Below are 288,358 nucleotides of genomic sequence, written 5' to 3'. Positions count from 1 at the left end.
AAGTCAGAAGGAACCAAATCAGAATACTTGTGCAGTGCTTAATGATACACCACTGAAAGTCTTGCAAAATCGCTCTTTTGAAGAGAGGACTAAGCAGGAGCATTGTCACCATGAAGAAGAACTATCCATTGAAGATTTCCGTTCTTTGGCCCTCCAGAAAGTCAACAGAGTGCCTTGAGCATCCCCAAAGCTATTGCCATGACATTGGCTCTTGACCCACCTGCTTCTGCTTTGACTGGACCCCTCCCCTTCTTGGTAACCTTTGCCTTCACTGTGCTTTGTCTTAAGAATCACACTGGTAAGCAACTTTTTCATCACCTGTTATAATTCTTCCAAGAAATGTTTTTGAATTTTGATACCACTTGTTTAAAATTTCTGTTGAAAGTTCTGCTCTTGTCAGAAGCTGACCTGGTGGAACAATTTTGATACCCTTTGGGTAGAAAGTTTGCTCTACTGTAATTTGTCATTCAGAATTGTGCAAGCTGGGTCAATGGTATTAACTATTGTTTCTGCTGTTAATCATTGGTCCTCCTCAATGAAGGTGTCAACAGATGAAATTTTTCTTTGCAAATCAGTGTGGTTGGTCTGACACTGAAAACTCTATCTTCAACTTCATTTCCTGCCTTTCTGAAATGAGCTATCTGAGGTGAGGGTTTAGCCTCGCAGTTAAGACTTTGGCTAAGGCAGCTGCATCCCACAGTCGTATGTCTGAGTTCCAGCTCCTGCCTCCATCTTCCTGCTGTTGCAGACCCTGGGAGGCAGTGATAACAGCTCAAGTAACTGAGTCCCTGCCACCCATGTGGGAGGCCTGGATTGAGTTCATGGCTCCCAGCTTAAGCCCCAAACAAGGACTGCTATGGGCATTTGGGAAGAGAAGATTTGGCAGGAGCGTTCTCTCTTTCTCTCCCTCTCTCTCTCTATCTTTGCCTCACATAAACAAAGTTTTTAAAATGTGTTATCCATTTGTAAACCACTTTGAGGCCTTGTTCCCGTAAATTTTTTATAAACTGTGAATGATTTAACCATTTTTGTATTCAAACTTCACCATCAATTTGCTGTTTATTCTTGTAGAATTCATCTTGCTCTGATAACGATCTTTGCAAACTGGTGTCTTACCCTTTTAGTCCTGCAAACTAGATGCTGTTCAGACATGTTAAAACAGTTGGTATGGAGCCAGCACTGTGGCGCAGCAGGTTAACGCCCTGGGCTGAAGCGCAGGCATTCTCTGGCCTAAAGCGCTGGCATCCCATATGGACGCGGGTTCAAGACCCGGCTGCTCCACTTCCAATCCAGCTTTCTGCTATGGCCTGGGAAAGCAGTAGAAGATGGCCCAAGTCCTTGGGCCCCTGCACCTGTGTGAGAGACCTGGAATAAGCTCCCGTCTCCTGGCTTCGGATTGGCACAGCTCCGGCCGTTGCGGCCAATTGGGGAGTGAATCATTGGATGGAAGGCCTCTCTCTCTCTCTCTCTCTCTCTCTCTCTCTGCCTCTCCTCTCTCTGTGTAACTCTGACTTGCAAATAAATAAAACAAATCTTTAAAAAAAAAACCAGCTGGTACGAGATGATTATAGCATCTTAACATTTTGAAATCTATACTTAGTTTTTTCATAATACACGTTTTCTGTGAACATTTTGATGACCCCTCAGATCATATGTCATTATTTATTAAGAAGCTAACAATTGGATTGCAATGTCAAACTTTAAATCTCTCACTGAGAAATTTAAGCGATTATGTCAATGTTTGCAAGAGACTTCTGTGGACATTGAGAAAAATGCAGGGAAAAAAATTCTGGCAGTGAAAAGCCACTGTCCAGGTTTGGCTGCACACACTCCAGAGGTTCCGGTCCTTTTCTGCCCATCCTTTCCCACCTTTGTCTCCCTCCCTACCCAGCACCTGACTTAAACTCAGTATTTTTGTATAAAGGGATGTAGCCTCTGTATCTACAATGACGACTAACAGACATAGCACAATAACTCATATGTGCACCAAGTTTCAAACTATATCTGATCCTTTTTTGAGAAACCTCTTTGTTGGGGAGGTAAGGGGATAAAAGACACCCAGAAAGGAGGTAGGAAATATTGAAAAGGGAGTCTGTGCATTGCAGAGCAAATATTCTTCTTTGAAGTTAATAGTTCAGAGGACAAAAGGCAGCTTTGCTTTCTATGGGTTGTTGAATGCACCCTTTTTTGCAACCTCGGCTTCTATCTCCTCATCTGAAAATGAAAAGGGCAAAAGTACTAAACAGAGCTGGCATTATGGTTCAGTGGGCTAAACCACTCCCTGTGACACTGGCATCCCAGATCACAGCACCAGTTCAAGTCCAACTGCTCCACTTACAATTCAGCTCCCTACTGATGCACCTGGGAAAGCAATGGAATATAGCCCCTGTCATCCTCATGGGAAACCAGGGTGGAGTTCCAGACTCCTGGTTTTGGCCCAGCCTAACCCTGGACATCACAACCATTTGGGGAGTAAACCCACAGATAAAGGAACTCTTTCTTTCTCTATGTCTAGCTCTATGTCACTTTGCCTTTGAAGTAAATAAATGGAAAATAAATACTTTTTAAAAATACTAACCAGACCGGCACCGTGGCTTAACAGGCTAATCCTCCGCCTTGTGGCACTGGCACACTGGGTTCTGGTCCCGGTTGGGGCACCGGATTCTATCATGGTTGCCCCTCTTCCAGGCCAGCTCTCTGCTATGGCCCGGGAAGGCAGTGGAGGATGGCCCAAGTCCTTGGGCCCTGCACCTGCATGGGAGAGCAGGAGAAGCATCTGGCTCCTGGCTTCGGATCAGTGCAATGCACCGGTCGCAGTGCGCCGGCCACAGCAGCTGTTGGAGGGTGAACCAACGGCAAAAAGGAAAATCTTTCTCTCTGTCTCTCTCTCTCTCTCACTATCCACTCTGCCTGTCCAAAAAAAAAAAAAAAAAACACAAACAAACAACAAAAAAAACTACTAACCAAGCACCAAAAAGGAAACCTGTTGAAGTGAAGTGGACACTATGAGAAACAGTTACTTCATCAGCCTTTGTCATGACTGTTGATGAACAACTTAATACTTTATCCCTTTTAGTAGTTTTTGTTCTACTTAATACTATTGGTTGAACTCTGTAATTAATACACAATTATTCTTAAATGTTGAAACTTAACTGAAAAATGATCCCTGTTAAATATAAGAGTGGGAATAAGAGAGGGAAGAAATGTACAGTTTGGGACATGCTCAAGCTGACTTGCCCCAAATGATGGAGTTAGAAATGTGCCAGGGGATTCTAATTTGATCCCATCAAGGTGGCATGTACCAATGCCATCTCACTAGTCCAAGTGGTCAATTTCAGTTCACAATTGATCATAATGATAGGACTAAGAGTCAAAGGGATCACATAAACAAGACTATTGTCTGCAAATACTAACAAATAGAATAAAAAAGGGAGAGAATGATCCAACATGGGAAATGGGATACATAGCAGACTCATAGAATGGCAGATGCCCTAAACAGCACTCTGGTCTCAGAATCAGCCCTTAAGGCATTCGGATGCAGCTGAAAAGCCCATGAGAGTATTTCAGGCATGGAAAGCCAAGATACTCTGGCAAAAAAATAAAACAACCTAAATGAAAGATCTCTGCGAGTGAGATCCCAGTGGAAAGAACATGTCACCAAAGAAGGAGGTACCTTTCTCTGAAGGGAGGAGAGAACTTCCACTTTGACTATGACCTTGTCCAAATATGATCAGAGTCGGTGAACTCAAAAGGCCTCCATAGCCTTGGCAACTCATGACAAGAGCCTAGGGTGATTACTGACACCATAAACAAGAGTGTCAATTTGTTAAGTGAACAACAGGAATCACTGTGCACTTACTCCTCATGTAGGATCTCTGTCCTTAATATGCTGTACATCATGATTTAATGCTATAACTAGTACTCAAACAGTATTTTTCACTTTGTGTCTCTGTGTGGGTTCAAACTGTTGAAAGCTTTATTTAATATATGCTAAATTGATCTTCTGTATATAAAGATAATTGAAAATGAATCTTGATGTGAATGGGAGGGGAGAGGGAGCGGGAGAGGGGAGGGTTACAGGTGGGAGGGAGCCATTGTAAGCCATAAGCTGTACTTTGGAAATTTATATTCATTAACTGCAAGTTAAAAAAAACACAACTACTTATCACATAGAGGGGTTTAGGGTGTTAATTGAATTAATATTTATAAAGCCCATAGAACACTGCCTGGCAAAAATAGTAAGCAGTGTAAAATTGTTAGATGCTTCTATTATTTGCAATTTAGCCAAGGCTGTTGAGTTTTGTACAGAGTTTTACATGACCTTCTTCTGTGGAATGGTTTATTATGATCTTTTTATGAGAATAAGTATCTCAATTTTTTACCCTAAGTTCTTGCTCCCACGGGAAGAAGAATTCAAAGTAGAAGCATAACTACAGTGCCCTAATGAGAGCAGGATTTTATTTAAAAGAGAGTGAATACACCCTCCTGTGATGAGTATACTGTGGACAGTCTCACACAGAGAGATAGCCGCCATGAGTGGGTCAGAACTGCCTTGAGGAGAGAGTGTGGGAGGAGGCCGAAGCAAGACCCAGAAGCCAAGCAGGAGAAAGGGTTGCTCCCACATTACCAGTCCCATTTCTGAGGTAGGGTCTGCTCTAATCGAATACACAAACAAGGCGGAGTTTGCGTGAGGTTTAGTGTGCACGAGGCTTTCTGGGAGTTTCATGGTGCTTCCACATGAGGCTTAGCTTCCAGGTGGCCATTGGGGTGTCTCCTTCCTGGCCCTGGGTGAGAGGGGTGCATCATGGGAATGTACACCCTGGAATGAGAGATAAGGGGGTGGAGTGGCAATGCAGTAACGTTGAGAAAATATTCCAGTTCAACTGTTCAGACCTAATCTTTCTTCCTAGTTCCCCCATATCAGTCTGAATGTTTGTGATCCCCCATCCCCCCAAATTCATAAATTGCAATCCTAACCCACAAGCTGATGGTATTAGAATGGGGGTTGGGGGAGATGATCAGGCCCTGTGAGGGTGTTAGATCGCATGTAGGATTCACTGCCTTTTAAGATGGGATTGAGGGAGCTTTCACCGTGGAAGACACCACACGAAGCTGCCACCTGTGAACCAGGGAGTGAGCCCTCACCAGCACCCACACCTTGATCTTCCTGCCTCCAGCACTAAGAGAGGCATATGCCCATTGTTCTACAATTCCCACAGTTTAGGGTGTTTTGTTACAGCAGCCCCAGCTCACCAAGACATGATGGTGATGCAGGTCTTCAATGGCTGGCTCAAGTTTTCTCTCCTGGCTACAGCTCCTGACATTTGGAGGTAGGAGGTGAGTTTCTTTCTGTTTTTGTGTTGGGCCTCCACGTCCAGTCTTCAATTCTCTGTCCCAGGACGTGAGAGCTCTGGCTAAATCGTCTGCAGCACCACCCTCAGCCTTACGTAACGGCATTGGGAGCATTTCTCTGAGGGATTTGCTCAACTCCCCCAGTCAGTTGCCCAGGGAAACCTGCAGCAGCTGATGTCACAAGGCATCACATTTCCAGCTCTCCCTCAAGTCCCTCTCAATGTTGAGGCCGGGCCCAGCCCTGCAATCATGTCGCCTCCCCTGAATGGCAGTGCCGAGAGCCTTACCCACTCCCAGCAATGTCTAAGCTCAGGTATGTTGCGGTCGTGGCCAAGACCTCTTCCTTTCCTTTCCCCCCCCCCCAGTGCACAGAGAGGCCCATTTCTCTAGGGCAGAGGTACCCAATAAAAAGGAAAGAGAATAACTCTGGAGGATCAAAGGTTGTTTGAGGTTGTACTAGGCCTGGGAGATTTCAGAGGCAAGATTACAACACCTTTCTTCTTGCCCTAAACACACCCACAAATCCCCACCTCCTGGTTTATCAGCCTGCTTCTGATGGTCTCAAAAGAGAGCATTGCTGCTTCCGGGTTCTGTCCAAATGAAAGGCAAAGAAAACAAGACCACGGCACTGTTTCACTGTGGTCTGTTGATAATTACAGAATATGGTCACTTAACCGTGCGCCTGCCATGGGGCCCCAGTGAAACAGCGCAGAGTGTAGCTCTTGGGCCCCAGTCAAACAGGACAAAGTGTAGCTCTTTCTCCCTGGCCTCCACAAAGCATAAATGTTCCAGCATATGCAAATCTGCAGATTATCATTATCTAGAGGCAGGCAGCTGAAAACCAGCAATAATCCTGTCTCACAAGTATATCAGGAAAGGAGCCTACGAGAGAAGCAAAAGCCAGCCTGCGTCGGCACTCTCAACCCCAGAGGGGTGTGTTTTACAGCTCTCCAGCCTGCCAGAGGACTTCAACTGTGACTCAGACCCCAGAAGGCAGCTACGGGAGACATCACCGTGGCCTGGACAGAGCTAGCCATGACGAAGACCTTTACGTGCGTGTACCACTTCCTCGTTATGAACTGGTATATTTTCCTCAATTATTACATCGCACAGCAAGGAAAGAAATCCAAAGTCTTTCAAAATGGTGGACAGTGGAAGTACTTGACGGTCCTTAATCTGGTAAGTCCATACAGCCCCACCAGGAACTGATCTGTTTGTGTGTCATATCAGTGCTTCTACATATACCATCTTTTGAGTCTATCAACTACCAAATTCCACTCCATAATTTGTCTTCCTGCATCAATTGTTTATGAGTTTTTGGCTTTCTCCTTTGGTTAAAAAGCTGCCCTGAGAAATCCAGTTTGGAACTTATTTGTAACTCCATTTTTGTGCTGACTCATTGTTAAATGGTCTCATCTTGGGACTTCTCTCAAAGGGGCCCAAACGGGAGATGAAGCTAATGATTTCCCCATGGGATTGACTACCAATGCGGGAGGATTTTGAACTTTGCTTGGGGAAGTCTGTGAGGAGAAGGCAGAGTGGCATATGTTGTGTAGGAAGTGTCATTTCCAATGGAGGAATAATGCCATTTTGCAGCACACACAGACTAACAGATTTATCTAAGAAAAGCAAACACATTTTGCCACGTTCAGCTCCCACTTCAATTTTTTCATGCTCAGTCTCCATTTTAAAGGACAAATCAACCAACTGAATGGCAAGTACACTTTTTCAACGGTTTAAAAACTAATCTTATACCTTAATTCCTCCTTGTCCTCCTAACCTTGCTGACCCCATTGTGGTGAACGAAGTGTGAATGAATGGGGGAAGAGCAGATTTTTAAAAAGATATCTTGGGGATAGTTAAAAAGTATTTCTCAAAAGCTAAAAATGGGACATATTTGGGAGTGATAATTAATGTGTGACTTCAAAACCGGCCATTCTACTCCTTGGCAATGACAGTCCTTGTTTGGTGAGCAGAAGACAAACATATTCGGAAAAGCTGCCACTCTGGAGTGCTTCGGAGGCAGAGGGGAGAGAATTCAAGCTAAGGAGGGCTTGGGGTGCTGCTTCCTCCTCACTTGCCATTTGCTGGCTTCTTGATTTTTGCCTGAGAGTGCTAAGCTCTGAGCACAGCACTAGTGTGTTGTTAAGGACCAAGGTCACTGCATATCTGGATGATAGAATTTTACAAAAACATCAACAGAAAACAAAGCAGAAAACGCTTTTGTAGAATAGTACCATTGTACAAACCGAACCAAGCAACAACAAAGGTTTGTATCTCTATTGGCTTTTTATTAAAAATGGGCAACCAAAGAGAGAAATGTCTGTAGCCAGCACTGGTGTTCCAATCGAATCCAGATTTCAGTGTGGATATCTACAGAAAGATTTATCACCACCCCCTGTAAACCAGTCTCTGGCATCTTAATTCAAGCTCATCGGTCATGACCCAGAGCCTTCCTTTTCCAACAGAAAAGACTATTATCAGCGTTGCTATCATTTCCTGGCATGAATTCCAGTTTTGCCTCCAAGCCCGATATTAGAGCTTTCCTTTGCCAGGGTTGTCCTTTCTCCTGTCTTACTGCCCCTCCCATCCCAAGCTCTCATTAGTTTGCACCTGGATGACCTCATCCTCTCTTTACTTTCCTCCCAGTGTTTAATCCTCCCCTCTGCTACTCAGATTAACCTTCCCAAAGCACTGGTTTGCATTTTTTGCTTTGTGTTGTTTTTGTTTGTCTTTTTTTCCCCAATATTCTGAACCTGCCCTTTTAAAGGTGTAGATTGCTACTCAGGAAGCTACAATGGCTCCTTCCTGCCTTGCATAACCAACCCTAGGACATCAACCCCAACGGTTTGATTTGAGAGCTCATCCCAGCGTCAGAACCCCTCTCCCTGGAAGGCTAGAATCTTTGGCCCAAAGGCCTGTGTCATTAGCACTGTTCCTGAGGCCTCCTGCTCTCTGAAAGACCCTCTGTCTTCACCACTTTGCTTCCTTCATAGACCACCTGAAGTCCATATTCTCCCTAAAAATCTTTGCCAGTCGACTCCAGCCTAGATTCGCCTTCCCTTCCTCTGATGTTAGAGCAGCTGTCAGTCTCGTTTATGTACAGTGTAGTTTCCTAACATGTGACTCTTAACAACCCTGTCAAACTCTAGAGGGTCCCAAAACTGTCAACCCTAACTGATTCTACGCTTCTGCGTTGCATTTGTCACAACAGCGAGCACAGGGAACACACAAAGCAGGAACTCGGAGACTTGGTGTGTTGGCTTGTCCCTAGCGTTTTCTTCACTTTTCTTCCTGGCAGTTCTGGCCCTGTGAATGAGCAGAGAGGGACTTACCTGTCATGACTTTCTCTCTGTTCTCAGTGAGCAGTCATCTTGAAAGTGGAACAAGGAGTTGTTCCCTATGTGACCAGGTGGGTTGAATGTATTCCAGGGGATTGGTTTAAGGATGGATTTCAAATATCTTATTTAAGGTCAAAAGTTGGGCCTTGACATTTGTTAACTGTTGAGGTCTCATGGGCTGACTAATGGCTAAGTTTCCTACTAATTAATTAGTGTTAACTAATGACTAATTAGTGAACAGCTGTGTTGATCCAGCCACAGAGGCCTCCTAGCTAGCACTCACGTATTTATGAACCTCTGCTTGGTAAAATTAGCATCAAACACTGCTCACTAGGAAATTCGTTAGCCTCCCCTCAAACAGATTTAGGCCCTCCCCCTTTTAAAAAATATTTATTTATCCATTTGAAAGGCAGAGTCACAGAGAGTGAGGGAGAGACACATAGACAAAGAAGTCTTCCCTCCACTGGTTCATTCCCCAAATGGCTGCAATGGCTGGGGCTAGAAAAGGCCAAAACCCAGAGCCAGATGGGCCCAAATACTTAGTCCATCCTCCACTGCTTTCCCATGCATGTTAGCTGGAGCTGGATCAGAAGTGGAGCAGCCAGGACTCGAACTCATGTGGGATTCCAGCAGCAGCTTAGCGCACTGTGCCATGACGCCTGCCCTTAGATCCTCGTTTTAAGACCAAAGCCCATCTCCATGCACATCAGCATCGGGAACCTTTGCTCCCCTCCCTCCTGAAGCTATTCAAGGGAACACAGGAAGGAGCTGTGTTGGGCAGCTCCCTGGGCTTGAAGTGCCAAAAAACTTGGTCAATGACCAATTCCTGATTAAGAGAGAAAGGATGGAGACAGGAGGTGAGAGCTTCTGACTAATGAAATAGTAAACAGACCCCTGGGAAGAGGAAGCCAATGCCTTATTGGGAGGGAGAGGCAGTTATGTTCAGGAGCCCTGGACCCGCTCTCTGGGATGGGACCTCAGTTCCAGCACTTCCTGCCTCTGTGACCCTGGGCTAGGTAGTTCTTTGTGTCTTCCATCTCCATATCTATCAAATAGAAAAAAGAGCAGTATCCAGCCACAGGGTGGCCACCAAGGGTATATGACCCAACAGGTGGAACGGCCACAGAATGGGGTCAGCATGGTGTGAGCAAGCTCACCCGTGATGGATAGAGATGTGCAGCAGGGAGGGTGTCGTAGCAGAACATCAGAGCCTACACTGAGCACCAGGGTTGGTGGGTGAGGGATCCGGGCAGGTCACCCACCACCCTCAGGGCTTGTGACTATCTCTCCCCACGCTGCATACTCCCTCAGCTACAGGAGGGCAGCTGTTGAGCCACCACCTTCCCAGCTGTGGCTGCCCAGGTGGACAAGCTCCAGCAGTCAGAGCAGTCTCAGGGGGTAGAGCCTGCAGGTGCAGTCAGAGACCTGCTGAATAGGGAAGGGGGAGCCCTTGAGGCTGACGTGGAGACCAAGCTGTGCACAGCCTCAGGTCGTTCTTATTAACTCAGGCCATCTAACACCTGTGTTCTCTCTGCTCCAGCCACTCCATTTCTACCCAGAGACTGTCCCTGACCCTGGGGAGTATGAGCTGTGGAGTGGGGAGCTACCACAATTTGCCATACAGAGTTTGTTCAGTTTGCTGGGGTTTGCTCTTCTTGAAAACAAGCTTTTGGGCCGATGCCGTGGTTCACTAGGCTAATCCTCCACCTGTGGCGCCGGCACCCTGGGTTCTAGTCCCGGTCGGGGCGCCAGATTCTGTCCCAGTTGCTCCTCTTCCAGTCCAGCTCTCTGCTGTGGCCCGGAAGTGCAGTGGAGGATGGCCCAAGTGCTTGGGCCCCTGCACCCGCATGGGAGACCAGGAGGAAGCACCTGGCTCCTGGCTTCAGATTGGCATGGCACGCCGGCCGCAACACGCCGGCGGTAGCGGCCACTTGGGGGGTGAACCAATGGAAAAAGGAAGACCTTTCTCTCTGTCTCTCTCTCTCTCACTGTCTAACTCTGCCTGTCAAAAAAAATTTTAAAAATTAGAAAAAAAAAAGTTTTCTTCCTAAGCATGGTCAGAAATGATGTCTCCTAACAGGGATTTCCAGGGGGTCCCCACTTCACTTCCCCCTGTACCCCTTCACTGACAGAAACATGGCCTTCCCCTCACTTCTCCATAAGGCTTCTCATGCCTTGGGTGGTTATGACATCATTCTCCTCAAGCTTTGTGATGAGATCATGACATCATCAACAGAGTTCCCCAGGGGAAGAGAGGTCCCAGCCCCTCCACTGGGCCAAACTCCAAGACAGTTTGAGGAGATGGGGCTCCATTTGTGTCACTGCACCCACTTCAGGACTTGGGGACAAGCAGTCATCCATCCTGTCCATCATCAGGTTGACATGCTCACATTCGTCTGTGGAATTCTCAGGCTCAACAAAGTCAGAAATATACTTGACTTCTTCTGCCTTATGCTTAAGCCCACAGAATACAGCTCCCAGGTATCTGAAATGAAAAGGGTTAATGAAACCATGGGGACAGGCATCACCATTGTCCAAAATAAAACAGCTGTGTTTGAGCCACCATGACAGGTGTAAGGCTGTCACAAAACGCACCAAACACCGGAGTTGGAGGAGAGGTTTATTGTTGGGTGGGGGAAGCCCGAAAGGCTGGGGGGAGAGGGCAAGAGGGTAAGAGAGAGGAGGAGCGCCTAAGAGAGAGATCAAGAGAGAGCACCTGTTTGGGGACAGGTCCTCTTGAACCTTTCCTGGGGAACAGGCAGGGAAGTAGGAGCAGCAAATCCCATTAGGATGGGGGTGGAGCTGGGGGGCCACCTGGCTTCCAGCAATGGCGGCAGGGGCTAGAGCCTAGGATGGGGTCCGGGGTGTGGATCGCGCCACAGACAAGACTGCATCACTTTACTAGTAATAGGTTTTGGTGATTTTTTGTTGTTACTGGCGGTTTTTTTCTGCAGTTTTACAACTTCAATCAGTTCTCATCCACATTAACTGTAGATTTTTGAAAGTAGTGACAGGCACATAGGTAACCAAAGAGTAGAGCTTGTTTGGGGAATCTTCGTCCTCATTGTGGTTTCTGGACAATCTCACGTGGATGCGGTGTGGTGTTCCTTATTCCTTTGGCCCAGATGGCTTTGCTGAGCCTGGTATCAAAGCACACGTCTGGAGTCCCGACCTCCTTCATGGCAAACTTCCAGGTCTCTCTGAGCGCCCGAGGGGCACGCTTCCTGAAGCCCGCCTCCTGGATGGCTTTGTGAATGTTGGTGGTGCACTCCTGGGTCACCTTCGTTTTGATGGCAGAATGGTCCTCCTTCTCGCCACCCTTCTTTGCAGGCGCCATCTTGTAGGGGCCAATTGGAAAGGCAGTCTGGTAGCTTTTGTTCACACAGTAGTGAGCACAGGGCTTGAAGGCTGAGCTCTGCACTCACCTGCTGTGTGATCTTGGGTGATCTACTCCCTTTTCTGTGCATCGGTCTCCTCCTGGGTAGTGGCCACTGCAGGGAGGCACCCAGACCAGCTCAGCCTTCCCAGCCCCAGCGTACTCATTTCCCAGCTGCTAGGAGGAACATGTTGGCTACTGATGGCTCATGGCTGACGTCCCCACCCCAGGAGGCCCTCAGAAGAGGGGAGCTGCCTCACCAAGGGTTAGACTTCTTGCTGGTGTTGGTTGATATGGGGTACAAAGGCCCTGCTCTGGGACACATCTGCAGAGCCAGCTCAGTTCCAGGACTCCTCCTGGAATAAGTGGATTCTATGCAACTGAACTGCTCTCAGCTTCCCCATTCCCCAACTCCCTCCCTCCCTCCCTCCTCCTCATGGAAGCTCTGAGAACATTCCTCAATGCACATCTTGCGAGCACATTTTGGGATTGTCAGATTCTGTGCCTCAAACCTGACTGTCATTGTGTAAAATAGTAAACATAAAGACAGTAAACCTACCTCTTTGTCTGCATCCTCATCTGGTTTACTCCCCCAAATGCCGGCAACAGCAAGTTCTGGACTAGGTAGAAGCCATGGGCTAGAAACTCCATTCTATGGCAGAGTCCCAATTACTCAGGCCATCTTCTGCTGCCTTCCCAGGCACCTTATCAGGAACCTGGATTGAAAGCAGAGCAGCTAGGGCTCAAACTGGCCCTCTCATATGGGATGCCAGTGTTTCCAGCTGTGGCTTAGCCTGCTGCTCCACAATGCCAGCCATGGGAAATGGGTGTCTTAATGAATGTGTTAACTTCCAGTCCAAACACCCACCCCTGCCCAGCCGCTCCAACATTTCTTCCTTCTAACCTGTCTCTTGATGTTCTTGGTCTCATTTTTTTCCTCCTCATTATTGCATATTTTATTCACATTTTTTCCCTCTGATGTTCTTTAATTCATTCTTTTACTCTCTCTTACTTAAGCTAAATGCACATGCATGATGACTAAAATAGTGAGAGAATACGTCACAAAGTGCACAAAAAAGTGGAACTAAAATATTTACTTTCAAGCAAAGATGAAAAGATTTATTTATTTGAGAGACAGAGTTACAGAAAGGCAGAGAGGGAGAGGGAGAGACAGAGAGAGAGGTCTTCCATCTGCTGGTTCACTCCCCAAATGGCCACAATAGCCAGAGCTGAGTCATTCTGAAGCCAGGAGCCAGGAGCTACTTCTGGGTCTCTCAGTTGGCTGCAGAGGCCCAAGGAAATGGGCCGCCCTCCACTGCTTTCCCAGGCCATTTTTAGAGAGCTGGACCAGAAGAGGAGCAATATGGGATGCTGTCGCCATAGGCGGAAGCTGAACCAACTATGCCACAAGCACTGGCCCCTCATGCAAACATTTTTTAATCCATGCGAAGCTTTTTTGCAATACACATTTCCCACACACTTATCCATGAACCCTCCCCTATTACATGTGACTGCCTTCAGCCTGTCCGAACAGTGCCATGTGACATAAAAGGCTCATCACAGCTCATCCTCATTTCCCTTTCATTCAGGAATAGCGTTCTCCGTGCAGAAATGGCACTATGTGGAGGGAGAGGAATAAGAAAGTCCCGTTCTCCCTGAATCAGGCTCAGAGACCTCAGCTGGGCGTTGGGCGAGTTGACTCATCCAGCAAGAGCCGTAACGTCTTGATCCAGAAATGTGTGGAATCTCCCTCTTTGGAATTACTTTTTAAATGGGAGAAATTCTCATTTCCTGGGGTAGTTTAAGAGGGCTGCGGACTAAAGGCAGGGGAATAAACTTGATGGTTTAGAAAGGGTAAGGAGCCATAATTTCAAGGTTTTTTTTTTTTTTTTTTTTTGGTGGCTCTGTAAAGACACATAGCTGTAAAAAACTGTATGGTTCCTTAAATTGCATTAGTTATAAACATGTAAATTCAGCTCTGGCGCGCGCAGGTGGTAATTTGTTAGCTAGCAACGGAAAGGAAAGACAGCTAACGGATTTAGAACTGCGTTCAGGAAAAGACTCAGAACACTCAACTGCCACAGAATTGGGGAAGAACCGGTAGAAAAGACAAACCAGAGAGCGGCAGCTGAGAAGTAAGCTTTGAACAAGAAGATAGCCTGAAATCTGCTAGCTGGGGCAGCCAGAGAGGTGAGCATGGCTAGTGACAGGGATTCTGCTGCAAGATTCTCCAGGGACGACCAGTTGTTGCTGTCACCGTCTAAGGCTGCTGTGTGGCTTACTGGGCTGCAGCGACAGAGCCCCATGGACCAGCTGGCTTAAACAACTGAGCTTGGTTCTCTCACAGTTCCAGGTGCTGGAGGTCTGTGGTTAAAATGTGGCAGGGTTGGTTTCATCTGAGACCTCTCTCTCTGACTTACAGACACCTGCCTTCTCCCTGTGTTGTCACAGTGTTTGCTCTGTGTGTGTGTCCTCATCCCTTCCCATAAGGACATCAGTCCTGTTAGATTTGAGCCCATCTAATGATCTCATTTAATATAATACCCTCTTTAAAGAGCCTATCGCAGGGATCAGTGTTGTGACATAGTGGATAAAGCTGCTGCCTGCAATACTGGCATCATATATGGATACCAGTTCAAGTCCCAGCTGCTCCATTTCCAATCTCTCTCCCTGCTAATGCACCTGGGAAAGCAGTGGAGCGTGGCCTAAGTGCTTGGGCCCCTGTACCCACGTGGGAGACACAGAAGAAGGCTCCTTGGCTCTTGGCTGTGGCCTGGCTCAGCCCTGGCCATTGTGGCCATTTGGAGAGAGTGAACCAGCAAATGGAAGATCTCTCTCTCTCTCTCTCTCTCTCTCTGACTTTCAAACTGAATAAATAAATCTTTAAAAATAACACCTTACCTTCAAATACAGTCACGTTGTGAGGCACTGGGTTCAGGACCTCAAAGTATGAATTTGGGGGGGGAGGGGCACTGCGCAGCTCCTATGTTTCCTCCTGTGTGTCCTTCCTGTGTGTCTTTGAACAACCTCACACGTGCTGACCTTGGAGAACGGGCAGACTGCTCTCCGCTTGAATGGGCTGACCCTACCCTGCCTTGCACAGCCTCCTGGAGCCTGCCCATGGAGCCAGGGCTCCTCCCCCTGCAGTCCAGCCCCAAGGGCTCCTCTATGCCCAGCCCTTGCCTGTGTCTTTCTCCTGGCAACTCCCTAGCCCCTCCCTCTGAGCGTCTGTGTGGGGCTGCCCCACGTGGTCCTCACTGATACAGATAGCGGTATGTCAGTGTTGAGTCACCGCAGCAGCGACCAGGCTGTCTCCCGCCCCTCGTCAGCATCTGAGATGGCCCCGGAAGCAGCGTGGGAGCCGCAGGTGGGCGAGGCAGGGCGAGGTGCTCGGCAGGGTTGCAGTGGGGAGCCCATTCCTGCTGATGGAGAAGAGCCCTGGAGGGTCTGAGTCATGGGCTCCTTGCCTCCATCTGATTTCCATCTCCTGCCACTGGGAGAGACAGAGAAAGTCAGGACGCGCCTGACTCACCCTGACTCCAGGAAGCTAAGGCCAAGGAAAGCCAGTCACACGGACGTCACACGTGGGCAGACCGCCTCTCCCCGAGCAGGGAAGCCCTGGCACGTGCTCAGGGCGTGATTAATCGCTGCCCTAGTGGAACAGGGCAGGCCTTTTGCCCGGAGCCCAGGCTCAAAGCCTGCTCAACCTGAGGAAAGCAGGGGCCTCTGTGGGCTGAGCTGCTGGGTTGAAACCTGGGGTGGGGTGAGAGCTGCTGGGGCAGGAGCAGAAATGGGAGGACGTCTTCCTGACATCCCCATGCAAATGACGGTGCGTAAAATTCTGCAGGCCCCAGGGACTGGACGTCAAAAGCACCAACAGTAATGAGACTACTGGTGGGGCGCGGAGGGGAGCGACCCCTGTTGGCATTTAACGCTGTTGCCTGGCCCCTCCCTGAAATCCTCTCTCCCTGTGTGTGTGACACCACCTCCTTTAAGCACCAGGATTTCTTGTCCAGCCCTGGTATTCTGCCACCTGACCATTCCGTACCACCCTCTCTGCCCTTTCTCCTCCTGTCCCTTGCTTGAGAGCATGTCCCCAGCGCCTGCTTCCCACTACTGCTCTCGTCCCCCTGCCCCCATCTCTGCCCAGCAGCCTCACCCCACCACCAGGCTTCAGCCACCTCCATCTCCCCAGCTCCTCTTGTCTTGAGACTGCCAGGTCTGAACTTCCCAAAGGCAAGTTCATTTATGCAGGTGGTTCTCAACTTCAGCTGCCGAGAGTTAGAATCACCTGGGAGGAATTTAAAAATGCAAACGCCTAAGCCGTACTCCCAGATCCATTACATTAGAATCTCTGGGAGTGGGAATCAGACATCTGTATTTTTTTAAAACTGTTCTCAATTCCCCCACCTGGAGGGAACTGTAGATTATTTTTTAAAATTTATGTATTTAAGAGGCAGAGAAGCAGTGCGGGGTGGGGGAGTGAGAGAGCAGACAGATCTTCCATCCTCTGAGTCACTCGAGTGCCCAAAAAGCAGGGGCTGGGCTGAGCTTGAAGCCAGGGACCGGGAACCCAATCCAGGTCTCCATTATGGGGATTGTAAGGATCCAGGGACTCAGCCATCACCTGCTGCCTCCCAGAGTCTGCATTAGCAGGAAGCTGGAATCAGGAGCCAGGGTTGGGCATCAATCCCACAGTGGGACCCCTGTGTCTCAGCTGGTAGGCCCAATGCCTGCCCCTAATGATCTCTCTTCAGATCTCCTACAGTGCTTTATCTGCACTGTTCTGAGGAACCAGGTAGTTGATAGAGAGAGACATGTATGTATTGTCTTTAAATTCTGGCTCAAGGACCAAACTCTGCCTTTCAAATTGGCATTTAGCCGTTAATGAAACTTCAGGCAAGAATCCCCGTGCCTCCATCTCCTCACCTGGACAGTGGTGCTGGGGTGGGGGCGGGGGCTTCGTCATAAGCTGACCTCGTGAAATTGTTATGAGACTGAAAAGCTTCCTGGCACAAAACAAGCGGCGAGTAAACAGTTATTAGAGCACTGAGTAGTCAAGATTTTTGACAAATATATGTCTAATCCAGTGGTTCTTTGTCCTGTATAAGGATTCCTTGGAGAACTTATTTTTAAAAAACAGAAAGCAAAAAAGCCCTTCCTGGACTCCCATGCTAGAGACTCTGTTTCCATAGTCTAGGGTGGGGCCAGGGTCCAACTCCCATGATGCAATGCTTCTGGCCCCAGTACCCAGGTGGGAGAGGCACTGGCTGAATCTGCACCCTCTCTCCTCCTTCCCCCAAGCCCAGGGAGTGGCAGGAGCCCAACTCTGCGAGATCTCTCCTAGAGTCCACACCTCGGAGATTGTCCCCGGCAGCAATCCCTGGTCCAGAGCTTGCCTGATTCCTGCCCTAGGAGCAGAGTCCCAGTTGCCCTCTGGAATCCACTTGGAGAATTCAGTGGCTAATCTGGATCCTCTACAAGCCTAACTCAAAACCAGACCAACCCCTGTATGATTGGGACCCTCCAGGCCTTCAACTAGAAGCCTTGGAATTGTGCAAAACACAAAGAATGGGCAAAGGTTGCCTTTGACGTCTTAGAAGTCGAGCATCTCCAATTCAAAAATCCAAAATCAGAAATGCTCTAGGATTGGAAACTTTTTTTTTAAGCACCATTAGAATGCCACAGCAGAAAATTCCACACCTTTGGCAGATTGTGGTCAAAACACAGGTGCCCTAAAAAACATTTTGTCAAATTACCTTCAGGCCGTGTGTATAAGGTATATAGGAAACATAAGTGAATTTAGGGCTTAGATTTGGGTCCCATCTTCAAGAGTTCTCATTGTGTATGTGCAGATATTTCAAATCCACAAAACCCAAGATCTGAAACACTCTGGTCCCCATTTAACCTGCACATCCTTAAAAAAGACACTGTTTCTCTTTGGCCTGGCCTCAGGGCTTTCCCAATACCCAGTAGCTCACCAGCGCCCATGGCTCACTCTATCCCTAAGTGTTTCATTCACTCCCTCAGCCAGATTTTCTCTGTATGGCCTTGGGGCACCCTCTCTAAGCAAAGAGGGTCACTGGCTGCTCTCCCACAGAAGTAGGACACTGTCCTGTGCATTTCACCAGGGGAGCACAGAGCTCCACCGTGGATCCAACTTGAGATTTCAGCACTAGGTATTTTTCTTAATTTTTCTTCCTAGGAGTCTGTCTGGTGTCCACCACTGTGTCTGGTTCTTTCCATTGTGCTATTTTTATTTATTTATTTATTTTTGCTTCTTCCCACCTCTGTGCAGCCCAGGTATCTGTCTCATTACGGTCTCCTTTTAAGCGGACTCTATTTTGCTTCCATTTTAGCTCAAGCCCATTACACTAAATACTGTACACATTATTATCCCCTAAACAAATTTCCTCAATCAGTTTTAGCCAGCAAGGTCAAGGCCCAACGAGCTGGAAGCCCAGTCCTTGAATTGGCTGTTAACCAAAACAACCCCACGGCCCCCTCCCTCTCAAATCAACATTGCTCCCCGAGGAATGGAGGTTTACATCAGTGAAGAATGTATTAATTAAAGCAAATGAAAAGGCCCTCATTTGTTGTAATGAATTTAGCTCTTGCAGGCCATTTTCTTCGGGGTCGCCTGCCTGGATGATGTGCTGAAAAGAATCACAGGAAGAAAAAACATTAAGTTTGTAACTGCCTTCAGAGACCTGCTTTTCACCACTCTGGCTTTTCCTATATCGACGGTGAGTTAGCGAGACGGTTACCCAATATAACAGACATGGACGTATGGATGAACACTTCTCCCGGGCAGCAAGGCTATTTGGGAGCCCATTATTGTAAATCAGAGCAACTGCATTTGCATAAACATCTTGTCTAACAACTGCATCACATTGTCCAGTGTCTTCAGGAAATAGAGCACAAGGCACATTACTGGTCAGCTTTACCACGAACATTTGTCTCTTGATTGAAGGGTCCTAGTGCTGCCTAATGGGGAGTTTGAAGGATCTTTCTGAATCAGAATACCCACCATCTTTGCAGGTTCAACCAACCATAGGTCAAAAATAGTCAAGAAAAAAATTAAGGCTGGCGCCATGGCTCAACAGGCTAATCCTCCGCCTTGCAGCGCCGACACACCGGGTTCTAGTCCCGGTTGGGGCGCCGGATTCTGTCCCGGTTGCCCCTCTTCCAGGCCAGCTCTCTGCTATGGCCCAGGAGTGCAGTGGAGGATGGCCCAAGTGCTTGGGCCCTGCACCCTATGGGAGACCAGGAGAAGCACCTGGCTCCTGGCTTTGGATCAGCGTGGTGCACCGGCCGCAGCACGCCGGCTGCAGCGGCCATTGGAGGGTGAATCAATGGCAAAGGAAGACCTTTCTCTCTGTCTCTCTCACTGTCCACTCTGCCTGTCAAAAATAAAAAAAAAAATTTTTTAAATGACAATAAAGCAAGTCTTGGTTAGGTATTATAGGCAGCCTAGATATGAGTTAAAGTACTTGTACAATTAGGTATTATAAACTTTATTAAGTAATATACACAATCTAGAGAAGGGTTAAGTCTATGGGAAGATGTGAGTATGTTAAATGCCATTTATAATAGAGATGTGTGTATTTTCGTATCCATAGAGGGTCCTAGAATCCATCCCCATGGATACCAAGGGACAACTTGACAACTGGAACAACCTTGGTTCCATTATCATGTCAGCAAGGAAGAGCCCAGGGGAGACAGATGGTTAATTTTCCCTTAGATCCATCTTGTTTTATTTGCTACAATAAGCACGTGTTACTTCTACAAGTGGAAAGCCATCAAATACCAACATTATTTTAAAAAGATGTGAGACCTTCCAAGTTGACACCTGGAAGAGGCCATCAAGGAAGGAAAGGCCAGTGTTGTGTACACAGTAGGCGCCTCATTGTTTCATGGAATGAATGGACATTAGGAAGAAGCAAACATATGCCAGCTTGTTTGCTGATGCTGTCCACATTTCTATGACATTATTCAGATTCTCATTCATAAGGTAGACTGGAGGCAAACAGATCAAGCAAGGAGTGCTGGCTGCTCGGCAGAGCCTATAATTAGAAATGACTACCTTCTTCCACCTGTCCTGGTCTTGCTTCCTATAGTACCAAGACTTAAAAACCAAATGCAAAATGGAGCTCTCCAAACACTAATGAATTTTGAGACAGCAGAACATGCACTAGCATTCCAGGGATTCTCTTGCAGAATACCTCCACCTCCACCCCCACAAAATCTTCTTGAGGCCAAGTTTTTAAAATATACAATGAAGTCTGTTAGTTTCTTAAGGCTTGGGAATTGAACATGGGAAACTTCAGAAAAGAGGAAGATCAGAAGATTAATAACCACCCCTCCCTATCTTGCACTGACTTTGTAACACAGATACATTGACTAGACAGCCAAGGAGCACAGGGGGTGGAGATCAATTCAAAGTTCTGAGCAATGGAGAGATCCAAGTCCCAGTTTAGCTCATGAATGATCCTGGGAGCTTGTCACTCCTCATCTGCTCTCCCAGCCTTAATGCTTGTCCTTGCCATGCCTACTCAAAGGGTGGGCAAGGAACTTGTATGACTCAAACTACTCCATGTGCCCAGTCCAGCACCCCTCGTGAAAGTTTAGAGGAGAAAGAAGTCACTGGGTAAAGCTAATGACTGGCAACTTGATTTCTGCTTATCTGTATCTTTGCCTGCCATGGTAACAAATAATTGGTGCCTGCTCACTCATAGATGGAGGAATTCCCAGAGAGGATACAAGGAGCATTTTTCCCTTTTCATTTTATGCTCTCATAGTACACAGGGACCTATCTTGAAGATGGGTCTGTAATTTTATTCTGCAATGTCCCTGGTTGTCTTAGAAAGCTTGAATGAGAAGGAACCCTAATGAGGTTATGTTTGTGTTTTATTTTCCAGTTTATATTTCTGTCATTCTGGACCATCTTTCTCTATAACCGAGAACTTGTTTACCCCAGATCGGCAGATGCCATCTTCCCGGTGTGGCTGAATCATGCAATGGTGAGTGAGAGGAAATCTAAGTCAATGGTCTCTGAACTGAAAACTCAAGAGGGATGTATCTATATTTCTGAACTTCTCAACCCCTAGCATCCAGTCCACTCCTCCTTCTTCACTCCATCACTGTTCATTTCAATAGTGTGCTAAGGGAACAAAATGGACAAAAACCAGTACTGTAATGCAGTGTCCACTGAGAATAAGCGAGGTGTCCAGGCAGGAGCCTGCCACAATGCTCAGGCATCATTGAGATGCCATGCAACAAGGGGGGTGGTGGGCCGGCGCCGTAATCCTCCGCCTGTGGCGCCGGCATCCCATATGGGCACCCATTCTAGTCCCGGTTGCTCCTCCTCCAGTCCAGCTCTCTGCTGTGGCCCAGGAGGATGGCCCAAGTGCTTGGGTCCCTGCACCCATGTGGGAGACCAGGAGGAAGCACCTGTCTCCTGGCTTCGGATGGGTGCAGCTCTGGCTGCAGCAGCCATTTGGGGGATGAACCAGCGGAAGGAAGACCTTTCTCTCTGTCTCTCTCTCTGTCTATAACTCTGTCAAATAAAAAAAAAAGGTGGTAATTTTTTGGGAAGATATAGTCTTGGAAAAGTAGTGACTTTTGCTAACTACATGTAAGAAAATTCCAATCCAGAAATGGAATGAAGCTACTGTTAAAAAAAAAAAAATCTAATCCCAACATTCAGAGAACATCTCATATTCCACCAGTACCAGACATCACAAATAAAATAATTATTCCATTTTTAGATATTTCTAAGAATATGAGGGATGCTCCAAGAAGTTCATGGAAAAATTGAATTAAAGTAAGTTTATCTTGGTGCCAAATTTTCTTAAAATCCATGAAAGTTTTTTTTTTACCTTCTCTGCATTTTCCATGAGATTTTTATACATTTCCATTTGACTTTTCATTCATGCATGTGTATAGAAGTGCAAATAGTAAACACAGCCAGTCTGGCTATATGTTCTGAGATATTTCAGTTACTGGAGCCTGAAAATAAGCAACAGTGACCCAGACAATCAGGGCTGGAACAAATTTGTCCAGATCTCTGTGCATGAAGCAATAGTCCAAAGCCCCAGCTCAGCTTCTAACCACTTACAAATGTATTTCCACATTAGGAGTTTATAAGAAGATCTCAGATTCTGTGAGGCAAATGATGTTAAAAACCAGGGGAGGGACAGGTGTTTAGCCTACTGGGTAAGCACCAGTTAATACATTTGCTCTCCACGCTAGCGTATCTAGATTGAATTTGCAGCTCTGGCTTCCTGCTAGTGCTCACCCTGGGAGGCAGCAGGATTGGCTCAGGTAGTTGGGTTTCTGAAATCCATGGGGGAGACCTGAATTGAATTCCCAGCTCCCAGTGTCAGTCCCAGCCCGGTCCCAGATGTTGTGGGTATCTTAGGGGGTGACCCAGCAGATGTAAGCTTTCTATCTCAGTCTGTCTCTTTCTGCTTCTCAAAGAAATAAATAAATAAATTGAAAATTGAGAAAATCATAAGCATATTAAGGCTTCTCAAGTTCATCACAGACAGGTTTCTACACCGTAATCCCTTTAGTGTCTTAAACTCCATGTGCTGGGGCTGGTGTTGTGGCATAGCCGGTAAAGCTGTCACCTGCAATGCAGGCATCCCATCTGGGTTCTGGTTCACATCCCATTGTTAGACTTCCCATCCAGCTCCCTGCTAATGGCCTGGGAAAAGCAGTGGAAGATGGCCCAAGTGCTTGAGCCCCTGCAGCCATGTGGGGGACATAGATGACGCTCCTGGCTTTAGCCAAGCCCAGCCCTGGCTGTTGCAGCCATCTGGGGAATGAATAGCTGATGGAAAAGTGCTCTCTCTCTCTCTCTCTCTCTCTCTCTCTCTGTAGCTCTGACTTTCAAAGAAACAAAAATAAACCTTTATATAGTATTAAAAGAAAAACTCACATGCTTATCAACATGGAAAAGTAACTCAGGCCACTAACACTGTCCCCACTCTGTGTTCCACCTCCCAGAAAATAAATTTAATTTCAGTTTAAATATTGTGTTTGGTGAGATACTGAGTATTGACTGACCTAATTTAGCATTTAGGACCCAAACTATATATTAAATAAGCCCCATCCCCTCCTACCACCTTCTTGTTGAACAAATTCCTCATCTTTCCAATTTTCCTTTACTACTGATCTGAGAAGCCCAACTAAGGAATATTCCAGCTTTTATTCATGGCGCTTTACATTGTACAAAGCACATTCCTCAGGTCTGAGCTTATTTAATTTATACAACCGTCTTTATTTTATTTTCTCTTATTTTCAATTTTATTCATTTATTTGAGAGACAGAGCTCCTATCTGCTGGATGACTCCCCAGATGCAAAGCCAAAGCCAGGAGCTGGGACCTGGGAACTCGAATCTAGGTCTCCCAAGTGGGTAGCAGGGACCCAACCATTGGAGCCATCACTTTTGCCTGCCAGGGTCCAAATTAGCAGGAAATTGTAGTCAGGAGCAGAGCCGGGCATTGAACTCAGGCACTCAGATACACGGGCATCTTAACTGACAACCCAAACGCTGTCCCACAGCCTTCGTAGATAACTGCTACAACCCTGATGTTTAAAGGTAAAGTCAAAGAAAAAAAAAAAAGCTCAGGAGGTTAAGTGACTTGTCTGGAACTGCTCACCTCGCGCACAGCCCAGCCAGGACTGCAAGCTGAGGCTGCGGCTTCTGCAGTAAACCCAGAACCTGTGGCTCAGAAAGGGCTCCCAATTCCCCAGGCGCTCGGAAGGGTGTCCCCGCGCTTGATTAGCATAGCAAAGTGAGAATGCTCACTTTGAAAAAATCTGTAATGCCCATCTGTATGCAGACGAGCCAAAACTCAAAGAAAGTGGAGTGATTTGAAACATTGAGCTAGATGTTATTAAAATCATAAAAAGGCAGAGTCATAGAAAGTCTTTTATGTGGGGCCAAACACGTAGGCCACGTAGCTTCTCAAGATTCTGTGAACTCATCTAATGCTGTTCTTGTAATCACTGCGAGATCCCTCTCTGTCTGTGGTTCCGTTCTCTGCATCGATGTGCAGTTGGATTTCTTCCAAATAGTTAATGATGGCGATGCCCAGTGTTTGTGACCTTGCTGAATAAACTCCATATGGATTTTTGGGTGACTTTGGAAGCAGGGAACGGGATAATGCATACCACAGCTATGAATTCATTAGCAAGCAGGTGCTCTACAGTGGGGATCCTTAAATATTCCTGTGCCTTCCCTTGTCCCTTGCCCTTTGGTCAGTCCCACAACCCGAATCCCTTAGAGAGAAGAGGCCAGTGTCAGAGGAAGTGGGGCAATATGGCAAGGAGGGACGAGGAGTGGCAGTCTGTCCTGGGTCAGACATAGACTCTGTATTTTTCTTAATTTAATTGGAGAAATTCCCAACAGAGTCATCTCCAGGAAAAACGTTGGTATCAGCAAAACTGGCTTTGGTTGACCCCCAGGCCACCATCCCTAAGCTTCCTGCTCCCCTATGTGTCTGCTCCAAATCTCACATCCTCATGACTCTCTTGCTCCTTTCTTCCAGAATTTACCTCTTACTCAGTATAAGTTAAGACAAGTTCTGTCTGCGCTATTAAACACCCCGGTCTATGCTCTCCAGAAAGGCTCTTTGCCAAGTTCCTTTCCTTAAATTTTTTTTTCTTTTTTTAAAAAATTCATTTGAAAGGCAGAGTTACAGAGAGAAGAGGAAATGTACACAGGGGTGAGGAGAGAGGGGGAGAGAGAGGGAGAGGGAGAGGGAGAGAGAGAAGAGATCTTCCATCTACTGGTTCACTCCCTAAATGGCTGCAACAGCCAAGACTGGGCCAGGATGAAGCCAGGAGCCCAGAGCTTCTCCCAGGGTTTCATTGTAACTGGCAAGGGCCCAGGCAACTTGGGCCATCTTCTGCTGCTTTCCCAGGCACACTAGCAGGGAGCTGGATTGGAAGTGGAACAGCTGGGTCTCAAACTGCTGATTATATGGGATGCTGGCTTTGCAGTTAGAGGTTTAACCTGCTATGTCACAATGCCAGCCCCCCTTTCCTTAAAATTTCTATTTAATTATTTTCACTTTATTTGAACAGCAGAGAGACAAAGACCAAGAGAGCTTCCATCCACTGATCCACTCTCCAACTGTCTGCAACAGCCAGGCCTGGGCCAGCCCAAAGCCCAGAGCCCAGAACTCAAGCTGGGTCTCCCACAAGTACCTGCACGGCCAACGGTGCCTCCCACAGTCTGCATGAGCAGGAAGCAGGATCAGAAGCAGAGCCAGGACTCAAACCCAGGCACTCCCATATGGGATGTGGGTGACCCAAGCAGCCACTCAATTACTGTGCCAAACATCCAGCTCTCTTTGTAAATTCTCAGGTAGCATTGGGCACTCGCATGGAAATGACTGCACCTGAGTCAGTGTGTGAACACTTCTCCCATTTTACCCGTGTTCTTCCATGGCCACCCATAGGCATGAATACAATGGCAGGAGTCCACTACTGTGGCAGGAGTGATGATGGGCAGCCAGGCCGGACACCTGGGAACAGGTGACTATGTGGGGCCAGTCCCGCGTTTTGAGGGCACTTGTTCCTGCACTGCCCCTTTTTCCTTTGCACAGTATGAGAATTTTGCCTGACAGCACCAATGTTACGCTGTCCTGAGTGGGTCGTCCATCTCACAGCATTCCTGAGGTTTGCTATTCTTGCGTTAGCTGTGGACTATTTTCCCTCTTGCCATTTGTAATGCAGCCCTGGGTTTTATGAGTAGCATTTGTCAGGTTCAGAAAAACCAGTCTCCTTATGGATGGGATGTGGACCTAGAAGTGTTATGACTCACAAGTCTTTGGAATCCTTCCAGACCAGCCTTTCTACCTCGCTGGACACTTGTCATGGCAACAGGGTGATTCTACAGGGTCTGGCACAGACGCTCAGGGCTTCTCTTAATCAGTTACAGAAACTCCCGACTGTCTCCTCTTACTGTGTATTCACACTGGACAGTAACATCAGTGGGATGTTTGCATCCATCATGGGCAGGCCGCCTCCTTCAGTGACAGAAGCACTCCCACTGGGGCCTGGTTGCTTTCTTTAAAGTAGACCAACCTGACTGTTCAATGCTAAGCAGTTCTCCAACCTTCACAGAAGAGGAGAGGAAGAGCAAAGTATTCCTCCAGGTTTTGCCAGGAAAACATGAACTACTCAGGTCTTATCTAAATGCTTACTAAAGATAGAACAGGAGGAGACGGATTTAAATAGCAGAAAGAGGTCTCTCAGTAACCAAGAAAGCCATCAGATCCTAACCAGAGGGAAGCTGGGAACTTGTTTCTCTGGAAATCAACCTAAGTTGTCGAGGTTGTGCCAAAGGAGAGGTGAACTAGTTCAGAGTTCCCCTGAGGGTCCCTGCATGTTTGGAAATAGTCCACAGTTGTTAAGAATGTGTGCACAGCACTTGAAACTGTCGAGGAATGTAGATGATAAGTTATTACCACCCAAAATTAACAATTCCTGGCCACAACCTGTCGTCCTCCCCTCCATCCACAATCATGGAGTTTTAGAACTGGAAAGCTCCCCTGATGTCAATGCAGGAATGAAAGCAATCTGCCGTTGAGACGAGGCCTTTCTCTGGTTCTTAAATTGGAAGATGCACCAAACACCACTACTTAATTGATCAATATGTTGTCACTTACTCACTTGGAAATAATTATTAAGCAGTGCTGTGTGTGTGACACTGTGACTGATATTCGGCAAGGGTTCTGACATCTAGCGATCTTACATGTGATTGCATCTAGGATACACACACGACCTTGAAATGGTAAGGTAACAGTTGCACCAATGCAAGATAGTAATGTGGATGGTGGTTTGTAGCTGTGTGTGGTCACTGACAAGTGACACACAGCGGGGGGCTTCTGTCCCCATATGTCCTGGCCTGGTTGTGACTTGTACAAGGGCATGGTTGGACAATCTGAGCTCCCTCCTCAGGGCATGCTGGGAAATCTGAAATCTCCAAGTCCTTTTCTCAGAGCATGCAGGATGACTTTGGTCATCACTAGAATTCAGACCAAGTCTCAGATTTTTCTCTCCCACTCGGAAGCTTGATGTGAAATTGTTGGGCTTCTACGGAGAGGTGGTGAGCGCTGAGGAGCAGGGCAGATGCACTATGGGTGTGTCAGCTCCAGACGGCCACCCTTTGCCCCAAGCTTTGCAAAGTCCCTCACCCCAGCCCCACCTCTGGGTATCGGTCGCCCCAGGCATCTCAGGATGTCTCAATGGGAATACATGTCTCTGTGAATCTGAGAAAATCTATGTCCCAGGGAAAACACAAATGCCTGTAGAATCTGGTGTGCAATTTTAGGAGGCTCCTGGACCCTCACAATTCCATTTATGGGCCTCAGGGTAAAGAATGCATGATGTAACAAAGCAGGCACTCGGCAAGGAGGCCCCAGATGACTTCCCATGCCGACTTCAAGTCGGAAGGACAAAATCAAGACTTCATTTTTTAAAAATCAATGTTATATCGTTAGAGCTGTTTTTGTCTGTATGAGGCAGCAAGAGAAGTAACAGTTTCCCAATATTGAGAAATTTAAAATAGAGACATTTCATGTTTCCTATGGTATTCATGTATAATCTAGCTAGTGTGTATAATAATTGATAAGCTATACAGTTGACTTCAACATAGGCAAGTAGTAAAAAGTATTTCTAGATTGCCTACTATGCACCAGGCCATAGGAACTGAGGACAGAGCAATAACAAGACCATCAAAACCACCCTGACTTGGGGAGCATACATACATCCTACACTTGATCTTAGCCAAAAGGCCAAGAAGCAGTCATGCATACTTCCTAATGAGGATAACTGGCAATAAGCACACAGCAGATGAGTGATCAATGCCAGGTAGTGATGTAACTAAATAGAAAGCAGAGTGAGGGACAGTGTAGTGTGTGTGTGTGTGTGTGTGTGTTTGGACATGGCTGTATATGTGTGGGAGTCAAAGTAACAGGTTTGGTAGAATGTAGGCAACTAGGGTTATTTGGGAATGCCTCCATAAGCTGCTATGGTAACAGAAATTTGGGGAGAGTTGTGGCAATGGGCACAGTGATGGCAAAAGGACTCAGGTAGACAGAACGGGAAGACCAAGGACCCTGAGAGGAAACCTGGATTCGTCATGAAACAGCAAGAAGGCCAGTGTGGCCTGTTCTGAGTGAGTCAGCAGGGGATGGTAGGCTGTTGCTGGGATTCTGATTGTCTTGCGTGACTTGTAGGAAGTTAGGATTTTATTCTGAATATGATGCGAAAGGCACCTTTCCAGAGAGGCCTTCAGATCTAAAGCACATGCTTCATACAATAAACGTATACATAAGGTGAAAACAAAGAGGAAGCCGGAGTTTTAGCTGAGCCACAGGAAGCAGGGGACAGAGATGCTAAGGAGGTAAAGGATTCCAGGTCAGGAAATCAGTTGTGGTGTTGTGGCAGCCTGTTCGTGTGAGCAGCCCATTCGACCATGAAGTCAAGCTAGACACATCGTCCTAGGTTGGACAAGGAGATCTCCGGGCTGGTGATGTGAGTTTGATTGTTTTCATCAGAAATGAAACAAGGTGCCCTAGGGGTGAGCTCTTCCAAGGCTGAGCCCCAGGAAATTGCAGCCTACAGTGGTGGGGAGGAAGGGGCGGGAACTCAACAGAGGAGACTGAGGCAGAGAAAACCCCATGCTGTTTGCCTCCTGGAGGAAGTGTTTTCTGTTGAAGCCACTGAGAGGTTGAGGAAGGAGACCAGAGTCCGATCTTTCCATTGGCCAGGACAAATTGAACTCCCTGGGGACCTGGGCAAGAGAGCAGTTTCGAGGGTATGGCTGGGGGAGGAAGAGCCTTGGTTATGCCGAATCAGTTTCTTGTTGATGCTGTAACAAATAATGCAAACTCAGTGACTGAAGCAAAATAAATTTACGTATTTTCTTACAGTTCTGTTGGTCTGAAATTCAAAAACAGGTCTTAGGGGCTAAAATCCAGGCACCAGTATAGCCACACTCTTTATAGAGTCTCATGAGGAGACTCTGTGTCCTTGCCTCCTCCATTTATGGCCGCTGCCTTCCCTGGCTCATGACCCCTCGCCCCTTCTTAGGCGCGTATCCCTCCTCCTCTGCTTCCGCCATCAAAGCCCTTCCGTCTCCGATTCTGTCTTCACATCCTCTCTGCCTCTGCCCTTCATGCCTCCCTCAAATGTGGGCTCAACACGCTAATCCTCCGCCTTGCAGCGCCGGCACACCGGGTTCTAGTCCCGGTCAGGGCGCCGAATTCTGTCCTGGTTGCTCCTCTTCCAGGCCAGCTCTCTGCTGTGGCCTGGGAGGGCAGTGGAGGATGGCCCAAGTGCTTCGGCCCTGAACCCCATGGGAGACCAGGAGAAGCACCTGGCTCCTGCCTTCGGATCAGCGACATGCACCAGCCATGGCGGCCATTGGAGGGTGAACCAACAGCAAAGGAAGACCTTTCTCTCTGTCTCTCTCTCTCTCACTGTCCACTCTGCCTGTCAAAAAAAAAAAAAAAATGGGCCCTGGCATGACCCGGATGGCCCAGGAGAATCTTGTCCTCTGAGGATCCTTAGCTGCTTCTGCGAAGTCCCTTCCTCCTTGTGAGATAACGTGTTCACAGGTGCCAGGGATTAGGGCCCAGACATCTTTAGGAACCAGTATTCGGCCTACCACGCTGCATTATGATCACATTATCTAGCACAACCTCAGTCTCCACATTGGGCTCCCCCCAGTTTGAAAAGCTCGCCTAACAAGACAGATGAAGTGGGGTTCTATTTGTCCCATTGCAAAAAAAAAAAATGTAGCAACAATGGATGGACATTTGATACTGCTTGGGATGCCCACATCCCATATTGGAGTGCCTGCATTTAAATGCTAGCTCTGCTTCTGAGTCCAGGTTCCTACTATGTGCATCCTGGAAGGCAGCAGGTAATGGCCCAAGTATGTATGTTCCACCTGATTCGAGTTCTGGGCTCCTGGTGCCACTCTAAAGGGCTTCAGGTATTAAACAGCACCTCTTAGAGAGACTGTGGGTGGAGAAAACCTGGAGACTCTGCGCTTTCGGTAGCTATACATGCATGCATCTTAATATAAAGAATGGCTACGTTTCCATGACCAACAAATCAATCTGACAGCAATGTTCATGGGAATCCTGTAATATGCTAGGCAAAGTTCAGGCTCCATGTGAGCAAATGGAATAAAAGACAAGATTCTCACCATGGAAGTCATCACAAACTGGGTACCCTCCACAAGGTGCCACCAATGAGTGCAGGCTAAGGCCCAACAGATGGTCCAAGCATAGACAGGGAGAGGCCGCTTCCCACCGCAGGGATCCAGAAAGGCTGATGGATGAGGGACTTGAACTAGGTTCCAAAGGATGGGTATTAAAGTCAGCAAGAGATTCTGAGGAGAGAAACCATGTGCCAGGGCAGAGAAATTGCCAGGCTCAAGGGAAGCTCAGGGTACCATGGTATCTAGGTCAGTGTATTGGTTTGTTAGGGCTGTCATACAAAGTACCACAAACTGGGCAGCTTGAATCAATAAAACTGTATTTTCTTACAGCTATGGAGGCTAAAAATCTGAGATCAAGATGTTGGCAAGGGAATATTATCTCGGAAGGCCATAATGGAGTCTCCATCCCATGTCTTTCTCTTAGATTCTGGTATTGCCTGCAATCCTTGGCTTACAGACCCGTCACACCGACCCCTGCCTCTGCCATCACGTGACATTCTCCCTGTTTGTGTGTCTGCCTTCTCTTCATTTTCGCTGTGTGTATGTGAGTCTGTGACTCCTTACAACATCAGACATATTCGTTCAGGGTCCCCCTAGTCCAGTAGGACCTCATCTTCACTAATGACATCTGTGTTGATGTCTAAATACGGTAGCGTTCTTTGGTTCCAGGAAGGACTTGAATTTTGTATAGGACAATATTCAGTTTGGCAAGAGCAGAGGTGTCTAAGAAAGAGGGAAATAAGTGAAGAGAGTCACGTGGAGTCGAACGTGAAGAGCCTGAATGCTAAGCATTGGTTTTTATTCTGTTGGCAGAAGAGGCTGATGGAAGGTTTTGTGCATGGAATGTTCCCTGCCTTCGGAGTGCTAATAATTAGACCAGAGAGGAAAGATGGGACATTTAGGAGATGCCATCATACCTGGTGGTTTGGGATGGGAACCACTTACATGACTGCCTAGAAATAGGAGATGCTCTCTCTAATTCCAAATTCTGCATTTCTTTTTTAGGGTAAGTCTGGAAAGACATAATATATTATTTTTCCTCTATTAAGTTTTGTTTTCCAGGCCAAAGAAGAGTAAAAGTCTATTTCCAACACATACTTAAAATACCCATCTGGGTTCTATTTTTTTAATGAGTGTGGTATTTGCAAGTTATTTATATTCTGTGTTGGTAGGGATCTCAGTCAGTGTTTGTATCAAATACTTATTCCTAATTTGCTTTCCTGTCTGTTGCTTCCTGGAGACATAAACATGGACCTGAAATCATGGGACTGACTCAAACTTCTCACCTTACAGAGAGGGACACTGAGGTTCCAGTAGTTTATTCAATGTGAGATGCTAGGGCGGGTAGAGCTGCATTAGCTAAGACAGGGACTAGATGTTTCCAGGAGCAGACCCTGCTCAAGGCCTTGCTAAATATGAACTGAGCACCTGCACAGAGGTGGCATTGGAGTTATGCACCAAACCTAGCATTTACCTGAATATTATTTTTAAAAAAATTTTTTTTATTTGAAAGGCAGAGTGACAGAGGTGGCGGGAAGGAACAAGAAAGAGAGAGAGAGAGAGGATCTTCATTCACTAGTTCAATCCCCGTAGGCTGCAACAGCAAGGTCTAGGCCATGCTAAAGCCAGGAACCCAGAACTCAGTCTGGATCTCCTATATGGCTGGCAGGGACCCAAACACGTGGGCCATCTTCTGCTGCCTTCTAAGCCCATTAACAGGGAGCTGGATTAGAAATGGAGTAGTCAGGACTCCAACGGGATGCTGGTGTCACAACCAGTGGCTTAACCCATTGTGCCACAATGCTGGCCCCTACTTGGATATTATTTCAGATTTAATTGCTACAGAATTATGGATGGATTGTTCCATTGTTTTGAAACACTTTTGGCCTGGCTTTTTTTTCTCCATTCATTTCTGAACCTAAGGTCAGCTGGAATCTTCTGGGAAACACTGCAAAGTTAAACATGTAGCTAAAACTCTGCAGTGAAATCAGAAGCTAGCCTGGGAATAGGACTCAGTTACCTGAATAAGAACCATAAAGCCATCTTTGCCCCGCAGGGTGTCTTAATATAAACAGAAAAGAGCCTGAGAATGAGTTTCTGAGGGTTACCAGTCCTTACAGGTTTTACACAACTAGACTCAAGGAGTCACTGTGCATGCTTTCTCCACCTCTGCAGAGCAGGGACCCGGATGAAGAAAGTGCCATGTTTTTTCTTCTTTTAATCCCAATTCAGAGAACTTCCAATAGCATGCCTTTAGAATTCCATTATCCCACGATACTCTGGTGCTTCTCTCTCTCTCTCTCTCTTCTCTCCCTCTCTCTTCTCTCCATCCCTCCCTTCCTCACTTCCTCTCTCAAATAAATTTTCTAAAAAGAGGCAGCTGGGATTGTCACTGTGGTGCAGAAGGCTGAGCTGCCCCTTGGAACACCAGCATCCCATATCAGAGCACTGGTTTGAGTTCTGTCTGCTCCACTTCTGATCCAGCTTTCTGCCAAGGCACCTGAGAAAGCAGCTCAAGTACTTGGGTCCTTGTCACTCACGTGGGAGACCAGGATGGAGCTCCTGGCTCCTGACTTCCGCCTGGCCCAGCCCTGGCTGTTGTGGCCATTTGGGGAGTGAACCAGCAGATGGCTTAGGTCATTGCATTCCTGTTACTCACAGGGGGAACTGGACTGAGTTCCTGGCTCCCACCTCTGGTCCATTCCAGCCCTGGCCATTGAAAGCGCTTAGGGAGTGAGCTAGCCAGTGGGAGATCTCTCTCTGCCTCTCAAATTTTGTGAAAAGTTAAGATTTTGTTATCCCGTGATTCTTTGTTGCTTCTGAACTGACTGCTTTTTAAGCAGAAGAGTGCTACTAGAATATATATCCTAATTTCTAAATCAAGGTCAAGGGATTTTAGTGTTATCAAAAAAGTGTGGATGCCTTCTGAGAAGTTTCTAGGAATAAAAGTGATTGAAATCATTCAGTGCCCTTGAGGGCTTGTGAGTGGGTACCCCCTCCTGTGTGAATCAGCCAGTCCTCACTTCCATGGTAACCATGTGCAATACTCCAATGGGAAGAATGAGTATTGTGCTGGAGAATAACCAGGATGGATGATGAAACACACAGCAGAAGATCTTCAGCCTCTTTGAAATACCAAGAGAAAAAATATAAATCTAAGTGGGTGGGGACGATCTCAAGGCAGAAGTGAAAATGCCCAAGAGCTGCCTTGTGGGTGGATGGGAAAACCTTCTCCTACAGAGTCAAGCTGCTGAGAGAGCCAGCCTACAAATGCCATTGTACTTCTAGTTGTTTCATGACACTCTGACAGCTGTGGGCTGCTGTCCCTGCCTTGGACAGGGAGCTGCTGGCAGGCTCTCAGCCAGCCCCCACATCTCTTGTCCCTGGTATCTGTACCTACAATGCTTACTGAGCAACCGCTTGTGTCTAATTGGGAATTTGAGTTCGTCCAACTCTTCCATCTCCTTCCCTCTGCCAGATCCTTGGGTTACCAGCCAATGGCATAATTCTGCAGGTCATTGGCTAGTAGTGTTCTTGATGGTGTAATTACACTTGCCAATGTATTACGTGTTCCCTGGGTGTATTCTTAGTCCTTAGGTGCTTCCTGTCTTGAGTTTCTGAATTCTCAATTCTGCCCTTCATGTCCTTTTCCCAATGCAAGAGCCAAGTCCATGTCGATAGAAGGTCTTTGCCTTGCCATCGTCTTCAAAAATCTCTCCAAAAGCCTTCCTGACCCTAGTGCCCAGATTCGAATACGTCTTCCTAAAGTCCATGTGTTGGAAACAAACCCCAGTGCAACAGCATTCAGAGGTTGGGCTTTGGAGAGATGCTTAGGTCCCGAGATCTGCCTTCGAGGATGGGTGAATGCTGTTATCACAGAGTGGGTTCCTGATTAAAGGATGCCCCACCACCTTCTGTGTGGCCTGACTCAGCAAGAAGGCTCTCACTAAACATGGGCTCTTTGGCCTTGGACTTCCCAGCCCTAGGAACTGTGAGAAGTAAGTCTGTGTTCTTTATAAATTAATTAGTCTTTGGTGTCACGAAGCATTCCAAGAGAGAGCTTCCCCCTTTCTGTCATCAGCCTGTGTTCACTGGATTCATCCATTTCCTCAACTTTTATACTAAAGCAAGAGGTAGGAGGGGCTAAGAGCCGTCTCTCCAGGGAGCTCCTGCTTGGTGAGCCATGTGAAAAGCAGGGGTAACTACTGGAATCTATGCAAGTGTGAGTGAAAGATCTTCTCCAATTTGTAGTTCTGGGTTGTTTTTTTTTTTTTAAGATTTATTTATTTATTTGAAAGGCAGATTATTGTGAGAGAGAGGGGAGAGAGAAAGTCAGAGACAGAGAAATCTTCCATCCATTGGTTTATTCCCCACATGGCTGCAATGGCCAGAGCTGGGCCCATCCAAAGCAGGAGCCAGGAGCTTCTTCCAGGTCTCCCACCTGGGGGCCCACACACTTGGGCCATCTTCCACTGCTTTTCCCAGGCACATTAGCAGGGAGCTGGATGGGAAGTGGAGCAGTTGGGACTCCAACTGGCACCCATATGGGATGCTGATGCCTTTATCCACTGTGCCACAGCACCAGCCTCTGTGGTTTTGTTTTTATGTTCAAAAGTGCCAAGTGTCTATGTGCAATCTGTCAACAGTGGTAGGCAACTAAAACTGCCCCAGATGCCATTAGAACACCTCCATCAGTCAACTCTCCAGACATGGGGGCGCACACTGCCTCTATCCGCTCCCGCAATCAATCGTATTAAGGCAGAATGAGAACCTGATGCTAAGAGGTCTATGGATCAAGGGCAGCAGGGTGTGCTTCAAAATGCTGCTTTTGGCCAGCGCCGTGGCTCACTAGGCTAATCCTCCGCCTACGGCACCAGCACCCCCGGTTCTAGTCCTGGGTGGGGTGCCAGATTCTGTCCCGGTTGCTCCTCTTCCAGTCCAGCTCTCTGCTGTGGCCCGGGAAGGCAGTGGAGGATGGCCCAAGTGCTTGGGCCCTGCACCTGCATGGGAGACCAGGAGGAAGCACCTGGCTCCTGGCTTCGGATCAGCACAGCGCACCGGCTGTGGTGGCCATTTGGGGGGGTGAACCAATAGAAAAAGGAAGACCTTTCTCTCTGTTTCTCTCTCTCTCTCTCACTGTTTAACTCTGCCTGTCAAAAAAAAAATGCTGCTTTTGCTGTTGTCTTAGGACATATGATTCTAACAGGTAAGAATCGGATGAGATTTCCTTTTTTACCCATGTCATGCTTGGCAAATGAATCTTCTTTTATAGCAATTACTGGAAGAGATATTAAAATACTTAACCTATCAAATCATATTTAATAAAGATCTTTTGTCTCCAATTGGCACAGGGAGTTTAGTTTAAGGCTTATATATGAGAACATTTTAATTAATATGCATACTTTTCCTGACATATTTTAAAATAATACTTCACTAACTGAGTGTCAGAGTCAGTAGCATTAGAATAAAATTATGATCACAGAAACTATAAAGGTGGCATAGAAGGTTGCTTAAGAAATGCCTGTTGAATGGTATTTGATAACGGGAATATTGAGATGCATGGTCATCGGTAATGACATTTAGTTTTAGAGACTTTTTTTTTTTGAGGCAGTAACTTTCAGAGCATGACACAGATAGTCCAGTCACCTCCAGGAACATGATGATCAAGAAATGGACCAGGCAGTGGAACAAATTCTATCTCCACAAATGCCATTCACATCTGTTCCATGTCCACTGGAGCTTGAAAAGTTGAAAGGGGTGAGTTGCTAGGAATAAGGTGTTAGATCCTCATATCTGAAAGCCATGTTGGGATGAGTGGAAGCAAGATTTCTTAGGTCTGTGTCTACATGCAAAAATGATTAACCTAAGCTATTGTCCTTTAAAAAAAAGATTTATCTATTTACATGAGAGGCATAGTTACAGAAAGAGAGAGGGAGACACAGAGAGAGATTATCCATCCTCTTAGTCACTCCCCAAATGGCTGCATTGGTCATAGCTGAGCCAAACCAAAGCCAGGAGCCAGGAGCTTCCCTGGGGTCTCCCACATGGTGGCAGGGGCCCAAGCACTTGGGCCATCTTCTACTGCTTCCCCAGGCCATCAGCAGAGAGCTGGATTGGAAGCGGAGCAGTGAGGACCCAAACCAGTGCCTGTATGAGAATGCTGGCACTGCAGGTGGATGCTTAACTACTAGCCACAGCACCAGCCCCAGCTACTGTGCTTTTAAAAAAGTATTTTAATTGTACATAGTACAAGGTAGTGTATGACCATTAGATATGTGTATTAAATGTGTGCTCATCAAATCAGGTTAGTTAGAATCCCCTTCTCCTGAACTTTTTTTCCTAGTTTCTGTTAACAATCAACAATGACACATGCTAATGGGGTGCAATATGACATCTCAACAAATGCACACAAAGTGTGCAGAACAAATCAAAGCAACCCACGTTTGCTTTTCCCCATCATCAGTCCAGGCCAGGCGTCTCTATCACTTAGGCTTCCTTCCTCTATCTGTTCATAAAATGTATACTAGCAGTGTTATAGAGCACTCCAACTGACTCCTACTAACCATGGTTAGTATCGTCACCCAACGTCCCTCTATCACCACATTCCCCCACTGTTGGCCTCATATATTTTCTACAAGTTTAGTTTTTATTTCATGAAAAGAATTGACTTACGTACCAGAGAACCTTGATCCTGGTCCCATTTTTGTCATTGATTTGCTGTGTACTTTTGGAAAAGTTAATAAATCTCTCTGAGTATTGGGTTTCTTAAAATAGGCAAAGCATGTTTACCATCTGTCTCAGTCTATTTTATGTTGTTGTAACAAAACACTGGAGACTGGATAATTTATAAAGAAAGGAGATTTATTTTGGCTCACAGCTCTGGAAGCCCAAGCACATGGTGCGGGCATCTGCTCTGCTTTGGTTAGGGCCTTGTGGTGGAAAAATGGAGGAGGAAGCAGCTGCCTGGGGCAGAGAGAAAAGGAGTGGGGGTGAACTTCCTCCATAGCCAACCCATCCCTGTGAGAGAGACTAACACCCCCCCCCCCATAATCATCTCCTTCAAAGACCCCACCTCCAACACTGCCACAAGGGGAAGCCAATGTCAACAGAAGTTTTGGTGGACACAAACCATACCTAAAGCATAGCAATGTTATTAGGAGCAAGTGAACTACTTGTGGGATGTAAACTGCTATCAGTGATTCAGAATGACCTATGGTCAACTTGGACTTGAGTTCTTCCCTTCTCCGTTTTCTCCAGGTTGCAGGGCATAAGGCTGGGACCACACATAGTTCCCCTGCTCCAGATGGCTCCAGGAAAGAGCCAGCCAGTGAGAAGCCTCTTCATGAGGTGTGGAAGAGAAGGACTATCTGTTATTCCCAGTGGCAGATGCACTTGGACGTGTGGGAAGGTTGCAGGCATGAGGTTAGCAGCTGACAAGCTCCCAGTCATCCACGCCGCTCTGCAGGCAGCTGAGGTTGTAGGTAGTGCTCCATGGAGACTTCTGACATTTGCAGCAGCTTTCTGGGGAGCCTCTATGAGTCACCCCTCTTCGACCAGAGGTTTCCCTGATTTTCACTGCCCTTCCTTTTCATAGTTGCCTAAGCCCCAATGCCCTCCTCCTTGGCATGCCTGGACGGACTTCTTCCCCTGAGTGAACCCTAATGACCCATGACCATGAAATTCACACTTCCTCCTGGGTCACAACCTTTAGCATGAGGAGAAATTGATGCCTTGGGTGGAAAGACGGTGCTGATTGGCTTCCACTTCTGGCCACGCAGTGAGACGGCAGCCTGAAAAAAGATCCTTCGTTACAGTGTTGAATAAAATATTTAAAAATCTGATTCAGTGCTTGATAGAAATTACCAAATGTTAAAATAGAAAATATAATGAAAAAAGGTAAAATAAAGGCAATATTGCAAGATAATTGCTGATTATTTATTAGAATTTATGAAAAATGAATCCTTAGATTCAAGAAATGCAAAAAAAAAAAAATTCCACAGAGGACTAACCATGGACAAAAACCAGGGTTATCAAGCCCCTTCATGACAAGACAAAGGTCCTAACAGCAGCCAGAGTCACAGGGTGGATTTCCTGAAAAGAAATAACAATCAGTCCTCTATAGTCTCTCGTTCTGCACCCCCAAATTCAACAAACTGTGGATCTAAAATGCCCAGGAAAAAACTGTGTCTCCACTGAACATATACAGACTTACTTTCCTTTTCATTATTCCCCAAACAATACAATGTAATAACTATGTCCGTGCTCCCACATTGTCTTAGGCATTATAAGGCATCTAGAAATGATCTAAAAGCTGTGGGGATGTGTGTGGATTCTAGGCAAAATACTACACTGTTTTCTTTTTTTTTCCTTTTTTTTTTTTTTTTTTTTTTTTTTGACAGGCAGAGTGGACAGGGAGAGAGAGAGACAGAGAGAAAGGTCTTCCTTTGCTGTTGGTTCACCCTTCAATGGCCACTGCGGCCAGCACACCGTGCTGATCCGAAGCCAGGAGCCAGGTGCTTCTCCTGGTCTCCCATGGGGTGCAGGGCCCAAGCACCTGGGCCATCCTCCACTGCACTCCCGGGCCACAGCAGAGAGCTGGCCTGGAAGAGGGGCAACCGGGACAGAATCCAGCGCCCCGACCGGGACTAGAACCCGGCTACACTGTTTTCTTTAAGGGACTTGATCGTCTACTGATTTGGGTGTCCACTGGGGTCCTATAATAAATCCCCTGGGAGCCTTAAGGGCCAGCTACTGGTAGATTTCTCAAGAGCAGGGGGACGTGGGCCAGGGGATGGACTGATGGCCTCCGGATGCTGAAGGGAGACGCTGGGAACCTGTTTACTCACCGATGCATCTTGACTGAAGCCGAATGAAGGCATTCAGTGTGTCAGACGCACTGGGGCAGGCTTTACCACCTGCACACCCACACTTAAGGAAAAGCTCAAGGGAATGCTGCAGAGGGAACGAACAAGGTCTCAGAAGGGAGGTTTCCAGTACCAGTACCAGGAACTGGGGCAGGCAAGGTCTCCAGATAGGATCTCCCATATCAGGTGAAAACTGAGTGTAAATTGGGAGAGGGGTGATTGGCAGGAAGACATTCTAAGGCCCTGGTAGGGAGAGCCTGGCTGTTACCAATAAATACAGAGGTTATAATTTCTAAAATAACAACAATCATAATAAAAATAAAGTGTGTGATTCCCATACCGTTAGGGGAAAAAGAAGAATGGGAATCGGAATTCATGGTCAAGGCTATTCTAAGACTCAAGAGGATCTGGACAATATGGAAGTGACTTATAGCAAAAAGGCCTTTTGTGTAGTCTTTCTTTGCTTCCTGGCTGGAAGCACGTCTACCGCTGTTGAAGGCACAGATCTCCACATTACGTAACTCTGCCCCGACTGAGCAATTTCAGTTGTTAATGTGGTCGGACTTGGGGAGGACTATAGGGATGGGCAGATCCACTTAGAGGAAAATGAAAATTTTGTAAAAAAAAAAAATACTCATTTTTAAAGATATAGGTGTCAGCAAAGAGAGAGAGAGAGAGAGAGAGAGAGAGAGAGAGAGAAGGGCTAATGATGAAGTAATCCATTTTGTGTATCTCCTTATTCAGGACAAGCGTCCTGTTCCCTAAGGCTTAGTCCACAGGGTGCTATTTAGTGATGCTAAGTTGTGATTGTGGATGAATTTGGTGGAGTGTTCTTTCTGGATCCTAGCAGCTGTCCCTGGAGGAACTGCCCTGAGGGTTTGGCCAATTAAGAAAAAGCTCTTGATCATCACGTCATCACCCAAGCCATCAAGCTGCCTGGCTTCCATGCTAGGCAATGTAACAATTAGGCACACATTTGTATTTATTTATATTTTAGTGCATAGTCTTTATTTAATTTGTATATTATTAAAGCATTAGGGCTGGATTTCAGTGTGCCTAGATAGTTTGATTTGCTTTTTATTAATGTCAGCATAGGAGTTCTGCACACAACCCTACAGAACCCCCTGGGCCTACTCATGAGGGCAAGGGTGAAATCCATCGGGATTTCCCCATTGCCAGATTTAACCAGAAACCAAATTCTCAGATCTCCCCCAAAGTCTGCAACAGCTGAGTAAAGCCCCATGTGGCGACCCTGTGGGTCTAGGTGCTACTCCCTACTTCCCTCCTCCACCTCCGCCAATCTCTGCTATGCTTGCAAATGAGATTGGGCCATCTTGTTCCTTTAGCTGAGGCCCTCTAGAAACAGAATGGCAAGCTGTGCGTGCTTGCTTTTCTGAGTCCTTGTCTGATCAAGTCTGAGCAGATGAGAGTAAAGAATCAGAAAGGACAGCTCTTCTCTCCTCCACCTGCAGCGGAGGTGAACCCAAGTCCTAACTTCCTTGCCCTGAGGACTGCCCTGATACTCCTAGGGGTCTTCATAGGGTGCAATGGGGTTCTCCAAGTAGGGGTTGCCTTCAGGGCGCACATTAACACGGACGTTGCATGGAAAAGAAACAAGCATGAAAGCACCCAAGGGTATTCTTTAGACCTGGACAATCATCCATTCTGATTCTACATTTCCTCTTCCACTGCTCACAGCTATGCCCACATTGCCAAGTTGAGGGCTCCTGTTTTGGCCCGGTCTGATCTCTCATAGTGTGGGATACAGGAGACTCTTCCCTCTACACAATGGCTCACCTGGGCCTCCTCCACACCAATGCTCTTTTCCCAGAGGTCACCTCCGTTCATCTTCATGGCGTTCATCCTCTCCATGTGCTGTCTGCAGCTCAGATCTCTGGTGAGGTCCAGATCTTCCTGTGTAGCTGCCTGCCTGACTTTGCAGTTACAGACGCCTCTGTAGGCAGGTCGCAGGCATCTTTAAGTCACCAGATTTGGAACTGACCACATCATACGGTCACACCTGTCCACAGTGTCTCCGCCTTAGGGAATGGCACCGCTATCCTCCTAACTGCTCAAGACAAAAACCAGCATTGGCCTTGCCATCCTCCCAGCTTCACCACCCCTGTATCCATTCTTGAGTTAATCTTGCCCATTCTGCCTCCAAAATCTAGAGTGGATCTGTTTGCCTTCCAGCTCCACTGCCAACATGGATGGCCACATTCACTTTTCGACTAAGCCATACAATACCCCCAAACTCATCTTTCTGCTTCCATTCCTAACTTTCTCCAAACAGCAGCAAAATACATTGGAAAAGATTATCCCCTGCCTACACCTCTTAAGTGGCTCTCCATGTCACCTGGAATAAAGCTGAACTCACACCTTTAACCCAACAGGGCTGATACACCTGGTTTATCAGGTTCAAAGCTGCAGACTCAAGTCAAACCTCTCTCCCCCTGCCACATGATTCCAGCTGTTCTCGGCCCCCCTCTGTCCCTGCAGTTCTTAAGGCTCTTTCCAAACCAGGGCCTTTGCACATGCTGCTTCCCTTGCCTGGAATGTCTCCATCTGCTCTTCCTTGGCTCGCTCTTGTCCTCTAGGACCCAGCTCATAGATGACCTTCTCAGAATAGCTTTCCCTGATTGCCCTCTGCAGGCTATGTCCCTCTGCTTGTATTCTGATGTGCAGATTCCTGTTTGTCATCATGGCACATACCATGACTGGTATCTGTGTATCTTCTTACTTGTTTATAGAAAATCTCATCTATTAGACTGTAGATTCTGCAAAGTGGGGGATATATTAGTTTATCTATCAGTGTTTAGCACCGCACCCAGTGCCTCACACCAACACATATGGTGTATGGCTGACACCTAGAGAATCATTGACGGATTCCCCTCTACTCTAGTAGCTTCTCCATGACCTCGATTGACACCAGAGTTCCTCCTCCTTAGGAACAGAGTTAGATGTGCTGGGGCCCAGAGGAAACACAAGCAGAGGGAAAGTCATGTAGCAGCTCCCAGGGTCTGGTTGACACTACGTGCTTTGCAACTTTGAGATGTTCTTTCCTACAGGAAGTTGAAAGTGAAGAAGTTCTAGAGTTAGCTGTGACCTTGAAATACTTATGAGCCTTGTTTGTTACCTTGGAGACAGGGTGATACATTGGTAACTGTTTCAGTTCAAAGAGATGCATAGAGTGTATTTTGCTGAACATCTGTTTTGTTGAAGGAGAAACTAAGTGTGTAGGGGTGTGGGCTGTGGCTCAAAGACGAATGCTTTCCGGTAGAACTTTCCATGGCTTACACGTTGCTCTGTTACCTCCATTGTGAGGTGTCCACTGGAGAACTGTTTGTTGATGTGGCCGAAGAGAGTTCAAAAAGCCTTGGAGTCAGGAAAGACGGGTGGCAGAGACTCAGATGAAGATGGAGAATAATGAGGTAATCATGGAAGTAACTGATTGGAAGAGAGAGGTGGAGGAAAAGAAGAGAAAAGGCTGAATAGGAAACAACCTCCAGCCATCTCTGTGGAAGGCCCATGTCCCTCCTCTCTGTTATTGCTGGGCTAGCATTGGCCCTGGGAGAGATGCCTGCACTACCTAACCAAGGGCTCCCATTGCTGGCCAACTGGGCTGGTTGTGAGGCTCACCAGTGGTGTGTGTGAAAACTGGCCCCATCAGTGTGGAACTCCGCAAATAGAAGTTCTTTGCTGCTTGCTGTGGGACCTACCATGTTAACAGTTCAATGGTAATCAAGGATCCTTTTGAGAGCATAATTTAATAAACAATAAATAATAAGCCTGAACATGGGGGAATTTTCAGCATTTCACTTCCCCAAATAGGAGCAGATTTTACCAGTGAAAATTCAGATTTGAAAGCCAAAACACATATACATACACACACGCACGCACACAGACACAAAACAGAACAAAAAAAACCCTTGTGCTTTTGTTTTTCTTCCCTTTGAGTTTTAAAACAAAAAAGTACACGACCATTTCAGAGGGGTGTCCCAGAGAGGTGAGTCTGGGGTATCTCCTAATAGAAAATGGCCAGGGAAAAAAAGCTCATGTATTTTGGTGCCTCTCTCTAAACACATGTAGGATCCTGAAAGCCACATTTCATTATTCTGTGGTGAGAAGGAATTTTGTGACCTTTGGAGAAATTCTGTTCTTGTTTTTCATGAGAAGACCAGGAGAAGGACATGAGCCAAATCTCCTAGCAGCAGTGAGATGGTCTCAGAGCCCCAGGCATGCATTCTCAGGAACACAGAGGGTTTGGAGCAGGCAGACATGCCCCAACTTGTCCTGTGCGTAAGTTCCCAAACTGTACACTTTTACAAGCTTGCTAAGATGTTTGCTCACCTCTGGTGTGGCTGGCCTGGCAGTGGCATCCATGGAGACAGCTGAGCGCCAAACTTCTCCCTCTCGGCTCCCAGGTCAGCTTGAAAGTGATGCGGGGTCTGCCCTCTTCCTGTCTCTCTTGAAATATTCTCTTTTCGCCGGCGCCGTGGCTCACTAGGCTAATCCTCTGCCTTGCGGCGCCGGCACACCGGGTTCTAGTCCCGGTCGGGGCGTCGGATTCTGTCCCGGTTGCCCCTCTTCCAGGCCAGCTCTCTGCTGTGGCCCGGGAGTGCAGTGGAGGATGGCCCAAGTGCTTGGGCCCTGCACCTGCATGGGAGACCAGGATAAACACCTGGCTCCTGCCTTCGGATCAGTGCGATGCGCCGGCCGCAGCGGCCATTGGAGAGTGAACCAACGGCAAAAGGAAGACCTTTCTCTCTGTCTCTCTCTCTCGCTGTCCACTCTGCCTGTCAAAAAAAAAAAAAAAGAAAGAAATATTCTCTTTTCCTCTTGCTTCCAGACTTTCTGGCCACTCTTGTCAATTACCTTTGCAAATCGCTCTTCTTTTGCCTGCCGTTTACATCAGGGATTTTCAATCGAGAATGATTTTGCTCCCCAGGGAATATTTGGCAATGATTGGTTGCAGGGTTGTTTGTCACACTGGCAGCTGGGAGGGGATGTGCTACTGGCACCTGGTGGGTAGAAGCCAAGGATGCTGCTAACTGTCCTATAATGTACTTGACCATGCCCCAACACAAAGAATAGTCTGTGCTAAAATGTCAATAGTGCAGAGTTTCTCGAAACCCTGATATCAGCTGTGGTTCCACAGTGTTACTCCCTGAACTTTTATTCTAGACCTCACTCCCTCTTGGGGTTCTCTCTTCTGCTTCCACGTTAAGAAGCTGTATCTACTCTCCACTGGTTCCCTAATCTCTGTTTCCAGCTGAGTTTCTTATTCTGAGTGCCAAACTCATCTATCTGGACTCCCTCAATTTGATAGTCTAGGGAGAGCCCTGTTGGATTTTGAGATTCCCAACAAGGAAAAAAAAATACTCTTAATTTAGAAAAAGCAGTCTGTGACAGTTATCTGCTTTTAATAAAACACAGATTTCTTAACCTACTTTTAATAAAAAGGGATCGAAATGAACTTTGTTTTGAAATTACAGAACAATTCAGTGGTACGCCATCCGATAATCAGCTAAGGGATCGAAATGAACTTTGTCCTGAAATTACAGAACAATTCAGTGGTACGCCATCCGATAATCAGCTAAGGTTTGGAATGTCCCAGAAGCCGTTGAAGAGAAGAAACTTGAATCTTTCAGGACAGAGAGAAAGATCTGGACCTTGTGAGTCTTGCGAAAGGGAAGTAGCTTTCTGAGTTACACAAGGACTGGTTCTCTTTCATTCTGGGCTTCAAGGTTTCAACCCAGTGCGGACTATTGTTGTCTGACACTTTCAGAGCCTCCCCTACCTACTGGCTTAATGCCTGGTCCTGGGGTGACAATGTAGGGCTACAGTAATATAAGTAGAAATCTGTTCATATTTCTTTGAGCTCCAAGTTCTTATAAATGCTTCAATTGCCTGGAAAGCTAAAACAGGCTGCTCCTTGTGAGATACTTGAACACGAGCATTTCCCAGGAATACCACTGCTCTTCACTCTAGGGCCCACTCCCAGGAGGCCCTTTGTCTTCTGACAACACACCCACAGGGAGCTCGTGTGTGCCCCCCACCACATTTGCACACTCACACACACACATGCAGCCTGATCCTTAATCAAATATTTTTGTGCATTTAGGAAAATCACCAGTCAGGGTCGACATTGTGGTGTAGGGGCTTAGGCTGGCATCACCTATGAGCAGCCTGTTGGCTCCATTTCCAATTCAGCTCCGTGCTAGTGCTCCTGGGAAAGCAGAGCAAGATGGCCCGAGTCCTTGGGCCCCTGCCACCCACGTGGGAGACCCAGATGGAGGTTCCAGGTTCCTGGCTTCAGCCTGGCCCCTGTTCCAGCCTGGGCAACCATTTGGAGACTGAACCAGCAAATGGAAGATTTCTCTCCGTCTTGCCCTCTCTCGGTAACTCTGCCTTTCAGATATATTTTTAGAAAAATAAATAAATAAAGGAAAATCACCAGTCAACAGTCGTCATTCTTGCGGGGCAGATAGTAGGTCCCTTGCTAACACCCTGCTGTGTCTGGGAAAGCCAAAGGCGGGAAGGAGAGAGGGTTGCAGCTTTGCCTCCGAGCTTGTCTGTACGGGCGCATCTCAGAATCGCTGTCGTCTCCCAGGAAGGACAGCTGCCTGCACTTTCTGGCCCTCTACTGACACCGTGATGAGTTATCCGAGGGAGAGATGGCGCCTGAGACACAGGGCTTCAAAGCCCGATGGTTCCCCGCGCTTCTCCAACTTCTTCCTTACTGAAAAGAACAGTCTCCTTCCCCCAGCTGGGAGCAGCTTCCCAGAGCGCTGCCCATCTGTCTGTCTTTACGACAAGCTTCTGTGTGTGCCGTGTGGAGCCAAGCAAGACACACAAGGAGGGCTGGATTGCAGATTGATGAAGAGGAAGGAAAGGGTAGAGGGAAGATAAGAGCGCAGCTTGGGGCCCTTTCCACCCGGCCCAACCTCAGGACAGAGGCCACAGCCCCGTGGGTCTCACAATAGACACAGACAGTCTCTGCTGGCCGCGTCGCTTCCAGCTTGTGGCGGGGCTGCTGGCTCCTCTATGGCGGTGCCCTTTGTGGAGTCCACAGTTGAGTGCCATGGTACGGGTGGCAGGAGTCACACTTGCTCAAGGCTTCCTGCTAACACCCACCCCCATCCCCATTTCCTAGATGTGGGATTCTTTCTGCAGCTGTGGGAAAGAATAGGGAGCAGTTCGACAATCCTGCTATCCGGGGTACAGGGAGCAGTTCCACAATCCCGCTATCCGGGGTACAGCCTAGCATGCAGCTGCACTGACTTTTTAGCCGGTCTGGATTCGCTTCCCAGGCTTCCTCTTGTCTCCACTATGTTTCATATAGTCATGAGTTAATGCCATTGATATTAAGTGGCTGGGGTAGGTGAAGCACTATTCTAGGCACCAGTGTGAAAACAGCGACAGCCCGAAGCTTTGAGTTGCTTCCGTCCCTGGAAGGCTTTGGTCCGCGTAAGGTGAATCCACTCGTGTGATGTTGAGATGGGAATGAGTGCAGGGGTTTCAGCTGCTCCGAGGAGTGGGACTTCTTGTTTCTGAGCCCTGTCAAGTGAGAAGAAGCCCTAAAGGGATTATGTGGGGGGGGGGGGGACAAGTGAGCACTGATTCAGTGGTGAGAGGGGGAACCGTGGTCTGCAGGTGGGAGAGCAGAGTAATTAGGAGGTAAGAGTGGGGGAGCAGCTCATGGAACTAAGACAGGACAGGTGGCCAGGCCACCAGGGCTCCTGCAGGCCACGTTACAGACTCAATCATACTATGCAACCAAACAGTCCAATCATGTATTAACCAGAGCCTGGAAGTGGAGTCCTAAAAATTGATAGATTTGGCCAGCGCCGCAGCTCAATAGGCTAATCCTCTGCCTGCAGCGCCGGCACCCCGGGTTGTAGTCCCGGTCGGAACGCCGGATTCTGTCCCGGTTGCTCCTCTTCCAGGCCAGCTCTCTGCTGTGGCCCGGGAGTGCAGTGGAGGATGGCCCAAGTCCTTGGGCCCTGCACCCGCATGGGAGACCAGGAGAAGCACCTGGCTCCTGGCTTCGGATCAGCGCAGTGCGCTGGCTGCAGTGCGCCGGCCGCAGCAGCCATTGGAGGGTGAACCAACGGAAAAAGGAAGACCTTTCTCTCTGTCTCTCTCTCTCACTGTCCACTCTCCTGTCCAAAAAAAAAAAAAGAATAAAAAAAGTGATAGATTTATCCTCAAAGGGATGAGAAGAGGAGGGGTGTACGCGTCGGGGACACACCTGAAATTGACAGTGTAGAAAGCAAAACAGAATGGCATTAAGCACTGAAGAGTCCAGTGCTGACGGAAATTGCTGCAGGACAGACAGGAAGGGGGACAGCTCGGGGGAAGGCAGGAGGATGGGGTGTGGCCTCGGGAGGGAAGCAGAGGGCTGGGACTCACAGCTTGAGAGGCAGGTGGGACGGCTTCCTTGGCGAGACTTCTTTGCAGTGAAATGCTGTCATCGTTACCACTGATTCTGGTCATCTCTCCAAGCATCTGCATCTCTGTGTCATCAGCAATGGATAATACCTGTACTCCAGGCTTTGGACACAGAATCAAATCCTGGCTGGTGTCTAAGTCACACCTGGGACAAAAACCAACAAAGACACCCCTGGTGAACACAGTACTTCTGGAGTGTGGCTACTTAGAAGGCCGCATGATGGCAAAGTATTATCTCCTCCCTGGCAGAATCCCCTTCATTAGGTTGAATTTTGTTATTTTTCCTTCAGGTGTTGACAGTTTATGGAACTAGAACTGTGAACTCTTTGCTATGGGAACACTGTTGACTTCACCAGGACCCTCTAAATGAAGTGCAACAGTAGAACCTGATTCTAGAAGAAAACTTTATTTTTCTCTTAAAAAATTATAACCAGGACTGGCACTATATGGCATAGTGGGTTAAGCCTCTGCCTGTGGCGTCACATCCCATATGTGTGCTGGCTCAAGTCCTGGCACATAGTTCCCTGATAATGTGCCTGGGAAAGCAGTGGGAAGATGGCCCAAGTGCTTGGGCCCCTGCACCCAGGTGGGAGACCCAGAGGAAGCTCTTGACTCCTGGATTCGGATTGACCCAGTTCTGGCCGTTGTGGCCATTTTGGGAGTGAACCAGCAGACGGAAGACCTCTCTCTCTCTCTCTCTCTCTCTGTGTGTGTGTGTCTCCTTCTCTCTGTCTGTAACTCTGCCTCTTAAATAAATAAAATACATCTTTAAGAAAATATTGCATCTGTGTCCACTCCCTCTCTCCTCTCTTTGGCTGTCTAAAAACATATCGCTAAACTTGAATCTCAATAACAGCAGCCCAGTGAGCCTTCCACTTGACATATTTGTGGTTCGATTTTCACCTCTTAGTTTTATTTTATATCTTCTCAGGTTAATGTATAGACTTTCTTCCTTGGTCAGATATCTCCAAGCTGTATATGGCTGTTTGAGAGAAAAATTAGAGTTAAAAAATAAAAAGAGGAGAATTCTAGAGGAAGAAACATTGAAATGGATGATTCAGAGACTGGTTTGAGTACAAGAGAGGAAGCGTGTGGCGATGCTGTGGACAGTAATGGAGAGATGAGATTGGGAGGGAAGACAGAGAATGGACACTGGCAACAGGGAGCTATAGAAGGTTTGAGGGTAGGGTAGTAGTAACATGAATTGGTTCTGGAAGGTTGGCCTGATTGTGATATTCCAATACATACATCTAACTGTGTGTACCCAATAGGGAAAAGCTAGGGAGCTGATGATTCAGAAAATAAAAAATAATTGGGTCTGGGGAGCCTTGTGGGGGAAGGCAAATAAAGTTTGGATATGAGCGGTAAAGGAGCAAGTCAGTGATTGAACAAATGTTATCATTTGATTGTGTCTTTAGTGTGGCCCCCAAGAGTTCTTGTGCTGGTAGCTTGGTTCCCAGTGTGGTGGTATTGAGATGGAGGAATCTTTGAGAGGCAGAGCCTAGCAGGAGGTGATTAGGTCATGGGGCATCACCCACAGACAGGATTAATGCAGTTCTCTAATGGTATGGATTAGTTCTTACGAGAGAGGTTCTGTATAAAGCCAGCTTGGCTGCCTCGGCCCTCTCTCTTGCTCCCTGTCTTGCACTGCGTTAATCTCTGCCTGTGGCACTCATCACGGCCACATGCACTCCCGCCACTGTGATGTCATCTGCTGTGACGCCCGCACCAGAGCTGGGAAGGTGCTCTTGAACCTCCAGAACTATGAACTAAGTAAGCCTTGTTTCTTTCTGTCCTTAATGTGCTGTACACTGTGATTTAACACTATTACTAGTACTCCAACAGTATTTTTTCATTTTGTGTTGCTATGTGGGGGCAAACTGTTGAAATCTTTACTTAATATATACTAAACTGATCTTCTGTATATAAAGAGAGTTGAAAATGAATCTTGATGTGAATGGAAGGGGAGAGGGAGCGGGAAAGGGGAGGGTTGCAGGTGGGAGGGAAGTTATGGGGGGGGGGGAAGCCATGGTAATCCATAAGCTGTACTTTGGAAATTTATATTCATTAAATAAAAGTAAAAAAATAAAATAAAAAAAAGAAAGTGATCAGCCTTAGGTATTTTGTTATAGCAACAGAAAATGGAGCTAGATAGAGGGAATTTGGGGTGTTATTAGGGCCAAAGAGAGCTCAGTTAGAGGGTGGGGCTTAAATACTTTGTAGGGGTGAAGAGCAGAGGGGAAAGGTGTAGGCAGACATATTCCTGATGAGAAGGTCCTACAATTCTAGATCTTTCTTTGATCTGAACCTTATCTAGATAGAATCCAAATGGCCACTTCTTCACCAGGCAGACTCCTTCAAGGCTTCCTAAGAGAGTGGTGCTTTGACATGTTGGTCAAACTCCGTAATAATCCCAAGGACAGCAATGCAGTAGGTAACAGACCACGTAGAGGGATCCTCAGAAGACCCAGACAGTTACCATGTAGCTCCCTGCTCAATATATTGAAAATTTCGTGAATGATGTGTATTTTTCTTCCTTGGCCCGAAAGACCATTCATTTCTGGTTCCACGTCAGTAAAAACTATTCACTCACTTTCCCCTTAACATTCTATTATGAGCTTTTGCAATTGTAAAGCAGAGTTGAGATCATTTTACTGAGAACACCTGTTTCACCCAGCACTTTGATTCCTCTGTAAATAGTTAACTATTTTTGCTTTATCATAAATGTATCCATCCAACCATTCATTAACATATCTTGGTTTTGGAGCATTTGAGAGTAAATTGCAAACTTTATTACTCTTTGACCTAAATAAGACTGCTGGTTTTTAACTTCTGTTTGCAGGCTGGGCAACCTGTGGCAGCCCACCTAGGTAGACAGCAGAGATCAAAGAGCAGCCTGGCTCCTCCAGTGTGTGGCTTATCTCTCCAGTTCCCTCCTCCTCCCCAGGCAATGTAACATTGACTCTTTAATTACAGTGGAGCCTTGCCTGTGCACTCGAATTCCTAGAAAGTGGGAGAGGGAATTTACAAATCCAATTCTCTTTAAAAACATTATTATTTAAGACTGAAAAGACTCCTACAGGTGGCACAGATGGAAGAGTTTAAAATAAATAAGTCCCCTCCAGATAGAAACTTGAAAGCCTGCTTGCGCATTTCCAGAGTTCCCTCTCAGATTTGCTGAAAGCCCAGTTGCGCCCTTAGCAGTGTAAGGGACACGGCGAGTACAGCCGGGCTCTGCTGTTGGCACAAAATACTCCAGGAAACATGTCAAAGATCATCATTGCCGGCGCTGCGGCTCAACAGGCTAATCCTCCGCCTTGCGGCGCCGGCACACCAGGTTCTAGTCCCGGTCGGGGCGCTGGATTCTGTCCCGGTTGCCCCTCTTCCAGGCCAGCTCTCTGCTGTGGCCCGGGAGGGCAGTGGAGGATGGCCCAAGTGCTTGGGCCCTGCACCCCATGGGAGACCAGGAGGAAGCACCTGGCTCTTGCCTTCGGATCAGTGTGGTGCGCTGGTCGCAGCGGCCATTGGAGGGTGAACCAACGGCAAAGGAAGACCTATCTCTCTCTCTCTCTCTCTCTCTCTCTCTTTCCACTCTGCCTGTCAAAAAAAAAAAAAAAGAAAAGAAAAGAAAAAGAAAAAAATCATCATCACCATACCTACCTGTAGGAGTTAGAGGCAGAGACTGAGGGAAGCGCTAAAGAGCGAGATAGTTGTTAGCTGGCAAATGGGTGGCTGGCAAGCCAGGGGTCGCCTTATGTGGATTCACAAAGCAACCCTTACTGTGTGTCTGTAGTACGTGGAGTGTTCCAGCTAAAAGAACACGATCCAGCGGTGTAATGACAAGGCTGCGAGCAGTGGCATTCTACTAAAGTTTGCTTTGCTTCCACTTCCGTTATGGTTGTGTTTATGTTTCAAGTCTTAATTGATGTTTTGACCTTGTGTTGGTCCCCGAGGAGATTTTGTGGGGTGTAGTTTTTTTAAATAAAAAGAAAAGACATATCTAATATACCGTTAGCCAGAAATCCTCCCTAACAGACCCCCAAATGAGAAGAATTGTGTTAAAGCACTAAAATCTTGTGAAAAAGATATTGATATATTAGCACCAGAAACAAAACACAGGCGTTATCTTAGAGACCTGGGGGATGGGGCCTTGGTGGGGGAAGAGAGAAAATCAGGGGTTCGATTTTAGGACCCAGTATCAGGACTCTCAGCAGTGTTGCTTCGACGGAGGAAAGAAGGGGGACGTGGAGGCTGGTGTGAATTAGGCATGTAGGTAAGCCCCTGGTTAGGACAGAGCCCCTGAAGGAGAAAGCCAGGGGCCCACTGGTCAGAGGAGCCGCTACAGCCAGAGCTACGCCGATCCAAAGCCAGGAGCCAGGTGCTTCCACCTGGTCTCCTATGCGGGTGCAGGGCCCAAGCACTTGGGCCATCCTCCACTGCACTCCTGGGCCACAGCAGAGAGTTGGACTGGAAGAGGAGCAACTGGAACTAGAACCCGGTGCCCTTATGGGATGCTGGCGCCGCAGGCGGAGGATTAACCAAGTGAGCCACAGCGCCAGCCCCTCCTGAATTTCTTACACTGGAGAAAACTGAGTCCTCTCGCCCCACTCCCACCCCAACCCCACCCTTGGATGGAGTACGATCAGCTCAGCCCTCCATGTCATCTTTGGAGGCTTCCTGACCGGGAGGAGCCGTCTGCAGCGCGGGCTATCCCATCGACAACTCTTTCTCAAGAGCCAGGCAGAGTGCGTCCGCTTGTGAGTGTGAGCTCACGTGCAGAGACATCGTTTATAACAGCTATTTATCTACTTTGAAAGAAGTGCTTAAATCATTGTTATTTTCCATGTTCCACTCTTGGCAACTTGTGAGAATTTTCTATGGACGGCTACGTTTGCATACTTATCTACAGGGCTGTTTCCAACCAGAGAATCTAAAGTGCAATTATTCTACTCATGCTTAAATCAATGTTTCCTGCTTATAGTCTGTCTTGCAGATGTTCAGATAGAAGCCAGCACCATAGGGAGACCAGGAGGGCAAGGTATCCCTGAGTAGAAAAGAACAGCGCTCTCTTAATAACCAGTGCATTTGGGAGAGAGCTATTGGAAGGAAACTCTACTCAAATGATGACTTAATTGACAAGGAGAGATAGCTTCCTGCCGTCCCCTCTGTTTATACATGCTATTGTTTCGATCAAGATGTTTTGTTTACTGTGGAAGGAAATATTTTCCCCCCTCTGAGATAATTAATTTTTGTCAGCTTCACTGTGTATAAGGGAAACTGAGAAACTGTTAATTGAAATACAAAATGAGTCACTGTTTTCAGTAATTTTTGGCAGCATTCTAATTTGTGTCAATCCCAGCCTAATTATTAGATTTTTTGGAAGCAGAAAGCATATTTGATTTTTTTTTCCTCTTCTTGAATTTTTTTCCTTCCTTCCTTTTGGTGGTTGTTTTTGAAATATATGCTGTCTGACACGGGTTATGTAAGTTCTGTCAGTGTGGAGTGAAACCCCGGTACCTTTGAAATACCAAGAGGTTTATTGCATCCTGCTTGGCTGTTACGGGAGCTCAATATTTAGAAAGCTCCCCAAATGCAGCCTTCGCCTATTCCTCCCACCCACCCCCAGCCCCAACCAGAAAATGGGATTTTTTTAAAGACCTCTTAGCTAGTGTGAAGCCACAGTATATGGCCCATCACTAATGACATCATTGAAGTACATTTCCCAGAAGCCATCCGGGAGAATTCATTTGGAAATCCAATTGAATGCCCCTGGCGGAGGGCAGCCTCCTCGGAGAAGTGGCCAGTCATGCATCCCCGAGTTGTTTGTTGTGAAAGCGCTCATCACCGTGAACTCATTTACTCCTAATGCGAACCCGCCGTCTGATTCCACAGGAATTCTCTTCCAAACGATCTTGAACGCAGAGAACGGGAGTGGCGCATTGCGGGCAGGGTTAATAAAATCTACCGGATTGATGGCTGGTATAATGGGCCTGCTAATGGTGCTTAATAGAAGTTGGTTCATCCCGGCTGTGGCAGAGTGAAGTTGGCACAGTGGCCGGTAGACAAGTGGCTCCATCCCTCGCCTTCCGGGGTGGCCTCTGGACGGAGACAGCATCAGTGTGAGGCACTGACAGACAGGGCCAGGGCTGGGAGGGCTGCAGGGAGGATGTCGCTCGTTCTCCAGTGGCTCCTGCAGGCCACAGGCTAGGGGACATCCAAGCACATGGAGCCGCAGCTATCCCAGACCCTGGCCCTCGCCCCACTGTGGTGGCCCAGTGAAATGAGCTGTCACACTGACAAGGGTGACAAGCATCGCCACTGCTCTCTGGAGGGGCTCCAGGCCAAGAACTGCACCAGCACTGACTGCGGCCCTCCCTCATGGCTGTGCCTTAGGAGGCCTGGCCCACTTACTGCCCCAGCTGGTAACCCAGGAAGCAAGTTTAGGGAGATGGCGCAACTAGCCCATTGTTCCATTCGGAAGTAGGGACCCTGAAACACCATGTTCCTTTGTCAGAGGGAGAGACATGGAAGCAGCAGGTGACAATCAGAAGATAGAATGAGCAGGAGAGGAGACTGGGCCTGGAGTTCTTCCCAGTGTGTGTCCAACTGGTCACATATTCAAGATCAACTTCAGGCAAAAATGGGCAAAGGCTGTGATCGGTGTGCCATGTCCTTTTCCCAACCTTGTTACTGAAATGTGAGGGTCAAGACCGTGGAGATGCCCGACTGCTCTGAGCTGTCCGGCGGCAGCTTTGGCTGGGGCCACCAGGAGGCCTCTCCATGCAGGGATGCCCTACCCTCAAGCCTTGGTCCTTGCCACACAGCCCTGCACCATCAAACCTTGCCACACACCAGTTATGGAGGCTCGTCTTGTCCTCCTGACCTGTCCCTTGATAGCTCAGCCCGAGGGACAGGAAGCTCCTGCCTCCTGCACCTGCTCTCTGAGCCTAAGACTTCTGGGGCTGAGAACTGAAGGCTGCTGAGAGCTGGTGCCTGGGGTTCTAGCCACATAGCTGGGCATGGAATATGAGCAGAGGTCCCCTGGGCATTCCTACGCCCTAGGATGTGTGTCACTGCGGTGCTGACACCATTCAGGGTGCAATGATAGGAGTACGATGGAGCTCGCAGGGAGAGCCTCTGGGTGTGAGCGGCCACCCGGAGCTGCAGCGAGTGTGGAGCAGGAATGGGGGAGGAAGGATAACTGGGAGTATAAAAAAACAGAAAGCACCAGCACTGGTGGACAGTGCCGGGAAGCAGAGTGTAGCAGAAGGGCCTCAGAAACGTTTCCAGTCCAGGAAAGCCGGTGCAAGGAGACGCCAGTGACGTCCCCCAGAAGACAAGGATGGGCCCCAGCAGTTCTCACATCTGCAAACACCCCTATTCCTAAAGACTTCGCTTCCTGACTGTGTCATTTTTAAAAAATCTGGTTTTCAGGGCTTGGAAGATGTGAGGAAACAGATGGTTATGAGGCGGGGGTGATGCAGGGAAGGGGGCGGACACGGAGGGGCTCAGAAGGAGCCCACGCATGTCCCATGGTGCCTCCACTTCAGCAGGCCTGAGCTCCGTGCTGTGGTGCTGAGCACAAGGAGGAAGGCAGAGATGGGGTGCGATGTGCTGTCTGCCCCCCCGCCCCCCTCAGAGCTTGTGAACACGCATCCCAAGTGCTAGACTACACGGCATGGGATAGACAGGCAATAGAATTGAGTGAGAGAAACTGGAGAGGCAAAGATTCTCAGACAGGATCCTAGAAGGTTGCCTTGACTGCAAAGAATATAAAGGATTTGAACAGGGAGGGAAGAAAAGGCAGAGTTCGCAAGAAAACGAGGCAGAGATGGGCATCTGGACGTGGCAGTAGCAGGCTAGGCAGCAAGGAGACTGAAGAGCGTGGCTTTGTTCGAGTGGAGGGTGCGTGTGTGTGCGTGTGTGTGTAAAACAGTGGGCAGTGTATGAATAAGCTCGGGTACCAATGTGTGAGTTTGCATGTGTGTGTGTGAGAGTGTGCATTCACATATGTGTGAGGATGTAGGTATGTGTATGCGAGTTTGTGTGTGTGAGTATATGTGTGAACTATGTGTACTGTGTTCACATAGCACAGGCACACGTGTAGGTGTGTTAGGAGAGTTCGAGACCAGAGAGGGTGACAGCATTTTGCAAAGATCCTTGGTAGCCAGCCAAAGGAATTTGGACCTTCACGGTAGGCAGTTGGGACCCCAGTAGGTCCTTAGGCATGGAAGCCAAGTTCTGAAAAATGTGTATGTAGCAGCATGTAGGCAGACAGCCTGGGGAGGGGAGAGAGGGCGCTCTGTACTGCAGGCAGCCAGGCTCCCCTTACGATGTCGCGTCTTTTCTCCTCCTGCAGCACACTTCCATAGTGCCCCTCTCACTGCTCGAAATCGTCCTGAGGCCACATCACTACCCATCGAGGAAGGCGGGACTCACCTTGTTGGCCGCAGGTAGCCTTGCTTACATCAGCAGGTAAGAAGTGCCTAGAGAAAGTCACCATAAGCTTGTCATCCAGGACCCTGAGGAATATTCCAGAAAACAGACTCTTCCATCAGCGCCCCTTTATCGTGTTTTAATGTGGATCTAACCATCCTTAAATTTCCAAGTAAGAAGGCACCTTATTGTTTGATTTTAATACTCACGGAAAGCTCGCGTGCATAGGAACATACAGGTGTGTGCACACTCACAGAACAAGTCACAGCCTCTCTCTTGCTCATCCTTGCACAGTTACACATGTTGCTTTCCCAAGAAAATGTTGATCTGTGGTTCCCTTTGCAATTAAAATGTTGGAATGGCTGAATGATCTAAGGCATCTAAATCTCTTCCATCTAAAAAGGCATTTGACAAGGGAAGCATGCTAAGTTGGTCCAGTCCCATTGCCTGCATCATTATGGGCTTATTTGCATGAACATCTGGCATCGGAACTCCTAGAGGGCATTTGGACAACTGCCTAGGGGCCTGCAGAGCAGCCTAGCTGGAGGCGTGCGAGATGACTTCAGTAGCTGGCCTAGATTTCATCCTTCAACTGCCTGGCGACACTGACTCCCAGGAATGCCGCCCGGGGGTCTGCAATCCGGGGAATCTGCTTGACTCTCCTCCCAGGGGCTGGGGACCGCCCTTCGCGCTGTCTGGCCTCCTCATCCAGCACCTCGCTTTCACTTCTGCTGAAAGGGGCAAGGGGAGCCCAAGATCTGCAGAATGGCAGCTCACCAGCATTCTTTCTCTAGACCCCCTGGCTGTTCACATGTGACAATCTGGCTGGTCCCCAATCCCTGCTGCAGGAGGGCTCTGTCAGGGATGCAAACCAAGAGAGCAAACCCGTGGGATCTAGCAACGCCTTTTCCGTGGAGTTCAGAGCCTTTGCCTTAGAGCAAAGGAACTCGGTGTCCAGAACTCCGGTGCTGGTCCTCCCCTAGACCTTCCTTCCCTTTTGTGCTGTCTTCTGCCCCCACCCTTCTGCACGCCTCTTTTCCTGGGAGCCCAGAGTTTCTCCTGCTTTTCCTGTCTTGAAGGGAGTACTTGCTCAACGATCCTACCCCAATCCTTCAATGATCTAAGCTGTTCTGGGACCTCTTCATTTTAACAAAGGACTTTTTTAGAAAGCAAGGGTTCACTGTTTGCTGATGTCTGAAGCACTGTGTTGAGAAGGATCCTGAGGCTTTACCAAGATTACTCATCAGGGTCTTTCTTCGGTATGAGAATGGTCAGTGGTAGGATATAAACCACGTGTATACCATAGCAGGCTTTTCCCAAAGCACACATCCCTGAAGGTAGAGCATCTGGGCCCTGGGTCAGGCATGAAGGGATTTCTTTCTGCTGTATGTGTTGAGGAGTAGCAAGGTTTGGGGAGGGGCGTGTTTTGTACAGGGATTATGATGCTTAGGATGCCCACATTCCATGTGGAATTCCTGGGTTCAAGTCCAGACTCCATTCTCAATGCCTATGTCCTGCTAATGCATACCATCAGTGGCGATCAGTGGCAGCAGGTGATGGCTCAAGTAGTTGGGTCGCTGTTCACCCATTGGAGACCTGGAGTTCCTGGCTTCTGGCTTTGGCTCAGCTCAGACCTGACTATGATGGATATCTGGAGAGTAAACTATGAATAGGAGATTTTCTTTCTTTCTCTCTCTCTCTCTCTCTCTCTCTCTCTCTCTCTCTCTCCCATCTGCCACCTCATGTTTGCCTTTCAAATAAATAAGACTAAACAATTATTTTTCAAAAAAGATAAGCAAGGTGGAAGCTAAGTATACATATGGATTTGTGTGCTCTGGTTTTTTTTTTTTTTTTTTTTGGTTTAATCTCACATGCACTTCCTTGTTAAGTGTGATTTAGAGAGATCATATACAAGTTAGCAGCCCTGACTTATTAACTTGTTCTACCTAAGGACACGAAAGCTGGTCAGCAGTGCATTTATCTGACCCTTATTCTTTTTCTCTTTGGAAACCAAGAGGATAAGTGATTCATAAGCTCACTGCTACTATTGGGGGAAATTGCAATGACCATAAACATGACAATCCGTGGCCAGAAGCATGGCTTCTCTGTACCTGAGGATGTGTTCTGATGATATGGGAAACTGGGGAGTTGGAGGAGGAGGGGCACGGTGGTGGGGGATGGGGACAGTGTATGTGATGCCCATCCAGCTGTTCATCAGCACTGGGCACTGTGCTAAGATGCTGAGGACACAACGATGTACAAGAAATCTGCTGACCTTAGGGACTGTGTGCAAAAGAAGACCATGAAGAGATGGTGGGAAGACGGGGTGATACGACTGCATTGGAGGGCAGCCTGGGGTGCTGTCAGTACACAGAGGGGTGTTCAGGCCTGGCTTCTTAAAGGGAAGGCTTATCTAAGATGGGACCCAAAGCATGATTAGACATAAGGCAAAAGGGATGTGGAAAACATCTTTAAGCAGGGAGAAGTGCATCTGCCAAGGACTGGAGAAGCAGAGGCTATGGCTGCATTGGAAGATAGGGAAAAGCTAGGTCATGGGTCAACATCAGTGAGTCGGGACTTTTAAACCATGTGCTTTTTTATAGAAAAGTTGTAAGCAGAGTGAAATGGTGCAGCTTATGGAATCAAGATCAACCAAAGCATGATTCTGGCAGAAGTGTGGACAAAGAGGAGCAAGATATGTAGTCTGGTGGATGACATTTGTGGTGACTCAAGAGAGTTGATGATGTTAGCCAGCGGATGATAATATCAGTCAATTCACAAATCAAATCAGAGATGTGGTTGAAAAAAGGTGACATCTATCACCTAGAGCTGGAAAACTGAAGTTCCAAGCGGGTTAGCCGTCAAGCCCAAGGTCATTTGGTGGGGGTTGATGGTGGGGAGAGCAAAGCTGGGACTTGAGCCAACTTAAGTGGAGATCTTCTGTTCCCAAATCCAGGTCTCGTTCCATTGTATTCACCTGACCAGGCATTTGTTCAACTCTCAGTTTATGCAAAGCCACCCTGCTCCATCCTGGATGCATGGGAAGGCACAATAGCTTCACCAAGTCTCTGCGCTCTAAAACCTTTTACGACATTCTAGTTGTTCTCAGCTCTGTACTCGGAACAGACATCATAGTTAATGGTAATGGGACGGGTAGAAGGAAGGGATGGAGTGCTGTCCCCAGCAGGACTGTGCACAGTGAGGACAGGGGGTGGCTCGGGATTTTGTCCTTGTTATAATTAATGAGCGTTGGGTCCACAAAGCCCTATCCTTTGCTAGAATAATTGCACGTGGATGAGAACCTTTTACGTTGTTGCATTGGTGAGAGCTTTCTTATCTCTGCCACTTCTCTGGTTAGGGGAGCTCTGACCCTTGGCTGCCTGCATCTCTATCCTTACGCAATGTGTGGATGTCCAAGGGCCCTCGCGGCCACAGATGGCCACCAGCAAGTTCCACAAACTGTGGCTATCCATGGAGATGTTTGAGGGCCGTGGCTATGGGTCAGCGGTTAGGTGTGCCAATCTGAATGGTCAAATGGGCAAATGGGGTAACAGCCCAGCAGGAGTGAGGTGAGGAACATGGGCCTGGGCCAGAGGGAGCAGGAGAAGCAAACTCGAGTGAGCTGAAGAGCTGCAGCTCTGACCTGGGGAAGCGTCTCATGTCCGACACCACGTTACAACGACCTAAGAATAGCCCCGAGGCCGTGGGGACAGCCTTGCCTGTGGTGTTTGCTTTCTGTTATTTTTCAGCATGCAGAGTTGGAGGGCTGGTCCCCAAGTGGGAAAATCGAGCTTTGCAAAGTAGTAATGACTGCACATCTTTCATTTCCTCTGGAGAGCTTTAGTCACCTATAAATACGGGTGCTCACTCACTCCTCCCTGCTGCCTAACCCCAAAACACCTCACCACGCTCTCTCCGAAGCAGTGGTGAGAAGAAAAATAGAACTGTCCCTTAAGCTGCTTCTTATTCACTCTTTTATTGACCAAATGTTTCCCCTAACAGGGGGCTGTCCTGCTGGGAAAAGCAAAGTCACATAAGGCCAGGCCTCAACCTGTAGGAGGTTTATGCTTTAGAAGTGGGAATGAGCCATGCATACAAACTGTAAGGCCACAAGATGGAATGGAGTGAAATTGCTAGGAGCCACAGGATCACAGAGAAGGAGGAGGCTGAGCAGGTGGGAAGGGTGTCATGGACGCTGTGTGCTAGGCCCCGCCTCAAGGACTGATGGGGTTGGCACTGCAAAACAATGGGAGAAAGTGAGCAAGAGTAACACAGCCCCAAGACCAAGAGAGTGAAGAACATGAGACAGCAATGGTCGGGAATTTCTCTTTAGCTGGGGCTACGGTGAAAGAGACTGGGATGAAATGACTTTGAAACCAGGCACTCATAGGACCTCACGGCTAGCACGCTAGAGGTGAGACACACACGGACAGTATGTCCCAAGGAACACAACCTAAGTTGATCACATGGTAAGAGGAAAATGTGTGGAATCCGTCCACCCCACGGCTCAGCACCATAGTACACTGTAGGGCTGCACGGTTGACTGGCAGCTACGGTTTCTACTCACTACCTATCGTTCTGTGCCGTCATAAAGTTAAAAACTCGCCGAGGTGAACTAGAGGTTGTCTATCTAGAAAACGAGAGAGTGTGTTCTTGCTGCTGTTTATTTCTATGGGGTTTGAGTAAGAGTGAGAAGTGTTAGTCACTAGGCCAGAGAATTATGCTTTAAAAAGTAATCTTACACTACCACTTAAAATGAATTGGAGGGACGAGAGATGGGAAGCAACATAAAACAAAATAATATAAAATAAAAATTAGCAGAATATTAAGTTATCTGAGTTATTCACCATACCTTATTCCTCTTCATGGCTATTCCACAGTTCCAGGGATATCCCACATCTGGGTTCTTGAAGCCCCCTTCTGTCTGGCTCTATACAGGAGGTCCAGTCTTCCAAAGCCTCTGCTTCTAGAGTTCCAGTAATCCATGGGGCACTCACACACATCTGTGTTGCACACCGTGCTACCCACGCCATACACTGTCCTGAGCACTGCTCTCCCCTACAAATGGCAAAGCTACCATCCCCAGCCTCCCGTGCCCAGTGCCTCCACCCGGCACAGCATGAAAGTTTAGCATGCCTTCCCTCTGTCAAGGATGCCACTGCCCATTGGCCGTCTCTGTTGATAAGTAGAACAACACCACTGGCCACAGCAACAACCCCAGCTGGGCTGGAACACACTATCCCCCTGCCTTTGGTAGACCAGAAGCCTGCCAATGTAGTTGCAGTCTGTGCTAGCAGGTAAGCTGGTGCACACTAGGGGTGAGTGTCCCACAGGAATGCCCCTATGTCCTAGTCTTCGGGAAGATGCTTGTGACGTCACCTCTCAATCGCAGTTCCTTGGAGCTAAGAAAGAGGGTTCTTTCTGCTATGTTCTGCTCATTTGAGTGAGGTCTCCCAACAAAGCTTCTTGGGCCCCTACACATAACAATCTTTTAAAACTCATGCACCATTTACACACACACACACACACACATGTCCCCACACACCTGACCCCGATGATACATTAAGAACTGCCCAAGGTGGGTGGGGCTGGCTGTGTGGTGAAGGGGTTAAGCTGCCACTGGTGACAACAACATCCCACAAGGGGGTGCTGGCTCAAAGCCCAGTTGCTCTGCTTCTGATCCAGCTCCCTGCTGATGTGCCTTGGAGGGCAACAGAAGATGGCTCAAGGAGATCCTAATGGAGTTCCAGACACATGGCTTCCACCTGGCCCAGCCCTGGCTGTTGCAGCCACGTGAGGGAGTGAACCATGGGAGAGAAGATCTTTCTCTGTCTCGACCTCTCTCTCTGTCACTCTACCTTTAAGTATTTATTTGAAAGGCAGAGTTACAGAGAAACAGAGAGAGAGAGAGAGAGGGGTCTTCCATCCGATAGTTCACTCCCCAAATGGCCACAATGGCTGGAGCTGAGCCAATCCAAAGCCAAGAACCAGGAGCTTCTTCCAGGTCTCCCACGAAGGTGCAGGAGCCCAAGGACTTGGGCCATCTTCCACTGCTTTCCCAGGCCACAGAGAGAGCTGGATCAGAAGTGGAGCAGCTGGGACTCAAACTGGCACCCATATGATATACCAGACTGGGGGGCTTTAACCCACTGTGCCACAGCACTAGCCCCCATAAAGTAAACCTTTAATAAGAAAAAAAGAACTGCCAGGGGCTGGGGTTGAGTTCCAGGGCTAGCCACCTTGCGATCTTCAACAACAGCATACCCTTCTCCCACATATGTTACAGTGAGTTCCCTCCCAGGGCCACTGTTGCCATCTCCTAAAATATGACTTTGATATGGGACCATGCAGGTCAGTCGTAACTGTATTACCCGGAATCTCAGTGGGGAAAAAGGTGAAGATAGAAATAATGGTGCTACACAACGCATCCTTCTTATCAACATTTGGGTTCGAGCCCCGTTGCGGTATAAACTGAAGAGGGGTGGAGGTGAATGCTAGGAGAGGGGAGTGTTATCTACACTTCCCATTCTTCCTGCTCACCCACAGGCCTGTAACAGAAATTAGAGAAACCAGCAGTCTGAAAGGGAGAACAGCTTTGCAGTCACAAGTGGGAGACAGCTGGGACTCATCATTAAATAACAGAATAGGTTTGGCAGATTAATTGACATACAGTGGGTAAATACAAAGTAAAAATCATTAAAACAATTGTTATAAATACTTCTAATTATTTTAAGTGCATGGTCTGCAAACATGTTGATTCTATGAAGATGTATTATGAAAGAAATAATTTGGGGTAAAAATTTAAAAAGTCACTTTAAAATCCCATACATGGCTAGGTCCAATTCCAACAGAACTCTGTTCTAATTGGTTCACGGTATATCCTGAGCACCGGGAATTATTGGTCCCCAAGACAATCCTAGTCTTCAGCTAAGACTAGGAACCGCCTGCCTAGAGGAACTTCCATCTGGAACCTTAGACCTGGCAGCTCCAAGAGGGACAGAGAGGCTGTGGGGACCCAGGTGGTTGAGCCCTGCTGGCCAGAAGCAATTTCTAGAAAGAGAGGGGAAAGGAGAGAAGTGAGGCATGCTGGGGAAATGCCCTCATCTAAGGAGCAGGAGGGGAGAGGGCAGTAAGGAACCATGAGATGGCAGAGAACGTGGGCTGGGCTGAGGGAGGAGGAGGCCTCACACAGGAAGCAGACGGCTCAGAAATGGGCTGGGCAGCAGTGTTCAGCGCCATGACCGAGGGTGTCGCTAGGACGCTCATCATTGCTGGTGTTTTCACCATCCAGGCAAACTATTTGCCCAACACTCTCGTTTCACAGTTTCTCACCACACCTTTTATTTGCTTTATTCTGCTGGGCTGGCAATACAGAGATGAGGGTTAACACTTTAACAATTACCTGCCAAAAGCGTCCCTCTAACCCACAGGTGTTCTGTATTTCCCCACTGTTATGACACGGAAGGCCTGAATTTCCTGCTAACCCTTGCGATGCTTCGAGATTTAGAATGAGGAGACTCTAAGAGGTTTTGGGGGCTACTAGGTGGTACCTACCTGGCGTGGCTCACACAGACCCACCCCACAGGGGACTCAGGAAGGACCCATAACACTGCTCCCAGGAGGGAGAGGAGGGCGGGCTGATTTTATAGTGTTAGCAAAGCGAGCATCAGACAAACCAAACTTGGAAGGCTACAGGGTCCCAGTCTTCCAAGGCTGCTGGTCTTGGTGGCTTAGGCAGCAGAGAGCCACCTGCAGCAGCTGCAGTGAGCAGGAGTTAAGGAGCTTCACCACAAAAAGCCATCCACATAAAGATAGAGAGCCGGCTGTGCTGGAGCACTTGGGAGACTGATGTACCCGATGGAGACCATCCCTGTCCTTGCAGAGCTGCCAGGCCAGTGGGGAACACAACCCCGTAAGCAACAAGGGCACGGGAGCAAGTGACATAAGACCTTAACTGAATGCTGCCTGGGTGGACAATCTTCTGGAAATCTTGTCTAGAAAAATGGACTGCAAAGCTGAGGCTTGAAGCGTGAGTATGATTCCTTCAGCACAGGGCAAGCAGAGGCTGTTCCAGGAAACACAAAACTCAGCCGCGTTCCAAGTGAAGACAACAGCAGGGCTGAAGGCTCAGAAACTGCACAGCTCTGTGCATTTGAGAACCAGGAAGGTGGTGGGCATTTGGCCTGCTGGTCAGAAGCCACTTGGGACACTCCTGTGTGGGGTGTCTGGGTTCAAGTCCTAGCTCTGCTCTCACTTCTAGCTTCCTGCTAACGTACACTTTAGGAGGACACAGATGTTGGGGGAAGTAGTTGAGTCGGTGCCACCCACGTGGGAGACCTGGGTTGAGTAGCTGTTTCCTGGCTTTTGCCTGGATTTATCTATCCCTCTCAGGCATTTGGGGAGTAAACGAGTATATGGGAATGCGCTCTCTCTCTCTCTCTGCCTCTCATATAAATAATTATAATTTTAAAAAGAAACAAAGGGATCTCATATGGAATGTATGGTGGGCAGGGCAAGGCTGAGTAGGGCGGATTCAGAAGCTCAGATGTTTTTCTGACACGGTGGAGAGCCATTGAAAGAGTGGTGCCATGCGCAGATAACGCATTTAGAAAGATTGCTGGGTTACTGGTGGCTTGCAGCAGGTGCAGTGGATTGAAGGGAGCAAGGAAGCCCAGCTGGGAGATGATGACAGGAAGCCTAGCCTGGAATAAAACAGGTGCACTGGAAAAAATTTAAGAGGAACGGTAGATATGGTTTCATGGGCTGGAGCATGAGGGTGAGAGAGAGAGTAGAGCTGATATTGATGGAGGCAGGAGATGTATCACATTTTCCATCTTCCTCCAGCCCACTGTGTTTTACTGCCTCTCTCTCTCTCTACTCACACAGGCCATATAGAAGTGATGCCAACTGACAGTGAGCCTGTCTCCTCTCTCACACCTCTCTGCATACTTGTGCCTCATACCCTGTTTGAATTTCCATGACTTTTTCCGCTGTCAGTCAGCACCCTATGGCTTCCTTTGCATGCTCTCTGTGAAGATACACAGTTGTGTAGCTGGCCTCAGGAACCTTACTTTATGAGCTTTGTACTCAAGGAAACAAAACCACAGGGAACACTGATGTTCCAGGCCTCGGGGACAGGGCTGGGGGTGGGAGGGGGGAAGATGTCCTTATATGTAGTCCATCTCATAGACATGTGCCCGGGTATTAGGAAGCCCTAATGTTCAAAGACGGAAAGGCAACAAAGTGGACCAATTACAGCAACCTGACTGAACTGTATTCTGGTCTTGCTGACCCCAACCTGCTAGCTCTGGCCCCTTGGGGATATTTATTTCCTGCCCCTTATAAATCTCTGCCCAGTCATGAGAAGCCCTTGGTTATCCCCAAACACACGCATGGGATGCACAGTGTAAGGAATTCCAATATTGGAAGAAGAGCATTGATGATGCTTCTTTTTGTTGTAGTCACCTCGTTACAAGTCTGAGAAAAGCATCTAGCTGGGCTTGGGAGAGCAGCACAGCCAGCACTAGGGACCAAATGCTGGCCCTAGACTTGGTCAACTTTGAGACTGATGCCTCCTTAATTTTTTTTTCAAATTATGGTAAAGTTCACAGAGCACAGAGTTTACCAACTTAATCATCTTTAAGTGTACAGTTCAACAGTATGGAGTACCTCCGTATTGCGCAGTCATCATCACCATTGATCTCTAGAAACTTCACCTTCCCAACAGGAGCTCTGGGCCCATTAAACACTCACACCCATTCTCCTCCCCCCAGACTCTGACAGCTGCCATTCTACTTTCCATCCCTAGAATTTGATACTAAATTCCCCACGTGAGTGGAATCCTACAGTATTCGTCCTGTGATGGACTTCTTTGATTCAATGTAAAGCCCTCAAGGTTCATCCATGTGGTAGCATTACCAGAATTACTTTCCTCTTTTATTTTTATAAGTAAAATATGATTATAATATTAAAAAGAAACAAGGGATCCTATAGGGAGTGGACAGTGGGCAGGACAGGGCTGGGCAGGCTGTCTTCAGGAGCTCAAATGTTTTTCTGACAAGGTGGAGATCTGTTGAAGGACCAGTGTGAAAGGCAGCATTCATTTCTTGTTTTCTGATTGTTTGCTTTTTTTCACAGTAACCAGCCTAGTGGGTGAGGGGGTGGTATCTCAGAGGAGTTTTGATTTGCATCTACTGAGTCATTAGCAAATTGAGCATCCTTTAATATGTTTATTGGCCATTTGTGTATCTGCTCTATAGAAAGTCTGTTTAAGTTCTTTATCTACTTGTAACTCATTGTTTAGGGGTTTCATTGAGTTATAGAAGTTCTTTATATATGCTGGGCATTAGTCCTCTATTAGGTCTTTGATTTGCAAATATTATTTCCCATTGCACACTGTTGGTTGTGCTTGTTGCTTTTGCCTTTCCACGCTTCTGGTTGTACTCTTTGGGACATATAGATGATCTATTACATTTTACACCCTGGGGCCTTCTTTGACTCATTTTATTCTGGCCCTTAATTTTAGCCCTGTCTCTTCTACAAAACATCAAACAGACTTAAATTATTTGAAATGGTTGAGATCACACTTGAGTTTCTGAAAATTTAGTTAAGCACACAATTAAGTTCTTCTGTCTGAAGTCATTTGGCAACTTGGGGTATCCAAATATGAATTTTGCTTCGGAAGCATAACCCAGCTTATGTGGTTCTGGGGATCGGCAAGCTCCAAGAAAGCTTTCTGGGAACACCTCCTCTGCACCACCTCTCAGTGGAGATGGAAGCGTTTGAACTCCTGTCAAATGATTGCAATGTGCCAGGCTTTGTCCCACATAGCTGACGTAGAACAGACATATGTAGTAAATACGCGTTAACTCCTGTAACCCTTCCAACAGCTTTATAAGATGTGTGTTAATGGATCTCCACCTTAAATAGTAGGGGAGGGGAACCAAAAGGTTGAATTAATGTCTGAATACAGCATAGCTAATGGGTGGCAGTGCTAGACTTAGAAGCTTGGTTCCAATTCTGCACTGTTAACCAATTATGAACTATAGCTGATGCATCAGCTTCCCCATATTTAATTTTTAAGTTATTTTGGATGTTGGCATCTTCAGTGCAGTTGGTTTCCAGCAAGCTGCCTATTTAGGCTCCACTCAAACATCCCAGATCCTCTCCTAGCATTGCTTTCCCTTCACGTGACTTTAGTGAAATGGCTTCTGGTCCACATATGAGCAAGATTGGAACCTCTCTGTAAATTCATCCATTGCTACTACTTAACACTCTATCCGTGACTATATGCAGAGCTAAAATTAGAGCTAACAATTAAACCCCAGGCATATCGTAGTAGTATAGCAATAAGGCTCCATCTTTGCCACTCCCGACTCAGTAGACTTGGCAAGCTATGGAAAACTGCACCTGACTCTTAGACACACATGAAAACAAACCCACTTCTCTGGCTGAGAGCCAGCAAGTAGTGCCATCTTAGGTTCAATGTCTCGGCAATAATACATCTCAGGGAAAGGATTCATTCCCATTCTCGCTCGCTCTCTTTGGCTAGCAATGTGCTCTGTGTTCTCCTATATTCTTTTGCCAATACTGAATTTTAATGGATTAGGTAAAACAGCCCAGCCCAGCCCAACCCATGAAGCAGGATGCCTTATTGGATCAAGAAAATTTGTCTGGAAAAAATAGCAACCGCAGGTCTTTGGCTACTTCAGTTGTTGACAAATACTCCCTCATATCTTTTTTTTTCTTTAATTAAGATTTTATTTATTTACTTGAGAGGCAGAGTTACAGGCAGAGAGAGGGAGAGATAGAGAGAAAGGTCTTCCATCCGCTGGTCCATTCACAAATGGCCACGACAGCCAGAGCCAAGTCAATCCGAAGCCAGGAGCTTCTTCCAGCTCTCCCACACAGGTGCAGAGACCCAAGCACTTGGGCCATCTTCTTCTGCTTTCCTGGTCCATAGCTGGATCAGAAGAGGAGCAGCTGGGACTGGGACCGGTGCCCATATGGGATGTTTAACCTACTACGCAACAATGCTGGCCCCACCCCTCATACGTTTTTTAGCGCCCGCCTGGGCTATGACATCCCATCAATGCTGAGAAGAAAATGTCTGTTGCTGCCCCTGCCATAGCCTGACCTTTGTGGCTTGTTGTTTCCTACAGGGTCCTGTGGATCTACTCTGAGACGGGCAAGTGGGTGTATCCTGTGTTTGCCAAACTCAGCCCAGTCGGTCTCGCAGTCTTCTTCTCTCTCAGCTTTGTTTTGAGCGCCAGCATCTACCTCTTTGGAGAAAAGCTCAACCACTGGAAATGGGGTCAGTGTATTTCTCTCTCACCCCCAGAGACACCCCCCCCCCTTTTTTTTAACCTTCTATCCACTCCTCCTGCAAACAGAAGGAAAAACTAGTCCAGCACAGAAGGCTATGGAACTTGGTGCCTTTCCCCAAAGGACTGACGTAGATGGGACTAAAGTAGGCAAAGGAAAAGCCTGGGGGCATGGGCACTCTCACGGGCCCCTGTCACATTCTCCACTTTCCTCCCTAAAACAATGCCTCTTTCACTTTAAAGCTACAAACCATCTTGTTTCAAAAGCTCAGAACCCAGAGAATAAGGTAGTACCATCCCTAGCTTGAAAGAGTGGGATCATGGTTTCCCCGCTGAAGCTGTTCACATGTTGCGATTCCCTGTAGGAAAGCAGTGGTCCAGATGTCTCTTAGCTCTTACCCATTGCATTGCTGGACCAGTTCAACAGCACATTGCTGGGAGAGTTCTCATCTCTCTCCTGTTAGGTTGTTTCTCAACCTTTAGTGATGTAGGTTGAGAATCCCTGATCCAGACATCTGAATCCCAAAACTCTTTTAATGCTGACATGATACTCGAAGAATTTTGGAATTTGGATTTCAAGATTAGGGATGCTCAACAGGCAAAGTCTACGCAAATACTACAAAGTCTGAAAAGCTCCCAAACCTGAAACACTCTGACCCCAAACATTTCAGATGAGGGATATTCAACCTGTATGAAGTACTAGAGATTAGAGCTCTCATTTAGAGGGTTTTAGGCATTGTGGATGCATCAGTAAGCTAAGCTTTCAAATCATAGGGGGACAGCAGCCTGTTGCTTCTTTGTTATGTTGATTTTACAGTGGAAGATTTTATTCTCTTCCCCCACTTCCCCTACCCCCCAGAATATTTTTGTGTGTCTGTGTGGGAAAAGTAACTACCAGAAAGTCAGTTTGCCAAATACTCATGACTTTTTTCCCCCACCCAAGGAGAAGTGCAAGAACCCCACCCTGATTCTGGATGGGTATTCCCCACCTCCCTCACCCACAGGCCGTTCTATCAAATAGCGGTAGCACAAGTGGCATCTTCCTTCCAATGTATGAGCTGGTGTAAGACACGAGCCTGTGTACCATGGAGTCTGAATTCTAGAGGGTTCTGGCCCAGTGTGAGACTGAGACCCTGGAGAAATAACCAGTCGTGTGTTTTCTGGTCCTGGAGAATTTGACTGGTTAAGAAAGTCTCAAGGAGATATCCTCTTTGAAAGCGAACAATAATCAAAATTACTCCCCAAAACATGATTCCAAATCACAGGAAATTATCCAGCAAAAAAAAAAAAAAAAGGTGTTGATATTTCAGAGATGTTGACATCCGATTCTAGCTAGTTTTGGCTCCTTAAAGTTTTGGGTAAAGATTTCTGATGCTTTCCCCAAATCTATATTTAAAAAAAATGAAATCAAGGCATTTGAAATTTATCAGATATAAGAAGTTCAGGAAAAACTTGCTTACTCAGAGTTAGTAATCATTTTTAAAATCAGTTAATTGACTTCAGTAATGATTAATTTTTAAATTGTTATTCTATAGTGAATTCTAAAGTCATTGAATTAAAAATATTTTTCCACTATATTTATTACTATTGAAATCACTGTTTCCAATACAAAACTCTTCTTAAGCAGCCTCATTGGTTAGCAGCTATGTCCAATTTTCTACTAGAATTAAGTCCCATTGAGCAAATAAACTGGCACCAACAGATGGATCCTCACTTATGTTGCACGTGTATGAATGTTCATGTGAGTAACAGACGCTGTTGTAAGTGACTGTGTCTCTCTCTCTCTCTCAGAATGGGTATCAGAATAGTTCATAAATGTGTTACATCCTGAACAGATCCTTATTAACTAAAAAATGTCTGAGTAAGAATTGAAAGTGAAGCTACAGCCAACAAAATTGCCATGGCCCTGACCACAGAACTAAACAGAGCCACCTGCGTGAACACGTGACCCCATGTTCTTTTCTGCATGCAGCACTCCAAGGCTTCCCCAAAGTGCACGCCCCGGGGACGGCTCGCAGGGGCTCCGGGAGCCAGTCCTTGCCTTGGCGTTTGCCTTCCTTCCGCTCAGTGTGTTCTTCAGCCCGGGCTCATGCGGGAAAGGGGTGTCAGTCTCCTCCTCCCTTCTCTGCCATGTCAGTGCTTAATTCTCTTTTTCTCTTGATGATAGGACACAAGGATGCTGACCCCAGGACACAAGTCCCCCAGGAAGAGAAAACCAACTTAAAGGAGACAGCAGACACAGAAAGGGACTAACCCCCTGCAGGCTGAAGTGACAGAGTCTCTGATATGTGGGGGCAGCTGCAGAGACAGCCAGCTTACCCATTCCTGGAGGGACACACGCCAGAGGTCAGGGCCCGAGACCACAGATCCTTTTTCTCCTAAAGACAGTTTATAAGCTAAGAATTCAGGGCTGGCCGAGTGACTTGGTGATGGTGCCTTGGACAGAATGATATCAATTTATTTCTTTAATTTTTAAATATTACTTAACATTATTTTCCAAAGGCCAGATTTATTTTTAAATTCATTTTCCTACATTTTTATTTCCATATAATAATTCCATGTATTTAAGGGGTATGGTTTGGTAATTCAGTACTTGTGTTCCATGTGTAATGATCAGATCACAGTGATTAGCATTTCACTCTCCTTAAACGTTTGTCATTCCTTTGTGTTCAGAAGCTCTGTCTCTGGTTAAATGTAGACTAAATGGGTGTAAGCTATAGTCACCCCACAGTGCTGTGGAATACCAGACTGCCCTGCCTGCGTGCCATATACCTCTATCCTCCCTCTGTCTCCATGCTTCCCAGCTCTTGGTGAACACTACTCTACTCTCCACTTCATAGACCAGGTTTTGTAAAAGGAGACTTTTATTGTAGAAGTTGCTTAGAGGCCATGTAGTCCAATCTCCTTGGTTTTAGCCTTGAAGACATTTGTGATAAGATCCTTCTGTCTTGCCTAGTATCCTTGATGCTTTCACGGCAAAGGAATGCTAACTTTAATGGTTTTGGTGACTACTTTAAAAGTAACTGTGTGTGAGTGAAGTTGAACGCATTTCCCTTTGATCACTGTGTATAGCCCTTGCCTATTTTCCTACTGGACTATGGTCTTTTGACTTTAAAGAGTTTGCCAAACTCTTTAATGGAACCAATAAGCCTCTCACTATAATATAAATTTAAAAATATGTTATCTTAAAAAAGTAATAAAATGGTTTTCAAAATAAAAATAGAAGAATTGTATCATGGGGCTGGCGTGGGAAGTCAGCAGAAGGTGGCCCAAATACCTGGGCCCCACCACCCACTGGGAGACCTGGATGGAGTTCCAGGCTCCTGGCCTCAGCCTGATTCAAACTTGGCTTTTGCAGCCATGTGGGGATCTCTGTCTCTGTCTTTCTCTCTCTCTCTCTGCTTTTCCAATAAAATAAATAAAATTTTTTTTTTAAATTATCATGAGAAGACTCATATGCTACTCTAAAGCATGGTCCCAGTGGGGCAATGTTTAATCAAAAACAAAAATACAGCTTCCTTTTACTGTTCTTGTCTTCTAACTTTACCGCTCTGTGCTCAAAGATAGTCCACTTGGGCGTCTGGTAGCTCCCTTCACCCAGCCTCCGCTCACCCAGCTTCCTCCTGCCAGTGCTCAGCTCCGTCTTCTTGCTGGCACTGCTGTTCTGTGGATTTACGCTCGTCAGTGCTCAACCCCTTCCCTGTAGCCCCTGGCTGCCCCCCAGCCAACTGTCTTCCCACCCTTCTCCAGAGCAGCCCATTGAAAATAGATCGATGCTCTGCAAAATTTTGCTTCAAAGCCTAGAAGTAACTTTTATGGTGTAGACACATAGGTGTAAGTCCCTGGGAATGCTATTTTTATTTACTATTTATTTATATTATTTTTAATATATCCTGTTGTAAATATTGCAATAATAGAGTATACAATAATATATAATATTAATAGTAAGGTTGATTAAAACAATGGTTTATTTGCCAGGCCAGGAGAAAATGCTTAAATTTTGCACAGGTGAAGGTTAACCATTTGACCTAAAATATCCCAAGCTCTTGGAACTATGTGACAGGATAAATGTTGGGCTAAGAAAAGTAGGGGTGGCTCTAACTCCTGAGTTGCCAAGTAGGAGACTTCCAATGGAAAAACTCCCTTGAATCGAGGGTAAGAGTTTGGACAGACAACATTATTTCTCGATCAGAGTTTGAAATCCATTTTGTGGATTCAGATTGAGTAAGATACTCAAATGTGAACTATGTCTCAGTCAACAGTTTCCTTATGTCCAGTCACACACTATAGAAACATGGTCAGAGACAGATTCTGAAGACTCAAAGAAACCTAGAAACTGCTCCACTCCCTGAGAACTTTAAAGACCCATCCCTCCCCTGCCTTCTAGAAGCAAAAAAGAAAAACACGATTTCTGAGTTCTCATGCCATTTACGCCTCTACAGAAAAGCAATGACTGTTGATGCTCCACACGGGGACCTCTGGAGCCTGGTGGTGGGTGTATGGGAATTTCCTGGGGCTCTGTGGCTGCATGGTTTTGAATAAAGGAACTCTGATGAAGTGGGAGGAGCCACCTGCTCCTCCCTGATGGAACGCCCCATCACCACCTCTGAGCCTTGCTAAACCTTTGCAATCCGCTGCATTTATTAAACAGAGCGGGGAGTCTCCATCCTCAGCACCGGACGGAAGGAGTGAGGCTATGATTGCCCTCAGGCTCAATGGGCTGGGGGTTGGTAAACAACATGGACCAAGGAAACTTTAAAAACCCTCCTCAAATCCTCAGACTGACTGCGCGGGGATCACATCTGAGAGTTTATGTTGACCAGACTCTTGCACGGGAGGGAATTCGCAATTGTTCAATTGCAAAGGAATTTGTTAAGAGCTCAAGGTACACCCTGCAGAAGAGAGAAGGTAGCGTGCTTTCAGATCTAACATAGAGAAAGTCCAACTGGGGTGGACAGAATTCGCATGAAAAATAGAAAGTGGAAGTAGAAATGAAAGCAATCCGAAACCTACAAAACTAGGTAGAAGGGCAGGTGCTGTGGTGCAGCGGGTTAAAGCCCCAGCCTGAGGCGTCGGCATCCCATATGGATGCCAGTTCTAGTCCTGGCTGCTCCTCTTCTGATCCAGCTCTATGCTGTGGCCTAGGATAGCAATAGAAGATGGCCCGAGTCCTTGGGCCCCTGCACCCACGTGGAGGCTCTCGGCTCCTGGCTTTGGATCAGCACAGCTCTGGCCATTACAGCCATCTGGGGAGCAGGCCAGCACATGGAGGACCTCTCTCTCTGTCTCTGTCTCTGTCTCTGTCTCTGTCTCTGTCTCTCTCTCTGTAACTCTGTTTTTCAAATAAATAAAATAAATCTTTAAAAAAAAAACTGGGTAGAACTAGCTGCTGCTGGAGTGACTGGCAGAGTTTCGACTGCTGAGGAGGGCAAGAGGAGCAAGAGCAAGGGGGAGTTCTGACCTCAGAGACGTTGAGTGGGTGGAGACAGGGATGGTCTCAAGGGCTGTGTGACCAAGGAGACCGCTGTCCTTTGACCTTCGTGCAGAATGACCTCATTGTGGTTAAGGGACCCATAGAGCTTCAGGTCACCAGTCATACTGTGACAAGCGCTGTTCCAGCAGGGTGAAGGTAGAAGGTATTTCATTCTACTGCCACTAAAAGAATGGATGGAGGTAGCAGGGTTTGATGGGTGAAGCATGGGATTAAGGGGCATGAGATTGCTATTGTTGTAGTGGACTGCAGCCACCACAGACTTCTAGAATAAAGGAAAAGACACTAAGTGAGCAAAGTTTCCAGAGTTGGATAGGAGGGCTGGTGCTGTGGAGCAGCTAGTTACGCTGCTGCTTGCAACACTGGCATCCCATGTCACAGCACCAGGTCAAGGCCTGGATGCTCCACTTGTGATCCAGCTCCCTGCTTAGTGCCTGGGAATGCAGTGGAAGATGGCCCAAGTACTTGGGTCACTGTCACCCATGTGAGAGGCCACGATGGTGTTCCTGGCTCCTGGCTTGAAAGTGGTCCAGTCAGTCCTGGCTGTTGCAATCATTTGGGGAGTGAACCAACAAGCAAAATATCTCTTTCTCTCTCTGTCACTCTGCCTTCCAAATAAATAAATGGATAAATCTTTTTTAAAAAACAGATTCATAATATTTGACAATATTTAGGAAGAATAAGGTCTAAATAAAATTTATAATTTTTAAAGCTCATATACAGATCTATAATCATCATATATGGAAGTATCAAGGCTATATATGGAAGTATGGAGGTTGGTGGAAATGGAAGTCATTCCAGAAAAATAATACTATAATAAAGCATAATACTATACTTTCAGTAGAATGAAGCCTTTACTGAATTTACTAAAAACTATCCCATATGCTACTACTTTCCTAAATGGGCTGACACAATGCTTTGATCAGAGGTAACAGAATAACCCTAATTAGATGAACATTCATTTCTCTGTTTCCTCGCTAATCTGATGTGGTCTCTCCGTATCCACCTCTGAAGTTCCAAAGTTTCACCGTGGACTGTACACACTTTGCAAACACTTGCCAGAGTCAATAGTAATCCATGCCTCCAGTTAGACACGCACAGCTACATGGAGGCAAAGAGCACCAGTGGTCAGTTGGCTACTCTGAACCCAGTGGAGAGAGGACAGAACTGCTTCCACCCGTGCACTAGTGGAAGCTGTTTGGTCCAAGTCTTCTAGACTTGGAAAAGCCTTTGCTTGACTTCTCATTGCTCCAAGTCAGAATGAATCTCTAGCCACATAAAAATACCTGTTTTGGAACTCTGACGCCTTAGGTTTCTCTCTGTTCTTGCTCATACAGGTGACATGATGCAGCCACGGAAGAAGAGGAAGTGATCCCATGCCATTTTCCAAAAATCAAGGAGGAAGAAAACACAAGAGTTTTTTGTTTTGTTTTGTTTTGTTTTGTTTTCCCCCTCTCTCCATTTCTTTTAACTTTCTGGTTGGGGGAAGTAGAGGAGCAACATAGGAAGATAGAAACGTGCAGGGAGTGAAATTTAAGTTCCATAAGAGGAGTATGGAAGTAGCTTCACTTGAGGACACTTGACTTTTTGGAAAGGTGACTACATGTGCCCAGAGCAACTTCTTCCATCCCAGAATTTGTTACCTTGATCTGACCTGCATGCAGGATGATCTCTGGTGAAAATAGGGCCAGATGTCAAGTTCACATAAATTTAGTGTTGCTGAGTATTGAGAGAGAGGGAGAGAAAGAGAGAGACAGACCACCCTTCACTGTAAAGAGAACCTAGGTGAGATGTTACCTGGGTGAGGCCAAAGTTGGCGTCAAAACTATGATGGCTCCCATCGCCCAGATCCGACTGCTAGTCCTGGGCCATTTTTAAAGCACCCCAAACTTCCTAGAAAAATAAACATTTTGGTAAGCTAGGTATGTTTATGAACTTCTCACCTATTTTTTTTTCCCTCGACCTAGAAATGTAGAGAGAGAGAGAAATTATCAAAGTTATCTGTCTACCTGGTATGATAGCAAATGAATCAGAGCAATAAGAAAATAAATTACTAAAAATAATGGGAAACATTTCCCTATTGGGAGCAGGGATTCATACACGTTGAATGTGGTGACATTGACAAAATCTAGATGGAAAATGATGTACTTATGAAGACTGCTGAGATTTTGCGAGGTTGAACAAAGCTGATTATTAGGTGATTAGCTTGGATTCATGACTCCTGCTTTCATTTTCCCTACTAAGGATTGTTTTTGGGGGAGAGGCTTTTCAAAAATTATAAGTGGTTCTCAAACAGTTTGTGTGTGTGTGTGCGTGTATGTGCAAATTGTTGAAATTTTTGCTTAGTATAGAGTTGGTCTTCTGTGTACAAATTTAACTGAAAATGAATATTAATGGAGAATGGAACTGGGAAGGGGAGAAGGAGAAGGAAGACGGGTAGGAGTGTGGGTACAGTGGGAAGAATAACTATATTCCTAAAGTTGTGCTTATGAGATTTGTATTCCTTAAGAAATAAATTAATTAATTGATTTAAAAAATTATAAGTAGCATATGTCTACTGTGGGTAAATGTGGGGTTTTTTTTTTTTAAGATTTTTTTTTTGAGAGTTAGAGTTCCAAAGAGAGAGAGAGAGCTTTTTCATCCACTGATTCACTCACCAGATGGCTGCAACAGCCAGGGCTGGGCCAGACCAAAGCCAGGAACCTGGAGCTTCTTCTGGGTCTCCCACATGGGTGGCAGAAGCCCGAGCACTTGGGCCATTTTCAGCTACTTTTCCCAGGCCATTAGTAGGCAGCTGGATTGAAAGTGGAGCAGACAGGACTTGAGCGGGTGGCTCAGGTAAGATGCTGGTGTTGCAGATGGTGGCATAACCTGCTACGCCATGACACAGCCCCAGGTAAATGTGTTTGAGTCTACTAAGGTGTCACCAAGATCCTGCAGGTTGGGGTATAGACACAGGAGTCAGTTGTCCTTGGACTTCCCAGTTGAACACTATATGGGAGAAATTTGGTAAGAATGGACCCCAAGAACAATCTAAAAGCATAGCATATCCCACTAAGGCAAGCATCCCAAGGAAAGACTGGAACAGGCATCAAGTAAGCTGCTCCCTCCCTAGTGCTTTTCTGCTCCTCTGTGGATGTGAGCTCAGGTCTCCTTTGGACTGAGCTGGGAACGCCACCCTCTTTCCCACACCTGCCGCAGCCTCTGAACTGCTCCAGCACCGGGTCCCAGCAGGGGCCCAGAAGCAGCTGTCTCAGTGGAAATTCCCCAAATGTGAAGCCCGCAGGGGATCGCCCAAATTTTCCACACCCCAAAGATGACTGGGCTGCATACTTCTCACAGCCATAGTAAGCGCGTGGCTGGGCTGGACCTGCAGGTTTCTATTTGTGGCTTCAGCGTCCCCAGGACCAAATTAAACCCTGACTGGAGGCATGCCTGGCCACTGTGCACTATCTATCCCAACACTAGAAATCCTCAGAACCAGTTCCCGTTGAGCACCCAGGTAAGCTCCCAGTGCTTCCTGCAGCTTAGGAAGGGGTAAGCAACAGAAAGCTACACTGAACTCTGATTAAGCACTCGCTAAAAGGTGCATAGAACGTGGGGCTGCGTTAGGCCCTTACTAGATAAACATGGCACCAACAGAAACCAAATGGTGATACCAGCAACACTGTGTATTTGTACAGGGTCGTGCAATTTACAATCACTCTCACTCATTTCAGCCTCACAGAAACTTTGTAAATAGAAACTATTCTATGTGGTCCCTTTAAGAATGCATTTCTGAGAGTGCTATGCTGGTACACGTTTAACAACCCACTCTGGGCAGAGGCATTTCAAGCCCTGATTAATAGTCGGTGCGAGTTTTCATGGTGTAAACACTCCCTCCACGGCCTTCTTCAAGCTCCTAACATTTCACTGAATGTGGAGTTGGAAAGAGACCTGCACTACCCCTTGGTTCTCGAGAACCTGTTTGGACTGGTTCCAGCACAGGTCCAGGTTCGGAGCAGAGACATGACAAGTCCACAGTCACGCAGGTGGATAATTCCTAAGCCCGCCTTCTTGCCTCTTGATTATAGAGCAAAGCAGTCACTGGCCATCAAAAGCTTTTATTAAAAAAACAAAACCCAAGAATGTAGTCACACCCTGGGTGGATAAAAGAAAGAGAAAACTGGATAAAAGAAGAGACTCAGGGGACGCCAGGCTGCTGGAAATGTCCTCATCCAGACAGAGAGAGGAGCACGCACCATGGCCTCCTGCTTATGTCCCCAGGTCGCTGTCACACGTGTGAACACAGTTTTGAATGTGTGCCGTGGCCGGCGCCATGGCTCAATAGGCTAATCCTCCGCCTGTGGTGCCGGCACACCGGGTTCTAGTCCCGGTCAGGGCGCCGGATTCTGTCCCGGTTGCCCCTCTTCCAGGTCAGCTCTCTGCTATGGCCCTGGAGTGCAGTGGAGGATGGCCCAAGTGCTGGGGCCCTGCACCTGCATGGGAGACCAGGAGAAGCACCTGGCTCCTGCCTTGGGATCAACGCCGGTGCACCAGCCGCGGCAGCCATTGGAGGGTGAACCAACTGCAAAAGGAAGACCTTTCTCTCTGTCTCTCTCCTTCTCTCTCTCACCGTCCACTCTGCTTGTCAAAACAAAATAAAAAAAAAAAGAAAAGAAAAAAAAAAAAAGAATGTGTGCCGAGGACTTACCATGTTGCCTAAACGATACATTCACCCGTCCTCTCCCTAGAAGGGTCCTACATTCCCCAGGCTATTTTCAGCTCCCCTGCACCTACTCGCTTGCACACTTGTCATAACAGGAAGCCCATTGCATAGACTCCAATTCCCAAACACGTTGCGCCTGCTCGTGGGGCGCGTGAAGGGGCTGAGGGGGGAGGCCAGGCCTCGCTGAAGGCTGTTGGGCTGACCCCTGAGCACGCCCAGCCCCTCACCCAAACCCCGCTTCAGAAACCAGAATCCTTATAGGCAGTCTTGTTTTTCTTTCCCATGCAGTTGGTGGTGTCTTTTTTTTTTTAATAAAGCATTTGAGTAGGCTGCAGGCAGTCAGAACTGTTTATTTATAGCTGTGGATTTTCAATGCTGTATAAATTAGAAATCGTTGCTGAATGAGGCCTGCGCCCACTCACACATGCAGGGCCGCTATCTGGGAGTCCTTTCATACGGTTTGACTGTACACAGTCTAAAATGGGAGAAAATGACACGCTCCGAGTCAAATGACGGAGTCACAGCTAAACGGCGAAGCAGAAAACCAGCAATTATTTTTCCTCAGCACAATATGGGGAGTGCGACAGGTGCAATTATCCAATATTATTTAACAGCACCAGTTTGTGGTGTAGGGAGAAAATAAAGGTTTCTGTGTCTTGGAGAGGGGAAGAAAAAAAAATGAGAAAGAACCTGCCTTACAGCTCCTGTTGCTGAGGATTTAACTGTGTTATGTAAATTGAAACCAACCAGGATTCCAAAAAAAGGGAAGGGGAAAACCACCTGGCTGGATCACCGCCCCCCACAGGCTTGGGGCAGCAGCAGCGCCATCAGGGCCATGTGCAAGGCCCCCAGCCTGGAGGAGCAGCGGCCTGAACTCCCCCCTCCAGGAGGAAGGCTGCAGGTCCAGTGTGCGTTGGCTGAGCTCCTGTCCCCTTAGAGGGACATGGCCTCTGCCCCCCGCCGTTGGCTCTCACTCCCTCCGTGAACAAGGCAGAGGGCCAGGAGGAGAGGGAGCAGCAGTCTGTCCATGAGCTCGCGGGCCGTGTCTCCCCCGTGCGGGCCCCTGGCACAGGGCTGCTCCTACTGCTAAGCTTTGCGTGCACACCGCCCACCTGGAAAGAGCCCTCATCTTCCAGCTCCCGTGGAGCCAGTCATCCTCTGGGGCTACCCCGCCCCTGAGAGCACAGCCCAGCTCCCTCTGCCTCCTCTGCAGTGCCTATCGGATCCAGGCAGGACTGCCTCGCTCCCTTCTTCCTGTGCCCTCTCCCTGGCTCCTGGTTCCCAATGCGATTGGTGCAGTACAGAATATCAGCTTCAGAGACAGACCAGAGCTGAGTTCAGAGTCTGACGCCACAGCTCGCCGTCTGTATTGAGCTTGAGGGAAATGATGTATTTATTTCAGTTTGGCTCCTCTGGACAGGCAGATAACAACATCGACCATGATTAAATAAAAGGATGTGAAGTGGCGGATACAAGTACCTGCTACCCAAGGTCTCCCAACCCACCCTGACTGATGGCAAACTCCCGAGACCAGAGACCATATGTACCATCTGTATCCCCCACAAAGCCAGCTTTGTGCCACTGTGGGGTCAACTAGAGCCTGCATGCCCTTGAAGAGTGGACATGGGAGACTTGGCTGTGACATCCCCCTCTGTGCCTCCAGCAGCTTGCACTATGGGAACCTAAACTTGCATTATGGCAGGGGAGAGAAGTTAGTGTTGGGGTGTCACTACACTTTTTTTAAAGATTGATTTATTTAAAAGACAAAGTGACAGAGAGAGAGAGAGGGAGAGGGAGGTCTTCCATTTGCTGATTTACTCCCCAAATGACCTCAATGGCCAGAACTGGGCTGATCTGAAGCCAGGAGCCAGGAGCTTCCTCTGGGTCTCCCATGCAGGTGCAGGGGACCAAGCACTTGGACCATCTTCTGCTGCCTTCCCAGGCCATCAGCAGGGAGCTGGATCAGAAGTGGAACAGCCGGGACTAGAACTGGCACCCATAAGGGATGCCAGCTCGCAGGTGATGGCTCTTCCCACTATGCCATGGTGTCAGCCCCTTGTCACTACTCTTGAGAAGAGAGGAGACAGCAATGAAAAAAATTGGATTCCATCGGCTCCCAAAGAGCCTGAGGCAGTGTTGAGTGTCCCTAGGATCCATTCTAACCCAAACATCATGTGATGAAACCAGTCACAGAGATCCTAAAGTACTGAGGAAAGACAGGCACTCTAATTAGGGCAGCACAGCGTGTATCTCTTTGAGGGCCAGGAGTATGCCTCATTCACCCTAGTGTCTCCCATCCTGAGCACAGCACATCCTATACAGTAGGCTTTTACCACGTATTTGATACCCAGACAATTTTCAGCAACACGCTCAGCGTCTTACAGTGGCATCAGAATTCAAATCCAGAGCTATCTGGCGTGCATGCCCCAACAGTTCCCGCTCTACCAATGACTTTCCCACCTCCTCTACTGACGCCTTCAGAAAGATGTTTTACAACGTGACCCAGCAGAAACACACGCACACAAACAGCACACGTGGGAAACCAAAGTTTCATGAAATCATATTTGTTTCTAATTTGTGTGACGGACCCTTTTGTCTCCTGTGATATTGTTTCCTATTCCATTATTTAAAATGCCATATATTGCGGCCATTAAATTGATTTCTTAGTCGAATAATAGCATCATTAAGAAATAATGGGTTTCTTAATGCAATAATAATAGGGTCCAACTTCATTCAGCACGTAGAATAATAACCCTGCACTCAACCACGCTGTAGGATTCACACGTTCATGCAGCAGGTAACTATAAACTGCTTAGCATGTGCACATCCTCGGCCGTGTGTATGCAGTGGCCTAAGGGAGGGCACACACGCGGGCCGTCACTGTGTTACGCCCTGGGAAGGCAGAACCGCGCCCCGTCTTCCCGGCTCACTCTGTCAGCAGCTGTTCTTTAGCCTCAGTTCCTCTGAGATGCTGACAGGAGGAAAAGAATGATGGCTTCCACGGTAAGAGCTTACCAAACCTTCCGCTGAGGCTTAACTCTGGCCTGAGCAGATATATTTGGTTACACTTTAGGGATTTATTTGCACTCAACACTAAATTTTATTAAGATTTGAATGATGAGGTCAGATGATGTGGAGTTAGGAAAACAAATCCTGAATGACTCTTACCTTGCTGGGAAACTGCTACTTGATTTTGAAAACGCTCCATCGAGACGGGCTTTACTCCATAGGAAAAATTTTCCAACTCTACTCCAAAATGCAATTATATTGTCATCTGACATACATGTATTAACTCAACTTTGCCCATTTTTAACCTGGAGCTGTTAAATCAAATTCTCTGTGTTGTAAAACAGATCGTATTGGCACTGCCAGTATTTTCCTCAGCCGGGGTCTTCCTGCCATAATGACCCTTGATTGTCCTCATAGGTCACCAAGCCAACAGGAGGAAGCTGAGGGAGCTGCAGGCCACCAATTCAGGGCTAAAAGGAAAGAAATGTTGCAAAATCCTTCCAGCTCACAGATGAACTTCTCTCCCCTCCCTTGGAGCCATCTAGGCCCTGAGCATGTGAGACAGGGCTCGCTTGCATGACCACACAGGAGTGCCCCCTACCCAAGGAAGATATGTTCTAAGACCCCCAGTAGATACTGAACCCTATACATGCTATGCATTTTCCCTATGCAAAATTACCTATGATATGATTTAGCTCATAAATCACATACAGTAAGAGCTTAACGATGACTATTAACTAAACAGAACAACTTTAACAATATACTATCATAAGAGCTTTTCAAAACCTATGAATTATTTATTTCTGGAATTTTCCACTTAATGTTTTTAGATCATGCTTGACCACGGAAAACAGAAAGCAAAAATGTGGATAAGGGGAGGACTATAGTGATAGGGCGTTTCAAAAACTTCATGGAGAAATGGGATGAAAAATAAATTTATTTTGGTGCAAAGATTTATTTGAAGTCCATGCATCGTTTTGTTGTAATAAGCATTTTTCATGACCTTCTTGAAGAACCCTCATATGCCTGGATTTTGGTTTTCTTTCACCAAAAATCTCATTTTGTAATTCATTTACCATGAGCTTTTTGGAGTCCTCTCCTCATCGACCTATCCATTGCAGTAGGCTCAATTACAACAACATGCAGGGGCTGGTGTGTGGCACAGCTGGTTAAGCTGCCATTCATAACAGCAGCATCCCATATCAGAGCACTGGTTTGGGTCCTGGCTCCCCCACTTCTGATCCAGCTCCCTGCTAATGTGCCAGGGAAGGCGGCAGAAGATGGCCCAAGTGCTTGGGCCCCTGTACCCATGTGAGAGACCTGGATGAAGTTCCTGGCTCCTAGCTTCAGCCTGGCCCAGACCTGGACATTGTGGTCATTTAGGGAGTGAACAAACAAATGGAAGGTGGATCAATATCTATCTATCTGTCTACCTATCTACCTACCTATCTCTGATGTTCTGACTTTCAAATAAATCTTAAATAAAAAAAAAAAACACAATGTGCACATAAATCATTGTTCTGTCAGTCTTTATTGAGGAAGAGGAAGGAATTGAAAACACAATTCCAGGGGGTTTCCAAGAAAAGAGCCAATGAAACTCTAATGAAACTGTGTGTGTGTGTGTGTGTTATGAGTATTACTGGGGGTGTGCTTATGAAAGAGCCCAAAAGGCAGCCAGACCATCTTCTTTGGTAGGTTGATGGAGGCACCAAGACTGGGTGGCTCTCTAATGTTTTTCTTCCTGCCTTCCTGCCCCTCACCGTGCCACCTCCTAATTCAATACCTGTTGTTTCACTCCATCCCTCCCATGCTCACCTCATGTCACCTCCAAGACCCTTTAAGTGCCAGTGGCCTTGATTCCCAGCAGAGACTACCATTATATCAGGGTGCTTACCTAGTATCTAAATAATCCCAATTCACAACTAGGTAAAATGTTTCTACTAAATTGAATTATGTTTTCATATAAATTCATTATAGTTACAATGACCTAGAAGTAGAATAACAATTACTATTAGTATTTGTTACCTAGAGTTAATAAAGCAAAATACCCTCTAATATTAAAGTGGCTTGAAAACAACAGAAATTTATCCTCTACTTCTTCAGCAGTCTGAAGTCAAGATAAGAGGCAGGGCCATGTTCTTATCAAAGACTTTAAGGAAGAATCCTTGCTTCTGATGGTTGCCGATATTTGTGGATTGTGGCAGCATGACTCCAATCTCTTCTTCCTTGACATGGTTTTCTCTTTGCACGTTTCTGGCTGTTTATCTCACTAGAAATCTGGAATCTGTCTGGATCTCCTCTTCCTTTCCTAAGAAAGACACCAGTCATTGAATTCAGGGCCCGCCCCAAGTCAGGATCCATAGCTAATCATATCTGCAAAGACTTGTTTCCAAATAAGATCACGTGCTGAGGTTCCAGATGGACATCACATCGGGGTGGGGGAGACACTACTGTTGAACCCAATACACTATCCCCACCTAACAAACCAGGGGATTGAGGACCAGAGGTCAGTGGATGACAACCCCAACTGTTAACTCTTTCCATTTGTGTGACCTACAAATAGGGCATTTGCTGCTCACTATCTCCAGATCTTAACCCAATTCAGAGAGACGGATATCATTATCCCAAGGTTAAGGGCAAAGACTGGAGGCTCAGTGAGGCAGTGAGTAGTTCTAGAAGAAGAATTATCCAAGAAGGATGGAACCAAAAGCTCAGTTTGCCTCTGACTCTGCCCCCGTTCCTGTAGACCACATGACACCCACCAAACCCTGCTTCTCTTTCCTGCACAAGGTCTGGAACACCAGCCCTTCTTTCTGGCTCCCAAAAGCCAAAACATTTTCATTTCACACCTTCTGAGGCAATGTAGGAGGGGTGCAATTTCAGGTGAAACTGCATTCGCACAGATATACTGTCTTTTCTGAGTCCTAGCAACTTAAACAGGCATAAAGTAGGTTAAATGGGCATTGAGAGAAGCCTTGAAGGGGAGTGCAAGGAGCCGCTAAGGGATGGCAATGGTTCTATTGCGCTCCTAGAAGTGCGTGTGTTGGGAACTGAGCCCCAGGAGCCCTATGTTGATGGTGTTCAGCAGCAGGATTTTTGGGAAGGAATTAGGATTAGGTGACAGTGGGGACTCCGTGTTGGCATTTGTGGGTTGTAAGACAAAGAAGAGGGCCTGCGCCGTGGCTCACTAGGCTAATCCTCTGCCTTGCGGCGCCGGCACACCGGGTTCTGGTCCCGGTCGGGGCACCGATCCTGTCCCGGTTGCCCCTCTTCCAGGCCAGCTCTCTGCTATGGCCCGGGAAGGCAGTGGAGGATGGCCCAAGTGCTTGGGCCCTGCACCCGCATGGGAGACCAGGAGAAGCACCTGGCTCCTGCCTTCGGATCAGCGTGGTGCGCTGGCCGCTGGAGGATGAACCAACGGCAAAGGAAGACCTTTCTCTCTCACTGTCCACTCTGCCTGTCAAAAAAAAAAAAAAAAAAAGACAAGGAAGAGAGAGTGGAGCTAGCATACTTGCTCTGTCTCACTGTGTGATGGCCACACACACGTTACAATGCCACACAACGCCAAGAGCTGGTGCCATGCTCTTGGACTTCCCAGCTTTCAGAACTGTGATCTAAGTAAGTTTATAAGCTTTATAAATTAGCCAGTCTCACTGTTTTGTCGTAGCAACAGAAAATAGACTAAGACAGGGATATATGGCAGAACTATTCAGTATTTGTTACCTGGGAGTTTATAAAAAAATACACCTAGATTGCTCCTCCAAAGGTTATGAGTCCATTTGGGCTATAAATTGGATTAAAAGCACTTCAAGGCTATTCCAAACTGCAGCCAAGATTGTAAATCACCTTGATTTCTGCTGTTTGAGAACTCCCCTTGGATATGGAAGCAACTGAGGTCTTTGCATCGTTTTGAACAACGCCTAGGAGAGCTGATGCCTTCTTTCCTAGCTGCCTTAAGCAGTCATTCCCCAGTTACCTCTGTTGCTTGCTGCTCTAAAAGAATACCTGAGACTAGGTAGCTTATTGCTATTTTTTAAAAAGATTTATTTATTTATTTGAAAGTCATATTTAGAGAGAGGAGAGAGACAATGAGAGAGAGAGAGAGAGAGAGAGAGAGAGATCTTCCACCCTCTGGTTCACTCCCTAAATGCCTTCAATGGCCAAGACTGGGCCAGGCTGAAGCCAGGGGCCAGGAACTCCATCTGGGTCTCCCATGTGGGTGCAGGGGCCCAAGCAGTTAGGCCATCCTCTGCTGCTTTCCCAAGCACATTAACAGGGAACTGAATCAGAAGTGGAGCAGCTGGGACTCAAACCAGCATTCCTATGGGGTGCTGGCACCACAGGTAGCTGTGTGGCACAATGCTGACCCCAACTAGGTAATTTATAACAAGAAGAAAAAAAATTTTTGACAGGCAGAATGGACAGTGAGAGAGAAAAACAGAGAGAAAGGTCTTCCTTTTTCCGTTGGTTCACACCCCCCCCACACAATGGCTGCTGTGGCCAGTGCACCACACTGATGTGAAGCAAGGAACCAGGTGCTTCTCCTGGTCTCCCATGTGGGTGCAGGGACCCAAGCACTTGGGCCATCCTCCTCTGCACTCCCAGGCCACAGTAGAGAGCTGGACTGGAAGAGGGGCAACTGGGACAGAAGCCAGCGCCCCAACCGGGACTAGAACCCAGGGTGCTGGCGCCGCAGGCGGAGGATTAGCCTATTGAGCTGCGACGCCGGCCTAAAGAACAGAAATTTAATTCTTACAGTTCTGGCAGACGGGAACCCAAGACTGGAGCCCACATCTAAAGAGGTCATTCTTGCTGTGTGGTCCATGGTGCAATGCAGAAGTATAAGAAAGCATATACAGCAGACTGAGCAAACAAGAGTCACGTTCATGAACAAGCCCAAACTTTTTATAATAATTTATTTTTTTTATTTTTTAAAATTTTTTGTATTTTTGACAGGCAGAGTGGACAGTGAGAGAGAGACAGAGAGAAAGGTCTTCCTTTTTGCCGTTGGTTCACCCTCCAATGGCCACCACGGTAGGCATGCTGCGGCCGGTGCACCACGCCGATCCGATGGCAGGAGCCAGGTGCTTCTCCTGGTCTCCCATGGGGTGCAGGGCCCAAGCACTTGGGCCATCCTCCACTGCACTCCCGGGCCACAGCAGAGAGCTGGCCTGGAAGAGGGGCAACTGGGACAGGATCGGTGCCCCGACCGGGACCAGAACCCGGTGTGCCGGCGCCGCAAGGCGGAGGATTAGCCTAGTGAGCCGCGGCGCCGGCCTATAATAATTTTAACCTAATATAAAGAGTATTCATGTATGTCATAGATAACATTCTAAGAAGATAACGATACTTCCACCTTCCTTCCTTTCTTTTTTTTCTTTTAATTTTTTACAGTAACATACTTTCAGTTTACTTTATGATCACAGGCCTAATGCTCATCTTGATAAAGAGTTCCACAGCTGAGAAGCAGAGAGACCACTGCTTCACAGAAATGTAGATAAGCGTTATGAAATAAACAAATTACAAGATATAAATTTTGGCCGGCGCCGTGGCTTAACAGGCTAATCCTCCGCCTTGCGGCGCCGGCACACTGGGTTCTGGTCCCGGTTGGGGCGCCAGATTCTGTCCCGGTTGCCCCTCTTCCAGGCCAGCTCTCTGCTATGGCCCGGGAAGGCAGTGGAGGATGGCCCAAATCCTTGGGCCCTGCACCCCCATGGGAGACCAGGAGAAGCACCTGGCTCCTGGCTTCGGATCAGCGTGATGCACAGGCCGCAGCGGCCATTGGAGGGTGAACCAACGGCAAAAAGGAAGACCTTTCTCTCTGTCTCTCTCTCTCTCACTGTCCACTCTGCCTGTCAAAAAAAAAAAAAAGATATAAATTTCACTCACATACATTAAGGCTTTTTTTGTATTCTGTGTATTAGGTACCACAAATCAGAGAAAACATGATATTTGTCATTTTGGTTCTAGTTTATTTTGCTAAGCATAATAGTTTCCAGTTGTATTTATTTTCTTGCAAAAGACAGAATTTCATTCTTTTTTATGGCTGAGTAGAATTTTACCGTGTATATATTCCACATTTTCTCTTTTTTAAGGTTTTATTTGTTTATTTGAAAAGTAGAGCTACAGAGAGAGAGCGAATAAGAGAGGGGAAAGAGAGAGAGAGAGAGACAAAGAGAGCGTTCAACAGGTAGGTTCCTTTTGGGTTCACTACCCTAATGGCCACAACGTTCAGGTATGGAAGCCAGGAACCAGGAGCTTCAATGAGGTCTCCCACATGGATGGCAGAAGCCCAAGGACTTGGACCATCCTCCATTGCTTTTCCAGGTGCATTAGTAGGAACTGGATCAGAAGTGGAGCAGCCAGGACTCAAACTATTGCCCATATGGGATGCCAGCACATCAGGCAGCGGCTTTATCCACCACTCCACAGTAACTGCCCTATTAACCCATTTTTTAAAATTTGTTTGAAAGGCAGAGATACAGAGAGAGAAGGAGAGAAAGTGAGATCTTGCAACCACTGGTTCACTCTCCAAATGGCCTTAATGGACAGGGCTGTACCTGGCTGAAGCCATGAGCCTGGAGTTTCTTCCAGGTCTCGCACATGGCCCAGGAGCCCAGGGACTTGGGCCATCTTCCACTGCTTTCTCAGGTGCATTAACAGGGAGCTGGAATGGAAGTGGAGAAGGCAGAATTGAACTGGTACCCATGTGGGCCGCTGCTTAATCTGCTGTGCCATAGGCCGGATATTAATCCATTCATGAAGACAGAACCCTCATGACCTAATAACCTCTTAAAATTCCCACCCCCAACACTGCTGCACTGGGAATTAAGTTTCCAACAGGTGTACTTTGGTAGTCACTTCAAACCATAGTACTAGCTGCTTAGCAAACTTGGGGGCATGACTGACTCAACAGTAGGGGTGACTTTGAGGCGGAGTGTGGGACAGGCTCCTGTCGTGACCTGGAGGTGTCTGAGTGTTGGTGGGACAGATAAAGTCCCCAAATCTGAGACGCAACCCTGAGATTGAAGATTGAAGAAGGAAGTTCCTTATAAGAACGAAAGACTTTATTAGGGCAGTTTACACACAGGACTCCAGCCTGGGCTTGATGGGCAGTCTGGGCAGAGAGACAGAGAGAAAGGTCTTCCTTCCGTTGGTTCACTCCCCAATGGCACAGCTCTCATAAGGTGCTTTCTGCACAAAATGGCAAAATAAGCGAGCTTTGATCCATTTACAAATTAGTGGGGAGCCAACGGTTGGAACTTGTGCTACATCATCCCTTTCACTTCCGTAAGAGTTCCCCTGCTGGGCATTTTGACCTAATCTGAAAGACTTGTGACAGCACATACACTGGGTGGCCAGAGAGTGATGCCACTTAGGGTAGCAGATGGTCAGCTCCTTCAGAGAGAGAGAGAGAGAGAGCAAAGTGGAGGGATGAGACTCAAGGTGCTGTGACTGTGGTCTGTTGCTGCCCGGAGGCCTTGGCAGAGTTCCGGGCAGGCTTTCTCATGTCTACCTGTAGACCCCAACACAGTCTTCTGGTGGCAGGACCCGGACTGCTGAACAGTGCATGTCCTTGTGGGCATTCTGCCAGCAGCTGGCTTTCAGACTAAAACTGCAATGTGGGCTCTCCAGCCTGCAGATTTTGGACTGGCCAGTCCCTAGCACAACCTTACAGGAACTCTCTGTCTACAAATACACACATCCTACTGGTGCTGCCTCCCTGCAAAGCTCTGGCTAGCACACTCCTCTCTCTGCTTCCCCAGGCCTCACTTCCTTCCTCTCAGTCTGCCCCCAGCTCAGCTCTGCGCCCGCTCTCACTCATTTGCCTCCCTCTGCATCACTTGCCTGCAGTCCCTGTGACTCATAAGCCTATAATAATCTTGCAGCTTCCTCTTGCCAAAATCTCTCCTCTCTTCATTCAAGACTCTCCTGAAATCCTACATCATCTAATCAAGGAAACAGCAGTCTGTCCACCCTCAGATGAACCCATTCAGTGGAAAAGATTTCAGAAAGAAAACCCTGATGTGTGAGTGTTGCTTTGAAAACTAATTTTTGAGACTGCTCTACATGTGACAGGGATTGGAACTGGCGTTCTGAAATACTCTGCCCTGGAGACTGGATCCAAGGGGCCCGGTCTGGGCTGCAGAGGTTTGTGTTGGGCACAGCTTCATGTGTGGATAGTGATGCTAACAAAGCCATTGTCTTGGGCATGGCTTCCTGAATGAGCTACTAGAGGCCACTATTTTTTTGAAGAGCTACAGGTTTTGCAGGCCATCTCTCAATACCATCCTTCCCATGTGACATGGTTTACCAGAGCACTTGGATAAGAAGGTGTGGAGGAGTCACGGGAAATCCATAAGCGTGTTCCCTCTAGGCTGTGGGTCACTCTTGAAAGCAAGATCCAACATTATGCAAGCTCAGTGTAGATGTTTGATACTGAAGTACTCACAGTAAGGGTCCCAACCACTGAGCCGGTATCCCCAAAAACACCATGCTTACCTGACGGCTTCTCAATGTGGAGGCTCTCTCAGTAGTTGGAATGAAAAGTGTAGCCATGGCCAAACCATCAAAGTTACTACAAAAGACCTGCAAGGGTCTCGTCACTGCACAGAACACTGTGGAGGGCGGGGACTGCAGCGACACTATCCTCCTCTTCCTAGCACATCATGGTGCACCCTGTGCTGTGGCTGTAATCGCCATTAAGTCACACTCCCAGTAGACACTGAAGAGCAAGGAATATGCTGTCTTAAAGCTCCACTAAGGAAGACCCTGAATGGCTTGAAGAGAGGGTGATACACAATGAAGAAAGAAAGCTCAAAGTATTAGCTCACACTCTGAGGCTACTAAAATGTCAGAGTGAAAGACTGTGCGCCTTTCGGGCACTCTGAATTCAATTAGTTTCGTTTCCGCAGCATTTACGGTCTTGGGTGACTCATCCAACCTCTCAGAGCTGGTTTCTTCATATATAAATTGGAGGTACAATACATACTTTACTTTAAAGTTACTGTGAGGATGGATAGTGACAATAATGGACCTGGAACATTTAGCCGAGTGTCGACACTCAATAAACATCCATTTCTTCCTCTGCTCTCTTAACTCAAAGTCTCTATTAATCCAATGAAAGACTTTATAGGTTATAATTTGTGAGCCCAGTAGATTTAGTGTTAAATTACAGAGCACAAGGGAGCTGACGGTGGAACCAGGAATCAAAAGATGTTAATGTGAGGGAAACTCATCTATGGTTGGCATGATTTCACAAATCAAGAGGGTCCCAAGGCCCATGTTGAAATACCCATTCCCTGACTGGAAGTTTAAACGAAAAATAAAAATGAAGGAAGACAATAAGAATTATCTATAGAATAGACTCCAGAAATCCTAGATCTTTTTAACCCCTTAAGTTTCTGTAAGGCATTAAAATGTCACCGAATAGCACAACCTCAGTAGGTGTTACCTAAAGGCGAGCAGCCACGGAAGCGTCCTTCTTCCCATGCAGCATCAGAGAACGAATCCCAAGCAGCCCCTGCATCACAGAGCGCAGGGATGAATTCACGCTGCCGTTGACAGCCAGCCAGGCCCTCCCTGATGCTTGGGGATGGCTTGCTGAAAGCACAGTGGCTGAGTTTCAGTCCCTTCACCTTGTAACACGATGACCTGGCAGGGTGTCCCTACGGTTGTCAAGTAAATGCAATGGAGAGGAGGGGAAAACACACACATACACATGCACACTAACACACACATACACACTAACACACACATACACACTAACACACATACACACATTCACACACATACACACACGCACACACATACACACACATTCACACACATACATATCCACACACACATACATATACACACGCACACACATACACACACATTCACACACATACACATTCACACACATACACACACATGTACATATCCGGATCTCCATCTCTGTATATTTTTCAACCTTATGGTTTTCAACTGCATTTTTTCTTTATTATCTCATGTTTGATTATAAGCCTACCATTTATTGGGAAGATGAGAGCCCTCTGGTGGCTAAATTGACTCTTCTCTTTCAGGGATAGTAAAGCAAACGTGTTTGGGAAGTCCTATCTCTCTATGTCTTATCTCAATTAGCAATTCCCTACATGAACGCCATCTTTCCTCCGGTTGAGTCCCCTCACCCTTGAGTGCAGAGATGATGAGATAGTGCATTTTCAATCTCTTTGATGCTCAGCGTACATTTAGGCAAATATTTAATTTACCTTCTCAAAAGATAGAACGCATTTTTATAAGCTTAATTTTCAGATATTTATCTAACATATACTTACTGGACATCCTTAACAAGTCAGACACCATAATAAGTACTGTAAGAGATTCAAAGAAATCTAAAATGCTATCTCTAATTCCAAGAAGCTTAGGATACAATGTGGAAAGGAAAAGCTTTGACTTTTTAAAATGTTTCCTACACAACTTAATCATCATAACAAATACACACATGTTCTGTACTTGATCTTGGGCAAAAAGCTGAGAATCCACACATCCATGTTCTTACTAGAGATATGCTCCCAGACTCCCTGTCTTCCAGTCACTCAGTGCCACCTCAGGACTCTGAGCACATTGAAACCCTCCTTCTCTTGCTCTCCAGTACGGTGACTCACCACGTCTTCCCTGCCTAATTTAAGACTCCGTTTTTTTCTGTTATTACAATATACTTCTTAAAGATACTTTTTTATTTTTTTTATTTGACAGGTAGAGTTATAGACAGAGAGAGAGAGAGAGAGAGAGAAAGGTCTGCCTTCCGTTGGTTCACTCCCCAAATGGCCACTATGGTCAGCACTGCCAGGAGCCCGAAGCCAGGAGCCAGGCGCTTCTTCCTGGTCTTCCATGCAGGTGCAGGGGCCCAAGCACTTGGGCCATCCTGCACTGCCTTCCCGGGCCACAACAGAGAGCTGGACTGGAAGAGAAGCAACCGGGACTAGAACCTGGCGACCATATGGGATGCCGGCGCCACAAGGCGGAGGATTAACCAAGTGAGCCATGGCGCCGGCCCCCTAAAGATACATTTTTAAATTATTTTTAGTGGTTATACATGCACATGCTATACAATTCAAAATATACAGTAGTGAATTCATAAAAGTTAAGTCCCTCTCACTCCCCCTGCACTGTAATCCCCCAGTTTCCCTCTACATAAGTAACAATCCCCAATCCCTTGGGCATATTTCTAGATACTCTGTTCATGAACAAGAATATACATGATGTTATGCTGTTTGATGCCCTGCTTTTACATCTTTCAGTAGATGTTGCAAAAATTTTTATACACTGTAAAAAGGACTCTTTTTTTTTTAAAAAAAAAGAGATGCACAGAATTCTATTATATGTATATTGCCTTAATTTATTTAATCAGGTTTCTATTAATGGAAATTCAGATGGTTTTCAATCTTTTGCTATTACAAGTGGAGGTAGCAACAAACATCTTTTTACATCATTTTGCATGTGTGCCAGAATGTACTTAAAATAGATTCCTGGAAGTAGAATTATTACATCAAACTATTACATCAATGTGTGTGTGTGTACTTTTATATATATACATATATGTACATATATATATATAGAGAGAGAGACATTTTTCTTATACACATACACACACACACATATATATATGTATATTTACTTTTGGTCATTATTGCCAAATTACTCATCCTAGAGGTTTCTTATGTTTGCCATCACTGATAAAATATAAGGCTGTTTTTCTAAACTCAACAATCCAGTGAGCTATAACTTTGTGTCTCACCTTTACCAACCTGCATGGTATAAATTGCATCTCGATACAGTATTTTTTTTTTGACAGGCAGAGTGGACAGTGAAAGAGAGAGACAGAGAGGAAGGTCTTCCTTTTTCTGCCAGTTCACCCCATAATGGCCGCTGCAGCCAGCACACCGCGCTGATCAGAAGCCAGGGGCCAGGTGCTTCTCCTGGGCTCCCATGGTGTGCAGAACCCAAGGACTTGGGCCATCCTCCACTGCACTCCTGGGCCAGAGCAGAGAGCTGGCCTGGAAGATGAGCGACCAGGACAGAATCCGGTGCCCCGACTGGGACTAGAACAGGTGTGCCGGCGCCGCAGACGGAGCATTAGCCTATTGAGCTGCTGCGCCGGCCCTCAATACAGTATTAATTTATGTTATTCTGAGGGAGGTAGAAGATCTTTCCACACTGAAGATGTATATTATTTTATACTGGTTTGTTTGCATTGTCTAAGGACAGACTCAAAATCTTTTGTCCATTTTTCTGATTTGTTTTTTCTTATTGAACTCTTGGAGCTGCAGGCAGCCAAGCCCCAGGATGGCCCCGGATGACCTGAGACTCACATAATCTCCTCTCATACTCACCATGATTGGCTCACACGGCCAGTGAAATAGGATAAAAATGACAATGTACCATTTCCAAGATAGGCTCATGAAAGATATCGGGCCTGTGTCTTCGTGGCTCTTTCTAAACCACTTGTTCTGGGTGAGGCATGTCCAGTGGACAGGGAACAGAGGCCTTGCCCCGAAGTACTTGGATGACCTCGGATGCAGGTCCTCTGACCCCAGGAAGCCTTTGGATGATAATAATCCCTGTCCAATGTCCCCATGGCCACTCTCCTGAGGGTCCTAATCCAGAACCACCCACTAAGCTGCTCCCAGGTTCCTGACTCCTAGAAAGAGTGAGATAATAAAATTTACTGCTCCAAATTGCTAAGTTCCGGAGTAATATTTTATGTGTTAATTGATGATACAGAGTTCTTATTATATTAAGAAAACCAAGCCTTTCCCTTGAGCTTCTTAATATAAGTTTCAAATATTTTCCAAGCTTGTTCAATGCCTACTAGTCTTCTTTGTGATTTCTTTTCTTTTTTTTCCTTTCTTATTTTCTTGTTGCCATGTAGAGTTTTAAAGAAAAAGTTTTTACATCATGAAACATAAATCGGATATTACTTCTATTCTTTAAAAAACATTGAAAAAATTCCAAATCTCATTTTCTTTCATTTCCCATAATAAAGGGATAGGGTCTTTGGGTCCCTGCTAAAATCAACTAAACATAATGGATAATATTTTTAGATTTATTTATTTATCTGGAAGGCAGAGTTACAGAGATGGAGGAGATTGGGGAGTTGGAGACAGAGAAGTCCTGTCTTCTGGTTCACTCCCCCAAAAAGCTACAAATAGGGCGGGGCCAGGCAGAAGCCAGGACCCAGGAACTCCATCCAGGTCTCCTACATGGGTGGCAGGGGCCCAATTATTTGGGCCATCTTCTACAGTCTTCCCGGGGGTATTAGCAGGGTGCTGGACCAGAAGCAGGGAAGCCAGGACTCAAGCAGTACTCTGCTGCAGGATGCCAGTGTCCTAAGTGGTGGCTCAAGCCACTTCTAACCCCAGGCACCTCTGTTCTGATTTCTTTCACCATAGCTTAGTGGTATTTGCTACAAAATTCCACATAAATCATATTACATAAGATGTACACAGGGTGACTGCTTTCTTTACTTTGGCCTGAACATGATGTTCTTGCGGTTCATCCCTATCTCAACATCTATGTCTCATCATTTCTATTGCTTTTAGTATATACGAGCATATCACTACCTGTTTATCCATTTCCTTGTTAGACATTTGGGCCACATACAGATTGAGTCATTATGAATAGAGTTGTTATGAACTTTCCTGTCCAAGTCCCTTGACTAGTATTTTTCTTTTGTTGGGGAAATACTTGGAAGTGAAACCCCACCAGTGGACCGATCCACACAAATGGTTGCACTACTGGATTTGAAACTCTTTGAAAACAGGGACCAAGTTTGGCTCAATGGGTTATGCCCAGAGTTTCACATTATAAAGAGCATATGGGAGGCATTAACTATTGATGTATTGGTTCTATGTACTGATGAGAAAATATTCTTTAAAAGTGACATAAGTGAAGTCAGCATGTATCATGTAGTTAAAGCACCAGTTAGGATGCTTGAGGCCAGCGCCGAGGCTCACTAGGCTAATCCTCCACCTGCAGGGCCAGCACACTGGGTTCTAGTCCCAGTCGGGGCACCAGATTCTGTCCCAGTTGCTCCTCTTCCAGTCCAGCACTCTGCTGTGGCCCAGGAAGGCAGTGGAGGATGGCCCAAGTGCTTGGGCCCTGCACCCACATGGGAGACCAGGAGTAAGCACCTGGCTCCTAGCTCCAGATCGGCGGGCCAGCCATAGCACCCATTTGGGGGGGGGGGGTGAACCAATGGAACGAAGACATTTCTCTCTGTCTCTCTTTCTCACTGTCTAACTCTGCCTATCAAAAAAAAAAAAAAGACATAAGCCAACACATTTTTAATTCAATTTGTCTTTCATTACACTATGTTCCTTTTTCAAGGATACAATCACCTTATTCAAAAATCCTTTTTTTCAATAAATTTTCAAGTTATTTTAAATTTTGGAGTAAGTGGGATACTTACACCTCTTAAAGAGGTACAATGCAACCCTTCAACATCAATACATAGCCTTAATCAACTATACTAGTCCTCTGCCTTTTCATTTCCTTACCTTTTTGTGTGTGTTTGGAGCCTACCAACTCCTCTGTTCAATATTTTTTACAGAATATTAGAGGCTGGCGCTGTGGCGTAGCAGGTAAAGCCGCCGCCTGCAGTGCCAGCATCCCATATGGGCGCCGGTTCGAGTCCCAGCTGCTCCACTTCCGGTCCAGCTCTCTGCTGTGGCCTGGGAAAGCAGTGGAAGACGGCCCAAGTCCTTGGGCCCCTGCATCCATGAGGGAGACCAGGAAGAAGTGCCTAGCTCCTGGCTTTGGATCGGCACAGCTCTGGCCGTTGCGGCCACCTGGGGAGTGAACCAGTGGATGGAAGACTTCTCTCTCTCTGACTCTCCTCTCTGTGTGTAACTCTGACTTTCAAATAAAAATAAATAAATCTTTAGAAATGTATATATATACAGAACAGCATACACCATCATGAGCCATAATCGCCCCGTTGTGCTGCAAAATGACAGAACCCACTGCATTCATTACACTGCGTTCTAATGCCCATTGTCCAGTCACCTCTCATCCCCCTCCATGCACCCTTCCCGGCCTCCAGCAATCACTACTTTAAATTCGGATTGAATACACATTTACACACACATTCTTGCAAAAATAACAATTATATATAAATATATATAATTTTTTTAATTTTCCCATATGAGGAAGAATATGAAGTATTTGTTTCTGTGTCTGGCAGATTTCTCTTAACACAATCTCAAGTTCCACCCAAGTAGCTGCAAATGTCAGGATTTCATTCTTTTATAGGACAGAATAATATTCCATTGTGTATATATGCAGTATTTTCTTTATAAAGTCATCCAGCGATGGACATTAGTTGACCATATCTTGCAAAAAACATGGGAGTGCACATATCTCTTTTTTTTAAGATTTATTTATTTATTTATTTGAAAGTCAGAGTTACACAGAGAGAAGGAAAGGCAGAGAGACAGAGAGAGAGAGAGGTTTTCCATTCACTGGTTCACTCCCCAAATGGCCACAACAGCCGGAGCTGCGCCGATCTGAAGCCAGGAGCCAAGCGCTTCTTCCTGGTCTCCCTCATGGGTGCCACGGCCACACATATGTCTTTCATGTGCTGGTTTAATTCCCTTTGCATACGTGCCCTGAAGCGGGATAGCAGAATCATATGGTTGATCTATGGTTAGCTTTTAAGTAATCGTCACACTGTTACCCAGAACGGCTGTATTAATTTGCATTCCCACCAACAGTATGTAAGTTTTTCCTTTTCTCCAGCATTTGTTATTCTTTGTCTTTTTGATAATAACCATTCTACTGGAGTGAGATTATACTTCATTGTGGTTTTGACTTGCATTTCCCTGAAGGTAGTGATATTAAGCACTTTTTCACGTATTGTTGGCCTTCTACTTTTCTTCTCTTAAGAAATGGCTGGGGGCCGGCGCTGTGGCGCAGTGGGTTAACGCCTGGCCTGAAGCGCCAGCATCCCATATGGGCACTGATTCTAGTCCCAGCTGCTCCACTTCCCATCCAGCTCTCTGCTGTGGCCTGGGAAAGCAGTAGAAGATGGCCCAAGTCTTGGGCCCATTCACCTGCGTGGAGAGACCCAGAGGAAGCTCCTGGCTCCTGGCTTCGGATCGGCGCAGCTCCGGCAGCTGCAGCCATCTGGGGAGTGAACCAGTGGATGGAAGACCTCTCTCTCTTTAAATCTTTAAGAAAATCTTTAAGAAAAAAGAAGTAATGGCTGTTCAGATCGTTGGACCATTTTGTAACTCTGTATGTTGTTATTTTTTTTTCAGGTTTTTTGAGTTCCTTATATATTCTAGATACTAATCTTTTGTCAGATCAGAAGTCCTGTTGATGGTTTTATAAAATTATGTCCCACGGAGAAGGCCAAATGATATTTAAAACTACAATAGTAATAATAATAATACTGCTTAAAATGTTAACATGTATTAAAGCCTAACAGAAACAACTTCAGATGATCATCACAGTCATTCTTTTTTTATCTGAAAGGCAGAGTTACAGAGAGGCAGAGACAGAGAGAGAGGTCTTCCATCTGATGGTTCATTCCCCAAATGTCCACATGGAGCTGGGCTGGTCCAAAGTCAGGAGCCAGGAGCCTGCTCCAGGTCTCCCACACAGGTTCAGGGGCCCAAGCACCTGGGCCACCTTCTACTTTTTTTCCCAGGCCATATCAGAAAGCCAGATTGGAAGTGGACTCAAACCGCCACCCATATGGGATGCTGGCCCTGCAGACGGTGGCTTTACCCATCATGCCACGGAGCCAGCCCCACACACTCGTTCTTTGTATTCTACGTACAAGGAATAAGTCTTCTAGAAGTTAATTGCTTCATGTCACACAACTAAAAGTTGATGTGCCTGTAATGGATTTGAAGAAGGAATGTTGGCTTATTATTTGATTTTTAAAGCTTTTCATTCATTCATTTATATTTATTTGAAGGACTCAGAGAGAGACAGAGACAGAGAGGGGGACAGAGACAAAGCTCTTACATCTGTTGGTTCACTTCCTAAGTGCTTGCAACAGCCGTGACTGGGCCAGACCAAAGCCAGGAGTCTAGCACTCAGTCTGGGTCCCCCATGTGGGGGGCAGGGACCCGAATACTTGAATCCTCATCTGATGCCTCCAAGGGTGTGCATTAGCAGGAAGCTAGAATCAGACACAGAGTGGGAACTCCAGTCCAGGGTTCTAATTTGGGTCACAGGAGTCCCGAGCAGCATCTTAACTGCTATACCAAATGCCTGCCCAGGGTTTAATTGTTCAAAATGTACTACTTTTGAAAAGTTATCAGTCTAAGTTTTTCCCACACAAAGCATGAAAATGACAATAATATCTATATCATCTATATATTACAAGGATCAAATGTGACCATTCATTTTATTGATTTATTTACTTATTTTGAAAGAGAGAGAGATCTTTCATCTGCTGGTTCACCCCCCCCCCCCAGATGGCCACAATGGTCAGAGCTGGGCCAGGCCGAAGCCAGGAACCAGGAGCTCCATCTGAGACTCCCACATAGGTGTCAGGGGCCCTTGGTCATCCTTCACTGTTTCTCCCTGTCTATTAGCAGGGAGCTGGACAGCAAGTGGAGCAGCCTGGACTCGAACCAGCACCCATATGGGATGCCAGTGTCACAGACAGTGGCTTTACCCATTAGGCCACAACACTTGTCTCATGACTGTTTATTTTGATTCATTGTGTAACAGAGGAAATCACCATGCCAGGTAAGAGCCATGACTGTCAACATCAACATCACCGTCGTCATCGTTGTTGTCATTATTATCTGACTGCTTACTGTGTGGCCTTAGCCAGGTTACTGTTGGACATGTTAAAGAAGGGTAATAGGCCGGCGCCGCAGCTCACTAGGCTAATCCTCTGCCTTGCGGCGCCGGCACACCGGGTTCTAGTCCCGGTCGGGGTGCCGGATTCTGTCCCGGTTGCCCCTCTTCCAGGCCAGCTCTCTGCTGTGGCCCGGGAGGGCAGTGGAGGATGGCCCAAGTGCTTGGGCCCTGCACCCCATGGGAGACCAGGTTAAGCACCTGGCTCCTGCCATCGGATCAGCGTGGTGCGCCGGCCGCAGCGCGCTGGCCGCGGCGGCCATTGGAGGGTGAACCAACGGCAAAGGAAGACCTTTCTCTCTGTCTCTCTCTCACTGTCCACTCTGCCTGTCAAAAAATAAATAAAAATAAATAAAAAAATAAAAAATAATAAAAATAAAAATAAAAAAAATAAAGAAGGGTAATAGTACCCGAGTGTTGTGAAGATTAAAGGATAGAATGTGTATGAAGCCTGCCCCGTAGTTGGCACTGAACACATTCTCAGTACAGAGCTGCTGCTGTAGGTAGGAGGGCTTCCAACTGGGCTTCAGGCTTCCCTGTCAGCCAGACCAATACTTTGACTAAAACAACCAATTAGCGAGTCCATTAGAGAAGTCTCTAGTATCAATTACAATGGGTTCCAGGCATCAGCCAAAGTTACAGCAAATATCAGTGGCCCTTGTTCTCTTATGGAACTTGAAGAAGTTAGTTTAAAAATTGCAGCTCTGACTTTCTGGCGATGTGAGTAAAGTGAATCGTGTATAAATTGGCGATCGTTTTATCCAAACATAAAGTGCTTTGCTTACAGCCATGTTCATATTTATGTAAACCATGGAATATAATCTAAACTTTGTTTAACTGATTTTTTTCATCTTTTGAGCCTTGAAATACTGAAGTTTTATTACCCTTAACTAGAAGCATCCTTTTACAGGAAATTTTAAAGTTACAGTTGTCAATAAATCATAAACCAAGTCTGCAATTGCAGACTGAAAGCACCCAGACACAGCTCTCTGATCGGGAGGGAACCAGAAGGGGTGGATCGCCAGGCTGGAGCATCAGGCCCAGCATCAGCTGACACACAGCCCTTTCTTCAAGCCAACCCATTGCCTCTGAAACACAAGGCTCAATGACTACTGAGAGATCAATGGATGGCAAATTTTTCTCTGTGTGTCTCTCATTCTCTCTCTGTCACTCTGCTTTTTAAATAAACAAACAAACAAACAGATCTTTAATAAATAAATTAATTAATTAATTAAAACACAGGGATTGTTCTACATAAAGGATTCCTTGGCCCTACGGGTCATATGTCAGTTGACCTAATGGCTCTGTGCTTAGATGACCAAAATAAACAGATCTGCCGTCAGGTGCACCCAAAACGTCAAAATGCAAATCCAAGAGTACAGCTGCAAGGACTGAATTATCAGATGCCAAAGCTCTTCCCCTCTTTCCTATCCTAATCCCAAGGCCCCTGGGATGTCTCTGATGGACACATTGGTTTGGTTTGGGTGGCTTTGGTTTTCACCTGTGCTTTGCAATGATTGATTTTCAAGGATGACACTCTCCATTGCATGGATTCTCCATTCTACACATTCCACAATAGGAATGTAGGAGGTCTGATAAAATATGAGGGTTTTTTTTTCTTTTTAAGTTCATGCAAAATATGTATTAAGAGGAAACTGCAAAGATTTCACAAATGTTTGCACCAAAGAAAACTTACTTTTTAATTTCATTTTCGTCCGGGCTTTCTGAAGTCTCCTGATACGTAGAGACCTCCACTGTGGTTCATCGCGGGAGAGGATGTGCACACTAGCCCGTCAGGACAAGTGTTCCGAGACTCCGACTCCTGATGCGTTAGCACGGAAGCACCTTCCCTGGAGACACCCACGTTAGTAGACATTTGTTCCTTAAATGGTTTGAGACAGAACCAGAAACTGACTTCTGAGTTCCACTGAGGGCAGGTCCTAAACACACGTTTCAAAGTCCCAGGAAATGGTCACTCCTCTGAGCCCTGAGATGTCCTGACTCATCTGATCCACTGACAATCTTTTCCTTCTTTGCAGATTCACGTGTTCTGTTCCATTAATTTGTTGGAATAGAGGTGCATTTATTTATTTACTTATTGGAACAGCAGCATGCAGAGTGACACCAAGAATTACAACAGCTCTGAGTCGGCCGCAGGCACTTGCATACATAATGAATATGAAGGAACATGCAGGTAGAGAACCAATTGAAACAGAACACTGCGTTGAAGGCATTAGTCACAGTCCATAAGGCACTTTTACATATATGATGTATAACAGCCCAAGTTCTGGATGGCAAACCACAGAAGCCATTTCTGGTTCATTGCAACAGAAATCAGAGTGCTAGAAGAAGAGTGGCTAGAATTTCTAGGGACACCAGGGCATGGGGGGCAATCAGGAACTAAGGGAAGAGGCTGTTCTGTGTGGCATAGCCTGAGACATGCCGCGGTCACATCAGGTTGAAAGCCATCGCAGCCCCTGCTGCTCTATCGTCTCACACCCCCTGAGTCTTGGTGCCCCTCCCGCTAGGTGCAGAGCTCCAGGCAATGGCACAACCAATTGACAGGTCTGTGTCCCGTGTTAGAAAGAACGTCTCCTTCCTCACCCCTCACTTCCTGTGGTGCAGAAAGGGCCACTGCGCTAATTTCAGGCTGTGCGTAAGAAACCACTACAAGTTTAAGGTTTTGAAAACAGGACATAGAGGTATAAAAGGGGTGAGGCTATCAAGAGCATCTACAAATTACAACGATCTTTGGGTCTAAGAATATGTAAGTAAGAGCTTAATACATTTTGTTCTTTTTTTAAAGATTTTATTTGTTTATTTGAGAGGTAGAGTTATAGACAGTGAGAGGGGGGAGAGAGAGAGAGCGAGAGAGAGAGAGAGAGAGAGGTCTTCCATCCGCTGGTTCACTCCGCAGATGGCTGCAACAGCCGGAGCTGCACCGATCTGAAGCCAGGAGCCAGGTGCTTCTTCCAGGTCTCCCAAACAGGTGCAGGGGCCCAAGGACCTGGGCCGTCTTCTACTGCTTTCCCAGGCAACAGCAGAGAGCTGGATTAGAAGAGGAGCAGCTGGGACTAGAACTGGCGCCCCTATAGGATGCCGGCACCTCAGGCGGAGGATTAACCTACTGCGCCACAGCACCGGCCCCCTTAACACATTTTTGAATCTATGCTTGAGTATGAAAAAAATGTGGAATGAAAGGCTTTTTTCAGAATATTGTATTCAAATGTATCTGAACATATAAATGATGTATTTCCCCTATGTGAACATATAAATAATGTATGTCATATGTAATAAGCAACTGTGAAATTATTTGACAATCCTGGCCCTGCTAATACCCAGCTGGGTAACCTTAGAAATGTGATTTAGCCTGTCCAGTTTTCTCAGCTGCAAAAAATGTTAGAATATTGGATTTCTAAAAGCCCTTCCAACTTGAAAATCCACTCATTCTTAGCCCAGATAACACGCTGTTGTGAATGTTAGAGCAATGCAGTTTTCCTCGCTCATCTTTAGGTGGGAGGGTTTAGTTCGTATTAATCACCAGCAGCCATGCACTTGCTTGCGTTTTGGATTGATTGAACTAAGAATGTTATCCAGTGCTTTTGGCTATTTGGGGATATTTGGGATATTTGTACTATAGAACTATTCACCATAACCATGTATCTACGTACCTGGAAATACATGTACACACACACACACACATACACAGCAGAAACAACAAGTGTGGTAACCAGGTTAACAGAGAGAGTATTTGAGTGATCAGAGGCCTGCAAGAGGAGAGAATAGAAGAAATACTACACTGCCCAATTTTCACCAACTGGCATTATTTTTTATTTATTCGTGTGTATCACTACTAATTACAACAGTCGTCTCCCACAGTGAGAACACTGCTCGACCCTGAGCCCACGCTTTATTTCTTTTTTAAAGCATTTTTCCTTTATTTTCTCCCATAGGCTGTTAATTAATTGCCATGACAGGTAAGTAGGCCCCGAACGCTCGATCCAAGTGGGCTGTCCCTGCCCCCTACTTGTTAGCACACTCCCGACTCTCAGCAAAGCAGCAGGTCCCGGCACACAGCCCCCTCTCCTCCCTTCTCCCAGCCCCCTCTCCATGTGTGGTGCAGAAGCAACACAAGCTTGCATCAAGCTCACCACGTCACTTCTTTCATCATCGCCCTGAAAAGTTTCCCAAGCTTTGGAAAGGCAAAATTATACTCTAAGCTGCTCCCTATTCTCTGTACTTAGTGAGATGCAAATAGACTTAAGTGGGGTAGAAATACAATGGCAAAGCTGTGAGATGGATTTCATACCCTACAGAGGAAAATTAATCTAAAGAGAAAAACTCAAACTTCCTTCTCTCCCCCAAATCCCAAGGAGATGGAGAAAATGGATTAAGTACCAGGGAGATGTTTTCACATTTTTAAATCTGTGTTTCTCTCTTCCTCCCCCGACCCTCAGTCACTGGCCTCTGGCAATAAAGAATGAGCCATGGTGATAGAAAATTGCCTAAGACCCTGGCTGGCTTCAGACAACTTTGCTACTGGCACAGTGGAAAACTCTACTTAGCTTTCAACGAGGTTTCTTTTCCATCTACAGAATCCCCAGGCAGCAAACACCACACACCTACAAGGTAAATCCTGACTTGTGTTAAATAAATGCAGGAGCTAATAAATAATGTTCATAGCATAAGTGAGCAGCGCCATGGAGGTAGTTTAACAAGAAACATTTTCTTAGGGAAAAACCAATAATATTTTCTTTCCTAGGGAAAATATATGTCCTCTGTTGCATCCTTAACTACTGGCCTGACCCTGCCCGTGTCTTGGAAATGTTCTAAGTGAAAAAGTTGCCCAGACTTCATCCAATGCAAGCTATTGTCTAGCTTCAAAGCCATCCCTCTGCGACCTGCTGTGTGAGTCTGGGGCTCATTCTGTAGACCCCATTCCTTGCCAGCCAGCTCCTTACAAACTTGTCTCTTCCGATACACAGGTAACGCCCAAAAGTTGTGGAGAATGAGTTTCGGGACTGACGCTGTGGCATGATGGGTAAAGTTGTCACCTCTGGCATCAGCATCTCGTATGAGTCTCAGTTTCTGTTCCAGCTGCTCCACTTCTGATTCAGCTCCCTGCTGATGTGCCTGGGAAAACAACGGAGGATGGCCCAAGTGCCTGGGCCCCTGCACTCACTTGGGAGACCCTGAAGAAGCTCCTGGCTTCCAGCTTCAGATGGGTCCAGTCCTGGCCTTTGTGGCCATTTGGGGAGTGAACAGCAGATGGAAAATCTCTGTTTTTCCTTCTCTCTCTCTCTCTCCTCTCTCTCTCTCTCTCTCTCTGTAACCCTGCCTTTCAAATAAAATAAATACCTCTTTTAAAAAAAGATAGTTGCTTTTGATGCAAAAAGTTTGTGAAATACATACCCATGAAAACTCTTGAATAAGTTCATGGAAATGAACATTATGAAGAAACTATATGTGGATTTCAAATATTTTGTACAAAAATACTTGTCTTTTAATTCCATTTTCCTTTTTTTAAAGATAGATTTATTTATTTATTTATTTCAAAGTCAGATTTACACAGAGAGAGAAGAGGCAGAGAGAGAGAGATCTTTCATCCGATGGTTCACTCTCCTAATAGCCATAACAGATGGAGCTAGGTTGATCCAAAGCCAGGAGCCAGGAGCCTCCTCCGGGTCTCCCACACAGGTGCAGGGGCCCGAGCACCTGGGCCACCTTATACTGCTTTCCAAGGCCATAGCAGAGAGCTGGATAGGAAGTGAAGCAGCCGGGACTTGAACCGGCACCATATAGGATGCTGGCACTGCAGGAGGCGGCTTTACCAGCTACACCACAGCGCTGGCCCTAAATTCCATTCTATGAAATGTTTGAAGTACCCTCGTATGGGGTGATTGGAAAAGACTGGATGGTTCGGGAGTGAAAATGGGCTCAGCCTTGTTTCCTTACCGGGACTATCAGCGTCACCCAGCTTGCTTCTAAACTTGGCCGTGAGAATGGTCAAGCAGCAGAAGGTGACTCCAGTCTAGTTTTCCAACACTAGTGCGCTCTCAGCAATACCAGAAAGCCAGTGCCCTCTCCCTGAGGGCCCAGGGCCCAGATCGGTGGGACTCTCCCTCTAAGCTCAAAGACAGCAGCACTGAGAAAGGATGCCCCTCCACCGAGGTCTGGGGTCCAGTCCCCAGGGAGCCTTCTCCTCGCTTCTGTGCCTTAGTAGTTCCCATGTCACCCCTTCCTCCCCTCCAACCACAGGAGAGGTCGCTGTTTCTGGAATTCTGCCTATTCTCCATTAAATACTCATGTGTATTGAGTGATCTCTGGTCAAAGAATGAGCGAACCCTGACACGGAGAAATGTACACCAGAGATAAGCCCCCAAAACAGAGTCTTAAAGATGGACTTTGGGGGTTGTTTCAGTTACCCCTTTGATCCTGAGCGCAGCGCTGACAAGTAGACTTCTAGTGATCAATGACACGCGGTGGTTCTACAGTTAGATCACACTGCCTGTGCTGGATGTTGAAGTGCTTACCAAACCAAGAGCCTTGGGAGGCCTAAGGCACTGCCCGACTTGACCATTGTGGCGGTAACCACGATGACACTCTTCAGAACGGTACAGCTTCTCCAGGATGCCCTAGAGCTCGTACAGAGAGAAAACCTCACATCTTTCCATGCTCAGCCCTAGTCACAGTGAGATAAGCAGGAAGCTTCCTGACCAGTCTTAAAATAATCACTTACTTCTCTTGCTTGCTTGTGGAATATAAGACATAAAGTTAATTGTGCACATTCGGAATTTAAAATTTTTTTAGGCTTTGAAGGCTGAGCAGCAAAATTGATGAGATTATATAGGTATTCACACAACGAAAGGTAAAACAAGTTTTCTCACAATTTGTATTAAAGCAATTTGAAATGTAATATACTCAATTATATAGCTCAGTATAATTTTTGTAATACACATCTAATAAAGAGAATGGAATTTTGTGGAGAGATTACTTAATTCAGGTTCAAAGTCAAATTGTTTGCCAATATAATCTTCAATGCTGATTTTAATGAACTTTTATGTATTCAATCGAAACTTAGAAATGATATCTTTTTAGATTGATAAGTATTACCAAATATTAACATTAACTTAGAAAACATTTATGGAATTCTACAGATGCTTCTCATACGTGTGTTTTAATATATTGCAAATTTATCAGTTTCAATGGGAGCTTAGTAGAAATCTTCAATTGTACAGTTAAATAGGTTCTGAAGTATTGAAACTTCCTGTTGCCTTGAGTTCTGAAAAACATTACTGAAACTTTAGTTTGAGCTTGGTGATGTAGTGACAGCAAATTTATGAAGGGAGAGAATCTCACTTTTTTTTTAACTCAGAAAATATACAATGGAACTTGACATTAATTGCAGTTCAAACAACATTAGTTGTCAAAGTAATTTTACCGTAGTTAAGTTTCACATCTATAAGTGCCATTTGCCTTGTAATTTTAGGTTGAGTTCATTAATAAACATTGTTAAACTTTTAACAAAGACTAATTTACAGCGCCATTCAGTGTTTGCTAATAGTGGTTCCAGACATTCTTTTCTTTCAGAAAAATTCAATCTCAGCCCTCAGCTCAAAATATTTATTATAATAAAATTTGACCACTGTTAAATCATATAACTGTCATGCAATAAGAAAAGTTATAATATTATATATATATTTCTGAAAAAAGTTCATGAAGCTAATAATAGTTGCCTGTAATAACAACTGAAGAAAACCATCGATACCACTGGTTTAATAACACAATATTCCAGTATTTTTTACAAAGTACCTACTGAGGTATAATACTGCAAATAAAAATAGGCTTTAAAATTTTACATTTTTACAAGCTTTGTAAAACTTTTCCTGCTCCACATACATTTTTTCCTGCCTTCAGTTGTAACACATCATAGCAGATTCCACTTCAGGTCACACTGAGTTAGAGTTTTCCCAACTTTTTGCACTTCTGCTCACCTCCATTTGTTTCACCCAGATTACTCATAGAGGCTAATTCTTTACTACAAACTTGTTGAGCATCGACTCCTTGAATGAACAATTAAGCAGCATCATAAACATCTGCCAACGCATGGAGAACGGAAGAAAACCACTCAGCATCATCCGCTTTGTTTCTAAATGGACTGTTGCTGTTTCTCTTCATGATCTGAGCTCTTCAAGCAACTGTTCCTGCTGAAAAGCTAATAGTTTATTTTCTCCAGACACATTGCTTTGGCTGCTGTGATAAAGCATGATTTAATGAACTCACCATCAGTAAATGACTTTTCTTGCTCGCTTGGCTAACAAATGAGACAGTTGGAAGCTACAGTGTCACTGCAAAATAAACCCAATGTTTGCCTTTTTATTTGATAACAAAATAATCAACCCCTCACCGTGCCTTAAAAGCACACATGCAAAGTCCATTTTCCCCGTGTTTTCTTGTCATGACATGATTGTATGAACTTGTGATTAAAAAAAATTTACAATATAATGATATGCATGGCACTCAAATGCAGTGGAGTTGTGACTGCATCACCTTAATTTGTACTGAGCTGAGCATCATTTTGCTAGGGAGGAAAGCACTATATGCGGTCTCCATTACAATTTCCCGACTTTGCCAGCACAGTATGAAGGCACCCACTGATTGCAAGTGACACAATGAATGTGGCTGGGGTCCAATAAAACATCATTTGTTGACATCGTTCATAAAATGTTCATGCGTCATCATATGTTATTTTCCTTTTGATTTGCCCAATCATTTAAAGATGTGAAAGCCATTCTTAGTTCAGGGCCATATAGACAGATGGTGGGCTAGATCTGGCTGTGGGCCATAACGTGCCCAGCCCTTTATCAATACAATAAAACTCCAGATCTAAGGGCTAAGAAGCTGACGTGAATCATAAAGCAGTGGCTAATTATGGCCTCTCACTCAGTTTCAATCCAAACAAGTTCACAGATCCAGATTCTCTTTGACTGAAGGGCGGACCAAGCACCCTTGAGGAAGGAACTTGCCCGTGGAGCATGCTTGTGAGAGCTACAAGTTTTCTCTGAAGGATATGCACCGGTTTATTGGAGCGACTTGCCTTAAGGAACAGGTAATACTAAACATGTCAGGGACTAGCCGAAAGCATCATGCGGAAAACCAAACCCAAGATCAACTTTCATGTGTTTTCATAGCTCATAGCTTTAAAGCCCCTCACTCTTGGCAAAGACCCCATGACACTGGGTGGTGTTTTCAGTGAGTTTGTTTCTGTTACTAACAGCCCTCATGGCAGACCATGCATGTCATCCACCCGGCTGGTCTCTGCCCTCCTCCTTCTTCTCCTGCACCTGTGAGCTCACAGCATTGTCCATTTATAGGACCATTTCTGAAATAGCAACCGAGGTGAGATGCAACCCTAGCAGCCAAGCAATAAATATTTATTCTCATGTGCCTAAAAATAGCACATCTGGAATGACCTCATAGGAAAAATCCAGATAAGACAGTCCTAGCCCTGGCATGAAGTCACTGGTAGACACACTTCTACACTCTGTATTGCAAACGTTTAAATACGAAAGATTCTCCCGAATCTCTTAATCTTTTTCTCCAAAACAAAATCCCAAGGAATTGAGATTTTTACGTTCAGTGTCCAGATGTACTTTTTCCATTTAAAGGGAATGCATTGAACTACAAGCAGTTAAGTGGTATCCTGTTGTTTTCAGCTCAACTGAAAACTTAGAACTCCATTAATTTCTTAGCGAGATCATACAACTGTTCCTGAGGGGAAAAGGCTGAAGGAGGAAGAGTGAAAGGAGCAGCCACTATTGCCCCTGCAGCACCCACCCCTCCCCCACGCCCATCCGAGCTGCATATGATGCTCTTACTCTGCCCACCACCCTTTCCTATGCCCTCAAAGCAAGTAGGGAACTGCAGGAGTGACCTTCAAGGTGCCCAAAAGCAACCTAGCTGATGCCCCTCCAGTTATCTGCAAAATCTATCCTGAGAGTTTTGCCAATCTGAGGGAAGCCGGGGATTTAAAGAATGGTATCAATAATGTGCTAAGCAAACTGCAAATGGTGTGGCGGTTAAATACTAGTTAAAACTTTCCAGCTGGTGCCGCGGCTCACTTGGCTAATCCTCCGCCTGCAGCACCAGCACCCCGGGTTGTAGTCCCGGTCAGGGTGCCGGATTCTGTCCCGGTTGCTCCTCTTCCAGGCCAACTCTCTGCTGTGGCCCAGGAGTGCAGTGGAGGATGGCCCAAGTCCTTGGGCCCTGCACCCACATGGGAGACCAGGATAAGCACCTGGCTCCTGGCTTCAGATTGGTGCAGCGCCAGCCGCAGCAGCCATTTGGGGGGTGAATCAACGGAAGGAAGAGCCTTCTCTCTGCCTCTCTCTGTCTCTAACTCTGCCTGTAAAAAAAAAAAAAACAAAAAAAAACTTTCCATAGGCAAATCAGAGTCCAAAAGATATCTACAAGTGGACCAAGGAAATGAATTAGGTCACTTATATCCAAATTATAGTAATTCCGCCTTAATCCACAGTTTCACTGCCCAATTTTAGTTGCTAATCTTTTACTGTGACTAATTTAAAAACATATAGGACTTGGTGCTATCTGTGGCTTCAGGCATCCACGGGAGGTTTTGAAAGATACTCTCGTGGGTAAAAGGGGCCTGCTGTAATGTGTCAGATGAGAGAAAGTTGACACATGTGCTAAAGATTCGGCAGCTTCATTTGCTGAAGATTCAGCGTCAGTCATTCACTGTCAGTCACCATCATAGATGTGATCTTCGGTGACCTCACCCAGCCTGTCAAGAGAGCTTCGCTGTGTGTTCTCAGCATCGTTGCTGAATCCCACTGCAATGCTCCGCACACAGGGTTGCAATGGCCAATCTTCCCTGCTGTTTGAGAGCCCCATGAGGGCAGACACTTTGTTTCTTTTTCTTTTTCTCTTTCTTTAATCCACAAATCTAGCATAATGCATGACCCATGCAGCAGCTTAACGTCAACCTCAAAGTGGACTCTAACGATAAAACTCAACACCGTTCACCCAGAACCAAAATGAACTGACTTAAAGATTGCAGTGCTATTCATATTGGGATAAGATGAAGTTATATGCGGTAGTGTGATATTTAAAAACGGGCGCTCAGCAATTATACTGCTAGGGTCAAATCCTGCTTCTGCCAATTGCTGCCTGAGCAGACTTGGTCAGTTTCCTTAGGCCTTTCTACACCTCAGTTTCCTCATCGATAAATTGGGAATATAATAAGTACCTACTTCGTAGGGCTTCGGGGAGGACTAAATGAGGTACCACACATATGATACTTAAAGCAAAACCAGCACAATGTAACTACTCTTTTTTTTTTTTTTTTTTTTTTTTTTTTTTTTTTTTTTACTTTTTGACAGGCAGAGTGGACAGTGAGAGAGAGACAGAGAGAAAGGTCTTCCTTTTGCCATTGGTTCACCCTCCAATGGCCGCCGTGGCTGGCGCACCGCGCTGATCCGAAGCCAGGAGCCAGGTGCTTCTCCTGGTCTCCCATGGGGTGCAGGACCCAAGCACTTGAGCCATCCTCCACTGCACTCCCGGGCCACAGCAGAGAGCTGGCCTGGAAGAGGGGCAACCGGGACAGAATCCGGCGCCCCGACCAGGACTAGAACCTGGTGTGCCAGCGCCGCTAGGCGGAGGATTAGCCTGTTGAGCCACGGCGCCGGCCACTACTCAATATTTTTTAATTATACTGCTAGTACTAGTACTAAAATGATGAAAACGACAATGATGAATTCAAAATGGAAATTTTAAGACAGTGATAAACTGATCATTCTTGCAACATATAAAATGGACAAATGACTCACATACAAAATACATAAATGACTTCAAATTTTAACTTAAAAAACAAAACATGAGAAAAACATATAAAAGTAAATCACTGAAATTGAAACTCAAATAGCCAACAAACATTGCAGTCCAAGCTCATTTTGGAAAATATAAGGTAAAATGCATCAAATCAGTAAACAGTTTGGATCATAAGCAGTAAGGAATTTTACTGGGTTTCACAAGCCAGCAGCAAAGTCATCGTGTAACCCAAAAGCTGGTTCATCAGGCCGCAAAGAATTCTAAGTTGGGTGGAGTTGGTCCTGAGAGAAGTCCTTTACGTTTATTAAGTTTGAGGACAGCCCAGGAAGTGTCATGCGTGTTCAGCTGAGTAATCATGTGACTATGTGTGTTCTGTGTGCACCTGAAGGTGCATATTTACTGGAAGGGGGGGAGGGGTTGACTTTCCGTGTTAGAAAGGTGATACCAAGGACTCTGCAGCCGCCTGTGTGCAGAATCCTGACCCAGGCTTCAGCGGGGCTGGGGCTTGTGGCTTCTTACCGAGGAAAGCGCTCTGCGGGCTTGGGTGCTCGTCCAGGTAGTTGTCTCTCCCACTTGCAAGGACAAAGGGCTGATACTAACTAGCATTAAAACGGGGCTGGGTCACTTTCCTTAAGGAGTGGTGTTATTCACGCCATGTCCTTCCAGAATGTTCACCCAGAGAAAATTGGATAAGAACCACAAACACGATGTTTCTTTTTCATCTGGTGTGTGCTCTTTGGTAAAGCAGTTGAGATGCACATTATAAAAGCATATCATTAAACATCTATTGTAGTTGAAGTTCATTCTCATCTAATTTTATTTATAAAGTGCTTAATGCTTTCTACTTCTATTAACAAAAATAAAAAAGAATTGCATGCTATTTTCAGACTGATGAGTGTGTTTAGCATTAGGTAGATTTCTTGTCCTATAAGTAAGAGGGAAAGTTTTATCCTGTGGACTAGAAACTAGGGACATTATTTATGATATTCATACTTGCTTCTGATTTAATTATTATCCAAAGCAGAATACCAATAGTCAATCTATATACACACATTTACCAAAGTAATAGTATGTGTTTTAGCATATATCTCACTTCAAATAAAATTTGTAAGTTTAGTTAAATAGCATATTGTTATAAATTAGATCATAAGAAACAGTGCCTTGGTTCATTTTCTCATTTTTAACTCATTAAAAAGTGAATAAATTAATCTATTATATTTGCATCATTTTAATGTCTTTCCAATATGCATTCTGAAATTCACCCCTCAGTAGTTTCAGTGATGTTTATTCCACGTTTAATGCAAATGAAATGCAAGAAACATTTGATGACATTTCTTAATCTTATATTAACATATTTATTTGACATAGAAATGGAATTAGAATATTTTGTCAGAAAAAAAAGTCTTATTTTGCTGAGAGTTTTGATAAAATGTGTTGGCTTTATCAATATAGAAAGGATTTTTTTTAATAAATCAAAAGAGATAAACCTACAGCTTCAAGATTTAATGAAAATGTATTTTACAACAAATGATAAGATAAACATCTTTATTATTAATGAAATTTGAAATTTGAAATTTTCCAGCATTTATAGATGCTATTATTGTCCTGCAGTGTATCTTAGTGGCTCACCGCTGAATTTATTGTACCTTCTACTCCTAAGGACCATTGTTTTGAAACAGGACTTGCTCTCTCTCTGGTCCTCAGCCTTGTATAGGGCAGCCTGGCAGTGCTAGTGAGTGCGTGGCTAAATTCCTAACTCCTTGTCCTTGGTAGCACAGTTCTGTGAGGTATTCTACAGGTTACTCAGGAAGTGGAATTGGGCTCAGTTGCCAATAACCCACTCTGTAATACCATTCTGTTTGTTTTGCTCTCTTCTCTATTTTCCAAGTGGCCTCAGGTGTACTCTCTGCATTATCTTTCAGATAAACTTCTTGAACCCCAGACCTCATCTTAGGATCTGCTTTTAGGGGAAGACAAACTAAAACACCTGTGCATTGGGAACAAGTTACCTGTAAGCGAAACAGTAACCAGTGTACTTAAGAGTTACTTTATAAGTCTTGGTGAGCCCTTTTTGAAATACCTCTCAAAACTGCAAATAGCTCTTATTGTTTATTAGGTAGTACCTCTTCTACATATTAGGTGTTTTTAAACATTTTCGTGAATTTGAAGAACTTCATATAGTTTGTAGCAGAGATAGCACTAAAAATATTTTTTGAAAAATCACTATGTGGTGTTTGGCATATAACTTGGATGGAATTCAAAGAATTGGATGAAATCTCTGTAACACATGCTTCTCAGTTCCACTTATTTATTACCATGAATTAGTTCCCTTAGCACTTATTTATAAAAATGGGGAAAGGATGCCAAAATCAACGTAGCAGTCTGTATTGTTCTGGCATTAAACATTCATTGATATATATATGAACTACTGGGTGGGTTCATTATCATGAATAAGAAAAGCATTTTCAATGAAAGTTGGATTTTTCTGTCTTAGAACAGTGTTGTTGTATTTGATCAATTGTGTAACAATAATAATAATTACTCAATCTAGAAAAAGTTTTTAACACAGCTTTATGGTCCTAGGAAGTATTTTAAAAATTCAGTCTCCATCATTTTATCATAAAAGTATAATAGAGGTTTTTTTTTTTTTTTTTTTTTTTTTTTTTTTTTTTTTTTTTTTTTTTTTTTTGGACAGGCAGAGTTAGGCAGTGAGAGAGAGAGAGACAGAGAGAAAGGTTTTCCTTTCCGATGGTTCACCCCCCAAATGGCTACTACGGCCAGCGCACTGCGCTGATCTGAAGCCAGGAGCCAGGTGCTTCCTCCTGGTCTCTCATGCGGGTGCAGGGCCCAAGCACTTGGGCCATCCTCCACTGCCTTCCCAGGCCACAGCAGAGAGCTGGCCTGGAAGAGGAGCAACCGGGACAGAATCCGGCGCCCCGACCGGGACTAGAACCTGGGGTGCCAGCACCACAGGCGGAGGATTAGCCTAGTGAGCCGTGGCACCGGCCCGTGTAATAGAGTTTTTTAGAAAAAGAATTGCTGGCCGGCGCCGTGGCTCAACAGGCTAATCCTCCGCCTTGCGGCGCCGGCACACCGGGTTCTAGTCCCGGTCGGGGCACCGGTCCTGTCCCGGTTGCCCCTCTTCCAGGCCAGCTCTCTGCTGTGGCCAGGGAGTGCAGTGGAGGATGGCCCAAGTGTTTGGGCTCTGCACCCCATGGGAGACCAGGAGAAGCACCTGGCTCCTGCCATCGGAACAGCGCGGTGCGCCGGCCGCAGCGCGCTACCGCGGCGGCCATTAGAGGGTGAACCAACGGCAAAGGAAGACCTTTCTCTCTGTCTCTCTCTCTCACTGTCCACTCTGCCTGTCAAAAATAAAAAAAAAAAAAGAAAAAGAATTGCTGACACAAAAATATATTCTGCAGAATTAGAATGACAAGAAAAAGGAACAGTATAAAATTCCCAAAGGAGATTATGCATGTATTTTTATAATGAATTATGATTATTGAATTAAATTGTTATGGTATTTAGATTCCTTTGGATAACTTTAAAAGAATGGTATTAACATTTCACTTTGAAGTATCAATGTTTAGAGATGCCAATAATTTTGCAGTTTAAACCTATTCTTTAAATGGCTAAAAGTCGATATTAAAATGTGCAAGGGGCACGTAGCTGTTATAAAGCCTACCGAAGGTTAAATACTAAATAAATTTGAAGGCTGTTATGGGTGAAGGCTCATCTTCCCAAAGTTCATACATGAAATCCTGACACTCAGCTTCTCAGAGTACCATCTCACCTGGAGATAGGCCAGCCATCAGCATGGCAAGGAGACATGCTGGGGCAGATTCTCCCTGACAAACTCAGAATCAAATGTTCCCACACTTCGACCTCTGAGTGCTGACTTCAGACCTATACGACGAAGTATCTCTGTTGTTAAAGCCACTCAGCTCGTGGTACCTTACTCTGGCAACCCTGGGAAAGCAGCGCAGGGACCATTCTGCTCGAGAAACTCACGCGGGCAGACACGGAGAATGTGGAAGGGTATTCACTCAGAGCCCTTGGCATGAGGGGAATGGGTAAGTAAGGTCTGGATCCCAATTACTTCTGGATCCTTGTATCCAACCCATTGCCAGTTATTTAGTGCGGGGGATGGGTTCTTGGAAATAGGAATGCAGTTTGGATCTTTGGGTCTTTCTGGCATTGCGCCTGTGGGGACATGTTCCTGCTATCCCAGGCTGGTAAATGCTTTTCCATTTCCTCCCTGATCCCCGCGGTCACGCACACCTTGGCGAAAGCTTCCTCCAGCTTCCTTTCAGTGGTTTGGCAATTTGGGGAGTTACAGCAACCTGTATCTTATGCACTTCATAACATCAAAGGACTTCCACTTACTCCTAATTTGCAGGCTGATTTTTACCTTCCACTATTTCCTTAAATGTGCCCCTTCCCCTACACATACAAATTTTGTATTCCAAAATTCACCATTCCTTCGTATCTGTTTATTTGTTGCAAATTTAGTTCCATTTCCTCTTCAGTTATGGGGTGAAAATTGGTGGGATCCAAAATAAATGACAGAGTAAAAAAAATAAATAATATTGACTGATAGAATGGTGGCACAATGGAGAGCTGGGTAGGTATATGGTATAGTACAAGTATAGACCCCTGATGAGGGCACATGTAGAGTAGCATTATAAAAACTGCAAACTTCAACTTTACGGTATGTTTTTTAAAATCTCATGGTAAACTATTAGAAAAACAATTTAAAAAGTAAACAGTAGAGTGGCAACAGCACAGAATAAATCGCATGTCATTGACCCTCCTCATGGAGGTAACCAAGGTCAACATCAACAGTGAAGTCACGTTGATAGCATGAATCCTTGACATGGTGCGATAATAATAGCACTTTACTCTCCAAGACCCATAGTCCCAGTGTAATCATGATAAAAACATCAAATAAATTCCAGTTGAGGGACTATCTACAAAACACCTTACAGTAAACCTTAAAACCAAGGAAAGACTGAGACACTGTCACAGCTAAGAGGTACCTAAGGACCTGTGATAAGTAAATGTATTCTGTCTTGGGTGGGATTCTGGACTAGAAAGAAACATGAAGTCAAAGCTAAGGAAATTTGAATAAAAGTATGGACCTCATTTAATAATAAGGAATCCATACTGGTCTGTTAATTTTAACAAATGTATCATGTAATTTAATATGTTAACTAAATGGGAGCTTTCTGGCCTATTTTCACAATTTTCTTTAATTCTAAAACTGTTCTACAATTTAAAAAATTTATTTTATAAAACATAACATATAACTACCTAATAGAATTAATGTTATTTTATAATGACATTATAGGTATATGTCAGATAAACAGTCCATTAAATGCAATTGCAAGGGTCTTACCTGTGTGTCCCTTTAGACCATATGCCTTTATTTTCAGTGTTGGCCATTGTAGCAGAAACTAAAAATGAGACCAAGAGACAGAAGCTATGTGTGGATTTCCATTATTTCGTTCAATTAGAATAATCAAACTTTTCTGTTTTGCTTTTGTTTTTTCTGGTTTTTGTTTGTTTGTTTTGAAGATCAGGGGCAAGATATGGAGTAGGATGAGGTAGAACAAACAACTTAAGAGCAGAATTAGCATTTTTCCAGATTTGAGTTGGTAATACATGTTCTAGAGACGCGAATGAGTTAATATACAAATATTGTATGGCAACATTCTTATTCAGCTTATTTGCAGTGACATGTACAAGATGTGTAAATGCATTAACTGCAATGATTTTGCTAAGACACTAATCCTTATTGTATCCTAAAGCTACAGAAATAGCTGTAGAAAGAAAGTCCTTAAGAGAAGCACATAACCATTCCTTCTCCCTTCCATATCTCCAGCTGGTTGTTTCTTTAAGCTTTGCTCTTTCTCTTGGAATCTCCTGCTCATTTATTGGACCTTATTCTCCTTCGATGTGTTTAACTCAGAAATACTCAGTTCCCAAGTTTTATGGATTTTAAGAATAACATTTTGCATTCATACTGAAAATGATGAAGTATTTCCACACATATGGTCATGTTTTATTTGCATAAAAATTTTGTAAAATATTCCTTCCTTAGCTAAGGAAATTGAAGCAATGAAGGTAAGGTAGGGCTGTCTTTGTCATCTTACACTGGCTGTTATTCTTGGTGGCTACCTAGCATCTGGTTACCTTTGCAGCATATGGAAATCTGCTACCTTGTAGGTGAATATGCCCTTTCCCAGCCTCCAGGCAAGACAGAGGCACATGTTCTATCTACGCAATGCCCTCAGCCTAGAATCAGTTTAGAGGAATAGGAAAGCAGCAGCCATTCTGAAAATAAGATGGGGCAGCTACATTTAGTTTCATCAGACAATACAATAGCAACTCTAACAAAAGCATCTTTAGTAGAACTCAGTCCTGGTGTAGGCAGCACAGAACCCAACATCTGGATCCCAACTGAGCACCACTGGGTGCCCACCCATCACTTTTGAAATGTCATGGTGGGCACTGCTCCTTACTCGGCATCCTCCAGCCCTCCTGGAGATGAGCCAAACCACTGATACTCCACCTTCCCCCACTTCCTTTGAAAGAAATAGATTTACTACAAAATAATTAACATACAGTGAACTGCATATGTAAAGTATGCAATTTGATAAGTTTTGACTTTCGTCTATTCCTACCTGTAAAACTAGCACCACCAGCAAGATGGTGGTCATATCCATCACTGCCAAGAGTTTCTTTATGTTCCATTGTAGTCTTTCTTTCCAACCCATTCCAATAGCCAGGCAACCACTCAGCTGTCTTCTGTCATTATAGGTTGGTTGGCACTTTCCAGAAATTTATATAAATAGAATCATACAGCGTACACTTTTGTCTGGCTTCTTTTACCCAGCATAATTATTTTAAGATTCAGCATGCTGTTGCAAATATCAGTGGCTAATTACTTTTTATTTTTAAGTGGTATTCTGCTGTACATAGATATATCACAATTTGTTTATCCATTTATCTGCTGGTGGGCATTTGGGTTATTTCCAGATTTGGGCTACTACAAATAGAGCTTCTATGACAATTGGCACACGTGTCATTAAGTGCATAAATGCTTTCATTTCTTCTAGGGAAACTCCTGGTGAAATAGTTGGTTAAGTTGATGGGTGCATATTTAACTCAAGAAAGTGCTATTGAATGCAGGAGGAAGAATTTTTTTGCAAGATCTCGGGTAAAAGCAAAAACCACATGGAGAACCTGATTTCAGCCAAGGCAGAGAGATGGAAAGAACCTAGAAAAGAGAATGAAGAAGTGAGGAAGACTTCAAATTCAGGTTATAAGTACGTGACCCATGTCTTACCTTTCCAGAGAAATGAAAGCTATGATTGCTTGTCTTCTGTGAACTTCATCAGAGAACGCACGTGGGCATGTGCACACACACAAGCGCACACGATACTGTTTGCACAGAAAACTCCTTTCTTTTCAGTGGTGCCATAAAATTCCTCAGTGAATATAAAGCAATAACTTAATATGATGCTTTCTTTGACTTTTCATTTCTGATAATTGTCCCTATTTCAACATTGACATTCAATTTATTGAAACATTAAGTCAGGCTTAAAAGGAAAATTATAATGAAATTCAAAATTATATATACCCAAACTCTAGCTTAATTTATTTGAAAAAAATCAGGGTCAAGTATGCCTCCAGGATATATTCTATTTTATTGTTTTGTTTCTAAATCAGTTTTACATTTACAGCTCTGTAAGTTACTCTTTAAAGGAACTGTGGAGTGCGTGATTTCTTATCAGCAACTTCTTTGGTCAATTCTTTATCCTAATAAATGCACTCAGTAAATGGATACTATATCAGGACATACTGATTAAAGCAATTGGGGCACAAATTGATGATTTAAAAGAAACGTAGGTGGATGGATACTTGTCACAACTGTACGTTACTGGGACAGCCTACCTTGAATGTACTTCGCACTAGTTACATGAAATACAATGTTAAATGCTTCTTAAAATCAACTATACAGGCTGGCACCGTGGCTTAACAGGCTAATCCTCTGCCTTGCTGCGCCGGCACACCGGGTTCTATTCCCGGTTGGGGCGCCGGATTCTATCCCATTTGCCCCTCTTCCAGGCCAGCTCTCTGCTATGGCCCGGGAAGGCAGTGGAGGATGGCCCAAGTGCTTGGGCCCTGCACCTGCATGGGAGACCAGGAGAAGCACCTGGCTCCTGGCTTCGGATCAGCGAGATCCGCTGGCCGTGGTGGCCATTGGAGGGTGAACCAACGGCAAAAGGAAGACCTTTCTCTCTGTCTCTCTCTCACTATCCACTCTGCCTGTCAAAAAAAAAAAATCAACTATACAGATTTTTAAGAAAAACTATTCAAAGCTACAAATATTTTAATAGACCAGTATCAAGTGTGATGATATTTTATCAGGTTAGACACAATAAATGAAGCAACCATTGTTCAAAAAGAGAGAGAGAGAGAGAAGAAACTTCCAAGAACCTTTCCAAATTGTTGGACCATTTGACTATCTCACATTTCCACCTGATGCACGAGAGTTCCAGTGTCTTTACATCCTCTGGAACAGTTGACAAGTCTGCTTCAGTTCTAGACTTTCTAAGGTATGGAGAGACGCCTCTCGGCAGTGTATTTCCATTTCCCAAATAACTAACGATGACTAACTCCACTGAAATTCTGTCCAAGCACCTATTTGTCAGTCCTGTGTATTACTTGCTGAAGTATCTGTTTCAATCTTTACTCATTGTTATGGGGTTATTTTCTTATTATTCACTTTTGAGAAATTTTGATGCATTTTGGATACTTCATTAGATATATGATTGCCAACCATTTTCTCCCAGTCTGTGACTTGCTATCTGAGTCTCTTCAGAAATATCCCTAAAAATCATGCATTTTGGCATGGGCATTCTACCCTGTTGGACACTCCTTTCCCCTATTAGAGGGATTAGCTCCCCTCTGCTCAAGCCCCAGCTTTGCTTCTGAGTCCAGCTTCCCAGTTCCCCACTAACAGCCACCCTGGGAGGCAAGTGATTTTTCAAGTACTTTGATATCTGACACTTATGTGAGTGACCTGGTTTCAGTTCCCTGTTCCCAGCATCAGCCTGGCTTGGTCCTTCCAATTGTGGGCTTTTGGGGAGTGAACCAGTAGACAGGAGCTCTTGATCTGTCTCTGTCCGTCTCTGCTTCTCTCTCAAATAAAATTTTTTTTTTTTTTAAAAAGCACAAGTTTCAATGTTGATGAAGACTGATTTGTCTCTTTTTTCTGCTTTGGGTTGCTTTTAGCATCACATCACAGAAATCTTTGACTATCTCAAGGTCTCAAAGACTTTTTTTTGTTATATTTTCTTTATGGTGTCAGGTTTCACATGTAGCTCTATGATCCATTTGAGTTAATTATTTTATACGGTGTGAGACAGGGATTGTAGTTTGTGTGTATGGGTGTGTACATGCACACACACATGCTTAGATATTCAATTATCCTTCCACCATTTATTGAAAGTACTAACGCTTTTCTTTCATACCTTTAACAAAAATCAGCTGCTTAAATTTGTGTATGTCCATTTCCATACTCTCTATTCTACTCCACTGAGCTACTTGTCTATCTTTATGGCACTCCTTATTTCCATGGCTTTAAAGTAAGTAAAGACTTTCATCTTCACTTACAGAGACATTTTATACTATAAATTTCCCTTCAAATATTAAAGTATTAGTGGAACTTTAACACATTGTTTTATTTTCATTTATATCAATACACTTCCTAATTTCTCTTTCTTTTTTATGGTGCATGAGCTACTTTGAAATATTAAGATGGGCAATTTTAAGATGTCCTCTTTTTTAGCTTTTCATTTAATTCTATCATGATCAAATACCATACTTTGAATGATTTGAATTTTTAAAATTTATTGGCATTTTTGATGGATCAGAATATGGTCTAAATAGGTATTTTATATGCATTGGAAAGAATGTATATTCTATTATTGTTTTACTGTGTGCTGTAAAAATGTTAATTATGTCAAGTTGATTGATAGTGATTTTCTAACTTTATATATTCTTGCTGATTTTCTGTCTTGTTTCATCAAATATTGAGTAGTCATTATTGAAATCTGTGACTAATACTGTGGATTTATCTATTTGTCCTTGCTTATGCATTTTGAAACTGTGTCTTTTGGTACATAAAATTTAGGATTATTGTGTTCCCTTGAAAAATTACAACTTTTAAGTAGGAAATGACTTTTCATCCCTCATAATACTGTTTGCTTTGAAACACACTTTTCTGACATCATATTGTCACTCTACCTTTCATTTAATTAGTGTTAACATGCTAAAATTTTTCATGCTTTTATTTTCACCTATTTATATCATTATATTCAATGTAGCTTTCACAGAGGCTGTGTATAATTTGACAATTTCTGGTTATTAATTAAGGCATTTAGATATTTAATGCAACTGACAACTGATATAATTAGGTTGAAAGTTATTTTCTCTGTTTTCTATATGTTCATTATGATGTAGTTCCTCTTCTTCAGTGTTCTTTTTCATGAACTGAATAATTGTGTGATTCTATTTTGTCTCCTTTGTTGGCTGCCCAGGTAGATCTTTTGTTTTCTGATTTCAAGTTGTTGCTTTGGAACTCACAGTTCCTAGCACACACCTTTGACTATTCAGTCCACCTTCTGGTACTGCTACACTATGTTACATATCAGAAACTTATATGTTTGTATACATTATATTTTCATTTTATTTCTCCCAACATTTTTGCTATGGTTGCCATATATTTTACTTCTACATATGTAATGAACTTCACACTACATTGTCAATTTTTTTATAGATACTTAATAGTAAGAAAAATGTAAACTATTTATTAACCTAAGTACCATTGCTGGTGAAATTCATTCCTTGTGTAGGTCTAATTTTTCAGCAGGTATCATTTTCCTCCTACCTGAAGAATTTATTTAAGCATTTTTCACAGTGTAGGCCCATCGATGAATAACTCTTCCAGCTTTCCAATGTCTTCTAAATCTTCTTTTCACTCTTGTTTTTGAATTATATTTTCACTGGGTAGAGAATGGTAGCTTGAGAGGCATTTTTCTTTCATCTCAGCACTTTTAAGATGTTGTTCAGTTCTGCTTATATTGTCCTGGATGAAAAATTTACTGTCACTTTTATTTTGCTCCAAAGTACTTTATATGTGTTTTTAAAATTTCCTCTTTATCACTAATTTTGAGCAACTTGATTATGATGTGCATAGAGTCTACTGAGCTTCTTTGAAATATAAGCTTGTGATTTGCATCATATTTGAGAAACTTTACCAATTATTTCATCAAATATTTTTCTATTTCCTTTTTTCTCTTCTCTTTCAGAATTCCAGTTACATATATATTATGTTGCTTTCAATCATCTCATAAATTAGTGATGTTCTATTCATTTTATTTTTAGTCTTTTATTAACTCTAACTTCCATTTGGTTACTTTTTATTGAAAGTGTCTTCAAGCTCATTAATCTTTTCTTCTGCAATGTCTAATCTGCCATTAATCTCATACAAAATATTCCTCAGCTAAAGTATTTTAGTTTTCTTTTCTAGAAGTTCAGTTTGGGTCATTTTTAATATTTCCTACAATTTTACTTAATATGTCAAATTTTTATTCCAGCTTTTTCAACAAATGGAATACAGTTGTAGTAACTTTTAATTTCCTTGTCCCCTAGTTCTGACATCTTGTCAGATGTGATTTGTTAGTTTTGATTGGTTGATTTTTCTCTTGAATATCATTCATATTTTACTGCTTCTTTATATATCCAATGTTCTCTAATTGGAATGCCAGACATTGAATTTTACCCTGCCGGGCACTAGATTTCTTATTTTTACATGTATTCTTGAACTTTGTTATGAGACATATTTAAATTATTTTGAAACAGTTTTATTATTTTGGGGGCTTGGTTTCAAGATTTACTATGTAGTACCAGAGCAGCATTTGGTCTAGGGTGAATTTTCACCCCTAAGGACCTAAATATTCTAAATATCTATTCAGTGACTTATTTTCCAGGCTGACTTGGCACAGGTGCTATTCAGTCTGTGTGAGTTCCAGATACTCTTTCTTCTGAGCACACTCTACCCTGTGCAGGTATTCATTCTTTGGTTGTCGTGTCCATGTGTGACGCTCAGACCTCAGCTGAATACTCAAGGCGGCTCTGCGTGCATCCTCAGAGCTACCCTGTGTTCTTGCCTTCTGCTCGGAGGCTCCACTTGCTCATTCAGGATGTCCAGCAGGTTCCTCCTGGGTCCATCCTTCCTGCATTGCAGCCTGAAGAACCTTTCAAGGCAGCAAGCTGGGGCATGCACTGTAAGGCTCACCGCAGTCACCCCCCTCTTTTAGGGGCAGCTGCCCTTCACCTGATGTCCAATGGCTTGGAATGTGTTGCTTCACATATTTCATCAACTTTTTAGCGTTTTGGGTAAGAGGGGAAGTCTGATTGCTATTTCTCCATTTTGGCAAGAGGTGGAAGCTGTCTTCTAATACCTTCCTTCTCAATTCTTTCAGCTCAAATAAAGCAGAATCAGACTCTATTGCTTGTAAATAAGACTTCTGTCTAAAATCTGCCCACCTCTCCCATACCTTACATACCCAATTTATCTCCCATTCCCATCAACTCAATGCCTTAAATATATTTTAATTGTAATAATGTAGAGTCATACATACATATGAGTTTATACGTAAACCTACATATATATGTAGTGTGTTACGTTCACATGTAGATATGTGATTATAATGTACAGGGTACTTCCCTAAGCATTTTAATTCAGATAACTAAATTTAACCCCTTCAACAACTCTTAGTTATATTTTTATGCAACTAAGTATATTAATGTATAGTGTTGTATATTAATGCAACTCTTAGTTGCACTATTATGGCCCATTTTACAGATGAAAAAACTGAAGCATGGAGGAGCAAAGCAAGTTTTCAATGTATTAGGGCTAAATGGTTGAAAAACGGGCAATCTGCCGGCACCGTGGCTCAACAGGCTAATCCTCCACCTAGCGGCGCCGGCACACCGGGTTCTAGTCCCGGACGGGGCACTGGATTCTATCCCATTTGCCCCTCTTCCAGGCCAGCTCTCTGCTGTGGCCAGGGAGTGCAGTGGAGGATGGTCCAAGTGCTTGGGCCCTGCACCCCATGGGAGACCAGGAGAAGCACCTGGCTCCTGGCTTCGGATCAGCACGGTGCACCGGCCGTGGCGGCCATTGGAGGTTGAACCAACGGCAAAGGAAGACCTTTCTCTCTGTCTCTCTCTCTCACTATCCACTCTGCCTGTCAAAAAAAAAAAAAAAAAGAAAGAAAGAAAGAAAGAAAAAAGAAAAACGGGCAATCTGGATAGCTTCTGAGGAAGCCACATTGCCTCTCTTCAGATAAATCTATTTCCCTATGTCCCACATCACCATCCTGGTTCAAGCTGTTAGCATGTCTTGCATTAGCCACTATGTAACTTGTATGTCTACTTGCAAACTAATCTCTTTATTGCAGACTGGACTTTCAAAACCCAAATCTCATTACATCATTTTAGTACTTAACAGTCCCTTGCTATTAGGATGGGAAAATAAACTCCTTAATATGTGTGCAGTGTCCCCTTGATCTCTCCTTCCCCACTCAGAGCTGCAGCTTTGTCCTGTTTGCCCTTTCCTCTAACTTCCAGGACTTTATTGAGAGCCTTGTTCCCTTCACCTAATGGCTGTCACTCACAACACTTCCCCCACCTAGAACACTAAACTTCACCCTTTCAACAAATTTCTTCTCTATTTTCTAGTGCTGGGGCAAAGTTGAGTCCAAAAAAAAAAAAAAAAGACAACCATAATTTGGTTCAATGAATTAAGGAATGAGTGAATTAGAGGGTAAATTTTTTAAGGCAACACTTAAGATTCTGACTCACATTCTGATTTCTTGGCCCAGTTATAGTTCCTGTATGGTGTTTGAATTAAAAGCTTGAAAGAACTATTTTTGCCTGCTCTCAGCGTCTTCTGATGTCCACTTTCGGGAGGTGAGTGATGCTCCACAGTCTGCAGATCTTTTGACGACTCAGCCAAGATGCCCACGATTGGTTGCTGGTGCACTTGGCATATGGAGCTGTGAAGCTGTGGAATTCGTTAGGGTGACTGTAGCCTGTAAGACTTCAGGCTGAACCAGTAGCTGGTCTGATACTTGTCTCCCTGAACTCACGTAGTTTAATCCCTCCAAATCTTATGTGAGTAGTACTTAATCCAATTGCTGGGTTTAGAGGTGGGGTCTTTGTGATTAGATTGCATTAGAGCATTGAGCTAGAGGTCCCTTGATTGAATCCTGGAGCTTTATAAAGAGAAACAGAGATCACACACATACAAACACATATGGACACTGCACTTTGATGTGAGGCAACCAGGGAGGTTCCATCAAGGTATATATCATGCTGTTTAGACTTTGAGCCTCCAGAATCATGAACCAGAATAAACCCCTTTCCTTCAAAAGTGATCAGCCTTGGGTATTTCATTATAGTAACAAAAAGCTGACTAATGCATCCTCTAAGCATTGCTTTCTGATGATTTAGCAGTGTTCCTAGTGAGTTAATGATGACTGATGATAAAGACTTAGAACCACATCTCCAGGGACTCTGCTGTTTTCAGTAGCACATTAAACAACCTAACACTTAAAGTTTATTGTGCCTTAAAAATATTTCATGAAAATGTCAGAGGCAAACTATAAATGCTATACAGAGCACTCTGTGGGAAAATAGAATTAAAAAGTGTACTACTGTTGTTGCAGAATATCTGGAATGCACTCACAGCTTTTTCACAAACAGCATTTTCCATGAACTTCGTGAAGAACCCTCAGGTAAGTTGCATTAAGGAGTAAATTTATAGCTCCAGATATGGAGCTGGAGCAAGTTCTTTTTCCTTTAAATGACTGTGCTTTTCACTAAGACACAGGCTCATGATAAATGGGTAGTACAGACGCCAGCTCTCAAACTCCCAACTCAGCACTTGAAAGGGAGATGCATGAATCACGTGAATTTGACTGCAAGGAAATAGACAAACTCGCACTGAGAGGCAGATTTCAAAAGTTTCAAGGTCAAGAAAAAGAAAAGGTGCCTCTCAGCCTGGGGTCATGGTACCCAAATGCAATTTGAGGATGCTACACATCGCTGTGACATCTGGCAAAACTGGACTCAGTTTTACTGATTTTACTATGATTACTGTTATGGAAGAAGAAGAAGAAGAGCATATAACTGCTCTTTGAACTATTTTTATGACTTAGTTATGAATCTGAAAGTGATCCAGAGTAAATATTTAAAATATCTCTAACATAAATAAGTAAGCATACCACCAAAGAGATAAATAAATAAAAAGAGAAAGATACATATCTATGCAAAGAACACAGAATTTCAGGCTGAATTTAAAGCATAAAGAAGAGGGTGAAGAGAAAATAGAGTTGGGTCATTAGCCTACGGCTTCTAAAGAAAATCAGTTCTTTATATACAGTAGAAGAAGAACAGAGCCTTCACCACCGATCTTAGCAGGTGCAACAGAGAGCAAGCACAGAGCAGGTGCCTGCCATGCAGAGAAGCCCAAAGGACATATCTGTGTGTTCTGGATTCTATGGCCTCTGATCTTCTTGGGCACTGCACCTCGTCCTTTTACTTCTACAGCTTTAATCCTCTTCCATTGGCATTTATGCATTTTAAGTCTCTTCTCTTCTAGCTTGAAACAAACAAAACCAGGGAAAATCTTATTCCATAGACTTCTTTATCCCTTCATAGCTAAGCTTCAGGAAAAATTAAATATATATGTTCTAACCATATCTCTCCTTTCACTGACTTTTTAATCTAGTTTACTACTCTATAAGAAGAGGAGAGGCACTCAGTAATAACTGCATCATGTAACACAGCAGTCATTTTCAGCTGCAACCTAACTGGACTTCTGAGATCAGGACAAGAATTATGCTCTCTTTAAACACTTCTTCTTTTCTCAGCTTTTCTGGTTCCATCCACTTCTGGGTTTCCCTCTATTTCTCTGACAACTTTTCCTCAATATTCTCTGTCTGCTTCCCTTCTCTATCCAGCTATCAGAAATGGAAATTTAATAAGACTGGTTCCTAGGACCCCAGTTCTTCTCATTACTCTTTCTCTATGCTTCTCACCTAATGGCTTTTCTAGACTCCTATATACTTAACTGTGAGTTCTAGATTATCAGCTCAGTAACATTGTAGCTATCTCATAAGCTCCCAAAACTCAATGAGTCTAAAAATATTTCATGCTCCACAACCAAATCCCTACACATCTATCCTATTTTATCATTCTCCAGCTAATTGAGTGCTGCCATCATTATTCTAGTAGTGCTATCCAGGAATCTAGGAGTTAATGCTGACAACTTCCTGTCTACAACCCCTTTTTCAACTGTTGCAGGATGATGAGGACAGTGCTGGTTTTTGTCTCATGCCAAAGAATTTCCACATAGAGAGGGACAGGGAGAAAAGCAAAAGTTTCTTGGAAACAAGACACTTCTTGTTGCAGCAGTCAAGAGGGGGACTACCAGGGAGGAGTTGCCAGGGAAGCTTCTAAGTGCTGGCTCTTTTATACGCAAAGTGGCTCTCTCTGATTGGCTTCTTTCTGAGGAGCACAGATCTAACCAATTAGGAGGCCAGAATAGCAACCAATCAGAAGGCAGGCATTAGGAACTAACTATGCCTCAGCCTGCTTTCATTCACCCCTCCAGTGACCTCATCCACATCTCCAAGTATGTTGCAGGAGTTCTGGTGTGGGAGTTATAGGACTAGAGGCATGAGGCGTCTGCAGCTGGAGCTGCTCAGGTTTGTGTCTTACAGAGATTCCCGGATTCTTTTGTTGTTGTTGCTTTTCAGATTCTTCGGAAGCAGCAGGGCTCTCATGTTGCAGCTCTCCATGTTGCAGTTCTAGAGTTCTGTTCTCTCTACCGCGTCCATCGAGTGCTGCCACACCCTGGGTTACAGCTTCTCTTCACTGCTAGGTTCTTTGTCTCATGTCCATGAAAACTGAAGCACACATATAAGGAAGGAGTGAGTGACGCTCTCCTGCAGTTGGGAGGTCCTGCCCCAAAGGGCTGGTTGCCCTAGGGGGCTGGCTATCCTGAGCAGCTTCTCAACACTGCCTGGTTTGGAATTTTATGCATTTCAAAAGCAGAAAGTTTTCCCTGACTGGATGATATGTATGCTAATGAGGCATGCTACATGAACCAATCAGGGAATGGCTTTACAGTAGACTGTTTTGCAGAGTGCTCAGTAAAGTCCTTTTGGCAGACTCAAAAACATCTGAAGACTTCATTGCATATGCTTCTCCTACCTCCTGTCTCCCCCTCCCTGAGGCCTCCTAGAGAGTCACTTAATGTGTTTTTTCTTTGTTGATTTTTTTTCTTTCTTGGCCCCTGGAGTCCCAATCATAACCATCATGAAGGGAATATTTTCCATCTCACTATCTGAAAATCTGCATCCACTCTAGCTCTTTTTGTGTAACCTTCATATTTTATGTCCTTTCTACTGCACAAAATCTATAGGAACATGGTTATACGTGCTTCTATTTAGCATCTTTCCCTCCCACACACGTCAAGCTTCACACTGATAGGGACCATACAGCCTCTAAGTTTCCATAGTAACCCCCATACCTGGTAAAGAAAGGACATTTTAAAACTTGTTGAATGATTGCAACAAGAAAAGTACAGGCAGAAGAAGAAGCCAAAGTGTACAGCAGGGAGGAATGCATGGGCTCCATGGTTGTCTAGCATGGAAACATACATGTGAAGAGTTCAAACACCTGGAAAGCATATTACGAAAATTCTATACATCCATGGATTTCAAAGATATTTTTGCACCAAAATAAATCTTTCTGTTAATTCTGTTTTCCATGTAGGTTTTAAAAATCTCAAGTGAAGAGTTCTGGGACTCAAAGGGCAGAGATTTGATTCCCAGATGAAAGGGGAGAAGACACCTAGTCCCATTCTATCAGCACACACTTACCAGTGAGCCTGCACTCTGCTGTGTCTACCTCTGCGAGTAACACTTGGGCTCACACTCACATGTATGCATGTGTCTATAAATCAATTTGACCCTCAAGAGCAGCTCCCTGAAACATAAAGACAGGTAACAAAATACCATAGTGATCTCAGAAAGTAAGATCAGAAACTGTATTCTGAAATCTATCGAATGACTTTGAAATGCTAATTCCAAGACTTTGAAGGCCTGTTTGATTCCCTCACTTAGCGCTAGTTATTCTGATGAAATTTCTTTTTCTACAGCTTCTATGAGCTCTTGGGCAATATCTTCCTCAAAGCTCAGGCTTTCTTGAAAACTACTAATTACCAATACTCACTCAAGAATAATTATATAACCATTGTAGCCTTATATCTATTAAACAAATCGAATTTATAGTTAAAAAAAGTCCACATTAAAAAATTTCAGAAAATGAGGAGAAAGTATTCCCAACTTATTATCCTGATACTAAAATCAGAGAAAGAAAATACAGTAAATGAAAACTACAGACCAACATCCATCAAAATATAGAATAGAAATTTCTTAACAAATAGCAAATCATAGCAACACACAAAACAGAAATACATTATGGGGGCCAGTGCTGTGGCACAGTAGGTTAAGCTTCCACCGGCAGTGCCAGCATCCCTGTGGGCACCCGTTTGAATCCCGGCTGCTCCACTTCCAATCCAGCTCTCTGCTGTGGCCCCGGGAAGGCAGTGGAGGATGGCCCAAGTGCTAGAGTCCCTGCACCACGTGGGAGACCCGGAAGAAGTTCCTAGTTCCTGGCTTTAGATCGGCTCAACTTCAGATTGGCCATTGTGGCCATTTGGGGAGTTGAACTAGCAGATGGAAGACTTTTCTCTCATCTCTCCCTTTCTGTCTGTATGTGTCTCTCTCTCTCTCTCTCTCTCAAATAAATATTTTTTTAAAAAAAAGAAAGACATTATGATCAAGTGAACTGCAAAAGTAGTTTTAGTTCTCAAAATTCATTAACTGTAACTTGCTATATAAATGGACCCATATCTTTATTTCAATAGTTACAAAAAGGATTTGTCAAGACTCTCATCCATTCTTGATAGAAACTACCAATAACTAGGAAACTATCAATAACTCCCCCAACTTGATAAAGAGCATCTGTGAAAAATTTGCACCTAACATCATCATACATAAGGTGAAAGACTGAACAGTTTCTCCCTGAGATCCAGAACAAATAATAAAAAATAAAATAATCTCACCACCTCTATTCAATATTGTACCGGGAGCTGTAGCCAGTACATAAGACAAGACAACTATATGAACAGCCATTTGGGGAGTGAACCAACAGAAGGAAGACCTTTCTCTCTCTCACACTGTCTATAACACTACCTGTCAAATAAATAAATAAAAATCTTAAAAAAAAAAAAAGTGGACACACATACTCATGATTTGACTGTGACAATGGTTTTATCTCGAAGAGAGAAACCAAATTCCCGTCAACAGATGAGTGAGTCAACAGTGGCAGAGCAATGCAATAAAAACTGCACAGCAATAACAAGGAACGAGTGAAAAGAAGAAAGATGCATATGTGTAATGTCATGGATGATTTTAATAATCATGCTGAGTGAAATAAGGCAGAAGTCACACGATACATGCTGTGTGGTTCTGCTAACACCGAGTTACAAAATAAGCTGAAGTCCAAGAGGAAATACCCAAATCGAAGAAGTTACAGAAAACGGAACTCCATCCATAATCCCAAAGAATTTTGGCTATTATCTCTTGAGGGGGGAATGTTAGGTAGGAAGTCAGTTATGAGCTTATGTGTGTGTAACAGGCCTAAAGAGAAGACATCTATGTCCAGCATACGCTGCATCTCAAGGTCATCCCAATGGTGTTTCAGGGGCAGCCCAGAGTTTGCATCCTGCCCTGCCCCCTTCTACCTGATAACCTGCCAGGTAGAGGTTCCCACCCCTTCTGCCTGACAATCTTCCACAATCTCCCAAGTGCAGCCCAGTATCTGCATCTCAAACACCCTGCTCCCTTCCTCCTGTCTGATAACATTTGCATCCATAAAGTCCTTCATGTCAGACCTTCAAGAGAGAAGTTTTTCTATTTATATCCAAAAAGCCCTTTGTTCCAAGAGGAGCAGAGGTGGGGAAGCAAGAGCCATCTCCTTAAAAAGCCCCAGCCTCAACTGGACTGTGCGCTCAGCCCTCTGCCTCGCTGCTGAGCTGCCCGCCTGGTCTGGCCAGGTGTAATCTCTCCACTCAACAATGTAACCTCACTCCTTCTCCCCCACCCCCACCCCCGCACCCAGTCTGAGCAACTGGGCACGCTCTGTCTGGAGAGGTGCCCATCCATCCTTATGGATGTCCCTTCCCTAATAAACCTTGCTATTTTACCTCCCACTAAAAAAGAATAATAATAATAAGCTGAAGTCATCCAGAGTGCCAGAAAGCAGAGCAGTTATTTGTTGCCTAGCATTGAGGAAAAGACTGACTGCCAAGGGGTTGTGGTAAACTTTGGGGGCTGATGGGAAGTTGCATATCTTGATTACAGTGGGTGCGTGTGTACACTTCTCAAGAGTAGTGTGCTCCTTGACTGGTGTGCATCTTATCATATGTAAATTATAACTCAGTGAAGTTGGTTTAAATGGAAGGGAGGGAGGGAGGGAGAAAGAAAGGTTGGTTGTTGCTCAATTTGCTGAAGTCCAGGGCCCAAACAAAATCCACTAAATTGTAACACATTGGTTTCCCCATCAGACCCCTATAACCACACAAAAACTTTATCATTACACTCTGAGTGATAAGGAAGAGAAATCACATCTTTTGTTTATAGTAAGCACATATTATAAACTATTAAAAGTATATATTATTTTGGAAAGCCAAAGCTGAACACAGTTAAAATATCTTTATTCTGCAGGCTGCCAATTGTCAATGCAATAACGATAGCACCATGGAGAGTGTACTCGTGTGTGATTTCTCTGAAGGGCAGTACCATTTCCTCGGGGATGATGCTACAGCTGTGCTCGCTGGCCTTCAATGGCCTTTGAGATTTTATTCAGTCGGGCTGACAGATGTCCCACTGTATTCATAGTTCCTCATGTGCCCTGAGTGACCAGTGGCCCAAGTCTGCCCATCTACTGGGGTGGGATTCTGTGCCACAAACCAAAAATCAGCTGCCTGGTCCGAAGGAGGGGAGTCTCTGTTAAGTGGAGGAATGACACACACATCACTCCTCAGAGATCCTTCCCATTGGTTGAAAGATATTAAAATAAAATCTCATTCAGCCTTGGGTGGTAACCAGGCTGGTAGCAAAGGTCATTTGAAGCCCCAGAGCTGGAAGCTAACTGGGCTCACTTCCAGCCCTGAGCAGAGACTGTGGCTTCTGGGCAAAGCATTGCTGTCCCCATATCTGCCACTCTCAGCCTCCAGGGCTGCGGTGAGGTTTGTCTCTGGGTACAGCCAGTGGTACCAACAGCTCTGACGGATCGAGCAGAAGTTAAACAGTAAATTTGTATATGTTAGAATTGTTGGGGAAGTGGACACAGCAATAAGCAAGCAGGCAAAAGCCACTGCCTTGGTTTGTTTTGTGACAGCTGTACTCCCTACAGAACAGGTGATCCTCATTGCGTGGATCTGAGAGCATCTCATCTCCTGGGTCCTTGCTGTTGGAATGCTGAGTGGCCATGAGAACTTGAGATGGGGAGGCAGGGCCGTCTCCCGGGGACTGGGGCACAGATCACTCAAGGGAAAAGCAACTGGGATGGAATATCGCACAGGGCGCAGGTGCCTGTCGCATGTGCGTGAGAGATGCCCCCCAGGTTTCTTGGAGAATGTGCTTGCACAGAGCAAGCCAGCCACATACCTGAACGTCACCACAGCTTGTGCTTCGACGCTTTTCCTGAGAACAGCACAAATTGAGCATCTATGTCCTTCATAGTAACAACATAGTAATAAGATAATGACAGAGTCGCTCCTTCGTGCTTTGTGACAGCTCATAGATGGGCATACATACATGATGTACATGTATTCTCGTATAATAACATATTCTATTATCATCATATTTTATAGTACAGTGTTAGGATAGGGCTGGATAGGCTGCATTAACAGAAATGCAAAAATAGTGTTGACTTAACGAGAAAAGTCTGCATCACACATGAGAATTCAGGGCAGGCAGGGAGTCTCTTGGATGACTCTCTAGTGCTGACTTGGAGAGCCCGGCTCCTTTCATCTTTTATATATATAAACTTCATGTCATTCATGTATACAGATTTGGGAGCATAGTGATACTCCCACCCTACCCTCCCACGCTCCCACTCTCCCTCCTCCTTCCTTTCTTATTCTTTCGATTTTTACAATGAAATACTTTCAGTTTATTTTATAGTCATAAGATTAACCCTCTACTAAGTAAAGAATTCAACAAGAAGCAAGAAGAAAAAAACACTGTTATCACATCTTTTCAGAAATTGACTCTGGTCATCCGTTTCTAGTATGATTTCCAGAATTTTAACCCAATGTGCATTTTGGATCTCTGCCCATGGAGACACATACATCAACTTAGCCCATGACCCTAACTAGGCTGGGGGAGACCTGCGCCTGCCCATGGCAGGTGTTCTGTGAGTCTCCCTCCTCTCTCCTGATTTCTCTGCACATCAGTCTCCTTGCTGCCAGAGCGGAAGCAATGACTCTGCTCTCCTGGTTCATAATCCAGAGCTTTTGCTGCTATGCATTCTGGACGCAGTCTCTACTGTGGATTATGGCGTTCAGTCATATATTTGCATTGCCTATGGATGCATGCGTTAGAAATTCTGAATCAAAGGGGACGTTTGGGGTGGGCTTTTGGTGCCGTGGTTGAGACACCAATTGTGCCACCCATATCAGAGTGACCACTTTGAGTCCCAGCTCTGCTCCCAATTCCAGCTTCTTGCTAACGCACACCCTGGGAGTCAGCATGTGATGGCTCAAGTCCTGGGTCCCTATCACCCATGTGGGAGATCCAGACTGAATTTCAGCCTGGCCCAGCCCTGACTACTCCAGGTATTTGGGGATTGAACCAGTGGATGGAAGGTCTGTCTCTCTCTCTCTCTCTCTCTCTCTCTCTCTCTCTCATTGCCTCTCTGCCTTTCAAATGAAAAATGAAAATAAATAATAAGCTAATTATCTATTTCACTCCACAGGTTCAAGGCAGAAACACCTTCTGTTTCTTTTCTTTCTCTGATTAGGATACATGAGCGTACTACAAAGAGTTCATGGAAAATTAAATTAAGATAAGTTTGGTGCAAAAACTTTTAGGTGAATGCATAGGTTTTTTATAATATCCATTTTCCATGAGCTTTTTGAAGATCTCTTGTATACGTAGATTTCAAAAATGCTTTGCACCATGATCATTTCCCAAGAACTTTTGGAAGTACCCTACTGAACTGAACAGGTTAGCAAGGTATCAGCATTCAGTCCTAAGAAATTGAGTAGTACAATCAAAGCATTTCACAGGCTCCTGTCTGCACAGGTCAGGGAGTGGCAAGAGGGAACAAGTGGGTGTCAGCATGGACATGTGCACTGGAGTGAGGCAGCCGAGGCCCTGTGCAACTTGGGAGACTCTCAGGCATCCGGGAATCTCCCCACCCAAGGGACAGGGCTAACCATGCACCCCAGAGTCACTATGCCTGAGGACAGGCAGCTGGTGTGTTTCCTCACCAACTGCCACCAATCGCTGGCTGAGTGCTGCCCCCAGACAGCAGCTCCTCTTACTCGTCCCATCCTCCCTGTCGCCACTGGTGTTGGGAAAGGCAGACCCCGTGCTTCCTAGGAGAGGACGGAGTTTACAAAGTCAATCCCAGGAAGAGATTCACCCACCGGAAGACTTAGGGGATTTTGTTCAGCTCATCAGCTAGTGAGGTAAGGCATCCTGAGAACCATAAATCAAGATGGAAGGAGCTGAGCCAGTGTTATGACAGAGCAGGTAAAGTCACCATCTGCAGTGCCAGCACCTCGTCTGGGGGTCAGTTTGAGTCCCGGGCGCTCCACTCCCATTCCAGCTCCCTGCTAATGTGCCTGGGAAAGCAGTAGAGAACGGCCCAACTAGTTGGCCCCCTGCACACATATGGGAGACTCAGAAGAAGCTCCTGATTCCTGGCTTCAGATGGGCCCAGCTCCAGCCATTGCAGCCATTTGGAGAGTGAGCCAGTGGATGGAAGATCTCTTTCTCTGCCTCCCTTTCTCTCTTTGTAATTTAGACTTTCAAATAAATAAATAAATCTTTAAAGAAAAAAATAAGAAGGAAGGAGCCTCACTTTGGGGGCACTGACCAATGATTCTGGGTTTAGCTGTGTCACTTTGGGCCACTGAAAGTGGCTCTGAGAGTTCCCTCGTTGTCCCAAGGAATCTTGGGTTCCATTGGGAAAACAGCCTAAAGGAAGTTGAGATCCCACTGCATCCTTGGCTCCTAAGGACATTTCCTGGCAATGGTGGAACTCAGCAAATAATCAACAAACCATTCAGGAATAAATGAGTGCACATATTCTTTTTTAAAATTTTTTTAATAATTTATTTAAAGGCAGAGAGAGAGAGAGAGGAGAGAGGTATCTTCTAGCACAAACCATTTTCATTTTTTAGATATAATTGATATTTGGCCTAAACTGGTTAATATTTGTCAAGACCTTTATTACGGCATCATTTCCTTCTACTTACATGCATAAAAGCAGAAAACTAGAATCCTGGTGCCCTGGAGCTGATGTTGAGCGAAAGTGGGTTAAGCTGCCACTTGGGATGCCGGCATCCCACACTGGAGCATCTTCCGATTCAGCTCCCTACTAATGCGCCTGGGAAGGCAGCTGAAGATGGCCCTAGTGCTTGGGCCCCTGCCACCCATGCTGGGGACCCAGAAGGAGTTCCAACTCCTGACTTCAGTCTGGTCCAGCTGGGCTGTTGCAGTCATTTAGGGACTGAACCGGCAGATGGAAAATCTCTCGCTTGCTTGCATGCTTGTTCTTTCAAATAAATAAATCAAACAATCTTTAAAATAGAGTCCTGGCCCCCAACACACATCCGAAAGCATGAATCTCGTGTGTACCTCGACCTGGGTCGGTCAGGTCGGGTTCTGATCACCTCTTTCCAAAACAGGACAGCTGACTTTGTGCCTGGAAAAGGGAAGATGGTGTGGCACAGAGAAGGAGGGGAAGGGCACGCTGGAACTCTGTAGCTCTGGGTGTCAGCAGCCTGGGTGTTCTGGGCTGAGCAGGCCCCGGGACTGCCTTCTAAGTAGGCTGCAAAACTCTCACGGCTTCCATTTCTTTCCCACTTCCCTTTTAACAAACTTCATGGAAACAAACGGCCCCCCACTGCCACTGCGTGCAGCCGAAGAGGCGCCACTGGCTCTCTCCAGGGCTGATGTTCACTGGCAGAGAACATGCAGAGGAGGTTTCCCTCCAGCCGCCCCCTTTCCCTAAGGAAAACATTTGGTGCCACCTGCTGGCCAAACTTCCACTGACTTTGCCTTCGAAAGCTGTCGTTATGAAAATCCCCCCTGCAACTAATTTGGAAAACTTCTAAGAACACAGAGAACTTACGTTCCTTATTTTCTCATTGACAATAGTTGCCATCTATGATGTTCTGCCAGTCCACTTGTGATAGATGTGTTTTCCTGACCGGGTTGCTTTCTTTAAGCTCAAATGTTCTCTAAGGGAATATATTTCACGCAGCATTCACTTGTGAGCAGAAAGAAGGGCAAGAATTGAACATAATTTTCTGGGCATAAGAAGAGGAGAAGGAGCTGCGTCCCCCACATCCCCTGGGCCCTTCCAGCCCTCACAGTCTAGGATTCCAACAAGGTTTCAGAACGTTCCCCACACTGGGATCTGCCCAGGCCCCCGTTCTAGGGCCTGGAGAAGAGATTCACAGACACGTGGGGGCCCAGGTAGCTCCCTCTGATGCTTCTGTGGAATATTTCTTCCTCTGTCATCTCTGAGTGTGAGAAAAGCAAGAGGAATGAGCTCCAATGTCTTGACAAGCCCATGCTAAGATACCAATTTTCAATGGTTCATACAATCAATGCAAATTACATGACAGCGATCCACACCCTGATAAAACAGATGCATGTAAAAATCCCCATATGCACAGCCATGTACGGATGCACAGAGAATAATCATCTTCCTGAAATGTGAGTGCTCTCAGCGGAGACAAGCCTCACCCCTACCTATCTATGAACACTGGCCAACCCGTGCTGCTCCATGCACCAGAATTCAGATCCATACCCTGGAGACACCTGAAATAACCCAGCTCACAGATCATTCACTTTAACCCCTCTTCCCACAGACAAATGAATGGAGACCTGAGAGTTTAGGGGATGTCACCCTTAGGAAGTCACAGCAGAACTAGGGAGCGCTGAGGTCTCCTCACTCTGTGTCCCCCTCCCTCCCATGCCTACTCTAACTCCCGTCTTCCCATTGGGTGAGGGGATAGGAGAGGCAGCGCAGGCCCCGCGCCCTGACCATGGGCCAAATGCATATCTTATGTCTTCCTCTTGTAAAGAAATGGAAAACAAAATGGCAAAGGAGAAAATGGCAACTCAGCCAAGCCGACAAGGACACTTCCAAAAGCTTGGGGAAGAATGGAAAGAGAGATTTCTTTCGGTGCTAACCATCTTTCACGTGCACGCACAGTGTTGGCATGATGTGCGTCTTCCGTGAACTTTTGGATGACCTGCCTAGGGCCTGAGACAAAGCTTACACGGATGCCCTCTATGCCGGGCACATTGTGCTTGTCTCATCAGGTCTTGTCAACTCCTTAACAGAGTGTGTTGTGTCCATTTCACAGGTGAATAGACTGAGGTGTAGGTGGGGAAATTGCCCACCAGCTCATGGTTATAAAAGGACAGAACCCACGCAAGAAATCGGGACCCCCTGACTTCAGATTCTTCCTCCTGCCCCTCCCCAGAGGGTGAGAAAGGGGGCAGAGCACTGTATTTGCATGTCAGTCAGTTCCACCTGAAGCCCCTTCCAGGCCCGCAGGAGTTTTAGAAGGCAGATGAGGACACTTGGCGACAGCAGGCCGTGTAAGCTCGGTAGCTGTTGAGCTCAGCGTTTGCCTTTAAAACGAGAGTTATTGTCTTGGGGTGAACACTCAGTTCAAGCGTGAGTCATGCGGCCCAGCAGGTCTGGTTTGTTTTAGTGCGATTCGGGGGTGGGGGGTGTTCCCCAGCACAGTGTGCCGCCAAGGATGCGCACACACACACACACACCTGCACACTGCAGCTGCTCCAGGCCTCAGTCACCCGACAGAACGGGGCCTGTTGTGACCCCCACACATCCTCAAGGAATGTGATGGTTGCCAAGATCATCGGCAGGAAATGACCTTCAGGAAAGCTACTTGATGTCATTCTTGAACGTTCTGCTCTCAGCTCCCAAAACCGTCAGGAATGAGGTTGTGAGTGCACATCCATCAGCTGCACAAACAGAGGCCACCAAAGGACTTCAGGAAAGAAAAGAGCCGAGAATCACAATCACTCGCAGGCGACCAAATATGGCAGCACCGGCAGGAAGCAGCTGCCGGTCCTGACTCAGACCAAGCCAAGCCCGAACCCCAGAGCTGCCATTTGCCCAAGACAGGACAGGGACCACAGACAAGGGGTCTTCAAAAAGATCGTGGAAAACTGCACATTATGAAATTTTTAAAAATGCACAGATTTCAATTTTCTGAGAGCAAAATAAACTCATCTTTTCCTTCTATTTTTTTTTACCATGTAACTTTTAAAGTACCCTCACATCCATTTAACATCTCAGTGTTCCCATCTGCCTGATGGGATGTGGAGGACTGGGGTTCCGGCCCAGTGGGTGACACAGGGAGGGAGGGAGCACCTGATCGATGCTGCTTCTCCTTCTTCATCCTGTTCCTGCACCATCTGGTTACAAATCTCAGGGTGCCCACCTGAACCCACAACTATGGCCCCGGCACAGAGAGCTACCCAGCCAGGCTCCCCTGTCCTCCTGGTCATGCTGATACTAACAGAGTGAACCTGCGAGCCCTGGCATTTAACATAAAACTGCTGGCATCCGATCCCCACAGGGGTCAATTTCACCCCCAGTGTTTACAAATTCGCTGCTCTCAGCGCTGTTCCCTCCTCTCCTTGGTAACTGTCCCAGCTGTGGATGCAGGCCCCATCCCCACCCCCTGAATCCTGCTGTGCCTTCTCATCTTCCTGCCTTTCACTTGCCCCCACAGTGAGCACCCCGACATGTCACTCTGAGGCCATGGCTATTATCACCTTCCATTTAAAAAAAAAGAGATTCATTTATCTATTTGAAAGGCAGAGTTAGAGAGAGGCAGAAGCAGAGAGAGAGAGAGAGGTCTTCCACCTGCTGGTTCACTCCCCAGATGGCCGCAACAGCCAAAGCTGAGCTGATCCGAAGCCAGGAGCCAGGAGCTTCTTCCAGGTCTCCCACGTGAGTGCAGAGGTTCAAGGATTTGGGCCATCTTATGCTGCTTTCCCAGGCCACAGCAGAGAGCTGGATGGAAAGTGGAGCAGCCGGGACTGCAGGCGGCAGCTTTACCCACTATGCCACAGGGCTGACCCCCATATCACCTTTCTTATGGCCTCATTCTCCATTCTCCTTTCAGACAGAGCCCGGCTTGTGTGCCGAGTCCCCAGAGCTCGCTGCCTTGCCGTGTGCTCCCAGGAAGGCTGTCTCTACTTTTGTCTTCTTAAGGGGCCTAACGGATCTAAGAGGCAAACCATCCCTCTCACCAGAGGCTCGTGGAGTGGCATGTTGGTCCACATTTCTGTTCCGGCTAAGAATGCCCTCCATCACTGTAGTCTACAGTCTAGGATGCACACGTGGTTCTGCCACACAGCGGTCACACTGCCTTGTTCGTGTGCACGTTTCACTAAAGTCAACCTTCAGTTACACGACTTTTCATTCTCCTCCTAATACCGTATCTGGAATAGAGCAGGCCCTTAAAGAATGCTTGTTGAATGGATGGATGGATGGATGGAGGCACGGATGGACGGATGGATGGATGGATGAAGCCATCCAGAGTATAGTTTCCTATCAGACAAAACGACGACGATCCTAGTGCACGATACAAGAATATCCATGTATCGATTACACTTGGCTGCCAGTTGTCATCTGTGGTCACTGCCTTTTCCAGAGCGAGATGCCAGGACAGATGCCAACCTTCTCTCCCGATTAGGAAGCGGTTCCTGCGTGACATACACGAGACGTCTTTTCTACGAGATGTCGTGACCATCACGTAAAAGCAGCAGCCAAGCAAGGTTTTAGGAGGCAAAGTCAGAAGCACTGGAGCACTCTGCCTCACCCCGGAGGCGACACTGCACACTCACCTGAGTCATCCAAATCAACAAGACAGGTGGTCCAGGGGGACAGGAACTCTGAGGCGGAAAGGAATGTGACATCAGCCAAGGGACACAAACACCTGATGGGGGTCTAAGGTGTGAGATCTGCTCCTCCCACTCACCCGAAACATTCAAAATCCTGCCTGCCCCTGTACAGCCCAGAGGACAAATTAGTGGTGTTGTATAGGGACTGCTATGGAATCATTGCAATTAAGAGCAGTCATTTAGCTTCTGTTCCTGTAATTATAACTTCCCCTGTGTGGACAGACAGATCCCTCATTGTGTCTGGAACAATCACAGCATTCCAAACACAAAGCAAGCCAAAGCAGCATACCCCTGGGCCGACTCTTTCAACAATCTATCTCTCAACAGCTCCACGAAGCAGCCAGCCGAGGACCCAAGTTTCCTGCCATTGTTAGCGTGTTGAGCCTGGAATTCCGTCCAAATGGATTTGACCCCTTTACTAAACAGCAGTACATATTTCCCTGATTACTATATTCCTGTGTTTAGATGGGAAGTGGCAGGATTAGGGGAGGTGTAGGGAGAAAGACAAGGAAAATAATAAAGAAAAACAACTTCATTCCATTTGGTCTGTAATGGTAACAGCCTGGAATTATAGCTTCACCCACAAGTTTAACACGGGCTCACCCATCTATCAGCACAAATGCATTTATCAAAAATCCCGAGTTCTGTACATGCAGTGAAGCAGCCAGACTGGGAATAAGCAAGTATACCCATCTTTATTCATAAACAGTGTGCTGTGTGTGCTTCTTTTATAATTAGTTACAACCCATCATCCTCTTGTGATTTTTCCCATCTACCTGAATTCTGTTCCTTATATTATTTTCTTTTCCTGGTGATGCTGAACTTAAACCTTTTGTTATTAGGCAGCCACAGTCATTCCTAGATTATATAATGGCCTTAGGAAAGTTCATGGAAAATGTGCATTATTCTTCTTTTCAAAGAATTATTTATTTATTTGAAAGGCAGGGTAATAAAGAGAGGGAAAGACAAAGAGAGAAAGAGAGATCTTCCATCTGCTGGTTCAAACCCGAAATGGTTACAAAACCCCGGGCTGAGCAAGGAGGATGCCAAGAGCCAGGAACTACCTTTAGGGCTCCCACATGTGTGGCAGGGGTCCAAGCACTCAGGCCATCATCCACTCCTTTCCCAGGCACTTTAGCCCAGAGCTGGATTGGAAGTGGAGCAGCTGGGACTTGAACTAGTGCTCACAAGCGATGCTGGTGTCACAGCCAGTGGCTTAATCTACTGTGCCACAACACCAGCTGCGTACATTGCTTTGTTAATACTATGCTTTCACAAACATCTTGAAATATCCTTGTACAAGACAGCAAAAGCCCTTCTCCCCCACAAAGCCTTATACCACCGCACACCTTCGATTTCTGCTGTTTCCTCTAATGCCACAGCTTCGACCCATGTTTATCATCTTTTGTATCAAGCTGCAACTACCTTATATAGATCAATTCATCACACTTTTATCACCACATGTATACCAATGCCCATTTGTCAATGTCCCAAAAGCAAGGGAAAAAATAATTCACTATTTAAAATCCTATAAGGTTATCAGGATTAAAAACTAACACGCTTTATAAGACACCTTCAGGAAAGTAAGAAGACAACCTACATAATGGGGAAAAAATTTAGCAATCATGTATCTGATAAAGAACGTGCATCTAGAATATAGGAAACATTCACAACTCAAGAGAAATAAGCCAATGGAAAGTAGGGCAGACTGCAAATAGACATTTCTCCAAAAAAGACATAGAAATGGCCAACAAGGCCATGCAACATAGACCACCAAGGAAGTGCAAGTCAAAAGCACAAGAGGATTTCAACTGATACCCACTAAGATGACTATAATAAAAAAGACAGATAATAGCAAGTGTTGGTGAGAGTGTAGAGAAATCAAAGCCCACAGGAACTTGCTGATGGGCATGCAAATGGTACAACCATTTTGACAGTTCTTCAAACCATTAAACGTAGAATTACCGTATGATCCGGTGATTCAATCCCAAGGTATAGATTCAAGAGAACTGAATGCATGTGTCTTTGCAAAAATGTGCACCCGATATTCACAGTAGCTTTATTCACAAGAACCAAAAAGAAGAAACAACTCAAATGCCTTCCAATTGATGAATGAATTTTTAAAAATGTGGTCTATCGGGGCCGGCGCGATGGCACAGTAGGTTAATCCTTCATCTATGGAACCGGCATCCCATATGGGCGCCACTTTATGTCCCAACTGTTCCTCTTCTGATCCAGCTCTCTGCTTACGACCTGGGAAATCAGTGGAAGATGGTCCAGGTACTTGGGCCCCTGCACCCATGTGGGAGACCCAGAAGAAGCTCCTGGCTTCTGGTTTTGGATCAGCACAGCTCCGGTTGTTGCGGCCATTTGGGGAGTGAACCAATGGACAGAAGAGCTTTCTCTCTGTCTCTTCCTCTCACTGTCTGTAACTCTACCTCTCAGATAAATAAATAAAATCTTTTTAAAAAATGTGGTCTATCTGTAGAATGGAATATTACTCAGCAGCAAAGAGAAACACGGTACTGATGAATGCTCCGACAGGGATGAATCTTGAAAATGTACCAAGTGAAAAAGAAGTCACTCACAAAGGACCATAGATTGCTGATTTTATGGCATCAAACATCCATGATTGGCAAAGTAAGGAAGATAAAGTAGGTGAGTGGCTGCCAAGGGCTAAGAGAGAAAAGCATTTCTAATCGATTTCTCTCCAAAGAAAATGTGGAGATGGCCAAATAGAAGTAAGCAGGGACTTCAAAAAGCTTGAGGAAAACTGCAAGTAAAAGCTAAAAATGAATAACATAAACTGCATTTCTCCACATCAGCTCTATCGAGCTCTAGGTATTCTTCTGAGTACTGACAAAAGCCATAGAGCCTACCACTGAAAAACTGGGGTTTCTGGGAAGTTAGCCATGTCAAGGCAGTCTTTTTGTACATTATCAACTGAAGATGCTGGTCAGATGTCAGGAAAAGTAATACAGGATGATTTTCAGGCCAAAACATTTGAAACCCATGAATAGCTTTTCATGATTAGTATTTTCCATGAACTTGTTGAAGACCGTGAGTATTGGGGGGCTGCAGCTAAGGGGTGCAGAGTTTCTTTGGGGGATAATAAAAAAGGTCTTCAATTGAATGTGGTGATGGCTGCACAGTCCAATGAAGATACTAACGGCCACTGATCTGTCCATTAAACGGGTGAATTATATGCTATGTAAATTACATCTCCACAAAACTTCCTTTACAAAAGGCAACTTTGGGGACTTACACACAGAATCTTTGCAGTCCTGTCCTTACATGGACCCTGCTCTGGACAGCTCAGGGCTGAAGGCACGCCCCCCTCTGTAGTCTCCGGCGCCTGCGCCCTTGGCCTCTGCGCCCTCACCTGTAAGATGAAGAGGGTGGGCAGATGCTCTCTGAGGATATGCCCACCCCTAATTCTTTCAAAAAACAGTGAACTCCAAAACAATTGTGCTGATAAAATGGCCTGACTGTTCTTTGAACTCTCTGAAAGTGATCATATTCTTTTCCTTGGTTTTGAAAATTCCACCACAGCCTCCACTGGGTAGTTAAAATAATAAGTTGATTGTGTTTGATTTCAATAAAAGCAAAGTGATTTGTTTACGTGCTGATAACAGCCTTTGCCTCATGCTGCATCGGGCAGGCTGGCCAGGGCACTCTGCCACTCAGGACCGGGTTCTCTGTGCCTGTGCTGGGGGCCTGAGAAGCCCCTTCCTAGGTCTAACCAGAGGACACCAGTTCCCCTCGGTCTTCCTTCCCCCCTCCCATGATGGGTGTACTGAAAATATTCAGACTCCATGTAGATAAATCCAAAATAATGTGTGTACACTTAGTAATTCTCTGAAAATGGCATTATTATAAATTTGTTGGCTTTTATTTAGTCACAGGAAACTTTTAGAATTTTGCTTGGTTTAGTCTGGTTTGATAGATCAAGAAAATTTAAGAGGACAATAATTGGTTTTATTCCACAACCTTGTTAGAAGTTCATGCTGAAAGCAGGTCTCATACCAAATTATCTATACATACAGACATTAATTTGTTGAACAGTCGTTAAGAAAGCAGGCTCAGAGCAGTTCAGCCACTGGTTCTGCAAAGGATGAAGTCCTTGCTCTCAGCTCTCTGTCCCACGAGGTGTTCTAAGCCTATCCTATAAAAGACATGCTCACTGCAGACACATCAGCGCTCCTGGACAAGATTCTAAACTGCATCTGTGTTATCTATTAAGCCAGGGGCTGCACAAAATGGTTAACTGGAGCTCAAGCTAAGAAACATATTCCCCAAAGAAACAAGCTCATGGTCGAGTGGATTATGAGGGTCCTGCTCCTACAAGGTCTGGAAGTACCTCTAAGCTCCAATCTATGTATCTTGGATCCCTTTAATTTCATCAGTGAGAACTAACAATGTGCTCCCTTCGGCAGCACGTATACTAAAATTGGAACTAGAACTAACTAACAAGACATGAGTTTCATTCTTCATTGTTGGGGCCAATGCGGAAGCATAGCAAGTCAAGCTTGCCACACCTACATCCTGTATCAGAGTGCTAGTTCAAGTCCAGGCTGCTCCGCTTCTGTTCCAGCTCCCTGCTAATGTGTCTGGGAAAGCAGCAGAAGATGGCCCAATTACTTGGGCCGCTGCCTCCCATGTGGGAGACCTGGGTGGAGTTATATGTTCCTAGCTTTGACCTGGCCAAGCTCCAGCTATTGGAGTCATTTGGGGAGTAAACTAGCAGATGGAAGATCTCTCTCCTCCTCTCTGTCTCAACTCTGCCTTTCATATAAATAAAATAAATCTTTTTTTAAAAAACTCATCATTGATGCGTGGTGTAAGAGTTATCAAAGCAATGGTAGTTAAACACAGACAGCTGGTCAAAGTTGTGCTTGGCCTTCCTGATAGAATCCTACCTGGCCACCTCCTGAGCAGACAGAGTTGACCTGGAGTAACACACACAGTGTCACAGTGTATATTCCCAGGTATTTCGGTGTACATTACAGGCATAACAAGATTGTGGGTGAAAACTGCATACATAGAACTGCTTCAAAACATGTTGGCATCATTTCCTAAAGAATCACCCCATTCCCATCTTTATTTTTCAAATATATATACATGTATATTTTTTAAATCTGGTTTTCTTCAAGTTAGGCCTGCATATGACAAAGTGCTGGCACTGGACCAAGCAGCGAGGCGAGCATTTGGAGAGTCCCCACAGAGGGGCCTCTGAGCGGATGATGGTGATGGAAGGCTGAGTCCACCTGGTGACGTCCCTGCCGCTGGAGGAAGGGCCTCCGTTTAAGTGGTATTGAGAGGCACAGGGATGTCACTCCCAGCCTGGACTCCCCACTGCTCCACCTGGGGCATGGGAGGGGTGAGTTAAATATCAATATGACGGTGTGGTAAAAATTGTGGATTACTGGGGCTGGTGTTGTGGTGCAGTGCGTGAAGCTGCTGCCTGTGACTCCAGCATCCCATAACAGTGGGCTGGTTTATGCCCCAGCTGCTCCACTTGCAATCCAGCTCCCTGCGAATGTGCCTGGGAAATTAATAGAAGATGGCCTAAGTACTTGAGTGTCTGCTACCAAGGTGGGAGACCCAGATAGAGTTCCAGGCTCCTGACTTCAGCCTAACCTGGTCCTGGCCATCGCAGCCATTTGGAGAGTGAACCTGCAGATGTTACAACCTCTTGTTCTTTCCCTCTCTCTCTGTCGCTCTTGCCTTTCAAATAAATAAAACAGGGGTCAACACTGTGGCATAGTGTACTAAGCCTCCGCCTGTGGCACAGATATCCCATATGGGCACCATTTCATGTCCCAGCTATTCCTCTTCCAATCCAGCTCTCTGCTATGGCCTGGAAAAGCAGTAGAAGATGCACCTGTGTGGGAGCCCCAAAGGAAACTCCTGGCTTCTGGCTTCAGATAGGCCCAGCTTTGGCCATTGAGGCCATTTGGGGAATGAACCAGCAAATGGAAGACCTCTTTCTGTGTCTCTACCTCTCTCTGTCTATAACCCTACCTCTCAAATAAATAAATAATTTTTCAAAATAATAATAAATACGTAAAACAAATCTTCAAAAAGAAATTGTGGGTTACTCTGGGAATGTACAGCATCCCTGTTTAATTAAAACACAAGCCACGGTTATCCTCAGGATGGTACCTGACTCTGAGCCCACAGGTATCCTATGTCCACTACAACTGAACAAGCAACCGTATTTTCCCGGATGCCATCAGCCATGAGGGAGCTCAACAGCACTCGTCCTGAGTGACCACTGCTCTCCCCTGCTCTGCCTTTTCCTTCCTTTTAACCTCTCACTTTGCCCTCTTGTCCCATCCTCACTCAAAACTGTCCTATAACCCTGCACTCTGAATTAGTCACTTAATTCACACTGATGTGGTAGTGATTTAATGTTTACATTTCCAAAGGAAGCTGTATTGTGCGGACCACGGTGGGTGGGTGCCAAGGAGCACATCTCGATGGTGGGATTCCAACAACTGTTGCCGCAGAAACCTGAGCAAAATTACTTTTCGGCTTCCTCAGGTCAGCTGTGTTGGCCCTCATGTGTTCCTCATCTAACAGGAAACAGTTCTCTGCTTGCTCCAGATTTTTAGGGATCGCGAGATGATCTTCCCATCTCTAGGTAACTGTATTCAAAATAGGCTGTAAAGAATGGTTACCCTCTCTCTACAAAGAATGCAGCTGTCCCTAAAAAGAAGAGGAGAACCGGGTTCATTCCAAAGCCTGTAGTGTCAGAACCCCAGTCGCACCGGGGATTGGGGGGACAGGGACGGATGACATGGGTTGTCCCAGGGGCTCCCATTTCTATCGGTTCTGGTGGTGGGGGGAGTCCACCTGAGAACCCTGAGCTCATGGCACATTATTTGGGGGGAGATGTGTGAGATGACCAAAGGAAGACGTTCGGGCAAAGTGCCTCCCATAACCCACGAGTACCATCTGCCCTTTTTTCTGCCACTATGTCATGGCTGCATGCTGACACTACAGGGGCTGAAATAAACCCAGTTCTCCTCTTCTTTTTCTGGAAAAGCCGTGCTCTTGGTAGAAACGAGGGCAGGATTCTTTACCACTCCTCCCCTGAAAAGTGCTTGGAGACTGAAAGGCAAGAGCTCGATTCACCTGCCTTTACCTGACACTTCCCACCCGGCCCTGATGAACACACGCCAGGAGCCTATTGAGGCCTGGGCCCTGATGTTGCAGCTCCCGGCTCACTTTGCCTTCGTGCACACCGGCAGCCTGGCCCTTGCTGTTCTGGCTCCTGTACAGGCATTTCTTTTTCGACCATGACCTCTCACTCACCAGTATCCTGCTTGTCTAGTCAGATGTTGGCCTGAGGCTCTGGAAGGATATGCAGGTCCAACTCATACTCCTTGCCAGGCAGAAAAAGTCCTCTCAGCTCAGGTTTTCCAATCTTCTAAGCATGACCAGCTCTGCCAATCCCTACATTCCAAAGGAGCGACTTGCAAGCTCACGCGCCTTCCTTGAAGCTGTGGGCCATGGAAGAATGGGACAAAGGATTTGTGCCTTCTCAAAAGACTTGAATCTTCACGAACTTCATTTTTCATAGAATCCATGCAAAAATGCGACAGCCCTGCATTGCCTAGGCACCATCTATTGCCTTTTTCCCTGATTCCTCTGTCCAAGTTTCAATAATTCTACTGGAGTGGAGACCATATTTGCTACTTGTGTTTGTTTGAACACTTAGGGTTTGAGAAAATATTTGCCTCCCAAATTCCCAGTGATAGCCAGATGTCCCAGCTCATTGCTGCTGTTTTTTAAGTATCTTGGCAGGGAAAGGATTGGCTTCATATTTCAAAGAATCCTTTTTCTACTAAAAAGTTCTGGTATCCCCAAACAAAGCACTTTCCATGTGCACCCACGAAATGCAATTATCAGGATGCCTTAAAAAGAGAAGACAACTCTTCCTTTTCTCTGGGGACTCACTAATTAGCTCAGTGACCTTGGGCTTAACCTCTCTGGAACTTAGTTTCCTTCTTTGTAAATGAGGGAGTTGTTTGATTTCTAAGATTTCCTCCAGCCACGACCTTTCACAATCCAATCACAACAGGTCACCGCAAAGGAAGCCATAACTTTACTCTGAGCACAGGGAACTTCAGAGGAATATTAGAAATCTGCAAATAGCGTTTAAGATCTCATCAATCTCCCTTTGCTAACGGAATGCATTTCCATTTGCTCCTTCTGGATTCTTGCACTGAGTAATAGGACATAGCCTTGAGGGGTAAGATTTGATGGACCTCTGTGACAGCAGGGTTCATTCTTCTGCTTTTGCAGTCCAAAGTCAAAAAAAGAAATCCACTGAAACTAATTCTACTCACCAGGCCAGACCCAACAGTAGCCTTCTCAACCATCTCTGTATTGATGTAGAAGGGATGACCGTGAACCCGTGTTTTCATCGATGGAAGACAGGCAAGAAGGACCCTGGACTCAGCTCTTTCAGTCCTTGTTTGTGTCACTGGCGAGGCAAGGTTCTCCCTCTGGGATCGGAAGAAGTAGAGGAAATCCAGGATCTGTTACTGCTCCCCTAACCTGCCTGAGATTGGTTCATGGAGTTGCAGATCCATGGATCTCTTAAGTTCTGGATGTGAGTGAGTGGGGAAGACAGGACTGCCAATCATCTGCTGATTCCCTGGGAGCTAGGCTATTATAAATCTATAACTGTCACTTTGCCCCCAGCCCCTGACTTGTCAGCACATTCTAAAATATCTGCACGGAAAAGACCAACTCTGTTAAAATGCCCCGATCACTTTAGGTGCAAAGTGATCCTAAGAAAGCCAGGGGGGAGCTACAAAGGAGTTCGCTGCAGAAACCTGGGCTTCTGCCTGGAGGTGCCTTTTCTCTTCCGGGTTCCCTGAGTGGTGTGTACTCTTCCTCCGGGTGTTTGCTCAGCCCCACAGACACTGTGGCCATGAATGACTGTGGAATGGAGCCCTAGGAGTTCAAAGGAAATGGTTGGTCTTGGCTCTGTTCTCTTCCAGAGTTACCATCACCTGGGGATCTTTAAGAAGTATTTTGGCTCACAATTCAATGTCCCTTTTTAAAAAAGATTTATTTATTTGAAAGGCAGAGTAACAGAGAGAGAGAGAGGGAAAGATACAAAGAGACAAATTTTCCATCTTCTGGTTCACTCCCCAAGTGGCCCCAACAGCTGGGCAGGGCCGGCCCAAATTCGGGAGCCAAGAACTCTATTCAGGCCTCCCATGGGGGTAGCAGGGGCCCAAACGCTTGGGCAATCTTCTGCTGCTTTTCCCAGGCAGATTATCAGGGAGCTGGATTAGGGAGCTGGATTAGGGAGCTGGATTAGTGGAGGGCCAGGACTTAAAGTGGTGCTCACAGGGGATGCTGGTGTCACAGGTAACAATTTAATCTGCTGTGCCACAAAGCCAGCCCAATTCAATTGCTAATATGCATTCCTCCACATGTCCATTTTCGCATAAAAAACAGTCTGCAAAAATAAAAGTTACATTTTTATTTTGTTGTTTCCTGTGTGCATAAATTCAGCTTTTGTTCCCATTAAGTACATGGTTGCCCACAGGACAAAGGTTTACAAGAAGCTAAAAATGCATATTTTTTGTTAAAAAAATTGCAGTCGGAATTTAAACTTTTCTCTACCCAACTATGAGCTCAAAGCAATAGGGAAAGTTCATTACCAATGATCCAGTTTACAAAGGTCTAGTGAAACATTGGAAAACTAAGACCATGAGAAGAGAAAACTCATAGCTTCTGCTAGAAATAGGGGAAAGGCATTGGCAGAAACCAAGTGACAGAGCGCCTCAAAAGAGAAGCATTCCCAGACAGCGTGCACACGCGTACACACACACACACGTTTATCTGAACCTAATGGCTTGATACAACCATATTCATGTTTATGAGCTTCATTTGTCCTTTGTTCATTAAAAATTGATAATGCATAAATTCTGCTGCAGAGGCAAAGTTCTGCAAGCTGAGGCTTGATTCTTTAGTTTTTAATCATATAAAACCCCTTGCTGCTTCCCTACTGACCTCTTGCCAGAGCTGACCATTCATTTATTCAACACTTTTGGGGAACATCTATCATATCGAGGCGCTGCGGGTACAGGATTTCAGAGTACTGGCCGTGGTTTACGGCGCTCCTGTCTGCTGACTGAGATGGGCATAGAAAGAGAACTGGAGTAGCGATGTTTGCTGTAAAAGGAGGAATCTGTGCACCATATGCAGAAACACAAAGCGGTGACCGGAACTGCTTGGAGAAACGAGGGTAGGGCCCAGAGCACAGGCAACATCTGTGCCGAGTATGGATGGATGCAGCTGAGTGCTCACTGGGGAGGCTGTAAGAGCAGTTTCTGCAGAGAGGAGAGCACAGGCAACAGTGCAGGTCTCAGACCTTACCTGGGTGGAGATTGTGTGATTTAGAGGACACTGACCAATCCCCGTGCTAAGATATTGTAGCATCTTTACAGCATGGGCAATGTGGGAGCATAAAAGGATTCAAATTCTCTCTCTCCCTCCCTGTCCAAGTCAATATCAATGCTATCATTTTTTTTTTTTTTTTTTGGACAGGCAGAGTTAGACAGTGAGAGAGAGAGAGACATAGAGAGAAAGGTCTTCCTTCTGTTGGTTCACCCCACAATGACCACTGCAGCCAGCACGCTGTGCTGATCCGAAGCCAGGAGCCAGGTGCTTCTCCTGGTCTCCCATGTGGGTGCAGGGCCCAAGGACTTGGGCCATCCTCCACTGTACTCCCGGTCCACAGCAGAGAGCTAGACTGGAAGAGGAGCAACTGGGACAGAACTGGCGCCCCGTCCGGGGCTAGAACCCAGAATGCCAGCGCTGTAGGCAGAGAATTAGCCTAGTGAGCTACAGTGCCAGCCTCAATGCTATCAATTTTATGGATTATGGCTTTAGTTGACATTTTTCCTTTTGGAGAGTATGTAACAACAGTGGGCAGAAGGAACCAGAGGAGGGCGAGGCAGTTAGGAGAATGTGGGGATGCTCCTTGTAAGGGCTGAGGAGGAAAGATCTAACTTAGGGAGTGAGAAAAGAGAAGACTCACAGATGCAGCGCCTAGGGCCCCAGGTCACACTTGTGTCCTTGGTTATCCTCATTGGAAGCGTCTGATCCGCAACCTGGGGACCACAGCTGCATGAAGGTTTTGAGAACTCAGTTTCCCAAGAAGACCCAGCTCTTCGTTTCACTTGATCACCAGAACCCATGCCAATGCAGAGCCTAGAGACACAGCTGTCCTCATTGGAAACAGCCTTCACGGCTTGTCGTGAGCGTAAGGCAGACAGCTTGGCTCTGCCTTGTCAAAGAAGGCATGAGAAGCAGATGAGGACTGTGGGTAAGATGTGAACTCATTGTGTAGCAGCTCTGCCAGTCCACATCCGATCTCCCTCACCTTGAGAAGTTAATATTGATTCAAGGCAGTCTACTTATGAACAGATGAGAAAATACCCAGACAGATCATCCAACAACTGAAGATTTCTTTATTCACTCAAAAGGAAGCACGGGGGAGAGAGAGAGAGAGAAAGAGAGAGGGCGCTTCCACCCACTGGTTTACTTCCCAAATGCCAATCACAGACAGGTATGGGCCAGCCTAAAGCTAAGACCCAGAAACTCCACTGGGGTCTCCCACATGGGCCATCTTCTGCTGCTTTCCTAGGTGCATCAGTAGGGAGCTGGATCAGAAGTGGAGCAGCCGGGACTCAAACTGACACTCCAATATGGGATGTTAGCATCCCATGCAGCAGCTGAACCTTCTGTGCCACAACACCAGTCCTCATGCAACAATCATGAGTGGGGTGACAGTGGAGATGAAAAAGCGATTTATGCGAATGAGCAAAAGGGAGAGCTGAGGTTCATCAGACCTCTGAGGACAACAGGCAGCAGAAATCAGGCAGGTTCCGCAAAGGCAGGTGAAAAGTACGCACCATCTGTCCTACCATCGCCCTCACACACAGAGAGCCTCCACCCTCAGGTGCGGAAGCCCAAGCACAGGAGACATCAGCAAGTCAGGCTGACTTTCCATATTTATTACTTCTTTTCTGTTCCGAACGTGCCATGCTATTGGGCCTCAATCAATGCTTTTGGATGAATGAAAGCATTGGACTGCGCATGTGGTTTTGAGACCAAGGTCTAGGCCCTGTTGCTAGAAGCTGCAGGCCCTGCTACAGGGAAGTGTGCCCTGGGGCCAGCAGGGCTGCTCCATCTGTGTTGCTGAGATAACCTGTGCCATGTTGTATGGAAAGAAAAGTTTCCACTACAAGGACAATGTAACTGCTAAAATATTCCCTTTCTTAGAATATTGCTCAAATCATATGCAGCAGTAAGACACCAATAAGGTGATTATTAGTGCTCAAGATGCCATGGGCCGGCGCCGTGGCTTAACAGGCTAATCCTCCACCTTGCGGTGCTTGCACACCGGGTTCTAGTCCCGGTTGGGGCGCCGGACTCTATCCCAGTTGCCCCTCTTCCAGGCCAGCTCTCTGCTGTGGCCCGGGAGTGCAGTGGAGGATGGCCCAAGTGCTTGGGCCCTGCACCCCATGGGAGACCAGGAGAAGCACCTGGCTCCTGGCTTCGGATCAGCGAGATGCGCTGGCCGCAGCTGCCATTGGAGGGTGAACCAACGGCAAAAGGAAGACCTTCCTCTCTGTCTCTCTCTCTCTCACTATCCAATCTGCCTGTTTAAAAAAAAAAAAAAAAAAAAATTGGCCGGCGCCGTGGCTCAACAGGCTAATCCTCCGCCTTGCGGCGCCGGCACACCGGGTTCTAGTCCCGGTCGGGGCACCGATCCTGTCCCGGTTGCCCCTCTTCCAGGCCAGCTCTCTGCTGTGGCCAGGGAGTGCAGTGGAGGATGGCCCTAGTGTTTGGGCCCTGCACCCCATGGGAGACCAGGAGAAGCACCTGGCTCCTGCCATCGGAACAGCGCGGTGCGCCGGCCGCAGCGCGCTACCGCGGCGGCCATTGGAGGGTGAACCAACGGCAAAAGGAAGACCTTTCTCTCTATCTCTCTCTCACTGTCCACTCTGCCTGTCAAAAAAAAAAAAAAAAAAAAAAGATGCCCTGGTAAGTCAGGTTTAATGCATTTCTGATCCACTGATGACTGACCTTAAAACTGGCTCTCTCTTCTTACACTTTGGGGAAAGAGAATTCTAGAAATGGCCCTGGTTTAGCCATTGCAAGGTTGGCCCAGCTGGCTTTGTAAATATTGTTCTACCCTGGCCCCTGTTTCTTCAAACACTTGGTGATACTGCTGTGGCTTAAGATGAAAAATTTTCAGCTGCTCTCTGACCCTTCCTCATCACCCCCAGATCTCTCTGGGGAACCTGGCCCCCGAGCCAGAATGACTTCCTCACCCACCAGGCAATGTGGACTGGATTCTTCTCCTCTTAGGGTATCTTTCTAACTGCTTATTTCCATAATTAGCTTTAATTGCTCTCCTCCTCCTCTCTTCCCACATAAGATCCTATTTTCATTCCTTGTGGGGGCGGCAGACCTCCAAGCTGGGGCCATTCTTGACTGAGGCCCAGGGAAGGATGCTACGTGGTCAGCTGAGGACGCCTAGGGGCGAGCGCTGGGGAGTGAGGCTTACAGCATGAGGAGGGGTTTGGAAAAGGGGATCGAGGGGAGACAAGAACTTTCCAGTGGAAAAGGGACCCAAAGGACCCATATGGCGAACTTGATCGCACAGATCTGGACGTTGAGACCTGCTGAGGTAAAGCAGCCCTCCCAAGGCGGCCGTGGAGGGTTGTGTGGGATGTGGAGCTCTCAAAACTGGGAGGTGGGGTTGAAACTGAGCACGCACACACTGGCTTGTGTGGAAACCTGAACTTCTGGTGCCGTCTCAAGTGAACAGACAGCAACGGGGCCGGGTACAACTTTATTGAAAGCTCTGGTTCGCGTCTTAACAGTTAAGACGTCTGGCCTCTTGTGCAGATCCAATAGCATCTTCTTCCGGCTGGGCCACCCCTCCGCACTCTGCAGGGTGCTCGACATGCGGTCATTAGACCACGGAGAGAGCATCAGCCTTGGAAGACACAAATGCAGTTCTCATGAGACCCCAGTTAGCGCCCTCTAGAGGAGGTTGTTAGTAACAGGGCAGTGCCGGTTCCTCCCCAGCAGCCGGCTTCCTGTATGGACTGTGACCTCTTCCTTCTGCCATTGTGATGTCATCTACCACCAGGCTCTCAGCAGAGATCACACAGATGAAACTGGCTGATCCTGGACTTGCAGCTTCCAGAACTGTGAGCTAAATAGACTTTGCCAGAACAACAGAAAGTGGACTAATACCCACCAGAACACGCAAGTGCCACTTCATGGGGGCTTACCAAGGGGCCTTGATCCTTCCCATCTTCCCCTGGCTGGCCCCTCTGAAAGAAAGAGATCACCAAGATGTGTTAACTCAGGGTGAGTGACCAAAACTGAAACCAGGGTGTCCAGGAACTTCAGTACCAAGAAGAGAAGCTGGAGGGGGGCAGGGCACTGGGTGGGGGATTTGGGAGGGATAAAGAAAGGCTTTGGTGGCACCGTTGACCTCACTGCTGAGTACAGATGGGGCAGAAGGCAGCATTCTGTGCCCTGAGAGTGGAGATTTGGTGGTTATGTCTTAGAAAGAAGAATTTAGAAAACACAACAACTCCAAAACACTGAAAGGTACGGGAAGGGAAGCGTTGGGGCACAGAAGACAATATACCTAAATGAAAGCCTTAGAAGCAACATCTCTCTCCGACCTCCTCCTGCCTCCTGTCTCTCAGCCTCCATCCTCCCTCAAGGCAAGCCATGGCAACTAGAACTCCTCTTCTTCAAGGTAGGGCATAGAAACCAGAGCCCTCCCCTCCCAAAGCCAGCCATGGAGCCCAGCGATCCTGCTCTAGCTCCCCATGCCTTTCTGCGGAAGAGCTGACCATGAAGAAATCGAGACTCTCACTGCAGAGGGAAGGAAGGCTGCGCAGAGAACAACCCCTCTGTCTGTCCAGTGCTGTTTAACATGGCTGTGAGTGCATGAACGAAACTTAAACATAAAACAAGCAGTTCACCCTGGGTCCTTGGGGCATCATTCCGAAGGCTCCCATGCATGGAAAACTAGGATGAAATATGTCTGTGATGCTCTGCTCTTGTTACCCTGTCTTGTAGGGCTGGCGATGACCCCTTGTGAGAACACCTGCACTTTCTGCCTCTACTATTTCTTCAAATAAAATAATCTGGGGAACAAATAAGGCCTGGTGATGGACACTGGGAAGAATGGAGTAGAGGGAGACAGAGGTCAGTACCCTAACCTAGCCTGTCTCAAATAGGGGTGACCGGCCCAGGCAGCCCAACCCAGGAAGAAATGTGCTTAAATCCCTCTTCCATAAAGATGGCCATCTTTTCCTCTGTCGACAGTGAATGGTACAAGATAAAGAAGAAAGGACATGGAAAGATGTTCACAGCATTGTTAAAGTCAATAGCAGCTAACAAGCACGACTCCAGCCCATGGTGTTAAAACGCAAACACACACATACATCCATTGCACACTCATACGTACACTCACACACTTAGACACGGTCAGACACTCATCCACACACTGACGTGCACATTCATGAAGATACTCATACACTCACAGATTCACAGACACATGCATGTACACACAAACACAGTCATACCCATATGCACTCATGGACACACATTCACACGTGCATACATGTGCATTCACACACTCACATTCACTCATGTGTACACATCCACACACATACTTTGTGTGCGCACACACACGCAACATTCACACATGCATACACAGTCACAGTAAACACATTCGCACACACTCATGCACACACACTTCTACACTCACACAAGCTGACACACTCCTATACTCACATTCTCACACATTTGCACACTTACGCACACACATTCATACATATGCCTGTGAACCACCTGGATTTCCCAGACCACCACAGTCCACGCAATGAGCATTGCTGACCCATCAGGCCTTGCTCCATATTTGCTAAGTGGAATTCCCAGCCCTCTGAAGTCCCCTCCACAGAGCTGTGGGTCTCTGGAGCTGTCTGCCCTCCAGTTCATCTCTCGGTCACTGGTTCTGCCTGCTCCCAGGGGTTCAAGTGACACGAGAACTGTGAGGAGCAGGGCAGGAGGCGAGAGAGTGAATGATGGACCCTCGGGCCCAATAGCACCACCTTGGCAAGGCTAACGCCCACCCCATCCCCAGGTCAAACGCACGCCTGGGCCTGTCTTCTTCCCTCAGGCTGAGTTCCTGGCCCACACCTGTTGCATTCCTCGTACAAACAGGCGTCTGGCAAGCACAGCCAAGCACAGCTGAGCTGCTGAACTGCATCCCAGATCCAAGAGAGAGACACACGCAGGACACCTGGGTGCAGGCACAAAGCCCGCCCCCACACACGCACATCCCAGCAGGTGGAACATGACACCTGGGTACAGGCGCACAGTCCCCTCCCCATGCACATCCCAGCAGGTGGAACAACTGTGTCGGGGGGGGGGGGCTTCTTTTCTTCCCTTTGCTTATCTGTGTTTCCTGAATTCTTCTAGCATTCATTTGAATTTCTCACAACAAAAATATATGTTAAAGCTCCCACGAAGAATGAGTTAAATTAGCACGGTGTTTCTGCCATATATGCTTCATCCACTCCTTCAACAATTGTTGCTTTTTTTCCCTTTGCTATCAGACCCTGCATAGAGAACACACCGTGAGGAGACCAGGCCACTGTTCTCAACCCCTCATTTATCAGAGAGGAAGGAGATATTACAGACAGTTAGCTAAGTTAAGTGTAAACCCCATCCTGATATCAAAGTACGATTACAATGAAACTGTGACAGATGTGATCAGATGTCACAGACAGACCTGTCCCCCGGCTCCCAACAGAGGTCTCCAGCTCAGCCAGAGTCTCTCGGGGTGGGCAAGCTGTGGGGTCTGACCTGTACAAGGTGTGACTAATGGGATGGGCCTCGGCTTTCATCATGCTATTTACAAACACAGCAGACCTCCTGTCTCCAACTCAGCAGCCACTTCCCACGTGGCCACCCTGGGAAGGCTGCGGGCTCTTTCAAGCCATCACTGCCACTGCTCACGTTACTTTTGGAAATATTCTTGGGGAACTTTCCTTAGGCCGCACAGGGAAAGCAGTCACTTCTTTTTGTGGCCCTCTTAGGTATTCATATGGAGAAGAGAGTGAGGAAGTTGGTGTTGAGAGGATCCTTAGGGGCACACAAGATGCCAGCTGCTAGCAGACAGCGGAGGGCTAATAGAGAGCTCTTTGAGAGCCGTCACAAGCCTTGGTGCCCCTCGCACCTGGCACAGTGCGTGGCCCAGACTTGGCAACAAATAGATACCAGTAGGAAAGAATAATTGAGGGCAAGAAGGAAAGAGGCGCCATCGCCATTATTCAAACAGGAGTGTCCACACCACTCAGGACTCCTCATGGAGGGAGTTGAGCTGCATTGCTGAGTTGACAAGAAAAAGTGGTTCTCCATGCCCTTTTATTCCTTTCTCATCTTAATTTCTAACGAAGACATGGCTTTAGGCTTTAACTTAAAGTGATCTCAACTTCAATGTTTATAGGTATCCATGTAGAATCGGTTCTAGGGACGCTGTGGATACCAAAATCCATGGATGCTCAAGTTCCTGGCATAACAAGGCACAGTATTTGTGCACCATCTGTGCACATCCTCCCATGATCTCCAAAGCATCTCCAGGTTACCTATGAGAGCTAATAGAAGGTAAATACATCTACATAGCTGTTTTGCTACATTAATGACAAGAAAATATCTGTCCGTGTTCAGTACAGCTATAATTGTAAAAGTTTCCAATCCGCAGTCAGCTGAATCTGCAGATCCAGGTTTTGCAGGCAACTGGATTTGACACCAAGGTGACCATAGCCCAGCCATCCTAACTGCCAAGGGCAAACAGGTTGAAAGCCAAAGGTTTCACGCTGGGGCCACTGCCCCCAAATCCAGACAGGCTCTGTTAGTGGCTGGAGAGCTGGTCGGCACCTGCCTTTCACGCTCACTGGCTTGCTCGCTTGGGGTCAGGCTTTGAGGAGTGTCAGCCAGTGACAGCCCAGGTCACCATGCACTGACCCTGCTGGCCCGGCAAAGCAGACACCTGTCTGTCAAGGGGCCTTGTTTTCTCCCGGGAGCTCGAGGATACCTGACATTCCTTCATTTAGCCAAGGCCTGCAGAAGCCCGCCCGTGGTGTCCCCCGTACTGAGAGATTGTGGAACATTGACTGTTCTCCCAGGGGGGAGGGGGCGGGGGTCTATAGGCCAGGGTTAGCAGGAATGGCCCCCTCCACAACTTTCTCTCCAAGAAGGGAGATTTCACAGGGTGTCCTTCCCTAAGAGGGGCCAGGTGTGCTAGAATGGATGAGAGGTGTGCTGCACCCAGATGTTCGACATCCACTGCTGTAGTTCAGTTTCCTGGAACATAGAAATACTTTTCTCCTCCATCCCAACTACGTCTTAATAGAAAACAACAGCCCACGAGTGCCTCACTCAGCAGCCGACTGACTCTGTGCCCCTGGAAATCCCTAAAATGAGCAAGCCAGTTCCTATCTGGCTTTAGCAAGAAATCTTACACCAATTAAGCCATCCCTTGGGTGGGCCTCCCCTTCACTGAGCCCTGCTTGGACAAATTGCAAGCTTGATTAGTAATGACATCTAATAGAACTGTGAATTCTGTTATCAGCTATGTCCTACCATGGGCTAGCTGTACACGAAGCTCTGCATTTAATGTCAGTTATCTCATTTATTCCTCATAAAAATCCTGCAGAGTAAGATGATGCCAATTTTGCAGAAATAAAAGTAAGGTGTGTAAGTGGCCCCCAAAATACAGGAATGCAGAGTTGGTTGGAGTTCCTGGTGTTAACCAATATATAGTCAGGGATCCTGAGACTAGTTTGACTGTGTGTTCGACTGTTGAAAGACAACATTGTTTGTGAGCAGAAAATGCAGGAGGTCTTCAAGAAAAAGGACATAGAAAATACACATTCTGAAAAAACTACACAAGGATTTCAAACCTTTTGCACGAAAGTAAACTCATCTTTTAATACAATTTTCCATGAACTTTTTGGAGTGCCCTCATAAGACCCAAGCAGGCATACGGTAGAGAGTGATGATTGAGTAGAACGCTGAAACAGCACCACGTGACACCTGCTGAAGCCAGCCTGGCTCATGATTGGCTGCAGGTCCCTCATAAAATTCCTCCATGTGAACTTCAGCCCTTGCATGTCCTGATTCTCCCTTTCCAGCCCAGCTTCCCAGGGTGACTTGCTGCCCTGGCGTACCTCGGGCTGACGTAGTGATGGCCTTTGAGCCAGGAAGGTGTGCGACTCGGAGAAGATGGCATTTAGAGTCTGGCTGATGAGGGCCCTAGCACCTACAGACACACACTGGATACTCAACAGGACGGCGAGAGTCCTCGGTGGAGGCCTCTCCTTGGCACACGTCACAGCAGCCCCCTCCAGCCCGTGCTTTGGTTGGGGCTTGCTCAGAGACAGGGCTACAGTAGCTGTCAGATGGTCACTGAGCATCCTTTCCCACTGGGTCCTCCAGAAAAGCCAAACAAGCTGCACAGGGTTCTGGGTGTTGACCTGTGGACTGTTCCCAGCCCGGGGCCTGCTCTCAGGCACGTGGTGCTGAAGGCTGAACCTGCCAGGCTTGGATCCTTGAAGGCGAGCCCCTCACGGGTGAGAAGCTCCCCCAGGACCGTCCCTGGGCCCCGGGGGATCTGCCCCTCTCCTTCCCTGTCCCCAGTGTTCTTGGTGTCCCCTGTCTCATCCCTGGAGATGTCCTGCTAAGGTATGAACTGAAAACTGAAAAACCCTCAGATGCAATGGGATGCAGCTGTGATGGGGAGATAATTAGTGAGGATGGCTTAGCTGGGGCCGGGGTCTTCTGGATTGCACACTGCTGGGGTCGCCAGGAGTGGCTACTCAAAGAGTCGGGGCTGCCCTCCCCGTGGCAAGAATGTGTGCCAGGAGGGCCCTGTCACAGCAGCCTCTTCAGACAGGTGCCACCTGTCAGCAACTTTCTTTCTAAACCAGCTGCTGGAGGAGGGCGTGTGTGCGTGTGTGTGCGCATGTGTGTGTGCGTGTGTTTGCATGTGCATGTGTGTGTGTGTGAGAGAGAGAGAGAGAGAGATTGGTTTAGCAAACAGTCGCAGTTCCTCCTGGTTACCATCCACTCAGGGAGCCCTGGTCCTGAGCTTAGAGAAGATGGCAGAAAAATGGCTTCAGGGAGCCTGGGAGTTGGCAAAGGGGAGGGGACGCCCGGGCAGGTGTAGCCAGATATGAGGAGACCCAGTAAGGCCAAGATGTCTGGGGCAGGATAACCCACCCCAGCCTGAGCATTCACAGCACTTCTTCCAGAACGCCCTCGCTCCCAGTGTTACAGGCCACCTATCTGGCCTGCTCTGTGGCCATTTAAAGGCAAAGTGTCCCCCGCCTGGCTCCCCTCTGCCACAGCGCCTGCTTGTCCCACGGAAAGCGCCCCGAATTCCACCATGGGGGACTGACTGGCTCCGCAGTCCGACCCAGCAAGCTTCCAGCTCACTGCAGTGGAGACCCCATGAAAGAGAGGAAGGTGGCAGTTGGGGGCCAGTAATGTGGAGCGGGAGTGCAGGTGCACGCTTGCAGTGCCAACAGCAGCATCCCAGGTAGACGCTGGAGTTCACTCAACTTGAAGAAGACGTTGAAAAGATTCCTCCTAAAACGAAACAGAGGACTCAGAAAGACACTGAAATCTTTGCAGAGAGCAGGGTCCTACCGGCGATGGGTCCTGACATGGGCGCTCCCTGGGCGTCACCTGTGTTTGCCGGAGGCCGAGTGATAGCCTTTCTCGGCCCACCTCCCACAGCTCCGGCATCGTGAGCTGCACAGCCTGTCCCACCCGAGCCCTCAGCCTGTTCCCGGCAGTCTCCAGGAAGATGCCACATTATTTGCAGAACATGGATTTTCTCCAGCATTTGGTGTCTTAGTGTAACTGGCAAAGCAAATTAAGAGCATGAGATGAAAAACAAAATAGTTTTCACATGAGTTTATTGTTGTATGAGCCAAGAATAGAAAACAATAATTTTTAAATAACATATCAAAAATATTTTCCCTTAATGTTCTCTCCCTTCCTCTCCCTCTCCCTCCCTCTCCCTCCCTTTCTCTCCCTCCCCTTCCCCCTCTCCCTCCCCTCCTTCCTCTCCCTCCTCTCCCTCCCCCTCCCTCCTCTCCCTCCCCCTCCCCCTCTCTCTCCCTCTCCCTCCCCCTCCCTCCTCTTCCTCCCCCTTCTCCTCTCTCTCCCTCCTCCTTCCCCTCCCTCTCTCTCTCCCTCCCTCTCTCTCTCTGTCTCTCTCAGGCTAAAAATGCCAGAGTTTCAAACATCTCACATCAGTGACAATAACACAATGGTTGTGACTGCTTTCACCTAACTCATAGTGTTCAGATTTTGATGGGCGCAGTGGGGGAGGGGGTAAGGAGAAGCCAGATGTTGATAGCTCTTTTATCATCGTAATTACAGCTACTGTGACTGTTACTAATACTGTTCGCAGCGACAGCAGTCAGCTCTCCCCAAGACTTCTCAAGTGTAATGAAGGAAGAAGTATGCCATCTCTTCTGGGTCTATACCCAGAGGATGGTTGCTGGGTCCTAAGCCGGTTCCATTTTCAGTTCTTTAGGAACCTCCACCCTGTTTTTCAGGATGGCTGCAGCAATCTGCATCCTAAGTGTCCTGAGGTTCTCATTTCAACACGTGCTCGCCAACTTCGCTGTCTTGCCTCTCTGGCAACAGCTATCCCCATGAGCGTGAGGTGACATCCTATAGTGTTTTAAATTTGCATTTCCATGATAATTAGTGATATTGATCAGCTTTTTCTATACCTGATAGCCATTTAAAATATGTATTTATGTATTTTTATTTTTACTTTTTAAAAAATATTTCTTTATTTGAAAATCAGAGTTACAGAGAGAGAGAGAGGGAGAAAGAGAGAGAAATTTTCAATCTGCTGGTTCACTCCCCAGATGGCCACAACAACCAAGACTGGGACAGGCTGAAATCAGGATCCAGGAGCTTTTTCCAGGTCTCCCACATGGATGGCAGGGGCCTAAGCACATGGGCCATCCTCCACTGCTTTCCCCAGCCTATTAGCAGGGAGCTGAATTGTGGTGGAGCAGCCAGGACACGAATTGGCACCCATATGGGATGCCAGCATTACAAGCAGTGGCTTTACCCACTACACCATGGCACCAGCCCCTGTTTATGTATTTTAAAAGCAGAGTAATGGAGGGAGAGGGAGAGAGAAGGAATGAGGGAGGGAGAAAGAGAGAGAGAGAATCTTCCATATACTGATCCACTCCTCAAATGCCTGCAACTGTCACGCTCTCAGGACTGGTCCAGACCAAAGCCAAGAACCCAGCACTCCATCTGGGTCTCCCACGTGGGTGGCAGGGACCCAAGTACTTGGGCCATCTTCCACTGCTATCTCAGGTACATTAGTAGGGACCTGGATTGGATGCATAGCAGCTGGGATTTGAACTGGTGCTCATATGACGCTGGCAGTCACAGGTGGCAGCTTAACCCACTGCACCATAACGCCGGCACCCTCTTGGCCATTTCTGTCTTTTTTGGAGACACTACCCAAAGGAGATGAGATCACCACCTGGTGAGGATAATCTGCACACCTCTGTTCGTGGCATCATTACTCACAGTAGCTAAAACATGCAAACAACTGAGACACCCTCAGTGAATGCAGGGACAAAGAAATTGTGCTCTATATACGGTGGAATACTATGCAGTGTTTAAAAAGGAGGCGTTTCTGCCATTTGCATGACACAGATGGGCCTGGAAGCCACTGTGCTAAGCGAAATAAGCCAGACACCACCGAGAGACAAGTGTTTCATGATCTCACTTTTATGTGGAACAAAGGAATACATATACATATTCATATTTTAAAGAACTCAAATATACATAGATGGAGGGTGAAACAGTGATTGCTATGAGTTGTGGGGGGAGGGGGTGAGAGGAAATGGGGAGATATGAGTCAAAAGAGACAAAATAGCAGACACAGGATGAACAAGTCTAGAGATGTAATGGGGACTAACATTAATAACATTACATTGTACTAGAGATTTGTGTTAAATAATATATTGTAGCTGATCTTGTCTCCAAAAATAGCGGCTATGTAAGATGATGGATATGTTCATTTGCTTCACTATAGTAACCATTTCACTGTCTATATCTGTTCCATAACATCATGCTGTAAACCTCAAATATACACAATAAAATTTACTCAAAAAAAAAAAAAAGAAAGAAAGAAAGAAAGGAATGAATTCTTCAAGTGCCAACCTCGGCAGAGCTTAGAGAACAAAGGCTCCTAAAAGGCTGACCCGAGTGAGTTCTCCCTTCTGAAGTTCAAGGTTGTGAGCCAGCCAGGCATTGGCACTGCAGAGCTCAGGCAATGTCGCTGTCGGCCAGGATGGGTCCCTCCCTCCCCAGCGTCCCTCCTTGGGGACAGACCCATCCTCACTGGTGACATAGAGGCAGAAACCATCGAGAGAGGCTCCTTCTAAACCCAAGCACAGCCTTCTCAGGAGGAAGCTCTTAACCCTGCAGCCCTCTTTGTGTCTCCCTTGCTATTTGCCCCCTGTAGCCTGGGGCTGGAGCCGCCATCCCGGAGAACACGGGACGGTGAGAGTGAAGGGAAGCGCAGTGGCAAGGCAGAGGGTCCGGGGCCCGGGTGCCTCAGCTGGGACACCCTCAGCTAGTATTCTGGGAGGTGAATAAGCTGGTCAAAGCCACGCCTGGTCAGCATTTCTCATGCATGTTGCCAAATACTCTCCTCACTGATGCAAAAGACATAAGCTGATCCCCTCTGAATCCATCATAATAAATATATTAGCAAATAATAGGGTGATGAAAATAGCTTCATGCTCTCTAAGCTTCCATTTTCTGCAGGGTAAAATACTTGACTATTCTTGACCTGACTGCTTATTGAATTGCTCTAAGGACAATAAAACGCATATGGGAAATTGTACATTATTATCTGAGGCAGGCATCAGACTAGGAACCAGGTGTGAGAGCTCTTCAAGGGTTTTAGGATCAGCCACGAAGAGCATCTCTTTTCTTAACATCTTCCTGGAGCTTCAACAGAGAATGAGGGAAGGGTTGAGTAACACAGAGATTTGGAGTGAAGACGAGAGGGAGTGATCACAGTGCCAGAGAAAACACAGACCTAATGGGTAACCAGGCATTTTCAGGTATAAAACTTGTTATAATTTCCTGGAGCCATTGCAGCGAATGACCAAAAACTGGGTAGCTTAAAACAGCAGAGCTGTGTTTCTCTCTCAGTGCTGGGAGCTGGAAGTCTGCGATCAAGGGGTTGGAGGGGCTGGTGGCTTCTGGTGTCTCAGAGTAAGAACTCTGTGGCCTGCCTCTCTCCTAGCTGCTAGTGGTGTGAATCCAGTGTTCCTGGACTTACAAATGCACAGCTCCACTTTGCGTTGGTGGGCTCCTCACCAGGGTTTTTTTTTTCTTCTCCTTTTCTGCTCTTCTAATCACACTCTTGGTTGGATTTAAGATCTGCCCTAAATCAAGATGATCCCAATTGGAGATCCTTACCTCTATTGCATCTCCAAAGACACTTCCAAACCAGGTCACAGTCTGAGGGTCCCAAGGGACAGGCAGGCCACATTTGTCACTCAAATGCTCTTAGTTCCAGTTCTTGATCCACATCTTTGCACCAAGGGGAGTAAGAGAGTTTCTTCAGGGTGCCAGCAGGCCTGTGGTGCTGAGAGCTCCTCTTAGCCTCTGAAGGCAGTATTGCAAGGTGGGCATGTCCAGTGGCAGTAGAGGAGACCACAAGAGCTGTGGACACAGCAGCAGTGGCTAGGACAGGACACAGCCTCTTCTCCACACCCGTCTCACCAATCACCTGTCTGTCTTCCCCCAAGCCCCAGAACAATCTTAGCAGGATGCAACAAGAACACTCAGTCCTCCTCCCACCCTTCTCCCCTCCTCCTTCCTGCCTCCCAACCCCCACCGAGGCAGGACACTGAATTGCATTTCTGTCCCTCTTTGGTCCAACCTGGGATCCAGGATCTTGAGGCTGTCCCTGAGCCCCGAAACAACCTTTGTCACAATTCCATCCTACAGTTGTTCCCATAAAGACCCTTTCTGGTTCCTTGCATGTCTGCCTGTACCATAGTTAAGCCACTCTGTTTAATCCACTGCAGTTAGGTTTCCTGATATTTGTGATTCTGATTCCTGCCGATCTAGTTGGTCATCCATATCCACACCCACGTGGAATCAACAAGCTAGGGACTGAAAGTATTTTTTAAAAGTTGCATCTGTACTGAACTTATACAGACTTTTTTCCTGTCATTATATTTCCCTAAACAACACAAGGATTTACATAGCATCTGCATTATAAGGCTATTGCAAGTCATCTAGAGATGATTTAAAGTATAGAGAGGATGTGGGTAGGTTCTTTGCAGGTGCTTGCTATTTTATATCATAGACTTGAGCATCCATGAGCTTTGATACTTAAACAGTTCTAGAACAAATTCCCCGTGGATATGGAGGAACTGCTGTATGTTACTGTTAGTATTCACATGCGTGTATGTGTGTGTGTGTGTGTATGTCTATGTGTGTAAGTTTTTTAACCTACAAACTCAGTTTCTTCATAATCCTCCACAAGACCTCAGGGAATGTCCTGGATTCTGTATTACCCAGATACCCCCTTCAAAAGTAAGGAATTCACTGCCCAATGCTCTTGGTCTCCTTTGAGCTATGGTTTTGCCCAACAGAGCTGTGCTCTCCAGGTCACTCTCCCTCCTGGGCAGCACATGTCCAGCAGTACCTGCTAATGGAGCAGATGCATTTGCTCCAACTCAGAGATCTCCAAAGGAGCATCCCCTTGGTGCCAGCTGCAGCTCTACAGCAGCTGTAACGTACCCCAACTTCTTCCTAGGCCCTGCAGGTGCGTCTTTACAGCATTCACAGGTCAACCTCCTGCACACAAATCTGTGCCCCAATTGGGAACCCAACCTGCAAAGCCTCATCTTCATTACAAAAACGGTGAAACCTCAGATGCACGGAAGGCAGTCTAAGAGCCCACATGAAGGCAGTCTCCATTTAACAAGCATGTCATTCTTTTCTCCCTTCAAACAATCAAGCTATAACAGTTTTGTGAAAAATAGTATTAACACCAAGCCAGAGCCCATACTGGCTTGACAACAGGGGCTCCAAGGTGACTGGTTAGCCTACCATGGGTTCTTTCAACTTTTTACCACTTGGCTCAAATGTTAACAGCCTATTGTCTGATTTTTATGGATTTTATAAACACCGTTGCCAGCACTCCTGGAAAGGATCTCTTTTTGTCAGCAATTCAGGCATGAATATTGGAATTTGAAAACAAATAAAAAAGCTCTAGTAAGTTCACAAGACTTAACCCTGACAAAGGAAACTATTTCCCGGGTATACCCACCCTCCCACCACATGTGTACCCACCCTTCCATAACCAGAGGTGTGTTCTCCATCACATGGGTTCTGCTTAGGGCTGGACCAATTGGAATTGAGAGAAAAGGACTTGCTTACCAACCCGAGTCTGAGTCATGAAGCCATGGATTCAGACTCCACACCACCCACGTGGGCCAGAAACCCTGCGTTGCCGTCGGAAAGGGCCGTGAAGAGATCCCAGAACACCACGAAGAGCTGTGCACTCCGACGGGACTTTAGAGGGCAGGACTCGAGCCCGGGAGAGGTGAGCTGGACTCAGGGAAAGTCCACGCGCAGGGTTCTGAGAAGTCTCCCAGGTCTGCTTCAGGAACTTTGACTCACGATGGGTTCTGGCTTCCAAGTGGAGTTCTCAGAGAAAGATTTGGTATCACACTAGAGAGGACTGGACACCACTGTGAAAGCTGGAGCTTAGAATCCATCTCGAGGTTTATCGTTCCATCTATTACTAAACAGAACAGAATCTTGGCTGAAGAGGACAAATGGAGCAAATAGTATGTCAATGACAGGCAGCAGAGAAAGGGCTACACTCCAAGGAGCCACTCAGCATGCAGAAATCCTTCAGGCCTTAAATGGAAGCAGAAAGAGACCCCAAGCACCCCATGTGCTGCAGAGAGGGCCCAGGGGTACGTGTCTTGCTCACTGCAGGCCTGTGGCTTTTCTCCTTCACACACATCCCCACTGTAATGTTCACTTCATTTGTGTGAGCAAAAAGCCTCCATCACCTCTCCCTCTGTCCACAAGTTTCAAGAACAAGGGGCACAGATGCCTGGGCAGAGGGACAGACCCATCCACCCAAAAGTGGGCTTACTTCTTGCCTGGAGGATTGTTATACTTAGCTTTCCCACGTCCACCCAAGGGCTTTCCTCGAGATTGGCAAGTAGAGTGAGACTGCTGATTACACAGAATCCCACGGAATATTCCATGGTAAGATGAGCAGTCAGGGAACAGCTTGTTGTGGCAGAATTGTGTCCTCTTAAAATTCATATGGCGAAATCCTAACCCCCGAAATCTCAGAATGTGGTCGTATTTGGAGACAGGGCCTCTAAAAAGGAGATTAAGGTAAGATGATGTCACACAGCTGAGCTCTAATCCAGTATGGCAGGTGTCCTTATAAGAGGGAATTTAGACATAGATATGCAGACAGAGAGGTTGATGGGAAGCCACAGGGTGAAGATGGGCATCTACCAGCCAGAGAGCAGCCTTGGAAGAAACCGGCCATCAGCACCTTGACTTTGGACTTCTAGTCTTGAACTGAGAGCTAACGTGTTCCTGCCGTTTCAGCCAGAGCAGATGAACTGCCTTTCAAGATCAGAGTCGTCTTAAGACGCTGCCAAGTGGGTCCATGATGGAGAGCCTGCACCTGTCCCTGGGGCCTCGCCCAGCAACTGGCCTACAGCACACTCCGTCAGTGTTTATGGAATAAGCGGATGACTCCCGGTAAACCTGCCTGCCTTGAAACTTCCCCCTGATCATGCTCTGCTAGAAGACCTCGTCTGGGTGGCTGCCAGGAGTCTTGCTCTGTTCCAAGAGGCTGTAACTGCGCAGCCGTAGTAGGAGCACAGTGATGGCCACTGAGAAGGGGGCAGGTGCAACCAATCCCCTTGTCGTTTGCTTGCTTCGGCCCTTGGCACAACTCCTTGTGACAAGTCAATGTCTGTGCATTCTTTCTTTTTGGGAAGATATCGACAGTATTGTCCCTTGGAAGAGAACCCCCAAATCCATGCTTAGTAGTTCTAGAGCCAATTAAGAATGCTTCCCCTAGTTCCTTATAGCTGTAGTGTCCATTCAATACATTTCTCCCCACTTGTCAAGGTGCCCCCCAACCATGGCTCAGACTCAAACCCTTTGGGTCACACTTGGTTCTTTCTTATTTTTAAGCTTCTAAATGCAAGCAGTAACAAAGCTTCTCCGTTTTGTTCTTCCATTTGCCTCTCCCATCTCCTTCAATTGTGTCACCATCACTGCCCAGCCCAGGCCTCAGGGGTGTGGGGATCGCCCCGGGGCTCCCCCGCCTTTAAACTTTTCCCTTCCTTCTAAATTGTGGTCAGCTTCCAGACTCATTTTATTCACCCACCAGAAACTGCTATGGGGAGTCCCTGGATTGAGAATAAGGACGATTCACTTGAGTCATTTTGTGCCTGGAAGCCATGAGTGAGAAGTTAGAAGAAGGAGGAGAGTGGGAGGCTAGAAATGTCTGCTGGTGGTCGGCCGCCGTGGCTTAACAGGCTAATCTTCCACCTTGTGGTGCCGGCACACACCGGGTTCTAGTCCCTGTTGGGGTGCCGGATTCTATCCCGGTTGCCCCTCTTCCAGGCCAGCTCTCTGCTGTGGCCCGGGAAGGCAGTGGAGGATGGCCCAAGTGCTTGGGCCCTGCACCCGCGTGGGAGACCAAGAGAAGCACCTGGCTCCTGGCTTCGGATCAGCGCGATGAGCCGGCCGCAGCAGCCATTGGAGAGTGAACCAACGGCAAAAAGGAAGACCTTTCTCTCTGTCTCTCTCTCTCCCACTATCCACTCTGCCTGTCAAAAAAAAAAAAAAAGTCTGCTGGTCTCTGCTACAGCCCTTGTGTGACCATCTAGAATCAGAAATTCCATTTAAGCACAGTGTCAGAGCAATCTTCAGAAAGTTCACAGAAAATGCATAACATGAGAAGTATGGTGGATTTAAAACTATTTTTACAACAAATAAACTTTTGTTTTGTTTTTAAAGATTTATTTATTTGAAGGAGTTACACAGAGGGAGAAGGAGAGGCAGAGAGGGAGACAGAGAGAGAGCCTTCCATCCGCTGGTTCACTCCCCAGATGGCCACAATGGCCGGAGGTGCGCTGATCTGAAGCCAGGAGCTTCTTCCGGGTCTCCCACGTGGGTACAGCGGCCCAAGGACTTGGGCCATCTTCCACCGATTTCCCAGGCCATAGCAGAGAGCTGGATCAGAAGCAGAGCAGCCAGGACTCAAACTGGTACCCATATGGGATGCCAGCACTGCAGGTGGCAGCTTTACCTGCTACGCCACAGTGTCAGCTCCCAAAATAAACCTTTTTAATTCCATTTAACACCCTCATACAGTTGTCCCTCCCTAACCACAAGTTCTGCATCCTTGGGTCCAATGAACTGAGGATTGAAAACTATTTGGGAAAAAATTACATTTGAAATGAACATGTGCAGACATTTTTCTTATCATTATTCCCTAAACAATACAGAACAACAGCTGAGTGTATAGCATGTGCATTGTATTGGGAGATTAAGCAATGGAGAGATCCCATAAAGCATATGGGAGGATGTACATAGGTTCTGTGTAAATACTAGGCAGTTTATATGAAACTCAAGCATCCATGGAGTGTGCTATCCACAGGGGGTCCTGGGACCAACACTCCTAAGAGAGCAAGGGACAACCATGCACACAACAGCTTTAGTTCCAGTGTTGGACCCATGAACTCAGTTTTAAGAACACACCAGAGTTCATAGGCAAACCGTTAAGTGCCTCATCTTTCCTGTTTGTTTTTTTTTCTACCAGGATCATTGTCGGATGGGGCAGGGGTAGGGGCGGGAGGTGCAGCCCAGGAACACCGAGGAACCGCCAAGAACTCTAATTCCAACCTTCGCTCTGCACGGTTCAGTGGCCCGTGGGCTGGAAGAAGAAAGTGATGTATGTGATTTAGTCCATATGAGACGCTTGACCTCCCCAGCTTCACGCTTCAACAGGCTCAGCGTGGGGGCTGAAGCCAGCAGAGCAGGGCCGGAAGTGCAGGGCTGGGATGTTGACAGAAGAAACATTCTGTGTGTTCCTCTCTGGAGTACAAAAAAAAAAAAAAAAAAAAAAAAAAAACCACACACACACACAAACAAAAAAACCCGATCCTCCTACAAGCTGTCTTGCGGTAGCTTTTCTGCTTATATTCATTTTCAAAACAAATTCATCTGGTATGGTTCATCATGGAAGAATTAGTTCTTGGATAACACTGGAACCATAAAAATACCCTCCTCTGCCCTGGGTCATTTCCGGGAGACCCCTGGATACACATGTGCCATGAGAATCCCTGAGCTGGGGCTCCTGGAGTGACCAGCAGTTAACCTCAGCTCTGGACCACAGATCTCCATGCCTGGCGTGCAGCAGGGGTATGCAGTGAATCCAGGAATGGTGGGAAGTAGGAGTCATTTTCGTTGTCAATTGTTACAAGTCTAGACAGAGGCCAACCTTCTCTGGCATGTCCACCCCAACCGTTGCAATCCTGTATTTACTCTCTCATTCTGCCTCCCCCACACCTCTTCTATGCCCTCTTCCTGGGACACCCACGGCCTTTGAATCCCAAGAGCTAAGACATTGGGGGAAAGCACAGAAAGAAGCCCCCAGCATTATCTGATTTGGCCCATCCAAAGAGAAGGATACAGGACCCTGTATCAACAGAAAACACTGTGGTTCATCTCCAGTGTCTTCCTGCACACAGATCCATGATTTCAAAATATTACTCCTTTCAGCATTAATCAACTGTGACTGTTAGCAAATATCAACATTTCTTTATCTGATTAACCAACTATTCACGTGACTATAGTATTACACAAAATCTGTGCATTGCAGCAGTGATGTGCTGATAAAGGGGTTCTTTAGGGAGGAAATGGAACGACAAAATCCCTGTACTTGTAGCATGTGCATATTTCCATTGTGTAGATAATCCCACCACAGCCACTCTCACACTATGACCTTGCATCACTGAACGACTGAAGAGGGAACCGGGAAAATGCGTGCACAACTGGCTCTCTCAGGCCAGCTCCAGCCAGCTCCAGCCCACCAGTTGGTGGGTCTTTTCGGAGCAATGTCGAAACTGGCTGAAATCAGCTTAAATTCCTACATTATGATTTTATTGTCAATTTTTTCCTTCCTCTGTATGTGCCAGGAGCACCTGGCTTGGCAATAGGCAGACACACACGTTTTGAAGCTGAACTTTTGTGGCACTGGAGACTAAGAGGAGAGATTACTGCAAACCAACCAGGATGGGGTCCTGCCAGCAGGCTCCTCCTCCGCAGGTCAGAGATTCACGGGGACAACGAGACCTCCAAGTTCTACTCACTCAGCACTGCAAGCCACTTGACCCCGTCACTGCTGGAGCAGCACGCACTGACGTCAGCCCCTACCAAAGACTTCCAGAGCTACATGCCAGGAACCCAGCTCACCCACACCATGACAAGTATTCAATAAGTGTTAATCAAATATGAATGTGTTTTCTAATAGGGTCCTGGATGCTCAGCATTAAGACACCGTAGGGTTGCTATTCTGAGCAAACTCAACCAGACCCAACAGGCATGGGCCAACTGAGCGGGGAAGGAAGGCAATGAGTGATGTTGGGGAAGGCAGGATAAAAACCAACCATCCTCTCCAGGGACGGTGGGCTCGTTCTGCTGATATGCGAGCGGAAGACGGAGCTTGCCACTGCAGGCGATTCTGGGAAGGCTATAAATATTTTGTTCAGGGAAGGTAATACCGGTCATTAAGAACCACACTCAGAAACATCATCATATCTACTGAGAAGCAATGGTCCCTGGAAGCTGTACAAACAGCCTATAATAGTAGTGTAATACAGTTTCCTTATCTTTTAAAATAAGTTTATATATTATTTTATTTACTTGAAAGAATCACAGATGTAGAGAGAGAGAGAGAGAGAGAAGAGACAGAGGGAGAGATCGAGGGAGAGACGTAGAAAGAGAGATCTTCCATCCACCATTTCATTTCTCGAATGGCTACAACAGCCAGGACTGGTGCAGGCTAAAAGTGGAGCCTAGAACTCCATCCAGGTCTCCCATGTGGGTGACAGGGCCCAATTACTTGGTCCATTGTCCAGATGTATTAGCAGGAAGCTGGACCAGAAGTGGGGCAGCTAGGACGTGAACCAGCGCCCATGTGGGATGTTGGCATTGCAGGCAGCGGCTTAACCTGCTGCACCGTGATGCTAGCCTCCAAACATTTTTCTTTTAAAGAAAATAAATATTTTCCTCTGGCTAAAAAAGTACTGAATAGTGTAGTACAGGAACATTCCCATTGTGCCCATTGAATTCCCTAAATTAAGTCCTTTCTTCTAACAACCAAAGTGTCCCAGGCCAGTGAATGGCCAGGTGTCTCTCCCCAATGTGCTGAGCGACATTGGGAGCCATATGTCAGGTGTTCTGCCACAGAGCTTCCCAAGCTGAAATATGCAAATGAGCTACCTGTGGGTCTCATTAAAATGCAGATTATGCTTCAGTCCCTGGAGGATGGGGCCGGTCTAGCAAGCTCCTGGAGGCAGCGGGGATCCAGAGCCTTGTTGGACCAGGTATCAGGTCCGCTTTCTGATTCGGGTATCAGCACCCAGAAGCCCCAAAACTATGTGAACCCCAAATCAGTAAATCACGGGCCTCCCAAAGCTGGGACCAAGGTCAGCCTGTGATCACATAGTGAACCCTTAAACCAGATCAGATAACTTGAGAGTCACAGCCCCCAGGCCACCCAGGCTGAAGACAGTTCCCCCTTTGAAGCTCACTGGAATACCTAGCAAGTGCCACCATCATGGGCACAACTGGCCTCCTAGGTTTTATCATCGAATCGAATCTCTGCCTCGCTGCTATCTTTCACCATAAAAGGAAAGGCTTCCCTTGGGGGAATCCCCAGGAAGCTTACACAGGCTCCCCTTGCAGTCGCCGCTGTTGTCTGTTGTCGCTGATATTACAGTAAGGGCTATGATGCCAACGGGCTGGAATGTGTGCTCCACATACCAGGATGCTCGATTCTTTGTGATTAGCCCCCAAGAAAACCTCTGGTATTATGAACCTGGCACACTTATTTTTATAAATTAAATACTAGGTGCTCAGCCAGAATTCAAAGGCATTTCCCACCTTGAAATGTGAGAGCCAAAACCAACCAAACCCCTCCGTGTATTTCTCTTTTTTTTATTACAACCGTGCAAACAATGCTAGCATCATAGCTTCGCCTCAAGATACTGTATCACCCCTCACCAAGACAAAGGGTCAAAACAGGCTTTGTTCTGGGACTTTCTGTTCTGTGGCCAGGGAGTTCCTGTAGGATTTGTACTTGCTGATCCTCGGAGCACAAACTGGATTCCTTTAAGCCTCCAGTAGACTAGTTCCTGTAACCAAGACCCGATAAAGGCTTGCCCTCTTCTCCTATGCTGTCTGTGCCATTGCTGTCTGCAAGTTCAGCCATAACAAGGCACAGTCCCTAGAGGGAATTTCTCTCTTGCCAAGGCCACGAGGGCAAATTTCTACCTCTGTACATGTCTGGGTTTCTTGCTAGTCTCCTAGGGCCAAACAGAGGCTCCATTCTCAGAATCAATGTTTGACAGATTTTTGGACATCATTAAGTACAGTCTCTCCAATTCGCAGATGAGAAACCCGTGGCCAAGAGGCGTGAAGTGCCCAAGATCATCTATCCATTTGTGACAGACGAAGAGCTAAGATCCTGGTTTTCTGATTCCAAACTTACGCTGGGCCTACTGCTGCCTTCAGATCATGGCTGATACCAATAGGCTTCCCGTCCTACACAGGAAGAGTGGCATTTCAAGCTTCCTTCACAACCAAGTCTACTCACAGTGCATGGACTCACTTAAGACGGGCTCCCGGGGACTCTGGCTGTCTAAATGGTATCAGACTATCTAAATATCACAAGATTAGTAAGCAAACAAGTTTCCCCAGATGCAAGAACATCTAACATTGGGTATGTACTTGGATGAATCAGTATTTCCTGGGTCATAGCCTCCCGATTTATAACACGGAAGTAGCAACAGATTGTCACCTGGCCTGCAAGGTTGGTAGAAGATAATTTGGGAGGAGGTTTTATTCTAACAATTATTGCATCAACAGGCTGCAATAAACCAATAAACAGATGCCTATGCACCTGAGTTTGGCTCCTGGAAAATCCCTTTAACTACTCTGGCTATCAGTTTTCACGATTTTCTTTCTTTTTTTTTTTTTTTTTTTTGACAGGCAGAGTGGACAGTGAGAGAGAGAGAGAGAAAGGTCTTCTTTTTCCCTTGGTTCACCCCCCAGTGGCCGCTGCGGCCGGTGCACCATGCTGATATGAAGCCAGGAGCCAGGTACTTCTCCTGGTCTCCCATGCGGGTGCAGGGCCCAAGGGCTTGGGCCATCCTCCACTGCACTCCTGGGCCACAGCAGAGAGCTGGACTGGAAGAGGAGCAACCGGGACAGAATTCGGCGCCCCGACTGGAACTAGAACCTGGGGTGCCGGTGCTACAGGCAGAGGATTAGCCTATTGAGCCGCAGTGCCAGCCATGATTTTCAATATGTGGCAACGGCCTCTCTCTCATCACTCTGCAAAAGGTTGAAATTAGATGGATATTAAATCCAGGGTGTAAATGCCTGGTACATGGTTAACATTCAATCCCACAAGAGTTCACAATTTACTTTTGTAGTTCTCTTTGTGTATTGATTTTCCCTGACTCAACTTCAACAGGTTTCATTTCTGGAAATGACATTCTGACATTCGGTAAATGCTTCCAGTCTATGTCAAAAAATAGAAGAAAACATAATTCTGGACCTTAGGAGGTTTTACTGCCTGCAGAAAAACAAGAAGATGCACCAACCTGCTGAGTACTAAGCCTGTTCTAAGGACTTCACATGTGCTATCTTTTTTAAACCCGACGGCATCTCTGTAATAGGAATATTTGATGCTCATTTTATGGTGGAAGATGTGGAGACACCAAGAGATAAGTAATTTGTTCAAGGCCACAACCCGGTGGCACCATCGGCTTGAGAGCTCTTCACGGGCTGAGCCAGGCTTGCAGCGGCCTCCTGTGCATGCCCTGGTGCCCAGATCCCTCGTTGTTTCTTCCAGGATCCATTCTAGTCTTCAGAGCTTCTTGATGGAATTTTTAATTTTTTAATTTTAGTGTTATTATTTCTGCTGGAGCTGCCATAACCAAGTACAACAGACGGGGCTGTGTACACAACAGACATGGGTTGATTTCCAGTTCCGGAGGCTGGAAGTCCAAGATGAAGGTGTTGACGGGATTGGTTCTTTCTTGGTGTTCAGAATCATCTTCTCCCTGTGTCCTGATGTGGGCGCCCTCCTGGGTGAGCCTGAGTCCTCCTCTCCTCTTCTTGTCCTTGTAAGGTCTCCAGTGGATTCAGGGAGGCTCACCTTACTGCTCTCGCGTTAGCTTCATGACCATTTTTAAGACCCGATCTCCGTGGGGCTGGCGCCGTGGCTCTCTTGGTTAATCCTCCGCTTGTGGCACCGGCATCCCATATGGGCGCTGAGTTCTGTCCTGAACCTCTTCCAGTCCAGCTCTCTGCTGTGGCCCAAGTGCTTGGGCCCTGCACCCGCATGGGAGACCAGAGGGAAGCACTTGACTCCTGGCTTCGGATCGGTGCGCACCAGCTGTGGCGGCCATTGCAGGGGTGAACCAACGGAAGGAAGACCTTTCTCTCTCTCTCTCTCTTTGTCTCTCTCTCACTGTCTAACTCTGTCAAAAAAAAGAAAGAAAAGAAGAAAGAAAAACAGACCCGATCTCCAGAGGCAGCCACGGTCATTCTGAGGTTCTGAGGGTTAGGACCTCAGCGCAAGAATTCAGGGGCCACGATGTAGTGCGTAGCACTGTGATCCCCTCACTAATCTCTGTCTCCTCCACTACGAATCCAGGCAAAGGGAAGAGGAAGTGCGGAAGGCACAGACTCTGGCTACAGCTGGGTCGTGGGGAGGCCGGGCTGGTGTGAGATTCTCTCTCTGGGCCTCCCGATGGACTCTGGACCTCCCCCGAGCCGTTCTGTGACCTGGGCAGATTCCATTCGTCTCCTCTGTGTTGCTCCATCACCCCCAGAGTGCACAGAGCCAGATGTGACACCACAGCTCACGATACGTCCAGAGCGTTCTTAGGATGTGTGTCCCTGAAGTTTCACTCAGGCAGAGCAGAGAGTCACCTTTCAAAACGCCTTTCTTCACTCATCATGGTAACAGGTTGCATGGAACCTTTGCTGGCTCAATTAACACAGCAGGTGCTGGTGGTACCCTGTCTCTACCTCTGAGGCTTGTCTCTGGTGCTATTTTTTCTGGACATGATTGCCAGGTACAGAACCAACCAGAACTGATGGAGGATGAATGCCTCCAGGAACAGCCCTCCTCCACTGGCTCTAGCTTCCTTGTTCCTCACCTGGGGTAACACAGTCTCGGGGAACTCACGACAGCGGGAGTGAGCTGCAGGCCCCTGCACTGACAACGAGCTGGGACAGCACGGCACCGACTGCCTTCTCTGCCTCACCTGTCTTCCCTCCCTTCTCCTGGTATTTTCAGGGATCATCTTCCAAATACACTATTTCCACACTGTGTGATATGAACAATGGTAGACCTGAGCTATACAAATCAATTACCAAGATTGAACATAACAGCTATGGTATGTATTCCCCAGAATTTCATATGTATTACCATTATAGACAGTTACATATTTTGTGGGGCATAGTATAAAATTAAAATTGTTTAAAAGCAGGGGAAGAAAGTACTATTTATGATAATATAATATAGGGGCCCGTGCTGTGGCATAGTGGGTTATGCCTCCGCCTGTGGCACTAGCATCCCATGTGGGTGCTGGTTCAAGTCCCGGCTGCTCCACTTGTGTTCCAGCTCCCTGCTAATGCATCTGGGAAAGTAGTGGAAGATGTCCTAAGTCCTTGGGCCCCTACACCCATGTGGAAGACCTGGAAGAAGTTTCTGGCTTCAGATTGGCCTAGCTCGGGCCGTGTAGTCATCTGGGGACAGAACCAGTGGATGGAAGCCTTCTCTCTCTGTCTCTCTTTCTCTCTGTCTGTTACTCTGCTTCTCAAATAAATAAATAAGATATAATATAAAGGTTTTTTCCTTGCTTCTGCAATGTCTCAACTCACCGTACTTTTGAATTTGCCATTTAATATCATTCTAAATCAAGAAAAATTAAAACTTTAAACCTATCATGGGCCAGTGCTGTGGCATAGTGGGTGAAGCCACCACCTGTAGTGCTGGCATCCCATGTGGGCACCGGTTTGAGTTCTGGCTGCTCCACTTCCGATCCAGCTCTCTGTTGTGGCCTGGGAAAGCTGTAGAAGATGACCCAAGTCCTTAGGCCCCTGCACCCATGTGAGAGACCTGGAAGAAGCTCCTGGCTCCTGGCTTCAGATGGCACAGCTCCACCCGTTGCAGCCATCTGGAGAGTGAACCAGTGGATGGAAGACCTCTCTCTCTGTCTCCTACCCCTCTGCCTCTCTGTAACTCTGCCTTTCTAATAAAATAAATAAATCTTTAAAAAAAAAAACTTAGCAAAAGCTGTGCCATTCATCTTCATATTGTGCCATGTCCACTTTATTTTCTCTATTTTTATTTATTTTTTTGTTTTTTTAATATCTTTTAAGTTTTTGTATTTACTTCGAAAGAGTTACACAGAGGGAGAGGCAGAGACAGAGAGAGAAAGAGAGATTCTCCATTCGCTGGTTACTCTCCAGATGGCCCCAATGGCCAGAGCTGGGCTGATGCAAAGCCAGGAACTTCCTCCATGTCCCCAATGTGGGTGCAGGGGCCCAAGCACTTGGGCCATCTTCCACTGCTTTCCCAGGCCATAGCAGAGAGCTGGATTGGAAGTGGAGCAGCCAGGACTCAAACCTGCACCCATATGGGATGCTGACACTGCATTTATTTACTTGAAAGGCAGAGAGAGAGAGAGAGAGAGAGAGAGAGAGAGAGAGAGAGAGGTTTTCCTCTATACTCACTATGCCACAGTACTGGTCCCACCATATCCATTTTATTTATTTATTTTTTTGACAGGCAGAGTGGACAGTGAGAGAGAGAGACAGAGAGAAAGGTCTTCCCTTTTTCATTGGTTCACCCCCCAATGGCCACTGCGGCCGGCGCACTGCGCTGATCTGAAGCCAGGAGCCAGGTGCTTCCTCCTGGTCTCCCATGCGGGTGCAGGGCCCAAGCACTTGGGCCATGCTCCACTGCACTCCTGGGCCACAGCAGAGAGCTGGACTGGAAGAGGAGCAACCGGGGCAGAATCCGGTGCCCCAATTGGGGCTAGAACTCAGGGTGCCGGCGCCGCAGGTGGAGGATTAGCCTAGTGAGCTGCGGCGCCGTCCCCACCATATCCATTTTAAATTCAAATATAAGAGCATTTGTCTCACAAGCAGAATCACTGGAATTGCATAATTCATGTTTTGTAACGCGTGCATGGATATGACATTTTTTCTTTCTCAGAATGGCAGAAACACTGCACAAATCTAAGCTGACTTTTGGTTTCACTCCTTGCAGTACACACGTTCTACCAGCAGCCTCCGCCTTTGGTTTGCTGTGAGTGAAGCCAGAGAAGAACAAGAACTCGGTCGCCTTCTCTTTCCCTTTCGGTCTGTGTCTTCATCTTCAGAGTGACGTTGGCCAAAGAAGCGACAGGAGTGAGAAGCGCCATCCTAGGCTTCCTTGGTCATCCGTGTTTCTTAGAGTGGCAGTGGCTTCTTCCTTCCTTCCTTCCAAGCAGGTCTGATTCAAGTGGAAACTGCCCCTCTGGGGACTTGCAGCCCCTCCTCACTTTACCCCTCCTCACCAGCTGTAGACTCGCTTCCCTCACCTTTGCTTTGAATCTTCCAGAAACTTCCGCACGTGGTGGGCCCACTGGAATCACGTGTCCATGGATCGTCACAGGCACGAAATGGACCAGTGTTCTTGCTCAGTGCACGTGGGACTCAGCTCATGTTTCTGTCCCCTTATCCCAGCCACATTCACTCACAACGCACACGTTCAAAGATATCATCATTAAGCACTTCAAGAGGGTAAATAGCAATATCAAATCAGAAATGGGACACCAGAAAGCACAGGGCCCCATCTGGGGCAAGCACCCGGGACTAGAGAGCAGGAGACTGTGACACACTGACCAGCCCAAAGTGGGAAGCACGACAATGCTTCACGACTATGGACAAGGCACTGCTGTCAGGCCCTCAGCATCTCAGAACACAATGTCTGATTGTAACGGCAAAGGTTCTATTTCTAACATTTTATCATGCCTTCAGGGTAAGCACCTCATGAGGTTCAAGCGGATCTTATTTAAGACCAAGCATGGGGGAGAGTGTTCAATCTAGCAGTTAAGATGCCCACTAAGATACCCACATCCCATATCCGAGTACTAGAGTTCGAGTCCTGACTCGGGCTCCCTACTGCAGACCCCGAGAGGCAGCAGTGAATGCTCAAGCAATCAGGTGCCCATACCCACGTGGAGATCTTGACTGATCCCCCAGCCCCCAGCTCCATCGGGGCCCCGTCCTGGCATTTGGGGAGTGAATCGGTAGATGGGAATTCACTCTCTCCAAGTCTCTCTCACTCCCTCTCTTTCTCACTCTCTGCTTCTCAAATAATAATTTTAAAAAAAAAAAAACTTTGAAAGACTGAGAATGAATTTAAAGATTACACCTGCTCCCTTTTTGGGGGTTCTTCTTCCATCACTTAGAAAAATGGGAAAAAAAATCTTGAGTGCTTCTGAACATATTTGGTGAGAGCAAAATTCTTCCTAGTTACTAAGATAAACCCCAAGGTTATTTCTTTTTAAATGCTAAGGTGTTTTGGTAAATAAGTTTTTGGCCTGAACACACCCACAGACACACACAAACACACACACCAGTCCTCGATTTCCCCCAGGCCCTCGGGGAAGTGCAGCACCAACAGGTGCATGATGTGGCCTCCATGGCCGGGGCAGGAGCTGGTCACCGGTTTCCAGCTGTGCGCCTGCACCTGCCTGTGCCTCAGCTGTGAGCGTTGCTGCAATGTCTGTTGGTTTTCAGTTTCAGGCCCTGCGGAGAAACATAAACAATCTGGCCTTTTCTGAACAAGACTTCCAGTGTATGTGTGTGCGTGTGTATGCAACTTCCTAGAAACCGGGGCTGTTTTCTCTTGCCAGGCGCCACAGCGGGCTTTCCTGTGCAAGGGGTCATTTCAATAAGAACTCTCAGAGCTTAGTAAGTGGAGAAAAGAAGGTCATTCGCAGACAGGATGTTGGAAGACGCCCTGAGCCCTGAATGAGCCTCGCTGGGCAAGCCGCGCCAGCAGAGCCAAGAATGTGGGCCAGTCCCCCAGGAAGTTACCCATGGGCCTGCACTGCATGATAACCAGACAGCCAAAGCCTTTTCTAAACAACTAAAATAACAATGCTTGAAATTCCAGAAAATCCTCAAACAATGACTGGACATTCCTGAGCCCCTATTTGCTTATTTGTGCACCAAGGACTTCCAAAGAAACCAGAAACTGGAGTTCTGCCTTGGGTTTCTGTAAAGTGAGCATAACCATGCGCTGGCAATAGCCTTGCTGCCTAACGCCCTTCCCTTTGTTCAGGGCAGAGTGGGTCTCCCCTGGACACGTCAGTGTCCGCTGGAGCCCTGGCCACTCCCAACAGCCATCAGGGCTGGAGGCCAACACGGAGCAGCCAGCAAGACAGAATGGAAGAAGGGGAGAAGACTGTGGCTCATGGTAACAGGGATGAAAACAGGTCCGATGAGAAAGCTCTTCCTAAATGAACAAAAAGGCTACTTGGGGAACTAGAAATTTCCTGTATAGCTACCTGACTTCAAGACAATATCAAAACTCCTTTAGGACATAGGTTTATATTTTCTAGTTAAATCATCATATATGGGGCTGGTGCTGTGGCTCACTTGGTTAATCCTCTGCCTGCGGCACCAGCATCCCATATGGGTGCCGGGTTCTAGTCCCGGTCGCTCCTCTTCCACTCCAGCTCTCTGCTGTGGCCTGGGAAGGCAGTGGAGGATGGCCCTAGTGCTTGGGCCCTGCACCCGCATGGGAGACCAGGAGAAGCACCTGGCTCCTGGCTTTGGATCGGCATAGCTCCGGCCATTTGGGGGGTGAACCAATGGAGGGAAGACCTTTCTCTCTGTCTCTCTCTCTCACTGTCTAACTCTATCTGTCAAATTAAAAAAAAAAATCATCATATACATACATACATATCTATGTAGACCACATGATTATATGTTGTACATATAGAATGAACTGTTTAATAATATGCTGAATATTCTTTTAGAGATAAATATAAATATCTACAGAATGTAATTATGCAAATAATGAAATGGTAAGTACATAAGTAGAAAGGAAGTGCACTTCACAAAATTCATGGTGGAGCAGGCACTGGAGTGGCAGTTAAGGTGCCACATTGGAGGGCCCATACCCCACACAGAGTGCCTGGATTAGAACCCAGGCTCTGCTCCCAATTCCAGCTTCCTGCTAATCACCCCGGGGAGGCAGCCAGTGAAGTCTCAAGCACTTGAGTCCCTGGCACCCACATGGGAAACCCAGATTGAGTTTCTAAGTCTTGGCTTTGGTCTGGCCCGGTCCCAGCTGTCAGGGACATTTATGGGGTAAACCAGTGATAGATCTTTCTGTGTGTCTCTCTGCCTTTCAAAAAATAAAAATAAAATGTTTAAATGTTCATGGAGAAATGGAAATAAAGATGTTCATTTTGGTGTAAAAAGTTTTGAAATCCAGGCATATGTTTTCCATCCTCCATATTTTTTCATGACCTTCCTGAAGGTTTTCATATATACAAATGTATCCTAACGCTTTCTCCCAAGAAAGAATAGGGACTCTCATTTACCATCTTTTTAAAGATTTATTTAATTCATTTGAAAGGTAGGGCAACAGAAAAAGAGAGAGGGAGAGACAGAGAGAAAATTTTCCATTGGTTGGTTCACTCCCCAAATGGTAACAACAGATGGAGCTGGGCCAGGCAAAAACCAGGAATCTCCTATATGGGTGCAGGAGCCAAAGCACTTGGGCCATCTTCCACTGCCTTCCTGGGCTCATTAGCAGGGAGCTCATCCAAAGCGGAGCAGCTAGGGCTTGAACTGGCATTGCAATATAGGATGCCAGCATCACAGGTGACACAACACCAACCCTCATTTTTTCTCACTGGCTCAAGAAAATTGACCTTGGAAATGTTATTGCAAGCTTCCCTCTGCCATCTTGGCTGCACACTGGATTCTCTCATTCCTGCTGTGCTTTTTGTCACATTGTAACTTTTTTTTTTTTTTGACAGGCAGAGTGGATAGTGAGAGAGAGAGACAGAGAGAAAGGTCTTCCTTTTTGCCGTTGGTTCACCCTCCAATGGCCGCTGCGGCCGGCGCATCGCGCTGATACGAAGCCAGGAGCCAGGTGCTTCTCCTGGTCTCCCATGCGGGTGCAGGGCCCAAGGACTTGGGCCATCCTCCACTGCCCTCCCGGGCCACAGCAGAGAGCTGGACTGGAAGACGAGCAACCGGGACAGAATCCGGCGCCCCGACCGGGACTAGAACCCAGTGTGCCAGCGCCCCAAGGTGGAGGATTAGCCTGTTAAGCCATAGCGCCGGCTACATTGTAACTTCCAACAGGCCATGCAGTTTGTTTAGTGCTTACTGTTTATCAACCATCTCCCTCCCTACCCTTTCTCCCTTCCCATGTAAGTTTTCAAGGCAACAGTTTGTTTTGTTCTCTCCCAAGTATACACGGCAGTGACTGGCACACAGGAGATGCACACACTTTGTTCTGAATGAATGTCCACGCCTGCTTCGCTTTCCACAACTTAAAGTCATTAAAGGACATGAGCTGCGGAGTAGCAGGTTAAGCCTCTTCCTGCAGTGCCGGCATCCCATATGGGCACTGGTTCGAGTCCCAGCCACTCCATTTCCGATCTAGCTCCCTGTTAATGGCCTGAAAAGCAGTGGAGGATGGCCCAAGTGCTTGGGCCTCTGCGCCCACATGGGAGACCTGGAAAAATCCTGGCTCCTGGCTTTGGATCAGCCCAGCTCCAGCTGTTGTGGCCATTTGGGGAGTGAACCAGCAGATGGAAGACCTCTCTCTCTCTGTCTCTCCCTCTCCCTGTCTGTAACTCTACTTCTCAAATAAATAAATACATTTTTTAAAAAAGCCATCAGATACAGTGAGTGAGTATGTAAATGAAAGGCTGAGTTGGAACTGGGGGATTATTTTCTGGAGGCTGGGGGGGGGGCTTAAATTCACACACACAGCACAGGGGTATAGATGAAATAGGACTGACTTTGATAGGACAGATGGGAGCATTTGGACCTCCTGGAACAAGGCACAGCAAGCCCATGCTGTCTCCTTGCTCGGGCACCCTCAGAGGCAGCCCTCGGATGGCATCAGGCTCCACATCGCCAGTTGGGCAGAGACAGGTAGCACAGAAACTCCAGCATCTCCCCATTTTCTGTCCCAAGATACTGGGAATTTTCTGGGCCCATCTCCCAGGAGCGGGAAGTCAAGCCTTGGTCAAGTCTCCTGAGAAGGCTGGCAGCACAAAGGGTATGGAAGAAACTCTGGCCATGGATCCAGAGGCTGGAGGAGGGGGAGGCTAAGGCGGATGCCTCACAGCACAGCGGGGGAAGCCAAGAGGTGAGCTAACTTGGCTCCTCTTGTGTGCACCGTTTCTACCAACTGGCTTTACTTCTGCAAAACTTTTCAGCAAACCTTTTCCTGGCAAAGTTCAGATGATTTCTAAAATAAACACAACTCATTGTGCAGCTGCCTCTGTAGACTGTGATGGAAAGAAAGAGGCCTTGGAGGACCACAGGGCTCGAGCCAGAGGCAGGTGCAGAACAAGACGGGATGGCTTTTGGGCTCAGACCTTATATTCCATCCAGTTTACTAAATCCCTATGCTACTCCTCCACTGCCCTACCCCAATCAGATGCAGGCTCTTTGTCTACTCTCACTTCCTCTCTAGTCCAGAGGTTGGCTCTGTTTTAAGAAGATGGTGACCAAAAAGAACATTAAGCTGTTGTTGGGTTCTCCAAAGGAGATGTAGCTGCCTGGAGTTGTGGATCCAGATTTTGCAAATCATAAAAATGCATATGCATGTGCACCAACTTTGGCATTGCCTTGGGATGAGATGAAACATGCTCCATTTAAAAAAAAAAATTTACTTGAAAGGCAAAGTAACACAGAGAAAGGGAGAGACAGAAAGAGAAAGAATTCTTGTACCTGCTGGTTCACTCCCTAAATGGCTTGTTGCTGGGGCTGGGCCAGACCAAAGCCACAAGCCTGGAACTCCATCTGGACTTCCCATATGGTCGGCAGGGGCCCAAGTGCTTGGGCCATCTTCTGCTGCCTAGGTGCATTAGCAGGAAGCTGGATTGGAAGCAGAGCAGTCACAACGGAACTAGTGCTACAAAATGCGGTACTACCCTTGCAGGTAGCAGCTTAACCCACTGTGCCGCGACACCAGCCCTGAAACAAGGTATTTTCTTGTCTTCTGGGACAATGAAGGCCCCTTCCAGTTAAGTCATAAATCTCTATCCTCACCAACTACAACAGGAGAAGTCAATACAAATCTCCTTATAGTCAGAGATCACTCACAATAAAATTTGGAACAGGATTTGAGGAGGAGGGTCACTTCTGGCTTTCAAACGCAAATCAGGAATTAGGCAACCCTCTTTCCAGCCAGAGGCACTCTGCACTTTGAAAACGACTATTAAGGGAGCAGGTGTTAAACATTTAAACCCCTTTGCAGGGGGAGGTACCAGTCTTACAGCTAGCCGGGCACACTGAGAATGAGGGGCTGGTCTAGGGTCTCAGGCTGGGGGCTTTAGTTTGGAAACGTTAGCAGGCAAGTCCAAGGACTTCCTAACAGATGTAATGGCTTAATTATCACTTGAATCAGAAGGCCCAGGTTTCTTAAAGGGCAGCTTCCTTCCCTTAATTTCTTCATCCCACTGGCTGCACTCCGAGTGGACCCGTTCCCAGCGCAGTTAGCAGCCTGCCTCGGTTACTTGGGGACAAGCGGCCAAACAGGTCTGTACTCAGCTTTGCGCACTGTAAACAAGACGTACTCTAATTAACGGAGGTGACTATGAGGAGGAGGAGGAGGAGGCTGAAGTGCCAGTGCAGATTGGAGTTGACTCAAAGGTGAACCACGCATTACAATGGAGTCTAAAAGGAGACCTTTCTCCAGCTCGGCTTCCATTGGGTGCCTGACTGCATAGAAACAGAGCCGGCAGGAGATAAATCCTTCCTGGCTAGCGGACAGCCTTGGCTTGCTTCCCTGGCTGAAAACCTAAGGGGGCTCAGAGGAGGAAAGCATTTGCTGCTTAAAAACAGACTTAAATGTAAAATTAATGTACCAGATCTTTTTTTAAAAAGACACATTTACTTATTTGAGAGAGAGTATCTTCCAGTCACTGGTTCACTCCCCAAATGATTACAACATCCAGGCAGGGCTGAGCCAGGTCAAAGCCAGGAACCAGGAATTCCATTCGAGTCTCCCGTGTGCATGACAGGAGCCCACACATTCGGGACATTCGGGACATCTTCCCCTGCTTTCTCACGTGCTTTAGCAGGGAGTTGGATTGGAAGTGGAGCAGCCAGGATGCTTATATGGGATGCCAGCACTGGTGGCTGCTTAACCCACTGCCCCACAACACCGCCACTTGCAACATCGGCATTCTATATGGGCTGCTCCACTTCTGATCCAGCTCCTCGTTCATGGCTTGGGAAAAGCCGCAGAAGGCGGTCCAAGCGTTTCGCCTCCTGCACCTGTGTGGGAGACCAGGATGAAGATCTTGGCTCCTGGTTTTGGCCTGGCCCAGCCATTGCCAATTGTGGCAATCTGGGAAGAGAACCAGCGTATAGAAGATTTTTGTGTCTGTCTCTCCCTCTCTCTTTATAACTCCGACTTTCAAATAAATAAGTCTTAAGAAAAAACAAGAAGGCTGGATCACACTGCAGCCAGCCTATAATTCCTCTATCTAAAAGGTTAGGATGACTCATGTCAAAGACTCAACCCACCGCTTCACGTGGCCCCAGCTGTACTGCATTAAACTGAGGGCAGCTCTCAGGGGAAAAAAAAAATGTTAAGTGCTATGTTAGTTTTGGGGGACGTTTTTAGTGATCTTAGTAAGAAACAAGCCAACAAAATATTAGCTCAGAAACCCCAAGACTTTATGAAAAAAACTAGAATTTTAAAGACTTCTCTAATTAGGACACCTTGCAGAAATGTCAGGATAGCGGCTTCCCTCCTTGTGGTCCAACCGCATTTCTCAAAACTGGATTTTCAAGATTCAGTTTTCCTCGACTTTACCTGGAAGCTCCTTTTCCTGGGAGGTTCCGATTTCTCTGCACATTGTTCCCTAGGAGGCCTGCCCTGTGTCCCCAGCCCTGAGAGCTGAAACTCTATTTACAGCTCCCGCACACAGAACCCTTTTGTTCTCTCTGGGGCCCTCCTGATGACACTGTGTCCTTCCTCCTTTGTAATCTGTGTGTCTGTCTGTATGTTTATCTCTGCAGGAATGTAGCTGCAAAGAAAGAAAAGCCAGCCCCAGGGCTTGCTCCCTGCGGCCTTGGGGGCTGTTTCTGTCTCAGAGTACAAAGCCTTCTCCCCAGAAAGGAGCCTGTGCATCTCGGGGAAACAAACCAGCCCAACTCCAGGTAACTGCGTCAGGCACGCAGGGTACTCAACAACAGACGTTATGTTTTCCTTTGTTTTAGAACAAACGGTGCCTGGAAGTGTCCGGACTGGAGTGGAGGGAACAGGGTATCAGGAGAAACACAACAAGTGGTACCACCATCCAGTTGGCTGCCTTTCCGGGAGCTCCCCACGCACCGGCGCCCTCGGGGCAGCGTGAGCTACTTCTTCCTGGAAAGCTCCTAATGAGGCCCGGTGTATGCTCCGCCCCTTGGCTCCAGGGGACTGCGTTTCCCCGCCTTGCTCCTCCGGGACCCAGAAGCCCAGTCTGTGGCATCCTGCTGAGCTCGGTGCAGTCTGATGCCATGGTTCACGGAGTTCTCCAAAAGGAAGCTTCTGGAGGCTGGGGAAAATGGGCCGTCTCACCAGTGTTAAGGCACCACCTGCAGCACCCGCATCCCATATTGGAGCGCCAGTCCCGCTTCCTATCCAGCTGCCTGTTACTGTGCCTGGGAAAGCAGCAGGAGAGAAAGCAGCTTGGGTCCCTGCCGCCCTCATGGGAGATCCAGATGGAGGCCCTGGCTCCTGCCTTCGCCCTGAACCAACCTCAGCCATTGCAGCCATTTAGAGAGTGAGCCAACGAATAGAGATCGATCGATCGATCTATCTATCTATATATAGTTCTCTGTCACTCTGCCTTTAAGGTAAATACGAAATGTTTTTTTAATGGCCGTGTCAGGCTCAGGGGCAGGATGGGCTTTGATGCATTCTATGCTTCCACAGAGCCGTGCACATACATGGGATGAAATTTTAAAGGCCACGGTGAGGTCTAGGAGGTGTAACAGTGAAAAGATGCTGGGCGTCCTGCTTTTCTAACAAAAACCAAGGACCCAGAACCTGGATTCTGAGCCATCCTTCATCACTCCCTGCCACCACTGAAACCGATTTGCTTATTAATATTTCTGAAATTAATAAGCTGTGTGGTTCTTGCCAAGAATTCAAAGAATTCTGAATACTGGCTCAAGTAGACCAGATGACATGGTAAGATTTTTTTTTTTTTTTTTTTTTTTTTTTTTTTTAGCTTTTTATTCAGTGAGAGAAATGCATAGGAGAGTGAGAGCTCTATCTAAGGGAGAAAGGGAGATCTGGAAATGAAGTTGGAATCCACACCAAGCAGAAAGCTGGCCAAGAGCCATGTGCAGCAAGGTTTGGATATGAGCAGCTACTAGCAGCTTAGCACAGGCGCCTAAAGGCCACACACCCTGAAGGCGTGGGGCAACAAGGGCAGCAAAGGTCCATAATGGTGAAAAAGGGCTGGGCCCACCATGTTCCAGGCCTTTTATCCACTTCTAAAGGGTAGTGTTCACACAGCCTGATTGGCAGGTGGGTATACAGGTAGGGTCAGGTAGGGGGATGAGGTCACACAGGGGCATGGTGAAGGCATGGCCCTCCAGCTCACAAATCTAATCAGTTTTATCCTACATCATGAACACTGCACTCAATGCCCACTCCTGTGTTTTTCATTCACCATATGTACAACTTATGATGGGTTTATAAGGACATAATCTCCTCCAAGGTTGATGAGCATTGGTCTAAAAAAAATAGATTGCACCAATGATGAGACAAGGTATATGGAAACTGCAGAAGGACTCAAAGTCAAGGTCAGAGACAAAGGTGGCAATCAAGAGAAAGGGACAGGAAAATACAGTAGACATTGAGGTGGTAAGACTCACCCTGGCCGGGATGAATCAATGTCATTTGCCAAGTGGAGAGGCCATGTGCAGGGATTGGGTCATGGCAAGAGGGACAAGGGTCAGGAATCCCTGTCTGACTAAACAAGAAATAATGTTAATATATACCCACAAGGCCTGGACCCACAGAAACCTTAAAACAACAGCATGGAGGCCATAGAGGTCATCTTGAGTCTCCAGGAGAGTGAGTTCAACAAGACTTTATGAGTAAAGGAAAAGACATAGAATCCACTCCAAGAATTATTCCAAGTAGCCAAGTGGGGCCACCAGATGGCTCCCTCGGGGACAGCCTGCCCACTCTGCCATCCCTCCTGTGTGACCTGATGGGCATTCCCCCTGTCTAGCTTTCTGCCCTGCAAATCACTCCCCCTTCCAGCTGTGTCTCTCTCAGAGCTGTCTTATCTGAAAGGAAGAGCAGGGGCTTCCCTATGTGATGGATCTAATTGAGAGTGCGTGGGAACTGTGCTCCTGCCTGGAGGATGCCTAGCTATTTCTCTGTTACAGACATGCTTTTAAAATCAAATGGGAAGAAACAACTAGGTGAGTGATGGATGGATTGATGGCAGTAATCATTCCACAATGTGTGTGGATATCAAAACATTACACAGTACACCTTAAATACATGTGATTTTTATGTGTCAATCATATCTCAGTAAAGCTTATTGGGGAAAAAATCAGAAGGAAAAGAGCAACTTGGTAAAGAAGTAATCATGGCGGTCATTTGTGTTCTGGCCTAATCCTCTGCCTATTCCTAAACATTGGCCAATATCACCAATCCCAGAACACGAGAAGAATGCAAAGTCACCAGAATAGACTATTTTGGAAAATAAAGAAGAGAATGGAAGTGGACATGTGGCTGTGGGTAAGACGTCTAGGCCTCAAGACCCCTGGGTTCTTGCAATTTTAGGGCAGGAGGAAAAAGAAATGGAGATGAGATGTCTCATAAGGAGAAGGGATAGAGGAACCCATACAAGAGCAAAGCTTGCATGCCCCGCAGTTTCACTTGGCACTGACTTGGTTGCGGGAGCAGTGAAGTCTTTTGAGAAAGAGTTTATCATCGGAGAACTGTGCAGAGCATGGGGTGGGATGAGCTGTTTATTCTGGCCAAGCAATAGCATAATGTTGGGGGGTCCTGGAAGGAGGGAGGAAGGGGAACAGAGAAGGAGGGATGGAAGGCAGGAGGCAAGGAGGAGAAGAGGGGAGCGAGCTCTCTGCTAACATTCTGAGCATCCTGCAATGGTTCCACAGTCACCTTCCCCCTGGCAGGGGAGTTCAATTCCCCAGATACGAGACCAAAGTTCTGGTACTGTCCAGTTCAGAAACATGAGCAGATAGGCATTTCGGCCCCAAAACTGTACACCAAAGCTTAGACAGCTTCACCTCCGGCTTCTCCCCCTTCTTGCCTCCCCTCCAAACATTACTAAGTGCATTCTTTTTGATAATCTTTCCTTTTAAAGGAGATACTACTCTCACTGAAAGGTCAAGCAGCTAAAAATACTTAGTTCGGATTTTCCATGCGCTTTTCTGAGTGATCTCTTTGCTTCTCATCTTGCCTGGAAGAAATGACCGGAGCATTTTCCACCCACAGGGAATCGTTTCCAGGCACTGGGGCCAATGTTTGTCTTCTTGATGATCTTTCCCACTTCACCCGCTTTGGTCTTATCGGGAAATTTCAGAAGAACTAAAAGAAAGACTCACTTAACAAAGAGTTGAGCGCTGCTTTCACATTTTAAGCTGAAGGGCCCAAGTTCCTTTTCAGGAAGCCCCTCTACAAGACTAGGAACACTGCTGCAGGGGATTCTTGCCTTCCCAGGTCCTTTGGTCCCCTGCAGCAGGACAGCCAGGCCAGCTCCACCCTGCAGGAACCCAGACCAACCAGTCCACCTGCACAGCTGCAGCCCGGGACCCACGGAGGCCCTGGCCCCCTTCTTCTGTGCTCCCCAACCTTGAACCTATGGACACAGCATCAGAGAGAGAAAGGAATGTGGCCACTCCCGGCCTTGGCTTCACGCCTGTCCCACTCCCTACCATCCCCAGCCACCGTGTGGATGATAGGATTTGTGTTTTTTACGGTTTCTGTATCCTTCCCTCTCCTCCCCCCTTGCACTCAACGTGAGGAGATGGCTGCTATTGCTCCTGGTTGCCCTGGTGGTCTGGGGGTGAAGTAGACAGGGGGGATGACCCTCTATCAGCCCAATAGTCCCAAGTCTCCTCATTTGTTATCAGAAAAACAAAACAATACACAAAGGCATCATGTATGTGAACAGCATTGTCAGGTGAGTTAGGTGAAGTGAGGGTTTCTGTTGTTGTTGTTGTTGGATTAACATATATATGAAAAGAAAATTTCAAAAAATACAAAATGAGAGTTTTCTATGGATCAGGGCCTCCAGGTGTCATGGTGCACCTTCCTGTAGGAACACACAGCAGATACACATCACACAGAGCAATCTGAGGGGTGTCCCAGGAAGGGACCCATAGTTCCTATTAGCAGAATCACTAATGTGGGCCAAGACATCAAAGATCCTATTCAACAGATTCTTCCTGGGACAGTCTTTCCTCTGTTTCTCTACCAGGCAAAATTCTCCTTTTTCTTCTACATACAACTCTCAGTTTACCTGCTCAGCACGTTATGTGTCTTCTATATTTTCACAGCAACTGACTCCTTACAAATACTCACCTTGTCATTTTTTAAAAAAAGATTTTATTTATTTATTTGAGAGGCAGAGAGAAAGGTCTTCCACCTGCTGGTTCACTCCCCAAATGGCTGCAACAGTTGGAGCTGGGCCAGTCTGAAGTCAGGAGCTTCTTCTGGGTCTCCCAGGTAGGTGCAGCACTTGGACCATCCTCCACTGCCTTTCCAAGCCGTCAGCAGAGAGCTAGCTCAGAAGAGGAGCAGCCGGGACATGAAGTGGTGCCCACAGGGGATGCTGGCACCGCAGGCAGAGGCTTAGCTCAGTACACCACAGTGCTGGTCCTCCATTTTTTTATGCCTATCTTTCCAGGGTGCATCCCTCTTCCTGTCAGATCCTTAAGTCTTCTAGGCCAGACTCCATCATTCTTCTCCTGTCAACTAGGCCCTGACTTTGGACTTGTGTGTTTGTCTTTGCACCATTCAATGTCAGAAAGAACCCTGCTAAGTCAGTTTAGCCAGAACTCTCCACCCCATCTCCTCCTCCTCCACCACCCCCTGGGGATATCTGATAACCCTGGCTGTGTGCAGCCACTACCCTGCTGGGTTGGTCTGGCCAGAATCCCCCTGCTCTTGAGGCTTCCTCCCAGTAATTTTCCACCCACTCACTTTGCATTCAGAGTCCCATGGCAAAACCCCACTGGGGCTGTCCCTGCACTCGTCTCAATAGTCCCCCCTGAATAAAGTGCCTCTCTGCTGTGAAGAGCTTTTCCTTAAACACATTCTTTCACTAAACCTCACCAGAACAGACTTCATCCCAGGGCACTGGCAGGGTGTTGGGAGAGTGGGCCTGGGCAGCGCAGCCCTGGGCAGGCAGCCTGAGGCCAAGAATCCCTAGGAGCCAGGGCAGCTCACCTACATCACAGCTGTGCCTGAAGCTAACACCTGTCCTCAAGCTGTGTCAGTTCCTTCCCAGGTCCAATTAACTCTCAACCTGTTACTACTTCCTAGTCAAGGAGGGTTCTCTCCCTCTCCCTCTCCCCACTCCCTCTCCCTCTCCCTCTCTTCTCTCCAAATTTTTCAATTTAAAGATTAAAAAGCTGCATGTTTTTTTTGCTTCAAGGTACATCATCAGCCTTTGATTACTTTGGCTAAATACCAAGAAAAGCTACTTAGGAAGGAAGGTTTATTTCAGCTTCTAGTTCGGAGGTTCACGGTCCACAGCTGGGCAGCCCTACTGTGTTAGGCACTTGGTGAAGGCAGAGGATGGCAAAGGGGGGAACCACACAGGGGCCAGGGAACAGAATGAGAAGCCAGGCTGAACTTAGCTAGAATGATCAACCCTCTCGCGTGGAGGCCAGGTCCCAGTGACTCAGCCCTCTCATTAGGCTGCCCTAATTAACAGATCAAGTCTCCACCCCTAACGTGTCAACTGCGAACATCAATCCATCAGCCATTTTCCAAAGACTTTGGGGTTTAAGTGTCTGCGTGAGTTTGGGGAGTCAAACCCTGTACAAAGCGTAACACAAGGTCTTGAATGTTTTGAGAACATTTTTCAAGCCCCAAATTAGTCCCCATGGGAATTTCTTTTACGATTACAAAACTGAGAGACCAGGAGCGGATCATGGGAGATGGAGGCAGCCAGAGGAGGGTGAAAGATGAGTTATGTTTGTTTTTAACCTATTTTTCTCAGGATTATCTCCTCTCTCGGGAGATTCCTGTTAGCACAGAACTGCTCTCTGCCGAGTTTTCGGAACTGAGTAACCACCATCTGACCTACCCCTGGCATGTCAAAGCATGGAAGGAAAAAAAGGGGTGGGGGAGCGGAGGGAGAAGGAAAAGCCAGGAGACTGAGGTAGAAGGGACAACGTGGCGCTCAGGGCAGGAGCAGGGGGAGAACCTCCAGGTTAAAGGGAAACCTAGCATACTGCTGGGGCACAGTTACGGTGCTGGGACGCAACTGGGTAGAGCCATTATGGAAAACAGTAGACAGCTCTGCAGAAAATTAAAAATAGAACTACCATGTGACCCAGAAGTCCCACAGCTGGCTGTAAACCCAAGGGAAAGGAAATCAACACGTTGAAGAGTTAGCTGCACTTCCATGGGCACCGCAGCACTATTCCCAACAGCCAGCATACAGAACCAACCTCCACGTCCATGAATAGATAAAGAAAATGTGGTGCACAAACATAACGAAGATAATTCAGCCTTTTGAAAAGAGGCAATTACGGCATTGGGGACACGATGCTGAGTGAAGGAAGCCGGGAATAAAAAAAAAAAAAAAACCACATCTCACCTCGACGCGGAACCTACAAATGCCAGACTCAGAAGAGAGTAGAGTGTTAGTTCCCATGAGGCTTGGTATTGAGGCACGGCCATTGTGGCTGCTGTTTGTGACAGTGGCATCCCAAACGGGAGTGCTGAACAGAGTCCTGGCTGCTCCACTTCCCATCTAGCATCCTAATGTACCTGGGACGGTAGCAGCAGGTGGCCAAGTGCTTGGGTCCCTGTCATGCACGTGGGAAACCAGGATGGAATTCTAGACTCTCGGGCATTCGCCTGGACCAACTCTGACCACAGCAGCCATTTGGAGGAGTGAATCAGTGGATGGAAGAACTCTCTCTTTTCCCCCAACCCCATCATTCTGCTTTTCAAATAAATAAATAAATGTTTATTGAGACTGGTGGTTACCAGGGGCTAGTGGGCAAGTAGAGAGGTGGGGGGAGATGTTAGTGAAGAGATGGAGAAGTGCAGTTGGGAGGAATATGTTCAAGATATCTGTTACACAGCATGGTGTCTATGGGAAATAACAATATCCTGTATACTTGGAATCCACTAAGAGAGCAGCCACATTGCACACATACAAATATGTGAGGTGATGGTTGATTTAACAGCTGCACAATGTACACCCCATGTAAATATCGTGTAGTGTACCATGAAGAGCTGCAATTTTTATTTCTAAGAGGTCAATTGATTTTTAAAAAAAATCTCAGGGCCATCACTGTGGTGCAGCAGAGTAAGCTGCTGCTTGCAACACCAGCATCCCATAAGAGCATGAGTTGAGCCCTGACTGCTCCACTTCTTGTCCAGCTCCCTTTTAATGAGTCTGAGAAAGCAGCAGAGGATGGCCCAAGTGCTTGGGAGACCCGGATGAAGCTCCCGGCTTCTGGTTATGGCCTAGCAGAGCACTGGCTTTTGCAGCCATTTGGGGAGTGAACCTGCGGTTGGAAGTGTTCTCTCTCTCTCATATGCTGCCTTTCAAATGAATAAATAAATAAATAAATATTTAAAAAAATACCCTCCAAGTCTTAACTCTAGGCCCATGGCAGTGCACTCCCTGGCTTCCAGAAGCAGTGGGCTGTCACCTTTTCAAATGACTTCACTCACTGAATCCTGAGGTTCTGGAAACTTCATTACTACAGGAGTTTGTGTATAAAAACAACCTAGTGCTTGTCTTCAGCAATTTGCAAAGCAGCTACTTTGCTTGCATTTTGTAGAGGTTGGGAGCAGGGGCACCTACGTGTTCTCGCTCAAAGATAATCAGCTCACCCTGAAGGGAATCTCCCAAGGCCCTCGCCAGAAGGCAGCTACCGGGGCCACAGACTGCAGACCCAAGCAAACCCTCAGCTGGTATCACTGGACTCACTCAGCTTGGAAGCTGGAAATACCAGCTGGAGCTACCTCAACCGAGGGCTAAATTCAAAGCATGGATATACTCTACATGTATACTATCAATACATATACACACAGACAACACGTGACCATAGAATACAAGGTGCTTCCATGCCTTCATGGGAAAAGGAGTTAAAAGATATGTGTGTTTTAGAGCCAAAACAATTTTTAAAGCTAAGCACAAATTTTTCATAGTGTGCATTTCCCATGAACTTCTCGAAGACTCCTTATATGTATGGATTTCAAGTTTTTTCGCACCAAAATAAATGTACCACTGTACCTTTTAATTCCACAAATTTTTTAAGTTCCCTTGCATAACTGTATTATGCATGTGTGTGTGCATACACATGCATGTGGTTTTTTTAATTATTATGTATTTGTTTTTTTTAGGATTTATATTATTTAAGAAACAGAGTTATAGAGAGAGGTAGAGCGAGAGAGAGAGGTCTTCCATTTTGCTGGTTCACTCCCCAAATGACTGCAACAGCTGGAAATGAACTGATCTGAAGCCAGGAGCCAGGAGCTTCTTCTGGGTCTCCCATGTGCGTGCAGGGGCCCAAGCCATCCTAGTAGCCATCTTCTACTGCTTTCCCAGGCCATAGCAGAGAGCTGGATCAGAAGTACAGCAGCCGGGACTTGAACTGGTACCCATATGGAATGCTGGCACTGCTGCCTGGGGCTTTAACCCGCTATGCCATAGTGTTGTTCCCCACATGTATGTTTTAACTCTTTATTAGAAATAGTTTCAAAATGTGTGTTTATGTTGGTAGACATACTTGTATTTGAAATAATTTCAAAGTTTCACAAAAATTGCTAAAATAATACAAAGAACTCCTATATACTCAGATCAACTGGGTTTTCACATCGGGCCACATTTGCTTGATTGTTTTCTGTGGATTGAAAGCTGTGTATTTTTGTTCTCCTAAATCATTTGAGGGTAGGCAACATATTTCTGTTTACCACTGAGTACACCATGGTCTGCCCACAGACAAGAATCCATTCTTCATAACCACAGTGTATTGGCAAGGTTGGGAAATTTAACATTGATTGGATACTGGTATCTAATCCATAGTTCAGAAAGCATGGCCATAGCGCTTCCCAAAAGTCTTAGCACAGGCTTAAGCTAATCAATGTTTTTAACAAAAGCAAAATGTTTTATGCACTGCAGAGGTAACTCATGAGAGCCTTCCCACCAACATATACTAAGAACAAATTATTCATTGATTTAGATGTTTTAATTTGCTTATTGTGTAGTACTTAAAGCCTCTCAACACATATTTATAAATCCAGGAAGATATTTGAAAATCCTGCTGGGATCCGCTGGTTGGCAAGCAAGATGCGAGGAAAATGATGAATGCAAACAAATGTGGCCCAAGGTTAAAAACCTCCTTTACCTGGACAAAGGTACATCAGAGTTCTCTGTAGTATCTTAGTAGCTTTTCTGTAGGACTGAAGGTATTTGTTAACGTGGTTAATCAGGGAGGGAAGTTCAAGGGGTGGAATGCAGCCTTTAAAGTCCAGGGCAGGATCCTGGCTTCTGGGGCTTAGGAGACTTAGACTGGCCCCAGCCCCCACAGACCAGGAAAGGCACCATCAGCAGTCACTCAGAAGCAACAGTCCCCACACCAGGCTCAGAGCCATCCTGCCTCTACTGCCCTTGCTTTGGAAGGACAGGGCCAGTGCTGCTGCCACAGTGGGGTGTGTGCAGCCTCTTCCTAGCAGTGCATCGAGAGCCCCTCCGCACCCGCACCCACTCTCAGTCTTCCCTGTCAGTTCCGAAAGACAGAAAGCTACAGTGGGGTTGGAGGTGTGGAAATTAAATTTATGAAAGAGATGGAGTAAAGATAGAGGCAATTAGTCAGGGGACATAAACACATACTTGGTCAGTAATAACTGCTTGCCAAGTGTCTGAGAGCTCTCACCTATGAGTTTCCTTCTACTCCTCCTCAGTGACTTGGGCTCCAGTTAGTGTCCCGATAAGAGAATCTGCAGAGAATTCCACCAGGCGTTCACTCCCTCCTCCAATTAACTAACTTCAAAAAGAAGCAAGAGAGAAGCTATAAAGGGAATTTTTGTTTTGGGGCTCTGAGCAAAAGCTGCCAAGTTGGGGTCAATTGGTTTCACCTCCTTCTGACCGTTTTTTTTTTTTTTTTTTGCACAGAGTAATTGGGCAGATTGAATTTCAAGAAGTCAAACTCCCAGAGCCAGCCCAGGTGGCTACTTCTGTCTGTTGACAGCAGCTATCCCAAATGTTGATGAAGAGAAACACAGAGAGAGGAGGGTCTCGAGATACGAAGGAAATCATTCTGACAGCGCCATTCTCTCCAGTGGCAGAAATCAGGGCAGTACAGACTCAGGGATTCTGGGAAAGCAAGCAGATGACCGGGTGGCAAGCCTGCCAATGTCACTGGGAAACAGTCCTGTTTGTGGCACAGATTGGAACAATCCCCAAGCTCATGGCTTCATTAAATACCAGGAATCTTCGACAGTTTGTAGAATATGGAATGAAACGATGAGTTGATTTTGGTACCAACACACTGGAATCTGTGCACACAAAGGGTCTTCAAAAAGTTCATAGCAGGCCGGCGCCGTGGCTTAACAGGCTAATCCTCCGCCTTGCAGCACCGGGTTTTAGTCCCGGTTGGGGTGCCGGATTCTGTCCCGGTTGCCCCTCTTCCAGGCCAGCTCTCTGCTATGGCCCGGGAAGGCAGTGGAGGATGGCCCAAGTGCTTGGGCCCTGCATCCGCGTGGGAGACCAAGAGAAGCACCTGGCTCCTGGCTTCAGATCAGCGCGATGAGCCGGCCGCAGCAGCCATTGGAGAGTGAACCAACGGCAAAAAGTAAGACCTTTCTCTGTCTCTCTCTCTCACTATCCACTCTGCCTGTCCAAAAAAAAAAAAAAAAGTTCATAGCAAGACATGGATTCTGAAAAAAAAAAAAACTATGCATATATTTCATAATATTTTGAACAAAATAAACTTCTTTTAATGCCATTTTCCACAAAGTTTTAAAAATATTTATTTATTTAACTGAGTGACAAAGATAGATAGATAGAGAGAGAATTCTACATCTATTGGTTCACTCCATAAATGTCCACAACAGCCAGGGCTGGGCCAGACCAAAGCTAGGAGCCAGGAACTCTATCCAGGTCTCCCACACATGGGTGCAGGGGCCCAAGCACTTGGGCCATCTCCCACTGTCTTCTCAGGCACATAGACAGGAAGCTAGATCAGAAGTAGTTGGGACTCAAATGGGCAAGTGGCAGCTTAAGCTGCTGCACCATGCCACCCCCTCCACAAACATCTTAACATTACTCTCATCTGAGAGTCCCACTTTCATAGATGACGTTGAATTTGGGCCATGGATAGCAAGTCCCAGCCAGAGAGGCTGGACCCAGAAAGTCTCAGAAGACAGTGCAAGTTAGGAGGTTGTGGGCATGGATGTAGCAAACCTAACATAGGGGTGGGAAGGCTCCAGAGACCCGGGTCAGAGGATGATGAAACAGAAGGTCAGCACACATTGGAGAGCTCGGCAGGATCGATACTGGGCAGTAGGGAGTAGGAATTCAGATAGCAGGGGTACGTGACCTAGTGGTTAAGAAAACTGCATCCCATACAGAGTACTGGGTTTGTGTTCCAGCTCTGATCCCAATTCCAGCTTCCTGCCAATGCACACCCTGGGAGGCTTGGTGACGGCTCAGGTGGTCGAGTTCCTGTCGTGCACACGGGAGACTTGGGTTGAGTTCCTGATTCCCACTGTTTGGCCAGCCCTGGCCATTGTAGACATTTGGGAAATGAACTAGAGCCTGGGATCTCTCTCTCTCTCTCTCTCCCCTCAAATTAAAGAAAAACCTTAGATATCAAAACCCTGCCCAGGTTTAGTGTGATGGACCACAGATCATTGGAATGGCAACAGCAGGTTGAACTTTGGAAATATGCTCACAAATGCTTTCCAGAAAACACAGGATCAGCTACTGAAATTCCTGTGGTGGCTGTTGACATTTCCCAGAGAATTCATGGAAAAACAAAACCAAATAGGTTCACTCAGAGCATTCTGAAGGCTGTAATATGCACATGTGGATTGTAAACACTGAAGACAGGTACATGGAAAACAAACTTTATTAAACTTAATTGGCAGGGCCAGCATCGTGGCACAGTGGGTCAAGCTGCTGCCTGTGACACCACTATGCCACATGGGTACCAGTCCAAGTCCAGTCTGCTCTGTTCCCAATCCAGCTTCCTGTTAATGCACCTGGAAAGCAGCAGATGGCCAAAGTGCTAGGTCCCTGCCACCCACGTGGGAGACCCACATGGAGTTCCCATCTCCTGGCTTCGGTCCAGCCCCAGACATTGTGGCCATTTGGGGACTGAGTAAGTGAACAGATCCATTCTTTCTGTTACTCTGCATTTCAAATAAATATTTAAAAAAAAAAAAACAGTATTCTCTGGAGTATCTTAATAATGAGTCTGACCTTTGCTTCATTTTAGCTTAGAAAGTGGGAAGTTTGCGCCGGCGCCGCAGCTCAATAGAATAATCCTCCACCTGTGATGCCAGCACCTCGGGTTCTAGTCCCGGTCGGGGCTCCGGATTCTATCCCGGTTGCCCCTCTTCCAGTCCAGCTATATGCTGTGGCCCAGAAGTGCAGTGGAGGATGGCCCAAGTGCTTGGGCCCTGCACCCGCATGGGAGACCAGGAGAAGCACCTGGATCCTGGCTTCGGATCAGCACAGTGCGCCGACCGCAGCAGCCATTGGAGGTGAACCAACAGTAAAGGAAGACCTTTCTCTCTTTCTCTCACTGTCCACTCTGCCTGTCAAAAAAATAAAAATAAAGAAAAAAAGAAAGTGGGAAGTTTGGGAAATCTCAAAGAAAGAGAGAGAGATTGGGCCTTATTTTACCAAATTTATTGCTGTGTTAAAAGGTAGAGTTTGGGATGAAAGAATGAGAGCAGACTGGATTAATAACAGCCATGATAACCACAGAATTCTTTTAGGTGTTCATTGTAAGACTGGAATCCTACCAAATGATTTGATGCTCAAGTTGACATCTGATGTTTTCCAGAACTAAAAACCACGAAAGGGTATTTACGAATAAACCAATTCTTAGTTACATTCAGTGTGACTGTCTTCTGTTTGGCCTACTAGAAAGTCCTGCTCTAACGTGACAGAACCCATTTCAAGAGCTTATTTTGTTAGCTTTTGGGAGACAGTTCTTTTGGGAAAAAAATTATCTACTTCACCCCTTCTTAATTCTCTACCTACACTGCACGTAAAGAAACTCTTTGACCCTTGGCCACCTCTGACCCTTCCAGAGACAGAAAGTGAAGACATAGTTTATATATATCAGAGAGAGTAATACTTTTAAAATAGAAAGTGTTATTTGTAAAGAGATACAAATTCCAATGTCAAGCAAAAATCCTTTTTGGGTAATTTGCCAATTTATTATCTCTGCTTCTTGTCTCTGCTATTGTAGCACTGACATAATGTTGACCTGGTCTGTATTTGTGGACACTATTGTAATCTAAAGTTCAGTTTAAGCTGTTGATGGTTTCTCCTATACAGTCTCAAACATCGCAGATGCCTGATGTCAAGGGTGGATGTGTTTTGACTCAATCCTGAAGCTGGGTTTAAGCAGCACACAGGCCCTTTTTCTCATTAGAGCCAACAAGCCTACTGCTGACTACTTGAGGCCCTGGTGTACACATTCTCCATAGCTCTGATACCCATGTCTTTGATACCAAAATTACACATACTTCTTTTGTCCATTTTGAACTTAAACTATCCAGGAAGACTTCATGTTTCAATCCAACTCGACAACTTTTCCCTTCCAGATACTCAGTGGTGGGCATTGAACTAGTGAAGATAAAACAAGATGCTGGAAAGCCTGCTGCTTTATTTATGAAAGAAATAGTCTGCTTACTGAAGCTAAATCTTGAAAAGTCCTAATTCAACATGGTTGCACTTCTATTATCACTGGCACGTAACTAGGGATATTCCTGATAGATGAAAACAGATTAACCTTTCATAAGACCTAATGTCAACACTTGGGTCTTTCCATATTCTTTCTTTTAAATGACTTCAGCCAAAGCATGGTGGCAGGAGAATGAGCAGTCATGTGTTACCCAAGATCCCTTTGGGTCCATGAGGATTACCTGAGTCCAAGCAAATGGGACTGTGGCAGCCCCTGCACGTCTGTTCTTAGAACTGGCAAGTGTTTGCGCATGTGGCCTTTGGGCCACCTGCCTATGCTTCCTGGCCTACATGTTCTTCCACATGGCTGGCTCCCGGTAATCAGAATGAATTCAGATTTCCCTCTCTCTTTTAGATAGGGCCCTCACTCTCCTCTGCATTTCTCTCTCTGAATAAAGCTTAAAACTTAAAAAAAAGAAAACTGTCAAGTCTAAAGCAGTTGTTCAGGTATCATAAAAGACCTCTGTTTAATCAGTTAACTGTCTATCATAAAAAAGCATTTTACCTTTCCCCCAAACAATAAATTGGGAAGGTAATATGAGACTGCAGATGTCAAAGTGATTTGAGAGCAAAATGAATGCCAGTATTTATTACAATTGGTCTATCAATAATAATACAAGTTTTACATGTTTCCTCTAGGCACTTGAAAAACAAAACAAATGCACAAGTCAGACATTATAGTTTATACATGAAATTTTCATTCTTTCTCATTTACCTTGCAAAAACTACCCAAATTAATGTTTCAAATAAGTCTGGAGCCTGAAGCTTGGAACTGGCATGGACACAGCAAGTGTCAAATCTGTGATGCTAAAACTGGCCCTGGCTTACAGGAGCCCAACAACAGTCCTATTCTGATGGTGTCCCTTTAAGAGTTCCAACTTGCATTTATGAGAAGACAAAAGAAGTTCATCACTCTCTATGCTCACTGGGCAAAAACTTGGCACAGAGCAGCTGGGTCAAGGACAAGCGTCATGTGCAGGAGGGGTCAGAGCACGGGGAGGACCAGGTCTCATCCCTTCCCCACTCAGATAGCCCAGAGACTTTCACAAGTCACCAGTCTCTCAGAACTGTGCTTCCTCAATCCAACAATGACTACTGTCCATGGTAAAGATAACACAAGCGTCTCCTTGCAGCAACAGATTGCAGTCACTCCCAACACCAAGTCCCACAAAAAGCAAGCAAAAGGGGCGAGAAGGTGGTGTTTTATGAAAATGTTTGTCTGTGTTCGACCTATCAAGTTCAGTCCTGATATGATCCCCGTGGAGGGCATGTCTGTCTCCGTGGCTGCTGCACTCCACACGATGCAAGGAAACGTGGGCCCTCAGAGTCAGAGACTACAGCTGGGAGAGTCGGCCCTTCTCCGAGGCTAACCTGCTTACGCCTCTCCAGAGCGGAGAAGCCCATTTGCAAAGGAGGTGGGGTGGCTGGTGCCGACAAGCGGCACACAGGCAAGTCATGTCCATCTTTCAGAGGACCTAACTGATGCTGGCTGCTTGGGTTTCCTCCTCTCATACATATTTGGTTTGGAGAATTCAAGGAATTTGCCAGCTCAGCAAGTTCATCCATTCTGCTTCCCAATCAGGCTCTTTCCTGCTGAGCTATGTTTCTAAAAAAATTCCCTCGCGCAGAAGCAGCATACCATACGGTTCACTGGGACAGTTACAATCTGAAAGAAATCTCTAAAAATGCACATCGCCCTGCAGGGATGCTGAATCTGGCTCCGATGTTGAAACTGAGGCATCTCAATCTACTACCAAAACTTGTAGCAAAGTCTAGTACCACATTTTCTCTCCAAGTACAGAAAGACAATGCATGAAAGAGGATTCGCCGGGAATTCACTACATGGAATGAGATGTTGTTACTGTTGATATACAAACTGAAGACTACAGAAGTAAGTAGGCTAGGTTCCAATACTAAACAGGAGAGCAGGGATTTAAGTCTGATACAAACTCAGTTGTGTTATGTTGCCCTTTTATCCTGGCAAGCTGACCAACAATGTAACTAAATGTCACTCAAGAAGTGTAGACTTTAAATTTGGTAAAAAGAATTATGCAGTACAAGTTGGGACTTAAGGAAAATACATAAATCAAGGCCCAGGTTAATGACTTACAAAATAATACAGTTACTGTGGTCTTCTGATTTGCAAACAACCCTGAACACTCTATTTTAATATTCTTCAGAAAGTTAAATTGGCTAGTGAGGACATGTAGACTATTGGATTTTTTTTAATATTTATTCATGTGTGTTTATTTTGGAAAAAAAAATTGTTAGATTCATCCAATGGAAATGAGTCAGTTTGGGTTCACAGGCAAGAACCAACAGGAACTAACAGCCAAGCCAAAAGCAAGGGGAAAAATACAATGGAACTACTGCACCACCTAGTGACGAAACAGTGTCTTTGCAAGAAAACACCTGATGCTATTCCATTTTGTAAATCAGTCCCCCCATCTTTCTGAACGTCTCCTCAGAGACCTGCTGTAGGGAAGGGGTGTTCAAACCAGCAGGTAAGAGGCCAGGTGAGACACCTGCTGAGTCCCTGCTCCAGCTCCAGCTTCCTGCTAACAGAGACCCTGGGAGGCAGTGGTGATGGCTCAAGTAATTGAATTCCTGCAATTCACGAGGCAGGCCTGGGTTGGGTTCCTGCACCCAGCTTCAACCTGATCCAGTCCCAGTCATTGCAAGAATCTGGGGAGCAGATGTGTCCAAGAGCTGTTTACCTCCATGTCTCACACAAAGCAGACAGACCTGCCATAGGTTCTGCTTACTTTCTTCTCTGCACCCTAACGCTTTAGGTACTATTTCATGGATGAATAAGGAATAGGTGCTATTTTATGAATGAATAAAGCTTTAGGTACTATTTTATGGAGGACTTCAGTGCCCATTCAGTGAAGCTGGCTGTGTTCTTCCCCCGTGTGCTCAGGACTCATTCCTCATCACAAGGCTAAGACTCAAGCACCTCCCTTCCAGATGATCTGCAGGTTTCCTATGTAGGTGATGACAAATCTGGAACTCACGGCCTTTTTTTAAGGGTCAGCAAATATCAAAGTGCCCTGTTTACCTAGTACAAAAACATTACTTCAAAGAGTAAAAATACTATAACCAAATCAACATTTCTGAAATCCCAAGATTTACACTTTGTTCAAATTTCTTTTTTTTAAAATTTGATGGTTGGGGAGGAAATGTATTGAATAATTTTTGTAATTTTTTAAAAGATTAATTTATTTGAAAGAGTTAGAGAGGCAGAGGCAGAGAGAGAGAGGTTTTCCATCCACTGGTTCACTCAGCAATTGCAGGAGCTGGGCCAATCCAAAGCCAGGAGCCAGGAGCTTCCTCCAGGTCTCCCACGTGGGTGCAGAGACCCAAGGACTTGGGCCATCTTCTATTGCTTTCCCAGGCCACAACAGAGAGCTGCATCAGAAGTGGAGCAGCTGGGACTCAATCCAGAGCCCATATGGGATGCCGGCACCACAGGCAGTGGCCTTAGCCGCTACGCCAAGGCACCGGCCCCCTTGTAATTTTTTTTTTTTAAAGACTTTATTTATTTGAGTAGAGTTACAGACAGAGGGAGGGACAGAGAGAAAGGCTTCCATGCTGGTTCCCTCCTCAAATGACCACAACTGCCAGAGCTGGGTCGATCTGAAACCAGGAGCCAGGAGCTTCTTCTGGTTCTCCCACACAGGTGCATGGCTAGAGCAGTTGAGCCATCTTTTACTGCTTTCCCAGGCCATTGTAGAGGGCTGGATCAGAAGAGGAGCAGCAGGGACATACGGGATGCTGGCGCTGCAGGCAGAGGCTTAGCCAACCACGCCACAGTGCTGGCCCCAATTTTGTAACTCTTAAGGTTGAATGAAAAAGTTATCTAGTAAAAAATTCATTTCAATTTGGCAATGACGAAACAAATGTCAATGAGTGTGAGAAAATGCTTTCTTCCAGGATACTTGCTCAGTTTCTAAAGTGAGCCAGTTTTCCCTCCAAGGTTGGTAACATTTACAGCAACTGGCTCTTTCAGCTCTAATCTCTTCTCAGGAAAGATAGCAGTTGGTTATTTAGCACCTCCCTCCAAAATCCTTAACAAAAATATACAAGATGTATCAGTATGACAATTTAAATATTGAGTTCATAATTTTTCAAATCCCCTTAATGCCACCTGGTCTAAGCTCCCAGAATATTCTGTAGAAACCAACATGGCTCACTGGGAACAAACACAGGTACTGGACCAAGAAGACCCCAGCACAGGAATTAGCAGTTGGATGACCTTGAGCAATTTCTCAACTTCTCTGAACCTCCTATGCTTCATCTGTCAAATGGGGATAGAACACGGAACACAGAGAATGTCTAACCCGTAACAAGCAGTCAATAAAAAGCAATTCTCTGCTACTAAACACAACCGTATCCTTCGTACAGCAGTTACCTCGTACAAGTAGATGCTTCTGGGGCCTAGGACTGGTCCCAGGCAAATCTATAAACCTGTCCACAGTTGTATCCAAACTTCTTGTGTATTACCTTTTTCAGCCCAATCTCCAAAATCCATATGTGAAACTGGCTCAGAAGAAAATGAACAAAAAGCAGAAGACATTTGCACCCGCAGGGAATGAGTTGAAGAGATTTGTCACCACGAGGCAGACACCCCATAAAGCTTTTAAAGACAGGTTTATTTATATATAAGTGCATGAAATCGAATACAGAAACTTTATTAAAATACTATATATTACAAATTTTTAATCCAATAAATTCTGTGTAATGACACTGAAGTGCTGGGTTCACTTTTGACAGATGTCTCGTGTGAGTGTCGGCAGAGTTCACCCTGTAGGTTACAGAGAGTAGGGTCACGTGGGGACCTCAAGACACGGCCCTGGGATCAGACACTGGAGGATGTCAGCTGTGCATCTGTTCTCAAACAACAAATGGAACCAATTTCCTTTAATCAAAAATAACTTGCATATGTTTATTGCTGCCCTTTTGGAGAAAATGAAAGTGGTGAAAAGTAATTCGAAAGAAAGATCAACATCTCTAAGGCTAGCCTGATGCTTACTGCAATTAAAATTACTTAAAATTCACTGCAAAATCTGTGTTCTCCAGGAAAAGTATGCTGTATATACAATGAGATTTGTACATGAATTGGGAAATAAAAAATTGCTTATATAAAATTAAAAATCAATAGTATACACTATTTACAACTTGTTAGGTATAATATATAAACATACTTTTTAAAATAATCCTGCAAAATTAAATTGTATCATGTAAACATGCATACACATACTCATACAGGGTAGTTTACAGTCTTCACAGAGGGGGAAATTGTGTTCACATAATGTAGGGGACTTCATCAAATACGTGTTGTGTCTCTGTATGACCCCTCAACATTTATTCTTCCTGTCTTTATGCTTCACAGTACATATTTCTACAGTAAAAATAAACCTGTGACGGTAAACACATTTCTAAAGGGTACACAAAGTGTCTGCCTGTGGATTACAGTATAAAACTAACACTGTTCACCCTAGAATGTCTAGGTTAAAACAAAACTAAAGCTTAAAATCCCACACTTACTTCTTGACTATATTTTTCCCCATTTCTTACTTGTAAAAAGAAAAAATACATCATGAAAATATAATGAAAGCAGTTGTTATCTGCCATCGTTTATGACGCAATAACAGATTTGTATTGAAACGTAAGAACTTGACAGCTAAGATGCAGTTAATGACATCTTCCTCAACTCTGAAGTTGACATGTACAAAGCCAGCCCATCTGTGCCGATCCTGAATTGTGTTAAATCCATTTTGCAAAAGTATCTTAACTTTCAAGGCACTAAGAGATCATTTAGCTTTTAAGAAGTACACTGTGATTTACCAAATGACTATCCGTGATCTGAGAGTTGACACAATTTGAAAGTGAGGCCCACAATATTACACAGGTGAGCTATACTTTTGCCATTGACATAAAGACATCTTTGCCAGTTGACTTCAAGAACAAGTTGATCCCCTCATCCCACAATGAGTAGAGTTGGGGCCTGTGCCTACAGGAGCATTCCTTGAATTTTATCAAGCTATATGGCTAGAATGAAAAATACTGTGGAATTTCATATTTGTTCAAGTCATTATGCATATTGGGAAGAGGACCGGGGGGAATTTTGAAAATTCTTCAATTGCAAACACACCCAGTATCACAAATACTAAGAAAGCATCAACAATTAGACTATCAGCTCATCCAGTATTGACAGCAAGCCATTTTTAATAAGCACCTCTTACTTTGCTTTCTTTGGAGAAAACTTTAAAATGTTCTATCCCAAAGATAGTTAATGGTGATGTGCAAATCCTTTAATTAAAAAAAAAAAAAAAAACAACACAGTAAACCCTTCATTGTCAATAGTATTCTCCAATTAATACTCACTTAAGAGGGGCTCTAGAAAAGTGATGCTTTTTGGAGTTAAGAGTTCAGGAGAAATGTGTTCCATTGTGGGATTCAGATGATGTGCACTATTGTTCCCCTTTCTATGTATTTGTTGTATGGCTTTCCAGTTTTAATTACACATCTAAATGCTCCCCTACATGGGACAGCCATTTTACTCTTGGCATAGACAAGACTGTAAGGAGGTGTGGCATACAATAATAAGAAAAAAAGACATCAGAGGCTCACGCTTTCCTGACTTGCCACAATAATTGTTTTTCACTAAGATTCTATCTGCATTTCCCAAGCACTTCAGATTCTATCAACAAACTGTACATAGGTTTAAACCATAACGTATAACGTCCATGTAGAAAGAGGAAGATGATTTTAAAGACACTGCCAAATTGGTTCTCCAAACCAAGAAACGGTCATCACCCAAGGTCAGTGTAAGGGCAAAGAATGTAACAAGCATGAAAATTAGTCCCCAAAACTCAAGGGAGGAGATGATGAGAGTTCACAGCTCAGCTCACTCCCACAGTTGAGGGTTTCCACTCACTCAATAAAGTGCTAACAGGCACATCTCCACTTTACGGAAAACACTTCATGTATTCATTAGTTCCTCCGAACAAATTCACAGATACACATTTAAGTAACTAATTCAGCAGCCTCCTTCACAAGGCTGTATTACCTCCACACAACAGAGATCTTTCAGTTAGAAGAGCAAACCTACCACACACATACACACACACACACACGGTATGATTTCAAAATGCATCATAGCAAGTTCTCACATATAAGGAGAGCAAATTGTGTAAACAGGCAGCACACATGCACACTGCGCAATCCACAGTCTCAAAAGAATGGGGTGGGTTGTGTTCACATCAACAGGGGGTGCGTCATCAGCTATGCCTCTGATGTGGGCACTACCCTTCCAACACTTCTTCCTGTCTTTAAACTTCCTTCTGCTACAAGGCAGCAGCAGATGGTTGAAAAGTGCTGTAATTTTTACTCAGATGATGTTCCTGTATCCTGGAGAGTCTCCTCTACAGTGGTGTAAAAAGGACAGGAAGTCAAGGGAAAGTAGAAGATCACTTGATTATTAATTAGTCCACTTTAACCACTGAGAGTCTCTCTCCTGGTCACTAAAAGAAACAGTAATTGATCCAGTGACCCAACTACGGTTACCAGATATGTGCAACCTAAGTTCACCAGAATTTCTGCAGGAACTTTCCACGTTCCTCATGTTTTAAAAACCAGACAACTATCGATTAAAGAGGTTCTAAATGAGGCTTTTTGTGAGAAAGTTTTGTAACAGCAAGAGACAGAAGTAGTTTGAGAACATTTTAGAAAATAATCTTAGCATCTTGATCCTTCTTGAATTATACAATGGTTATGAATTTAAAATAATGGTCTTTCCTTTTAAGCCAAACCAACAAACAAAACAATAGCAACAAAGGCTTGAAGCATCTTGGCTCCATGAAAGGAGGGTCTTGGTAGATGACAAAGCCCAGTTCGACTTCCCTACACACTTGACACTGAACTACTGAGCGAATGCCTTGGGCTGGCCACAGAATGTTGGAAACTGGAGGAGAGAAGGGCTGGATCTCACTCATTCTTACACCCCTTCACAGGGACAACTCGCATACAGCAGCAAGTCAGTGGCTGCTGGCTGGGTGAGTCCAGCTGCAGCTGAGCAGGGTAAGGAGCAACTGCTGGCCACCTCTACCCCTTTCCTATACCCACCACGGTGACCAGAATCATGGCCATTTCCACCATCCCTGACTCCCTGCTATCTGAAAAGTGAAGAGGTGAAGTAAGCAAGATTATGAGAGAATTTTTTTATTTCAGTTTCCTTCCTAAAATATATGTAGAGAAAATGTAGACATGGAAGAAAGCTAGGTGAATTTTACAAAACAACAAATCAACTGGCACTGATGGCCAAGTGTAATTTTTTACAATTCTAGTGACTATCTGTGGCTCATTTACTGTCAAATACACACTGCTCCTCATGGCAACTCCATGACATATTCAAACACCTACAGAGCACGAACCAGAGCTCACAGAGGCGAAATGGCATACTTGGTATCAGAGGGACAACAGGTGACAGAATCTGCATTAAAAAAACCCAGGTCACTGGCTTGGATTCTGGCCTTCACTATGCCATACCAATGACACCTCAATTACCAAAATTCCATTTAGTAGATGAGCTGAGAAAATAAAATGTAGGGGAAAAACACTGGATTTGAACTTGCAACTAGAATTGGGAAGCCAAATGCTATCTCCACTTTTTCAGTATTTAAAAGAGTTTTGTCAGTTCTCGGTGGAGTCAAGGGCTGGAATCCCATCTCAAACCTGATACAGCAGCACACTGCATGGAGCAGATCCCCCAAAGATGTTTGCTGAATTGAACTGTTGTCACCTGAGTGTCAGCCCAGGCATATGAACGTGGCAGCCCGCTGTCTCAATCAGAGGTTCTCTAAAGTCCTTTTCCAACAAGCTTAGATTACCTGCAAGTTTAAAGTATCTCATTTCTTACAACACGAATACAGGATATATAGGCCAATTCATTTCTTTATTTCTCTCATTGAAAGTACAGACAAACCCTCACACTTTGTTGGGGCAGTGGAGCTGTATGAAGCGGATAACTAAAAATGAATACTGGATACAACTGTAACACTGTCTGGTAAACATCAGGACCTAACATCAGCACAACCACGCTGCACACACTGTCATAAAGCGTTCCTGATCCTGGTCCCAAGGGGCAGGTCACCTGCACCCCCTTCTTTAAAAAGTGTTAAGCAGGACTGGTGGCTTACGCAAGGTTCCCTGACTAACTCTAATCTATGGACATCTCTCACCAGTGCGTTAGGTAGAAATTGGCTTGGGCAATAGGAGTTCCTTCTCTGAGGAACTGATTTCATTATCAGCGATGTTTTATCCAGAGTCTTCTTAGACAACAGGCTGTCAACTGCACAGGATCTCCCCATCTTGCACTTGTCACAGAGAACATTTACCGCCAAATCGCATTTTAAGGCAGCATATCCCAAATACATCAATAAGGGCTTGTGCCACGTCCCAAATGAGGGTTTCCAGCAACAAGAAATCAAGAAAAGCTTCAAAACTCTAAAACATCCTCAAACTTATTGAAAAGATAACTCAACTGAACAATGTTATCAAATTCTCTACCAGAACACAAACTGTTCAGTGAATAATAGCTTTCCAGTCAGACTTTATCCACAGATAGCAGCTCCGTGTGGATGTATATAATGATATATATGCTAGTAATACATATCATTAAACGTTTATTGTCTCTAGAGGAAAACCACTAACTTTTAAAAAATCTCAGCATAAAAATAGCTATCAAGACAATTTCAAAAATTCACACTATTGAACTGCATTTCAAACCATCCAAAGAGTGACAGTAGCCCAAAAACCCAATGGAAGTACCTGAAAACAGCAAAGAAACCAAAAATGTCCCCCAAACTAGTGCACACACACACACACACGCACCATTACATCAATCAACTTGATAATGAGATAAGTGCAGGGCAATCTGCAAACTAATCACTAATTCTTCATTTGCACTTCATTCTAGAGTAAAATCAGGAGTTTACAGCTCTTTGGTGCAATCAGACGCTGAATGTCAAATCTGGATTATGAACCATCCACTCCCTATCACGTTACCTTGCTTTCTTAACCATGAAATAACCATATGCTAACATAAGTTCATCCTGTCGGTCTAAAGCAAGGTGTGCCTGGTGCTGGACAGGTCTCTGGTCGAAGGCAGGTGCTTTACACTATGTACAGAACAGCCAAAGGGAAGGACGAACCCACACCAAAGCCCAAGGGAAAGGAGAAATCAAACTGCCTTGGAAAGGGAAGCCTAAATTTAATCTAAGAAAACGTCAGGAATATAAAGAACACCTGAGAACAATTCCAGCCTTGCACTTAATTAAAAAAACCATTTTAAGATTTCCTCCAAAGATCCTTAAGAACATATAATTGCTTAACTGTTTTTTTTAAAAAACAAATAAACAAATCTCCAGCCCCTGGTGGCGGTAAATCCCCACACAGGCTAAAGTACGCCCTCTCTAACACCTCCTTGCTGATTTGCTAATATATTCTGCACTTTTTTGGTGTAGAAAAGGGGCTTTGGGTAATAAAGGTCTTAAACTTAAATGGGGACTTAAACCTGTTTTACTTTATCCATAAGGAAAGGCACAGGTGCCAGATTATCTTTTGGAGTGTCCTGAACTTCATATCCTCTACAAACAGTTCTTCCTTGGAGTTAGCACATTTATCATTGAAACTGGTACCCAAGGAAACCCCACTGGGGGACCAATTCCACCAGGCTCTTGGATCCCCCTACCTCCTACCATCTTAGAAAACCTCTTCAAAGGTTCTGTGTAAAGGCCATGTCCCTTTGTAATTAACGTCATCATGGATTCTGGTAAACTCAAATCACAACAGCTCAAACTGAGAACTGAACACATGAAATGAATGACTCAAATACACGTTTGGGACTGAACTGATACAGCTGAGATTTAAAATGGCTTAACTATATTCCCAATCTTTCCCTTAGAACTATGACGTTGACGCGCATCCAAAGTAAGACAGTTTATTACACATCCTGTAAAGCTCACCTGTTACTCATTTACAAGTCGGTTTTGAGCTCCAGAGCCCAATGCACGGCACTCCTTAAACACGGTTAGCACTCCAGAACAAAAGACGGGTTTCATTTTGTAACAAAGTCAAGATGCTTGCAGCAAGTACTATAAACCCGCTGAGACACCAGACAGCTAGTTGTACAGATGTTCTCTGTGAGAGACAAGGCAAAAACTTTCTTCAGAAGGGTCAAAGAACGCAACATGTGTGTCAGACTTTTTCTTAACAAAATTTATAAGAAGATTTTTAAGTTATATTCTTCCAACACACAAACGACAGTCAATGTGTGTGACCCATAAAGTTTTTGAGTTCATCTAAATAGAATATTTATGCATGAGGGAAATTCTTAAAAGGGTGTGTTAATTTAGTGAAAAACTGTGCACCCGATAGATCTACTCTGAGTCCTTAAAACAGTTTAGCTAGTCTTCCAGGAAGAAGACTGTTATTTCCTGCATAAATTAAATAACAATAATGCCTAAACATATGAAAGCCCTAAATCTCAGAAACGCTCAACATTAAAAACCAAAAAATCTCTCTCATACGAACGATTTGGGATTGAGCACACTCACACGGGACTCGGCATCACAACAGAGATCTCACTACATGACCTGAAGTCATGTCAGATATGTTCACAGCACTCATCTACGTCTACACTTGCAAATTGTCACATGATCATGGTAACAGAAAGAAGAGAGTTTGGCACATGTAGCAATTCCTCAGAACGTCCCTGTAGCTGAACACGGCGCTGTGGAGAGAGACGACCAGTGTGAACCTGATTGGCAGCTACACAAGGTGCTTTCCCTCCTGGCTTCCCGTCGGTCTTCGCGCCCCGGCCCGGACGGAGGCACGGCAGGTGCAGTGCGGTGGTGCGATCGCTCCAACACCAGAGGGCAGGCTCTGCACACAGCACGAGAGGACCGGCGCGGCGCACGGTCCGCAGCCATTTGTTTCTACTTGTTACCAACGCCATTTTCAGGCGGTCTGTTTCCGTGCGTGAGGTCGGGCATTCCCACAGAAGCCTCAGAGCGTGGCGAGGATCCTTGAGAAGGAGATGATTAGTGTCAGTACAGTCTGCCCGACGCCCCACACCAGCGCCTCCAAGGGGGCCATGTTCTTCCCTGCCACTCTGTAGATGCCCGCGACCGCCGCACCTGCAGGAACGGGGGAGAAACACAGGACCTCACTCAGCGGCTGACCTCCGCGCTGCACCTCACACGCAGAACGGTCCCCACCCTTTGTGCAAGCTTCCACGCGAGCGCTCAAGGTTACACTTCCCCGCGCCACATTTAGCCTCTTAGTTGAAAAACAGCCTTTTCTACTCAACCTAAAATATGCAGAGCCTACATTGTGAACTGAATACCAAATATTAAGAAAATTATAAAAAAACGAGTAATTCATTACTGTAATCTCTTACCTGGGCATTCAATTGGCCTTACCTCACCAGCATTTTTAAAAACATCCAATACAATATACTGACAACCGTGATACTGCAGAGAAGCTACACAGCAGTAAGTCCCAAATTATAGACATTTTCATATTAAACATATTTTTCATATTTTTCATATTTTTCATATTAAACTCATTTTTTTGTTTGAGTAAAATGAATTCATTCTTAAATTTCATGGAAAATATGAGAATATTTGCCTCATCCTACAATCGACCATCTAATATGGTTTATGAACTTTGAAAGAAAGTATGTTACTGTAAGTCACTTGGAGATTGCTTATCTTGACAGTGAATAACCATGGGAAAAACGTTTCGATAAAGTGCCCTGCCCAGAGCCAGAGGATGTGAATTAGAAGCAACCTCTGGCCCATCTGATCCAACCGATGTACTTAACTTAGCAAACACAATGATGCGGCATCTAAGAGGCTAGTTTTAAAAGTACACTCCAAAATCATAAAGGAGGAAACATATAAATTACGCCATCTTATAGGTGGAGATGGCACTGAAATGATTCTCTCTCTTGCTCTCTGTCCTATATGTATATGTAAACTGCCTACCTATCCTAGATTGGTTAAGCAAAACAACATAAGGGAACAAATAAATTATCCAAATACACCGAATTGACAAATATTTGAAATAAAAACTTATTCATAAAAATTAGCTAGATATAATTTTTATTTGTCAAAAACAGCTAAGGATTAATAACTTTTTGTATCTTACTCAAAATCTCCCAAAGTCACCATAGTCCTCCATAACAGACATAAATGGCAAAAGAAAATTACTACTCTAAGCCAAGAATCTTCACATGCTTGTTTCAACATAAAAGGAAAATAAAACAGTGTACTTATCACATTTATGTATCCTACTAGGAACTTTAAAGATACTGTCTGAATTATCTATCATGTTACCCCCCCCCCCCCCGGTATCATCACCTAATTTAATGAGGAAAGACAGGTTCAGAGAGGTTCAGTCTCTAGTTCAAGGAATACAGCTGGGGAAGTCTAGTTATAAATCCCCAAATCATTCTCATTTCACATTTATGCTAAATGAAAAAGAGAATAAGAAATTCAGAAAATAACAATGTAGCTGGTAACAATCTCAACTTTTACTCAATTAGGTAATAAACTCACAATTGTCCAAATTTTAGAATTGGATCACATTCTTTCAATTTTTTAAATTTCATTTTTGTGAGAGACACAGACAGAGAGCTGCCACCTGCTGGTTCACTCCCCAGATGCCCACAATGACTGGGACTGGGCTGAGGAAAATCAGGAAATCAATCCTGGTCTCCTAGGTAGGTGGCAGGAACCCAACTACTTGAGCCATCCCCACTACCTCCCAGGGTCTGCATTGGAGGGAGGCTGCAGTCAGGAATGGGAGGTGGGAATTGAACTCAGGCGTTCTGAGGTGGGACACAGGCTTCGTAACTGCTAGGATAAACGGCTACTCCAGACATCCTTTAAAAATCTTTAAAAGATTCTATGCCTTGTTTGTTAAGAGAAATTATGTTAGAAATAAACCACAGAAAAGGAGTCACTTGGATTTCTATGACTATCGTCAATTATAAAAGACACAGGTAGGCCTGTACTTCTGTGAAATTAAGTTTTCAATCATGATCCAAGAAGGGGTAAATAAAAGCAATTACCAGCTCATGTTGGCTGGGAAATGACAAACAAATCTGTGCATCCAAACTTCGCATGTGTGCACAAGGTAAAGAGCACATGTTTTGGAGCCAGACTCAGGAGTTAAAATCTAAGCGACACTACTAAGCAGCTGAATTAGGCCAGACAATTGCCCAGCTACAGAATGGTGGACATGGAGATTCAGAGACAGTACCTGGAATGTGCTGAGAACACTGGCAACTCCCACCATGCACACTCAACCTGCCCTGGCTCCCAGGCCCAGTGGTGTTCAGTGACAAAGCTAACTCCACTCCATGATTCTCTGTTCACTAAATGGTGCTGGAGCATCTGGGAGCCATTTGGAGGACGCAAGTCCCTGTCACACCACTCCTCAGAGTAAATTTCAGATGGATGGAAGAACTAAATGTTAGAAACAAAACTACAAATGTAAATTGCAAAAAATAAGTGAATATTTTCATAATCCTAGAAAAAGAGATCTTAAATCTGAAGATGATAAAGAGCAAAAACCATGAGCAGTACATCACTGTTTTTAACCAAGCCAAACAAATGTACAAACAAATGTACTAAATGGGCTAAATTGCCATGGAAGTCATACAGTCTCAAAAGGGAAATGCAGAACTACATGAATTGACACAGAAAAGACTTAAAACATAAAATATATATTCTGTACTAGTATAAACACATACAAGAGGTCTTACAAAAGTTCCTGAAAATGCTTATTATGAAAAAACTAGGTATGATTCCAACTTTTTTTTGTACCAAAATACCCTTATCTTTCAATTTTGTTTTTCCAGAAGCGTCGCGAAGCACTCTCATGTATGTGTGTGTGTTCATATGTGAAAGTGTGCATGTGCATGGATGGGTGCATGAAGTGGGGGGTCCCTTTGTGCCCTGACAGGGCTACTCAGTGAGGGTCCATGTCAGATACAAAAACACAGCCGCGTGTTACTAGGTATTCAAAATTACTTTAAAAACTAACTTAATTTCTACACAGAACTTGCCTAAATTTTCCTACAATTCCAAAAAAACCCCACTCATTTTAAAGGCCAGGATACATTTTGATCCTATTTTTCAAACAAAGATATGTTTGTACACTGACAAAGTTCCCTAAACTCATGATTCGAAATAGAAGATATATTTTCTTGCATGTTGTTGTGATATATTTGTTTAAAGTGCTGTACAGAATTCCAAATATGAATATACCACGGCTTATTTATCTATTCTACTACTGATGACATTTCTTTGTTTCCAATCCTTTACGATCACAAATGCTGCTCCCATGAACATTCCTGGACATGACCTCCAGCACACAAATTCAGCCAAGTGCTTCCCCACCACTGGGCAAACATCTGGCTTAGCTGTTAAGCCACCAGTTGGGAGACTCACATCCCGTAACAGAGTACCTGTGTCCAAACCCCACCTCTGCTTCCAATTCCCACTTTCTGCTAATGCACAGCCAGGAAGGCAGCAGGTAAATGGCTCAAGTATTTAGGACCCTGCTACCCACAAGAGAGACCCAGTTTGATTTCTCAGCTCCTGGCCTCTGCCTGGCCCAGTACACATCTTGTGAGCATCTGGGGAGTGAACCAGCAGACACAGGATCTTTGTCTTGTCGCTCTGCCATTCAAATAAATAATGTCATTTTTAAAAATGAAAGTTTCCCCATGATCCACAGGTAAAAGCAGAATTGTTTGGCCTTACATATGAGCATTTTCAACTATTAAAACTGCCTTTCCAAATTAGTTGTACTAATTTATACTCTAGTTACTCCATATCCTTTGCAGCTACTGATGTCCTTTTAAAAAGTTTTTGCCAACCTGGTGGCTAAAGGGTGTTATTTCTATGATGAATTTACAAGTTCCTGATAATTAGTGCCATTGAATTTTTTCTTTACACATTATTGGCCATTAGGGTTTTTACTTCTATGAAATGCTTGTCAAATCTTTGTCCCCTGCGGTGTGTTCTAATTTGAATCATGGGTTTAGAAAGTATATAGTTTTGATACTAACCTTTTTACATTTATAAATGTTAACAAGTATCTTTCCCCTATCCCTACTTGAGTTTTCACTCTGTTAGGCTGAGCAGCGGCCAGCTGGAAGAGCGCGTGATGCTCCTTATTTTCTTGGTAGGCAAGAATGAAGAGGACAAAAGAGGGACAAGGATCCTGAAATAAATGATCCAGAGAAGTGCACCGTGGACAACAGCAGATCAGTTGGAGAAAAAGGAAACAGTCCACAGGGATGCCCACAGTCACCACTTCCAGTGCCATAGTACTGCAAGTCCTGGCAGAGCAAGCCAGTAGGAAAATAAAACAAAGAGCAGCCAAACCAGAAGATAGGAAGTCACACTGTCACTGTCTGCAGATATCAGCAACAAACTATTAAAACTAATAAACAAATTCAGCAAAGCTGCAGGATATGAAATCAATATTTTATACCCCAATAGTAAATTAGCTGAGAAAGAAATCAAGGAAGCAATCCCACATACAATAGCTACAATAAAATACAATATGTAGAAATAAATTTAACCAAAGAAGTAAAAGATCTCTACAATTAAAATTACAAAAACTTGAAGAGGACACAAAAAACCAGAAAGACATCCCATGTTCATGAATTCATGAACTGAAAGTATCAATACTGTTAAAATGTCTACACTATCCAAGGCAATCTACAGATTCAATGCAATCTTTAGCAAAATACTAATGATAACCTTGACATAACTATAAAACAATCTTAAATTAAATTTGGAACCATAAAAATACCTTGAATAGTCAAAGCAATCTTGATGATAAAAAAAAAAAACACAATGGAACTCATTACACTGCTGACTTCAAAGTATACTACAAAGCTGTAGTATGGCATTGGCATAAAACCTGATGTTCAAGAAGGGTCTTCAGAAAGTTCATGGAAAGTCTGTATTACAAAAAACTATCCATAGATTTCAAAATTTTTTATAAAAAACAAATTAATCTTATCTTTCAATTCCATTTTACCATGAACTTTTCAAAAATAACCTCATAGGTCAATGGAACAGAATAAAGAGCCTAGAAGTAAATACATGCTTTGCTACGAACAACTGATCTACAACAAAGGTGCTAAGAAAAGGACAGTCTCATCAATAAATGGCACTAGGAAAATTGAATATACATATGCAGAAGAATGAAACTAGTTCCCATCTCTCACTGTCTACAAAAATCAACTCAAATAGTCTTAATGGAAAACTCAAACTATGGGGTCGGTGCTGTGGTGTAGGGGCTTAAGCCACTGCTTGCAACACCAGCATCTCATATGGGTGCCAGTTCCACTCCCAGCTGCTCTACTTCAGATCCAATTCCCTGCTAATGTGCCTGGGAAAGCAGTGGAGGATGGTCCAAGCCCTTGGGGCCTTGCATCCATGAGGGAGACCCAGATAAAGCTCCTGGCTTCTGGCTTTGGCCTGGCCCAGCCCTGGTCATTGCAGCCATCTGGGGAGTGAACGATTCTCTCTCCCTCCCTCCCTCCCTCCCTCCCTCCCCATCTCTCTCTCTTTCTCTCTCTTCCCCTCCCCTATCCCTCTTTCTCTCTCTCTCCCTCTATAACTTTCCTTTCAAATAAATCTTAAAAAAAGCAAAATAAACTAAAACTATGAAACCATTAGAAGAAAACACAGGTGAAACACTTCAGGATATTGGAATCGACAGAGATTTTTTTGGATAAGACCCCGAAAAAGCATAGGAAACAAAAGCAAAATAGACAAATGAGATTACATCAAACTAAAAAGTTCTGTATAGCAAAAGAAACAATCAATAGAGTGAAGAGATAATCTAAAGAAGGGAGAAAATACTTGCAAACTATACATCTGACAAGAGGTTACTATCCAGAATATGTAAGGAACTCAATTGCAAAGAAACAGTCTCATTACAGACAGACAATAAACTAAACAGACATTTCTCTAAGATATACAGTTGGCCAGCAGGAACATGAAAAAATGTTCAACATTATAATCAGGGCAATACAAATCAAAACGGTAAATGCAATGGCACCGCAGTCCAGTGATACTGTCTACTGTCAAGACAAAAGATAGGGAAAAGGGAACCCTTGCAAATTGTTGGTGAGGAATGTAAACGAGTACAGCCATTGTGCACAGCTAAAACAGAACTCCCATATGATCCAGTGATCCCTCTGCTGGGTGTATATCCATGGGAAATGAAATCAGTCTGTCAGACACATCTGCACTCCCACGTTTATTGCAGCACTATGCACAATAGACAAGACATGGAGACAAGCCAAGTGTCCATCCACTAATGCATGGATAAAAGAAATGTGGTGCATATATATGATGGAGTATTAATTAGCCATAAAGAGGAAATCCTGTCATTACAAGATTTACAACAACATGGGTGGACCTGGACATCATTGTGTGCAGTGAAATAAGCCAGGCACAGAAAGACAGATACAGCATGATCTCACTCATATAAGAAATCTAAAAAAGAAAGGTGATCCCTTAGAAGTTCAGTGTAGAACAGTGATCCCCAAAGCTAGGGCGAATTGGTCAACTGGTACTACCTTATAGTTACAGAGGAGAGACAAGTTCTGGAGTGCTATTATACACTGGGGTATCCACAGACAAGAATAATATACTGCACATTACAAAAAATAGAGGAAAGGATTTTGAATGTTTTTACCACAAGGAAATGATAAATATTTGAGGGGTTAGATATGTTCACCTTGATTGTATCTTATGAGATATATCTACACACACACACACACACATATATATATATATATAAACACCACATGGTACTCTATAGATACATAAATTGAGGTGTCAACTATAATCAATCACCCAATCAATTAACAAATAAATAAAATTTCAGTTGTGCTTTTTAAAAAAAAGGAAGAAAAATTCTCAAAGTATTAGGGGCTAGAGAAGACTGGTATAGTGAACAGAAGTAGAGAAGGCAATCCTGTGGAGATGGTGCAAAGGTGAGAAAATCACCTGTCTGGTATGAACAGACAGGGACAAAGGAGAATGGGAGGAGAGTCACCAGAAGATGGACGACGTCAACCTGTGGTCACAGAGGGTGCACAAATGGAAAGTGATGTGATTTGCCCTGCATACTTCCTTGACAGAAGGTAAACGATACAGGTAAGGGCAATGCTCACTTTAGTCATGTACAGATTCCATGGGTTTGTGTTCTGAGGCTACGGGTTGCAAGCTGTAATCCATAACCGAATCTGGCCTGCCGTCTGCTTTCTTTCTCTTTTTTTTTTTAATCACGTGCAGGGAGACCAGCTATCATATTACTAAATGGTGGGGAAAAGTAAAACCATGAATAATAGTCGATGATACACAAAAATCATATCCAATTCAAATTTGAGTCCATAAATAATGTTTTCTTGGAATACAGCTGCACTCATTTCTTTGAACTGTCACTGCAACCCAAGGATGACAGACACAGGGAAATGAGCATACACTTGTCAGCTCTTGGGTAGTAGTCATCTTGTTTGGTGCCAGAATTACACTGGTCTCAATAAACAAGCTATGCACTGCTTTTATGCATTCTATTTTCTGAATAACTTGGATGAAAAAGGAACCACCTGGTCCTTGAAAACTTAGTACACCTCATTTGACCCAGAATGTTTCAGGAGAAGGGTCTTTTGTTTTTGTTTTTGCTTTTAACACTTATTTATTTATTTGAAAGGCAGAGTTACAGAGAGAGAAGGAGAGACACAGAAAAAGAGATCTTCCATTGGCTGGTTCACTCTTCAAATGACCATAAGGACTGGCGCTAAGTCAGTCTGCTAAGAGCTAGGAACCTTTTCCAGGTCTTCCATGTGGAAGCAGGGACCCAGGGACTTGGGCCATATTCCACTGCTTTCCCAGACATATTAGCAGAGAGCTGGATTGGAAGTAGAGGAGCCAGGACTCGAACTGGCACCCATATGGGATGTTGGTGCTGCAGGCCATGACTTAACCCACTGTGCCATGGTGCATGCCCCAGAAGGGTCTTTAAACAATTCACACTGTTCAAAAGTTAATTATTGCCCTATTCATGTTTTCTGTTTGTTCTTATTCTAACTTATTTTATGTTTAGGAATATATAGCTACTCATAAATGACTGCATTTTAAAAATTCTTTATTTCACCTTTATTACTGAAATAATTATTTCCTTGCTTATTGCCTACATTGTACTTTTCTGTCAACTGTTTTTCTGGGAGGGGGGCATTTTATTTATTGTCTCGTTCCAAGGAACCAGACTTTTGTTCATTGTTCCTAAACAAGGACCAACAAAACTTAGTAGTATTTCTCTATTCCAAGAAAACATAACAATATAATAAAAAAAGATACTATCCACAACGGCCATTGAGTGTTCAGGAATTAACTTAATCAAAAACAGACAACCTCCTCTTGAGAAAAATATTTTAAAATTCTAATAGAAGAGAAGATGATCTCAATAATGAAGACATAATGCATACTCTTAGGTGACACAATTTAATAAATCAATTGTTCCCAAATTAACCTTTATATTATATTTAACCCTAATAAAAATCAGAGTCAACTATTTAAGGGATTCAGCTGATATACTCTATAATTTATATAAAAGAATAAAAGTCCATGAAACACTATTTTAACTTTGAAAAAGAAAGTAACATGGGGCCAGCGTTGTGGCATAGCAAAGTCACTGCTTGTGACGCTGGCATCCCATGTAGGTGCCAGTTTGAGGCCCGGCTGCTCCACTTCCCACCCAGTTCCCTATGAATGTGCCCGGGAAAGCAGTGGAAGATGGCCCAATTGCTTGGACCCATGCACCCACGTTGGAGACCCAGAAAAAGCTCCAGGTCCGGGCTTCAGCTTGGCACAACCACAGCCATTTTGGCCATTTGGGGAGTGAACCATGGGATCGAAGATCGATCGATCGACTGATCTCTCTCTCTGTAACTCTGCCTTTCAAACAAATAAATAAATCTTTAAAAAAAAAAAAGAAAAACAAATAAGAGGAACTTATCCCTAACAGATGTCAAGACACATCACAAAACCAGGGAGATAAAATGATGTGGACCAGCTGTAGGAAGAAACATTAAGACCAACAAGTCAGCATGTGTGCCTATAATGCACCAGCAGGGGGCACTGCACACCAGTGAGGAAGGGAGGGCTCTGTAAATGGGTGGTATGGTAAAAACTAACTTAATATATGGAGGGTGAAAAAAACCAACACCTAGAATTCTATCTAATACCGAAAACATAGGCAGACTCCAAGGGGTAAATTATGGCCTAACTATCAGGTGTGTGTTTTGTAAATAAAATTTTATTGGAACAAGCCATGCTCTTTATTTCCATGTGTCTGTGACTGCTTTCATACTACAAGAGCAGAGCTGAACCACTGGCCCTTTAAGTAAATGTCTGCTGACTCCAACTGTAGATGAATTAAAGACCTAATGCAAAGGCAAAACTATAAAACTCAATCAGGAACATATATCAGGATTATTTTGACCTTGGTCTGAGGGAGAACTTCTAAAAAAACAAACAAAAAACACCTCTTTACCCTAATTACACTGAGTAAGGATTTCTACTGAATCCTTATACATCATGCATGAAGATAAGTAACCAAAAACAGTTGAGACAACTATATGCAAAGTCCTAAGCCAACAAGAGCCAGTATCTCTAAGAAACATCTGTAATTTAGTAAGAAAGAAACAGAACACCGAAGAGAAAGCACAGAATGTAAACAAAGGACTACAGAAAGGAAACCTAAATACATGGTATACGCAGGGATAAATGCTCAAGTGCACAGGTAGGCAGAGAAATGCAAATTAAACCAGCAATGAGATGTCGTTTTACACCTTTTAGATTGGCTAAAATTAGGAATTAGAGAGAAACCCTATTTCTCTCCATTCTGATATTAATTATCAATACTAACCAATGAAAATTCATTCTACTTTGGAAATACAACCAAAGAAATAACAAAATTATATATATATATATATATATATATATATATATATGCGTGTGTGTGTGTGTGTATGTAATAGATATATATCTGAATTCTGTCACCATCTTACTGAACATGGACATTCAGCAATGGTTTGTTTAACTGAATATACAGCCGTGAATATGCCAACACTTACAACCTAAGGAAATAAATTTGGCTAAACATCCACATTGTGCAGTTTTCTTAATTCAACTGTTTACAGGCCAGAAACTCAACCAGAAGAAATTTAAATGTTTTACTGCTGATCTGGACACAACTGTTTACTTGAAATTATGTTGGACTTGTATTTTTAAGGATTTTAAAATGTAAGACTGCAATTTTTACACTCACTGGTTTATCTTATTCTTGGCTGAATTAGAAGTGTTACATACACATACATACCATCAAATAGAGAACAATATTTCCCTTGCTCCCTCTAGAGCTGTACAACAATGGGTACCCATGAGTGCACATGTAGACATAGAATTTAGAACTGCTAAGCCATTGCTCCTCTCTCCTCCTCCACTCACGGCTCCATGGTGATGGCAGTGACTCACATCAAAAACACTGGGAGCCCCCAGCAAGTCTCTATACATTAGCACAGTCAATAGTAACTAATTCTATTTTTTTAGTCTCTTGCTATACTTCTTACATTGATTCCTTCCCTCCCAACTCACAGCCCTTGCTCTAGCTCAGATCCTGGTTTCAAGCATCAATTACAGTTAATGTCTCTTAATTCTTCTTTATCTTCCTTTATACTTAATTATTATTTATTATCTTCCCTCCCCCACCTTTTTCCTTCCTGCCTGCCCTCCTTCTCTTTCTCTCTCACTCCATCCATCTATCCAGTCAGTATTCTCTGGGCATGTAGTATGCTCCAGGAATTATTTGACATTTGGGGTTTCACAGTGATGGAGACAAATAAGGCCCCCACTTTCAATTTTCTCTCAGTCCTTTACATAAACTCTATACTCAGCTTTAAAACAAATGTTCCCATGGAACTACTTTGTCCCCTCCTAATCTCTTTTGTCAAAGAGATCCAGTTCTTCATGGTCCACAGGATAAAATTCCAAACTTTCCAGGAGGCTGTCTAAGACCCTCTAAGATCTTCATTCTCTTCCCAGCAGATTTTCCTACTATCACATGATGCGAATCTTGTGCTTCAGCTAAACAAGAATCCTCATTTAAAACCCTATGTCATAAATAACAGTGTCAATTGTTAAATTAACAACAGAAGTCACTGTGCACTTACTCCCCATGTAGGACCTCTGTCCTTAATGAGTTGTACTATGAGAATTAACTGCAAAACTTGTTCTCAAACAGCACTTTATATATTTTGGGGGGGCGGAGGCAAACTGTTGAAATCTTTACATAGTATAAGTTGATATTCTGTATATAAAGATAATTAAAAATGAATCTTAATGAAGAATGGGGTGGGAGAGTGGGTATGGGGGGAAGAAATGCTATATTCCTAAAGCTGTACCTATGAAATCTGCACTCATTAAATAAAAGCTTTTTTTAAAAAAAGAAACCCTGTCTATGGCAAAATGGATGAGGAGCTACATGAAAAAGCTGTAAGTGGGATGAACAATAGCAACAATAAAATGTTAAGGCTTTTTAATGGCAAATGAACAAGGAGGGTAAGACGATCAGAGCGCTCACTCTCGCCTACTAGTGCCCTGTGATGGTTTTTCAGTGCCAGAGGATGCATCCAGACACACAGATCAGGGCTTTCCTCTGACAGCAAGGGGCGGCACTCTCTGGAGAGGGTGAGGAAGGAGGCCTTTCAGTTGAAGAGCTGAGGCCCTCCTCTTTCCTCCAGAGCAAGAGTCAACCAAAAGGGAAGCAGTGCCTCACAGGCAGCCCAGAACAACCAGTTCTGGCACAGGTGTAGGCCGGAAGTGAACAGCAGCTTGAGCCTTTCTTCACTGGCGGGGACAGATCCACAGCGGCAAGGAGAAGCAGCGGGGTCAGGTGCAAGCATCTCAAAGCAGCAGCCAGGGCCTCCCCAGTCTCAACAGAAGGCCTCGAAGTTCAGCTCCATGAACAGCGGCAGAAACCACTGCTCGTGCTGTGACGCTAAGGCTGAAGCTGGTGCCTGAGAGCACTGTTTAGAGGAGGTCAGAGGGAAGAACCAGAGAAGCTGTGTGACAAGTGAGAGGCAGCCCAGCAGAAATCTTGTGTGCTACAAGGTTATCTAGGGCATTTGGGGGGGATGCGTCATAACAGCTCGGGTGGAAGGAGCCTGTGTTGTGGTGCAATAGATGAAGCTACCTCTTCCAATGTTGGCATCTCACATCAGAGCTCAGGTTTGAGCCCTGGCTGATTCATTTCTGATTCTAACTAATGTGCCTGGGAAAGCTGTAGAAGACGGCCCAACACCTGGACCCCTGCCACCCACATGGAAGATCTGTTTCTATCTGTCTCTGTCTCTCCCTCTGTCATTCCGCCTTTCAAATAAATCCAATAAATCTTTAAAAAAATAGCTGGAGTAGAAAAAATGAAGTGCATATGTCATATAGGCACATGACACCAAGGACCTGAGAGCTCCACTGTCACTGTTTTTAAATGACAATTATCACTGTCATATTTTTATGCCTACCTTTTCCCCTTCCTAGATAGTGAGTACTTTTAAAGCAGAAATAATACCTGTAAGATAAATTTTCTCATTGAAATTATCCCCTGCCAATATTTACAAATTTTTCTATTTCTTACAAAATCCTGCATAATGAGTTTCTACCTAATAGAAGTACAATCACGGTCCATTCAGTGATTAAATCAACTTTACCTTCTAAGTGGAGTGAGTCAAGCACTGAAAACAAGGGGACTTCAACAAGTTCATGGAAAAAATGGAATTAAAAGTTAGCTTTCCTGTAAAAAAAAAATCTGAAAACCAGGCAAAGCTTTTCCATAATATACACTTCTGTGAACTGTTGGAAGACACCCTCATATGTGTAGACTTCAAATTTTTTTGCGGCAAACTAATCTTTTACTTCCACTTTTCATGAACTTTTTGAAGCTCCCTTGTATCCTATAAGAAAGTCTGCACTAATTTTACATTTACAATAAGAATAGTGTTACCAAAATGATATATATGTAAGTTATGTTCTTCAACAAAACCAAAGCAACTTACTAGTGATCATTGCGCCGGTGACAGAAGCCAGAAATCCAAGGCTGACGGCAATGACTGAGATCACCCTCCCCTGCCTGTGCCTCTGCAGCATCACAAACATCAGCACTCCCGCAGCACCATGGACGAACAGCGAGGAGAAGAGAGCCCAGAGGAAGATCCAGTACCACATCTCTGCAAGGAAGAGCACAGTATTAGCCATTCCGCTGGGATGCACCTTAGACCCTCAGTTCACAAGGGAGCGCGCCTGGTCTGGGGGGAGGGCAAATGAGATACTAAAGGGCCTGGTGCTGTGGAGCAGAGGGTTAAATCACTACCTGCCATACCGGCTTCCCATATGCGCACTGGTTCAAGTCCCGACTGCTCTACTTCCGATCCAGCTAATGTGCTAATGTGCCTGGGAAGGCAGAGGAAGGCGGCCCAAGTATTTGGGCCCCTTGTACTCATGTTGGAGACCGGGATGGGGTTCCTGGCTTCTGAGTTCAGTCTGACCCAGCCCCAGCTGTTGCATCTGGATGGAAGATCTTTCATTCTCTGTCTTTACCGCTCTGTCACTAGCATCTACCACAGTACCGGACATAGTTGTGCTAGCTAAATTGTAACAAGTGTCAGCACCATGAACACCCGATGGGAAAAGAACTCCATGACTTTGGAAGGTTAATACTGTACTTGGGCTGGCCCTGTGGCGTAAGTTAAGCGGTTAAGCCGCTGCCTGCAGCGCCGGCATCCCATATGGACGCCAGTTCAAGACCGGGCTGCTCCACTTCCGATCCTGCTCTCTGCTGTGGCCTGGGAAAGCAGTGGAAGATGGCCCATGTCCTTGGGGCCCTGCACTCATGAGGGAGACTTGGAGGAGGCTCCTGGCTTCAGATCAGCACAACTCTGGCCATTGCAGTCAACTGGGGATTGAACTAGCAGATGGAAGACCTCTCTCTCTCTCTGCCACTCCTTCTCTCTCTGTGTAACTCTTTCAAATAAATAAATAAATCTTAAAAAAAGACTGCACTTTAATTTCTTCTAAATGCCCGCCTCGTTTTGTCATTATCCATCTGTTTATCTCATTAAAACTCCTGTGATGTATCTGCAAATCTCTTTGGATGAATTTCTTTAAAGATTTTATTTATTTATTTATTTGAGAGGTAGAGTTACAGAGAGAGGGGGAGATAGAGAAAAAGGTCTACCATCTGCTGGTTCACTCCCTAAATGGCCACAATGGCTGGAGCTAGGCCAATCTGAAGCCAGGAGCTTCAGATCCCTAGAGCCAGGGTCTCCCACACAGGTGCATTTCCCAAATACTTGGGCCGCTTTCTACTGTTTTTCCAGTCCGTTGCAAAGAGCTGGGTCAGAAAAAGAGCAGCTGGGACACAAATCGGTGCTGATATGGGGTGCTGGCACCTCAGGTGTAGGCTTAGCCTACTATGCCACAGTGCTGGCCCCTTGGGATGAATTTTAAAAGTTAACTGTGGTTTGGTATCTAACTTTTTATTTTTACACTCAACAGTAGTATTGTTAATTTTGAAAAACTACTCTTTAATTCAAATCATTCTAGTCAATACTTTTATGACTTTCTTAAGAATTTCAAGCAATTACTGTTGCCCTCAACTTCATATATTAAAGAATCAGTCAGATTCCTTATTTATTTATTACTTCTTTGCTTCCTGGTCATTTTTACCAGAAACTTTTATTAAGCTTAATTTGATTTTTTTGAAAGGCAGAATAACAGAGAGGAAGAGACAAAGAAAGATTTTCCATCCACTGGTTCACTCCCTAAATGACCATAATGGCTGGGGCTGGGCTAAGCCAAAGCCAGGAGCTTCATACATGTCTCCCACTTGGGCAGCAGAGGCCCAAGCACTTGGGCCATCTTCCATTGTCTTCCCAGGCACATTAACAGGGAGTTGGATCCGAAGTGCCCATAAGGGATGTTGGTGTTGCAGGCAGCAGCTTAACCCCTGAGCCAAAATGCCTGCCCCACCAGGAACTTTTCAAACGCCATTATTGTTTCTTCAATGTATCATCAACCAACCATTCACTACCATTTCAGTTTACAGACAGTGGGTGAGTGGACACTGCACTGTGTCTCTCTAGTACCTATTCTTCCTGCTGGACAGCCTGCTGCTTCCTGGTCCATCCACAGAGTTCCTGAACGTGTTGTAACTATGTCCTTGCACTGACTCCATCCCCCTGACCAATAACTATGCTGAGGTACAAAAGGGCAGGCAATGGAGCCAACCTGAGCAATCATTCCCGCTTGTGGGGAATTCTGGGTTGGGACTGAGCCTCCCATTTTTGGGTAGTGGATGCTTCAAGGCTCAAGATTTGTGAGCCATTTTGCCATCACATGATGAAAGTTGCAGTACAGGGAGAAAAGAAAAGTAGAACAGTCAGAGACAAAAGACAATCAGATCCCTTATTCCAGATTCTTCTAAAGCCCTACCACATTTCTATCCTTAGATTCGATGTAATATCCCAAATCTCTTGTAGTGATATCCTCCCCCCCTCCCTTTTTTTTTTTTTTGACAGGCAGAGTTAGTGAGAGAGAGAGAGACAGAGAGAAAGGTCTTCCTTTTCCATTGGTTCACCCCCTAAATGGCCGCTGCGGCCGGCACGCTGCCTGGTCTCCCATGAGGTTGCAGGGCTCAAGCACTTGGGCCATCCTCCACTGCCTTCCCAGGCCACAGCAGAGAGCTGGACTGGAAGAGAAGCAACCAGGACAGTATCTGGCGCCCCAACCGGGACTAGAACCTGGGGTGCCGGTGCCGCAGGCAGAGGATTAGCCTAGTGAGCCACTGTACCAGCCTCCCTCTTTTTACATAAACTAGTTCAGGTAGTTTCTATTATTTATAGCAGACTCCAAAATTTACAGCTGTCACCCTGGGGGTTACCCTTGTTACACAAAATGTAATCAAAGTACCTCATCTGCTAGTCGTGCCACATAGTCACTCTGCATCAAGTGTAACTGAAAAGTCAATAGTCATGAAACAGAGACCACAAAAATTAACACATTAAAATCTATTTAGCTGAACATCATAAAAGTATGAATATACACTGTGAGTGGGAATTAAAAATGATGTGGCTGCTATGGATAATAGAAGGCGATTCCTTAAAACACTAAAAACAGAATTACTATATGATCCAGCAATTCCAATTCTGGGTATATACCCAAAAGAATTAAAAGCAGACTCTCAAAGAAATATTGACACACCCATAGTGTGTTATGCACAACAGCAAAGAGATGGAAGCAGTCCTAGTGTCCATCAATGCATGAAGTGGTAAACAAAATGCAGTAGAGATACAATGGAAAATTATTCCATTTCAAAAGGGAAGGAAATCCTGTCACATGCTGCAACATGGATGAACCCTGAGGACATCATGCTGGGTGAAATAAGCCAGTTACAAAAGGATTAATACTGTATGAGTCCGGTTAGATGAGGCATCTAGATTAGGCAACACAGAGACAGACAGCAGAATGTTGGCTGCCAAGAGCTGGAGCGGGAGGGGAGGATGGGCAGTCGCTGGCTTTAATGGGTAGAGAGTTTCAGTTTTGCAAGATTAAAGAGGTGGAGATTTGTTATGCAACAATACGAATGTACTTCACTTTATTGAACATACACTTCAGAACAGTAGATTTTATGTTACATTTTGTAGTATGATAAATATATCTAGTGTTGGTCCCTGGCTCCTGACACAAGCTTCTAAAACTCCTGGAATTTTCAGACACACAGGAGAATCTTTTTAAATTTATTTTATGTGGATAAAACCGAGTTTATGCTAATGACATAACTTGGGATGGGACTGGATCAGAAGGCGAGTGATGGTAAGGTTGGTGGAGGGGGGCTGGAGGTCCACTTCTAGAAAAGCTCCCCAACTACTAAATGTGATTGAGCTTCCAGGCTACTGAATCTACAGGTAGTGGGAGGAAGTGTACCAGAAAGCATGGAAGCCCCACTCCTCTCACCCCACCCCTGTACCTTCCCAAATGCAACCATTTGGTTGTTTCTAAGTTGTGTCCTCTATAATAAACCAGTAAATGTAAGTAAAGTGTTACCATGAGTTCTGTGAGGCATTCTAGCAAATCATCAAACCTAAGGAGACGGTCACTGAATCCCAGATTTACAGCCAGTCAGAAGTATGGGAAGGGTCAGGCATTGTGATGCCTGGCATTCCATTTCAGAGTGCCTGGGATAGAATCCTGGCTTTGCTTCCCAACCAGCTACCTGCTAACACATCTGGGAACAGCAGATGACAGCCCTAGTATTTGTGTTCCTGCCACCCACACGGAAAACCTAGATGGAGTCCTGGATCCTCGCTTCAGCCTGGCCTAGCCCTAGGTGTTGCAAGCATTTGGGGAGGAAACTAGCACATGAAAGATCTCTGTCTCTCCCTCTGTCACTGCCTTTCAAGTAAATAAATAATTTTTTTTTTTTTAACGTAGGGGAAGTTGTCTTTCATGTGGCAGTTGAAGTGAGGGACTCCCATCTTGTAAGATCTGACACAATTCCAGGCAATCTGGGTCATGTTCTGGAGAACTGCTCGTTGTGGGGAAAAATCCCAGTCAGGGTCATGGAAGTGCACCATATGAAATAGAGGAAACAAGGAGTGGCCCTCAGCAAACAGCACTTTTACCACAATTTAGAAAAATCAGTAAAAAGGTGTTAACTGTAGATATTTAAAATATAATAAGTCAGTATTACAAATAAAAAGTTTTAAAACAGAACAAAAATTCTCTTTGTAAAGGAAAGAGGGTATGGCCATGAAAGGACAACACGAGACACCTTTGTGGCAATGGAACGGCTGTGTTCACTGTGGTGGTGGATACCCATGTGAGTGATAAAGCTGTGCAGAACTGGATACACAGAGATGAGGACAGGTACACAAGCAGTACAGCAGAGATCTGAGTGAGGCAGGTGTCTTGGATGAAGGTCAAGATTCTGGTTGTGATGTAACATGGGGGTCTCCCAAGACGCTCCCACTAGGTAAACTGGATAAAGGGTACACAAGCTCTCTTCCGATTACCACCGCAATGGAATTGTTATCTCAAGATAAAAAGTTTAATTTAAAAAGGAAGGAAGGATATATTTTTTTTAAAAAAAGTTGTTTTTTTTTTTTAAGAAAATCAGCATCACCCTGCCAAATTCATACAAATTGGCACACAGAAGACTCAAGATAATTTGAAGTCATTGCAAGGAGACATCTGATATAATTTACAACGTGTGTTAAAATATCATACATGCTTCTCAATAATATGAGACAGATAGTGCTAATTAAGGAGAAATTGACAAAGCTTGCCTTTTACAGGGTTTTCTCTTCCAACTTTCAGAGAGATATGCATAGTGCTTTCATATCACGCTGTCACTCACAAATGGCTTCAATTAAAAATACATTAAAAGTAAAAAGGCTTAACTTGCTTACAAGATATTTGGATATTAAAAGATATAATTTCCCATTGTGAATCTAATAAAGTGAGAATGTAAGGCAGTGATAACAGAAGCAATGCAGCTGATAGTCTGCTCTGGCAGGCACTGGCTCCTGCTGGCAGGTCAACCATCTGCCTTGTAACCCAGTCCACTAACAAGATCATAACAGATATAGCACCCCAAAAGTTTTCTGCTTTAATGCCCTTGTGAAACAATTAGAAGACATAATTTCTTGACTAGATTTAACCTGTGAGTAGGGGGACTATTTGGCATTATAAAAAGTAGAATTGTTTGCCTACAGAATATATTGCTTTTGATTTCAACAATAAACTTAAACTTACCTTATAGGGAAAAGTAAATTTTAAGCCCCAAGGTATCAAAAGAGTCATATGACTACAACAAAATCTCAAGTGGTCTTCTAATGACCAGTCCAGAATGCTCCCTTAAGCAGACTGAACTGGAACTAACCACCCAAAACTCAAATATACTTTTATGTTTATTTTTCTTTAAAAAATACTACACTCTTCATTTAGACAAAATAAAACTCTTCTAAGAACATTCACTGATTGGGGCCAGTGCCGTGGCTCACTTGGAAAATCCTCTGCATGCGGCGCCAGCATCCCCTATGGGCGCCGGGTTCTAGTCCTGGTTGCTCCTCTTCCAGTCCAGCTCTCTACTGTGGCCCAGTAGGGCAGGGGAGGATGGCCCAAGTGCTTGGGCCCCTGCACCCGCATGGGAGACCAGGAAGAAGCACCTGGCTCCTGGCTTTGGATCGGCACAGCGCCAGCTGTAGCGGCCATTTGGGGAGTGAACCAACGGAAGGAAGACCTTTCTCTTGGTCTCTCTCTCTCACTGTCTATAACATATAGACATATAATATAAAGAATATTCACTGATGCTACATTTCATGTTACAAGCATTAGTTTGAATTACTCAGCTGATCAACATAATATTCCCACACAGGGCCTCTAATGGTCTTGATCCATTTTTGGGAAGACAGTCTGTCTTAATCCCCACTGACAACTGGCATTCACAGGAAACCTATAGGATTAGTTCAGGTGAAGAGAACTGAAGGACCCTCAGAGCAGTACAACAGATGCCCAAAGCCTGTAGGTGAAGAACAGGCTATGAGTGCAGGAGTGGAGTATCACCACACTTAATTTGTTGTACTGATTGGACAATTTGTCTCAGATGTATTTGAATGAATAATTTCTCACAAGATATTTACACTAAAGTATAATTAAACCAAAAATTAAAACATCCTATCAATTAACCAGAAACTGTGCTGATAATGTGTAGTAAAAGAGAACTGAGAACTATTATTTCCAAACTGATGGCATGCACTAATTTGACCAAACATGAGTATGACGTATCACAACTAACTCCTCTCACATTATTATTGCATTATGCTTTATATTTGTTCCATCAAGATTAAATGCTTTGGGTATACATACTGACAATGGGATCATTATGGTTAACCTAAACATGTTGGAAGCCAAGGAAAGACTGAATGCTATTAGCAGCAGCCCAATGAATCAGAATGAATGATAGAACCAAGCTGAACTACGCCCTGCAAAACAGGCAGCAGAGTCTGGGCAGAACAGTCACGAACACTTTCCAAGAGCTGGTTGATGAGTAGTGTCTTCAGTATCAAAAGCTCCTACTTCCCTCTCCTGAGAACAGCTCAGTAGATAAATGGTCTCGTGGCTAAAAGACGACTGGTCAACTGGCAGGTAATGACCTGGACCACCACACTGTGCCAGATGTAGCCCAAAGCAATGCTTGCAGACTTCTTGACAGAAACCGTGAACCTGCAGGGACAAACTGTCTCCTGGATCCAAACTGTCAAGGCTCTGTGACTCAGGTGAATACCCTTGGGCCCAGAGTTTTCCTTCTGCCTTACCCCACCAGCCTGGTCCGAGCCTCTTACAACTGGGCAATCATGAAGGAGGCCAAAGGAGACTCAGTGCTGAACAAAATACAAACCAAATACTGTAAAGATGGAATATGGAAACTACTAAACTTTTGAAGTATCTCGTGCCCACAATCATCTTCGTTCACTGGAGGGAACAAGCCTTCTCCCTGGCACAGCTCATGAAGCCCTTTCATGGGTTTCCCCATTTCCAGTGGTCTGTGAGCCTCACCTGAAACTAGTTCTGCCTGGAGCGTGGCAGCGTGTGTTTATTTTATGGTGGTCTACAGAGCAGGAGTGCTGACTCATTCTAGCCCCCAGATGATATCAGGAAGAGCTCTGCTTCCAATCCATAACTCTTGTCGTCAGTCCTGCATGCAAAGTCACTCAAAAATTACCTACTGCACTTTCATTTTTAATCCCTGAACGAAATTATCCAAGAAATTAATTTCTCTAGATGTCTGGGTAAAAACATGTCAAAGAATTATACATAACAGGCGTGATCCTATTTCTTTTAAAAAGCAAGGTCTGTTTATGTATGTAGAAAATGTATATACAAAGAACCTGCTATCTAAAGATAGTAGATGGATAATATTATTTTGTGCATCCTTTACTGCTTGTTTTAACAACTAGTCTGACACATTTTTAAAAATGTTTGCTAGAGCGGAAGGTGGCTCAAGTGTGTGGGTCCCTGATACCCACATGGAAGTTTCAGATGAAGCTCCTGACCCAGCACTGGACACTGTGGCCATCAAGGGAGTGAACCAGCAGATGGAAGATCTCTCTCTCTCTCTCTCTCTCCCTCTGTGTGTGTGTCTGCTTTTCATGAAATAATATTTTTAAAAAACTAAAAGATTTGTTGCAAATATATTGTTTCCAAAAACCAGTGTTTCATTCTATTCTTTAATTCATGCAAGGAGAAGGCGTCCTTCAAGGCCAAGGTTCTCCACCTGGGCTGCTCCTGAGAATTACATACAGAGCAGCTGGAGGTGGGAACCTACACAACTGTATTCTTATCGAATCTCTCAGATAAGGATTTTATGTAGATGAAGTAGAAATCACGACTCTAGGGTAATATTACATACTCATTTAAAACTCCAAAAGTCATTACAGAAACCTATTGCATTAGAGAACCATTAACACAGACCACCCAATACTTCTACTGCAATTAGCAAGCTGATATTGAAAACTGGTTTATGGGGGCTGGTGCTATGGTATAGCAGGTAAAGCTGCTGTCTGCAGTGCCGTCAGCCCATATGGGTGCTGGTTTGAGTCCTGGCTGCTCTTCTATGGCCTGGGAAGGCAGTGGAAGATGGCCCAAGTCCTTGGGCCCCTGCACCGCGTAGAAGCTCCTGGCTCCTGACTTTGGATCGGCTCAGCTCTGGAAGATGGAAGACCTCTCTTTCAAATAAATAAAATAAATATTTTAAAAAAATAAATAAACCTGTTTTATGCATTCAACATATGTTATGCCTCAAAATGAAAATACCACATTTGTAAAAGGCCTAGTTTGGGGGCTGTTCGTAATTTTCTACCTTTACAGAAACAGTCAGTATTATTTATTTATTTTGACAGGCAGAGTGGACCGTGAGAGAGAGAGAGAGAGAAAGGTCTTCCTTATTGCTGTTGGTTCACCCTCCAATGGCCGCCGCGGCCGGCGCGCTGCGGCCGGCGCATCGCACTCATCTGAAGCCAGGAGCCAGGTGCTTCTCCTGGTCTCCCATGCGGGTGCAGGGCCCAAGGACTTGGGCCATCCTCCACTGCACTCCCAGGCCACAGCAGAGAGCTGGCCTGGAAGAGGGGCAACCGGGACAGAATCCGGCGCCCCGACCGGGACTAGAACCCAGTGTGCCGGCACCGCAGGCGGAGGATTAGCCTAGTGAGCCGCGGCGCCGGGCCCGTATTTTAATTTTTAAACAATATGTATTCAAGTTAGGTTATCTCAAAAATTTTTTTTTCATTCCAGCAAATCCAAGCAAAGTATGGTCCATGAGCCACATACAGCCCATCACCTGTTTCTGTGCAGTCTATGAGCTAAAAATGACTTTTACATTTAGAAATGGTCATCAGCAAAACAATATTTCGCAACAGGCAAAAATACTGACACTTGGAGCAGACGTTTGGCCTAGTAGTGAAGATGTCAGCTGGGCTGGCTGCATCCTATATCAGAGTACCTGGGTACAAACCCCAGTTCTGCTCCTGAGTCCAACTTCCCACTAAAGTGCACTGTGGAAAGCAGAAGATGATGGTTCAAGTTCTTGAGTACTTGCCACCCACCTTGGAGACTTGGATGGAGTTTTCTGTTCCCATCTTTTGTTAGGCCCAGCCTTGGCAGCTGTGGATTTTGGAGAGTGAATCAGTAGAAGGGAAGTCTCTCTGTGTTTATCTGTCTCTCTCAAATAAATAATTTTTAAAATTTATTAAACTCAATTTTCAGTATTCATAAAGCTCATATTGTCTATGACTACTTTCATGCTACAGTTAACAGAATTTAGTTGTGACAGAGACTCTTATGACCAATAAATCCAAAAGTTTTTACATTTCCTGTTCACTAAAAATAAAGTTTTTGTTTTTGCTATTTACTAAAATTGAAAGCAAAAATCTTTTACTATTTGTTAAGAACAAAATAATACTATTACTAAAAATAGAATATTACTACAAATAGAATATCTTCTGCATTTATAAAATCATTACTGACTCTTGGTCTAGATGACTCTGATATGCGTCCCTGGGGATTGGACAGTCCTACCCCATGCTTGAAAATTATGCTCACAGTCTTTTCATGTTATTATCAAGAGTTGACACTCAGGTATTTAACTAACAATACTTCAGTGGCACAGGTTCAGACACCTTGGGTTGTTTGGTTGTTCAGAGCACAGCACGCAAGTGGTGCTATATGGGGTACACAGTCCTGAGCAAGGGGGAACACTGTAAAGAAAGATCTCAGAAACAGTTCTTGCCACATCTGAGTTCTAACACGTAAAGAGGACTTAACCAGGTGATACATTTGCTGGAGGCAGGGTGAGGGTAGGGTAGTGACTGCATCTCGCAGTTACTTGGGAGCTGCCTTGATACCACCTGCAGAAATTCTGATTTAATTGGTCTAAGATGCAGCTTGGACATCGGAATTTTTTTTTAAGTTTTCCAGGTGATTTTTGTGCCAAGCCAAGAATGAGAAATCATTGCTGTAAAACATGATGTTGAAATCATGGAACTGTATATGACAGAGATTACAAGCTCTCTGATTTGGCTAATGCCAAGTACTCAGGATAAATGGGGGTACAGATAACAGAGTTAATATGTGATGGGGGTGGGCTTTACAGACCCTAAACAATATGGACTCCACTGTGAAGCTGGAAAGTTATGGAATGGGAAGCCAATGAGAGACTCTAAATAAGGAGTTACAGATTCAATCAGAATTATCTTTTTGAAACACAACTCTGGTACTTAGGAGAAAAGCAGGACTAGAAGAAGGACTATAAGAATATTTCAAGAATCCAGAGGGAAACTGAAGCCTAGGACTTAGGCACTACCCTTAAGACTGTAAATAATTCGATAAATATTTAGAAGGACTTGCTGATGACCTGGCTGATGCAGGCACAGGAGACGTGATGTCTGGCCTCTCAGATTTCTGGTGTGGGCAGATCAATACATGATAATGCTATTAGATTCGGAAGCAAGGAAACACGGTTAGTCCATCACAATACTGTTCAAATGCTAGCAAGAACCAAGAATTAAAGATATGAAAAGCAGAAAAATGTGGAGATCATCCATGCCTCTAGATTACTGAGCATGTATATTTGTTAGTTTTCCATTGTTGTAACTAAATTCCCGAGGCTGAGTACTGCATACATAAAAGAGGTTTATTTAGCTCACAATTTTGCAGTCTAAAGGTCCAAGACAGGTTGGTGCCATCAGACTGGGCAATGGAGAGGCCTGCGGATGGGAGTGCCTGTGACAGCAAGCACAAGGCTGGATGGGAAGCCAGGGAGCAGAGCCAGGCTGGCTCTTTTATAACCACCTGCCCTCAGGAACTAACCAGGGTCCCCACAAAAATGGCATCAACTCCTTCTGGGGGCAGCACTTCTAGGATCCAATCACTTCCCACGAGGCTCCACCTCTTAAAAAGTTCCATCACCTCCTATATCTCAATCCTGGGGAACAAACTCCCAATATAGGAACCTCTGGGGGACACACACACCATATCCAAACCATGACAACATGTTTAAAAATGAATAAGTCTCAAGTTTGTATTGTTTCTGCTTTTTCTGCCTCTAAGTTAAAGATATAATCAAATTTTAAAAATCTGAAACATCTCTCAGATTTAAATTCTAATCAGAATTTAGAATATAGAATTCTGGGGCTGGCATTGTGATACAGTGGGCAAAGCCACTCCCTGTGTGGCTGGCATCCCATATGGGCACCAGCTGAAGTGCCTGCTGCTCCACTTCCAATCCAGCTTCCTACTAATGTGCCTGGGAAAGCAGTGGAAGATGACCCAAGTTACTTGGGCACCTGTACCCACATGGGAGACCAAGATGGGATTTCAGGCTCCTGGCTTCAGTCTGGCCCAGCCCCAGCCAGTGCAGCTGTTTGGAGAATAAACCAGCAGGTAGAAGATAGATCTTGATCTCAGTCTCTCTCTCAAACTCTCTCGTGTTCTCTCTCTCTCTTTTCTAATTCTGCCAAATAAATAAATAAGTAAATTTTACAAAAAGAATATAGAATGCTGTAAAGAATGTCATTCCTACCTTAAAAGAGAGAAAAAGATAAATTACAAAATCTTAACTTTTCCTTAGCCCATCACCAAGGGAGGCTCCAAGCAAATAAAGTAATCTGAGTTCCAACAAGGAAAAACTCCCAAGCAAGAAAGGGACACCTAAGTGCAGGAGGTGTCCAGGAGGTGGCCACTTTCTTACAGGTGGGTAAGATGAATCAGCTATAATTCTCACAGGTTGTTAAAGACCAAGCGGACCTGAGGAACCAACAGGAACAGACACAAGGAAGCACACTCACAAGCCTCTCCTGGGCTGTGGGACAACAGAGAGATGCTGGCCCACAGGAGGTGAGCACTAGTAGTCAGGGAAACAGGAAACCTTGCCTGCTTCTTGGAACGCTTCTCCTATCCAAAGCAAAGACGGAGAACAGCAAACGCATCATCCTCAGGGACAAGCAACGATGCACTGCAGCTTTCACTTGGATTAGAAAAAAACCTCTCTCTACTTCTCAAATAAAATACAAGAAACTACAGAATACACTCAAGGACAAGAAAAACAACCCAATGTTGACAGACAAATCAATCAACAGAAACTGACTCAGAGATGGCCCATACAGAACTACCAGACAGGGACTTGCAAATATCATTAACAGGTTCTCAGCTCCTGGGGAATAAGCAGACACAGGAACACGTGGGGAATTTCAGCAGTGATGAAAAGGAAATGCTTAAAAACATTATCAAGGACGAAAATTCCTTTAATGGTTCACCAACAGGCTTGATTGACAAAGTTAAACTTCAAGACAGATCAACAGAAAATTATTTGAACAAACAGAAAAGAGAAAACAGAGAGCAGAAAGAACTATCTGAGCGCTATGGATTTAATAAATATGTGATCAGAGTCTCTGAAGAATGATAGAATGAGGGAGAGATGATATTTGAAGACACGCTGAAAATTTTCCAAAAACAATGAAAGATCCAGCTACAAACCCAAAATTCCCAGAGAATCTCAAATAAGATAAATAGCAATCCCCTTAATAAATCAAAAAATAGCAATAAAACACAATAAATCACACACATACCTACACATTACAGTGAAAAGACTAAAAGCAAAGATAAAGTAAAAACATTGAGGGCAATCGGAGGAAAATGACATTACATACAAAGATAAAAAGTACAACAAATTTCCCATCAGAAACTACCAAACCAGAGTTCCATTTATGAAAACTGAAGGAGGGGGAATCCGTAAAGCCAGAAATCTATATTTAGCAGAAATTTCTTTCAAAATTGAATGTGAAATAAAGACTTCTTTTTTCGAGGGGGGAAATAAGGGAGGGTCAACTGTTAGCAGACCCAGGCTAAAAATCTTTTATTAAAGGAAGCTGTTCAGACAGCAGTATGATACTAAGTGGAAACAACTCTATACAAAGAAATGAACAACAAAGGAAGCTGAAGTGTAAGTAAACAAACCATTTTTCTCATGCTTTTTAATCTCTCAACATAAATGGCCATATTTGTATACTTGAAACCTCTGTTCTAGATGTTTAATAGTTATCTGCTTCTGCTCCTTCAGAGAGACCAAAAACACGACTTTTCAACTTCCTTGTGACACCTGTGAGGGCTACTTTAACATACTGCGTCTCAAAGCCTAAGGCAATACTGTCTATAACCCACTTAAAACTAAATTACCTTTCACTTGAAAGTTACATGATTATAGGCCATAAATTACATTAGCCTTATTGAATAGCAAAATTCTTACATGCATTTTTAACTTAAAGCAATCACAGTATCATTTGCTTTAAAGAAATGGCGAAGCGGGAAGCATTGTCATTCAGTGGGTTAAGCTGCTGTTCGCAACACCAGCATCACACATGGGAGTGCCATTTTGAAATAATGCACCTAGGAAAACCACAGCAGATGGGCCCCTGCCCACAAAGTGGGAGACCCAGGTGAGTTCCTGGCCACTGGTTTCAGCTTGGCCCAGCTCTGGTTTTTGTAGACATTTGGGGAGTGAACCAGCAGAAGGAAGACCTCCCTGTCTGTCTCTTTCTCTCTCCCTTTCTGTTGCTTTGCCTCTCAAATAAAATAATTTAATTAAAAGGGTAAAGAAATCAGGTTAAGACTGTTTAAAATAGTTCAAAAGTTCTCTATATTTAAGCCATAGCATTGTCTTCCTTAAAGATGGCATTCAGCTGGTACTTCCTCATAACTGATTACTCAGTTATGAATGTATGAGGATTAAATATAAAAATCTGAATATATTATGAAATTATAACAGCACAATTATCAAGTGCAACTTCCTATATGCCCTCAAGCAACTTACACAGGATACAGCAGGAAAAAAAATACTAACAGCCAGTAACAACATGGTTTTGGAATAAACAATAGATAAAACGTTTTACAATCTTATGGTATAGTATTTCCAAGGGATATTTGTATTGAATGCTGAAAAATGAAGTTTTAACACCAATGAACATAACAGTGAAACTCTGAATATAATACATCCCTAAGACTGAAGGAGGGACAAAGAAATCAAGAAATAAAAGCACACCCAGGAACGTTAGCACGCAATATAAAGCTAGGTCAGAAAAGGCACACCCCACGTGACTCAGGCAGGGGTCCTGAGGAGGCAGTTACGTCCAACTGGCAGCAAAAAGGAGGCAATTTCAGAACTGCGAGGGATCTTTAGATACTTAGCAAGCTAGAGTTCCTTAACCAGGGTCAAGACCGCCTAATTCTAAGAGCCACTAAATGGTATTCAGAGAACAGACCCTCCAGGGTTTCAATCTGACCCTACAGATAAGCATATTGTGAAAGATCTGAAGCCACACTGAAAAAAAGGTGCTTAACCTTTAAGATTAAAGAAACAAGTTTACATGCAAATGTAAAAACTGTTTTCTTAACTCTTAATAACAGTTTGTTTTTCTTTACTTATTAAAATTTCAAGATAGGCTTTTCCTTCACCCCAGTATGAAAACTGCCTACTGGAGACAGGTGACTTGCCTGGAGTAAACAAGGTAGCTGACAGGAGTCAAGGGTAAAACTCAGCTTCCTGACTCACACATTCAAGGACCCTGCTACTTCTGTAGACTCCATCAATATGAAAAAAATCTAATAGAATCCCAATTATCCAAGGGGTGAGTGGTATTGCAGTAACTGCTCATTCATGTAAGAACTTAGATAAACAATGTAAAAACTCAATTCTCCCATATAGTTAGACTTAACTACATAATTTAGAATTTTTTATGTTATTATCACTTAATAAGGACTATTCTCTGTGGCTTACAGTACATGCAGTTGAAGGGAACATTCTTAAAAGATAAACTCTAATATGATCTGTTGTTAAAAGCTAGTCACTTAAAATAAAAAGCTAGTTTATCATATTATCCCACTGAAAATAAACGAGTCATTTGCACTGAAATTTTAAGTATTTGGCAATACTAAAATTCCCTATCAACTTTTACATCACAACATAGCTACAAAAGTGGTTTGTTTTGTTTTGAAAGCAGGTGCTCCCACTCCCTGAGTGCTCAATAACAAAATCACCAGAAGAGTGACTTTTCATGCAGTTTCCTGGGCCTCACTATCAAAGATTCTAAAGCAGTTCCACCTGCCGTCCTGGAGCTGGATGACTTAGTCCCAGGTGACGATGTTCTGTTGCAAGCCTAGGGAACCAGGACAGATGAAAGTGAATTCAAGGCAGGGGAAGCGGGAAGGAGAGAATTTTATCATGCAAATCAGCTTTACATTGGTGATGAAAACATGTCTGTCTGCGACACAGATGTTCAAGAGCAGCGGAACAGCCAGGGCCCTGATCAAGTCCGGCTGGCGCGCCTGCACACCCCATACACAGGGGCTTCCCTCACTCTCCACCTGTCGTCTTCTGCCCTCTGCCTCGTTCTTCCTGATCCACTTAACTGAAAGGGTAGCTGGCTTCTCTCTGCAGGCCACCAGCTCCTTGTGGCAATGACTGCTATTTTCATCTTGTTTACCAGAGACTGGCACATGACTCAACCAAGAAATACCAAGATTAACCCTTGAGAATTCCAGGCATTGCCGTTTCCTATCATCCTTCCATGTATCAGGACAGCTTTTTGCTTCTTCTAGTCACCTTCTATTTCTCTTGTGGGTGCTTCAGCCCCTCGCCCCGGAGGCCTCTGGTCGCCCCCTTTCATTGCTTTGAAGGCCTCACTCCCTTCTTCCCATACCAACCTCAGACTCTCACGGCCAGCCTGTAGGAAGGCCCAAGGATGCCCAGCATGCCCTTGGGCAGTCCCCTCCCCAAGAGACCAGAGTGGCCCATGTGACCAACAGAACACAGAATTGTGGCATGATACTTATGATACTTCCAAGGTTAGCTCATAAAAACTCAACTTCTGTTTTCTATGATCTCTGGCTCCAGGGTAAACCAAGTGTGTCCAGCCAGCCCTAGGCAGAGAGCTTCCCCATCTCCTGCAACAGCCACAAGCATGTGCTTAGAAGGTGGCCCTCCAGCCCCACCAGGTCTGCAGAGAAGGCAGCAGCACTGAGACCCTGAGCCCAAGAGAGCATCCCTGGCCATCAGAACCTACATGGGGTAACAGCAGTGCCCCGTATCAAGCGAGGAAATTTCAGGATAACTTGCAACGCAGCAGCAGAGACCTCAAACCAAGCTTCTTGGGAACAGTCACCCTACGTGATTTACCTTCACACCCCTGACAGCGCCACGTCCACTGCAGTCACTCACTCGCTTGTGGCACTGGGGTGGCACTGGGGTGACACTGGTGTGTTTCGCAGTCCCAGCTTTCACACTCTGTCTGGCACAAGATACCCTCTGTGCCTAATTCCTTACTTTTAAAACTGCTGTTAATAATGCTGCCTACCTGAGGGATTATTGTGAGGAATAAAATAATGCAGTTCATGTTCTTAGAACAATGTTCAGCTCACATTAGAGAAATGTTAACTACTGAGAGTAAAATTTCTTTCTTTCTTTTTTTTTTTTTGACAGGCAGAGTGGACAGTGAGAGAGAGAGAGAGAGAGAGAGAGGTCTTCCTTTTCCGTTAGTTCACCCCCCCAATGGCCGCTGCGGCCGGCGCACCGCGCTGATCCAAAGCCAGGAGCCAGGTGCCTCTCCTGGTCTCCCATGCGGGTGCAGGGCCCAAGCACTTGGGCCATCCTCCACTGCACTCCCGGGCCACAGCAGAGAGCTGGCCTGGAAGAGGGGCAACCGGGACAGAATCTGGCACCCCGACCGGGGCTAGAACCTGGGGTGCCGGCGCCGCAGGTGGAGGATTAGCCTATTGAGCCACGGCGCCGGCCAGTAATAGAATCTTTTATAAGCTGATGTTAATTGATACGGAAGTTTGGTGAAAAGTCTCCTTTTCTTCCAAGGCTTATCCATTTGGCTAAGGTAAGGTCACTAGACATAATTTGATAGTCTAATGAGAACTCTTTAAAAGGTGTTTCTACTGCTACTGTTTATCCTATAATTAATTTTCATTACTAACATACATAATTATAATTAGCTTATTGCACATGATCTAATCATATATATTAAATAAGATAAATTACATGGCCATTTAATTATAGGATGTGAGATGCATGAAACTGGTGTCCACAGGACCTGACACACAGTGAGTGTTCAATACACACAGCCATTATTAGAACTGTTCACCTGATACTATGATAAATTCAACGTGCCTCACTCTCTGGGCTTTCCTTACACCTGACCATCCTAACTCATTTCCTTGCCTGACCCAGTCCCTCCTCCCTCCTCTTTTGTTTAGGCTTCCTTTCTAGAGGAAAAATATCTCATCCTATTCGCGATTATCAGACATTCCTGGACCTTACTTTCAATCACTCAACAAAGAAAAATAAATAATAATTAACTACTGAAGTGTCAAAATAACAGGTTAAGTAGACCCAACACTGATGCAGGAACTGCTTTAGGTTTAAGAAATGCCATCTGGCACTTCACAGTGCCAGAGGATATGGATTTATGATTCAAAGATTTTGAGGTGGGAATTAAGAAAGTAAAACCTGACCATGACAATTCTTAAAAATTACAGCACCTTCATTCTCAGTAAGACATACAGGTAAGCCTCCTGGGAAGTTAAATCCTATAAAGTACATCACATCAACATTTACTACTTGGTTCTGTACCACCAAAGAATATGGAATGTTTCACATATATTTCAGAAAAAGTGATCTGGGGTCTGGCATAAATACTAAAAAGTAGAGGCCTGCACTGTAGCTCAGTGGGTTAAGCAGTTGCCTGCAATGCCAGTATCCCAAATCAGAGCGCCAGCAGAGCCCCAGCTCCCTGCTAACGTGCGTGGAAAAGCAGCAGAAGATGATCGTCCAAGCCCTTGGGACCCTGGTAGGCCTGGAGGAAGCTCCTGGCTTTAGTCCAGCGCCCTTCACTGTGGCCATCTGAGGAGTGAACCAGCAAATGCAATATTTCTCTCTCTCTCCAACTCTTTCAAATAAATAAAGTCTTTTAAAAAATACTGAAAAGTAATTTTTAAGGCTATATTTACAAAGCACAAATAACTCTATGTGGACATTTCAAGTAACTTTACCTACATAAACTCAAATCCTACAATAGAGCACTAAGGAAGAAGTTATGGAATACTACTCAGTGGTTCAAAAAAAAATTGAGGGGCCAGTGCTGTGGTGTAGTGGGTAAAGCCACTTCCTGCAGTGCCGGCATCCTATATGGGCACCAGTTTGAGTCTTGGCTGCTCCATTTCCAATCCAGCTCTCTGTTATGGCCTGGGAAAGCAGTGGAAAATGGCCCAAGTCCTTGGGCCCGCATACGAGACCCAGAAGAAGCTCCTGGCTCCTGTCTTTGGATCGGCACAGCTCCGGCCATTGCAGCCCTTTGGGGAGTGAACCAGAGGATGGAAGTCTTCTCTCTCCCTCTCTCTGCCTCTCTGTAACTCTGCCTTTCAAATAAATATATAAATAAGTAAAATAAAATTCTTCCTTTTGCAAAAAAAAAATGGATGCAACTGGAAGCCATTATACTTAGTGAAATAAGCCAGCCCCCAAAAAACATAAACACTGTATGTTTTCCCTGATCTGTGGTAACAGAGTATCGAAAATATAATGTATGGGAGTGAAGTTGACATTTTGAGATTCTATGATTGTTTACAGCCCTTCTCTTGACTGTTGAGGAACAGTGTTTTTTCCTTCATATTATTTGTCGAACTCTCTACTTAGTTTAGGGTTAATCTTATGACTACAAAGTTAACTGAGGGACTGGTGCTGTGGTGCAGTAGGTTAATCCTCCACCTGTAGTGCTGGCATCCTATATGGGTGCCAGTTCTAGTCCCAGCTGCTCCTCTTTCAATCCAGCTCTCTGCTTTGGCCTGGGAAAGCAGTGGAAGATGGCCCAAGTCTTTGGGCCCCTGCACCCACGCAGGAGACCCAGAACAAGCTCCTGGCTCCTGGCTTTGGATCGGCACAGCTCCAGCCTTCGCTGGAGTGAACAAGTGGAAGAAACATTTTGGGAGTGAACAAGTGGAAGGAAACCCTTTCTGTCTCTTCTTCTAACTGTCTGTAACTCTACCTCTCAAATAAATAAATAAAATCTTTATTAAAAAATAGTTAATGGAAAATGGATCTTTGTAAAAATTAAGAGGGAATAGGAGAGGGAGGAGGAAGAAGGGTGGGATCATGGGCGGGAGGGAGGGTGGGGTGGGAAGTGTCACTATGTTCCTGAATCTGTATGTAAGACATTCATGAAACTTGGGTACCCTAAAAAATTTTAAGAAAAAGAATACAGGGTGACACCAAGAGGGGCACACTTGCTTGGGAGCACTTCTAAAGGAAGTGCTTGCTATTACTACGATGGGTATGGATGGTTTCAAACATGCAGAGTGGACACCAACTATCCTTCCCCCAACCTTATGCTTTTTTGCCAAAACTGATTTATACTAAAATGGCTTAGCAAGCATACAGTCTCAATGGGAACTATAACAGTATGAGTATGTATATTCCACAAAAGTAAGTACACATACATACACACATACACACACTCTTACCCTTTTTGCAAGTTGAACTCCCAGCCTCCCAATGCTTATTACCAACACAGAGGGAAGCACCAATCCCCTCATTAAAGAGAGACCTGACACAGCCTTTGCCTTTTACTCAGGGGGCAATTATCCCATTCCCAACACCAGCCCAGCTCTGTGTTCACTCAGGAATGTGGGGATCCTGTCATTTTCTAAGGAAAAATTCTTCTCTAAACCCTCAGCAATGAAATTCAGGTCAGAAACCAAAGTCAGGAGCCAAGGTTGCAGAAGAAAATAAAAGGATACATTTAATTATGATTTTTTAAAAAGTCATTACCCATAAAGCTAAAAGATTATAAACAACGTCGACTCTTAATTTTATACTGGGGAGGCGATTCATGGGAATTCAGAGAAGGACTATTTCAGAGAAAGGAAGAAAGTCATTTCTCTCTACCTTAGGAACTGATGAGACATGTGACCTACAGACAGTTGCATCAAGTTGGAAATCCTGTTGATTACACACCAGGGGAAGGCAGATACTGAAGAGACCGGCAGCAATGATTATTAGGTGACAGAGCTGAGGGTCTCCAGGGATTAATCTGTTCCATATGGAATCCTCATTGCACTTTGTTCCACGAAGGAGAAAAGATAAAGAGCAGCCCAGACTTGGCAGCATTTCTAAAACAATACACATAAGAAATCACTGACTGCTACAAAACTTGAAATAGCGCAAACATTAGTCAATAATATTTTGCATTTTCTAGTATCTTATTTGCTGGACAAATTGCAGTGCCCACTCCCTGCCTCCCTGCCCCATCTAGCCTTGCCCACAGCGTGGTTTTCCTTGGTTTCAGTTACTGGTGGTCAACCACAGTCTGAAAATATTCAAGATGGGGCCAGCACTATGGCTAAGTGGGTTAAGCTGCTGTCCACAGCGCCTTCATCCCATATGGATGGGGTTCTAGTCTCAGCTGCTTCATTTCCAATCCAGTTCCCAGCTAATGCATCTGGGAAGGCACCAGAGGATGGCCCAAGTAATTGGGCCCCTGTACCCACATGGGAGAACCAGAAGAAGCTCCTGGCTCCTGGCTTTGGCCTGGCCCAACCCTGGCTGTTGCAGCCATTTGGGGAGTGAACCAGCAGATAGAAGATTTCCCATGTCTCTCCCTCTCTAATTCAGACTTTCAAATCAATCAATCAATAAAAATAATTCAAGGGAATATTCTAGAAATAAACAACTTATCAGTTATACATTGCTCTCGTGAGTAGTGTGATGAAAGTCCTCACGATCCTGCCTTGCCCAGGAGGGGAACCACCCCATTGTCCAGCACATCTGCACAGCAGGTGCTACCTGCCCAGTCACTTGGTATCCATCCCAAACATTACGTCGATTGCCATGGTATCACAGTACTAGTGTTCAAGCAACCTTCATAGGTCTTAATGATGGCCCTAAGTACAAGAGTAGTGATGCTGGCCATTTTGTTACAGTATCCTATTTTATTACTGTTGTTAATCTCTTACTGCGCCTAATTTATAAATTTTACCATAGATACCTATGTACAGGAAAAAGCACGGTATATAGAGGGTTCAGCACTATTTGCAACTTAGAGGGGACTACTATACTTCTATACTTCCATTCACATATTCTGAGTCTCACTGGGGCTAAGATTATTATCAGCCTAATCCTAAGTACTGTAAGATTTTCCATATCTCAGCCCTGCCTGGGTTAGCAGCTGCATGAGACAGGAAGGCAAAGCAGAACTGACAGAAGACGCTGGTTCCACTGTGATCCCAGCCAAGTCACTTCACTAATGGAATGAGTTTTCAATATTCCTAAAGTGAACTGGTTCTAACTCCAAAATATTGATGTTTCTAGCCTGCATTATTACTTTAAAATTTTTATTTCTATCAGAATAATACACAAGGCTACTATTTCTAAAGGTCTGTCTCTATGATAAGGTCAATAGATATTCTCAATTTGCCTATGAGATAGGGTACAAAGAGAAGGATAACATCAAACATGTCCAACTGTATAAGGAAAAAAAAAAAAAAAGAAATGAGAGCATCTTTCCCTTCTGTTTGGTATTTAATTAACACGAATTCCCATAACCCAGATTGCTGCAAATCCTTTATACAGTCATTTCTTCAATCTAAGTCAGTCTAGTTGTACCTGATGCTCCTTTCTATTTCCAAATTTATTATGATGACAACAATCCCTTCTGACTTAATAGCATACACTATCTTAACGTGAAAAAGGCCAAGTAGTGTGATGAATTCTCTCCTGCTCTTAGAAGCAAGGTACTCTTTGTTTCAACATCTGAATATATGAAATAAGAATGTTTAAATCATGCAAATGGGCCAGCGCCGTGGCTCAACAGGCTAATCCTCCGCCTTGCGGCGCTGGCACACCGGGTTCTAGTCCCGGTTGGGGTGCTGGATTCTATCCCGGTTGCCCCTCTTCCAGGCCAGCTCTCTGCTATGGCCCGGGAAGTCAGTGGAGGATGGCCCAAGTGATTGGGCCCTGCACCCACATGGGAGACCAGGAGAGGCACCTGGCTCCTGGCTTCGCATCAGTGAGATGCGCTGTCCGCAGCGGCCATTGGAGGATGAACCAACGGCAAAAAGGAAGACCTTTCTCTCTGTCTCTCTCTCTCTCACTATCCACTCTGCTTGTCCAAAAAAAAAATTAAAAAAATAAAAAAATAAAAATCATGCAAATGTTAAAGCATTACTTTAAAAATTCAACTCAGTAAACACCGATTTAGCATTTACTACGTGTCAGATGCAAAAATGTTAAGGTGACAGAATTCAAAGTTCAGTGCAGAGGAGACACATAGAAAATACAATGTAACTGAAGAACATAATAAAACCATGTACAAGGAACAGAAGCAGCAGGATGACACAAGAAATGCCTCCTGCCTGACGGGCAGAGGAGAGGGGGCGTTCTGCAGACAGACCTGGGTCTATGAAGGGGGCCAACTTTACGAAGGCTCCTTGTAACGTCCTCTCAGGAGTTATTCTGAAGACTGAAACCATGTTCGTAAAATGCCTAATATCCAGTCGGTGCAGTCAGGGGTAGCGGTCTTCTTTCAGGGGAGCTCTGTTGGTTTGCTTTGTTTGGTATAGTCCAAACCCTAAGCGGTACTGCAGGTCAGTTCTCTTGGCTAATTCTGAAGCTACATATGGGATCAGTAAGGTGAGCGGCATGGAGAAGGCCACAAGGAACCTTATCATAATCAGGCCAGTCCCTTTTGACCTTTGAGAAGCACTGAGGTTGCTAGCATGTGACACCCTCACCCTAACCCTCACCTCTATTTCTACTCTGACACTAGCCATTTCCTAGGAAATGTTCCCAATAGCTGGGTTCCTGCTACCAATGGCAGAGACCTGGACTGAGCTCCTGGCTCCCTCCAGGCGTTAGCTCTGGTTGTTGCGGAGATTTGGAGCATGAACTTGTGGAGTGAATTTGAGGATGGGGGTTCTGTCTGTTTAAAAAAAAAAAAGATAATATGAGAAGGTAACTGGAAGTAACCCTGGTTTGATTTGTTACCTGGCAGCCACTGTAATGATCAGAATATTAAATATCATCAAATCTTGTCAAGAGATAAATTACACTCACTTCATGGCTCCCGAAGCTGACTATCTAAATAGGTCTTCATAGGCCAATATGGACATTAATACATACAAATATATTTACTGAGTCCTTTTCATTTCACTCTAATAAACATATTTGATACAGCTGAAATATGAAACAGTTGATACTAGCAAAATTATAATAAGTTGAAGCAATCTGTCTCCAAATCTTTCATCTTGGATCACCAGAGTCTTTATGTCAACTCAGTTTCTTGAACATTAAAAAAACACATCCCTGATCTGCAACTATCATATAAAGACAGTTTGCTCCACAGCATCCAAGTGAGGACCCCACGAATCAGCTTCCCAGAATGTCCCTGAATTGCCGGGCTTCCACAAAGAAACTAGCGCCTGTAAAGCTTCTCTTATATATAGTTCCATAAAATCTCTAAGGACATCTGAATTCTGTGCCACGCCAGGCTTCACACACACACACACACACACACACACACACACACTACGGACATCTGAATTCTGTGCCATGTCAGGCTTCACACACACACACACACACACACACACACCATGGACATCTGAATTCTGTGCCATGTCAGGCTTCACACACACACACACACACACTCAATGGACATCTGAATTCTATGTCATGCCAGATTTCACAAACACACACACACACACACTCACTATGCACATCTGAATTCTGTGCCACACCAGGCTTCACACACACACACACACACACTATGGACATCTGAATTCTGTGCCATGCCAGGCTTCACACACACACACGCACACACACACACTACGGACATCTGAATTCTGTGCCACACCAGGCTTCACACACACACACACACACACACGTATGTGTGTATTCATAGTTTCATTTTACGTCGTCAGTCTGATAAGCACGCACTGAAAAGTCATCAAATTGTAACTGAATCTCTTTCCTGTGACTACTACTCAGAGTATTTGTAAAATTCGGATCTCGAAGTATAGGGTCAGCACCTCCTCAGGAACAAAAGCAGCAGTTTCTTCGTAAGGCAAACCCAGGAATCCGATGACACACACATGTACTCTTGCTCACTGTCACACACGCCCATCGAGGTTATCCCACGTGGGTAAGATCAGCTCCCTTGACTAAAGAGGGGAAAGACTCAAAATTAGCAAACGTCCCAGATGCAGCTGCTCCAGGCTGGACAGAGACAGAGACGGACAAAAGGACACGGGGAAAAGAAGCTAGCTATGTGAGCGTAAAGCTAAAATGCCAAGAATGCACCAGACCTTGCCCCAGCCCCTGACCCACTATAATCTACTTAGCCATCTACTTTACACCCCTCCCTCAAAAAAACAAAAAAAGTGGAAGCAAACTGATCCTGATGAAGCCGGGAACTGAAGTCCTGCACTTGGCCGGCGACTCGCCACGCAAAGAGCCACAGCTGCGGGAAGTGTCTCCCCACCCGGGGCGGGTGCGTGCGTGGAGGGCAGGGGGAGGGGAGGGGACGAACGCTACCCGCGCGCGAGTCTCCGCACCGACGCCGCGCCTACTACCGGGCCGGGTGCCGGCGGCCGACCCCGGCGCCCCCGGAACGCCGCCCACGAACACCTTCCCGGCCGGCCGGGCCCCGCAAGGGGCGAGGGGGCGGTCCCGCATCCATTTACCCGTGAGGTTCCTCAGCACCGTGCCGTGGGCCCAGAGGCTCAGGACCTGCTGCACCGACAGGTTGATCATCGAGTGGTCGCCCCCCTCCGCCTTCATCGTCCCCGCGGCGCCGGGCGGCGGCGGCTGTGAGGATCGGGGGGCGGCGGCGAGTGCGCGGCTGCTCCAGGCCGCCGGGCCTCCGGCGGGGGCCGCTCAGCGTGTCTCCCAGGCAGCCCCCTCCCCGCCGGGGAGACATTGAGGACGGCGGACGGGGGAGCGGAGGGGGCCGGGCGCCGTCCCCGCGCGGCCCCCGAGCGAGGACTCGGGCCGGAGGAGGCTGCCGCGGCCGCTGCCGCTGCCTCAGGGGCCGCACACGCGAGGAGGCCGAGGTCACGACGCCGGGAGGCCGGCGGTGACGGGCAGCCGGCAGGTGCGGCCCGCCGACGGGGCCCAGCTCATCGCCGCCGGAGAAGGAGCGGACGCGGCAGCCCGAGGAGGCTGCGGCGGCGGCGGCCGCGGCGGCACCTGCCGCCCGGCCTGGCCGCCCTCGGGTCGCCGACACTCGAGGAACCGCCCCCTCCGCCCGCGGCCGCCGCCGGGCGGCTCGAGTGCGCGCGCGCGCGCGGCGCCCCACGCCCGGCCCCGCCTCCGCCGCCCGGCCTCGCGGCGCCACTGCGCATGCCCATTCGCCGGCGCCTGCCTCTCCCTCAGCGCCCGGGCTCGCGCTCAGGCCGGCGCCGAGCGTCGGCCCGCAGTGGCGCGGAGGCGAGCGCGGCCTACGTCGCTGGCGCCACCGCCGGGCCCGGCGGCTGATTGGGCTCTCCGAGGGCGCCGCCTCCGCGCCCCCCGGGGCCGGGGGCTCGCGGGCGCGCGGGGCCGGCTGCGGGGCTGCGCGGCTCGCTGAGGTGGATGCTGCGACGACTCAGGGTGAAGATCCCGGCGCGCCACACCTGAAGGGGGTAAATAGCTCAGCACGCAGAGTTAGTAATTCGCGGTTTTTAATTTTTATCCTGAGTTCAGTGACCTGGCTGGGCCACTCACTGGCAGAATGAATGTTAAAGTCACAAACCGAGTGGCCCCGCGTCCTCATTCATTCCCGCCCTCCGGGGGCCCCGGGGTCTGACTGAATTTGTCCAAATTGTAGATCTTGCTGTTTTTTTAGTCTAGAATCCCTCTCCCCCCGTATATTTGCTGTCTTCACCTCCATCCCTCGCCCCCCGGAGCATTTAAAATCCAGCTCCCCAAGTTAAACTGCTTGGGGGCTGGAAACATGGTAACTTTAAAGATAAAGATGGGGTTTTGGGCGATCACGTGCAGGTGCCCACCCCCATCTCTGCTCTCTGGTAAGATTTACCGAGGGAGATGTATCCGGCCGGACACGGAAGGGCTGAAGCGCCCGTGACAGGGCGCTCTCGGGAGCCACCTTAGAAATAACACGACGGCGGCAGGCTTCCTCCCCACGGTGTCCTGTGGATGTCAGACACGGGAAAGGGGAATGTTGCATCCTTAATGGGAGTGAAGTCAAAACAATTCGTGTAGAATTTATCCTCTCGCTGGACTTAGACACGTTCATTTAAGACATGAAAGGGGATTTGCTGTTTTTTAAACTTATTTTAGAGGTGGGGAAAGTGATTCTGCAGAATTAAGTGGGGGCAAAGGTGACACCGTCACAGAGTCCACTCTGTGCGTTCCCGGTCTGTGACTCTTGGCAGCACCGCAGTGTCTTCCTGTGAGCGTCCTACGGTCCGGGTCCTGGATGCCGAGGTGCAGGGTGGCTCGCGGTGATGCCACGGAGGTCATGGAATGGGACCATGTGCACCAAACGGTTCCTGAGAGCTGAGAAGGCGGGCATTTACACTGGCCTTCCAGGGGCTTTGAGTTAGCTTACATGGAGTGCATTGAGGTTCTCAGGATCTCACGCCACTATTTAAAACATTCAGAACCTGGGACAGTGCCTGGCCCGTGAGGCTCAGTAAATAAATGTGCTGAATGAGTAAATGATTGCCAAAGGCAAGTTTTTTTTTTTTTTCCTTTTGTGCTGCATCCTTTTGAAGAAAAACAGAACCCACGTGTTGATGTCAGGAGATGAGAAAGTAAGACAGCAATGACGCCTGCAGGGGATGATGCTCTGCACTAAGCCAGCGGATCTCCCCTGCTTGTCAGTTAGTCTAACCCAGTGAGCACTTACTGGTTATCTCCTATCCGCAACTTCCGTCAAAGGCATCAGGGATGGGATTCGAGGATTCTTCACTGCATTTCACTTGGTTTTTTCGCTTGGGCACAACTAGTGATACCGCCCATGTTGGAAGCCTGTATCCTTGAGAAAACTGTGTCTTTTCCCAACAGCCAGAGTCACGAAAATCAAATCTGAGTTAATACCAGTGAAGGTTGTAGAATTTCTTTTCTTAGGATCTCTGACACTGAGTTAGTACCGCAGTCCAAGGCTAGGTTGGTCCCATTCCTGCGTGAGATCAGGGAATACCCACCGATGAGTCCTCAAGGTGCTTTGTAATCGTGTGCCCTTGCGTGTCAAATAAACAATTCACAGACAGTTCTTGGTTTGTTTCTTCAACATGAGCGAGAGAACATCTGTAAGTCTTAGCTGTTCTGTTAATCCTTCAGAGAGAATCCAGAAGAAAGCCTTTAAAATCAACTAGAATATAAAGTTTGATCCTGTGAGAAAAACCTTAGCTATCAAAGACATTTTTTCTGTGTCTTTCTTGCTGCCAGCTTCTTGTTTCTCTTCCCTCCTTGCTGTGCAGTACTGTATTGTTGAATAATAACGCACAGGCAACTTAGTCGCGTTTTGTTACGCATTTCCGCAGTCAAATCCTGGGCAGGTTCAGTAGATGCAATATGTGGAAAATAGCACTCTCTCTTCCATTTTTGATGCCCTTTTAATAAGGACAGAGTTTAATCAGCACAGAGGTCCTTCCTCTTGCTAGGTGTTGTGCCCACATCTATATATGAGCTCTTGTAATTTCCACAAAGAGGAATTGAACCTTCACAACACCATTACATTAATTTTCTTCAAATGGCACACACCCCCACACGTCTGCCCAAATCGCGAACAGACATGAAAACTCTGTCGGTTGTTTTTCGAAGAAGAAAATAAAACTCAGTCGGGAGCAGTGACAAACAGGAGGAGCAGAGAGGAAGGCACGTTGTTCTAAGGGATGAACTGCACCAAGATTTTCGTCTTGAAATGTGTGGCAGAGCACCTATTCCAGTCAAGAGCTATTTCCATCCCAGTTAACCAGAGAAACAGAATATTTTCCTTCTCTACAAACTCTATTGTTTAAAAAATGTGGCAAAATGGCATTGTGGAAACTCACATTCTGAATATATTTAGTCTACCTAATGAAAGTAGAATCATTCCAAATTGCCTGCCTAAGGAATTTAAAAAGCTGACATTTCTGGGCCTGGGAATACCAGAAGTCCTGGTTTATCCCCCTAGTAAGATACAGCAAGATACGGGATGCCGGCCTGCCATGATGGGCCTGCAGAGGCATGGAGCCCAGCTGAGAGAGAGAGAAAGAGGAGGAAGTGCTCCGTGACCTCCACCCCTGGAGGGGAAGGTGGATGCTGCGGGTGCCCCCAGCCACATCTGCTGCAGCGTGGGCCCACCCTCTACCCGTCCAATCAGGTGGCAGGAACATTTTGATGACCTTTTCTAGAGACCTGCTTTTTATGACATTGCTCCTTTTTTCTTTTGAGTAACTTATCTTTTAAAAAATTTCATATAGGAGCTTTTTATATATTTAACAAACTAATATTGTTGCATGTGTTATTTCCAGTTTGTCAGGTGATTTTTAATTTTCATAATATTTTCTTTGTCATGTACAAATTTTTATTATTTCTTTTATGGTAGTTGAGTCTTCTATCATGCTTTTAAAATGTCTTCCTTTCTCTGAAATTAGATTTTTTAATGTCTTGTGTTTTTTCTAGAAATTTCATGGGGTCTTTCTGATGTTTGTACTTTTGATCCACCTGGAACTCTTAATGAAAGGCGTTTGTTAGATATTCTGATCTTTGTCTAAATACTGACCCAATTGTACCAAGATATTTACTGAATGATAAGTCATGTTCCCATGGAACTAAAATACCAGCTATGTTGTGTGCAAAATTCTTGTATAGAGTTGGATTTATTTCTGGGTTTTCGTTTGTTTATTTAGTGTTCAGTTCTTGATTTACCCATTCCCTCTGGTCTCATTTCTTTTCCATCTGTCTGTTCCTGTGTTAGCAACATGCCGTTTTTATTTTCTTTAATTGTATAATACCATTTGGGGTCTGCTAAGGAAATTCTATGTTTTTTACTCTTTATTTTAATGTTTTTCCTATTTATTCTTCAATATGTATTATTACAGAGGAACTTTAAAATTCCTCTAAAATAAAACTTTAAAACTTCCTAATTCTAAAGGTGTTGCTATATTTTCATAAGAATCATGTTAAATTAATAAATAAGTTTTGTATAAATTGATAGCAGTTTATATTTATTAGGGATTTTGTTTTTTTGAAAGGTTGCTGAATACAGATTTTTTTTTTTTAGCATCAATGGATAGGATCATATTATTTTTCTTTGGTTCTACATACACAGTGAATTATAGTAATGGATTTCCTAATGTGCTTTCCTTGAATTCCTAGAATTAATGCCACTTTGTAATGATCACTTATTCTTTTAATTTGCCACTTAATTCCATACCTTAGTCATTTATTAGAATGTTGACATCAGTATTTTAAGTCAGATTGAGCTGTAGCTTTCTTTTTGGAGTCTTATATAATTTTTGTTTTTTTTTTTTTTATAAATATTGCATTGGCTTTAGATACAGTAATAACTAGGAAACTTTCCTTGTTAGGAGTTATCTTTTCTTATCTGCTTGGAGAAATTCAACTGTGAAACTGCTCTGTGGCTTCCGCATCTCTTTGTCAACTTTTTCTTCTTAGTTCTTTCTTCCCCATGCCAACTGGTCCATTTAGATTTTTTTTTTTTTATCTCTTCCTGGGTCTTTTCTAAAATTTTTCATTTTTGCCAATCTGGCCTTTAAACAGTATTTACAGTGTTAATGTACCTCTCTTTGAGTTTTTAACTTTTCAACACATTTATTATTTTGTGGCTTCATACCTTCTATCATTTTATCTAAATATATTTGCTAATCATTGAATATTTTTCCAATTAACCTAGTTTTCTGTTTTTTGGGTTTCCATTTTTCTGTATACTAATTCACTTTTTTTTGGTTTTTATCATTATTAATTTCTTCTGCTTTTCTTTAGATTGTGTTTTTGTTGTTTCCTTTGAATTTTATGTTAGCTTTTTGCACTTTTTATTAAACATATTTAAGATTGAACTTACATTGAGTATTGCTTTAGTTGTAGCCTATTGCTTTTGATATGTACTGTATTTTGCATTGTTATTTTCTCAGAATTCTGTCATATTAGTTTTGACTTCTACTTTGAAGTTATTTAAAAGTTTCTTTTTTAATTTTCGGCATTGAGGAAAAAGGACTGTATTGTTAACAACTAATAATTTAATTGCAGTTTATTAAAAAAATGTTACCTATACTACTACTTTTTGGAAACTATTGGAGATTTCTTTGTGTCCCAATGTATGGCTAATTTTGATAAATGGGTATGCAAAAAAGATGAATTTTCTGATCTTAGGAATAGCATTTGTGCACTTCAGTGAGATCTACAATATTACGTTACTGCAGGTACCTATCTCCACTAGATCTGTCATAATCTGTACATTAGGTCTCAGCAGTCCATATTGTGTGGCAGTGAAATTCAAAATCTCATTGACTTAGATCTTTCCAGCTTGTGTTCCATGGGAACTGCAGTTGGGTGGTGACTAGTTGCTGTATAGCTGGAATCTTCTGGATTCGGCTCAGTCCGGCTGCACAGGTCTCCTTTCAGACCCAGGGCTGACGAAGTAGCCTCTGTCTAAGTGCATGCCACTCTCCTCGTATGGTGCAGGAACCAGGACCACCGTGGGATACTTGGCTCACCTGTAAAATTTAAGGGGACTCCAAAAGACTCAGTTATTAAGATAGATAGTTTGCTAATGCAATGCCTTTGAAAAATCAAAATTAATGCAGAGATCTATGATGAACAAAATATCAAAATCCAAATAAAAACAGACTCTGACCCTGTACTCGCATAACCCTGCCTCACCTACCTCACCCTAAGCCAGGAAAAGGAGGGGAAGGGCAAACCATACAGGTACACTTAAATGTGGTCCCCATCACATACATGTCACGGAGCACTCAAATTCCTTTGGCCAAAGCAGGTTGTGAGGCGAAGCCCAGATTGAACGGGATAAAGAAGCTTATTTTGACCACAGGGAAGGATGGCAAGCATGGATGGGAGAGGACAACACATAACAGAGAACAAGTAATGCTGCCTGATGCAGGCTGGCGGAGGTGAGTCTCCTAAGAGGGACGCAGGTCTGCCTTTGTCCCCTGGCTGTTTGCTTGTTTTTCTAGTTTTTGATTTTAGGAATTTTCATTCTATGGTTTTTGGTGAACAGGTATTCATTCATGGTATATTTGAATTATGATTTTACTTTTTAAATTAAAAAGTATTTGCATTTGCATCATAAAATGCTTTTTTAAAATTTAATCACCTTGTCTAATGGCTTCCTCTCCTTTCCTTTTGTTTGCATTTGCCTGGATGTCTTTGCCCATTGTTTTTCTGCCTCTCTGAGTCATTTTGTTCCAGGGTTTCTCTTGGTCAGTTTGACTCTGTGATCTAACATGAAATTCCTGTCTTAGACCATTTCTATTTGCTGGAATAATTGATGTGTGGTATGAGCTGTATCATAGATATGTTATTCTTTCTAGTTCTGTTACATCTTTTAAGAAAGTTCTTCATTTTTCTAGCTTATATTTCCTTCGCATTATTTATATGTTCCTTCACATTTGAAAGAGTTGGTTCAATCTCAATCACTATAACAACCTCAATCACCATAACTGATACTTCATTCCCTGTTTAGAGTGCATCCATTGGCCGTTTACTGAGCAATCCTATTATTATAAACCATCACTTCCACAAACCTGTTCATTTCCTTCCCTGTCAGACTGGATTATATATTTTGTTGTTCTCTTTCCCTCTACAACCAAACTGCTGGGTTCCAGTCCTAATTTCTCTGCTTTAGGCAGATGTGGACATTTAACACTCAGTGAATAGCTTAACTTCCCTAAGTTTAGTTTCCTCATGAATAACATGGAAATCAGATTTCATTTGGTGACTATATATACACATATGTAATCATTTTAAACTGTATATATTTCATTATAATATTTCCTTGAAATAATCTGCAGTTCAAAGTACTTAACATTTAAGTAATAACAGTGAAGTCTAGAAATACAAATGCTCAATAAATGCTAGTTTTTGTTACTGTCACATTTTAATATTAATAGATCCCTTAGGACTACATGGAAATGACAACCTTCTGAAGAATGTTTTTTCTAAGGAGAAAGCAAAGAGCACTTGTAAAGGATTCTCTCCCTCTCTCTCTTTCTTTTTAAAGATTTCATTTATTTATTTGAAAGGTAAAGTTATAGAGAGCGAAAAGGAGAGACAGAGCAAGGTTTTCCCTACTGGTTCACTCCCTAAATGGTAACAACAGCAGGGGCAGGGCCATCCACCGCCAGGAGCCAAGAATTCCTTCCAGGTCTCCCACTTGGAAGAAGGAGCCCAAGGACTTGGGCCATCTTCCTCTCCTTTCCCAGTTGCATTAGCAGGTAGCTGGATCAGAAGCAGATTGGAAGTGGAATGGCTGGGAGTCAAACTAGTGCTTGTATAGGGTGCTGACATCACAGGCAGTGTCTTAATCAGCTGTGCCACAGACTGGCCCCTAAAGGATGTTCTTTATGGGCAAATGTCTACTTCAGATTTTCCACTTTTTAATTTTTTTAATTTTAAAAATTTATTTATTTGCGTGGCAGAAGGGAATGGAAAGACAAAGAAGAAGAGAGAGAGCTTCCATTGGCTGGTTCTCTCCCCAAATGCCTACAAAAGCCAAGACTGGGCCTGGTCAAAGCCTGGAGTCTAGAACTCTGTCTGGGTCTCCCAAGTGGGTAGTTGGGACCCAAGTACTTGGGCCATCATCTGCTGCCTCCCAGATGCATTAGCAGAAAAGAATCAACAGCAGAATAGTTGCTATTCACACTAGCACTCAGATATGGGGTACAGATGTCCTAAGGGACAGCTTAACCTGCTGCACCACAGAACTTGCCCCTCCACCTTTATTAAAAAAAAAAAAAGTAATGCATGCACATGAATCAAAACTCATCTTAAGAATTTTGTTCAGTGGGCAGGCTCCCTACACCCAGTTCCCCACTGTATTAGTCCAGGTTCCATTTCTGTAACAGCTTACCTGAGGCTGGGTGATTTGCAAAGAGGTTTGCTTAGCTCACATGTCTGCAGATCCAAGGCTGTGGTGCTGGCATCAGCTGGGCTCTGGTGAGGTCCTCCTGGTGGGTGGTGTCACAGTGGCAGGAGATCACGCTGTAAGACAGGAAGGCAGAGAACATCTGAGGATTAAGCAGGGTACCATGAGAGCTATGTCAGTCACTTCCTGGGGCACTCTCCAGTGACCTAAAGATCTTGCACGTGACCCTGCCTCCCAACACCACCATACAGGGGCCAGGCTGCTGACACATGGACCTTCAGAGGACCAGCCATTACAGGGCTGGAGCCCTAGCTGCACCCACATTGAACCAGGCATGGGTATTCGTTTTCTGTGCATTCTTTCTAAATTTCACCCCCTTTTGTGATTTATCCAACCCCAACTATGAAAATTGTGAGAATGAACACATTTAAACTCACTCCTTCCCAGTTGTGTTAGTTCACGTTGTTATTTCATTTTGGACCTTAAGAACGCTTATGGAAACTACAGGACATGCCTTGAAGTTTTTTGTGGTTGTGGCCTTTGCTTTGTATTGGGATGAAAAACATTTTTTTAAAGATTTATTTATTTGAAGGCAGAGAGAGAGAGAGAAAAGAAAGAAGAGAGAAGAGAGAGAGAAGAGAGAGATCTTCCATCTACTGGTTCACCCCCAAAATGACCACAATAGCTGGAGCTGGGCCAGTCCAAAGCCAGGAGCCAGGAGCTTCTGGGTTTCCCATGTGGGTACAGGGGCCCATGGACTTTGGCCATCCTCTGCTGCTTTTCCAGGTGCATTAGCAGGGAGCCTGATTAGAAGTGGAGCAGTGGGGTCTTGAACCAGCACCCATATGGGATGCCAGCACTACAGGCAAGCAGCTGTACTTGCTATGCCATAGTGCTGACCCCACTGGATGAAAATTTAAACAACTATAAAACTTAAAGGTTCAGATCCAGGTCAGAGTACAATGAAGTAAACACCCTTCATCTTACATCTCCTGCAGAATGCAGGGTGCAGGGAAGACTGAAAAGCAGAATGCCTGGTGGACTGGGGAAGAGGGTGAGAATTTAGAGCACCACAAGTTTTCATATCTTTTCCTGTGATGTCCCCTGACGTACACTGGAAAGTACAAAGCCAGTCAGGGACATTGTTACCAACAGAGACAGCTGCAGGAGAAGGCTGCTTGATTTGACGTGAGGAGCAGGGAAACAGCCTCACAGCTGTTTTATTTTTCTTTTCCTGGTGCTGTTGGTCTTAGCCATCAAGTAACTGCGTGAGCAGCAAAGTGACTGATAGGGAGGGTACTGAATGAGGCTGAACCTCTCCTGGAGTTTCTTCTCTGATAGGAAGAGCTGTGTGGTCCCAAGAAGAAAGGAAAAACCCTGTCACTTTTGTCCTCTGTCCTCCCGCCACTTGGCTTGGGATACCAGGCACAGCCTTAGAAAGTGTGCTGCAAAGCATGATAGAGAAAACTCCACCTCTTGGCAGAAGAGCTCAAAGGGAGCCAGAAAGCACTGAGGAGATGACAGAGAGGGGAAGCTCATGGAAGTGACCCCAATACATTGTTAATGAATCTGTGAACCTACTCCTGAGTTATGCATGCATGTATCTGACCTTTAACAGCACACAGCTGAGACTTGGAAAGCTGAACTATGGGATAAACCATGCTGTGAACTGAATGCTTATATGCCCCTAAGATTTAATATGTTGAATTCCTAAGCCCCTGTTTGATGGTACTTGGAGGTAATGATCATGAGGATGGAGCCCTCTTGAATGTGATTAGTACCCTTATAATGAGATACAGACGATCTCGGGGCTGGCGCTGTGGCAGAGTGGGTTAAGGCCCTGGCCTGAAGCGCTGGCACCCCATGTGGGCACCAGTTCTAGTCCCAGCTGCTCCTCTTCTGATCCAGCTCTCTGCTATGGCATGGGAAAGCAGTAGAAGATGGCCCCAGTCCTTGGGCTCCTGCAACCACACGGGAGATTCAGAAGAAGCTCCTGGCTCCTGACTGCTGATCTCTGCAGCTCCGGCTGTTGTGGCCATCTGAGGAGTGAATCACCAGATGGAAGACCTCTCTCTCTGTCTCTACCTCTCTCTGTAACTCTGTCTTTCAAATAAATAAAATAAATCTTTCAAAAAAAAAAGATCTCTCTCTCTCTCCCTCTCCCTCTGTCCCTCCCTGTATCTCTCTCTCTCTCTCAGCCATGTGATGATTCGCAAGAGGGGAGCCATCGGCAGAACCAGGAAGGCTTCCCCCACCAGATTGAAATCCACTGGCACCTTTATTGTGTACTTTACAACCTCTATAAATGAGCAAAATAAATGGTATTTAAGACACTCAGTTTGTGGTATTTGTTATAGCAGCCAGAGCTGACTGAGATAGACCACCACCCATATACTGGACTGGCCCCTGGGTGATGTCCACGTAGGAAGGCTGCAGACAGCACCATAGACACTGACATCACAGTCTGCAAAGTGCTGGTCTGAACTCACCAATGAGTCCAACCACATAGGTTGTTGTTTTTCAGTTGAAAAAAGTTGAAGGGTCTTACAATATTTAAATGTCCAGGGTATACTCCAGAATTACTAGACATATGAAAAACCAGGGAAACTTCATTTTTTCTTGGACAAGTCAATCAATAGGTATTAGCTCTGCAATGACACAGATGTTGCGATTACCTGAAAAAAGACTTTAGTACCTATAAGCAACTGCAAACAGTCTCATCCAAGAAATTGAAGATACAACAAAGAACTAAGTGGAAATCTTGGAACTTAAAAATACAGTCATGGCCAGCGCCGCGGCTCAATAGCCTAATCTTCCGCCTGAGCCACTGGCACCCCAGGTTCTAGTCCCAGTTGGGGTGCCGGATTCTGTCCCGGTTGCCCTTCTTCCAATCCAGCTCTCTGCTGTGGCCCGGGAAGGCAGTGGAGGATGGTCCAAGTGTTTGGGCCCTGCACCCGCATGGGAGACCAGGAGAAACATCTGGCTCCTGGCTTCAGATCAGCGCGGTGCGCCAGCCGCAGCAGCCATTGGAGGGTGAACCAATGGTAAAGAAAGACCTTTCTCTCTGTCTCTCTCTCTCACTGTCCACTCTGCCTGTCAAAAAAAAAAAAAAAAATACTTCCACCCTCATGGATTTTAACAATCGCTTCACTCTGATGGAGGTGTTGACAATCAAGGGGGCTGTCAGGGTCCAGGAGCAGAAGGTATGTGGAAACTCTTGTACTTTCTGCTCATTTTTTTTTGTTGTTGAAAACATCTCTAATCATAAAGCCTATTTTTGAAGATCACATATAAAAATCTAGTAAGCAAAATTAACAACTCGCCAGATGGATTCCACAACACAAAGTATATAGCAGCTCTGTTCATAAGCACCAAATCCTGGGAACACCACAGATGCCCTTTGGTAGATGAACTACTATTCACCTATACAACCAAAGACTACTCTGTAATAAAAAGGAGTGCATCACTGGTACACTCAACAGTTAGGTAAAGCTTAAAGGCATTATGCTGTGAAAAAGCCAGTGTCAAAATGTTCCATGTTGTATAGTTCCATCTATATGACATTCTTCCAAGAGAAAACACTAAAGTGGCTGAAAACTGTTCCGTTCTCAGGGTTTGGGTGAAGGGAAAATGAGGATGAAGGAACAGCACAGGAGAACGTGGAGTGTGATGGTATTTCCGTTATAGTGGTGTTCACACAAATCTATAGGTGCGTTAAAAATCACAAGATCATGCTTTTAAAAAGCTCAATTTTAGTGTACTTCATTTAAAATTTAAAAATTTTTTAAATTAATGAGTCACATTGCCTTCCCTGAGAAGTTAGGGGCATTTCTCCATTGTCTCCTGCATCAGGTATGACTAAGAGTGCACTGCCTTCCTTGACTTTTGAGGCACCTGATATTTTTTGCCTGGGTGCCCAGTGAATTATTTTTTTATCTTTGAAGCCCAGTAGTTTTGCTAGGATACGTTTCAGGTTAATCATTTTAGATCAGTACTGTCCCAGAAATATAGGTCTAAATCTTTTGATTCTGTGATGTTTGTTTTTCAAGTTGTTTTCAGAAACATTCTTCCCATTGCATGTGTTGGGTTCTCTTCTCCAGAGGCGCTGGGTTTCTGTTGGCCTTCACAAAGCTGTGTTTCTTAGCTCTTGTTTTGGATCCCTTCAGGCTGCTCGTTTCTGCCTCAGCACTCTCCCTTACCTCAGTTGCCTCCTCCACACCCCTCCCCTGTCTGAAGAGCCCGTTGTCCTTCATGCCATCTCTCCTGGGCCTTTCCTTGCAAGTTCTGCCAGATCATGTGTCATAGCTTTCTGTTGTTATGACAGATATTCTCCAGGCTCCTACTGGTCCCCGTGAGGCTTTTCAGTGGCTTCACCCAGTTTTTAGAGTGAGGTCTGTGTTACCATGATGCCGAAGGCCCCACATTGTCTGGCCACTTCTCTGTGTCTCTGAACACTGCTCCTTCTCTTCAGATCTGCTGTCTCCCCAATCCTGAACTTGCTGTTCCTTGCGCTCCACACAGCCTGCACCTCAGGGTCCTTGCAGTCGCTGCCCTCACTGCCTGCAGCTCTCCAGCCTCAGAGAGCCACGTGTTCTGAGCCCTCGCTTCATTCAGCAATTTGTCCACATGGTGGCTTTACTGGAAACATCTCACCAAGCCATCTTGTGGAAAACAGCATCGATGCACACTCCTTCCCTCACAGCAATCCTCCATATACTGCTCTCATTGTTCTTCAAGGTGCTCATACCATGCGACTTGCAGTCATTTTTAATCCGTCTTTCCAACTTCACTTATCTGATCGGCATGTTTGTGTTCAACTGCCAGTGGCAAATGTAAAACTGCAGCTTCACTAAACAGCTGTTTCACTTTTCTGCAATATCAAGATATAGAAAAGCAGATAATACATGATTAGTGCAAAAAATGTCAAAAATGTATGTATGAGAGGTCTTCAAGAAAGTTAGTGGAAAATATGCACTATGAAACTGCTGCAAAAAAATTCAGAATAAATTTATTTTTTTAAAGATTTATTTACTTATTTGAAAGTCAGAGTTACACAGAGAGAGGAGAGGCAGAGAGAGAGAGAGAGAGAGGTCTTCCATCTGATGATTCACTCCCCAACTTGCCACGATGGCCGGAGGTGCGCTGATCTGAAGCCAGGATCCAGGAGCTTCTTCCGAGTCTCTCATGCAGGTGAAGGGGCCCAAGGACTTGGGCCATCTTCTATTGCTTTCCCAGGCCATAGCAGAGAGCTGGATCAGAAGAGGAGCAGCCGGGACTAGAACTGGCGCCTATATGGGATGCCAGTGCTTCAGGACTGGGCATTAACTTGCTGCGTCACAGCACCAGCCCCCAGAATAAATTTATTGTTCAAGTCCTTCTTTCCATGAACTTTTTGAAGCATCTCATACTGCATTCTAAATAGGTATTCTTTTATTGAAGAAAGATGAACAGATATTGGGCAGACAGAAAGCAGCCACATTTCCTAAAGTGTTCAAGGACTCTGCCTGGTCAGTTCCTCGGTTGATTCTCAACATGTACAGCCATGCCAGGCACACAGTATATCCTAATTACATATTTTTAAAATAACATAGCATTTCATTGTTGGTAACAGTTCTGAAATGTGAGTTATCCATCGGCCTCTTTTTTATAATCTGTTCCTTCTCTTATGCCTTCTTGTCCTGTCTTTGTGGATGTCCTGAGAGTGTTCTTGTTTGTCCCCGACATTTCATGATGAACATTTAAAAATGTAGACTGAAATGGAAATAATTGTGCAGACAGGTCCTTTTGTGCTAACGACTAATCTTGAATGTGGTGAGTTCTTTCCAGCCCAGCCATGTGTGAGGGATTTGTGGAGGAGAGGCACAAAGGCAATGCTTTAGGTCAGCAGGAACCCTTCCTGGCTTACAGCGAAGTGCCTCAGGACACAGAATTCAACCTCACATCTCCTAGGATAAAGTGGGCAGCAGGTGCATGTTCATATTGTTTGACTTGCTTCACAAAAATTCAGCTTCCTAAAAAGATGGCCTGGCAGTGCCTTCTTAATCCCCATGCACAAAGTTTCAACCCTTGCCCCTCAGAATGCACCTCTTACTGCAGAACAGAGCCCTGCCAGCTCTGACTGAGCTGTGCATCCCCAGTCATCCGTTGCTGGCCTTCCTGTGACCCTGTGGAAATTTCCTCTGTTTGGATGCTGTGTCTCTAGTGGGGCTGCAGCTTTCTCCATTTCATCAGAGAGGAAGTCTGCATTTCTGTTTACCACTCTCTGTTGCTTTGGGATGACTTTCAACACTAATAGAGGGCAGAGCCTCTGTTAACGTCCCATCTTAATACAGAAGTAACCTGTGAACTGATGGATACCTTGGGCACCAGCGCTCTGCCAGGTACCCTCTCCCTAATGCCACACATCAAAAAACTGCATTTTAAAATCATTTACAGTCCTTTCTGTGGCTAAGTGTGAGAGCCCTGTTTAACTGGCTGTTTTGCTGTTTAATTTTAAGATTTATTTATCTGAAAGGCAGAATTACAGAGAAAGAGATAAGAGACGTCTTCCATCTGCTGATTAACTCTCCCAAATGACCACAAAAGCCAGGGCTGGGTCAGGCCAAAGCCAGGAGCCAGGAGCTTCATTCAGGAGCTGGATAGGAACTGGAGCTTCTGGGGCTTGATCTCATATGGAATGCCAGTATGGCAGGTGGTAGTTTAACCTGCTGAGCCACAACACTGGCCTCATATGCATATTTATTCTTTATTCAACTCTTTATTCTTTTTTAAGATTTTTATTTATTTATTTGAAAGAGTCAAAAGAGAGGCAGAGAGAGAGAGAGAGGTCTTCGATGGTTCACTCCCCAACTGGCTGGAACAGCTGGAGCTGCACCTATCCGAAGCCAGGAGCCAGGAGCTTCCTCCGGGTCTCCCATGTAGGTGCAGGGGCCCAAGGACTGGGGCCATCTTATACTGCTTTCCCAGGCCATAGCAGAGAGCTGGATCGAAAGTGGAGCAGCCAGGTCTCAAATGGGAACCCATATGTGATACCAGCGCTTCTGGGCAGGGCGTTAACCCACTGTGCCACAGTGAAGGCACCCAACTCTTTATTCTTAATACATTCATACATCAGAAAAGATAAGTTTTGTCAAAGGAGCTAACATTTTTTGCAGTATAAAATAACAGAAATAATGGAGTTTTCAGCTGTTGGCTAGCAACGTGGGACTGGGACTATGGGGCTTGCAAAAAAGTGAAGAAAATGAGGCAAGATTTGAGAAACAGAAGGAAGCCAGAAAGATGGTGACAGGCAGGCGCCACGGAAAGATGTGACCAGGAAGAACTCCTCATGGTGGGAAGGCTGATGAGTCCCTAAGATCTGGGCTGCCTGGGAGTCGACCTGCTTTTCCTGAATACTTCTGCTTCCTTTGGCAAAATGTGGAAGAGTGTGTTTAATACTGGGTGGGAGTGGTGCCATTTCAGGAGAAAATAAGACAGTATAATCAGACTTGAAGAGAAATGCAAGTTTGATGAGAAATGACCATTAAAAACATTGCTCCATTCTACTCCCAGACATAGAAAATCATCAGAAATATTGAAAGGGGCTTCAGGGGGTCCCAAATGTATGTAGCACTTGAACTAAAAATTAAAGGGAGGATGTATTTGTCAGGGTTCTCTGGAGAATCCAACCTAATGGACTGTATATGTATGTAGAATGAGACTTGTCATAAGGCATTGATTCCCAAGGATCCCAAGATTGGGATCTGCAAGGTGAGTTGGCAAGCTGGAGATGCAGGAGAGCCCGTGGGCTGCAGTCCAGGTGTGAAGGCTGAGAACCAGCCGAGCTGATGTTTCAGTGCAAAGACACCAGACGGGAACAACTCTCCCTCCATCAGGAGCGTGTGTTCTACTCAGATCTTCCCCCGTGAGTTAGCAAGAGCAATCTGCTTACCTTCAACCTTAATCCCATCCAGAAATACCTTCACAGAAATACCCAGAAAAATACTAGGCCATATATCTGGGTACCTTGTGGCCCGGTAAAGTTAATGCATAGAATTAACCATCCCAGAAGGGCACCCCAAAAATTTCAGCTGATCGGAAGACATTTGCATTGTATGACAGAATATGTGGAACAGAAATTACAATCCTCATATTGAAAGCAGCTATGACAAGAAAAGTGGAATTGTCATGAACAGCTTGAAAGCTATCACTTCTCTGACACCTTCTATTTTTCGCACACCAGACTCAGTTAACCCTCACTACATCTCTGCACGGTTGTGCTATTATTAGTTCCACTTTTGAAATGAAGAAATTATGATTCTGAGCAGCCATTCACCTGCCAAGGTTACCTGGCCCAATGCTATCTGACTTCAAATCCTCCACATTAAACCATTACTCCCCCAAACAGCTCCCTGTTTGAATGAGTCTTTTGCGACACAAAACTCACAGAAACCCTAGAAGACCTCCTTGATGAGTGGCTTTTTTGGTGGGGACATCAGCTGTTCATTAAACCTGATGCTTCTTCCTGGGAACAGAGATGGAGTTTGACCATGGAATGTACCCCGTAATGTGTGTCACTGCCAGGCCTGGTCTATAAAAGCCTCCAAAAGCTATTCTGTACTCTGCCATTTTTCTGATTCATTGGACTGTTGAAACCCAAGTATCCTTCATTTAATGAAGATGTTATAGCTGTCATCAGCCTGAGTTCTTGCCTAGAATCGAGCATAAAATCCCCCCACCTCACCCCTCATCTCCAGCTGATCTGGAAGCTACATTAAACTTTCTTTAGAGCTATTGTATTTTAGGACTTTCTTTTTTTAGCAGTCAATTTACCTCACTAGTATTCCAATATTACTTTGCTAGGAATGCAGTCTTTTGTTTTCAGTGATTCTTTTTCCTAGAAACATGTTGGTGAATCTAGCTTAAAGATGAAACTAAGATGCTCTCAATTTTTTTTTATCAAACCCAAACAATTTGAGTGAATCTTGAATATTCACAAAATTCTGCTACCACCAAGCAGACAAAGACCTTTTCCTGGAGAGTGGATCCTGCACTCATTCTAACTCTATTTTTTATAGTACCTAGAAAATGTGACCCCCATCACTTCACTCCATCTTAAAATGTTGTACAATGATATTCTTCAACCCAGCCTACCATAAATTGATTTCAAGTGGAAATATTTATTGTAGAAAACATTGCGACTTTGCATGTAAATTTTCCCAATGGCCATTTTTTTTGTTACAGCCAGACTGGATTTATTCAGAAAAAATAAATTTGCAGAGGTGGGTGACCAACTGCTGGCATGCACATTGATGGAACATGTGGCAGAAGACCCCAACCCCCAGGGGCTGGGCCTTTTTATATTTTAGGAGGGCCAGGGATGGAGGTATGGTAGTGGGCTGCAGGCGAAGGGGAATTCCTGGAACTGGTCTTTCAGGTGTCCCAGCAACTGGTCTTTCAGGTGGCTGTGGGAGGTGGGGTATGAAGGCAACAGGGTATGAGACCCACCTGAGATTTAAGGGCCAAGAATACATTCCAATATTTATGTATGTTTTGGACAATGAATCAGAATGGCTGAGTCTTTGTTCCCTCAGTCCTGACTCTGAGTATAGATAAGGAGAAAGGGCATCGATTTCTCTGGCTACTTCAGGCTGATATGGGGCACAGACATTGAGCCAGGATTTGAGCAGGGGTCTATACTGAGATTGGATTGATGGAGGAAGATGAGCTGTCTTGTGTTGCTCTTGCAAGGCAGCTTGAGATATAGCAGTTATTCACTCCTGCAAGAACCTTTGGAAAAAGTTAATTATACATGGTAGAAATAACACTATGATTATGAGGACAAAAGGAGATACTAGAGGCCGGCACCGTGGCTCAACAGGCTAATCCTCCGCCTTGCGGCGCCGGCACACCGGGTTCTAGTCCCAGTCGGGGCACCGATCCTGTCCCGGTTGCCCCTCTTCCAGGCCAGCTCTCTGCTGTGGCCAGGGAGTGCAGTGGAGGATGGCCCAAGTGTTTGGGCTCTGCACCCCATGGGAGACCAGGATAAGCACCTGGCTCCTGCCATCGGAACAGCGCGGTGCGCTGGCCGCAGCGCGCTACCGCGGCGGCCATTGGAGGGTGAACCAACGGCAAAGGAAGACCTTTCTCTCTGTCTCTCTCTCTCTCTCACTGTCCACTCTGCCTGTCAAAAATAAAAAATAAATAAATAAATAAATAAAAAAAAAGGAGATACTAGAGACATTGTCCACGGCAGAAAAGATGGCCAAAATGAGGCAGAGTTACATTGTGAGTACATGCTTAAGGTTTTCATCATGAAAGGATGTTGTATTTTTTTCAAATGCTTTCTCTGCATCTACTGAGATAATCATATGGCTTTTGTTCTTCAGTTTGTTAATGTGATGTATCATATTGACTGATTTGTGAATGTTGAACCATCCCTGCAACCAGGGATAAATCCCACTTGGTCTGGGTGAATGATCTTTCTGATGTGTTGTTGGATTCAATTGACTAATATTTTGTTGAGGATTTATGTGTCCATATTCATTAGGGATATTGGTCTGTAGTTCTCTTTCTCTGTTGCATCTTTTTCAGGTTTAAGAATTAAGGTAATGCTGGCTTCATAGAAGGAGTTTGGGAGGATTCCCATCTTTTCAATTGTTTTAAATAGCTTGAGAAGAATTGGAGTTAGTTCCTCTTTAAATGTCTGGTAGAATTCAGGAGTGAAGACATCTATCTTGTCCTTGGCTTTTCTTTGTTCAGAGGGTCTTTATTACTGATTTAATTTCCATCTTGGTTATTGGTCTGTTTAGGTTTTCCATATCTTCATGGCTCAATTTTAGTAGGTTGTATGTGTACAGGAATCTGTCCATTTCTTCTAGGTTTCCTGAATTGTTGGCATACAGCTTTTTGTAGTAATTTCTGATGATTCTTCTTATTTCTGTGGTATCACCTGTTATATTTCACTTTTCACCTCCAACTTTATTGATTTATTCCTTTGGGTCTTCTCCCTCTTTATTTTTGGGCTGGTTGGACCAATGGTGTATCAGTTTTGTTTACTTTTTCAAAAAACCAGGTCTTCATTTTGCTGATATTTTGTATTTTTTTAATTTTGTTTATATCTTCTCTAATTTTAATTATTTCTTTTCTCATACTAATTTTGGGCTTGATTTGCTGTTGTTTTTCTAGGTCCTTGAGATGACTAATAGCTTGTTTATTTGGTGCCTTTCCAGTTTCTTGATGTAGGCACCGACTGCTATAAATTTTCCTCTTAATACTGCTTTTACTATATTCCATAAGTTTTGATATGTTGTATTGCAGTCTTCATTCATTCCAGAAATTTTTTGATTTCTCTTTTGATTTCTTCTGTGATCCACTTTCATTCAGGTGCATGTTGTTCATTCTCCCATCTGCTCTAGAGATTTTTCCGTTGTTGATTTCCAGCTTCATTCCATTGTGGTTAGAGAAGAAGCATGGTATGATTTTGATTTTTTTGAATTTGCTGAGACTTGCTTTATGGCCAGCATATAGTCAATCCTAGAGAAAGTTCCATACACTGGTGAGAAGAATGTGTTATGCAACAAGTTCTGTATATATCTGCTAGGTCCATTTGAACTATAGTGTCAATTAACTCTGCTGTTTCCTTGCTTATTTTCTATCTGGTTGATTTGTTCATTGCTGAAAGTTGGGTATTGAAGTCCCCCATTACTATTTTATTGGAGTCTATGTCTCCCTTTGCATCCACTAACAATTTTTTAAAATAGCCAGGTGCCCTGTAATTGGGTGCATATACATTTATAATAGTTACATCTTCCTGTTGACTTGATCCCTTAATCATTACATAGTGCTCTTGTCTCTTTTAACAGTTTTTCTGTGTTTTATTTATTTATTTATTTATTTTTTGACAGGCAGAGTGGACAATGAGAGAGAGAGACAGAGAGAAAGGTCTTCCTTTGCGGTTGGTTCACCCTCCAGTGGCCGTGTGCGCTGCGGCTGGTGCACGTGCTGATCCAAAGCCAGGAGCCAGGTGCCTCTCCTGGTCTCCCATGGGGTGCAGGGCCCAAGCACTTGGGCCATCCTCCACTGCACTCCCTGGCCACAGCAGAGAGCTGGCCTGGAACAGGGGCAACTGGGACAGAATCCAGCGCCCTGACCGGGACTAGAACCCGGTGTGCTGGCGCTGCAAGGCAGAGGATTAGCTTATTGAGCCGTGGCGCCAGCCTAGTTTTTGTGTGTTAAAGTCTATTTTGTCTGATATTAGGATGGCTACACCAGCTCTCTATTTCGGTTTCTGTTAGCATGTAGTATCTTTTTATATCTTTTCACTTTCAATCTATGAGTATCTTTGTTGGTGAGACGTGTTTCTTGTAGGCCACAAATACATGGGTTTTCTTTTTTAATCCATTCAGCCAGTCTGTATCTTTTTACTGGAGAGTTGAGGCTATTTACATTCAAGGTCACTACTGATAAGTGACAACTTGGCCCTGCCATTTTCCCATAAATATTCCTATTGCTTTGGATTTCCTTTGTACTTTTATGGGGAGATTTTCTGACTTCACATTCTTTCATAGTGATAGCTGTCTTTCTGTGTTTCTGTGTATAGCACTTCCTTAAGCATCTTTTGTAAAGCTGGATGAGTAGTGACAAATTCTTCAATGTCTGTTTGTTATAGAAGGTCCTTATTTCACCTTCATTCAAAAATGAGAGCTTTGCAGGGTAAAGTTTTTTCTCTTATGATTTAGACTATATCTCACCATTCTTTTCCAGCCTGTAGGGTTTCTGATGAGATGTCAGCCATGAGTCTAATTGGAGATCCTGTAAAAATAATCTGGCGTTTCTCTCCTGCACATTTTAGAATCTTCCTTATATTTAATTGTGGAAAGTTTGACTACAATGTGTCATGGTGAATATCTTTTCTGGTCATGTATATTAGGAGTTTTGTGTGCTTTCTCTACTTGGATATCCTTTTCTTTCTCCAAATTGGGGAAGTTTTCTATAATTATTTCACTAAAAAGGCCTTCTAGTCCATTCTCTCTTTCCACACCTTCAGGAACTCCTAAGACCCATATGTTCAGTTGTTTGATAGTACACAAATGTCCAATAAACTTTTAATTTTTCTAATTTCTTTTTTTTTGGCCTTACTGTAAAAATTTCCAGAGATTTGTCTTCTAACTTGGATATTCTTTCTTCTGCCTCACTGAATCTATTGTTAAGGTTTTCCACTGCATTTTTTATTTGATCTATTGAATCCTTCATTTCTAATATTTCATTTTGATTTCCCTTTATAATCTCAATTTCATGGGAAATTTTTTCATTCATGTCATGTATGGATTTCTTTAATTCATGGATTTGCTTTTGAATACATCTAAGTTATCCTATGATCAATTTTTAAAATTACATTTCCAGCATTTCTTCAGTGTCTTCATCTTCATATTCTAATACTGAAGTGTTGTTGTGTTCCTTTGTGGGAGTCATGTTGTCTTCCTTATTCTTATTCCCTGGCTTTTATCTGTGGCTTAGTGGAGTTCTGCTCTTTCAGTGAATACCCAGATATGTGTCCTGTAGCTAGGGAGCTCTGTTCAGTGCTCCAGGGTGATGGCAATCTCCAAGGTGACACCATAGTGGGCATGGCAGCTCTTTTTTTTTTTTTTTTTTTTTTTAAATCACTGGATCAGCTCTATTGGTGTAGTCTCATGCTCACCCCCTCTCCTCCAAGGCAAAAAATGCCTGGGTTCTAGTCCCAGTGGGTGCAGTATTCATCCAGAATCACACAAAGGATCTGTTTAGTCCTCACTATGGGCGCGGTTCCCAAGCAGTGCCCCTACCCAGGCAATCAATGAACCCTGAGCCTGTGGAGCTGCCCACAGTGACTACCCAGGGACCCAGCCACACCCTATACCCTCCCACACAGCCAAAGTATTTTCATAGCCCCCACCTACAATGTCACAGATGCCCAGCCCCCTGTTAATTCTCCCAGCCAGACTCAGGCCTCTCCCCTCAGCTGGTTGCTCAGTGCTCAGACACAAGCTGGTGCAGCTGTTATGTATGTCCAAAACAGTGCTCACCCTCTCTCAGCTAGTTAAGGACGCCATTGTTGGGTGGTCAGGGAGAGAGAAACATGCCCCCTTTTTTTCCTCTCAGTTGGCAGGTACACTGTCCCACACAGGGCTCCAAGCCAGACTCACACCAGGCTCTCCCCACAGCTTTGTTGCCAGTGGCTTGGGCTGCTGCAGTGTGGTCTCACCTCACTCTCCAAAGGTGGTGCTGAGGCTCTCAACTGCTGGGGTCCTGTGTTGTGTCCGTGCTCCTGCTGTGTGTCCACACCCTGCACATAGATCCACAGCATCCCTCTAACTTGCATGGTGGTTCCACTCTACCTTTCTCCCTAACTCTTCCCTGAGATTGTACTCTCTCTACTTTTTTGAAACTATCTTCCCCTAGACTAGAGCAGTAAGTCTCAATGGCCATTTTTTATGCTGCCATAGATAACACAACTTGTTTGTATTCATATAGTGAACATTTGAGGTCACCAGGAAGACAATGAGAACATCTGGCCTACTGTAGAAATATGATATTAAACCCAAGTTTATAATGTTTTTCCCTTTTCTCTCATAATACTAAGGATATGTGTTAACAAATAGGAGACATTTTTCCTATGTCAAAGACCTTAGCATCTGTTTATGGCAGAATGAAACATAGATCAGAAACACTAAGGCAGGGCAGCATTGTGGTACAATAGATTAAGCCTCTGCCTACAATTTCAGCATCCCATATGGGTGCCAGTTGGAGTCCTGGCTGCTCCACTACTGATCCAGCTCCCTGATAACGCACCTGGGAAAGCAGCTGGAGATTGCTCAAGTCCTTGAGCCCGTGAGCCCACGTGGGAGACTTGGATGAAGTTCCAGGATTCTGCCCAGCTCAGGCCATTGCAGACATTTGGGGAGAGAACCAGCAGCTGGAAATTCTGTGTGTGTGTGTGTGTGTGCGCACCCCTGTCTCTCTTGAGCCCCTGAACCCTTGTGGGAGACTTGGATGAAGTTCCAGGATTCTGCCCAGTTTAGGCTATTGCAGCCATTTGGGGAGTGAACCAGCAGCTGGAAATTCTATGTGTGTGTGTGTGTGTGTGCGCGTGCACCCCTGTCTCTCTAACTGCCTTTCAGATAAACAAATTATTTTAAAAAGAAAAGAAAAAAAAAATAAGCAAAAACAACCTGTGACTGGGTATCCACTTACATATACACATATGTGTTATTATTAGAAATATATATATACTACAGAATGTTTGTTACATTATAATATGTACAATATCTACAACATGTAACTATTATACATTATGATACATTATTGTATATATAACGATAAATATATATTTATATGTCATAATGTATTTACTCAGTATATATATTACATAGATTATATAATACCTAATATGCATTAGGGTACTCATATATGTTTCTACTCCATCACAGGTTTATATTCCACAAGTGTTGAGGGAGTTATAAAAATAGGCAGAGATGAATGGCCTTCCTCATAGCCAGGTCATATGGCCCAATTCCTAGCCTGAGAAAATGTGTGTATCAATACAGTAGTCAACTCCTTCATTTAGTTTCTCCATCTTCGCTGATGACCAAAGGAATGGAAGGCGATATTTTAAAATAAAATTCACATCTATTTATTGAGCAATACAGCAAGTTAGGCAAGATTGACAAGGTGTCATCTCCAAATTAGCCCAATGGTTCCACATAGCCAGCAAGTTGCACAACAAAACGTGACTTGGTCCCTCTCCCCAGGAGCACTTCCTGCTTCTGAGTCTGGCTGCCAAGAGCGTTTCCTCTTCTATTTCAACCTCCTGTTATCTGAGCTGATTTCTACCTTGAAAGAGAGTACAGTGCAGTATTCTGTCAAATGTGGTGCACAGAAAGCAGTAGAAAGATGGATATAGAATTGATTTTACTCCAGGGTGAGCACTAGGCACTGACTCATTCTTTGTGTATGAGAGGCCCCTTTAAAAAGATCTCATTGTGAAGATGGATCTCATATTAAAGTGTTTTACCGGATATTTAAAAAAGGAAATAAGTGAAAGAGCTCATAGTGGCTTTTTGTTACTGATCCCAACCCCTGCCCCAGGACCTCCAGGAAAGTCATATATAGAGGGGGCTATATTTAAAAAAGCCCTTTGCCCCTTGCTCATCCATCCTTTCTGAAAGTCTGAACAGGGTATGGCTAGATGGCTATTAAGTATTTTCAAGTCATTGTTCCTTTCTGTTCTTTTGTAAATCTTTGCAAAGCAATGCAATTTACTTCTTAGGTTCTGAAATAGGAGGAGGAAGGGCAAAATCCATGAACTTAATTTCACTTACTTTGAAGTTGCTGAGTAGATCTCAGTTAGAAACACACGCCCGAGATTTGCATCATTGCTGCAGTGAGAGCAGCCACATAGAATGTTTAAGTCTCTCTATAAAAAACTGATGTACTACACAAAAATTTTTTTTTTTTGACAGGCAGAGTGGACAGTGAGAGAGAGACAGAGAGAAAGGTCTTCCTTTTGCCGTTGGTTCACCCTCCAATGGCCGCCGCGGTAGCGCCCTGCGGCCGGCGCACCGCGCTGATCCGATGGCAGGAGCCAGGTGCTTCTCCTGGTCTCCCATGGGGTGCAGGGCCCAAGGACTTGGGCCATCCTCCACTGCACTCCCTGGCCACAGCAGAGAGCTGGCCTGGAAGAGGGGCAACCGGGACAGGATCAGTGCCCCGACCGGGACTAGAACCCGGTGTGCCGGCGCCGCAAGGCGGAGGATTAGCCTAGTGAGCCGCGGCGCCGGCTACACAAAAATTTTTAAAAGCTACTTTGAAAAGGTAGCCTGGTTTTAAATCAGAATTTAAGCCAACAATATTGGTTTTTTCCTTTAAACTCAGAATGCTGCCAGTGTTGTGGTGCAGTCAGTTAAGCCACTGCTTATGATGCTGGCATCCCCTATCATAGCGCCAGTTCAGGTGCCAATTCAGCTTCCTAGTCACGCACCTGGAGGCAGTAAAAGGCAGTCCAGATGCTTGGGCGCTTGTCACCCATGTGGGAGACCCAGATGGAGTCCATGGCTCCTGGCCTCAGCCTGGCCCTGACTTGGCTATTGTGGTAATTTGGGGAGTGAACCAGTGGACTGAAGTTCTCTTTGTGTTTCTTTCTGTCTCTCCCCATTCCATACTCTGCCTTTCAAATAAATAAAATCTTTTAAAAGATAAAATCAGATAATCGGAATGTTTTGTTTCATATTTGGGTATTTAACAGTAACTCTGACAAATATTTAAGTGTGTTCTCTCTATGGAGCAAGCACTGTGCTCAGTGTTTTCCCATCCTGTTGCTCCTCCAAAAGCACGATCCTCGCTCTAAGGACAAAAGGCAATGAGTCTATTAGTTTCCTGCAGCCATCATGACACAGTACCCCAAGCTGGTGACGCACAACAACAGAAAAAATATATTTCACAGTCCTGTAGGCCAGAAGTCTAAACACAAGGTATAGGCAAGGCCGTGCTTCCTCTGCTGCCTCTGGGGTGAATCCACTCTGTGCCTTTTCTCAGGTTCTGACGCTGCCTTCAATCCCTCACATTCCTTGGCTTGTAACTGTTTGACCCCAGTCTCTGCCTTTGTTGCCACATGCTTTCTTCCCTGTGTGTTTCTTTCCTTCTTATAGGGACACCTGTCATTTGGAATTATGGACTTATCCTGCTCCAGCCTCACCACACCTTAACTAATTATACCTACAAGAACCCTCTTTCCAAATAGGACCATGTTATGAGGTTCTGGGAAGGGTGTGAATTTGGGAGGCACTACGTTACCTGCTGCACTGAGACTTAGGTAAACTTCTGCACACTACATTGTCCGGTGTTGTGGGGCCAGGGTTCACTTGGAGAGGCCATCAGAGCTTGTGCTTCGTTCTACCCTTGTCTGGCTCTTTCTCACCTCCCCTCCCCTCCTTTGTCTGCATAATCTGCTTTCCAGTCCCAGATCACTACTGAACCTCATCTCCTAAAGGTGTTCACCTTCTGGATCATTCCAGCTCCTCCTGCAGTAGTAATGACCACTCTGCTTCTTTAATCCTCAGGCAGCCCTCTGAGTCTCACAACTCAGGCTATGTGTTCCCTCTGCACTCTGCTCCTCTTACTAGCCCTATGCCCTAAATGCAGGTGTTCCTCAGATTTCTCTTCTTCCCTTCATATCTTTCATTCCAAAATCTCCTCCAATTTCTTAGCTTCAGCTGTTATTTCTATGCCAGTGACTACTCAATCTTTCTCAGTCTACTTCATCATTCTGTCATGTCCCCAGCGCTCCAGCTTTGTATCCCTACACTCATTTTATTTATTCATTTTTAAAAATTATTTATTTTTATTTAAAAGGTGAAGAGATAGAGACAGACAGAGATCTTCTGTCTGCTGGTCCACTCCCTAAATGCCCACAACAGCCAAAGATGGGCCAGGCTGAAGGTAGAAGACCAGAACTCCATCAGGGTCTCCCATGTGGGTAATGAGAACCGAGGTATTCAGCTATCACCTGCTGCCTCCCAGGGTGTGCATTAGCAAGAAGCTGGTCTCAGAAGCAGGAGCAGGATAGGAACCCAGGCACTCTAATATGGAGCACAGACATCCCAAGCTGTGTCTTAACTGCTGCACCACATTCCCATGCCCGTACTCCTTGTGGACGGGAAGTCCTGGTGTCATCTCTATGTTGGCATGCTCAGGACCAGACACTTTGCTTCCCTAAAAGGTCCCCTCCTTTCCCACATCTGCACTGACATTGTCTTGGATCAGGTCCCTGCTTGTCACAGAAGGATCACTCCCATGGTGCCCTAGTTAGTTTGCCCGGCTCCAGTCCCCACCCCTCCATTGCATCTTGCATAACCTTGCCCAGCACCGATTCCCAGTGTTCTGCTGCTCCACATCTAAACTCCTCTGACATTTTTCTGTCCACCATGCTCACCTGGTGTCATCTCCCCTGGCTGCCTACATACATTTGGATTCCAGGATGGCTAGCTGCTTCTGTGTAAAACTGAGCACATTTGCATCTCTGTGCTTTTTGGCTGATATTTTCAACACAGCCTTTCACTGTCTCCAGTCCTGTGTCTTCCTTCAGGCCCCAGATCACATCACACTTCCCCTGGGATGTTCTTTCTCATCATTTCTGCGTCCATTCTATCAGTGGAGTGCAAGGAGGGAAAAACCAAAGAATTGTGGGAAATGCAGGATGAACTCTGCCTATGTCCTCTGCTTGTGGTTTCTGTTTATTGTGGTCCCATTTCTCGCTCCTTCGTGTCAGAACTTTCTCAAATTCAGCATCCGCATCCCTCTGAGCTGTCGTTGTTTACTGTGACTTTATATTTCTTCTTCACTATTTACAAGGAAAATGAGGGCAAAGTTCACATCTCATCTTCTTTTTCTCCTATGATACCCATGGCCTAGCACAATACAAACTAAATAGTTTTTGCCTGGTTCACTTAGTTAAGTTTTGCAACAGTGTGAAAATGGTGTTTCTTGGAGAAATGCAGAGAAAACAAGTTTCAAAAGCTAATATTTCTAGATGCTGGCCTCCTAAACTACAATATTTTAGCCCAAGTAGACAGTCTTTTCTTATTAATTGTGAAGATAATTTTCTTCAATCATGGGAGCAAAAATTAGTTATCAAGATATTTTAGAGTGGTGTTAATTGACTGCTATTAGTTTTCTAAACATTCTTTTTTTAAAATTGTCATTTGTTTTATTAATGGAAAACTTTACACCTGCTTTTAAATCTAATCATTCTTTTTTTTCCCCTGTTATTTTTTTTAATTTAATTAATTAATTTATTTATTTTGACAGGCAGAGTGGATAGTGAGAGAGACAGAGAGAAAGGTCTTCCTTTTTGCCGTTGGTTCACCCTTCAATGGCCGCTGCGGCCAGTGCATCGCGCTGATCCGAAGCCAGGAGCCAGGTGCTTCCCCCGGTCTCCCATGCGGGTGCAGGGCCCAAGCACTTGGGCCATCCTCCACTGCCTTCCCCGGGCCATAGCAGAGAGCTGGCCTGGAAGAGGGGCAACCGGGATAGAATCCGGTGCCCCAACCGGGACTAGAACCGGTGTGCCGGCGCTGCAAGGCAGAGGATTAGCCTGTTAAGCCACGGCGCCGGCCCTTTTCTTTCCCCTGTTATAAAGTGATTTTATTAAATTGATTTGGACATACTGTAGGTCAAATAATATTTTCTGAAGATAACAATTATGGACCTTAAAGCTCGACATAAAATTAGTAGCTTCCAAAGTGTTAGTCATCCTCCCCAGCAACAGCATGATAAAATAATTCAACTATGTAGAAATATAGAACTCTAGGACTAGCTGGAAACTCAGAAATCATGGAGCCTGCCATCCTCACTGCGTAAGGAAACCCAGAAGATTAAGCGACTAGCCCAGGCTCACATACCTAACAGCAATAAAGCTAGAAATCAAACCGATTTTTTTCCTAAAACTAAAATTCTATCAATGATAATTTCAGCTGGCTGTCAACTAAAAGTCTAGGCTTTTCTTGAACGCTCCACACTACCGTGGCAGGAAGGGGTCAGTGGCCGTGTCCACCGGGCCTGGAGGGGCTTCAGCAGATCCCAAAGCCGGCCCTGCATGGCAGGGGAGCCCTGGGGAGAGACTCCCGGGCCAGCAGCAGGCACAGCCAGGTGAAGACCCAGACAGCGGCCCACAGCCCCCACCCCTCGACCCACCCACTCCCGCTCCTCCTAATAGCCAATCTTCTAATCATTCTTAAAATATATAATCAAAATATTATGTTGGTAATACTGGGTTTTTATTTGGCAATGCGGATGTATTTTTTTTTTTTTTTTTTGCCTTCATCACTGAAAACACAAGGAAACTTCTGCAAGTTCAGGGAAATTTCACTTATCTTTTATTTCCAGTTTCTCATGAACTTTTGGAAACCCCTTGGTTATAATGAACCTAATATGAACTTCTAAAAACAGAACTCACTAACATTCAAAGGCCAAAAATATTCAAGTGCTTCATTTTTATGGTATTAAAATTACTGACTACATTTGAAATGATAAACAACATTTGATTGCCTTTCCAAGAACAACAGGAAGGGATTAGGATTTAAAAACAACTAATCTTAAGGAGTCACTGAATATCAAACTATAAGTACTGGAGCAGGGGATTCCAAGATGGCTGAATAAGGACAGACTGGTCTGATTTACATGGGGTGAAATTAATATTTAATATTTTTAAAAGGGGAGGGGTTGGCACTATGGTATAGCAGGTAAGGCCATTACCTGCAGTGCCGGAATCCCATATGGGTGCTGGTTCAAGTCCCAGCTGTTCTACTTCCAATCCAGCTCTCTTCTATGGCCTGGAAAAGCAGTAGAAGATGGCCCATGTGCTTGGGCCCCTGCACCCATGTGGGAGACCCAGAAGAAACCCCTGGTTCCTGGCTTCAGATTGCCCCAGCTCCGGGCATTGCAGCCATATGGGGAGTGAACCAGCAGATGGAAGACTTCTCTCTCTCTCTGCCTCTGCCTCTCTGTGACTCTGCCTTTCAAATAGATAAATAAGTCTTTAAAAATAAAGAAAATTAAAATGGGGAGAAAGTACACTCTTAGGATAAAGCTGCAGGGGAACTGCAGCAGGAGACCCTGAGAAAGCAGTAGAAACTGTCCAGACATGCACCTAAAGAGCAAATATACAAGAAAAGACAACAAAAGCTTGGATCCAGGGAGGAAGATGCCCGCCCCAGCAAACCTGGTGAGAGGGAAATCCACAGGACCATGGCACAGCTGATACAGCGGGAGGGAGAGCTTGGTGAACTGCTTTTAGAGTTCCATGTGGACACCCTAAGACAGCAGGTGACCAAGCACCCAGAGACGGAAAAAAGAAAGGCAGCCAGTCCCCCTCCCAACCCCCGCTATAGCAGAGACCTGCAGTCAGTGGGGGGGGGGGGCTCACACCATTTTTGGACATAGACAGGTAGCTGCCACCCCACCTCCTGTGCTTGTGCCCAGCAATAACAGGGGGTCACCCTCCACCCAGTCAGCTGGGCTACAACAATACAGAATTCTTTCCTCTTCCATACCAGTTGCTTGGCAACAGGAGGTGAGGGGGAGCTGCCCCTGCAGAGGGGAAGTGCCACCTTTGGGACTCTCCTGCATGCCCAGCACTATGGAGAAGTGAGTGGAGCTGCAGGAGGCAGGTACTTTGCACATCTGTGAACCACAGACCTAACCAGTGAGAAAAACCCACCTTCCCCACCCACATTGAATCTGGTCAGGAGGACCACACACAGACAGCAGCTATAGGAACACCTCATTTTCCTGATAGACAGGACTGGCTGGTGGGGCAGAGTGGCCCCACTGACAATCCATTACCTGGAGAGTCCTGGGAGCTGAGTCTGAGAAAACAGTGACTGCACAGGAGACAGAGTGTGGCTAGGTCCTGGGCAACCACAGAGTGCTTCTCTGCACTCTTTGAGCTCCTTGGTTGCCTATAGAAGTTCACAGCAGAGGGAACCTTGCTTACAGGAAAGACTCTGCAGATCAAATGTGTAGTTCATAAAGCAGTGTGGATGAGTGCTGAGCTCAATGGGGACTAACACCAGGGTGCTCCTCACCTGTGAGGAGAAAGGCTGGCCACACCAACAGAGGTGACCATTCCTCTCCATCCAGTTAAATAGAGGAGAGCTACCACGCCCAACTTGGGTGTTACCCTGGATACTTGTCCCTCCCTAGAATACTGAACACAGTACCCTGGCCATACCCAGCACACATGTCTTGGTATTCACTGAAAGTATAGATGTCCCACTAAGTCACAGAGATACAGACCAAAGACAAAAGCCATCAGACAAAAAAAATGTTCTACAAATGCCAAAAAATAAAGGTAGAAATTCAAGAAATAAGAATAAGGAATGCACTGTGAGCTCCCCAAAGGAACTCTACAACTTTTCATATTAGAAGGTAAAGATGAAGAGATTGAGGAAATGCCAGAAACAGAATTCAAAAAATGAATCATCAGATTACTCAGAAGCAAACAGAAGCAAATTTATGAACTAAAGAGAAAAGTGCATGATATGAATGAAAATTATTCCCATGAAATTGAGATCTTAAAGAGAAATTGAAATACTAGAAATGAAGAATTCAATAGATCAAATAAAAAATGCAGTGGAAAGTCTTAACAGAGTTGGTGAGGCAAAAGAATATCCAAGCTAGAAGACAAATCTCTGGAAACTCTGTCAGACCAAAAACAACAAGAAGAAATTAGAAAACTATTAGACACTATTGGAGATCTACAGGATACTATCAAACAATCTAACATATGGGTCTTAGGAGTCCCTTAAGGTGTGGATAGAGAGAAAGGATTAGAAGGCCTTTTCAATAAAATAGTAACAGAAAACATCCCTAATTTAGAGAAAGGGAAATTCAAGTACAGGAAGCACATAGAACTCCTAATAGTCATGACCAGAAAAGATCTTCACCACAACACACTGTAGTCAGGCTCTTCACAGTAAAACATAAAGAAAAGATTCTAAAATGAGCACGAGAGAAATGCCAGATTACTTTCAGAGAGACTCCAGTTAATTTCAGTGAACTTCTCATCAGAAACCCTACATGCTAGGAGAGAATGGCAAGATATATTCCAAGTCTTAAGAGAAAAAAAAAAAACTGTCAACCCAGAATAAGATATTCTGCAAAGCTCTCATTTTTGAATGAAGGTAAAATAAAGACCTTCCCTAAAAAACAGAAATTGAAAGAATTTGTCACCACCCAGCTGTACAAAGATGCTTAAGGATGTGCTACACACAGAAACACAGAAAAGGGTCATCACTACAAAAGAAGGTGAAGGCAGAAAATCCCTGTAAAAGTACAAAGGAAATCCAAAGTAAAAAAAAAATAGGAATATTTATGGAAAAATGGCAGGGCCAAGTCATTATTTATTAATAGTCACCTTGAATGTAAATGGCCTCAACTCTCCAGTTAAAAGACACAGACTGGTTGAATGGATTAAAAAGGAAAGCCCATCTATTTGCAGCTTACAAGGAACACATCTCACCAACTAAAATACTCAGACTGAAAGTGAAAGGATAGAAAAAGATACTCCATGATAACCGAAACCAAATTAAGCTGCTATAGCCATCATAATATCAGACAAAATAGACTTTAACACACAAAAACTGTTAAAAGAGACAAATAAGGGCACTATGTAATGATTAAGGGATCAGTTCAACAGGAAGATGTGCCTATTATAAATGTATACACACACAATTAAAGGGCATCTGGCTATTTAAAAAATGTTAATGTATCTAAAGGGAGACATAGACTCAAATACAACAGTAATGAGGGAGGCAGTGCTGTGTAGTGGATGAGGACACCACCTGTGGTGCTGGCATTCCATATGGGCACTGGTTCGAGTCCTGGCTGCTCCACTTCTGATCCATCTCTCTGCTACATCCTGGGAAAACCGTAGAACATGACCCAAGTCCTTGGGCCCCTGTACCAAGCTCCTGGCTCCTGGATTCAGGACAGCACAACTCCAGACATTGTGGCCATCTGGGGAGTGAACCAGTGGATTGAAGACCTCTCTCTCTCTGTCTCTGCTTCTCTGTAACTCTGCCTTTCAAATAAATCAACAAAATAATAAAAAACAAAAGAAAAAATAGTAATGGAGGACTTCAATACCTCATTTTCAGCAATGGACAGATCAACCAGACAGAAAATCAGAAAGGAAAAAACAGAGTTAATTGACACTATAGACCAAATGGACTTGACAGATACCTTACAGAGCTTTCTAACCTATAGCCACAGAATACACATTCTCCTCACCAGTGCATGGGATTTTCTGTAGGATTGACTACATGCTAGCCCATAAAGCAAGTCTCAGTAAATTAAAAAAAAAAATTGGAATCATACCAAGCATGTTCTCTGACAATAATGGAATGAATTTGGCAATCAACAACTCAGGAATCTCCAGAACATATGCAAACACTTGGAGACTGAACGACATGCTCCTGAACAAACAGTGGGTCATTGAAGAAATCAAAAGAGAAATAAAAAAATTTCTGGAAACAAATGAATATGACAATACAACATATCAAAGCTTATGGGATACAGCAAAAGCAGTGTTAAAAGGAAAGTTTATAGCATTTGGTGCCCACATCAAGAAACTGGAAAGGCACCAAATAAATGAGCTATCAAAGCATCTCAAGGACCTAGGGAAACAACAGCAAACCAAATGCAAAACTAGTAGGAGAAAAGAAATAATTCAAATTAGAGAAGAAATTCACAAAATTAAATTAAAAAATACAAAAGATCAGCGAAATGAAGAGCTGGTTTTTTGAAAAAATAAGAATTGACACAGCATTGGCTCAAATAAAAAAAGGCAGGGAGAGGACCCAAATTAATAAAATTAGAGATGAAGAAGGAAATGTAACAAGAGATACCACAGTAATAAGAAGAATCCTCAGAAATTACTACAAAGAGCTGCATGCTAACAAATTGAGAAACATAGAAGAAATGGATAGATTCCTGGCTACATACGACCTACTAAAATGACCAGGAAGACTCAGAAAAGCTAAAAAGCCCAATAACCAAGACAGAAATCAAATCAAATCAGTAATAAAGACCCTTCCAACAAATAAAAGCCCAGGACCAGATGGCTTCACTGCTGAATTCTACCAGACATTTAAAGAACTGTCTCCAATTCTTCTCAAGCTATTCAAAATAATTGAAATGGAAGGAATCCTCTTCACATTCTTTCTATGAAGCTAGCATAATATACCATTGTAACAGAACAGAAATGCCAGAAATCAATCTAAGCATCTACAAGCAACTTATCTTTGTTAACAGTGCAAAAATTAATCCCTGGAGCCAGGACAGGGCCGTGAACAAATGGTGCTGGGAAGACTGGATCTCCACATGCAAAAGTATGAAGCAGGACCCATACCTTACACTTTTCATTAAAAACCACTCAAAATGGGGGCCAGCACGGTGGCGCACTAAGTTAATCCTCTGCCTGTGGCACTGGCATCCCATATGGGCACCGGGTTCTAGTCCCCATGGCTCCTCGTCCACTCCAGTTCTCTGCTGTGGCCTGGGAAGGCAGTGGAGGATGGCCCAAGTGTTTGGGCACCTGCACTCACATGAGAGACCAGGAGGAAGCTCTTGGCTCCTGGCTTTGGAAAGGCATAGCTCCGGCCGTCACAGCCATTTGGGGCATGAACCAACAGAAGAAAGACTTTTCTCTCTGTCTGTCTCTCTTACTGTCTGTAACTCTACCTGTCAAATAAATAAATAAAAATCTTAAAAAAAAACACTCAAAATGCACTACAGACCTAAATCTATGACTCGATACCATCAAATTATTAGGAAACATTGGGGAAGACTCTGGAAGAATTGGCATAGGCAAAGAGTTCTTGGAAAAGATCACAGCAGCACAGGAAATCAATGCCAACATTGACAAATGGGATTACATCAAATTGAGAAGCCTCTGCACTTCAAAATAAACAATCAACAAAGTGAAGAGGTAACCGACAGAATAGGAGAATATATTTGCAAACTATACAACTGATAAAGGACTAATAACCAGAATATATAAAGGGATCAACAAAATCAACAACAACAAATCAAACCACCTAGTTAAGAAATGGGCAAAGGACTAAACAGACATTTTTCAAAAGAGGAAATCCAAATGGCCAACAGGCACCTGAAAAAATGATTTCAGAGAAATGCAGATCAAAACCACAATGAGGTTTCACCTCACCCCCATTGGAATGGCTTTCATACAGAAACCAACAAACAACAAATGCTGGTGAGGATGTGAGGAAAAATATACCCTAATCCTCTGTTGGTGGGAATGTAAACTAAACTAGTAAAGCCACTATGGAAGACAGTATGGTGATACCTCAGAAATCTGAATATAGAGCTACCATATGACCCAGCCATATGAATCAGCATATGTGAGTGCTATCTGTACCCCCATGTTTATTGCAGCTCAATTTACAATAGCAAAAACATGGAATCAACCCAAATGCCCATCAACTGAAGACTGGATAAATTATGGGATATGTACAAAAAGGAATACTACACAAAAGTGAAAAAAGCCAGTAATTTGCAACAAAATCGATGAAAATGAAAACATCATACTTAGTGAAATAAGCCAGAACCAAAGGGACAGATACTATATGGTTTCCCTGACCTGTGATAACCAATAGAGCACCTAAAAGGCAACCTGTGGAAGTGAAATTGACACTTTGAGAAGCAATGACACTGAATGGCCCTTGTCTTGACTGTTGAGGAACAATTTTTTTGTTTAATTTATTTTTTCTTTTATACTAATTGTTGAACTCTTTACTTAACATAGAATTGATCTTAAGTGTATAAGAAAATTGCAAATAGATCTCAGTAAAAAATAAGAGAATAAGAGAGGGAGGAGGACTAGATTGTTAAGGAATTTTTTTTTGTTTTCCTTTTTCTTTTTCTTTCTCATACAAAGTGCTGAACTCTTTACCTAGTAGAGTTAATCTTCTGTATAAAGTTAATTGAAAATAGGGCTTAGTAAAAAATAAGACTAGGAATAGGAGAGGGAGGATGAAGAGGGGTGGGAGGTTGGGTATGGTGGGAAGAATTCCTATGTTCCTAAATTGTATTTATGAAATACATGCAAAAAAATCTTTAAAAAATTCCAAGTACTTTTTGACAGTCTCCTCTCTCTATCTCAGAAAATATATATATACGTTTTAGCTTGACGGTGAAGTTTTGTAGAGCAGAAATAATCGGGGTAGCTTGACGTTTAGCACTTTGGTGCATGAGAAGGAAACACTGCCACAT

The 288,358-nt window shown here is 45.2% G+C and overlaps 2 protein-coding genes and 1 pseudogene across 5 annotated transcripts; 1 reads left to right on the top strand and 2 right to left on the bottom strand.

Annotated features, from left to right (window-relative positions):
- The first annotated feature begins 6,379 nt into the window (after positions 1–6,379).
- Positions 6,380–76,342, top strand: ADTRP (androgen dependent TFPI regulating protein). 3 transcript variants are annotated; one of them, XM_062187332.1, is made up of 7 exons: positions 6,380–6,531; positions 18,681–18,815; positions 20,991–21,092; positions 56,001–56,116; positions 68,239–68,390; positions 70,568–70,746; positions 75,229–75,293. In XM_062187332.1, the coding sequence occupies exons 1-6, from the start codon at positions 6,388–6,390 to the stop codon at positions 70,651–70,653; spliced, it is 735 nt and encodes a 244-aa protein (XP_062043316.1). In that variant the 5' UTR covers positions 6,380–6,387; the 3' UTR covers positions 70,654–70,746; positions 75,229–75,293. The 3 variants fall into 3 exon arrangements, with proteins under 3 accessions (XP_062043316.1, XP_062043317.1, XP_062043318.1); XM_062187334.1 differs by lacking the exon at positions 6,380–6,531 and adding an exon at positions 15,373–15,436; XM_062187333.1 differs by lacking the exon at positions 70,568–70,746 and having other exon boundaries at positions 75,229–76,342.
- Positions 11,658–12,039, bottom strand: LOC133756333 (large ribosomal subunit protein eL31-like; annotated as a pseudogene).
- Positions 76,343–118,501: 42,159 nt separating the features above from the next.
- TMEM170B (transmembrane protein 170B) lies at positions 118,502–252,360 on the bottom strand. Of its 2 annotated transcripts, none has more exons than XM_062184599.1 (3): positions 252,183–252,360; positions 226,901–227,071; positions 118,502–118,602 (listed from the first exon to the last, which is right to left on the bottom strand). In XM_062184599.1, the coding sequence occupies exons 1-3, from the start codon at positions 252,277–252,279 to the stop codon at positions 118,502–118,504; spliced, it is 369 nt and encodes a 122-aa protein (XP_062040583.1). In that variant the 5' UTR covers positions 252,280–252,360. The 2 variants fall into 2 exon arrangements, with proteins under 2 accessions (XP_062040583.1, XP_062040582.1); XM_062184598.1 differs by lacking the exon at positions 118,502–118,602 and adding an exon at positions 207,170–213,878.
- Between the last annotated feature and the right edge of the window lie 35,998 nt (positions 252,361–288,358).

Source organism: Lepus europaeus, chromosome 3 (genome assembly GCF_033115175.1).
Source record: "Lepus europaeus isolate LE1 chromosome 3, mLepTim1.pri, whole genome shotgun sequence".
Taxonomy (NCBI): domain Eukaryota; kingdom Metazoa; phylum Chordata; class Mammalia; order Lagomorpha; family Leporidae; genus Lepus; species Lepus europaeus.
This window is presented reverse-complemented; position numbering and strand designations above follow the sequence as displayed.

Excerpts from the sequence above, each read along its gene's own strand:
- ADTRP (XM_062187332.1), top strand. The coding sequence starts at position 6,388 with ATGACGAAGACCTTTACGTGCGTGTACCACTTCCTCGTTATGAACTGG. Across the intron at positions 6,532-18,680 it reads ACTTGACGGTCCTTAATCTG|CTCTTGCAGGCCATTTTCTT; the intron begins GTAAGTCCATAC and ends TAATGAATTTAG. Across the intron at positions 68,391-70,567 it reads GCTCAACCACTGGAAATGGG|GACACAAGGATGCTGACCCC; the intron begins GTCAGTGTATTT and ends TCTTGATGATAG.
- TMEM170B (XM_062184598.1), bottom strand. The coding sequence starts at position 252,279 with ATGAAGGCGGAGGGGGGCGACCACTCGATGATCAACCTGTCGGTGCAG. Across the intron at positions 227,072-252,182 it reads GGTGCTGAGGAACCTCACGG|AGATGTGGTACTGGATCTTC; the intron begins GTAAATGGATGC and ends TCTTCCTTGCAG. Across the intron at positions 213,879-226,900 it reads CACCGGCGCAATGATCACTA|GTGCGGCGGTCGCGGGCATC; the intron begins GTAAGTTGCTTT and ends CCGTTCCTGCAG.